Source organism: Plectrocnemia conspersa, unplaced genomic scaffold (genome assembly GCF_051122295.1).
Source record: "Plectrocnemia conspersa isolate PC_06_02 unplaced genomic scaffold, ASM5112229v1 ptg000008l, whole genome shotgun sequence".
Taxonomy (NCBI): Eukaryota; Metazoa; Arthropoda; class Insecta; order Trichoptera; family Polycentropodidae; genus Plectrocnemia; species Plectrocnemia conspersa.
The window spans coordinates 22,141,710-22,359,577 of NW_028277172.1; the positions used below are offsets into that span (position 1 = coordinate 22,141,710).

General features: G+C 31.9%; 27 protein-coding genes and 3 long non-coding RNA genes across 41 annotated transcripts; 16 read left to right on the forward strand and 14 right to left on the reverse strand.

Moving 5' to 3' along the window:
* Positions 1-12,838: 12,838 nt before the first annotated feature.
* Rrp46 (exosome complex component Rrp46) lies at positions 12,839-13,883 on the reverse strand. The gene is made up of 3 exons (XM_088189691.1): positions 13,702-13,883; positions 13,325-13,560; positions 12,839-13,256 (listed from the first exon to the last, which is right to left on the reverse strand). Exons 1-3 carry the CDS (start codon positions 13,787-13,789, stop codon positions 12,936-12,938), a joined length of 645 nt encoding a protein of 214 aa, XP_088045817.1. The 5' UTR covers positions 13,790-13,883; the 3' UTR covers positions 12,839-12,935.
* A 658-nt stretch (positions 13,884-14,541) lies between these two features.
* Positions 14,542-21,340, forward strand: Clbn (Nuclear export mediator factor NEMF homolog Clbn). The gene is made up of 16 exons (XM_088189417.1): positions 14,542-14,667; positions 14,776-14,947; positions 15,012-15,214; positions 15,288-15,424; positions 17,057-17,235; positions 17,301-17,483; positions 17,548-17,730; positions 17,792-18,036; positions 18,117-18,312; positions 18,381-18,562; positions 19,697-19,868; positions 19,949-20,090; positions 20,157-20,632; positions 20,690-20,836; positions 20,905-21,032; positions 21,101-21,340. The coding sequence occupies exons 1-16, from the start codon at positions 14,612-14,614 to the stop codon at positions 21,297-21,299; spliced, it is 3,000 nt and encodes a 999-aa protein (XP_088045543.1). The 5' UTR covers positions 14,542-14,611; the 3' UTR covers positions 21,300-21,340.
* A 1,086-nt stretch (positions 21,341-22,426) lies between these two features.
* LOC148233404 (mitochondrial GTPase 1) lies at positions 22,427-23,604 on the forward strand. The gene has a single exon (XM_088190849.1). The coding sequence runs from the start codon at positions 22,567-22,569 to the stop codon at positions 23,554-23,556; it is 990 nt and encodes a 329-aa protein (XP_088046975.1). The 5' UTR covers positions 22,427-22,566; the 3' UTR covers positions 23,557-23,604.
* A 444-nt stretch (positions 23,605-24,048) lies between these two features.
* Rrp5 (Ribosomal RNA Processing 5) lies at positions 24,049-29,333 on the reverse strand. Of its 3 annotated transcripts, none has more exons than XM_088190848.1 (17): positions 29,267-29,333; positions 29,082-29,174; positions 28,855-29,013; positions 28,629-28,790; positions 28,409-28,565; positions 28,225-28,344; positions 27,849-28,030; positions 27,553-27,786; positions 27,181-27,493; positions 26,861-27,114; positions 26,670-26,789; positions 26,479-26,589; positions 25,803-26,390; positions 25,528-25,740; positions 24,689-25,073; positions 24,458-24,623; positions 24,049-24,394 (listed from the first exon to the last, which is right to left on the reverse strand). In XM_088190848.1, exons 2-17 carry the CDS (start codon positions 29,157-29,159, stop codon positions 24,235-24,237), a joined length of 3,402 nt encoding a protein of 1,133 aa, XP_088046974.1. In that variant the 5' UTR covers positions 29,160-29,174; positions 29,267-29,333; the 3' UTR covers positions 24,049-24,234. The 3 variants fall into 3 exon arrangements, with proteins under 3 accessions (XP_088046974.1, XP_088046973.1, XP_088046972.1); XM_088190847.1 differs by having other exon boundaries at positions 29,082-29,180; XM_088190846.1 differs by having other exon boundaries at positions 29,082-29,187.
* Positions 29,334-30,211: 878 nt separating this feature from the next.
* Positions 30,212-32,263, forward strand: LOC148233406 (CCA tRNA nucleotidyltransferase 1, mitochondrial). Its single transcript, XM_088189292.1, has 7 exons — positions 30,212-30,333; positions 30,409-30,596; positions 30,661-30,944; positions 31,018-31,144; positions 31,220-31,413; positions 31,476-31,683; positions 31,759-32,263. Exons 1-7 carry the CDS (start codon positions 30,268-30,270, stop codon positions 32,099-32,101), a joined length of 1,410 nt encoding a protein of 469 aa, XP_088045418.1. The 5' UTR covers positions 30,212-30,267; the 3' UTR covers positions 32,102-32,263.
* A 1,893-nt stretch (positions 32,264-34,156) lies between these two features.
* LOC148233407 (uncharacterized) lies at positions 34,157-34,897 on the reverse strand. Its single transcript, XR_015810499.1, has 2 exons — positions 34,793-34,897; positions 34,157-34,729 (listed from the first exon to the last, which is right to left on the reverse strand). It is a non-coding gene; the product is annotated as an uncharacterized LOC148233407 (long non-coding RNA).
* Positions 34,898-36,949: 2,052 nt separating this feature from the next.
* LOC148233408 (BTB/POZ domain-containing protein KCTD3) lies at positions 36,950-44,764 on the reverse strand. 2 transcript variants are annotated; one of them, XM_088190565.1, is made up of 14 exons: positions 44,670-44,764; positions 43,188-43,501; positions 42,951-43,125; positions 42,810-42,892; positions 42,657-42,741; positions 42,404-42,582; positions 42,098-42,340; positions 41,917-42,033; positions 41,712-41,851; positions 41,472-41,652; positions 41,311-41,407; positions 38,273-38,442; positions 37,913-37,987; positions 36,950-37,119 (listed from the first exon to the last, which is right to left on the reverse strand). In XM_088190565.1, coding segments are annotated over exons 1-14 (1,923 nt in total). In that variant the 5' UTR covers positions 44,732-44,764; the 3' UTR covers positions 36,950-37,117. The 2 variants fall into 2 exon arrangements, with proteins under 2 accessions (XP_088046691.1, XP_088046690.1); XM_088190564.1 differs by lacking the exon at positions 36,950-37,119 and having other exon boundaries at positions 37,759-37,987.
* A 3,682-nt stretch (positions 44,765-48,446) lies between these two features.
* Positions 48,447-51,588, forward strand: LOC148233409 (uncharacterized). Its single transcript, XM_088189252.1, has 6 exons — positions 48,447-48,727; positions 48,791-48,973; positions 49,162-49,309; positions 49,410-49,553; positions 50,065-50,233; positions 50,305-51,588. Exons 1-6 carry the CDS (start codon positions 48,670-48,672, stop codon positions 50,407-50,409), a joined length of 807 nt encoding a protein of 268 aa, XP_088045378.1. The 5' UTR covers positions 48,447-48,669; the 3' UTR covers positions 50,410-51,588.
* A 666-nt stretch (positions 51,589-52,254) lies between these two features.
* On the reverse strand, positions 52,255-61,546 carry Sgf11 (SAGA associated factor 11kDa). Its single transcript, XM_088189251.1, has 4 exons — positions 59,394-61,546; positions 56,966-57,140; positions 56,720-56,887; positions 52,255-56,641 (listed from the first exon to the last, which is right to left on the reverse strand). Exons 1-4 carry the CDS (start codon positions 59,803-59,805, stop codon positions 56,392-56,394), a joined length of 1,005 nt encoding a protein of 334 aa, XP_088045377.1. The 5' UTR covers positions 59,806-61,546; the 3' UTR covers positions 52,255-56,391.
* An 821-nt stretch (positions 61,547-62,367) lies between these two features.
* On the forward strand, positions 62,368-65,705 carry Psn (presenilin). Its single transcript, XM_088189253.1, has 9 exons — positions 62,368-62,521; positions 63,604-63,827; positions 63,899-64,108; positions 64,175-64,395; positions 64,467-64,565; positions 64,630-64,680; positions 64,750-64,935; positions 65,117-65,229; positions 65,298-65,705. Exons 1-9 carry the CDS (start codon positions 62,378-62,380, stop codon positions 65,451-65,453), a joined length of 1,404 nt encoding a protein of 467 aa, XP_088045379.1. The 5' UTR covers positions 62,368-62,377; the 3' UTR covers positions 65,454-65,705.
* A 1,522-nt stretch (positions 65,706-67,227) lies between these two features.
* Positions 67,228-67,833, forward strand: Vti1b (Vesicle transport through interaction with t-SNAREs 1b). Its single transcript, XM_088189553.1, has 2 exons — positions 67,228-67,430; positions 67,493-67,833. The coding sequence occupies exons 1-2, from the start codon at positions 67,290-67,292 to the stop codon at positions 67,697-67,699; spliced, it is 348 nt and encodes a 115-aa protein (XP_088045679.1). The 5' UTR covers positions 67,228-67,289; the 3' UTR covers positions 67,700-67,833.
* Positions 67,823-70,490, reverse strand: LOC148233413 (uncharacterized). The gene is made up of 9 exons (XM_088189552.1): positions 70,218-70,490; positions 69,998-70,135; positions 69,780-69,933; positions 69,610-69,716; positions 69,253-69,446; positions 68,661-68,791; positions 68,390-68,592; positions 68,211-68,324; positions 67,823-68,155 (listed from the first exon to the last, which is right to left on the reverse strand). Exons 1-9 carry the CDS (start codon positions 70,398-70,400, stop codon positions 67,964-67,966), a joined length of 1,416 nt encoding a protein of 471 aa, XP_088045678.1. The 5' UTR covers positions 70,401-70,490; the 3' UTR covers positions 67,823-67,963.
* Positions 70,491-72,034: 1,544 nt separating this feature from the next.
* IFT54 (intraflagellar transport 54) lies at positions 72,035-76,390 on the forward strand. The gene is made up of 6 exons (XM_088190549.1): positions 72,035-72,825; positions 72,887-73,004; positions 73,093-74,237; positions 74,302-74,469; positions 74,534-74,745; positions 76,104-76,390. The coding sequence occupies exons 1-6, from the start codon at positions 72,691-72,693 to the stop codon at positions 76,264-76,266; spliced, it is 1,941 nt and encodes a 646-aa protein (XP_088046675.1). The 5' UTR covers positions 72,035-72,690; the 3' UTR covers positions 76,267-76,390.
* Positions 76,391-76,450: 60 nt separating this feature from the next.
* Positions 76,451-78,316, reverse strand: LOC148233415 (uncharacterized). Its single transcript, XM_088190550.1, has 2 exons — positions 78,100-78,316; positions 76,451-77,035 (listed from the first exon to the last, which is right to left on the reverse strand). The coding sequence occupies exons 1-2, from the start codon at positions 78,241-78,243 to the stop codon at positions 76,877-76,879; spliced, it is 303 nt and encodes a 100-aa protein (XP_088046676.1). The 5' UTR covers positions 78,244-78,316; the 3' UTR covers positions 76,451-76,876.
* A 2,088-nt stretch (positions 78,317-80,404) lies between these two features.
* alpha-Man-IIa (alpha-mannosidase 2) lies at positions 80,405-90,596 on the reverse strand. The gene is made up of 24 exons (XM_088190801.1): positions 90,444-90,596; positions 90,219-90,356; positions 89,891-90,151; positions 89,672-89,819; positions 85,780-85,951; positions 85,360-85,661; positions 85,206-85,291; positions 85,043-85,143; positions 84,803-84,980; positions 84,560-84,744; positions 84,220-84,402; positions 84,081-84,153; positions 83,084-83,185; positions 82,920-83,009; positions 82,692-82,858; positions 82,385-82,609; positions 82,156-82,318; positions 81,948-82,094; positions 81,646-81,798; positions 81,454-81,579; positions 81,269-81,384; positions 81,091-81,205; positions 80,915-81,028; positions 80,405-80,853 (listed from the first exon to the last, which is right to left on the reverse strand). Exons 2-24 carry the CDS (start codon positions 90,348-90,350, stop codon positions 80,704-80,706), a joined length of 3,489 nt encoding a protein of 1,162 aa, XP_088046927.1. The 5' UTR covers positions 90,351-90,356; positions 90,444-90,596; the 3' UTR covers positions 80,405-80,703.
* Positions 90,597-92,361: 1,765 nt separating this feature from the next.
* On the forward strand, positions 92,362-94,084 carry mtTFB2 (mitochondrial transcription factor B2). Its single transcript, XM_088190803.1, has 7 exons — positions 92,362-92,681; positions 92,750-92,900; positions 92,960-93,099; positions 93,161-93,331; positions 93,397-93,545; positions 93,618-93,782; positions 93,843-94,084. Exons 1-7 carry the CDS (start codon positions 92,385-92,387, stop codon positions 93,982-93,984), a joined length of 1,215 nt encoding a protein of 404 aa, XP_088046929.1. The 5' UTR covers positions 92,362-92,384; the 3' UTR covers positions 93,985-94,084.
* Afti (aftiphilin) lies at positions 93,996-106,001 on the reverse strand. The gene is made up of 4 exons (XM_088190802.1): positions 105,766-106,001; positions 102,484-103,865; positions 102,212-102,413; positions 93,996-98,014 (listed from the first exon to the last, which is right to left on the reverse strand). Exons 1-4 carry the CDS (start codon positions 105,857-105,859, stop codon positions 96,387-96,389), a joined length of 3,306 nt encoding a protein of 1,101 aa, XP_088046928.1. The 5' UTR covers positions 105,860-106,001; the 3' UTR covers positions 93,996-96,386.
* Positions 106,002-108,577: 2,576 nt separating this feature from the next.
* Atpalpha (sodium/potassium-transporting ATPase subunit alpha) lies at positions 108,578-166,836 on the forward strand. 7 transcript variants are annotated; one of them, XM_088189410.1, is made up of 16 exons: positions 108,578-108,626; positions 155,391-155,471; positions 155,708-155,851; positions 155,925-156,095; positions 156,160-156,381; positions 156,455-156,673; positions 156,750-156,930; positions 157,011-157,268; positions 157,341-157,690; positions 157,754-158,217; positions 158,276-158,459; positions 158,528-158,743; positions 160,055-160,149; positions 165,297-165,471; positions 165,541-165,773; positions 165,839-166,836. In XM_088189410.1, the coding sequence occupies exons 1-16, from the start codon at positions 108,603-108,605 to the stop codon at positions 165,957-165,959; spliced, it is 3,138 nt and encodes a 1,045-aa protein (XP_088045536.1). In that variant the 5' UTR covers positions 108,578-108,602; the 3' UTR covers positions 165,960-166,836. The 7 variants fall into 7 exon arrangements, with proteins under 7 accessions (XP_088045536.1, XP_088045538.1, XP_088045537.1 ...); XM_088189412.1 differs by lacking the exon at positions 160,055-160,149 and adding an exon at positions 159,110-159,204 and having other exon boundaries at positions 165,839-166,605; XM_088189411.1 differs by lacking the exon at positions 160,055-160,149 and adding an exon at positions 161,503-161,597 and having other exon boundaries at positions 165,839-166,605.
* Positions 122,962-123,225, reverse strand: LOC148233420 (uncharacterized). The gene is made up of 2 exons (XR_015810381.1): positions 123,088-123,225; positions 122,962-123,015 (listed from the first exon to the last, which is right to left on the reverse strand). It is a non-coding gene; the product is annotated as an uncharacterized LOC148233420 (long non-coding RNA).
* Positions 138,252-144,929, forward strand: LOC148233421 (uncharacterized). Its single transcript, XR_015810341.1, has 2 exons — positions 138,252-140,295; positions 140,373-144,929. It is a non-coding gene; the product is annotated as an uncharacterized LOC148233421 (long non-coding RNA).
* A 6,498-nt stretch (positions 166,837-173,334) lies between the features above and the next one.
* On the forward strand, positions 173,335-186,465 carry Syt14 (Synaptotagmin 14). Of its 2 annotated transcripts, XM_088189422.1 has the most exons (11): positions 173,335-173,754; positions 173,823-173,993; positions 174,066-174,139; positions 175,088-175,321; positions 175,382-175,540; positions 175,605-175,713; positions 175,781-175,938; positions 176,006-176,146; positions 176,206-176,370; positions 176,898-177,113; positions 186,125-186,465. In XM_088189422.1, exons 1-10 carry the CDS (start codon positions 173,721-173,723, stop codon positions 177,093-177,095), a joined length of 1,443 nt encoding a protein of 480 aa, XP_088045548.1. In that variant the 5' UTR covers positions 173,335-173,720; the 3' UTR covers positions 177,096-177,113; positions 186,125-186,465. The 2 variants fall into 2 exon arrangements, with proteins under 2 accessions (XP_088045548.1, XP_088045547.1); XM_088189421.1 differs by lacking the exon at positions 186,125-186,465 and having other exon boundaries at positions 176,898-177,878.
* Positions 186,466-186,726: 261 nt separating this feature from the next.
* LOC148233423 (flavin reductase (NADPH)) lies at positions 186,727-189,576 on the forward strand. Its single transcript, XM_088189967.1, has 3 exons — positions 186,727-186,939; positions 188,805-189,191; positions 189,261-189,576. The coding sequence occupies exons 1-3, from the start codon at positions 186,864-186,866 to the stop codon at positions 189,401-189,403; spliced, it is 606 nt and encodes a 201-aa protein (XP_088046093.1). The 5' UTR covers positions 186,727-186,863; the 3' UTR covers positions 189,404-189,576.
* Positions 189,577-191,305: 1,729 nt separating this feature from the next.
* On the reverse strand, positions 191,306-193,573 carry Naa80 (N-alpha-acetyltransferase 80). Of its 2 annotated transcripts, none has more exons than XM_088189966.1 (3): positions 193,433-193,573; positions 192,046-192,133; positions 191,306-191,973 (listed from the first exon to the last, which is right to left on the reverse strand). In XM_088189966.1, the coding sequence occupies exons 2-3, from the start codon at positions 192,089-192,091 to the stop codon at positions 191,408-191,410; spliced, it is 612 nt and encodes a 203-aa protein (XP_088046092.1). In that variant the 5' UTR covers positions 192,092-192,133; positions 193,433-193,573; the 3' UTR covers positions 191,306-191,407. The 2 variants fall into 2 exon arrangements, with proteins under 2 accessions (XP_088046092.1, XP_088046091.1); XM_088189965.1 differs by lacking the exon at positions 193,433-193,573 and adding an exon at positions 192,196-192,345 and having other exon boundaries at positions 191,307-191,973.
* Positions 193,416-195,110, forward strand: MED6 (mediator complex subunit 6). The gene is made up of 5 exons (XM_088189964.1): positions 193,416-193,546; positions 193,765-193,979; positions 194,052-194,332; positions 194,394-194,572; positions 194,796-195,110. The coding sequence occupies exons 2-5, from the start codon at positions 193,780-193,782 to the stop codon at positions 195,033-195,035; spliced, it is 900 nt and encodes a 299-aa protein (XP_088046090.1). The 5' UTR covers positions 193,416-193,546; positions 193,765-193,779; the 3' UTR covers positions 195,036-195,110.
* Positions 195,057-195,521, reverse strand: Nxt1 (NTF2-related export protein 1). Its single transcript, XM_088189968.1, has one exon. The coding sequence runs from the start codon at positions 195,519-195,521 to the stop codon at positions 195,120-195,122; it is 402 nt and encodes a 133-aa protein (XP_088046094.1). The 3' UTR covers positions 195,057-195,119.
* A 1,161-nt stretch (positions 195,522-196,682) lies between these two features.
* Dph5 (diphthine methyl ester synthase) lies at positions 196,683-197,893 on the forward strand. Its single transcript, XM_088189453.1, has 5 exons — positions 196,683-196,920; positions 196,990-197,172; positions 197,236-197,407; positions 197,468-197,605; positions 197,674-197,893. The coding sequence occupies exons 1-5, from the start codon at positions 196,786-196,788 to the stop codon at positions 197,868-197,870; spliced, it is 825 nt and encodes a 274-aa protein (XP_088045579.1). The 5' UTR covers positions 196,683-196,785; the 3' UTR covers positions 197,871-197,893.
* A 1,752-nt stretch (positions 197,894-199,645) lies between these two features.
* On the forward strand, positions 199,646-201,581 carry CIA30 (complex I intermediate-associated protein 30). Its single transcript, XM_088191159.1, has 5 exons — positions 199,646-200,052; positions 200,115-200,332; positions 200,866-201,051; positions 201,115-201,259; positions 201,323-201,581. The coding sequence occupies exons 1-5, from the start codon at positions 199,728-199,730 to the stop codon at positions 201,394-201,396; spliced, it is 948 nt and encodes a 315-aa protein (XP_088047285.1). The 5' UTR covers positions 199,646-199,727; the 3' UTR covers positions 201,397-201,581.
* A 498-nt stretch (positions 201,582-202,079) lies between these two features.
* On the reverse strand, positions 202,080-204,969 carry CLS (cardiolipin synthase). Its single transcript, XM_088191158.1, has 5 exons — positions 203,708-204,969; positions 203,251-203,388; positions 202,970-203,185; positions 202,756-202,851; positions 202,080-202,274 (listed from the first exon to the last, which is right to left on the reverse strand). The coding sequence occupies exons 1-5, from the start codon at positions 204,062-204,064 to the stop codon at positions 202,128-202,130; spliced, it is 954 nt and encodes a 317-aa protein (XP_088047284.1). The 5' UTR covers positions 204,065-204,969; the 3' UTR covers positions 202,080-202,127.
* Positions 204,970-205,051: 82 nt separating this feature from the next.
* Sptz (zinc finger FYVE-type containing 26 spastizin) lies at positions 205,052-215,504 on the forward strand. Its single transcript, XM_088191157.1, has 14 exons — positions 205,052-205,287; positions 205,438-207,079; positions 207,138-207,256; positions 207,317-208,987; positions 209,047-209,145; positions 209,736-210,808; positions 211,243-211,502; positions 212,605-212,975; positions 213,461-213,892; positions 213,955-214,180; positions 214,298-214,598; positions 214,691-214,825; positions 214,897-215,023; positions 215,090-215,504. Exons 1-14 carry the CDS (start codon positions 205,210-205,212, stop codon positions 215,252-215,254), a joined length of 6,699 nt encoding a protein of 2,232 aa, XP_088047283.1. The 5' UTR covers positions 205,052-205,209; the 3' UTR covers positions 215,255-215,504.
* Srp14 (signal recognition particle 14) lies at positions 215,243-216,257 on the reverse strand. Its single transcript, XM_088191160.1, has 3 exons — positions 216,124-216,257; positions 215,942-216,014; positions 215,243-215,880 (listed from the first exon to the last, which is right to left on the reverse strand). Exons 1-3 carry the CDS (start codon positions 216,145-216,147, stop codon positions 215,654-215,656), a joined length of 324 nt encoding a protein of 107 aa, XP_088047286.1. The 5' UTR covers positions 216,148-216,257; the 3' UTR covers positions 215,243-215,653.
* Between the last annotated feature and the right edge of the window lie 1,611 nt (positions 216,258-217,868).

Below are 217,868 nucleotides of genomic sequence, written 5' to 3' on the forward strand. Positions count from 1 at the left end.
CTAAAATCTAGTGATGACATAGAGACTTACTTTATAATAATAAACAGTCCTACATATGTATGTATGCATATTACATCAACATATTTACTATATTACACAATGCTATGTATTATATAAACGTATAAGTTAGTCAGAGATAATGTTTTACCTAGCCGCGGGGATGATTAGTCTGTCAGAGGTGCATCATCACCGGTTAAATTTATGGCATTGGACCTGGTTTTGGTATCAACCGATCTGGTCTCGATGGCACCGAACTGAATGCTTAATAAATAATAACAAGAATTAAATCATTCAAGCTAACGATTGCCAAAGGTGTTCGTCATGATGTTTGAAGAAATTCATTTAGAAAAAAATGCATACGAAAATAAAATCGACTCTACCTTACAATTAGACGTGGTAAGAAATACACGAACGATTGAGTAGAAGAAGAATAAAAAAACATATGGGAGAGCCCGAGTGGGTCTATTAAACGAACGTTTAATTATACCGTTAAAACATAATACGTTCTCGGGTCTAATGCTTTTTAATATTTTAATTGCGTTTACATCTGTCAGACATTTCAAAAATTCGAATTGCCGACGGCAATAGTTGTTCGTGTATCGTTTTATACACATTACATTTTGTTATTTGGATTGTTGTTCACTGGAGAATGTTGTTAAAATAATAATTAAAAAGCCGTTAAATATTATATCTATTGTTATGAAATTATCAAGATGCAATTATTTTATCATAATGTAAAAAATAAACATATTTTTTTACATTACTTTAGTATTTTAAATAAATCTTTACATTTTCATCAAAGAAAAACACATGCAAAATCTTAAATTATGCTTTATTAAAAATAGTATAATTTAAGATTTTGCAACCAAACGGAAAAGCGGACTCAAAATCTAAATATTTTATATATTATACATCTTTGCTCACAATCAAACTAACATCAACGGAAAGCAAGCAAGTATTTTTATTGGCATATTCACTACGAAAGTTATAAATATACTATCTGATTCGTTCCTATATCCTTAAGTCTTAGTCTCAACAAAAAATATGTATTTTATTTATATAATATATTTTTATAATTGCTATTTTGTATATATCATTGAAATTGCGTTTCTTGTAGATGTTATGAATATTAAATAAATTTATAAAAAAATTATATTATTTTTTAATAAATTAATATATTACAAAATATTATATAAAAAAAAACTGTGATTTTACCGATAAGCAAATAAAAGTCTCTATTCCTGAAAATTTTACTTTTAAAATCATTTTACTATGTTTTGAAAAATGTACCTTCGAATCTTTATTTGTTTTATAAAAGCCATGAATCAACAGTTAAAAACCTACAAAAATGCAGTCGCAAAAAAAACACATTGTAATTGCCGAAATTCCACAAATTACTCACATTTGTCAATAAAAATTATGCAACTGTACTTTTACAATGCTTTGTATTAATTTTATTATATTTTTAAATCAATATGAATAATTTTAAATCTTACTACAGTTAAGTTGTAGTTGTAAATCCTACATAAACAGCAACCAAATGAGTATTTTCGGCAGCAGGAGCAATTAAAATAAATCTTTAATAATGATAATGAAAAAATATTGCTACATTATTTTTAAAATTAACATAGTCATTGTACTATATTGAATATATTAAAATATTTTATCGCTTACTATTCAATATTCGAATAGTTGATGTATGTATGAACCTGTATACAATATTCAGGGAATATTTTTAGATTTTTCATAACTTTACGAATATTCGCATACTTTACCATTTATTATTCAATATTAGAATAATTTAAAATAATGAATACTTGGAAACTCTATAATATCACTTTTTAATGATATTAAAAAGTGTAAAATACAGACACTTTAATATATTGCATAGGTGATAATGTTAAAGAAATTGTAGATAATTTAAATAATAAATTAAGTATAATAGAAATATGGTTAAAAAATAATGTACTCAAACTAAATGAGAATAAAAACAATAGTTACAGATAACTCTATTATAGAAACTGTTGGTATTATAAAATATTTAGGAATAATTTAAATAAAAAATTAAATTTTATGGAACATTGTAATTACATATTAAAAAATAGTACATTATCCAAGATGAGAAATTAAAAAATATAAACACAAAAAATTACAATAGTATTATATTGCCCCATTTTAATTATTGTGCAACAATATTAGATATGTTTAATAAATTAGATAAAATGATGTTGCAAAATATACAAAATAGGGCAGGGAGAGTAGTCTTAAATAATAATAGATTTACTAGTTGTAGAAGTTTGATTGATAGATTTAAATATTCAGGAAATATTTAAGATGAATGTTTTAGTATCTTAATAAGTATTTAATAAGAATGAAAAATGTACCTACATAGAGACAATTTAAGGATAGTTCGGTATAAGAAAACATGTACAGTCAGGGGAATAATGTACGGAGGTGTGAATTTGTATAATAATATTCCTAGGACAAGCCACAAAAATAAAAATGTAGCGGTTTTCCTAAATGAAATAAAAAAAAACAACTTAGCGCATTAAGAAATAAATTATATCATAATAATGTATATTTTTTATTTTTTTATTTATATTTATAATATGTAATATATATTAGCTATATTAATAAAAATAACTACATTACCTAAATAAATTAATAAAATAAAATAAAATAAAGTTTTAAAATCTATTTGTTTTATTCGCTTATTGTTCCTTATACTGTGTTACGTTTCAGTTGGAATAAAATATGGAATATTACGCCATATTTTCAACAACACAATTATCGAATTAGATAAAAAATATAACAAGCTTTACATATGAACTTAAAATGAGGATGAAAAAAGTTTGCCTCTTTCTAAACTAACGCATTGCATTGTCTAACACTGACATACAAAAAATGACATCATTTAAGGAGATATATCCATTTTCATAATAGCATTTAATTTTGATATAAATAATACCTATAAAGCATTAAATAAATGTGTGCATTCAAAAAACGAATGTGAACATTATTAAATGAATTACTGAAAGTACTACTACGCACATTCAACTTGAATTATAGAAGAAAGCGAATTGTGAAATAGATTACAATCTAACTACTGTTTTAAAATGACAGACATTAGACTAATGACATGTATTTTATTAATTATAAAATATTATTACAACTTACACAAGCAATAGATACATAATATTCATACACAAGATGATCGATCCCTACTTCTGTTCTCCATGAACCGATATTGAAAAATAAATTTGGGATTCGAACCCGGGTCTTTCATGTATTATTCAAATGTATAAAAATAACCATATTTTGGAATCGATTAACGAATGTAAATTTAAATATAAAAGTAAATTATATTATAGTAACAAAGAGTTGTATACATATTTCATACTTCCAAATACAATAACTGAAACTAAGTGGTTAATTAATAATACTTTCGCCCGGTATAGATAAATTAGATAACGTTACGATAAAACAACTTCCAAGAATTAGCATCAATTATCTAGCAAATATTTTTAATGCCTGCTTATCTTTCGGGTACTTTCCCGCTATTTGGAAAACCGCAAAGATCCACCCAATTAGAAAGCCAGGAAAGGATAACACTATCGCAATTAATTATCGTCCAATAAGCTTATTACCGTCATTCAGTAAACTATTTGAAAAAATAATTTTATCACGTTTAAAGGGATCTTTGGGGAATAAAATTATCAATGAACAATTTGGCTTCCGCGAAAACCACTCTACGACTTATCAGCTCAATAGGTTAACAGAGCACATCTCTGCTAATTTTAACATGAAAAAATCAACGGGACTCTTATTGTTAGATGTGGAAAAAGCGTTTGATACTGTGTGGCATGATGGGTTGATTTACAAACTCCACAAATATAAAACCCCTAACTATCTGCTACACTTGTTACGCTCCTACCTTGATCGTCGAAGTTATGTTGTTTCAGTAAATAATGAACAATCGATACCGCGTAATATCCCAGCTGGTGTTCCTCAGGGGAGTTTACTTGGACCGTTCCTTTTCATTTTGTACACAAATGATATACCTATTTTAAAAAATACTTGTCTTTCAATGTATGCCGATGATACGGCGATAATGAGTAGCTCTTACGGTCTTAAGCCTATTTCAATAAAATTGCAAAAATCCTTAACTCTCTTAAGTAATTATTTCAAAAAGTGGAAAATAAAAATAAATCAGGAAAAAACGGAGGCTATAATTTTTACAACTCGAAGACAACCTTTGCCCCCGACTATTAAAAGCGAGCAGGGAAAGTGTATAGAATGGAAGGCGAGCGTTAAGTACCTCGGAATTCACCTGGACTCCAAGCTTAAATTTAATAAACATATAACCGAACTTAAATCTAAAGGGCTCGCAGCCATTGCGGCGTTAAAACCAATTTTTAATCGAAAAAGTGCGCTAAATACTAAAAATAAAATTCTATTATATAAGCAATTAATCAGACCGGCAATGACTTACGCCTGCCCAGTGTGGAGTAATACGTGTAATACTAACTTTTCTAAGCTACAAGTTGTTCAAAATAAAGCTATAAAAATAATTTATAATACACCTTTTTATACTAACCTCAAAAAACTTCATAATAAATATTTAATTCCAACTATTAAAGAACATGTTCACCACCATACTAATAATTATTATAAAAAAATACCGCGAAATCATACTAACCCGTTAATCTTAAGAATCGGTGATTACGACAAAAACAAACTCAAATTTAAATATAAACACAAAATGCCAAAGCACATCTTGCTCTGACGCATAAATTTTATCTATTAATTTAACAGCTCCAGGTCCACGAGTTTTATATTAAAAATATATATTTATAATTTAAATTTTTTTTTTTTTTTTTTGTTAAAGGTGTTTATGTACTTTGACCTAAACTTAACGTATTTTATGTTCTTTTATTATTCTTATTTTTGTAATTCCTCTTAATTTAGCTTATCAATCGTAAATTGTGATAATGGTAATTAGCCAGCAACCAATGAAATGTAAATATATATGTTTATAAAAATGTATTATTTAATTATGTAATAAACAAAAATTAAAAAAAAAAAAAATAATACTTTCGGATATTAGTTTGCCCTTTTTTGTTTGACATACTATAGTTACAATGTAATAGAAATAAATTATATATAGTAGCACACGTTCGACGCAGGTGAGAAGTCTTTTTTTCTATTTTAACAAAGCGGTCATCACTATCATCATCGTGATTGACAGTTAACGCTCATTTTGACAACTATAAAATACGGTTACGATACTCAATGACCACGATAAAAAACGGGACGGTTCTCAGCGGCAGGTAGCCGAATTTTTCATCTGTTGCCCTTTTTGCGGAATATTTGGCATATTCGAGCGGACGCAATCTAATTCGGACTCGAATCGTTTCGTTTGTATTTTTTTTACTAAACAAAAAAGGAATTAATCAATCGAAGAGAACGTTGACTAAATTCAAAGCGGTGGAAATCTCTCTATAATGTATATTTTTAGGGCTAACCGGCGCGGCGGGGCCCGGTGAAGAGAAAAAAATACACGAAACGGAAATAGGAAGCGATAAATTAGGATCGTGCCCTTCCTGACCGAACGCAATTCTACCAGGGTCCGTAGACAAATTAGAAAATTGCTATCTGGCCGAAACGAGCGAGGGTTTGTTTTAAAATCGGACGGGGGAGCGTATTTACATACGAAAATGTAGAAAAAATCGATTCATCACAAAATGGATTGGGCCATTCGCACCAAAATTTACATCTATAACTCTTAACTATATATAAAAACTAGAATTGTACTATTTGAATAATATGCATAATAGCTGTATAAATTAACCAAAGTTGTATTTATTAGCAATTGAAAATATAAGTTATACACAATGCAAACCCGTGCGCTTGGAAAACCATGATTCCGGACCTCATAACAAAAATGATATTTTATATATTTTTAACAAGGTAATATAATTTCCTGAATAAATATTAATAGGTACTAGTTAATCCTTTCTATGCTACAAAAATATATAAATTATCCAACATTGTGACATTTTTCTGAAATCATATTTTATGCGTAATATTTTAATTAGGTATTAAAAATGATGAAAAAAATATACTCATATTATTTATCTGATAATTAGTGTATATCTGTAATCTTTGATGCTCAGTGTTGCCATATAGTGAATTTTAAAAACTTGCGATTATCAAGCATTTTTATGACAATATTACGAATGAGAATCGAATAAAGCACATCTGAACCGAATTTTGCCCAATTTATATTTACACTAATTAGAAGTGTTAATCTATCTTTAAATACCCTAAGCCTAATAAATATTTTTCTAGTTGGAATATATATGTATGATATATCATCATTCAAAACACATATTATTATAGATGTAATGCATTGTGTCAAAATAATTTTAATAATAACAGCACTTAATTTTCTTTGAATGAGATTCAGTGGAAAATCTTTCCAATTAGATTTGACTCAATGATAAATTTTGTTTAGGCGCCCGTCACGATGAATGGCCAAAAGTCGACCACGACCTTCCTGCAGATTTTTACCGCTCGAAAAAGATTGATGGATCCTTATTCGTACCCGCGGCTACGGTGACATGCCACTCTTGACAGCGAGAGATACAGATACAAAAGCGAATATATACCTCCCGCTGAATCTTTCTTAGCTGCTCCTTCTCGTCAGCGCGCGAGCAAAAGAGAAGAGTATCCGTGTCTGAGAGTCGATATAGCATCACGCTGTTTGTTACCTCATGCTCGTCGATGGATGGATGAGAAGTCAGCTGGTCGACGTCCTTAATATATATCAGTCAGAGAAACGGGAGCACCTGTTTACGAAACGTTATTGTCGTTGTTTAGCGACGGGTATTTAAATTTATCGTTATTACTTCATCTTTGCTAAGATCATTCTTACCTGAGTTTGTTAAGCCACCGTCTGTTTAATTGCAATAACAATATTCTACGCGTGATTAACACACGCTCTTAAATATCTACACTGTGATTGCTCTTCCGACGGTAAATATGCACCGACGTAAGTAGAAAAAAAAACACATTGATTTTCTTTTGTTCTCGTGATTTTTAAATGTATTTTAATATCTCCTCTAGCTCTTAATTTTGAACTTTAATATTGTACGGTTGGGAAGAGACGAAGCCATTTAAAAATTAAATGGCACGCTAAAACCGTTTTCTGGCACAGTGAGATAAGGAGTGACTCATCAGTCATCCAAATCTCAAAAAATACGTTTTGAGAACTCTCCTTTTCCGCCAGATGACAAGCAATAACGGTCGCAGGACAGTCACAACTCTGATCAGGGATTGCTGCTTTGGTTGAACATATTGGTATGTGATGAACAAAAAATACTTTTCAAACGATATGCCACTAAAATTATAAGTATATTAATATAATGTAGATAACATACCTATGCTTTATATTGTATATATAAGGTTTTCATTAACTATTTCATACTGTATTTCCGACAGTGGTTTTAAAGCCAATGGTATTTAAAGCGAAATATATTTCATCGACAGGGGTCGGAAAAAACATTTTATGGGTTCCGCTTTCGCTTCACTAAACGTTATGATTTACGCAAATTCGCACAGGAACCTTGTCTGCCTCCGTTTCCAGACACCTCCGGTTGGCAGTCGTTGCCCTCGTGGCCAGAGCTACCGCAGTAGGTGATGCATGAGCGCTTAGGTGTTTCACCACACCTCCAAATTAAAACGCAACCAATCATGATGCTCCATATCCAATTTTCACTGATAATTTTTTGAATCAAAAACTGGATTTATCAACATTTTCGGAAGCATACTTTAAATTTCCTATAATGTAGTATTGTAAAATTTATTGAAAAAAAAACTGACAAAAAAATACTCAAAGAGAATTTTTTTAAATTGATGCTATTTAAAGAAAATATTGTTGTGTCTTTAACTAACATATTATTAATGAATACTTTTAATAAATTTCCAACAAAAATGAACATAGCTAGTAAATAAAATACAAAAAACTTTCTGATCTTGAAAACCCCTAAATGCTAGTTTTTCTTATATTGTATAATATATATATATATATATACAGACATATTATACATTTCATTGAATAATATGTACCCATAAACACACATGAAATAATTATGCGTCATGTATTTGTTAATAAAAAAATTTAAATACGCGTTAAAAGCGCAATAAATAAATTAACATTGCCATGCTGAAATATGCATTTTGTACGTAATGATCTAAAATCCGAGGGATAAGCTAAAAACATATCTAACGGACATTCTGGGTCTTTAAAAATACAAATGCTATTGAATTACATTGCCAAACGAAACACATGGACGGGGTTGCCAAATTTCTACCAGCTGAGAAAATATTCTGATAAAAAAAGCACACATGTGTGAAATAATAAAAATCTGTTTTTTGCTTAATTACTAATTCTTCCATAACTTTTCCATTAAAATGCTCTCATTTCCTCAACCTTCTTACTGTTCTATATTCTAGGTATAGGTATAATTATCAGTATTTATCCTTCAGAGAATGCTTTATTTACTGAATAATATAATTTAATTTTTTCAATTTACAAATTATGTTTTAAATTTCTTCTAAAGATACTGATTTAAATTCTCTAAATCTTACAGTAAATATTTCTTTATATATTGTACTCAGTGGCGTAGCTAGGGTATGTGCCGCCCGGATCAATCCTTAAAATTGCCGCCCCACCCCCAATACAATTTTTTGCAGGGTCATAAAATTAGCATTTCTTAAAATAATAAATTAATTGTTGTTAAGTTCTTGCTATTCGTAGATTTACATAAATTTTAGTTTATTCAGGGTTAAGAACCACACTAGACGATTCCATCGCGAATATGCCGCCCCCAAGCAAGTGCCACCCGGGGCGGCCCTTGCTTGGGGGCGGCAAAGCTACGCCACTGATTGTACTAATTTATTGAACCGATGTATTGAATTCACATCAATGTAATATGTATTCAATTTTTCTGCTATCATATGATGATCTTTATGAATATTTCCATCAAATTCCATATTTATTATGTCGTTTCTCTGAGTAGATTAATTTTTATTTTTATTTTTTTACACATCTTAGACTTTTCATAGCATTTTTTAACTATTCTTGTTGGTATGTTTTCCATTTTTTATTTAAAACTATATATTTGATATATTTCATATGATTCAGCTCCTTTCTTTAAAGCGCTCTTAACATTATAATTAAGCCACGCTTTTGGTTTGAATCGATATACAGTTCCAAAATTATATTCATTTTTATTTTACTATCCACAATATTGTAATAAATATTGTTACATATCATATTAACATCGATGTTATCACATTTTTGTTAAACTTGTCACAGTCTTAATTTGCTATAATATTTTTTTTTCTTATAAAAGCTTCGAATAACTGACAAATGGAAGCATTGACTTTTTGTTAAATTTCTCAAAATACCATTAACTAAGTAACCCTAGCTGCCATTAATGCTATATATTAAGATCTTTCTTCCCTAAGCAAATCCAATTTTTGCATCTCTTTGTTGAAGAAAACATAATTGAAAGCTTTGACTTTGTCATCATATGAATCGGTTCTCTTTTATATTTTTATGCCATCTTGAATTGAGCGATCGACGATTGGAGCCCTTTTGAAATCAGTGTTATCGAATCGATGCAAAGAACGTTAGGATTCTGATTGTTTAGATCCAAATCCCACATTTCGCTCGCATGCGAATCGTAGCTCATCGCGTTCGTGGCGTATGTTGGCATAACTGCGTCCGCTTCAAACATGATTTATAGTACGATCGCTTTTAGCCGTAAACAATAAATAAAGCAGTAACCGTTTTAGAAATCGCTACAAAATTACGCACCGGGTCGTCCTGGCGGTAGCGTATGCGTCTTTCAATCGGTCGCAGATGAAAGTGTTCTGCTTTTTGATCTGCGGTTTGTTTGAGACCGGTGGCGTTTCACCTCAGACTTGCGATTAAAAGACGACCGACAGATCTCAAATAATCACCGCAACATTAAAACGCTATTCGCGATCGTTTCGGAATGTTTTAATTGCATCATTCACTCGTTTAACTTAGACCGGATGAATCATCATCGGTTCTATAATTGAATACTTTTCGACATGAGCGAAAATTACATACAAAACCATTGCTTTCGGTTATGTGGCCTGAGTTTGTCAAATATGAGGCAATCGCTTTATGTACTATGTATTATATATATATCTTGAAGATAGAGTTAAAACTCCTGGCGATTCAGGGCAAAAACATCATTTTGAATGGGGGGCAAGTAGCATTTTCCCCCCTGCCGAGGCCGCCGAGAGCAAACTCAGGGCCTGGGAAAACAATGCTTCCGGGCCTCATAACAAAAATTGCATTTTATGTTTTTTAACATCATTGAATAAATATTAATATGAGTTAACACTATCTATGCTACAAATAAATATAAATATTATCCACCGTTGCGGCAGCTTTAACACTTTAAATCACGTCAATAAAAAAAGACATTACATAAATTATTATAATTGCAAAGTATAATCATAGTTCATTTTGCTTTATTTTCAATTATTATTTCAGTCTTAGTTTTACTATCAAATATGATGCAATAAGCATATCAATTTGAAGCATTTGATTACAATATATTATATTATTTGTATACTCTCTTGAAATATTTCATGAGATGCCTTCGATTTTATTTTTAAAATCGTTTATATTATATATGTCGTCTCGATGCAGAAATAAAATATAATGGCCGCAAGTAAAGAGTGTCCGAGAGAAGGATCTTCGAGCTTTATTTATGTGAGCCGACGCAGGATTGTAAGTCAAATGGAAGAATGGAGCTCCACTGTAAATTTCAATACAATAAGGAAAGCCGTCTGAAAAAAACGTTCGATGTCGACGTTTTAAGAGAAAAAAACGATCAAGATAGATAAACGGGATATAACGTTGCGCAGTTCACCAAATCGCTGTATTTAATATTAATTTATTGTATTGTTAATATTAATTTATTACAAAACTATTTTTCTCGACAAAATAAAATTGACGTTTAATTTTTGTAACATTTCTTCTTAGATGGATTCTGCATCTTAAATATTATTTAAAATCTGAAATCAATCTTCAAAAAAAATTAATATTATCTGTAAAAGAGTTGTGTAACAAAATAATATATGTAAATACACATAAGCAGAGCTGTAACAATTATTTTGGCGCTCTTGGCAAATAGCAAATATGCCGCCCCTTTGTGTCTTACTTTTTTGACTAAATGACAAAATCATTTTATTATGAAATTTATTTATCGTAATAAAATAAGGCTTCTAAAAATTAAAAATGAACAACACAGATTTACATTTATTCGTTGTACTAATTTAAATATTTATACTTAAAATTAAATTATAAAAACACAAAGTTTTATTATCCTCGTTTTTTTAATATCTCGATACCATTAGAATTCATAGTATTTCGTTAATTACATATATTTTTAAGGCCAAATCCCCCCCCCCCCCTAAATATCGTCTTTGTGATAGTGTTCACCAATGACTGTTACAGTCCGACTTTCATCATTTTCAAAAAAGTAAGACCCAATGACGCCACCTGACCACAAGGCGCACCAAACACATTTTTTGTACAAACGGTCTCTCGTGAATCACATAAAGATTTTCCTCCCCATATGCACCAATTTTACTTCTTAACATACCCAGAGAGGTTGAAATGTGTTTCATCAGAAAATAAGATTTTCTTTGAAAAATCAGCATCAACTTCCTGATGCCCTAACGTCCAATCTGCGTAAATTCTTCGCTGTCCATCGTCTCTGGGCTTCAATTCTTGTGTTATCTAAATTGTATACGGTGTAGGTGCAAGTCCAGATGCAAAATGCGCCAAAGGGAGCCATAAGAAAAGCCAAAAAATTGCGTACGCCGACGAATTGACAATTCCGGGTCTTCAGACTTTCACTTACAGCAGCAATATTCTCGGCTGAACGGGCCCTACATTATCTCCAATGCTTCCAGTCTTTTCACTTTTTTACACTACGTTGCGAATTGTATGCTCAGTAGGACTATGAAATTAACCATAATATTCGATACACAGTTCGTACAGAATTGAACAATTTTAACGCATTAAGCAATAGTTAAGTGATCCATTTCGTAAATGTGTTATTGTAAACTAACATTTGACACTTTGAACTTGCTTGATTATTGACAGTTGTCTGATTTATAGTATTGCCAACATAGGAAAGTCAAATTGGATCATATTTAGTCGTGCAGCGCGAATATTTTGTCTGTCCGAATGACTTTTTTATGATCCTCAAATGTAGTCCTATTTTTTTGCATCTAAAAAACAACGTTCATGTAAAATATATTTTCAACCTTTTGAATGCCACTTTCTTGACTTTTCCATATAAGTCTCGTATTTCACGATGCCTTGAACTTCAACAATTTGCTTTGATATGACTTACCTGGTCCAAAGGAGTTTGCCATTTCCGACTTATTAGTTCACTTGTACATTTGCTGGAGTGACAGACATACATCATTAAATCAAACTGTTATTCGTCAAATGAATTGTAATCGTAGTTTTAACAAACTGATAATTTACAAGACAGTAGTAGGGCTTTAAATTTTCATCGCACTTTAAGACAAAGGCGTGATTTATCGCTGCTGAGTAGCTCTTATTTAACAGCTCAAAATCGATTCCTTTTTCCTGGCACATACTTGTGAAATCATGGCTGTTACCAAAAGGCTTTCATTGGCTCACCCTTCTTTGCTTTTGTAAGATAGATTAGATTATCATAACACACTTTAAAATAAGAAAACATAGATATTATTTGTTTTAGTACCGCTTTAATTAGTTTAAGGTGTAGCTTACATTATTTTCTTTGAAATAGTATAAAAATAAATATAACAAAAACGCTAAATGCATATTATAAGTTCATATATTTCTTTACAATTTCACGATAATACAAAAATATATTTTCACTAGCGCGTCTACAACTAGCTATACACTTGTTATACATTTTTAAAGTAAAAGTGCCCTCTGTCGTTGACGTTATAATATTTTTATTGACACTATCAAATACAAAAGTCATTTTAGCTAATGCCTCAGCAGACTCTTTCAAAGTTGGATCAATTATAATTTCATCGTCTTCTTTAATGATACAGTGTACGGCAGCAAAGAGATATTTTAGAGGCAATCCTGAGTGCATTAGTGCCAAGCAACAAGCATTAATGCATACCGCGTTCAACTATAAACAAAAATGAATAATTAATAACACATCTTATTATAGCTGCTACATGTTTAACTCTCAGTTACCCCTCCATCGTCTTCCATTTCTTGAACACTGATTGAGATAGCCTCACGCGGATGCAAATGGACGAGAATAGCATTATCGCAAGTTTGTTTAATAATCGTCTCCTTATATCTCTCTCGAACTGCACTCTGGTTTGATTTTGTATTGAAACATACTTCGGTGAATACTTTATATATGTCAGAGTTCTTTATTTTGCACTCGATTGGTCCATAAACACCAACAATGGCTACAGTTTCTCCTGAAATATTAATTTAATTATAATAAATTATATTTTTATAATACATATTTGTTTTAATCATCGATTTCGATAAATAAAGTTATATGTTTTAGAATATAGATTATACTTTGAGGTTATGACAATATTTTAAAAACATGGGACCTTGAGAATATATCGCAGAACCATCTGGTCTCGATAGAACATTCAGTTCACAGTTCATTTTCCGTAAAGAAACCTCGATTTCGTCCATTGTGGTGTATAACTCAGTATTCTAGGGTCCGGTGTAAAAATTTGACAACTGCCAAAACAAGCATTAGTACAACAATGTTACCATGTTGAAAAATATTTTTTTGCAATAATAAAAGTTGACTATATACATAGTAAATTACTATAAAATTATTATAAATTTTAAAATATTATTTTTTTAGATATCTCGTAGTACGAGCCTGGTGCTTTTTTATAAAAGCATTTGGATAAAGTTTATTGCATTCTTAACAATTTGGAATTGCTTTGGGGTGAAGTCCACAATATTTTTTTCTATCGTCAGCTGCTAGCTATAAAGACGTGAGTCGCAACTTGTATTATTTACATATACAGAGAATATTCGTTGTCTCGCTTGTTCTTGTTGAAGCGGCAATGCTCATTTCAAGATTTTTCGTCTGTGTCACATCCGGCTATAAAAGTAAATATTTCGGCCCATTTCACAGAAAATCAATTAAAAAATAGTATATATGTAATATCACAATAACTGGTTGTCAACTCTTTTTATTCAAGCAAGTGTTGCAATGTTTGTATCTAAAAATGTGTCAATCTCCAAATTTTCCCATTTTTTCATCGCTTTTTATTCCGCTTTTTATGAATTTAAAAAATGATAATTAATATTTTTTTTTAAATTAGCAACATAATATAGTAGTAATTTGTTTATGTTATTTTAGGAAAAAAATAAAAAAATTTAATAGCTTGCCACATAACCTTGCAATATCTACGTGGTAAATTTTATTCGTCTGGCAACATTACTATCATATGTCAGATCTTGTGTTGTCTGTGGAATCAATTCGACGCAACATTAAAAATGAAGAATCGATTCAATACGTATGATATAATATGCAGTATCACAGAATTGCAAAGGCAAGTGTTTAACTATTTATTTATACTTTAATAAAGTAATTGATGTTGATAGAAAAACGTACATGTATATATTGCACCATATTTTTTACTGGCTAAATGTATTTCTAGATGCGTGGGAATGAGAGTAAACCAAGTGTACGATATAGACAACAAAACGTATCTCATTAGGCTACAACGTCCAGAAGAAAAATGTGTACTGCTTCTAGAGTCCGGTAACAGATTTCACTCGACGGCTTTTGAATGGCCCAAAAACATGGCCCCGTCGAGCTTCAGTATGAAGGTATTGCACAGAAAAATAGTTAATATATGTTTTAACAAATATATTAATACAAGGTCGATTTTAGCTAAGAAAACATCTGAACAATAAGCGGTTAGAAAAACTAACGCAATTAGGGATTGATCGTATAGTGGATTTTCAATTTGGTACTGGTGAAGCAGCATATCATGTAATACTCGAATTATACGATAGAGGCAATATCATTCTAACGGATTACAACTTGATTATACTTAACGTTTTGAGGCCGCATACCGAAGGAGAAGAAGTCAGGTAATTGAAAAATACAAAGATATTTATCTCCTTTTGTTTTTGCTTCACGTTCACTTTCCGTATCTTATTTTAGATTCGCTGTTAAAGAACAGTATCCGACAAACAGGGCTAAAGAAAAAGTTGGACCTCCTAACAAAGATAAGCTTTTAGAAATATTCAATTCTTCTAAGCCAGGCGATAATTTGAAAAAAATATTAAATCCATATCTTGGTATGTATGTTAGTTTAACACGTTCGAGTCCATGGTTTTTTTATTGTAAATCTTCCGTTGTAATATTCAGGCGTTAGCTCAATGCGTTACATCAAGGTAAATACATTTAACATCTACTAAATAAGTAGTGAGTTATCATACTAAAATCAAAGTCTGTAAATCAGTAACATGTCACTATGGTAACCGGATTATTGCACAAATGAGAAATCTGATTGTTTGTCAAACATTTTACTTTTAATTCCAACTGCTTTATATTATTTTTAATGTAAGTGTATCATACCAATGTAAATTACTAATATAATTGTAAAATATTTTTAAAACTTTATATTTTTAAATTAAAATCATATTGACATCTATTAATACAAACAGACATTATTTTTTAATATTTTTATACATCTCTCTCGATCGCTCGCTTGTTAATTGATGAGAGTGAGTGAAAGATAAGAGCATGCGGTCAGCATGCCCTTATCTCTCATTCATTCTAGTCACTTAGCACGCTAGCGATCGAGAGGAAATGTATCGCACCGTCCGCCCCTGATATACATATGTGTAAATTGATCATATATAATGGCAATTTTTATTTGAAGTTCTGCTCAATTTTCGTTTGCGCAATAATCACCGAACCATATCACTATGCACAATATAATTCAAGTTTATTTTAATTATTCATAAGGTAAAAAAAAAGGTCCAAGGTCCAAAATATCGAAGGTGTTCCTTTGATATTTTCCAAATCTGTTCACCTTATAGAAATAGAAAAATTCGGTACTAGTCGCTTTTATACCGGCCACCCGTATTTACACACGTATACAAATACAAATATAATGAAGCAGTTTAGCGCATGCGCAAAAGTTGTCTTAACACTCGACCGACTGATGAGTCATTTATTCATTGCGTGATGTTTGAAAACGGCCATTTCGTGAGAACTTTATGCAACACAGTTATAACAAAAAAATATAACTTTTGAATTAAAAGTAATTAAAAAACAAATATTTATCCAATATTTTGACTCATATTGTTTAATTTATTTTATTAGTGGTTTTCAATCTGTGGGTAATTTTATAATTTTTGTTTCTTAATTCCTTATATTTATATATTTTTTACGTGGCGAAAAAAGATCACTCGAGTATTAAAATAGCTTTCGCATGTACGCCTAATTGCTTCAAAATTGTAAATTCGCCGTTGACCAGTATAAAATCAACCAGTACCAAAAATACTAGGATTCATATGGGATTTGAATCCAGATGTAAATACTCTATCATGTTTCTTAATTTCGTCAATATTGCTATACTTCAAGAGTTCCTGAGTTAAACTTCAATTGTAGTAAGTTTTTTGTCCTAAAATCATGGAGTTGATTCCTAGCTAGGTTCAGTACCTTCAGTACAGTTTATATTAGGTAACATAGTTTAGCTTCCATCTCAAGATAGATACTATATTCTTTAGATAAGTGTATTGTTTAATGAAGTAAAATATCATAAATTATGTGGGATGTATTAGTCTTAGAAAATTTAACTAGTTTGCTTTAAAATTTAGCATAGCATTATAAAGGACTCGAATTTGCGTCCCGTGGACTCCAACGTGTTTAGTATCAATATAATTTATAGTTTTTACTATAAAATTACTATTTTTTAACAGAATATGGACCAGCAATTATCGATCATGTACTATTGAAAAATAATCTTTTGGGAACATTGCGTCTTACGAATAATCCTAGCGACAAAGGATTCAATGTTGAAAGAGATTTAGATAAATTGCACAATGCTCTAGAAATGGCTGAAGAAATGATGGATAGTGCATCAAAATCAGCGTCAAAAGTATGACTGAAAAAATAAAAATATGAATAAAAAATTACCATATTAACATTTTATGCGTTCTTAAGGGTTATGTCATTCAAAAAAAAGAAGAAAAACCTGGTGCTCAAGACTTTTTATTTACAAATCAAGAATTTCATCCGTTTCTTTATGCTCAGCATGAAAATCAGCCACATAAAGAGTTTGATACATTCGATCAAGCTGTTGACGATTTCTTTTCTAATCTTGAAGGTCAAAAGATTGATATAAAGGTATACATAGTAAAATGGTTTTCCTTATAAAAAATATACATAATTAAACCGCGTTTTATTTTAGACACTTCAAATAGAAAGAGAGGCAATGAAAAAACTGCAAAACGTTAAAAAAGATCATGAAAAACGATTGAACGATTTGACTAAGTTTCAAAAAAGCGATAAGGAGAAAGCGGATCTAATCACTCTAAATCAGAATTTAGTGGATAGTGCAATTCTAGCTATTCAGAGTGCTTTAGCTAATCAGGTATTATTTAGATATATATGTATGTAAATTTTGTGTATAATATTTGTTTATGTTTAAATAGCTCCCTTGGTCTGAAATAAATTCATTAGTCAAAGAAGCTCAATTAAATAATGATCCAGTAGCATTATCAATCAAGCAGTTGAAATTGGAAAAAAATCATATATCTCTGCTTTTAAAAGATCCTTATATATCATCCGATTCCAGTGACGAAGAAGATGATGATAAAAAAAAACCGAAAAAGGAAAAGCCAAAGAATATGATAATTGATATTGATTTAGCTCTTACTGCTTATGCAAATGCTAGAAAGTAATTATTTTTATTCAATTCAATATAAATCAAGATACTCATTAATTTATAATTTATATATATTTATAAACCATTTACAGATATTTTGATCAGAAAAGAACAGCGGCTAAGAAGCAACAAAAAACTATTGAATCGCAAAAGAAAGCTGAGAAGAACACTGAAAAGAAAACGATGCAAACCTTGAAAGAAGCTCAAGCCATATCTAAAATCAATAAAGCAAGAAAAATCTATTGGTTTGAAAAGTTTTATTGGTTCATCTCATCAGAAAATTACTTGGTATAATATTTAAATTAATTGATTTTAAAATATATGTTTGTATATATTTAATAGTATATTATTACTAGGTGCTCGGTGGACGAGATCAAATCCAAAACGAGATGATAGTCAAGCGTTACATGCGAGCCACCGATATTTACGTCCACGCCGATATCACTGGTGCTTCGAGTATAATCATTATAAATCCAAGCGGTGAACCGATACCTCCTAAAACCTTGAATGAAGCTGGACAAATGGCCATTTCGTACAGGTATATTTTTCTTGGAACTATTTTACTATGAACTATGTATTGATATGTAAAATTATACACCGATTTCAAGTGTTACGGTATTTTTTTGCGATCAAGTCTCGTTTTTTAGATTATTCGTAATTCGTATTACACTTTAGCTTTGACAAAAAATTTAAAATTAAAACAAATACATTGCTCTAGTCCAGGTCTCGGCAACCTTTTTTGGCTGCGGGTCAAAATAATTAAAATGTGACTATTAAAAAGAATATTCGAGTCATTGAATATTTTTGGTCCTAACAACCATATATGTAATCTAGTCGTGACATCGTACCACGTTAAAAAAATGATATTTGCAGAACTGAAAAGGGTCACTTCAAATCATCAAACGGGTCACTTGGTGACCCGCGGGTCATAGGTTGCCGAGCCCTGCTCTAGTCTATGATCTCAGCTGATCAACTCATGGTGCTATTCAAAATGATGATTACTCTCGTAGTTTTGGTTTTAGCAAAGCACTTTTGCTCAATTGACAATTTCTACTAGGCAATTATATAGGAAAATAATGCATACATATAATTGCATCACACATGTAAAAATGATAAAAAAATAGTGTAACAAAAAAATATGTTAATATTACAACAGTAGATTTTAAAAATCACTACAGTTGAAAGAAATATTAAATATTACTTCTAGAAAGTTTGTACCGATTTTTTTTTCATTATAATATAGAAGTCAAAATTCGGCTTTCAATGAACTCACTATGTATCATATTGTATCTATCGTAATTTGGACATTTATTATCATAGCTTATTTCCAATATTGATATTTCATTATTTTTAAAACTCAATACTGAAATACTTCTATTTCCTTTTTTTAATAACAATGATAAAGGTAAAAAAAATAAAAACATAAATTATAACTTTATATTGGGGGCTAATACATTTGCCATCCTGGAGCTACGCTGGCAACACCAAGGAGAAGCTGCATCTAGGGAATTGCTGTATCAGCCTCTCACATTTACATAAGATATATTAACTATTTCAAATATACATAAAAATATATTTATATAAATATGATTAATATATATTAAATATGTTTTAATTCAAGCTATCCCATATTTGTGGCTAATCTTGTACTTTGTAATTATTCTTATTTTAGTATCGCATGGGAAGCTAAAGTAGTAACTTCGGCATGGTGGGTTTATGCGTCACAAGTGTCCAAAACTGCTCCCACTGGAGAATACTTAACCACCGGTTCTTTTATGATCAGAGGAAAGAAGAACTTTTTACCGCCGTGTATTTTAGCATTGGGTTTTACATTCATGTTCAAGGTCTATATATCGAATTATGTACTGTTTTATTATATTTTGTATACTACATGTATACTTAGCTATGATTATATTTAAAATAGCTCGAAGAAAGCAGTATCCCGAGACATGAAAACGAAAGAAAAGTGATTACCGTTAACGATGATTCCATTAGTGAAACTTTATCCTTACAAGAATCGCAAATGGAGGATCAAGAAATTGTATTATCCGACGATGATAGTGACGGTTTCTATACTTATTTAATGACTCTCGCATCTCTAAACGTCTTTTCAAAAACTATTTTTATTACAGATAATTCTGTCACAAATGAACATTCTGCAGTTGATGTTGAAAATAAAAATTCAATTAGTGATAATGCTAATTCTGATTCAGAATCGGAAACTGAAAAAAATTACCCCGATACTCATATAAAAGTTGAACATGACACTGGAAAGATTTTCATGCACAGTACTAGCGTTCGTACAGAGTCGAGCTCTTTCTCTGAACGTGTGGAGACGGAGGACGTAATTTTCTTGGGTGACGATAAACCTATTACATTTCCGTCTTTACCAAAGAAAAAGCAATCGACGAAAAAAGTTAATTTACAAGATAATAAGGAAAGGAGTGAGAAAAAAATTAAGGAAGACGGTGAAAAAGAGAAGAAAAGTGAAAGTAATCAAAACAGCGGCGTTATCAAACGTGGACAACATAGTAAATTGAAAAAAATTAAGGAAAAGTATAAAGATCAAGACGATGAAGATAGAGCCAAGGTTATGGAGATGTTTAAGGTATTTATTTTGATGTATGTGAAGAATTAAAGATATATATCATATTATTTTTTATAGCCGGATGGACCTAAGAAGGAATCAAAGAAAACGAGCAAGAAAAAAGGAGCAGTTCAACTTAAACCAAAACTACCCCCTAAAGTAATTGAGCCTAAGGTCCCTACTCAAGAAACGGCGAAAGAAAATGACAGTGATAATGAAGATGAGGTGATTTTTCGTATTTAATAATTAATATAAAAAACCTATTATAAATAATAATAACTAAATAATTATAGGCGGACAACTTGAAAGCATCTGCAGACGTTGACATTCTTTGCCAGCTTACAGGCTTACCTGTAATTGAAGACGAGTTACTTTTCGCGATTCCTGTTGTTGCTCCATATTCTGCTCTTCAGCATTATAAGTACACAATTTTTTTAAGCGCTTAAACATTATTTTTTATTTGTTATTTATGATATTATATATTTTTAGATATAAAGTAAAACTGACGCCAGGATTCGGTAAAAGAGGAAAAGCTGCAAGAACTGCAGTACAAATGTTCTTAAAAGACAAAACTTGCTCTCAAAGAGAGAAAGATCTCCTCAAAGCAGTCAAAGATGAAAATCTCGCTAGAAATTTACCAGGAAAAGTGAAATTATCAGCTCCACAAATGCAAAAGCTAAAAAAATAAACTTTATTGTTAATGTTTTTTGTTGAATAAAAAAATATTTTTAATTGAGTCTTATTTATTAAATTAAATCAATTTAGTTATACTTCATGGTATGGCATGAGAAAGCAGAAGTAATCAAAAATATCGTGCCATTCATGCAAAAAACGGTTAAACCTTTTTAAAAAATTGAAATTCTTATGTTACTGGTTCGCCCCTTGAATTAATAATTCGCGAAAATTAGCCAAAGATCTTGCAGTACAATTTGCCTCCTCCCCCTTGCCGCTGTAGTGGGAACGCTCGGCAACGGGCATTCCCACTGCGACGGCGTCGACACAATTTTATTGTTTTTGACGTAGATTTTGGATATCTGAGAAGGGTTGTTTTTTGCGCCTTCCTATTGTTCAAAATTCAGTTTAGATATGCTTCATTCGATTCTCGAGTAAACGGCCTTCCGCTTGCAGAGACTTCAGCAGCCAGCTTTGAAGACGATTTTTAAGGGACTCGCAAACCAATATGCGATCTTCCTGGACAGTTGTACTTTGTTTTATTCCAGTTCTTGGATCTGATTTGTAAGAACCACATTCGTTTAATCGTTTCAAAACATTTTGGATAGCTGCTCGTAAACAACTAATTTACAATATATTCAGTCAAAAGTATGCAATATGCGGACGCAATAAAATTATTTTTGCTGTTTTAGTTTTACTTAATTCGCATTTTTGCATATATTAAATGTTTATATAATATTTAAAATGAATTATTGAATAAGAAAATATAAAGGTCACTTTAGCGATAATAAGCAATTAGACCTGCAATCATTTTTAAAATTTAGGTGAGCAATTTAAAACGACATATTCCTTTGTATAGTTCGAAAAATTACGATTAAAACTACTTGTTAAAATATTTCGGTTAGACTATGCATTTTATTAATATTTGAATAATATTATATTATATTGAAATAATAAAAAATACACTTTTCTAAGTTCGCTCTTAATAATCTACAAATTAAAAATATGGATAAAAATGAGAGACATACAATTTTAATAATAATAAAGGTTGTTTTTAAATGTGTAATTGGATTGATAATAATAATTCTAAATATAAATTTAGTAATTACTTCACAAATCGGTTACAATTTAGCTTTGTAGGGTACTCCCTAACTGTCAACCTTTGAGGTTACACAGCATAGATATTTGTGTATTAATTATTACCGATAACTTAAAATTTCAATTGTATTTGAATGGAATTTTAGTATATTTGTTAAAAAAATAGCTTATAGATTGAATTTAAAATGATATCGAATTCGTTAAAGACTTTCCGCCAATCGTTCAAAATTCCCGATAAAAATTTGCTGCGATGGTTTCCCGGTCACATGGATAAGGGAATTAAACAAATACAACAAAAATTACTGAACGTGGACTGCGTGGTAGAAATTCACGACGCTCGGATTCCGATAAGCGGCCGAAATCCAAATTTCAAATCAACGATTTGCGGTATGAAACCTCACATTCTGGTTCTAAACAAGAAGGACTTGGCCGATCCCTATCAACAGAAAAAAGTGTTCTCGTTTATCAATAAAAATGAAAAAATCGATAATATAGTATGGACCAACTGTAAAAATAACAAATGCAGCGGACTGAAAAAAATTATTCATGTCACTATCGATACGATCAAATCGTCAAACAGATATCACAGATCGCACGTGGTTGAATTTAATTTAATGATAATCGGCGTGCCGAACGTCGGAAAGTCATCGTTCATCAATATGCTGCGCAGCATGAACACAGATAGAAGCGGCGGTTGCAACGTCGGGGCCGTAGCTGGAATCACACGCGGCGTTATGGGTAGAATTAAAATTTGCGACGATCCCCCTATATATGTATATGACACTCCTGGAATATTAACGCCTGATATACCCAACATCGAGGTGGGATTGAAATTAGCACTGTGCTCGTGCTTACAAGACTACTTAGTTGGCGAAGACGTAATAGCCGATTATTTGCTATATTGGCTAAATAAATCCGGAAGATTCAATTACGTAGATTTGTTGGGGATCGACGAACCGAGTGACGATATTACTGAAGTTTTAACAAAGTCTGCCGTTAAGATGAACAAGTATAAAGCAATAACTGGCGGACAAGGGGAGAGGAAATATTATCCAGATTATATATTCGCTGCTAAAAATTTTATATTAAATTTTCGAAAAGGAGAATTGGGTAGTTTGCTACTCGACAGCGATATGCTAGATTTTGATGCATCTACTGACAAACAGATATCTTAATCTTTTTTCATCTATGTATGTAGAATAAAATATATATTTTTCAACTTATTTTTGTTTTTTTCATTTGATACCTACCCTAGCATTTTGATTTGCATTAAGAAGATTGTCAATATAAAAGTAAATATCCCTATTTATTCTTCAAGCAACTGCTCTCGATGACTATTGAGATACTGTTGTACGGGCAGTCCTTCGATTTGTGCAATACGTTTTGGTTGACGTTGATGTTTACATTGAAAAGTATTTGAACGTTATATTATTGATTTTCATGTATATTGGACAATGAGTGACATGATAAGAAGTCTGGTCAACTATTACCAGCGACCACATTATGGAAGCGTCTTCATGATGACTTCTATCTGAATACCACTTATAAGGCAATACAAAATAGGTGCTATTTATTTTAAGAAATTTAGCATTTAAATAAATACTTTACTCCATAAAACTAATTGTTTATGCATTAGGATAATAAGAAATGAGCATTAAATAAATACATTTTATTTCGAATTTAATAATAATTAATTTTATTTTTCCTGTCATTTGTTATAATTTAATTGGAATTAAAGATCCCACTAGTTTTAGAACGATTTTTTTTTATGTGATGTAATACATTACTAAACATATTTATAGTTTGTATTTCTTTATTATTTAATGATAAAAAATACAACAAAGAAATATAGATTAACATTGTGCTCTTTTGATGTACTCCACTGCTGTTTTACGAACAATTTCTACACTCTCAGAATCGCCAAAAGTTTCTTCCATTTCTATCCACTTTTTATATAGCGTTTTCATTTTTTTTACTGATAATTTCTGCGCTGTGGCTCTTTCAAAAATGAGTCTAAACAGAAAAATATAGAATGACATAAATCAGTAATAACAAGATATAATTTGACATTCTTACCTCGCATTGTCGGTTTTTCCATTCTTCGTTAACATGTCTATGTAGACGCACCAAACGTCCACTCTCAGCGGCATACATCCGACGATCTGCTCGAAAATTGTCTCTGCCCTCTCTGTATCGCCGTTACTATTCTCCATATTAGCAAATTTTATGAGAATCGGCACGTCTAAAAATCAATATAAATTCATTAATAATATAAATAAAAGTAATGTAATCACTGTGTAGTCTTACGTTTCTTATTCTCTAATCGACTGATGGCCTTTTGCATGGCCGCTCTTGCTTTTTCCACCATTTTAAATTTATAGCACACTTGTCCAACATCGACGTACATATCTGGATTAGACTTATACTTCGCCAGCATAGTATCTATCAAAGTGGACAATTCGTTCACTTTTCCCGTTTCGGCGTACATATCTAACATCTTGGAATGAATTTGATAACGTTCGTTCATTTGTAGAGCGTCTTGCAATGTGATATTCAAGGACTCTTTGGTACCGAATCTGTTTTCTAAGTTTAATAAAGCCAACCATACGTTTAACTTATCGTTTTCTTCTCTAAACGATATTGTGTTTAACGCTTTCTTTGCAATGGCCCTCGCTCTTTCGATCTCCGTTGCCTGAAAATAAATAATTAATATATAGAAATGTATAATATTTGAGGGTAGTCAAATGAAGACGGAGTTTAAATTTAAAATTTCGCTCTATTGTCTTGTAAATTGGCAGCAATGTAACATATAAGCAATAACTTGACAGCAGTTAATTTTTTATAACCGAGGAATGAAATTTCCGTAAGGTGATGCATGTCTGTCACTCCATCAAGTATACGAATGGACTAGAAAGATCCGTAAAAACGTGAGTTTTGTAACAAACTTCTGGATAGGATTGAGTTATGATGTTAAGACACTTTTGCATCGCTTAGAAGCAGAAGAATTGAAACTGGGTTCTCTGTAACCAAATAAATTCTGCACACAGAAAGATTATGTTCTTTTGAGATGAATGAGGGTTAATTATGGAGATATACAATTTTACAAGTTTCATTTGACTCACTATGGGAAAAGATAAAACACATACCTGAAGATGGAATGCCATATAAGCAATCCATAATTCACTATTATTAGGATCTGCTAAAAGAAGTCGATCAAATTGATCAGACGATTGAGGCTTGCTATCGGTCGCAGTAAGCTTATTTTCTATGTCTCTCAATTTTTCTTCATCTTGTATTGCTCTTTCAACCTTTTCGGTGTTTGTTAATTTCTTCTTTTTCTTTTTAGTTTTCTCCTTGACCTTAAAATTAATAAACATTGAGATTATCTCATTTTGATACATAACTATATTAAATCGCTTACTGTTTCTTCTTCTGAATCACTACTAGACAAGTCATCAGTCTTGTTTAATAAATTTTTAGAAATAATGGACGCATCTAAGTCCCAGAAATTTTGCATACTCAATAAATCTACTTTTGCCTTTTTCTGGGGTTTTGCCTCATTATCAAGTTCTTTTTTCCTCTTCTTCGATTTTTTATTATTCTCTTCGGGTAAAATTTCTACATTAGTTGGTTCTTCTTCGCTCTTCTTTGATTTCTTATTTTTTTTTACTGATGAAATTTCTTCGATAGTTGGTTCCACTTCCATTTTCTTTGATTTTTTATTTTTCTTTCCTGATGAAATTTCTACGTTATTTATTTCGTTTTCTCTCTTCTTCGATTTTTTATCTTTCTTTTCCGATGAAATTTCTTCATTGATTAATTCTTCCTCTTTTTTTTTTCCTAACGAAATTTCATTATTTAGTTCCTCCTCTATCTTCTTGGATTTTTTCTTTTTCTTTTTTAATGAAATTTCATCATTACTCAATTCTTCTGCGCCCTTCTTTGATTTTTTATTTTTCCTTTCCAATGAAGTTTCAATAGAATTAGTAGAATCAGCTTTTACGTCATTCTAAAAGCATAAATTAAAGCATTTATTTTGAGTCAAGAGTAATTCGAATGAGATATTTGCTGTGACTATAATAAAAATGATTCATTACCATATTTGTTTCGTTCTTGTTTTTATTGTCAACATCAGGTATTTCAATTTGCCGAAAAGATACTTTAATTCTTTTCGCTTCCAAATCAACTGACTTGATCCAACAATTGACCTATTAAAGTAATAAAAATTTCATTTATCAACTTAATTAACTACAATAATTAATCAACGATGATAAAAATGCAGACATACCACTTGTCCAATATTAAAAGCGTCTCTAACGTTCTTGATTTTCTCACTGCTCATATCAGAACGATGCACGTTAGCAGTTACATCGCCGAAGAACGATACTACCGCACCAATTGGTAAAAACTAAAAGATGTTTTTATTAATCAATTAAATAAGCTTCATATCATTAAGATCACAACAATATAAATACTTACGTAAACAATGACACCTTTATATTGGTGACCAACTTCAGCGTCTTCTATGCTCTTCAAAATTTTTAAATCGGGCGATAGTAACGATGATTTTGCAGTTAAATGCAACTGATTTTTAGAAGGATCAACTTTTAAAACTCTAGTTGAGATTTTTTGACCGATTTGAAACTTTTTAAAAATGATACTTTTAAATTTATTATCTCCTTTCGACGACTGATATAAACCAATATCACTCATGTGCAAATCCGGTATCCAAGCTAAAATTATCAATGAAATCAATATTCACAATTTAAAAGTAAAAGAGACAAATATATTTACAGTACCTCTCAGTTTGTTAACATTGACAATGATTCCTTTTTCTGCAGATTTGAAAACGGTCGCTTCGACTAAATCTCCGGCTTTCAAATCGTTTAAAGTGAAATACTTTACCTCCAAAATGTCTTCCTTGTCCGTACAAATGTACGCATAATCAGATAAATGATAGCTCATTATTCTTATGGTGTGTTTTGTTCCCGTACTATAATATTTAGACACATTCTCATCTTCTAACTTACTAGCTTGCGAAAAACTTTTAGGCATTATAGCTATTCCGCCTTCAATTTTGAATATCATCGAAGTCTTAGCTAATTTAATGACCTGTATTAAAAATATTGTTAAGAATCGCTATTAACTATTTATATAAAATTTTAACTTACAGTTGCGTTTTCAATTATTTGTCCAGGTTTTAAAGGAGCTTCTTTTTCTACATTTGGTTCGTAAGTTTCAAACACTTCCCTCGTAGTAAAAAAGGGAAACTTTGTCACAGGCATGACATATAACAAAAAGGCTTTTACAGTTTTGCCGGTATGTAATTTATCTTTTATTTGCGATAAATGTATATAGCCCATTATATCGGTAAGTACAAGTCCTTCAGCGCCATCTTTCAATGGCTGTAAAAAATATATATATTACTAGAATAATCTCAATTGATAATCAAGGATATATTTCATACTTTATTAACGAAGAAGTTGATGGGCATGCCAGGTCTTAAGTCGTTGATTGTAAAGTTCTGTATCTTATTTTGACTTATATGAGTGGAATTAAGATGCTCCAATAGATTGGATACAGTGATAATACTGTTGGTCGATGATTTCTGACACTTTTTTACTACACACCATATTACTCGACCGATATCTGTATATAAAAAGATAATAAAATATAGATTTTCAATAGGATAAATATAATACCATCAGTGGTGATACATTAAGAAAGCTCTACTTCCTCGGTTTAATGTTTACAACTCATGTCTGTAAATTAAAGCCTCTAAAGATCAGCTTTGTGTTCATAATATAATTTTTTACCACCACTGATAGGTTGAGTATACATACCTAATTGTAATGTACTATCGACAAACTTTTGCGGTAAAAATGTACGGCAATTAGAAATGCCCAAATCTATAACGTAGCCGTGATCTTCTTTAGATTCCAGAGCTCCTCTTAATAAAATGCCTAAAATTAAAATCGATTACAACACTTTCACATTTGATACAATCGCAAAAATTAAGCGCATCACCTTCAGACACGTTACTATGAACCAATCCTTTGTTTATATCTTGAGGCATCAGCGACAAAGTAATATGAGTCTTGCCATTGTCTTGTTTTGTTATGGATGAAATCGATACGTTCACATATTCGCCAATTTTAAAAAATTCATTTAATTTTTTGATATCCTAAAATTAGTCAATATTGTGTAATTGTTTTTTAGAATAAACACTAGAAATTCGAATTATTACCTCCACTTCGTCGTTGATATAAGATTGCAATATCTTTATATACGGAGTGCTAATATGACTGGCCATCACATGACCGGTGAGTCTTCCAGGCAGCATTACCGTTAACTTTGTGTCGTGAATACTCGATATGCGTCCCAAAACGACCATACCTTCTCTTAAGGTCTATAAAATAGTTGAAAAGTCAACAACGCCATAACATATTATACTAAATAATGAATATATTTACAGCAATTGATATTTTCTCGGCAGAGATAGCTTTTATATTTTCACCGGCCTCAGACGAAGCGTCCGACAGATGATCCAAGTCTTCCTCTAAGACGTTTTCTTTGATCACTTTCGGCTTGTATCTCTTCTTTTTGCCGATCTTGTCAGAACTGGCTAAAAACTAAATGTTTTATTATTATTAAAATGATCAATCTTGGATATATATCAAACGTAAGGAACGAAACCCACGTCAAACTTTTTCTTGTCGTTGAAACCGATCTTCGGTTTCTTTCCACCTCTCGGAAAATTTTTCTCAGTAACGGCCATCCCGCGTTATTTCAACTGAAACTTCAAACTAAATATCATTATATATATATTAAAACCATAGTTTACTTTACTTTTATATCGTATAGTTATAAAAGTTTAAAACTTACGAGAAACACTACTAATGACAGCTCCTTCGATGACACGTGCGAATAGGTTATGTTTTGGTTTGAGATTAACAGCTAATAACAATATGAATATCCGCCATCTTCTTTTCATGTATATTTAAAAAAATACTAAATCTTATTCAATAAATAGAAATATTGGTGAATTTCTTTAAGTAGCTCTGTTTTACTTCATTAATAAAATCTTTTTTTTCAATTATAAGCAGATTGCTTAGATTAATAGATCAATAAAAATAAATAAATCAACTAGATTAGTTGAATTTTAATTGATACACAAATTGTCTTCAAGCAACACTTTATGTTGATCACTAACTGACTTCAAATTGGTTCATATTTTAATTTTGATCGAGATCATTGCTTTACAATTAAATAAAATAAATAATTGTTTTATATTAGCTTAATTGAATATTTTAAACGATAGACCAAGTAAATTAGTAGTCAATACAACAAATTAAAATCACAGTAACCAGACAACTGAACACATGACGGTTGAACACAAAGCCAATTATGCCGATAATTGAACACAAACTGCAAAAAATTAAATGGTATGAATAAAATAATTTATAAAGAATTTTTTTTCCAAATCTAACCTAACATTTTATAAATATTTTTTCTTTTTATTATATCATGGTCAATTTATACTCATTTATTTATATAATTCTCAGTGCTGTGGAGTCAGAATTGGAGTCGGAGTCTGAGTCGGTAGAGTCGGAGCATTTTAAGGGGAGTCGGAGCCGTAAAAAATCAAAAGATTACAACTTTTTTTAACCCTTTCCACCCTGACCAATATTAAAGTATTTACTGGTTGCAATTACTATATACGTATATTTTTCAAACTAATTTACCCATTTAATTTATGTACTTTTTGTAATTTTTTTTGTTCATTCCTGGTTAAAATTTCGTGCCTTAATACCGGTACGCATGCGCATTGACGTATATGTCAAATTATTGACGTAACCTCTTTTGTTAAACGGTGTTAGTTTAGTATGCTTATTGTTAATACAATATTAACTAGATGTAGATTTGTGTCATCGCTAGTGTCCGTTCAATTCGTAAGTAACATTAAATTATTGTTATGATGTAGTATAATCCAAACGTTGCATCAGTTTGTTTATTAACAATTCTAGAGACGCACATACGCCAATACTCAAAAAGTAATGATCGCAAACAGCATAATGAAATGCAGAGAGAAACCGGAATTGATGAAGCTCGAAACGCCCGAGTTCAAGTCGCTCTTTACAGACGAATTGAATAAACTTAAAGAATTGTTTGAGAAACATGGCTACGAAATAAGATTAGCGGGAGGACCCGTCAGGTGAAGTTACTTCCGATTCGCAGTGTTTCTAATATGATGTTTTATTTAATTTGGTCACATTTAGGGATCTTCTATCTGGATTAGTACCCAAGGATTTAGACTTTGCAACCACGGCGACTCCTAGTGAAATGAAAGAAATGTTTAATGAAGAAAACGTAAGATTGATAAATACCAACGGCGAGAAACACGGTACGATAACACCGCGTATTAACGACAAGGAAAACTATGAAATAACTACTTTGAGAATTGACGTGGTAACAGACGGCAGGCGGGCCGAAGTCAAATTTACGTCGGATTGGAAGCTTGATGCCAATAGAAGAGATCTCACTATCAATTCTATGTTTCTAGGTAAAAATATAGTTTTATTTATAATAATATGAACGATCGCCGGACATTAAACAAATGATTTTGAATTCAACAGGTTTAGATGGAACTGTTTACGATTATTTTTATGGATATGAAGATTTGATGGACAGAAAAATATTATTTGTCGGTGATCCTGATATAAGAATCAAGGAAGATTATCTAAGAATTTTGAGATATTTTAGGTAAAACGTCAAAATGCGAATATTAAAATCAAAAAATAAATACTGCAGGTTGTAAATAAAATACTTTTTCTAAAGGTTTTACGGTCGTATAGCAAAAGATTCAAACGCTCATGATGAAAATACACTAGTATCGATAAAAGATAACGTAGATGGTTTGAAAAATGTATCTGGCGAAAGAATTTGGATGGAATTAAAGAAAACGTTAGCTGGAAACTTTGCTGGTGAATTGTTAAAAGTCATGCTACAACTTGGAATAGGAAAATATATTGGTTAGTCGTTTTGAACTTATGCTTCTTATAACTAATAATCTTATTACTATGTTTGAACGTAGGTTTACCTGAATCTCCAAACTTGTCTAAAATGGAAGAATTGTGGAAAATTGCACATTCTTATAATTTACAGCCCATGACATTATTATCGTCGCTTCTCAATAATTTAGACGATGCAGAGAGACTCAATAATAGGCTGAAATTATCTACTTTCGATAGAGATTTAGCTTATTTCATTGTGGAACATAGATACGAGAAATATGATATTTTGTATTATCAATATATCTAAAAATTAGTACTATATATTTATCTGTTCGTTATGATTGTGTATTGTTTTAATTGCAGGTCTTATAAAAAACTATTGGCACTCTCAACGTCTAAATTATCTATTACTCGACAATATATAGGAGAATTGTTAAAATATAAGAATAATATGTCACTTAACGAAGAATTCGACAAATGGGAAGTGCCTAATTTTTATCACATTAGCGTCGACCTGTTGAATAAAAATAATGTGACACATCCAAGGCATTATGGTATAGTTATAAAGCAATTGAAGAGTATTTGGGCTGATCACAATTTCAACATAACATTGATGGAGCTCGAGAAGACAATTCCGGATATACTGATTAAAATAAATAATTTTGCCTATAAAAAATCGAAAAAAATTAAAATTTCATCTAATTGAAATTATTAATATTTGTTTTTGCTGTGATTAAATATTAATGTAATATATAAATTATTATTTTTCCTTACTATTGTATGTTTATACAATGACTAATATCTAAAATTACATACTGGTCAGTTTTATGCAAAAAACATAATAAAAAATAAAAATACATTAAAAAAATGTAATGTGACTTTTTATCCGAACGCCAGAATTTATTAATTCCAAATACCATTCCCACTCTGACGCTCACATCCCCTTCTTGCACTCGTACGTGCAGACAAACTGCCTTTAAATATCCACTCTGTATGTTATATATAAACTGATTATTATTTGCTCCTGATCACAAAGTTTGTTTCATATTTTTTTGATCAAACCTTCAAGTAATAAAATCGTGCCGTTGCATTGGAAACAATCGGTTATCTTGCGATCAATCGAATGGAGCATAACTAAGCCGAATTTTGACAAATTGGAGAGCGCAAAAAAAACAATTATCTTTTCCCAGAAGTTAAAAGAAATAAAATCGTATTGGCGCTTCTTTATTGCTTTTGACGTGAATTTTTGTTTGAATATATTTTGACCGATACTCTCATATCAAAAGTCCATAGTAATATTGAGATTTCTTATAATAATATTACGACTTACAATAAGTGAGTCCTACTTACATTCGGTTTAGATATGCTTCATTTGCTTCTCACTTATTGTAAGTCATAATATTTTTATAAAAAGTTTTAATATGAACGCTAGATAACCGAGCGCTCCCATTGCAACAGCACTGACACAATTTAACTGCTTCTAACGTGGACTTCTGAGAAGAGACAATTGTTTTTTGCGCTCTCCTATTCATCAAAATTCGGTTAAGATATGCTTCATTTGATTCTCAATTGTTATAAAAAGTCTTCATTTATTTATTTCAACTAAATTAAGACCATCGTAACCGAACAGGTTACACACAATGCGGCATGATGATTGAAAAACAATACATAGTATTATTTCAATACACAAAAAAAATTAATAAAAATAATACATAGAAAGAAACAAATCATAAAATATGATACGAACCAGACCAGCTCCTCGTAGCTGACATTAAACAGATGAATGAGTAATGCCTGCGTATTGAAGAGTCGGATGGCGACAGCCATAGGCGAATCGACAACAACCGATGTCTTAGCCCTAATGGGCGTTAAAAGAGGATGCAATTGTGATATTATGTTCCATAACCAGAGGAATACTAATACAACTCCAATAAAATATTTAGCACAACGGGGGTGGGTCCCGCTCATCCGGCCGTCAAAAGCTGGGTGCCCGCCCATAAGGGTTGGACTCGTAGGGCCCTAGTACTGGTAACGGATAACACGTAGCTGTACTTCAGCACCCTTAAATAGTTTAGCGACATGCAAATTTAATACAAAGGCTAGATAACCGAGCGTTTCTACTGCGACTATTCCCTGCTACTATTCTACTGTTCCCGGCTTCATGTGTAACAATAATTTGCTATAAAACCCCTATGTAACTAAGTACTAAGGTTGTCTATAAGTTGTTATGCCTTTGATTGATTTAAACCTATTCATATTTTTTTAATACGTATAAAAATCATAAAATATTGACGATATTAATATATTTATGTACTCTTCTGGCAACAATCTTGTAATATTATATATACTGCACCGTAAGATTATTTATTTTAATAACATAAAAAATATCGATGTAATATAAAAGACAGGTTTACCAAAAGGCATACATTAAATACAACGTATGCAGGAACATAATTTAGGGGGGAGAGGCAGGTGAGGGCATTTGCCCTCAAATTTTACCAGAAAAATGTATGTAATTTAATGAAATCGAAACGTTAAAAAAACAACCACTGACTGATCAACTTTTGCTACCCTTCCTAGAAAAAGCTGAAATGACGTCCCTGATGTTTTTGTTTCTTACAAAATAAACAAAGCAAGAAGTTCATTTTAAGTTTTTTCAGTAGATTTACATAGAAACCTCAAAGGCGAGTTCTTTTAAATGAAGAATATAGTTGGGATACGCGGCATGTGTAGAAATATATTCGTATGTATAAAATAAAACATAATTTAATAATATTTTTTTATTAATACATACAATGTATATAAAATTATTTTATATTTTTGTTTTTAGATTGTTTCTACTAATATTTTACTTACTTAAAAACTTACTCATGCAAAATCGGATTTATATAATTTTTATGATCGCATGCATAACCACCATAATTATATTCATTGCTGTGATATTCTCTGTATTGATTGCTTGAATCTTTTGGTAATTCCAAGGAATCTATTTTCTCAACAACATTTACGATTGATTCAACAAGCTCTGTACATGTATCAAAGGTGAATTTAATTATACAATCTTGACTTTTAGGAGCTGCTTTGCTATAAACTGTTATATTTAAATTTCCTTTAAAAAACTCTTTCACATACTCAACATATTGCACGTTGATAAGCATGCGGACATCAATTTTCTCTCCATTTTTATAGCACTTATAATCATTGATGATTGCAGACAAAGTATTCATAACTTTGTTTGTATTGCCTGATATGTTTATAACGCGTTCAAGGCCTTCATTATTTAAATCGAATATTTTAATATTGACATCATTCCGTAGTTTTTTCACAGTTTCACCTTAAAATTAATAATTAAAAATTAATATACGTTTTAGTAATTGCTAAAATAATAAATAAAAACCTCGATATCCAATGATAATGCCAGCATCTCTTTTAGTTACAAGCAAACGTAGTTCAATTTGACTCATGACGATAAAGTAAATAAAAGATATTTTATTTACTTTATCGAGTATGACTTATTATTAAGTAACATCAGTACAATCGAGTATATACATTTATATGATTGGCTTATCATATTTTGATAATATTATATGATTATATTGATAAATTAATATGTATGTACATATATAAAACATATTTTATATATGTACATACATATATTACATTCTTCTTCTTAAAAGTGCTGTCACCATTTTTAGGTTGTAGGCAACTTACAATGGAATAGAAATAGTAAGCTTACAATAACTTAAAACAGAATAACAGTTTTAATTTTCCTCTTAATCCCTGCTGTATTCTAATTTAACCTGTTGTTTCCTTAGAATTGGTTCAAAATCATCATTATTAGTCATATCTAGCAGCAGATTCTTCTTTAACATATTGCATGACAAATCCCAACATTTTAGAAGCTTTATTGCATATGTTAACTATAAGATGATGGAATCTGTATTCCTCTTGAAATAGGACACCCAAATTGTTTACCATTTCAGTGTAACAAAGCACACTGTTTTCAATTTCATAATCAAATTAAGTGTTATACTTGTTCTAGAATAAGAATATAAATAAATAAATAAAAGGGAGAACGAATAAATAGATACCCAGGTGGATGGCTTTGGCCAGGAACTGGAAAAATAAATATTAGACACTGTATAAGAATTAATTTGATAATGCTGAAGGAGCGAAACCCATTGAAATTCATTAAAGAAGATATTTTCAGTATTATGATGCATGTCTGTTACTCTAGCAATTTTATGAGTGGACTAGAATGTCCGAAACAACGTATGTTTGACCACTCTTGTAGCAAAAATTACCACCTGAAACCCTCACAAAAATTCCACACACACTCATTGGCACAAAAATAATTACACTATTACCAGACACCTCCTCACCTGCAATTGAATCTATGGGGGCCAATATAGATTTGTTATGGCCAAAACTAGTCGGCGCTGAAGTAGCATTGTTGTGACGGTTTTCGCTCTCTCTACTGGCAAGCCCGCAAGGGTTCGGACGCGTGCCCCTTATAATGTAAACACCTGTAACCGTCAATAAACATATTACTGCAGCGGCTCAATCTGTGTCTCATTGCCACCCGCCATCATCACGTCTCCTAAAAATCAAAACAATTTTGACTTCTAAATACAAGTGCTCAGTTGCAACGAGACAATGCTCATGCATATTCTGCCCATTCAATAGTTAAAATTGTGTAAGAAATACAATTGAGCGTATCGAACATTTGCCATCTCCTAGTGATTATCATATCTTTAAACTGCTCGAAAAATCAATAGATGAATAGGATTAAGTCCGAAGAAGTTTAACAGACGATACAGAAGTTGCTGCACACTCGTCCAAAATATATTTTTTTTTAAATATTAATTATATATATTTATCATGTCTTACCCTTTCTTTGTTATTGGATCCAAAATATTTTTTAATTTATCTAAATTTTAAATAAAAAATAATATAACCACACCTATGCTATATTATCACGTGTTACGATTTCAAATATAGTGTTTCAATGTGTATGTGTAGATAACGCCAATCATTGCATTCGCGTTATATAAACATTTTCATTACTTGTTGCCATAGCTATGTTTTTTTCATAAATAATAATAACATATACCAAAAGTGGTATAAAATAGATTTTATGTTATGACAACAAAAATTCAGGACACACTTGCTCAAAGATTATAATACTTACAATATTGTCTCTTATACATATTGTTTATTATTAGCTTTTATTAGAAGTTCATTTAGTTAAAAGATTTGAGTTTTATTATATATTAGAATAGTATTGATCAAATTTTAGCTTCATTATTTTGATAGAAGCAAATTTAATAATTTACTAGCTTCTTGATTTATGCACTGACAGAAGTAACCTTCAGATTTTGATACATATTAAAGTAGAGTTTTAACATCGTAACTTATTTTAAAACAGAGTTTAACACTCTTATAAAAAAAATATTATAAGCTAATATATTTCAATGAAATAATAAATGGGGTTTCAGTTTTTTACTAATTGATTAGCGTTAATTTAAATGTGTAAGAAAACACTTTGGATATATTGTTAAAAAATAATAATGTATTATCTTAAAAATAAAAATAAATTTATACAGATCTGTTCCTTAATAAATATTTTAAAATATAATGATTTGTGTATTACAATTTAGTACGAAAAAATAAACAATAATTTTCCATTCAATCAGCATGCTAAGATATTGATAATCCACAGTTCTGAAAACAAAAAATAAAAATTATAATCGTTATCTAAAGTAGAAAAACAAATAAAATTATAAATATGATTAGATAATTCAAAAATATTCCCAGAACACTTCTGATACTACAATTTTTCACTAACACTTTTATATACATATAATTAGTATTAGTAAAATCATAGCTATTGTTAATAGAATAGAAAAATCAAATAAGAACCAAGCGACAACAACTATTAAACACATCAAAATATTTAAGGAATGATTTCACCATATATCTATAATAGTAAAAAAGATTTTATGACCGTAAAATGATACGAAGAACCGTTAATGCTATAGAAAAATAAATAATGTTGATTTTAATCTCCTCCTATTGATGTTTTATCACTCGTTTTAAGAAAGCATATCAAATGAAACATAGTTCTAGCTATTCTGTAACATTAACGGTTTACAATACATTAGTATTTAAATCTATTTTTTTGAGTCAATCTTTATGTTGAACATTAAAGGGCAAAATATAATTAAGAACTTTATTAAATTAAAGTGACTTTAATTAAAAGATGAGTGATAGAGTATTTACACGTTTGAAAAATAATGCTTAATTATTATCAGTCACATTATGCGAAGTCATTTGCAATTCATGTATATTTTATTTAAAAACAACAACAATAATTCTAATTTATATTAAACAGTAAATTATTTCCTTAAATATCTCAAATTTGTCCAGCGTCCAAAAAATCAGGGATTAATATTTATTAGTATTAATATTATATATTATTAATGATGTGGTCTATGTGGAGATGGAGGTGCCGTACAATGCAACTCGTACTGCTGCACCAGTCGAACCAATTCATCAGCGCTAGGTCCACCTTCTGCTCCTTCGTCTCCATCTGTACGTCACAAAAAATATAATTGTGTAAAATATTTTAATTTTGGTATAAAACATATTTTCAATCGATCTTTATCTACGTATATGGTGAGAATGAAACTTTATAAAAAACAGTAAAGACGGTGAAACAACAAAGCTCCAAATAAAAGTATTGTTGGTCTGTAATTAGTTGCTTATATTTATTTAGGTTTGATAACTTTAAAATGTATTTTTTAAAAGAAAAGAAAACTTGTGCTCTAAAATGGAAATGTCTGATATTGATTATATACGCTATTTATATATTTACCTTTCGAAGCATTATTGATGCGGTCGAGGGCAGTTGTCAAATCCCACATTTGAGTAGCACCAGAACTATGACCGGTCAACAATAATCTTCTAGGCCTCAAAGCGCCTTCGCATTCCATTACCATGAAACAGGTAACGAATGAGCCGTCCACTGAACGAATGACACACACTCTAATAAACATAAAATTCAGTGTAAATATACATAATTCATAAAAAAACTGTTTATTAATAATACATACATAACAGAATTTTAGTATTTATAAAATACAGTCATATGTACATATATCATAATCGATTGGGTGGATTTAAAAAATAAGATAACAGTAAATACATATTTAGAATGAGCCCAATACATTGTACATTTTATTATGTTTAATTTTCATATAAAATATCTGTATGTGTTTTTTAATGATAATATATTTGATTAATTTAATCTCTTGTTTGTATAGTATGATGCACGACAAGCAACGTTGTTCTTCATGATAATCAACGTTGAAAATAAATATATGTTTTATTGTCTATTAAATTAAATTAAACTATATGCCATTTTTTTATTATTGAAGTCCGATTTAAAGTACATCAATGAATTTAATATTAATATACAGTTTATATTTATGAATTTTAAAGTACAAACATTTTAATTGCACTTTATTTATTTATATTAAATATTTCGTTCCAACATTATAGGCATTAGCTCAATGTGTTAAAACAGGGTAAGCACAATTAGCAACTGCTAAGTAAGTAGTGATACACCTGACAGAAAATAGTCTGTAAATCATTGACATATATTTTATTAATTATAAACATTACTACAGTTTACAATCAATATATGTAACAATGCATAACCTAGCTCAATTTTTATTTTAATAATTCTTCACAGTATTCTTCGGTGAGATTAGGAAAATCTATGAAAACCGCATATATATATATATTATATTGTGGCGGTTCTCAGTGTTGACACACCACCGCTCACTTGTGAAGCGGGTGTTTTTTAAATTAATTTTTATTAGTTTAAATATACATTCTTTTTTTTTTTCAATCAATATATAACAACGGTCTAACACCCCAGGTCCTCGCCAGCTCTATAAAAAAGGTCGTTTAATTACGTAGCCCCAAGAATTACATTCGCTACAATATATTGTTCGAAAATTCCAATTTTCCAAAAAAAATAGAAATTAAAAAATAATTCAGGTCTTAGTCACTGACTTAAATAACCCTTTGAATGACTTCATTTATACACATTTGATAATTTGTTAGTATACACCTGGAAGTAAGTTAGTTCTACGTATTTTTATTATTTTCCTACTTTTTTTGTATTAGTATGTTTTAATAATTAACTAAATTTCCTTAATTTATTTTATACATTATTTGTTTTTTATGGTATTTTTTATATTAATTCAGAGTATCTCAATATTTTTTTATAAAATGAATTTAAAATATTTTTTTTTACGTTCATTTATTTCGTACACTTTAATTTATTAGTATTATTTTCTATTAAAATCATTAATATATTATATAAATATAATATTTTTATTCATTGATTCTTCAATTATACATACATTTAAATACCGCAAAATAGTGAAAGATCACCACCATACATATAAATCTGTCAGAAAATTAACAGCCAAAATAAATATTAGAAATGGTATGATTTATTTTATCATTTTTTTTCAGTTGGCAGTAGTGTTTTCGTATATAAATGTTGTTATTACTGTAACTCTGAAGGTTGATACAACTGGTCGATCAAGGTGTTTTAGGGCCAATATGTTCGGTTTAATACCTCTGAATACCTTCGCGCTCTACATACAATTAAATAGATTCGTGGAAAATTATTCATGGGGTGTTCACTGTTCTAACACTCGCTCGCACCTAACCTGTCCAACATCTCACATATTGCTCCAGTTTGTCCGAATTTCGATATTACACTAAGTTTTAAAAATATGATAGCTCCTCATCGATATAATTACGGACTTCTGATATACGAGCATTGATATAAGTATATTTAAACCGAATTTTGGTCAATAGGAAGGCGCAAAAACCATTATCACTTCTCAGAAGTCAAAAATTCATGTCAAAAGCAATAAAATCGTATAGGCGCCGTTGCAGTGGGAATGCTCGGGAAGCATTTCTACTGCGACGGCGCAGACACGATTTTATTGCGTTTGACGTGAATTATTGATATCTGAGAAGTGATAATTGTTTTTTGCGCTCTCCTATTGGTCAAAATTCGGTTTATATGTTCCTTATTTAATTTCTAATATTATAATAAAAGTCATAGTATGAAGGCTAGATTACCGAACGTATCCACTACCACGGTGACGGCACGATTTTATTTCTTTTGACATGAATTTTTGACTTCTGAGAAAGGATAATTGTTTTTAATGTCAAAATTCGATTTAGATATGTATCATTCGTTTCTCACTTATTAGTCGTAATATTGTTGCAAAATGTCTTAATAAATCTAAATATTAAAAAAACGACCACTTGCTAGCCAACTTTTGCCCCCCCCCCCCCCTGGAAAAAGTTAAAATGACGTCCCTGTTGCTCACAACTAACCTGTTTAACAGTTTAGGTGCTAACAAGATTTTTTAAGATATTTCTAAAATAAATAATTTATAAATGTTATATTATTTTTAATTCACATGATCGTCCTATATTTTTATTCTAACCATTTGATATTTATTCTGACCCAAAGTTGATTTGAATTCTGACTATTTAATTGGTTTAGGACAGCATATAATTTCACTAGCACCTGTCAAACTAATTATATTTTCACTAGTTCAAATATACATCTACTGATGAAAATGTATTCTGATATGGTTTCACTTATATGCCAGTGAAAATATATTTTCACTGGTAATAAAGCCTGAAACTAAGCTTTAAATTCATTATGTATACGTACAATAAATAATAGAACTGTAATTAAAATTGAGTTTGGAGTTTTAGATAGAAATTAACTATGATTATTTACATCGAAATTATTTAAAAAGGAACATTGTAATAAAAGATTTAATGAAATAAATATCTTGTAAGCATTACCTTTTACCATTAGAAGCGAGACGTACATATAATGTGTCCGTTTCATGAACGACTTTTTGAACAAATATTTGCTCTTCATCTTGTTCACCATAAGGCCCTAAAAATTGTTTATAAGAATATACATACAGCCGATAAGCTAATTATTTCATATTAATAATTACCGCAATCGTTTGCCGGCATTGTATTCAAATCGTTTGATTCTAGCGACAGAACCTTAAAAGATGCCTCAGGTGTGGTCCCCGGTTGAGTCGATATCATTCCTCTAAACCTCGTTACTTTCCAAGAGCGCACATGATTGTATTCACTACAAACAGACACTAAATATTTCTCTGACAAAGACACCTACAAAGTTAGAAATGCATGTTAATATCTAACACAAAGATATATAACAACTTATTTACCTTCATCACGGGGCTTTGGTGTACAGTGAACGTTTGAAATAATTGAGGACCATGTCCGACAGTTTCTGGATGCTGAACTATAACTCTGACAGATCCGCCCCTTGTTCCGTAAGCTATTTCAATCCAATTTCCACAAAGACCTGCCATTTTAAATCATGTTAGAAAAGCTTTATTTTGCATATATTCTAACTTAGCATAAACTTACTTGTTTTCGGTGTTAGATAAACAGAAATTGCAGTGATCGGCTCATGATTAGGATCTCTATATAATTGTGTAACTAGTATATCATTATCTTTCATTCTTAATGGAAATTTTTGCATGTCTAAAATTAATGTTAATTATTTAAATATATATATTATGCTAATAAAACGATTTAAGGCTTGTACCGATGTAATTTATTGCGCCGTTTAACGTTCCGAGTAACAGAAACGATCCAGCCGTATCGAAGCTCGTGAGCGGTTCGATATTTTGAACCTGCCAATGTTGTGTAGATGTGTGCCAAACTCCAGCTTTACCGCCTGTTGGTACAGTACCTGGTCCACCGTTTGAATTACCATTACAAGACAATGCAACGAGCTGTGTACCGATGAATAAAAGATGCTCTACCCTTACACCTAAATTAAATGTACCTAAAAATAATAACAGTTGCAGCAGTTGTGTCTACATTTCAGAAAGCGATTTTGAAAGCGTACCAACTAATGTTCTTCTTATAGGATCCAACAATGGTGCGATTGCCCACAATTTGATCAGGGAACCGCATGCAATACCTAGCATTACTTCACCACCTTTTGCATTTATAGCGACTCTTTCAATAGGCGCTTCTTGTACCGGTAATTGAAACAAGACGCACCATCCACTGGTATCTGTGAGACTGAAATAAATTACTCACAGTTGATAACCAATAGTACATATTAAAATATGAATAATCATTAATCAAATTTATACCGATATCCAACGACAAGATGAGTATAAGCTACAACGATCCAATTGTGGTGTGCCTTTATCATCTGCACGCGCAAGTGGTCGTTTACTAAAAAAGTACAAATAAAAAGCATACACATTGTGTACTGTACATGTATAAAAATGATAACAACTTACATTCTAATCTATTAGTTGATTTGGGATCTTGTGAACCGTTTCGTAAATCTAATGAAGCAGTACGAGAGTGTCCTCTACCACATCTGAAATTAAATTATTGTAATAAGTCAAAGTTTACAGATCTCGTAAGATTTATTTTACCTTATTTGATCTGGAGCCGGAACACGACCAATTAAGCGCAGATCCAACGATGAGTTTCTAGAGTGATTTCTACAGATTGTAGATGGTTCGCTTCCATTTGAACTAATGTTGTTCGGACGACTAGATTTATTTATGGAGCTTCTACTATTACCAAAATTCGAGCAAGGTATAGTCGCTGAAATAAATGTTTCATAATTAGTACAAGCCAATTTTTAATAATCAATAGATTTAGTATACCGGGCGGTGGAAGATATCCATGGAACAACACGTCGCCGCACGAGGAGTGAATAGCTTCGTCGCACAAAGCGAGCCTTCTGCTCAACGGAGTTATGCCGAAATAGTCAGCCTCATGTTTTAACGCCCTAATGTTCACGTCTTTCAAATCAATGTCTTTTGTGCGAAGATAATTTAAGATTATGGAAAACATCTTGGGATCCCGGTCTATGAAAATAGCACCGTTTTCGTCCAACAGCGTCGGTATTCTTTCATTTGACAGAGCTGTAAAAAATGAATCTGGGACCGACTTGAGCGTTTGCCATGATGTGGAAAATCTGTAATAATAAAACAATACAAAGATGTTTAAATAAAAAGAAAATATTTTAATGGTCTCTTAACTCTGAGTAGTGAGTTAATTTATACACATTTGTTTATTTTACATATTTTTATATAACTATTTAAATTGTTATTTATTTATTATTTTATATTTCATTTATAATAAATTATAAAAAACAGTGATTCCCAACGTTTTATTGCTTTGATTTATTTTAACACTTTTCTGTTATTAAATTTCGGTAATTTATTTTATATATTATTTGACTTTTATAGATTTTTCTTATATCAATTCAGAGGCTCTCAATACTTTTTTATTAAATCAATATTATATTTTTTTGTTATGTTCATTTATTTTCTACTCTTTAATTGATTGGTATAATTTTATATAAAAATCATTTACATTAAATCAATTTAAAAAAAATAATATTTAAATATAATGTTTTTTTATTTATTATTTCTTCAGTTATATATGTTAATATATAACTATAATAGCAGTACATGTACGGTGATACCGCTTAAAGGGTTAAAAAAAATTTATCACTTTGAAACATATGTAGTATGTACATATATCGTCAGTTTAGAAGACCATCACAACTCTCATTTTCGAGTTGTAAATGCAAGTGGAGATAAAGATGATCCAAATTTGCTTCAATGATGTAGAACTAGTTTGTAATTATAGGTTGTGGCACATTGAGCTAGATAACTATATATTTAAATTCTTACAACCAATAGCAAACTGTTGAACGGTCGTGTTTTATCAGTGCAATTTAAAAAGGTCCACCAATACTGCATATTATTATAATTTATTATTAAATGACTCCTGAAAGTCTACCAATAAAGTTTTGTGACAGTCATTTTCCAGCCGACTAAACATTTAATTTTAAAAAGTTATTATTTGCAAAATAATTTGTATCCTTTATTTATATTTGTATCGTTTATTAATAAAATTGATATATAAAACACAGCCTGATCTGTGTTTAAGGCCGAACACACCATTAACCGATTAATCGACCGTTCATTAAAATGACTTACCAATTGACACATCAAAAGAATGTTATCACATATGAGTAATACAAAATAAAAGATTAAATCTGTGTCTTTGACAATGGGAATCGAACTTAAACGGTTAGTTTTGAGATTTACACGAAAAATTTCATTTGTTTTTACCTGGTGCCTCCAACGTTAAGATTGATGATACCACTCATCTTGCGTTGGTGAAAGCCAGACATACCAATGCCGTCTGACAGATGTAAACACGTCACCCTGGCAATATTAAATCTTTTTAGCGTTTATATTGTTTTTATTTTGCGCAAAAATAAAAAAATAAAGTAAAAATATTTATTATTATATAAAAATATTTTATGGCAGACTTTTTTATTTTTTTAAATTCTAGTTAATTTTATTCGGCAGATTTTTTTCAGAATGATAGATGAACCGAGCTTCTGCTCTGATTTCTCTAGAACAAGGACAACACATTTAAAATTTTCACTTATTAAATGTATATGTAGAAAAGTCGTAATGAACATTAAAATTACGGATACTCCGCAGCCCTGTTAAATATATTATGGTTTTCTTAATTGCCGTTTTAACTTTCACGTGCCCATGCTATACCGCTCTGTCAGAGAATTTTGCAAGAGAGAGATTGGTGTGTATATCTCATTTTCTTTCGGACGAATTCGCTTGAACGTATGCGAGCATGATGCACAAGCGCGTGTGACAGAGCGAAAGAGCTGGGGGAAGATGTCTCAAGCTACTCGCTCTGATGCACGCATCAGACGGCGTTTCAATTCAGAATTAGTTTGCCTATCGTCGGGAGAGTTACGTCGAAGCGCAGAATATTCCTGCGCTTCTCAATTATTTTTCGACTTAATATTATTTATTGTGCCTATTTCGAGTGTTAATACATACTACAATTACATGCCTCGTAATGTTATTACATACTACAAATAATTGCCTCGGTTTTCGTCAGTTTCGATGTTGTCCATTCGTCGAAATCCACCAAAAGAATATTACTGCCCTGGTGGGCCGCCGTCACATCAATGTTACCAAAGTACCACCAAGTTTTAGTCATAATAATATAAATACATATATAAATAAGCCCCCCCCCCCCCCACAATATTTTATGTAAAGTGTGCTGTTAAAATTATCAAATTACCATTATACTATTATTATACTCGTTTATGTTAGGTTTAAAATTTTACCAGGAGGTTTGCATTCCGAATGCGAATCCCCCTGGTAAAATTTTGAGAAAGCATCCCTGCTGGTGACCAAGTTTTTAGCTCCCACCAGCATCCTTTATAGCGGCCATCGCATTGACCTAAAATGCTATGCCTGATCGCCCATTAGGTCAATCTGCCCCTGATTGCAAATAATGTTTTTTTAACAATACTTATATTGATACACACATGTATGACATAATTCGTTTCAATGACTAAAATAGCATATACTTATTTAAAAAACATTCTCAAATTATTTTTTGCAAACATATCACAACATTGTTATAAAGTCCCCATTATGATATAGCTTATATTTTTAAAGGTGACATTGCTCTAAAATAGATATAATAGATATATTTTAGTTGAATGAGTGGGAAAAGCAGGATGATATAACAATTATTTTTTACCCTCTTGTCAACATCTTTTAACTAATCCTGTCTTAAGATAAATATTGAAAAATATATACATACATTTTTTATATATATATATATATATATTTCGTATATATAAATTATATACATATACATTTTAATAATTCACTGAAGTGAATTACTAAAACATATGCTGGTATGTATCGTATTTCAATAAATTTATGTACCTTTTGAAATGAATTGAAAAATTTCTAATTTTAACCCTTAGACCGCCGACCGGTAAATTCTTAATTACTCGCTGTACGCCATGCGTTTTTAGCGATATAATTTTTTGGCTACTTACTCTGTTTAACACATCATTACAGCCAAAATACTCAATTTTTATATTTTAAAATTATATATGTATGATTAACATGATTTAAACATTCTAATTATATCAATAAACAAACATTTTTAGTCGTATTGTTGGAAATATAAAGTGAACAAAACTAAATCTATTTGTTGGTCCGCGTGTTGGCTCGCGTACACACACCTACACACACATGTACGCGCGCGGCACTATACAAGCGAACGACAAGCAGGGTCATGCTCACACTGAGACAATTTTAATATATAAATCTGCAACGCATTTTTTCTTCGTCTGACCTACATCCTGTTATAAACATTTACAAATCGACAAGATTTCTTTGATGCATACAAAATCACATATATCGTACACAAAAATAACCCTAATAACCAAACCGTTTGTTTTTGATCAATGGTGTTTACAATTGGTTGTTGTTGCAGGTTGTCATATTTCTTTATATATAAAAATAATAAATAATAAAACTTGATAGCAAGATACGATGTTACATTTAACTATATATAATTATATGTATAATTTATAATATATACATATTCTTCTTCTTCTTCCACGGCACTACAACCGGTGATTGGTTTTGGCCTTTCCACCTAATTTCTTGTAGGGCTTCTAGATATATCTTGAGTTTTAGTATTTCTTCCGCTATTGTTTGCATTTTTCCTGGTTGTAATATTGCACATTCCAGCTTCCAAAATTGAAGTCCAATCGTTTATCTAGATTTCGATCGTCTAGGTCAGGGTTTCCCAAACTTTTTGAGCGACGGAACACTTCGTAAATCCGAAAATTTTGGCGGAACACTTAAATTATTTTGCTGTACCCAACTTCTAGGTACTAAAATCTTCGCCTTCATTATGAATTAGAATATGTTCATTCTTTTAATTTACTCCAAATTTTTGTGAAATATCTATTTAGGCTCCATGGAACACATATTTTGGATTCGCGGAACACTAGTGTTCCGCGGAACATAGTTTGGGAAACCATGGTCTAGGTCATTATGAATCGGGGCGGATTTATTATTTCTTTGTGATTTTTTCATAACTATTTGGATTTATCCACGTTGGTTGGTTTGCTCCATGATAGAAACCCTCCTCCTTTATCCGGGCTTGGGACCGGCAAGAGTGCAACATATCTACACTCCAGGCGGAATATGTAATATATATTACACACACACATATATATATACAATAAATAATAAAATTTTCGACCATCGTGATGCATTGGGGTAACATGTTAGGTCACGATGGTATTAATTTAATGTAAATAAATAAACACATTACAAATAAATTATAAAATAATAGAAGTAAAATAAAATGATTCTACGACAAGGAATCGTTTTTGTTATTATTATTATTATTTAATATTTACTAAGAGTTAATATTAAGATTTTATTAATTATATCTTATTTATATTTATTTATAAGTATTTAATAGTAATTATTATTATTATTATTTAATTATTACAAACAATAAAAACCAATCACAAAAACAGTTGACAATATTAAAACAGTCGAAATAACGTATAAATATATTCACAAGTATTTACAAATCACAATTATCATTGAAATATTGATGACATAATTTAATTTCGATTCATAAATTAAAGTATAAAAAAACGAATTTCCGCGATGCGTTTGTGCTAACCCTAAAAGTGGTCTAAAGAAGCACGATCGAAACCGCGCGCGAAATACAAACGACTAAAATTAAGGCGTGACTTTATAATTATATATACCACTGTTTCATCGCAAATTCTATAAATAAAATCACTGAAATCGTTTACTAGGAACTCAAACTGATTTTTAAAACATATATTGCCAACTTTTACCTTTCCGTTTCTTTAAAAAACGAAGGTTTTAACGAGCGCATCATATCATGCGCTTGGCGTTAGACAGTAGATTTACTTGCGCATGATATCATGCGCTTGGCGTTGAAAGGATTAAATATCCTGATTATTATCATTTATTATGCACTTTGTTCAAAAAAAGAAACGTTTTTTTACTCATGGCAATATAGTCACTGACAGATATGTCATATGCGATAATGCGGATGTGTAAACAAATCGAATACTGATTATGTACTATTAATATTGGGTTACATCAATTCTAGTACTTTCTAATGTTATATTAATTGTTTTAAACGCATATAAACACAAGCTCTCATTACATATCGACGAATATTGCTTAATTAATATTTTTAAAACACGTTTTACTAAAACTGCGCATAATGCATCACCAATTATTAATTGAACGCGATTATGACGCAATAAATGGATTTTGGAGCGGTACTCTATTACATTAGTAAATTGAAATTCAAATATAAACTATTAATTATATGCTTTTTTCAGGCTGTCATATATTTCTATTGATTTTGGGTACAATAAGTAGCATGGTATGTGTTGTACTATTCCACATACTTATAGCGGCGTTTGATATGAACTGTATTCTTAATCCGAAAAGTATCAGGATTACAAACGACTCGAATTACCACTCCAATAACTATTTACAAAACATAACTTACAAAAAAACAGGTAGTACATATTTTATATTTAACTATTTTATGTACATAATATCACTGTATATTTCTTGTCTTAATTTTACGTTTACTTTTTATTGTATATTTGTATTATATATTAAAATAATGAATAATTTCTATTTAGAAAAACATGAAAGGAATGTTTCAATTATTAAATGTTAAAATAAAATGCTTTTTCTCTAGATTTACCTATAGATTTTATGAAATCGCAATGGTCTAACGATAACGCATGCTACGGATCTCTATATAATCCACTACTGTCAGTGATATTTGGAATTGTATGGTTAACGTTTTTCTTAATGTGTTCCAATTCTGGAAGATCAATTTCTGGGTATAAATCTAATCATATCTTGTACATATTCATATAAAATGTCAATAAATATGTTAATACACTCTTATTATAATGATGTACATATATTTTATGTTTATAGATTAACACAACCGTGGAGAATTATATTACCTTTTTCATTATTCACACTTGTATATAGCATCTTGAGTATTGTGGTCTCTGAGTGGTTGACTGACGGTTTGAACAATTTCAATGCGCAATTAAATTTCATCTCCGGAATAGATAAGTTAGTAGCACAAGACTTAAATATGTTTTATACAGTATTATCTTATTATAAATATCTATAAATATATAAAGTAGCATTTGTTATGTTTATAATAACATTTTTACTACGTTTCTACATTGCTTTTGAATACTTTTAACAATAATTTTTGTTGGGTATTTAACATAAATATTTTTTCAACGAGCTGATTCAGCCGACAATATTTTATTCTAAAAAAATTTCGCTTTTTTTATTGCTTTGACAAAAAGCCAAATATTATTAAGTTCACTTACAACTGTATTGTGCTAGTAAAAGAATTCCTAATATTATTTATACAAAATTTAGTCTGTTTTTAATTTTTTTTCTAGTCACAAGATTTTTTGACAAAAACAATATATATATAATAAAAATCACCATGTAATTGTATAGTAATCTATCTTATATTTGTGGCGAAAATCTTGCTGTATAGTGTATTTCTTTTAAATATGAATTTAACACAAATATTTGATTACCTAATTTTCTGCACATTTTCTAGCTTTGAATATCAAGGGATCAAGTCAAAGATAAATGTATACGTTTTGTTGACAATTATATCGAGTTGGATTTACACGACTTGCTGGATCGTCTCTTTATGTTTGATAATATTAAGGTGTATTTTAATGCCAGATTTCATGTTGGTAAATGTAAAAGTGGAAATAATTAAGGTATTTATTTTTTATTGATTGTGATTCGTGCACTGTTTGGATTGTAATATGATTTATCCATTATTTTGCAGGAGGTTGATACCGTGGATAACGATACGATGTCAACAAATGATTCCAACAGCATCATCTGTAATCCGATGTACGATTCTCCATCTACGTCAGCTTTAATTCACTAATTGCCTTCTTTCAAAATATATATTATTAACAACGTCAATTTAATAAAATATATAAAGCTTAGGTCAATTTATATTGAAATATTTAGTGCTACACAAAAAGCGCAGCTATTTGAAAAATATTTTATGTTAAAAATTTCATTCACTGCTTTTGAAGCAAATTTTGTGATTTTGTATTTCTTTTTTTAAGTTTGATGAGAATTTTAAGCCAAACATTTTATTGACTGGTGTATTTAATTTGCGAACTAATTTTTTACATCAATTTTATTCAAATCTATGTATTTTTCGAAGCAATTCACATATTTTAATGAGTGAATAAGTTAAACATAAAATTTCAGTGGAAGCGCTTATTATTTTAACAAAATTTTGTTAAAACCAAAATAGTGTTTCTCAATTTTTTTTTATTTCAAAATCTAAATGGTGTGAAAAGCAAATTATTTTACATATAACTATATGTAAATAATTTGCTTATTAATATATGACAAAAACTATAAAGTTAATTTAAAGGCAGTTTATTAGATTGTTTCATATAAAATCGCCAATTTTTTAGAGAGATATAAAACACTATTTTTTACCACAATTTTATTAATAAAAAATTCTCCATTTGCTTACGATTTAACGATCAATAAATACCTTAATTCGATTAATTTTACACAAAAGTATGATTTCTCTCGCATTATTATAGAGTAATATCACTAAGTCTGTTTACCAACATCGGGTGATTTATGGTTAATTTTCTATGCATGATTTAAATTTCCATACAATATGATTCTGTTACAATAGTTTTACCTGGTTTAATGAATGATTTCCTCAAAATACCACCATACTGTCACCATAATTTTTTTCGTGTGTAAACTCAGTTTTAGAGCAAGTTTTTTGAGCTTCTTTGCTGTCTAACCATTATCCTGATCTCTTCTGGTTCTCTATTGTTTATGAAAACTAACGAAGAACAGCTTTGAAATGTTGTTTTTGCATTTCGGTCAGTTTGTCTTGTTCCAATCATAGTCCATTTTTGACCGAGTAAAAATTGGCTACTTTATATGAAATAACCTAATATTATATCATTTAACTTTAAGTATATACATGCTACATGTTTATTAACCCATAAGAGATTAAATGTCTTGCATTTTCATAGTATTATGGAGCGATACCAATAATATGTGATTGTCTTATGTTACGAAACTTGACTTTAGAAGAAAAAAATCGAGACGATTTGAAATTTATTTTTACGTACAATATTTTTTTATACCTAATTTATATTTGCCAAAATTGTTGTTCTGTCACAATAGAATAAGATAGAACTACGACATTGCATTAATGAATTATTTTAAAAATCCAGATATTTTTGAGCAGCGTATCTATGTTCCTTGGAGCTGAATTATATTTTTATGATATGACTGAAACCAATATTTTTAAATTATAAAATGAGTCTAATAATTGTTGCTTTATTAAACGAAAAAATATGCTGCATATGAATTTGGTAATAATGTACAATAATCAACCAAAGATACGTTATATTATTATATTTTTAAATTATTTATATACACATATATTATCATAATTTTATTTTTATTATAATAAAATTAAGACGCTTTAAAACTATAACGTGTGATACAATAATAATTGAAATGTGCTTACGGCTGCTACTGTTTTTCCGTCCGGGTAGATAAGGACAAGCGTCATGATGCTCAAATCTTGAAAGCTCAAACAAAACCAACTTAATGATATTAGCTATCATATCATCGTCTAAATTATATTAAATTTCTTTAAATATATATTTGGTGCTCGAGTGCGTGTTTATGTGCACGTGTGATAATCGGTTGTAATTAATAAAGAGTTGAAGCAATATTTTCTGTAGATTTATATATTTACATATTAATATTTTCAATTACATTACGTGGCTTAATGTTAAACATTGAAATTTTCATTAGTCTCTTTTTATACGCTTAGATCGAACGTTCCGCCGAGCTATTGTTACGCTCATATCAACTTTGTTTACAATATACAACATTGAAATATTTATGTGAGTTAATTATGCATTTAATAAAGTAGTTATTTTAAACATATTGACTTTTATTTTCTTTAAAGAAAACACAAAAAGACATCTATTGACACTCATACATATGTTAATAAACATTGACGTGTTTGGCACATTTACATCCATTGAGAAGATAAGATAAACGTTTTAACACTATAGACATTCATAATTGCATACATGGATATGTGGATTATAATATGGTATTTATATTTAATGCATATATATGGAATGAGATTAAACTGTAGTGAAACAAACACAAGTTTTATACAATTACATTAATTTACCTAATAAGAATTTCATAAATTCGTTCGTCATTTTTTTATAATTGTAATACAATTTTGTATAATCTAATATAGATTATTGAAACTTGAGGAAAATTTCAGTCAACTGTGACACAAATAACATTAATATTTTCCATTTCCAAATTTATCGTTCTATAATAAAATTACGACTTAAATATGTAGACAAATCAATTTTAATCGTAAGATGTTTCGTATCAAAGGAGAGAAACAGTGTCAAAGATCAACAGTTCAATCAACTCGATGATTTTATCTAGAACTATTTAAACATAAATTATTTTTTAATAGCTATCTGCATTTGTAATAAGACATTGCACTAAATATGAAGAAAAACAAAGACCGTTTATTTTATTTAGGAAATTATTACATACAAGTGTTTTGTCACTTTCTAAGACACAAATATAAAACACATACTGATCAACTCATTTTGTTCCCAATATAAAATTATAATACTAGAGCAGCAATAATAAGTAACTTACCAAGCAAAATCTGACTATTTTTTACTTTCAATCACAGCATTATGAATAAACTATTGTGATTTTTATTACATATAACATACATACTTCATTGAAAACATATTTTGAATATACATATTTAGGTATTCTAACTTTAAACACTGGATTTATAGACAATTTGTTCAATGCTCATATTTTGGATAATATTTATATGTAATTCGAGTGGTAAACAAATAATGTTAAACCTTATTGAGTATTAATATTAATATAACTATCCTCAAACATAGAAGCAGTTCAATGTTATAGGTGTGCAAATGAGTTTCAGTCTTTTATTAAAGTAATAAGTACACCCATACCTCGCTATACGGCCGCTCTTTATACGGCCTTTCGCTATAACGGCCCTCTTCAATTAAGGCACGTTTTCGATTAACGGCCTAAAATGTTTCGCTATAACGGCAAAAAAACTTTTTTTTCGATGTCGATTTTTAAAAAAAATTAAAATAGATTTAATTTGCATAATTTTAAAATGAAAGGTGAAGCAGCTAGCGCCGATGAGGCCGCATCTAAGGAATATCCCAACATTTTAAAGGGAATTATTGAAAGAGGTGGTCATAAACCTGAACAAGTGTTTAACGTAGATGAAACAGGGCTTTATTGGAAGCGAATGCCTGATTGCACGTACATTTCAAAAGCCGAAAAAAATGCGCCTAGTTATAAGGTGTCTAAAGAACGATTAACTTTGCTATTTGGTGCAAATGCCGCGGGTGATTTTAAGCTAAAACCACTTTTAATATATTTGTCCGAAAATCCAAGGCCTCTTAAAGGACTAAATAAAAATCAATTACTCGTCATATGGAGATCCAACAAGAAAGCTTGGAAGACTAAAGCTACTTTAGAGGATTGGTTCAAAAATCACTTTTGCACAGAAGTAAAAAAATATTTGCGAGACAATAACTTAAGCAACAAAGCTTTGCTAATTTTGGATAATGCACCAGGGCATCCTACTAATTTATCCTAACTATCTGAAGATGTCATGATTGAGTACCTTCCGAAAAATACAACAGCTCTGATCCAACCAATGGATCAGGGCGCAATAGCCCCTTTTAAGGCATATTACCTACGCCGAACTTTCCGACAACTTATAATGGAAACCGATGGTAAATCTTCAATTAAAATATTTTGGAAAAACTATAATATCAAGGATGCTGTTGACAGCATCAGTGAATCATGGAAGGAATTAAAATTAACAACAATGAACCATGTTTGGAAAAAATATGGCCAGAATGTGTAAAAAGTAGTGATGCAGAAGTTAATTGCCTTCCTGAAATTAGGCAAAACATTTTGGATCTAGCACATGATCTCGGCTTTGAAGGTTTGAACGAACGTGCTTGATCTACTTGAAGCTGATAGGGAACCCCTTTCATATAAGGAACTCATTCAGTTGCAAGCAGAACCGGCATTTGATGAAGAGACAGAGCCTGTTGTATTCAAACAGCTAACATCAAAAAAATTGTCAAAAGCTTTTTCCTATTTCGAACAAGGAATAAACATCTTCCTTGAAAACGATCCTGACGTCGAACGTAGCGCTAAAGTTTCTCGAGGAATTAACTCGGCCATTAGCTGTTATTAATCACTGAAGAACGAAAGAGACAAAAAGGCAAGACAAACAACGTTGGGCAATTTTTTTAAGCCAAGCCCATCCTTACCAGCGAAAAATGAGAACGACACTGATCTGCAGGTTACCATTTCTTCATCGTCTTCAGATTAAAGCCATTTTAAAAAAAATTATGTATGTATTCATACACATATTTTATGTAACATGAAGTTGTTTCATTTTTGTTTATGGATTATTGTTGGTTTTTGGAGTCTGTTATTATTTTATGTACAAATGTATGTACTTGTTATGTATGTATTTTTGATTTAAATGAAATAAAAAGATAAAATGCATTTTAAATGATAAACCATGTTAAATATTTAACAAATTTGGAACTGATCCCATTGAATTTGTATTAGAATAATTGATTCGTTATACGGCTTTTCGCTTTGCGGCCAAGTCTCGTGGAACGTATCTAGGCCGTAAAGCGAGTTATGGGTGTATTCTAAAATGTATATGTTATAATTGAGTTATCTAAATGACACCACAAATCAACAGTAAATACGTTATATATTATATATGACTTGGCAAACAGTGCTTCTAAGATGTAGATGATATAACATAACTTTTGCGATAGATAAACCATGACACTACATCATAAAATGAACCACGAGAGCATTCTTTAAATTGTCATTGTGCTTATTTGTTATCATTGTGAATCGAGAATTAGAGGTACTTGAAGCAAAATTTAATATGATTCTACTACACATTCTAAATTTAACAACAAAATAATAGAGCTACAAACATTGAGAAATTGATTTCATTGATTGACATAAATATTCACTTTTTTAAAGCTGCTTAGTTTATCTACTTCTTATTAAATGTAATGCGTTCGTTATAACGAGTGGTATCAAGTGTACATGACTGGTAAATACATTCTTAGAACAAACAGAATATAAATATTTTTTAATTACGTTCAAAATAAAAAATATCGGAGACAAGGAATAAAAATTGTATTGGTCTAAAATGTCATGCAGAAGTCTGTTTCATTCGCTTATTTTTAAGACAGACAACTTTGAGAATAAAGTTTAAATATGGATAAAGATATGAAAGAAAGCGAATACTCATTTGTACACCCGTTATTATACAAGTTTTGATTATTCAAAAAACAGATAAACCAATTATATTGTATCACTAAAAAGATGCCAGATACAACTAAGATTGAGGCAAGATGCTATAGATACTCCCACTAATAGTGACACATGTGCCTATATTATTAGGATCAATTGCTTAAAAATAAACTTAACTATCTCGAAAAGATCAACGATCTTCTTTTAATATATAATTTTGTTATTTTTAGATGCAGTCTGGTTTTTTAATTACCAAATCTCATTAAAAAACAATCAATCGGCAAATTATTCGACACAATGAAGTACTAACATTCTTCGATCGCATTAAACAATTTCAAGTAGCTTGTGTTATGATTTTACTTAAGGTACTGTCAACATTTAAAACTGTGTCATTATAAAGCTTTACGTAGTCGTAATACGAACATAATAAAAATAAATTAATCGATACTGACTGAATTTTATAAAATATCTATTCCCTGCCGGGTGAGTGGTTTGTCTTCTCGCGTCTCCTCTTGGTGCCCTTTGTGCGGTGTTTGTCCCTCTTTCTACTTGAAGACGAGCAACTAGACGAGGGGCTAGAATCCGGCGGCGAACCTACGTCGTGGGGTGTCACCGTCGCAGTTACTTCTGTCGCAGGATGCTCTGCGCTGAAATTATCTAAAACGCTATTCCTCAACGCCTTTCTTTGTTCTTCTGTATGTTGTGGACAACGCATCGACCTTGAATAAACACAAAACATTTATTACATCATCATATGTATCACACCTTAATCACGCTTTATTAGAGATTTAAATTACCTAGTGCATAATTTTTTAGTGTGCTCTGATACTACACCACACATTTGAAGTAATAATGTCTTTTTTTCATTCGCAGTCATATTTTCGTAGCTCATTCCGGCAGACTCTTGACTAGAGCTTCCACCGTCAGCGTTTCCACCATTGGTCGATGCTATTTTAGAAGTTCCACTAAAATCATTTAAAAAAAATCAATAATCATCATTCTCATTGAAGAATCGCAATACACGCGGATGTTAATAAACATACTTATTAAGCTTTGTTTGCTTTTTAATGCCATTGGTCCTAATTTTCTTCTTTTTACGATCGCCCACCCAGTCGGCATCGTCGTCATCGTCGCTGACAATTCCGGTGTAGAGAGCGGGTTCTTTACTATTACTAGCTATACGTCTAGACGCGATACGGGAACTATTACGGCCCATTCCTGTTGAATAATATGTAATTAGCAATGTACTAGATAAATGGGGTGATAACTTACTTTGTAAAAAACTTGTACTGATCACATTTTCGTAGTTTTTACCATGATGTGTAAAATATTAGTTTTAATAATGGGTAGAATTTTCTAATGAACGATTTACCGAAGCTCACCACAATAAATCAATTTCGTATCTCGTTGAAATGAATAATTAATAATCGCTCTACCGGATTAGAATTTTTTCAAATTAAAATAGTTTATATTAAAAAAATTTAAATAAAATAAATCAGAATAAAAATCAAATCTCGGTCAGAATTTTATTAACAGCATGGTCATAATTATATTATTTAGGGTCATATGATTTAATTTGTATACTATCTATTTAAATTTAAAAAAAAATTCTAATCCAGTAGTGATTATTAATTAGTTAGATTAAGAATTGTATACAGTCAGAATAAAAACATAGGACGATCAGAATTAAAGCAATGAATGGTCATAATTATATTATTTAGGGTCAGAATAAATATCAAATGGTTAGAATAAAATATAGGACGATCATGTGAACTAAAAAAAATATAGCATTAATAAATGCAAATGGGCAATAATTTATTTCTTTTAGAAATATCTCACAAAAAATCTTGTTAGCACCTAAACTGATGGACAGGTTAGGTATGAGCGAGAGGGATGTCATTTTAGCTTTTTCCAGGGAGGAGGGTTTAATATTTAGATTTATCAAGACTTTTTATAACAATATCGTGACTTACAATAAGTGAGAATCGAATGATGCATATGTAAACCAAATTTTGACCAATAGGAGGGTGCAAAAAACAATTATCACTTCTCAGAAATCAAAAATTCACATCAAAAGCAATAAAATCGCATTGGCGCCGTCGCAGTGGGAACACTCGTACCGAGCGTTCTCACTGCAACGGCGCCGACGCGATTTTATTGCTTTTGATGTGAATTTTTTACTTCTGAGAAAAGATAATTGTTTTATCGCCCTCCTATTGACCAAAATTCGGTTTGAATATACTTTAACCGATGCTTTCATATTAGAAGTCTGTAATTATATTTATAAGGATAGCTATCATATTTTTAAAACATAGTGTAATATCGAAGTGCAGACAAACTGTAGAGCAATTTGCGAGATGTGAATACCGTCTAAACTTCTTCTTCTCCTTATGTATCCCTGAGAGATGAGCTGGCTTAGTTTATATTTTGGACTTGTTCTAATGAATGAAGTCGAAAAAGTTAGAAAAAAGCCTAAGATTAGTGACAGTGGATCGAGATTGACGGAAACCATGTCACTGCTGGAAAAGCATACACCTGCAATGGTTAAAAATGTATTTATGTAATATAATTTCAAATAATTTTGTAGGTGCTGAAAGCAATGCTATTCATCTGTAGTTATCAATGAATCGGGGTGACTTTAAAGCAGGGGTTCCCAACCTTTTTGTGTCCTAGAGCCCATTTTACAATATCGGTAGGGCGGCGGGCACCACCTGACTCGTCAAAGATTCCTTTTTTGCCACTTACAGGAGCTATAATCGGAAAAAAGTCGGCGATCTCGGCCGATTTCAGTTGTAGCTTCGGTTCGGACAACTTCGAGAGAGTGTAGTAAATTTTTAATTAGTGTTTGTGAAAAAAATTCTATTGCGGTCGAATAGTGGCGGGCGCACACAAATCGGTCCGCGGGCACCATGGCGCCCGCGGGCACGGGGTTGGGAACCCCTGCCTTAGAGCATTTACACAACTCTGGAAAACAGGAGGATCTCAAAATGAAATTAAATATAAATTGAAGAATGTAGTCTGGGATAAAATCTGGTCCTGAAGAAAAAATGTACTTGAAATATCAACCAAACTAAAGGTTTGTTAAACGCTGTGTCTCGTCGTAATTAGAAGTAAAATCTGAACGTGACCCAGTGTCACGGTATACGGTTTATAATTATATCTAACAAACACATTGGCCATCTCTTGAGAGCCTTCAAAATTGATAAGTCTCGTTTTGAGTTAACGAATTTCCAGAATTTGAATATAGTTCCGATGAGTTTCTGCAATTACCTGTTTTGAGAAGCATATCGTAAATTTTGTTAGTCATTGGGTATCTTCTGGAAAAACATTCATTAAAAATAAATACAATCCGTACGAGAGAGCAAAAAGAGTGATGTTATATTCTTAAATACTTTTTCATTAATATATGGATGATTTGCAACTGCGTTTCAAACACAAGGAGTATTGTATTATTGAAAGAACGGAGCTCACCCATGCACTTTTCGAGATGCGGCGCGAACCTGGTGGCGGAAACCGGCCTGTCGCAGTTGGGACAGGCGCAGTTCGAGTCCGGAGTCTTCTTGGAAGCGGACAAGCCGAACACGTCGGTGTCGGTCGTCGTCACTATCTTGAGCGGCTCCTCGCGCTCCGGCTCCCCGTCGATCAGCTCGGCCAGGCCCGTCTTGAGTCCGTGATGGAACTCGAAGAGCGTGCCCATCGTCAGGTCCTCGAGCAGCGACTCGTACACGTAGCCGGCGGCCCTTTCGGCGTTCTCCTGGTTCGCCATGAACTCGGAGAACTTCTGGTTGATCTCCCCCACGGTCAGCTCGGGGATTCCAACATGCATCATCGTTTTTTTCGCTAAGGAACCATCTGACACCTCAGACCGGTGACAACCCAACATATGGTCGAACCGACTGACAGCGAGGGGTCGCGAACCTTTCCGGCAAACCCCTAATTCTTAATTATTTTTGTTAGCAACACAAATACAAAATAAATGAAAACTAAATCCTAAACTTTTCATTTGCGCAATTAGACAATTCAATTACCTTAATGATCAATTAAAGCAAAAAAGTATGTTTGTTCTCCTCCCATACTACGACGCTATACAGTTCGAGTTTCTATGTTAGCAACAGTAAAAATCAGACAGCTGTCAATAATCACGCGTGCGTGTGTCTAAGTATCAAATGTTAGTTTGCAACAATACATTTACCAAATGTATCGCTTAACCGCCCCTAAACGTGTAAAAATTGTTCAATTGTTCTACACAAATAACAATTCTGTACGAACTGTGTTATGGCCAATTTTATCGTCTTACTGAGCGAACAATTCGCTGGGTAGTAAAAAAATTTAAAAGACTGGAAGCGTTTGAGATAGGGTAGAGACTGTGCTGAGCTGAGAATATAGCTGCTGTAGACCCAGAATTGTCGATTCGTAGGCGTTCGCACCTTTTGTGCTTTCCTTTGGCGCATTTTACATCTGGACTTACACCTACATCCGTATAAAATTCAAATAACACAATAACTAAAGTTCAGAGGCCATGGATAGTTGATGTTGATTTTTCAAACAAAATCTTCTTCCCTGATGAGACACATTTCCACCTCTGTGGGTATGTTAATAAGAAAAATTTCCGTAAATGGGGCGAAAAAAAATCCTCTTGTGATTCACGAGAAACCATTACATGCTCAAAAACGACTGTTTGGTGCATGTTGTGGTCAGGCGGCATCACTGGGTCTTACTTTTTTTAAAACAATAAAGGTCAAACTATAACAGTCAATGGTGAGCCCCATAGGTGTATGATAACCGATTATATTTGGCACCAAGAATACGGCGCAACTCGTCACATATCGGGTGCAACGTCGGATGTTTTGCGTGAAAAGTTGTCAGGTCGCATTATTCGACGTTATGGTGATATTAACTAGCAACCAAAATCTTGCAATTTAACGCCGTTGGATTTTTTGTGGGGGTTACGCTTCGTGTCTACGCCGACAAACCCGAAACGTCGGAGCACCTAAAAACCAATATCTGCCAAAATACCACCCGGAATGTATGAAAATATAATCGAAAATTACATGGAAAGCATCGGCTACTGTAAAAGCACCAGAGTGCTATTTATTAGAGAATTATTTTAAGAGATATAAGTTTGGCGGACGGGTGGTTACAGGTGTCATTTACACACTGATTGAGCCGCTGCAGTATTATTTATTGAAATATAGTTAATATGTTATTTAATTTAAATATATGCGAGTGGACGGTGAATGAGGCGACACCGGCCGTTTCCTTCCAAAAGGAAAAGGATTTGTTGCAGAAAGATATACATAAGATGTTCACTGTTCTAACCAGTCTGACCCTGTCCTAGTCTGTCTAATAATAATGCACAAGCAATTAATTTTATGAAAAAAATATTTTATATATTGCTCATTTAAATTGCTCTTTTCTGAAGGTATATACATTCAGAAAAAGTCAATTGTGGTGGAACCTCGACTTAAAAGTAACTTGACTTACGAGTATATCGAGACGCAAGTATTTTTTTATTAAAAAAATTAACTTAACATAGGAGCAAAAAAAACATATTACGTAACCAAAAAACCTTATCATTAATTTATATTGTATGTATTTACTATTTCAATAATTGTTATTAATCCATTTCAATTCATTTCAGTGGGAAAAATTGATTAGACCTACGAGTAATTTAAATTACAAGCTCCATCACAGTATTTATTTTACTTACACAAAATTATTTTTTCAGACTGTTTATAATTCAGAACCTATTCGAATTCTTTTAATTTTACTATTCGATATTCGAATACCTTATGGTATCAAATTTTTGAAAGCTCTAGTTTAAATAGATTTCAATTAAGTTGGCTTAGTATTTACATATAAAATATAAAGCAAAAAGTTAAAATACATTTGTTTTAAAGAGTGATATATAATGGTATACTATATGGAACTCAATTGCGACCATTATCGTATATATTATGAATGTAATATAAAAATCATATTTATACATAATATAGAAAAAGATTATTTAATGATAATGTTGTTGGGACTCATTTATCTATTTATTTATGCATTCGTTATGGGCAAAATTTAGCGGCACGTTCCTTTAGTGGAATGTTTCATTCACTCATCATGTAACGTAATTTGTTAACTATTATAAACTTTTTAATAAAAAATCTACTGCAGCAGCTCAATCTGTGTGTAAATGATATGTTAGGTAATAATATTAAAAATATTTTTTCCTATAAAATATTTAATTTAAATACATTGTAGTTATACAAAAAAATAATTAAATAATATGAAAATAGTAAAAATGAAAGAATTAACGTTAGTATTATTTTTTCATAGTTTTATATAAAATTTGATCATGTTAACACACTAACCTATTTTCACAGCTGAAAGGCGATTGACCTATAATGAACTAGTATCGATCTCGCGATGACATTTGCCGATGTATTTTTTCAGTGTGGCAACATATGAACTCCGACTGTGAAGAAAGCGCTCCTCTGATGGACGGCCATGTAGCGCCTTCGCCAAGCGGGCGTAGGCAACAAGTTTCTGGGCCGAATTCTCGCAGCGGCACTTCAGCTGCGCCGAAACCTCGTCGAACTTACGCCTCGGTATATTACTCACCTTCCCTTTTCTGTCATTTTTTACTAAAACTAAACTTTTACACCAGATCTTCAATTATACGATTTGCCTTCAAAGATGATTATAATAATTAAATTAAATTTATTAATAGCTTTAAAATATTCCATGTAATAAATAACATTTAAAATAAAACATAACTCGATAGAATTACTAATGTTTCTAATAATCTAAGATAGGAATGCATCCATTTGCAATTTAGACTCCGGTTAGTATATTCGCCAAATACCATTTGCCAGCACGCTAAACATACAAAACAGTAAACAGCTGCCTTTTTATGACTAAGAATTTACCCAAAAATGATAACAAAGAAAATGTTTCGTATTGTTTTGGAAAGTAGGAGTGGTTGACTGTGAATTTAGTTAGACTTTTTTTGTTAACATATTTACATGAGCGTCGGGTTATTATCGACGAGACTTTCCCTCCAAACACAGGTGATGATGCCCATGGATGATCCTCGGGAGGTAATTTGCCACAAAACAAGTGTTATGATTCCAAGAGACAACACTAGAACCATCTAAATGAGAATCTTCAAAATATTTCATTTCTTCTATCAAAAATCGATATTTTAAACGATAACTTTATGTTTACTTGAAACATATGTACATGTTACTCGAGAATCAACCCATTATTGTAAAAAAATACTATGTATTTCATATTAAAAAAATGTACACTAGTGCTCTTATGGCATTAGTATCCATCAAATACAACTTTGTGGCATTAAGGTAGTTAAAAAATTGGTCTGGAATCAGTATTAAAAGCTGCATTTTGTCATATCTCGTATTTAAAAAAAAAGTAATAATACTATATTACCAAATTCTTATACTAATAATACGAGAACAATTTAAATGAGCAATATATAAAATACTTTGTTCCATAAAACGAATTGTTTGTGCATTACAATAATAATAATAAATGCATTGATCAAGCAACATTATTGTAATGAACAAACAAGTCGTTTTATGGAACAAAGTATTTATTTAAATGCGCAAATCTCTTAAAATAATTCCCTGTTATATAGCACCCTAATAATATCAATAATATATATTTCCAGACTGAAAATGGATTATTACCGAATGTTTCCGTCGTCCGTCCAGATTCAGAATGGAACAACAGATCCGGAGGCAATGTTCGCGAAGTAGCAGACGAACAAGAATTAGAATTACGATATGGAGCAAAACACGTCATTAAATTGTTCGTTCCAGTTTCTTTATGTATGCTCGTAGTGGTAGCGACTATAAGTTCCATTACGTTTTACACTACCAAAGATGCATATTTGTAAGTATATTTAATAATCACTCATTTAACGATAATTATCAAGTAAATAAATAAGATATTTATTATTACAGAGTGTATACGCCTTTTCACGAAGAAAGTCCAGATACCGGCACTAAAGTGTGGAACGCCGTAGCAAACTCGTTGATCCTAATGGTCGTCATAATTTTGATGACGATTCTTTTAATTGTTCTCTACAAGTATATGTGTTATAAAATCGTCCACGGATGGTTAATCATGTCTTCGTTGATGTTGCTCTTCATATTTTCCTATCTTTATCTGGAGTGAGTGTTTTGATATTACTTTCAAGTTTATCATGGTATAGAATTGATACGATTGTAATTTTTTAGAGTTGTGTTAAAGGCATACAATTTTCCTATGGATTACATCACGCTGTGCCTGTTCATGTGGAATTTTGGCGTTATGGGTATGATATGCATACACTGGAAAGGCCCGTTGCGTCTACAGCAGGCGTATCTCATATTCGTAGCGGCTCTCATGGCTCTTGTGTTCATTAAATATTTACCGGAATGGACAGCGTGGGTCGTATTAGCTGTGATATCAATATGGGGTAGATAATTATACGCATATATATGTTAGCAATCCTTTTATATTAAATATTATAAAATATATTTATTTCAGACTTGGTCGCCGTATTGACTCCTAAAGGTCCTTTGAGAATCTTAGTTGAAACAGCTCAATCAAGAAATGAACAGATATTTCCAGCGTTGATATATTCATGTATATAAATCAATTATAATTATTTAGAATATTATGAATATTTATGTTTATTTTCTACTTTTAGCAACCATAATGTACAGCTATATGTCTGTTTCTAATTCCCCACCTTCTGAAGGTAGGTACAAAATATTTATATAAGAATATGGATTTTAAGTGTATTGATAATGTGCTTATATTTTATTAGAAAGCTCGGGTGGATCTAATGCAGGATTTGATAGCGGTTGGGAAGAAGAAGCTCAGAAACGAACACAACAAAGGCGTCAAGACATTCAAGTTGAGCAGGTCGATTCTGGAGCTACGAGAACCACAGCAGTACGTCAGCGAATTGTAGAGCCGAGCGTTCCTCCTCAGCAAATGCAAGAAGAAGAACGTCAGTTATCATTAATCACACTGCACAAGAGATAACTCAATTATTATATAAAATTACATTATAGCATCGTAAGGTCTTTTTTTAAATATTTGATCTTGCTTTAGTTCACAGAATTGAGTTATCTTGTCTTTGCGGTAGAAAAATATGTTATTTGTGTTGTATAAACTATTTATTTTTTCAGGTGGAGTTAAACTCGGCTTGGGAGACTTCATCTTTTACAGTGTGCTAGTCGGTAAAGCCTCTTCATACGGAGACTGGAATACAACTCTAGCATGTTTCGTTGCGATTCTCATAGTAAGCGATTGTGTCATTAGATATATATTTAAATTTGCTATAATAAAATTTATTCAAATTTTTTTCAGGGCCTCTGCATAACACTTTTACTGCTGGCGATTATGAAAAAAGCTTTACCAGCTCTCCCAATATCGATCACATTTGGTTTGATATTTTATTTCGGAACGCGGGAGATTGTGGCTCCATTTTCAGACGCATTGGCCAGTGAACAAATATTCATTTGACCGATCTCTAGTAAAATTAAACGTATTATAAATGTGTTAACTTAATAACAATAATTATATTCTAATTTATACTAATTAGGCAATTGTACCGTATTATTTTATCAAGCATAGGATTACAAATTTGCATTCCATTGTTTGACACTAATGTGATTCTAATAACTTTTGTATGAACATTTTGATTATTATAAAATTATTAATATACATCTACTGTTGATTATACAAAGATGAATCAAATAAAAACCTTAAATAATATTTATCTTGTAATTTATTGAACCAAAACGGCACAAAAAAACAGTATAGCCTTCAATATTAATTTTATACCATTTAAAAGATGCATATGAACCTATTTCAGCGATTCAAGGATGTGATAAGCCCGCATCAAGATGCCATTAAATTTTAATTCTAAAGTTTACTAATGTGACAGACATTGTAAACTACAGAATATCACTAACTTTGGGGCATGCTGATCTATTACTCTGATGCCTGCAATTGGCTCAATAGACTACTACAAGAGTCCCCTTAAATTCCCTACCCTCCACTTTCCCTATCCAGCTTCCGTCTCCATAAAGGATAGTTATCCCGACTGCGGTCGTCACTCGGACGATCAAGGAAGGAGGCCTAGCCTAACGCCTGTCCGCGCAGCGTGCAGGCGCGAAAGCTAGGCTGGGTAATAACCGGTCGCCCATGACCTAATGCGACCGTGGGAGGAGGGCGTGGGTCCAAGTAAAAATATCACCCTACTAAACTTTTTTGCCAATGAATATCAATGGGTACACATTCCAAGTGCGATGGCCATTTTAAGATAATGATTTACATACGTGTTGCATGCCTGATTCGTACTACTACTTATCGGTCATTCTTTCGACTAGTTGAGACAATAGAGCAATGTTTCGAATTTTTATTTGACTAAATATATAATATTGTGAACTTCACAAATTGGATGAAATTAAACTCTGATGTGAATAAAAAAATATACATATCGATTTTTGGCAAAATTTTATTTCATTGATTCTTAAAAAATCAATGAAATATCAAAATAAAAATAATAATTTAAACAAAACAAGGGTAACACAATGTACAAAATGACAATACTGTAGGGGGCCTATTTATATATATTTTAATTTAGATTTTGTTATGGTTAAAAATTGGCGGCACTCTGGTAGCACTGGCATGGCCATCTCTCTTTCTCTCGACTGGCAAACTCTAGCGCGCTACAAACTTTACAAAGTCTGTACAATATAATACGAAATTCTTTAATTTTACTAATTACTACACACAAAAGTTAATAATATAATTTTAACGGGTGGCGATTAGACATAGATTAGACGGCTGCAGTAGTGTTTTATTATTGACGGTATATAAACTTTACATGTTTGAAACATATGTGAGTGAGCGGTGGACAAGGCACCACCAGCTGTTGTTTTCCAGTCGAGATCCGCCAAAAGAATGTTCTGCCCTCTGCCGCCGTCACGTCTGCTCTACCGCCTTCTTTTGGCCATAATAAATATATAAATACGCCCCCACATAATTAAACGTTTATTTTGCCGTTTTGAATATTTCACTTTAAATTGTTATATTTCATAGAGAATATGCCTATTAGATACGATTACTAAATTATAGTGATAATATAATATCTATTAAAGAATACTAAGATTTAATAAGACAAAATTGTAATGTTGAGTGTAATTGTCTCTCTCTTCCGAAATTCTCTAACAAAGCGGTATAGCATAGGCGCGTGAAAATTAAAAGAAAATACTTGGATGATATTTTTACGCATGGCAGCACAGTCTAACGTCAAATTGACAGGTTGAGCGTCAAGTAACAAAACACTGAAAAATGAATTTTTCCGGTAGCTACGACTGGGATGAACACAATAGACAGACTGTCTCTCAAGGAAGGCAAATCTTGGAAAGGACTTCGCAAAGCATCGCGAATTCCCACCAGATTGCAATTGAAACTGAACAAATTGGCACAGGGGTAATAATTAATTTATAGTTTGCGTTATCATGTTTATATATATAACAAGTAAAATTTTATAGGTTATCAGTGAACTAGGCGAACAGAGAGAAGCTCTGCTGCGGAGCAAAAATAGGCTGCAAAACATGGACGAAGGATTGTCAAAATCGCAGAAGCTGATTAAAGGAATGAGAAAGCATGTGCTATATAATAAAGTTGTACTGATTCTCATTATACTTTTAGAAATTGGGATTCTGGCCGGCGTGATGTATTTGAAATTTTCAAAATAGTATAAAAAAATATATAAAGTTTATTATTATTTTTTAATCACTAAATTCATAATTAAACAAACATTTTTAGTATTATTTTAATAAGTATATTTAAAGATATCTATATGTATAATATAATATAATTATATGTGTATATAAATATGTAACATATTGTAAAAAAATTAATGTTAAATAAATTTTGTAATAAATACATTTGTTTATTTATAATAATAAAAAATACCTTCCCACATATTCTATCGATAATTCTGGTGCAAGCGACAACCATTATAAAATAAAAGATTTTTCTAAAATATCATCTATGACAACATCGATAGGATTGTTTTCGATGAATTTCTTCATCGAACTATCGTCTATGACCAGCGTGAGAATTAATTTAATATCTTCTCGTAGCTTTTCACTTTTCAATTTTGCAGCGTTCGGTTTGCAGTTGAATTTTTGAATAATGCCTTCCATGATCTGAAATAATAATATATTGAATTATTTCATTCTATGAACAATTTAAATTAATCACCTGATCAATGGGGCAGTCGGGCCAGTTGAATAATTCCAACGTCTCATGGTCGACTAATAGACATAGCAATTTTTTTATTTTGTTCTCTAATACTGCATCGGTCATTTTGGAAAGCTAAAAAGGTAAACATTTGCATGTAATGTTTTTTTTTATTCAGTCATTAAGTATTCATATTGTACCTTCTTTTTTATAGCATCTGCTTGAAGAGCTTGATAAAGTTCAATGTGTTTCTTGCGAAAGTGACGTAAAAGACAATCGCCTCTAATGAACGCACGAGGACACTTTGGACAAGATCGCGTCATTTCCTTTCGATGGGTACGTTTGTGAGAAGACAGCAAAAACTCAGTACGAAAACGTTTTTTGCACTCGTTACACTCATAAGCTATTAAAGAAAAAAATATTAAGTTACAAATTTATTTTAGTGATGAAAATTTTTTTATGAGTGCGTACGCTTTTCATTCGTATGGATTGTGAGATGAGTTTTCAGGGCACCCATACGCATAAACGTTTTCTTGCAATCGCTATGTGGACACTTCAACTTCTGGCATCCTTCGTGTTCAAATTTTTCGTGGTCCTTAGAGCTGTAATGAAATTATTTATAAATAGAACGTATTCTAAAGTTTGACCATTGAAAATTGGGTATATAATTTCATATATTATATATACACATTGTCAAAAAAGGCTGTACTGTTAAAATTCATTATAAGGTATTTGTATAAATTCGGGTCCCTTTGTCTTATAAAAAAAGAAACCTTTTTTCTTAGAAAAACATTGATTTTATTAGTATTTTCTAATTGAAAAATACAATAAAGTTCAATATTATGTATAATTAACGATATCAGGAAGAATAAATACTCTAAATATGTATATATTTATATATACTGCAACATTTTTGTGACAATATTCTTCCAATATGACGATATATTATATAATCATTTTACAAATGCTCATATCTAATGACTTAAAAAATAAAATTTTATATGACATGGGAATTTATAAAAAGATTATTTTTTGGATCATCCTGCATACACAGTATAAATACCTAGACGCGGTCTTGAATTCTTTGTCGCAATATTTGCATTTAAAAGTTTTTCCGTAGTGATACATTAAATGATTTTGTAACTGGCCCACTTGAATAAAAGACAGTCCGCATTCTTTACAAACGTATGGTTTATTTTTCCAATGGGTTTTTTTATGACGATTGAGCGTTTCTCTAGCAGTGAAAGATTTTCCGCACTGTAAGTATATTACATAATGAATAATGATTTTATATAAAATATTTGCTTTACTTTAAGACGTACTTACGAGTGAAACTTATACATATTTGCATTCCACGAAAGCATTAATGTATTAAAATAGTAAATAGAAAATTAAATATGAGTGATTATAAAATATATACCTGTTGGCAAGAAAAAGGTTTTTGACCAGCGTGTATACGTAAATGTTTAACGAGTCCCGGTTTCGCCGAAAAGCTTTTCAAACAAATTTCGCATTTCAGATAAAATACTGAAAATTAATAATAAAATTGTACAACAAATATCACACACTGATTTTTAATTTGTATTATACCCTCATGTTTTCTAATGTGTTTTAACAGAGTACTCTTGGTAGGAAAATCAGCATTACATAAGTCACATATGTAATTATTTTCTGTCTTTTTATTTACATGGTTTCTCAAATGTAGCGTCAAATTGTCTTTACGTGTAAATACCAATTCGCATACCTAAAACAGTACATGTAATTATTTCTATACATTTTTGCTAATAAATAAATAATATAATACATACCTGACAAGAAAACTTTTTCTTGACTTTTCCGTCGCATTCCGTTTGAGATAAATGCCTCATCAAACCATATTTTCGCGTAAATTTAGTGCCACAATTCTTACAATCGAATCGTTTACGTTCTTTGCTTTCGACGTAATTCTGTATTATTAAATTTCATAAATATATAATTAAATCAAAATTTTATTTTATAAAAAAATATTCAAATCTAATAAATAATTGCCTTTTTTCTTATATTTTTGTCTTCAAAAGTTGAATTAGAATCGTCAAAGTTCTTTTCCTCAGATTCATCCACAAAATCGTATGGATTGATACCCAAAATTGCGTTTTTGTTCACTATTTCTTTTTCGTTTTTAACATATATTTTTGTATTGTTGTTATTATTATTAATATTTAATACTTCCATCTCGTTTCAATTCAATTTATACTTATAAACATTTACTATCCGATATTCTACAGGTAAACGCCAAATATATTCATAATGTTGCCATACGATAAAAAAAACAACAGCAAATATTAGGGACACAAGTTTATATTTCGTGTAGATGCTATTCTACCATCGAGATTATTTAATTGTTGCTTAAATGACAGCAAATAACATATTAATGAAAAATATTTCACTGCGCCACAATTTATCATTTTTTAATAAAAAAAATACATTAGATGCTCTATTGTTTATATTTTATGTTCCCTTTCACCGTGGATGGCTTTTATAGGTATATTTAGTATAATTTAAGGCTGTAAATCACTTGAATTTATTGAACCATAATATTTTTTAAAATATGCCATGAATGTGTGCCCCCTGCATATTAATTAACAAATTTCGAAATGGCGCGCAAAAATATCAGCCGCGGTGAAAAGATTAAATACGGAACGCCATTTAATATTAAAATGTATATGTTTTCGAGGATATAATAATCTAAAATTGCGTTTCGCTTTTAAGCCCAAATATTTAAAAATGAATATCTACAATTTTATTGAAATAACGAAATTTAATATATAGTATCATAATGGTTATGATGGATTATTATGGATTTTTATGCATATATATACATACTATGTAAATACATATACCTACATTAATTATGCATATTTAGGGTGACCATAATTTAGAGGTACGCAGAATATTATCGGATTTAGCCGTTCAGTTACCAAAAAGTATATGTAATAATTATAATAATCACATCTCGTTTTACTTAAGCTATTTATGAAAAAAACATATTTAAATGTTTTAAAAACATAGTTCCCACTGTAACTGCGCCGATACGATTTTATTGCTTTTAACGTGAAATTTTCACCTCTGAAAAGTGATAATTGTTTTTGCGCCCTCCTATTGACCAAAATTCGGTTTGTATATACTTTGATCTCTACCGTCATTTCAGAAGTCCGCAGATGTATCTCATAATATCAGTAATAATAGCTATCATATTTTTAAAACATAAAGTTCTAAAATTATAATTAGTTTTAGAACTTACATTAGAGCAAGTTGGATTTGGTTAATTCGTGTATAGACGTTTCGCAACTCTCAAATTGAGTTTCATAGACATTTTGGAGCAATATATAAATTCACTAGCGCTCATCAGTTAAATTATATTTTCGCTAGTAGAAATATAATATAATATATCTACTGGTGAAAATTTATTTGGACTTCACTAGAGAAAATGTAACTTTACTGAAAACTACACATTCGCTGTAACATTTATACATAGAATGTAAATAAATAATGATAAATATGTATTACTACAAATGGAAAACTTGACATCATATAATTTTACTGGCACATGCCAGATAAATTATATTTTCACTGGTAAAAATATATATATCTACCGGTGAAAATGTTTTCCGATATGATTTCACCGAAATGACATGTTAAGAAAAATTATCGGGATAGTTTCGAGACTGTTTTTTTCAGATTTTTCCAGGGGGGGGGGCAAAAAATTAGCTTGTAGGTCGTTGGTTTATTAATACTTCGATTTTTTAATATTCATATTATATTATTAAATGAGATGAATTTTTCTAGCCAATTTCAAGGGGGGTGGCAAATGCCCTCTTCCCCAAATGACGTTCCTGGCAAAGAAACATGCATAAGAAATAATAGACAGTATATAAACATATGTGTCGTTAACAATTGATATACAAACATTTTTATTTTGAAAACTACGGCAATAACTGCATGCGTTTCCGTGCAAAACGATTTTTCATTTGGAAAATCTTAAGAAATAGAAATGAATTGGGAATATAACAGACACTCTATTGTATCCAGGCGGGGTGCACTTTGACGGGCATTACGAGTTGTTTTGTCAATTGTTGTTAGAAAATGGAAGTAATTAAGTTAAACAAGAGAAATAAATTTATTTTAGAACTATTTTTTTTCAAGTAAAATTACTGCGCAACCAAATAACTCACTTGAGTATACGAAAGTATTTAATATACAAAATATCATTTTTTTTTAAAAACCCTATCTTTTTATATGATACAACAGTTCTGTGAAACTATGACTTTATATAATAAAACCTTAAATGTATTCCTTTTTTTTCAACAGAAATTGTATCGAAAATTTGCTTTTAAAATCTGGTCACCTTAATTAGAATAGTCACTACATATAATATATTATATGGAGATATCACTACATCATCGTAACCATAGCAACAACACAAAGCAACATATAACATGTCAGATTGTATAATTTACCAAAAATGTCTGATGAAATAGATATTGAAATAATTAAAAAAACAAAAGAGTCCCTGAAACAGTTTGTAACAAAGCCACCGTTATCTGAAAAATTATTAAAGAAACCTCCGTTCCGATACTTGCACGACATAATAATGGCGGTTTGTGTTCACATGTTATAATAAAATATTAAGGTTTTGTATAAATTATTAAATGATTTAGGTAAATAAGAATACTGGATTCTTCGAAAGATTATTTTCTCAAGATGAGCTTATTTCTGAAAACGTGAAAGATCGTGACAAAAAGATCCTATTTTTACAAAAAGTTATTAAGGTTGTCAGTGAGTAAATTTTATTGTATCTTTTAAGTTTTTTATTTATAGTGTGATCTGAACTGTTTTGTTTTAATAATATTGTGAATAATTTCAGATACCGTTTTGAATATTACTTTAGCTGTTCGACCTTCTAAAATCATCTCGGGACAGGAGCCGGAAAAAACTAATGAACTGTTGCAAAAAATTGGTGAGGCACTGAAACAGAACCTCAGCAGTAAGGAAGTGATCGATCAAATCGTAAACGAAAATAAAAAATCTGGTGAAAAACCACAAAAAGTAAAAACTCAAAAGTCCGTTGATTCGATAAAAAAAGAGAAAATTTCCAAGTCTAATAAAATCTCTGATGATAAACCGCAAGCTAAGAAGGAACTGGTGCAAAAGAATAATAGTAAACGAAAGCTATCTAAAACTGATGAAAATTTGAAAGTTATAAAACAGAAAAGTCCTGATACTAAAGACAATAAAATTAAAACTACTAGAGGAAGCAGTTCTAATAAAAATAACGTTAAAGAAAAGAGTGTCATAAAAGATATAGTCGATAATAAAAAATCTTTTGAAAATGATAATCAAAATGAATTACAGAGTCCAAACTCTTTAGAGAGTATTATCAACTTCGAAGAAATTGAAAGAAATATTGAAAACTTAAACGAAGATGTAGGCGATGATTTACATATTATCGAAAAGGAAAATGAGGTAAATACAGAAATAAATAATATTGTCAATAATTTAAACATTGAATCTTTATTCAGTAATGGTAATGAAACACTTAACAGTGATGTGAATTTATTATTAAATTCTGATAGTGATATTACTATTCCTCCTCCACCTCAACCTGTGGATAACAACAGCGTTAATTACATAGCAGAAACAACCCAAATCAAAAAGATTAATAAAAGTGCTGATATACAGTCTAAAACTAAAACCATCGAGGTTGAATCTAAGAGTGAGATTATTGTGAATGAAGTTGAAGTTAAAGATAAAAATCCGATTAAAAATATTGAGAATAAATCTGCTTCTATTGAACGAAACAAGAAAGAGCAAGAAGTAGTCAATAATGATAGAAAGGAACATATTCCTCCGAGACCTACTACTTCTTTGAGACCTCCTAGTGTGAGACCATCGTCCTCTCGTCCAGGAGCACCGCGCTTCAGAGACACTAACGTTGAAATTGTCACTACGGAGACCGTCGCAAAGGGAAAAGTTAACATTATAGTTGAAGATTATGATAAACATATAGAAGTATTTTTATTACAGTATTATAAAACATTATTAAAGTAAAAATCCTAATAGATTGTTTTTTTAGGAGGATGACGGTGGTGTCATTATAGAATCTTCCATATCAGATAACATACTACCTGAAGAAAGTTTCACCAAAAATCAGACAAACGCTGCTAGCGATCATGGTCATTTGGTGCAGCAAATCTTAGAAACGCAAAAAGAGCTAAGCAAAAATTCACAAAAGATTGAAATTGTATTGTATTTTAGGTTGTATTATATTGTGTAAGAAGGTAATGATTATAATTGAGCAATTTTAGGAATGGGAATGGGGAGCGAGGAGAGAACGGGAAGCTTCGTATAAAGAAGTGGAAGCGTTGAAAGATGGCTTGCAGTTGTTGTCGAGGGCTGCGAATCCTTTGAGTAAATTGATTGAATACGTACAAGAAGATGTGGAGATAATGCGTCAAGAGTTGTTACAATGGAGAGAAACTCGCAAGATGGTCAAAGAAACTTTTTCCAACTATGAAAGGTATCATTTCATTTGGTTTATGATTATTACTCCAGCGGATGCAAATATAATGTATTCGTGCGCATAAATATTAACTTCAATATAATATATACGCTACTTCGGAAGAACATTGATGAATGTAAAGATTACAGTTTTTCAGAGACTGCAATTAAAAATTTCAATTGCATGGTTGGAATTACTTAGATAGTAAGGAATAGCATAGAAATAATGAATGAATTAATGTAAATGTAATGGAAAAAGATTCGTTGATTCATAAGTTGTTCACTGCTCTGTCCGATTCTCTCACACACCTAGTCTGTCCAACAGTAATGCACAAACAGTTCGTTTTATGGAACAATTATTTTATATACTGCTCATTTAAATTGTCCTTATTTTCAAACACAGAATTGTTTCTAAATACTGAAGTTATTAAACTGTTCTGCATAGGAGCAATTTTTATGTAGTTCTATTGTCTTTAATGATTTCAAAAACTATGTTTTACACTTTGAATTATATTATTAAGAAAATTATTCTGTAATTTACAATTTTTTGACAGTTTACATATAAACAAATCTTCTGCGAAAGAAGAAATAGAAATTATGTGATAACTACATTCCCAATGGTAGATATTGCTAAATAACTTTCATTTTAATACGGAATAGTTAATTTAGGGAATGAAAATGAGAAATTAGCTAAATTTTAATGCCTCTAAAATTCCCATTATCATTTGTGGACATAGGATGTTCATTTTCACATATAAAATGAATTTTTACGTAATTCAACAGAGCATACAAAATAATCGCTAAAAATTTAGATAATATGAAAATGTTAGATCAGTATTACAAGTATATTAAATTTCTATCATGTCTGGAATTAGTGATTATTATATAATAATAATCCCAATCGATCCTTACAAAATAGGTTTTCCTACATTTTCATAATCTCAGTTGGTTATTGGGACGATTAGCTATTAATCGACCTGTCATATACATATGGTGTGAAAAAATATTTTATCTCATGGAGAATAAATATTACACGTAAACAAAAAATGGTTTCCGTGAAAACACAATAAATTTAAATAAATATACATTAAATTCACGACCAGATTTTTGATGATAAAAATCTGCATTTTTAATAGTTTTCATAGATTAACATTATAATCTATGGGTATTACAAAAAGTTTATTATCGTCTTTCCTGTTTTGAAATTATAATTGAAATTTTTTCTTTTATTTTGACATTTATGTAATAAATACTACAATTTTGCAAGGAATACTATATAATACTTACCATCGTCTCATAGATTTAAGATACTAACGAATTATAATTGAAACTGTTTATATTTGTAATCTTACAAATATCTTAATTTTGTTGTTTCAGCAACATTGATAAATCCATCAAACCATTGGAGGCAAAATTGAAGCAAATAGAAAACAATATTATCGATCAAACCGAGTTAATTAGCTCCGTAAAATCAAACATAAATAGAAACGCAAAGAAGATAAGACAACTCATAAGCAGCGAAAATAATATGATGCATTGACTACATACATAAATACACATAGATGTTTTTAAAATGCAATATAGAAATTTAAGTGTTTAATTGCATCGACGTTTATTATGGTTGTAATAATTTATAAAGGAATAAAAGTACCTCGTTAAATAATTATTAGTAAAATGTTTAATATAGTAATATTTATGAGCAGGTAAGGTAAAACAAATTCAAATTTACTTATCGTCCTAATTTTATTTTCGATACATTATAAAATATAAGATTATACAGTAAAGCTTAATAATATCTTATCGATATTAAACACTATCCTGACTCACACTGAGCGCGACGAAGATCTAAATCACTGTTTGTTCGCCAGTCCATATTGCTCTTTTCACTGGAACACGGAATCGTAATAATTAAAAAAAAGTCTGGGAAAACGCATAGAGTTCCCAAAGTATCATATATTACACTTAAATTTATTTACATTTTATTACACTGGTACACCTAACGTGAAATTATAGTAAATGAACAACGTTTAAATTGATCAAAAACAAGCCGATAAATACATTATAAAGCTATTATTTATAAAAATACAAAATAATTATTCACACAAGGATTCTTTTTTATTTTACATATAATTCGAGATTGAAAGGTCATTTTAGTTCTTCCTTTTCCTCTTGCCGGTTACTTTTGTTTTGCGGGGCTTTTCCAACTGCTGTCGCACCAGTTCTATCTGCAGAACCAACCTGTGCTGGGATTCCAAACGAAGTAAACAACTGTCACAAATGGTTTTCGGGAGAGGATCAGTATGGGAGACCTGTAAATATATGCATTGGATTCATTATTACATTTGGTCGAAATAAAATATATATAAAAAATATTTTAAAAGTTAAATATGTAGTTCTTTCTAAAATAAATTAATAACTTTATATTAAGTTTGTCCTAGTAGAGAATGTTTATTCTCATATTATAAGCCTCCCTGCGAGTGATTATTGGTGTCGAAAATTAACTTCACTGCTATGGGTTGTGTGGTATAACATATTGATTCGATTTTGTGGAGTTGAGTATATTAAAATATATACATATATATATATTAGTGGGACTGGAAAGAAAATCAAAATCATTTTGCTAGTAAACAGCGGAGTGAACATTATCTAGTTATTTTTATATAGTACCATTAAGCAATAAATTGCCTGAAAATTACGATTAACACTAGCCTCCATCAGGATGATAATAGAAAAATTTCGATGAACTGTTAATAGCTTATCAGATTTTCGGCAAACTATACAGCTAAATTTAATCAATAAGGCGAAATTCTTTACTACGACACACAATAATCTGGGGGGGGGGGGGAGTTCTATTACAAACTACTATTATCGAGGCTGATAGTTGTATGTGATTGTTTCAAAAGGAACAGAAACACGAAGTTTGATTAAATTACAATTTTGGTCAGTCTCTATAACACATAAAATGATTTCTCAAAAATTACTTTTTCTCATAAGAATATCATTGGAGGTTGTAAATGCAAGGACGGTTATTTGCGAAAGTTGACAGATATCTTCGAGGTTAATGTGGGCGTAAGATGACCTTTCGATAAGGATCTTTAACCTTAATATGGAAATTAGTATCTCTTTGAAAACTCCTACTTTTCCTCCCCTTTGTCCCAGTATTATAATTTTGCATCTGGTGACCCTAAAATGGATATAAATTTTAGGGGCACGTCGCATTTTCAGCGATTTAATACAGATCTGCGTTTGATACATAACATTCATCAGATTTGGCTCAGGTATAAAAATTTAAAAATTCGCAAAGGGGATCCATATGAATGCGCAAAGAAATAAATCGTTTTGAAACGCATAAAAATTTGGCCGTAGCACTAACGTTGACGGGCAGGTATTTGTTGATTTTGTCCGCGAGGCGCTTGGCTCGTCCGGTCTCGCCGTAAATATGTGTCACCGCGCGGTGCATCTCAGAACACAGGCGACATATGAAACCTGTCAGCACGGCGCGCTCCAGAGAGCCCATTTCGATACGAAAATCACTCCGGCAGACCGACCCGCACCTGACACCCCAATGTTGCCATGTAGCGAACTAAGCAACTTTACGCGTATCTTTATGCCACACACCAACCGCACAATTAATATTTAATACATTTATATTACAATTTTTAAAATACACATCATCGTTTAACTGCAAAACATTTTCTTTCTCACAAATTTCTCCGCTATACAAATACACTGTGAACTGATTGAGGATTAGTTTCAGTAGCAGTTCGTTCATATTTGAGGTGCTCTACTGTGCGTTCAATCAGCACTTTACTCGAAAGCACCCTCGAGTACTTGACGTGACATATCCTAGATGGTTTTCTCATGCGATAATTTCATTGCTAAAAAGAAAGCACGACTTCCATAAGTTATGGAAGAGATTTTTTTAATAATAACCCATGACAAACCTTGTCGTAAGCCTCGTCAACATTCCGATCACTCACGCATTCCACCTCATTCGTAATTATGCTATTTTTATTTACATTTAACTTTATCATTACGCCGGGTGATAATTATCTTCCGGCACCAATGTGAATTCGCTATTAATTACTACGCAATTATTTACATTTGTATAAATTAGATCTAATTTGTCACCAAAATTATTATTGACACAATTTATTTGATTTAAATTAAAAATATTACTTATTATAAATATGGTTATGTCAATATTGGCGCCAATGTTCGTAAATAAATTAAAATCGCCCAAGATGATACACTTTTTCCGCAAAACATATTCAGACTCCACCTGAATCTTACGAAAAATCGTAGCAGTGACGTCTTTTAGTTGATTCGGCGGAAAATACAACACGCATATAACAATTGAAGCTCGTTTCGTCACGACGAGAATCCAGAGATGTTCTCCGTCAGCATCGAGATGATGAAGCCTGCGCCTGTGATCACCTACTGAGTCTATGCGGACAGCCAAAAACACATCTCCGCCTCTACTGCATCGAACTCTTCTGAACACGGTGTATCGATCGTAGAAGAGCTCAGCGCTCAGCACAAAATCCGTCTGCCATGTTTCCATGAGAGCGATGACGTCATATTCATGGGCACAGATAGCAGACAGAAATTCGACGGTCTTAGAATTCAGTCCCCTTACGTTCTGATAATAAATCGAAAGGGGATCCATCACACCCTTCCTGGGAAGGTTTATTGCCTTTCCGAAACCTCGACTCTTTAAATGCGCATCCATAACTCCGGACACAGAACCTCTTTAAGTTTTACATCAGGCACTAGTCTTGAAGGACGCATAGCTTATGACTTTTATTATGATTTTTGAGACTGACACTTCACACGAAATGAGTTTTTCTTTCAGGTATGTCACAATTGCACCCTCCTTCGTTTCGGGGTGCAAATAAAGAACATCCACATTCTTCATTTTTGTTGCTGATCTAATTTGTCCATCCTGTGGGCCGGATCCGCGAAGAGCTGAGTGCGCGATTGCTTACTCCTCTTCTAAACCTTGGTCCAGGCAACTAGCGGGGCGTTGGAGTCTTTTCCTCCACAGCATTGATTGTACTAAAGCACATCGTCGGCGAAAAAAGCACCAAAATTGTATGTAAAAAACAAACCACCGTAAAAGTAGTTTATTTAAATTAATTTAATTATGAATATAGCACATAGAACCGCCTAATTTAAAAGTTATCACCGTTTTTCTAAAAAAACATTCAAATTTGTAGAACACAAATTGAGAATCACTAAAAAAATAATATTTATTTAAATAATTATGAAGAGCAATTTCTTACAAAATTCATAAAAATATTCAACTTTGAAAGTTTTCCAAAAATAGTCCAAAACGCAGATTGGGGATCTTTAAAAAGAAATTTATTTTAATATTTTAATTCTAATGATGTATAATAGTTCAACGGCTTTCAAAAAAAATAAAGAATATTTTTATTTATCAAAATTTAGAGTAGTTTGCCCTAAAATTTTTATTTTAAGATTCTTACTTATTTTTTGTAAAACTAGCACGTTGCAGTAGGACTTTTAATATATTTTTTACTCGACGCTAGTGTTAAAACATGCTTTTATTTATTTCGACTGTGCGCCATTTAATAGTAAATCCAATTTTAATGATAGGTAGTCATCGAATTAGAATCTTTGCTTACTTTTAATAGGTAAAATTGAAACGAATGATATGTAAAGTTTTCTTTTATTCAATTAAATTTATACAAGTATCAAAACACATAAAAGGGATTTCAAGAAAATCATAAATAACAAATTTGTATAATTACATGTAACAATCGATCACAGATATACTAATATCATAGAAACATATAAATCCAAACTCCGCTGTGTATAAAAGATTTTATATTAGAACGTGATAATAATAATTTCAAATTCTATTTATAATACGTGAACACCTACGTGTACATAGAACAATCTATAATACTCGGCATTTATTTACAATTATGTTAATGTGTTTCTAAATATTCGACTATTGATGGATAAAATACGAATATACCTCCATGGGACAAAGAGTTTGCGTAGCTGCTGGATCTATTTTTGATCCTAAATGAATGAAAGATAGAGACGAATTGTAAATTTCGTCGACTTCCGAAATCGGTATTGTATCTGTAAGCTTTATCTAGAAAAATAGTTATTAGTAGTGATTCAAAACAATATTGAATATATTTTATTTTACATACTTGTCCGCTGCTCGTCGGGAATGTCTTAATTTGTTCTTCATTACTGTAACATAAATTAAAATGTCTCCTATGAAGTACTAGTCCTCTTCCTTTCACAGTTTTACCATTAGGAAACTGAAATTAAATTTAAAAATTGTAAAAAAATAAATATTTATAGTATGTAATTTTTTAATTACCGTTGATAACACTTCGTCTCTATAAGACGCTACAGATATATCTACACCTAGTTCTTCAGAAATAGGTGCATATTTTTCACGTAGATTTTTACCTTGCGACCATTCTGGATCAGATCTACAAGTTAAATTAAATTTGTAATAGAATAAATTGTAATACTAAATAAATTTAAAAATATACCTATCCGGATGACCGTCACTATTATATAAAAGATATAGAAGAGGATTGAGTAAAGAATCCGAGGCGACTTGTGCACCAAGCGATAGATGACCTGATGGATGATTATTTGCAGGTCGCTATCGAAATAATAAAATATTTTAAAGCTTAATTAATATACGTATTGAATGTTAATTAGAAATAATTACTTGACAATTGGTATTTTCATGATTTTCCAATATTAATCTAAATGTGTGCTGAGTAGGATGATTATCGAGAACTCCTTGCGCCATTCCTCTATTATCGTCTTGATTTAATCTACGATCCATCATAACCTGAAAATAATTATTATACATTACAATGTAAGATGATTTAAATTATTAAATTAATCATGAGCATACTTCTACTTGACCAAACGATAATGCTGCGACGCCCAGTGACGTTGACGTCAAGAGCGTGAGTCTCATTTTATCGTTTTCAATATAAGCAGCAGTCGGCATAGGATAAAAATTGGCTTGTAATGGTATTTTGCTGAAATATTTTCGCCTTATCATCTGAAAATTCAATAAATATGCTTCATATTATATTCTACATATGCTATTCAAAGGAAACTTTAAGAAGTGGAAATAAAATTGGAAGCTATGTATATATAGAATATAAAATAAAAGCTCAGGAACTTCTTTGAATACGTGATGAAATGCACCTGGAATCCGTTCAAATCAGTAAAAAATTCATTGCCATTATTGATATTCGTAGATAGTCTCATAACTAGTTCCGTGTTTTGAGAAGTGGTTATATCCACTACATTCGACACTTCGACGAAGTAATTATTTATCGAATATAAAGTAACCTGTAAAATAATAATGATTATTAAACACCAATTATAAATTCATAATAAACCCTTTATTTACCGTATGCTGCACGAAAGGTAATTGTACACTCATCTTCGATAAAATAGGGCCTTCTATTACTGTAATGAACGGCGTTGTAATAGTCGTGTTAATTAAAGAGCTAACATCGCCGGGAAGGAATAGATACCCTCCGCTTTTATCCCCAGTTTGTCTCGTTCCATATCTAACATATAAATAATTAAATATCGAACCCTTCAGATACAATATGAAGTAAATATTTTATATTTACTTTCTAAAATCAAGGTGAACCGGAATCGTCGGTTTATCTGATAGCTTTATCGATTTCAATAATCCGACTTGAGAAAAGGCAGCGACTAAACCTTCTGTCTCGTCTATTATTTTCATTGTGAAATCGCCGGCTTCTTGTGTAGATACAACCTTTACTTGAAACACTCCGCCGTCAACGGAACCATCGTCATAATTTAGGAAATTGACATTAGAAAATATCGTCGACCTATAAAATTATAATTAAAAATATGTGTTTGAAACTAAGTTTATACAGTAAATTTATATGTATGCATGTGTATCATTTATACTTTGGTAAAGTGGTGCTTTCCACAGCAGTTATCACGTAGGAATTCATTCCGAAAGCAGGAACATTAGCGACGAAACTGAGTAAAAATTGATGTTCTTGTATTCTAGAGCTCGGCAATATTATTGGACTAATTTGACAGTCTATTAAATTGCCATCCGAATCAGTCACCTTTAAAATGAAAGTAGTATTCATGTGTGTGTTATTGGCATTATGATTATTTAATACTCACAGTAACAAATGGTGTAGATACGTGTAAAGAAACAACTTCGTTTCTAGTAAAAGTTAACGAATTAAATAACACAACTTTTCTAGAAGGAGCCTGGATTGAATAAATAAAATTAACATTAAATATATTCGACATTATAAAAAGTTAAATATTAATCAGATATTTACCTCAAGACCAATGGTAATTGTCACTTTTTCTGGTAACGAAAAATGATCTCTTCGCATGTCGTCAATTTCAAAATATACTTGCTCATGAGATGGATAGTAAAACTGTTTCAAATAATAAGCAAATCTGATTAATAATACTATTACTTAAGAAATCTTTGCCAACATCAAAAGTTTGTTGCAGCCAAATAAAATACAATTGTCTGCTTAGGAGGGTATAATAAGCAAATTAATACCAAAATTCTCAATATTAGTCTTACTAAAAAATCGCAAATGGAACACTAGATATATTTTTTTACAAAGTGTAAGACAATACAAATTATTTTTAAAGAATAATTTGTAAAAATAAAGCTAGTATATACACTAGTATGCAAAAAAACACATCACAATCTAAATTATATTATTTTATATATAACTAAAGATATCTTGTGGTCCTCAAATTTGGCCCTTGATTTAAATGTTCACATGCGGCCCTATCTCTTAAAAGTTTATCTGTTCTAAAGCATCATGAAATAAAAAAATATTTTTAAATCGTATGTTGCCACTAAAACAATGATTTCATAAAATCTATTATTTTGTTTCACCTCCTTTAGCCTTCAATATTGCTAAAAACACGGAAAGCATGGAAGTAAATAATGATTGGATGAGTTCATGGTTTAATTCGTCATCAGTTTTATAAATATAGCTCAATGATATTTTATTGATCAAAAATGACATGGTGCAGAAATCCATGAAATTATAGTACAATTTTGAATCCATGTACTTTTTCATCAAAGGGGTGAAAATCTTTTATTACATAAGCACATTCGTAGTATCAGTCAATCTTCGCCAAAGGAAGTTATTTTTACCCTTAACCCTATTTCTTGCACCCATTTAAAATTTTTATGATTTTGTAAAGTGACACGCTTTTTTTTGGCACGCTACTGTTTATAAAAAAAGTATTTTATACATATTGTTTCAAAACTGCATAGATTAGCCTAATACATATTAATATACTTACACTGGGTTCTACTAAAATATGATAAGTAGCTTGCTGTATTATACGTTGGCAATCTGCGATAGCATTTAACAATCTATAATAAAAAAACACAACATTATTTTACAGTTTTAAATCAATCTTTTACGAGGTATTTACTTACTTATTGCCGTAGTCAACGACGACCGGGTCTCTAGAAGTACCAGTTATACCGTCGTGGTGTTGAAATAGCGATAAAGACTGTCTCGATTTTTGTAATAAACGCGTTAAATTGGATTCAGTACCCAATAATATACTGGGAACGTCTGTCCTTGATCTAGCTAATGCTAAAATTATTTCTGCAGCCCTGAGAATATATAAATTAATAATAAAACATCAAAGTACAAAAGACGACCTTCGAATTCATCACATATCTTCAGACAGCTAAACTGGTATTTATCTTATTTACAATTAAAACCTGTCTGGTGCTAATCAGTTAATTTAATTCTACTTTTTTTACTAACCTAACATATGCCATTAATATTCTATCCATTCGTTTATAAAACGGCCGAGAGGTATAATAACCGCTCCAATAATGATCGTCTCTATCGGCATACGTGAAAAAGTCTCCGGAGAGAATCGGAAATTCGTTTGATGATTTTTCAGCTTGCACAGCTTTGAAAAAGTCAGAGAGTGTTCCAAAGTGAACCTAAATAAATCCATACATTGAAAAATCTGTATTATTAATTAAAAATATAGTAAATAACCTCTGCGTGTAGATTTTCATTAGAATTTATGTAGTTTAAAATTTTTTCATAGTTGTTAAATTGAGCATCCCATTCGGTGCTATGATCCCAGCGAAAATCGTCTCCGAGAGGCATCAACACCACTCTAGTCTTATATAGTTGCGATTTTTTGCGCCACTGATCAAGAAGTAATTCAGCTCTAGAAGTATATTTAAAATAAATAATTTAAATTAAATAATAACACGAGAAAAATATATTTACTTCTGCTTCACGTTCCTATCGTTGATAGCTTGAGGTGCTATTTTCCAAGGGCACGATAAACCATATCCAGGGAGTCTTTTGAAATCAAATTGACAGCAAATCTACTCGTACAAAAAAAAAACATTTAAAAATGTACACGTCATATTTATTAAAATATATTTACTTTTGGATCCGGGCCGCACGAATGAGGAATATCATAAGAATAAAATGGCATCATATGCGTCCAAATATCAGTATTTCCTATTGAATCTATGAAAATATAAGATTGATATAGAAATTATTTTTTATATATTATTTAAGTTTAACCTATTTTATACCCCATGGTTGCCTCCATCGAAATTCTAACTGTTGTTCTTTTGCAAATGTCTTCTTTACGCTATAATGAACCCTCTGAATCAACGAACCGTTGATACCGGTCAGTTTTAAGAGATAAGGCTGAGTTGCCGAGTGTCCAAAAGGATCGATAGACCATCCGGACGTCGGTCTTAAATTTAAATGCTCCTTCAACCACTGATGACCAGTAGTCAATTGTTGTATGATTGATATCCAATGAGAAGTGGCTTCGTCGTTCATGACCCAACCGCCAGTCACAATTTCCAATTGTTTCGACTGAATTAGCCTGTAAAATATATCATATTATTTATGTCACCAGTGAATGAAATATATGCATGGAACTAATTATTTCTTAAAAAATTAACGACTGCAGAATTTATTGATATGAATACATGATTATATACTTTTTCATTTCTCTTCTTTCTTCTTCCTTGGCGTCATTCCACCACAAAGCGAAGAAGCTAATCTCGGCCCACACGAATTTTCTTCTTGTGTCTTCGGATAATTTAATCAGGACGTTGTTGAGAATGGCTCGCGTTTGAGATTTGTAATAGTCTTCAAACGTCTTCAGCCAACCTTTGAGTAATAAAATAAAAAAAAATGTCAATTAACACTAAAAAAGGCCACCAAAAATTATTTTATGCGTTAAATTTATTATTGTTTTACGGTGAACGCAAAAAGTGCTAATGAATAGGAATTGATAATAGAAATAATATTTTTTTTAAATCATCGTATTATCATCATTATTCATTGCTATAAATTATATTATTTCTGAGAGTTTAATGACCCAAATTATAATGTAATTCGAAAGTTATAATGTAATTCAGAAGTTACAAGCATTTATTTGATAAATTTAAAAAAATATACTCCTAAACATAATATTATATATTTAAATGTATCGATATTACGTGTTTTTAATTACAATTGACGCATAAGTGAGTCAACGGTTCTTAACGATATTTTTACAAACAAAACATAAGTGTGTTAATGGCTCGTAATGTGTTAACACTTTACCGACTAAGGACCCCTAATTAGCATCCACACGATCAGTACATTGAGAACCATATATTAGACACATCACCAGCATGTTTATAGTTATTAACTATAAACAACCGCTCCATATTTAAAAAATGCATCTCTTATTATTTACACCCTATGAACCATATACACTACCAGTCAAAAGTTTAAGACCAAAATCTGCAACAATGTCCATAGTCACGAATCCACCTTTATTGCTTTTAACTTTAAATTGGAAATATTATCGATGTAACAGATATCTAAACCAAAGCTATGTTATGCCGTACAGGCTTTTTCATTTACTAACGGTAATAATCAATATCAATTGTAGCTCCCGCTTGGTGTGTATTTGACGTTATTTTATATTTCACAATTTTTTTTAAATATATTGTTTTACATTTTATTAAAGTTTTATTTTTTATAAGCTATGTAACAACCATAGCTTAATGTTTTTAAATATGTCTGTATTTAATGTAATTTAAGTGTTTTAAAAAAAAAAAATTTAAAACTAAGGTGACAACCCTGACATAATGTTTTTTATTTATCTGTATTAATTTTTTTTATATATGTTTATGTATATTTGAAAATATGTAAATATTTTTTTTACGAAATTTTATTATTTTTTTTCTAATTGACAATTTTTTCTATGTGGCAACCCTAGCATTTTGTTTTTATACATCTGCATTAAATTAACTTACAATTTTTATTTTATAAATATTTCACAATATTTTTTTATTATTTTATTTTTATATTTTGTAATGTGACAACCCTGGTTTGGAAGGGAAAAAATAGTGTTTTTTTGTAAATGACAGTAAAAATGACACATTGTATATTTATTTTATATGTCATCATAATACATTTTCGAAAAAAAAATTCAATAGATTTGGTTTTTACTTTGCAGCGTTTAAAAGGTTAAAGATTGGTGCAAAATTTTATGATCTGACGAATCAAAATTTGGATCAAATTGATGAGAATTTGTTAGACGAAAAGTCAGGGAAAAAATGAGTCCTAAGTGTATTATGCCAACTATAAATTAAAGGTGAGATATGGTGTGGGGTTGTTTTTCAGCAGCGAGAGGTGAAACCTTCGTAAAAATATACAGAATTTTCAACAACAAAAAAAATAATAAAACAATTTTAGAAGAGCAAGTGCTACCTATAGGCTAACATATGTAAGCAGGCCAATTTTTATTTTTCAACAGGTAAACGATCCCTAGCACTGTTTTAAATATGTAAAATACAAATAAAAAAGAGGGAATATTAAAAAATATGATTTGGTCACCCCAATCGCTTTTATGGGATGAACTTGATCAGAAAATTCATTAGCACTCACTAAATTCATAAAAAATCTTATGGGAACGACTATAGAGTGAGTAGGCTAACATATCAACCACTACATTGAAAAATGCTAAGAATAGTTAAAACCGTGTTATCCAATACAGGTGATTTTTTTATGAAAAAGCAATTCATTTTTTTTGTTTCAAAAACACTATTTAAAATTTTAATTTTGAGTTTATTGATAAATATGTATTTGATATTTTATATAATGTTGTTTTTTTATAATTTATCTAATTTATATTAACACTACCACGGGTAAAATAATATCTACCCGCTTTGTTCGATGCTGGTAATCCATGGGACAGGTAGTGACTACCTTTTACGATTTCTGATGTTTAACGATGGGTTTGGTAGTATCTACCCCGCAAAAATTAAAGCGTTTTGTGCTGCCATCTATGAATCAAGGTTTAAACTTTATGAAAAAAGACATTTCAATGCATAATTATTTTTATTGCGCAGCTGACTTCCATGTGAGAGGTCTTTGTTTAAACACTAGTATAATTGCTAGTATAATATGATCGTAAATTATTTTTAAAGCATCTTATATTATTCGTAAAGCGTGACAAAGCTATAAACATAAAAATTTTAACCCATAGAAGACAGAAAAATAATTTTATATATAATAATTGATGTAGTTTGGTGGTGCCACTTTGTGTCCTAAGCAAATTTTATTCGAAACCATTTATTTTATTGCTTGTTCAGAGAAATGCATTATAACATTAAAAATTCATAAAAACATGTGATGCACTACATTTTCGTGGAAACAAAATCAACGCATTTCATCAACTAATGCTCAAAACCAGCATTTTTCTTCGTATATATTTTTTTAAACTAAAAATAAAACAAATTTAATGATTTTAATTTTGATCTTATGCGACCCGCATATTGAAAACCACTGGTAAAATAATTCTAACATAAGTACCAATACAATTCAGAGCATTTGATAAATTTTTGTTTTTTAATTCAAAAGTTATATTTTATTGTTATTTCTATGTTGCGCTAAATTCTCGCAAAACTGCACATTTTTGCACATCACGTGGCGAAAAAACAACCCTTCAGTCAAGTGTTAATATTAACAAAAAAAATAGTTTGGTCAGTATTGTACATGTTAGCGTGTTGTATATATTTGTTGTATTGGAATATAGTTATCAATAGCGTACGTCGTAAAAAGTTTATCAGCTAAACTCTCGTTCAGCCACAAAGTTCAAGGACTGCATGAAATATATCAAAACATCAACTGTTTACAGTTACATCGTTATTGTTCAGGTGGGAAATTACTACTTGCATCAGCCAATTGTAATATTGCTTTAAGTTTTGACTGTCGTTATTCCTGCTTGGTTTGTCGCTCTGAATACTTTCGCGTTCTACATACGTTGAGAGTTATTTATGGGGTGTCCACTGTTCTGACTACCTGTCCAACAGTTTAGGTGCGAGCGAGATATTTCTAAAATAAATAATTTATTGGCCGTTTATATTTATAAATGGATACCAGAGATTTTTTTTATGACATCTATAGATGCCATCCGCGGTCAAAGGGTTAAAACTAACTCCAATTACACAACGCCATCTGGTGTTTTGTTTTTTTTGTGGCACATTAATATTTCGACTCAATGCAACTCGAATCTCGATTTGCATATTAATGGTCATCGATTCCCTTTTTGCTGACACAATATTTTGCAGCTGTACCTACATCGATAAATAATTCTTTTGTTCGAGTCGTTGAAATATTATTTTGGCTAATTCTTACTCATCAGTGATGGCAAATTGTTAAAATAGTCTTTGTTTTTAAATTTTAAAATAAAAAAGAAAATTAGGAAAGGCGGATTTTGTCAAAAATTGCTCATAGTGAGAACAAAACTTGGACTATACCGAAAATTTCTTAGTAAAGTGTTAAGAATATAATTAATCCATACAAACTCGATTTTGACCGATAAAATCATACCTGGATCGTTATGAGAGTGCGGAACTATGAAGACCTTCAGCTTGTGATGCGAATTCCAAAGTTGAGGATTGACCTCTATCCTCCATCCTTGTTTCCATGGTCCACCGTCAAGATTATCAAACTTCAGTTTATCGTACACGTCAAGCATCTGTAATACAATATTAAATGTGCAATACATTTTTTTAAATGAAATATGTATATATTGTATATTATACATACTTGTATATGCGTGTTTGGAACATCATCCATTTTTATGGAGCATCTTTTCTGATCCGTTACTCTGCTAATTATATTAGAGCTTATACGATCGATTATTTTGATTCCATTATCGATCGAATCAAGCCCTAGATTGTTACGAGCGTGTTTCTTCGAGGGTAGTAGTTCTTGAACGACCGACTTCAGTTCGCCTACCACGGCATTATATTCATTAACCTCCGATTCCAAATGTTTTAACTTATCTTCAAAATGAATCCAAACGTTCTGATAAAAAAATACGCATTTTTTCAATTTAATCACATAAGAACGAATACATAGTAGCTATACTAACTTCTTTCATGTCCTCCTGATTGGACCCTCTGGACGGGGTTTTTAATATATTTTCTGTTAAGTAATAAATGGTGAAAAACCCTCCAATCATGCATAACGTCCAAAAAAGTGTCGCGAGTCTTCTGATACGCATTTTTATCTAAAATTATTATGTAAATTTAATAGATTAAACATATACGAATCACTAATCTAAATTAATAAAAAATATATATATACGACTACTCACAGTTTAATTTAAATATATTTTAATATCAATTTGTACTACAGCTAACGCATTATTGTAAAAATTATAAAAGAAGCTCTTCCAACTCGAAAACGTCGAAAGCCGATAGACGACAGCACAAACAACCCATCTGTCAACTGAATGTGATGTGTACTCGTTACATCGAGTCATTTGCCGATAATATAATTTTGTGCAAAAGAGGATAAAATATGCAAATTGAAAAATTACATTTTTTATAAAAGTTGATATTATCTAATAGAATTTTATTGACACAAAAGAATGGCTCTTTTAAAAACTTACAGCGTAGGCAATTTTTATTTATAGTATTTGTATGCAGTAAGCTCTTGACTTTGAAGCTATAGTAAACAATACAGTGGTACCTCGGTTTTCGTCGATAATCCGTCCGAAAATAATTGTTTAAATCCAAAACCGGTGAAAACCAAGGCAATTATTTGTAGTATGTATTAGCACTCGCAATCAATAAAAAAAGCTCAAAAACACCAACACTGGCAAGCTAACGCCGATGAAATTCGAGGCAACCGACGAAAACCGAGACAATTTTTTCGCGGAAAAAATCTACGAAAACCGAGGTACCACTGTACATATGAAAAGTCATGTACTGTTTTAGTAAACCGGTCAAAGCGAATCTTAAGCTTTTTTGAGGGTGCTTGCCTCAGGACTCTCGAAGGGGCCCTAATATTTTTGAAAAATATGTTTTTGATGAATTAATATAAAAATATCTCTTCTAATTCAAAAAATATTATATTTGTAGTACGAGAGGGTAGGTTTGAAATCAGATTCCGAATATTTGTATATAGTATATATGGCCCCCCCAGAAGTCTGTAATGCCTCAGGCCTCTAGTGAAGTAAATCCGCATGAAGTTGGAGTCCCGCAAGATTTTGTTTTGCCCCTTGCTCTACCTACTCTACACCAGTGGTCTATAAAATTATGAAAAAAACATTTGTAGACGATACTGCAATCTTAACTGTTGGTGATAATAACATAGAATCAATCAAACTACATAACTCAATCTCCAACATTTACAAGTGGACGAAGTAGTGAATCAAACTCAACAAGTAAGTCAGCGAATGTGAATTTTATTTGGCATCGAACGAAATGTGCGTCATTTTGGATCTCTTCACAGCTGCACTCAATCGACTCAGTGGAATATCCCCGTTTAATTTTACTTGTTATTGTTCTGGCCACTCCGACCCTCATTCTACTAATTCTGAGTCTTCCGGAGAGGCCAGTTGGGAGAAAATTTTAGCAATAAAACAACATATGGAGATGCGGTAAAATCACAGTAGTTCCACAAGACTGACTATTTAGTGTTATAGCAAAACTAGAATTAGAAGCACGGCGATGCGAAGCGGAAGAAAAGTGACTTTTCAGACGCGGCTGTCTGTTAAGCATCACTTCCGAGACTTGGCAAAGATGACAGGGCTTACAGAAGATAAAATGAAACTTGTGTTAATATTAAAAAGTCCAATGTTTACACCTGAAATTCACACTCCCAAATCTACAATACGCAGAAGCGGCATTAAATAAAATTTGCACTTTAATTATTTATTTTGCAATTGCCTGCCATTCAACTACGTAAACATAAGATTGCTTTCCCAAACCATCTGTTTTTGCTTAATTGCATTTTGCCCCTACATAATAGTTCTTATGGATCACAGTAACTTTCCATGAACAATAGAACCACAATAAACGACTTCTTTTCCGATTACAATCCCTAGTCTTACCATTTTTAACGACCTCCACCCTGGAAAATATTACAGACATCCCTAACTTTTCGAGTAATAACAAACAAATACTCACCAACAGCAATTCAAATCTATATTTTTTTAATTGCTTTGAAATGTTTTTGGTTATGTAAAAAAATTAAAAAGGTTGTAATTGTGGATTGTAAATGGCAACATTGCTAATGTCAAACTGACAGGATGCGTCGCGTGCAGCACGGAGTTGCGGATTATTTGCTAACCTCGAAATTTAAATCTATTGTTCCGCGATTAACTGAATCGCTGTTGAGAACACACCGTGTTCCGCCTAGCGAATTATACTTATGCGGTCCGAGCGCCACCCATGTGGCCGAAGTTCTTACGCCCCATTTGATGGGGCCGGAACCTGTACTGGTAATAAATCCAGGCCCTGGAGTTTTATCAACATGTTTGCTCGATTGTGGCATTCCCAAGCTGAAACTTTTCGAATTAGACAAACATTACCAAGAGCCGCTCGATGTAAATATAAGCAATTTACCCATTTTTGAAATTAAAATATAATTAATGTTTTAAATTTTCAATATTAGGAATTAAAATTAAAGTATCCAGGACGCGTGGATTTTAAATTCGAAGACTTTTTAAAAATGTGGAAGTTGGCACATCTAGATAAAGTCAGTCCCATTTATAATCGCATCGACGACTTATTCAGTGGAATAGAAGCTAAGCCGTGGGGCGAAGGTAAATACAATTGTTAACGTTTAATTTTATTTTATAATAAAATCTTCAATTTTTGACAGAATTGAGTATGAAATTGATTGCTCCTGTGAGATCTAAAATTTTCATCGACTATTGTATAAAATCGATGATATTTCAAAATAGTTTAATGACCTATGGAAGACCAGAAATGTATTTATTTATACCGCCCTACGAATATTTCGTAAGAAACGCTTCACTTAATATGATTTTCAACACTTAAATAATTGTATTATTTTTTTTAGAAACTATTAACAGAAGAGTACGAGAATAAGTTAAATTTATATTACAAAAGCACACCACTATTATTTAATACATTATTTGAACATCAGATTCTATCTAAGATACCAAGAAAAGATTTCTTACCTTGGGAAGATGAGTCGCCTTCGAAACTCGTTCATAAACATAACGTCAATGTATAATTACAATCTCATTCAAATATTTTTTATTGTTAAATTCTCATTCAACTTAATTATTTCAGGCCAAGAAAATTGATTCAGAATATCTATATTTGGTAAAAATTAGTGGTAGAGCCAAACTGCCTTGTCCAGTGGATCAACTACCGTTACTATGGTATTTTTTTAAGCATCACTTGCGAGCGAAAAACAATCGAATAATACCAATGCTAGAGTACGTATATTATTCAAATCTCGAAGATCAATATCTACATTTTATTATTTTTTACTTAAAAATCATCTTTAGGCATTGGATTCCCGGTTGCGGAATTTGGTTAATCACCGGACAAAATCCACCTGACACAAATCTCGAAGTTGGACCGAACGAAAACGATCCACCTTTACCGCACATTACGATATTTACTCAATTTTCAGATCTCAGCACAACGGAGAAAATTACGCTCTATAAAAGGTATATTTTGATAGTATTCTATGAACGTACATATCCATAACTTTAATATTTGAATTGAAGGTTTATATCTTGGCCTGAATTTGAACATTCGCCTTTCAAAGATGCTGTAGAAAATCACATATATAAAAGCTTAGTGACGGATGATTTGGACCGAAGTGAAATTTTAGAACAGGAAGACGAACCTATCGAAGTCGCAGAATAATACTCGAGTGATGCTTACAAACGTATATTTACATTAAATATTTTTTCATAATTGTAAATAAATCGTGTACAATGTGAATAACAATAAATTGGAAAAAGTAGACAGGTCTTTTTTTATATATCTATATCTAATGGAATGTTAATGCTTTAATATTTTATACAATATCAATAATATACGTACAATGCGGACATAGTGAGACTGCTTAACGAATAACTATGTTAAAAATACAACAGTTCCATACTTGGCAACAATAAATAAATATCAATAAACAAACATCACAATAATGATCACAAATAATTCACATTATGTCGATTACATTTTAATTGATAGTGACATATGGATTCAAAATTTATACAATACTTATGAAATGTAATCACAATTTTATTTTATTACTGAAGTTTGAATAATTCAAATAGATAATTATAAAAAAATAGTTTTCATTATCAATATTTAAATGGAATATCTTCACAATATTTATACGAAGGTGAGTCAAATGGAAACCATAAAAGTGCAATTGAATTTACTGACATTGCTCTATTGTCATGATGATTAGCAGCAGGGTTACATATAATTTAAATAGCGGCAGTACGAATCAGACTTAGAATGGTTGCCACACTTGCAACATTTTTTGAGAGTAGCTGTAAAAACCTGTTAAAATTCATCAATGAATGAACCTTTGGTTTTCAGTATGTGATTCGAGTGTACTAAAAAATTGCGAAAGAGCGTAAGTTTGAGCATGTCAAATAGTGACTTTAGATTCCATTGGAACAGTTAAAGAAAAAAAATGTGAATGTGAAAAAAAATCATTGAGCCAAAGCAACAAGCATAATTTCTGGAATTGAGTCATGCTTGCAGTTACCCAGTGTCTGCAAGGGGACTTTAGAATTGAAAGAACGACATATTGATGCCTGCCATCTTTAAAAAATAAGATAAAATAAAACCTACAGCCAGAAAACAAAGATTTGTACTTTGATTCAGCACGAAAGAGGTTCGAGTCCGACGAAGACACGTAGCAGGCAAATGAGACTACTTTCTTTTGTACTCTTTTAAGAGATAAAAATTATTCAAGGCTTTCATTTGACCCTCCTATTTAAAGAATTATTATGTAATATATGATACACATATCATATTTAAAATAAAATACTGTTATAAATAAAATAGAGAGAATACTGAAAGTATAACTAAGCAGGTATAAAGTATGATTTAACAGCTATTGTGTCAATAATATTACGTCCGTAACTACGCTGATGAAAGTGCACACAATACATCTAATAGCTCACACTTTGTGTACAAATAATCTGATTTTAATAAATAACCTAAATGTAAAATTTACAATAACTATAATAAATACAAAATTAAGTACTCGTTCATAAACATTTACAAATTTAACAATTAAACAATATTACCATAAAAGCTTTCAATCAGTACATACTTTGATATTCAAGTATTTCATATCTCGAGTCACGACACAATTATCAGCTTTTTTAGACAATAGTATAAAAATACTTTTGGCAACATTGAATAATATGTTAATTTAAAATTATCTATCTAAATAACGGTAACTGAAATTTCCTTACAATAAAAGTCCTCACACTAAATTAAATAATATTGAATTTATAATAGAATCATTATTACACGCGATTGCATTCGAGTATGAGATGTGATGTTTGGTCCCTTGAACGATCCAAATGAAATTTGTCATAGTATTAAAAATAATTTTAACAGCTTTTCAACAATATTTGGTTCAGTTTTGCCATAATATTAGTTTTTGGTACCGCTCCGACTCCTTGGTTTTAATTATTACAGTTGATTCAGTAACAAATTAAGTATTGGCAACGTTTATAAGTAGTCTCGTATTTTATAAAAAACAATAAAATTTATTCAAATAACTAACATTACTAAGTTTTAATACCAAGCAAGTACATATAACATTATGTATACACAGACAGTTTAGTTATTAGTTTAAAACTTCAATAAGATTTCACGCCAAATGCTGAACGAAAGGTATAGTAAATCCATTATGAGACCTTTCCATTAAACCCTATCACAATTTTCAATAAATAAACAATTTACAAACCTATGACAACCATTAGATAATTATGAATATATTTTTTAAATTATGCATTATTCACATAATTGACATAAAATATTTTATATACATCTTCATATATATGTACATATTATATATTTTATTAATTTGCATCACACCTATTAATTTATATAAAGTATTTATATGATCTACATCGTTTGATAATTTCACACGTGATAGAATACAATGAGTTAGACTTATGTACAAAAATGTTTCAGGCATGAAAGGGCATGCTTTTAAGGAATAAAAATACTAAAATTAATACACATTTTGCCACTCAAACTCGACTCTCGTGATTTTGTCTCATGAAACGTTATAAATTTTGAAAATGACTATCATAATTTCTATTTATGTTCAGTTTTGGAGAGACATACGATAGTTGCGGTAACATGTTAGTATTTGACGGCAAATTTCTTTGGGTGGCTGGTCTATTGCTCGGTTGATTCGTATGTGAATAGCCGGACGTGTTAACGTTTGCTTGCTTGTGTATATTCTGACTGATCGTCTTTAACTCACAAGTATTTTTTGTAGACACGACATTACAAACGAAATCTGACCAATCGTCGTTGTCGTCGTTACTTATCGGATTGTTTGTATCCGAAGCGTGCGAGGTTGACTTACTTGGATCGTATTGATTGCCGGTGGGTTTGGTAGAGACGAAATCAGACCAACCGTCGTCATCGTTGCTTTTTTCAGCATTGGACGTTGAATTGTCTTTAGTCTCGTCGTAGGACTTGATAAAATTCACGGGATTAAATTGAGAAAAGTTATTGAAATGTATTCCAGGTTCCGGCCAATTGATTTGAGAATAGTTCTCCAACGATAACGGTTGTAAAATTTGTTGAGTCGATTTCGCATTGTATTCGTTTGAGTTATATAGCACTGGAGTTGGTTCTAAAGGAAGCTGTACATTACTCGGCGATGTAACGTAAAACTTCTGATTGAAATTTTCAGCACTAGCAAATACAGGTTCACCATTTATAACGCTGTCAATAGGTTGCGTGAATGAAGCTGATTGAAAATCATCAAAATCGTCATTTAGATCGACTTCTTTTTTCAAATTATTTGCTGCAAATTCAACGTTATCTTTAATATCATCTTGGTTATGTTGTAATGAAAATTGAAAGTCTGTCTTTTCGGGAGGATTAGCAATACTTAAACCATTCACATCTGGCAGTTGTTCTTCATTTTTATTTTCAATTTTTGAATCCTTCAAAATGAACGACGGCTGAGTGAACGGCACCAAAGGCGCTGGAAAATTTTCCATTACAATCGGATTGCACACGGTCATATCTGAGAAATCGTCAAAAATCGAAGAATTTACATCACCAGGCGCGGGCCAATTTAGAGTCGGTGTGTTATGATTCACCTTTATCGGCTGTAAAACTTTTTCTTCTTTAAACGTAAACTGATCCAATGTGCCACTTTTAAGTTCAGCATCTGCTGATTGAAAATCTCCGAACTCGTCGAATTCCTCTGCAGGTTTGACAACATTCAAAATTTTACTCGCATTGGCGTCGGCGAAAGATTGATTTGCAGCACCTAATTTATCACTATCGTCATACGTTGTTCGAAAATCAGTCGGATTTAAATCAATCTTTACGTTGCTTTCGTTTGTAGTGGTATGAAAACTTTGAAAGTCGTCAAAATCGTCAGCATTCTCAACTTTATTGACTTCGCTCGCTGTCGGATGATTATCGGTGTGCGAGTTTCTGCAGTTGTTATTTCTTGAATCTTGAAATGTATTTTCATTGCTATAGTGAATGGTATGCGACCACGGAGTTTCAGAATCAGTCGGTGTAAATATATGTGTGTCTGGAAGATTAATTTTGCGTCCAATATTCAACATGTTCGGATGTGTCACTTTTTCGTTTGAATTAGTTAAATCGTCGGCATTAAAGGGTAGCTGGGAAACCAATCGATCGTCTCTTTCGTTGCAAGCTGAAAAATTAACAAAATATTAATTACAACATGAAAATTATAAAGTGCATTGTAGAAGATAATGTAGTACGAGTACAAAAGAGTTTTAGTATATTTTCTTCTTTGATCAAGAAACAGTTTAAAATTGAAATTACAGCAATCAGTAATGAACACAATTCGACACCGCATTTGTTGAGTTCTAATAAAAAGACACAAAAACAGTTTTTATAAAATGTGCTGTAACTCGCAACATTTGCAAATACTGATTAAGGTATATTAGACGGTAATGTCGATGCTTTGGAGAGCCACAAAAAATGAAAGCTGATGATTTGCAAGCACGGCTGATTAAAAAGTAGAAGCAAATACAAAAATAATTTTCAGAACAGCTGGGTGGCCTATAAGCCGACTTTAATAATGTATATGGGGTTGAAAAAATCTGCTGCGTTAGTTCAACGAACGCAGCATTGATCAACGGCTTAATCAGCCATCTCACAGCTTGTCGAGCAACAAAAAACATGTTGTCACTGGTGGGCCATTAAAGGTGTGCTCTATTACGAGTTACCTTACCCCGGCAAAGCTGTTAGTAGTGGTTTTAAGATGGGAAGATCATAACCCCAGGGCATTTTAAACTTGGCCAAAAAACTAAGCTGCCTTCTTTCTTTCACAATGGAATGGAAATAATTACTTTAAATATTAAATTGCATCTTATATATGAAAATAAATATAGAAAACTTGTGAAGAAAGTCTTTCGTAAAACTCGTTTGTACGCCTAATATGTATATTGAATCAGATTTAATTATACTATTATTCTTACCGCTTGTAAAAAGGTCACTAATTTTAAAAAGCGACGATTGATCAGAGGTCATCTGATCTAAAGTTGCCATGAGATTTTCTAGATCTAAAAGCAAGGATTCCGCATAGGATGCTGGTTTGAGGATTTGTTCAAAATAAGCGTGTAATTCAAAACAAGGGTCAAAATTATAGTATAAAATAAATCAAGGAGAAAAATATGTTTTTAAATGAAACCAACCATAAAAGGGAAATGATAATAACACATAAAAGTATAAATATATCCATCATATGGCGAGACATGTAAAATAAAATAATATATTAATTATTATATTAATAGATTAGATTCACATTGTAATAGTAATATAATATTTATATAATAGTATAGTAAAAAAATATTTTTTAATTTACTCTACATGTAAATGGTGTAGCAATTTAATTCCCAGATCGGTGATGCAGAACTATTCATTTGATATTAGAGTAAAAGTAGAGTTGCATATAAATAAATCATATCAAACATAAAAGCAGTTTCATTCATCAGCTGAGATTGTAAGAACTTCGGTACAAGTTTATCCAAAATTATGCATTACTCCACAAGATACATAAAATGTCTAGGCAATGCAACAAATTGTCACTGAATGAAGTGAGGATGCAGATTCCTCGACGTACTCTTGTGGCATTCTTCGCAATTGTCTTAGCTCATCATTGACTGAAGAGCGGAGAAGCAGTTGAATTAATTTATCCACTTAAACAAAGTTGGTTACTAATGAGACTAGCCCAAGAGCAGATTCAACAATTTTCTCTTGTCGTGACTATCTGAGGTATCACAGTGAGTAATGTTCAGAAGGAATGCTATGATGTTTGACAGGTTTTTAAAAATATTTGAGACACAAAATTTGAAACGTAAAATTTGTCCATTGCAAGATTACTTTTAATAAATATCAAACATTTTACGTGTTAAATGAATTGTGGTCCATTTATCTAATACAGGAATTAAATTACCGCACGTCATATATTGAAGATTATGTTTTGGTTTATATTAGTATAAGAATTACATATATGTTATTTATTGTAATATTTTTTTGTTACTGGTACCAGGGCTTCAAACTGGAACTAAACGGAAAAAAAAATATTTTTAGTCAGAATACAAGCGACCACTAAAAATATTAGATGGTCAGAATTTATATTAAATATTTAGAATTTAAATTGGACTAGTCAGAATTTAATGAAATTTATACAGAATGGTAAGAATTATTTTGACAAACTGTCAGAATCATTGTTTTCGGTTGTCAATAGTGTTATTGTATTCTGCTGTTATTGCGGTAATGATGAAGATTGCACCAACGCGGAATCAACAGCTCCTATCAACAATACAAGTCAAGCGTTCTCTCTCCGCCGCCACTCTGTCGTTATTCCTGCTTCGTTCGTTGCTCTGAATACCTTCGCGTCCTACATATAATTAAATAGATTCACTGAGAGTTATTCATGGGGTGTTCACTGTGCTGATTAACGCTCGCTCGCACCTAATCTGTCCAACAGTTTAAGTGCGAGCAAGATATTTTATAAGATATTTCTAAAAAAAATAATTTATTGCCCTTTTATATTTTTAAATGATATATTTTTTTATTCACATGAAAGTCCTATATTTTTATTCTGACCATATTATATTTTTATTCTAACCATTTGATATTTATTCTGACCCCGAATAATATAATTATGACCATTCTGTGGGGGATCCTATTCTTGAAATTCACGTTAAAATCTGTGATCAAAAATAATCATTCATCAATAAGGATAAACTAGAGACTAGACAATAGTGGGATCACACAAATACCCTCGTTACAACTAGAACTAAAGGGTCCCCATAAATAACACGCAAGGATTCTCCAGTGCAAGGAATGAATATTTTGGGAAACAATATATCACCGGAATACAAATAGCACCGTAAGGCTACAACATTCTCGTTGCACAATTCGACCTCGGGAGATGTCCATCAAGCAATTGTCACTTTCTTAAGGCGTATACTTATTTCGTTGTTCTAAGAAGCGAATGTAACGATTGGCTGGACGATCGCTGCATGATTGTGATTGGTCAGCATGCTTTGTAGCCCTGAATATATAAGGCTGGCCTCCAATGCACACTCAAAGAGACTAGCAGACGCTTCAGGTCCGTCTGTGGACAACATGCGGTCATGGACGCTCACATCCTAGGAGGGACTCCACCATACGAGCACCGCAGCAGAGGGACCAACTTCCGCTATACTGTCGCTGTCTCATCAATCAGAACTCTGAGGATTTTCCACGGACATCATCCCTGCGTCAGTTTCTCCACCACCACTCCGAGAATAACGATCTCGCCCATCATAGCTTATCGCAATATGTAATATAATCTAATGAAATTCTCACTAGTTTCTACCTGCGTGTTACTGGCTGCAAAGTCACACCCCAAAGGGTTAGAAATGCTGTTGATAAAATTCTTACTGAGATTTGATTTTTATTCTGACCTAAAGTTGATTTAAATTCTGACTATTTAATTTTTTGCTTAAATAAATATACCATAGAATCCTAGACATTTCAACTGTGAATATACGAATTTGATTTGTTTACATATGTATGTTTCATTAAAATAAACTATATTATATACAGTGACTGCAAACGAAATTTGCCCACAGGAAAATTCTGAATATAGGTGATTGTTTGATTGTCAAATGTATTTTACTTTTAATTCCAACTGCTTAATATGTTTCTTTATTTATAAGTAAAAAATTGTGTAATTATAGAAAATGTAAATGTATTATACCAATGTAAATTACTAATATAATTGTAAAATATTTTTAAAACGTGATAATTTTAAATTAATTTATATATTCTTAAATATACATATGTGTTAAATTGAATATTTATGATCAGAATTTTTGTTGTTTGAAATTTTCGCTTGCACGCGATTTTCATTTGCGCAATAATCACAGAACCATTATATACTTCTAGTTCTAATTATTATATCTTTTTTAATTATTTTTATTTATATTTTATTATTGTAGCAATTCATGTAGTATGCTTATTACAAAATAATAAATAAAATGTTCTATATTATGGTAGAAAATTAATTAAGAATATAAATAAAAGATTTAAAAATTAATAGCTCGGAGCTGAATTGAAAACGTTATTTTTTCTGGAACGAAAACTGTAACCGAACTGATATACTTTTTTTAATTAAAAGAATAACGGTTTGAAGCCCTGTTTGGTACACACATAAAATTAATACTGATTGTATTAATTTTAAATAGTCCGATTGTATAAGATACATCAATATTTTCGAGCAGTTTATGAATATTCAGGAAAAGCAATTTATACTGCTCAGAATTATTACATTTTTAATTAGGCTACATATACATTTCTTTTAATTGAATGGATCAATAGGAAAACTTACATGTTTGGAAATCTCCTGTTTCATATTGTACTTCACCGTTCCAGCTAAGCTCTTTATCAGGCGTAGAAGTTTTTTGAATATCATTGGTTTTACTTTCCTGGTGATCAGAAGGTGCAATAGTTTGTTTAATTGGCTGAAGAGGATTTGAGCCTAAATTAAGTGCAAATCTTGGCATATTTGTGTTCCATTTGGGTCCGAATAACTAAAATAAATTAAAAATTATATTACTTCATTTTACAGTATTACATTAAAAATGTATCTAATCATCTTACAATGTTTCTCGAATCGATACCCAAGCATCTCAATAAAGACTTTTGACTTGTAGAGCTATTCCACGGAAATAAAAACGACTGATCGACATCACAAATAAGAAGATGACTCCAGTTCTCACCGAGCATTTTGTTCAAATTGTATTTGTTTTCATCGTTTAGATTACTATCGCAATCGTAAAAAGTGTCTTCGGAGAAAACGTTCTCAGTCGCCGTAAATAGCTTATCGGGTGTATCAGATTCGTTTATTGGTACAGAATCATCCAAGTTATCATCGTTCGATTTGAAACTATCGCTGACTTCACTCGAAGGATTATAAGTATCGAAATCTCCAAAATCGTCATCTGAAACGACATCAGTATCCTCTTTTTGACTCGTATTTAAAACACACTGAACGTTATCAATATCATTTTCGAGCGCACCGTTTTCATTATGCTCGAGATCATTCGTATCGTTTTCGACTTGAACGTTTCCGCTCTCAAATGCTGCAAAATCATCAAAATCATCATCATTACCAAAGTCAATCTCTTTAACATTACTAAACAAATCAATTTCTGGAACGGTTTCAACTTTTGTTATATCTTCGTCCTTATCAATAGGAATATCAGCGTCGTGAGAATCAAAATCTGTAATCTCATCTGATTCTTCTTTATCGCTTTTAAGCTCGTTAAAATCTTCAACTACATTATCAGAATTACTTTCAAATTTACATTCGAAATCGTCAATTTTTAAAGTGCTTTCGTCTATTGCCCAATCGTTATTCAAATCAACAAAAGCGCTATCGTTATTAGATGCAGTGATATTTTCAAATAGAGATAACTCGTTTGATTGTGCAGGATCAGAATTTAAAATACAATTCGGTTGAACGTCAACAGCTGAGCTTATGTTGCTGATTTCGTCGCTTTTGATCGAGACGTTTTCCTCTGGCGACGATTCGTTTGACTTAATATCGCATGCGGCAGAATCGAACGGTTGAAAGTCAATGATCTTGGGTAAATAAAACGGATCATCTTCGGCAACGTCGTTCGACGAACTGAGGAAAGTACCAAAATCGTCAAAAGTAGCGTTCAAACTATCTTCGACGGTCTCTCTGCCGTTCTGAAAGTCAATTTGGAGGTTGTCCAATTTTAGATCAAGATCTTCAATGTTGCATTCTTCTTCAGATGGTTTTTTATTGGGTTTTAAGTTATTTTCTACAACTTCAGCTGGTTTTAAGCCTTCGTCGATCGAGTTTTCTTTTAAAACGTCTACAACATTTTCTACATCCGATTTGGTGGACTCCTTTTTGTCAGAATTCAATTTAGTTAGGTTATCGATGAGCGTAAAGTCAAACGTAGCGAAAGATTCCGAATCAATTTGAGGAGTCGGTGATATTGATGTAGAGTCTGAAATATTCAAAAAAAATAGTTGTATCAGTATTTGAAATCTCATCATTAAATTTACAATAAAAAAATTGATAATAATATATAGATTGATGTAAAAGTAATGTCTTATAATCATAGAGTTACGTTTTTCATCATGTAAAAACCAACCAATACATCTTGAGTTGTTTGTTTATAGGGGGAATTTCTTTTCATGTATTTCGGTTGCCAAACCTTTTCAGACTACTGTCTAAATATTAGTATTACAAAATAAAAAAATACATCTAGGATAAAATGTTATTTTCCTCTAAAACATCCATTAAAAATATCTTCTGTCAATTTTTAACTAATTTCTAACTCAGGAGTCAGCGTGTTTATTTTTATATAGGGCATAGTTATTTAATTAAAAATTATTATTGTTGTGCGATAGTTTTGAGTGAAGTACAATTTGCGTAATTATTGTATGTACATGTTGTTTTCGTAGCCTTGTCTACGTCTTTCGTTGAACTCTGGATTTCGGACCTTGGCATGAAGAGGGAAGCAGCTGTTTTATCAATCTTTTAACTCTATCGATAGTTGCGCAACTCTTACTCGGTGTGTCCCAAGTCGGGAGTAACTAGTGAAAGTTTTTGTTGAAAGCAAATTCCAAATGGAAGAGAATGATATGTACTATGTATGCGCTGGAGGATGCATTTGTCTTCCACGCAATGGTAAATTTCGAAGATTTGGGGGTGTAATTACATTTGTTTATGTCCGTCATCTTTCTTATTAAAATATTTGCGCAACCCTCAAATTTTAAATAGGAAAAGATTTGCCAACCCTGCACTTGTAATCTGCCATTCAAATTGCTGCGTTTATCAATGCAATATAAAAGCATTGATAATTGTCAACACCCCGAACGGCCATTGTGATGCATTTAGGAACGCTATGATCATCATCTACAAAATGAATTTGTCAATATAATAATAGCAGTTGTCGGCTGGTCGTTAAGATTAATGGTATTTTTTTTATTACTCAATTAACGCATATATACGCCGAGTCTAATTCTCACTGTTAACCGCTCAAACATGGAATTATATATTATGAGCTATTATTTATATTGTTCAATTTCATTATTATATTATTATAAAAAACGGGTGCGGTTTAACAGGGATTACTTTAAGAGATATGTGCATTTAAATAAGTCCTTTGTTCCATAAAGCTAATTCTTTGTGCATGTATGTAAGGTAAATCTTGGATTTTTTCTTTGGAAAAGGATTCATTGTAGAGTTATTCATGGGGTGTTCACTGTTCTGACCAATGCTTGCTCACTGCTGTTCACTCGCACTTAATCTGTCCAACAGTAATTCACAAACAATTCGTGCTATAGAACAATTATATATGATATTGCTCATTTAAATGGTCCTCTAATAAAAACGTGTTTTTTCAAGTAAATGTTCTAAAAAGTTTTAGTTTGTATTTTTTGTTACACATTTATTATTTACTTAAAAAAGGAGAAAAGAATATGATATCGTTTTTTTGAACAACTTTTGAAACATATTTTAGTATTAAAAATACATTTAAAATACTAGAAAAGGGTAATAATTCGAAAAAATGTGACGGAAATAGTTGAATTATAGGAAGGATATTGTTTTTCAGGCATAATTTAGTTGAATTAACGACAATATGCTTGCACATATAAAGATCAAACCTTTAATAAATGTCAGTAAAATATGGCAAACATTTCAAGCCAGGCGGATGACATCCGCCTGACTATCGACGGTTAAGCGTCAACTTCACAACAACAAAAGTATAAAATGTGTTTGAATAGTTGGTCAGGACATTATGAAATTGATTGGTGATTTCCCATTATTTAAATGAATATGGAACGAATCTAGTCATTTCACGAAAAGCGTATGAAATCAAAGGTCAAAGGGCTACGTACCAGGGTAGCGAAAACCAAACTCGTCATCGTCGACCTCGTCATAACATTGGTCCGGGGGAGGAGGGGTGCTGCACACGAGCGGAGGCACCGACATTTCAACTTGGACCGATCCGACGATGAACCACACTACACTACATCGTGCGATCTTTCTATTCGCGAACGTAACGTCGAAGGCATCGCAGTCGAACGAGTGAAAATAATTTGACAGATGTCGCACCGATTGCGACCAATCACTCGGCTAGGACCTCTGACGTAGGCGAAACCATAGACAATCTCGAGCTTTCGTTTTTATTAGCTCCACTTATTATTTATTCAGTTTATTTCTTATTATTAATTATAAATTGTTATTCTAAAATGCGAGCATTACCTATTCTGCTTTAATTACATATAAATATTATTTAATTTTATTGAGAAAATTGTCTATGGTTTAATAATTATTTACCGTTTTATAGCAACCCAAAATTTTCAAACGCTTTTCTTTCGAGATTTAACGTATGGAAAAACAGCTTATTTAAATTAACATATTTTAATTTACTGCGCAAATAATATATAAAAACATTTTAAAAATATCAATGACACAAATGGCGCTTGGAAAGCTACTGTAGCGATATCTTAAATTGTAGCTTTAAAATTATTAGCGAATCGCAAATCATGTTCAGAATTGTGTTTATTTATTGATTATTGTTTTTTATTACTACAATTTCTTAAAACTGCAATTTTTTAAATTTTGCCAAACTCACAAACATAAAGATAACAGCTATTTTTGATATAAATTCCGGAAAGCGTCCCACAATATTTGATTCTACGCATGCGCATAATGCTTCCTGTCATCAGATTCCATAATCTACGATTCATTTTTTTAATTCATGTTCTCAATTCAGAACTTACAATGATGACCGAACTTTTCATAATAACAATGACATCGCTGACATTTTTAATATTTTTATTCTGTATGTGATGATCACATACGGAATAAAAATATTAATCATAAATTATTTACCGTGATCAAAACTCACTCGCGAAATTTGATCACTTGATGGGTAATGTATCTTTGTCACATGATCGCAAAAACCTCCTGATGATGCTTGAGTGGGAGAAGCAGAACCAGAGGCTTCGGTCCTTTCTCTCTGTTACACGTACGCATTAACACGGTGTTTTTGCGATCGTGCGACTGAGATACAACGTTTCACCGTCCGCCATTGGGCGATCTGCGTTATGTTTGACACTTTTGTACGAAGTGCTCTAGAAGCTAGATCCATTATATAAACCAAGTTCTTCTTAATGTTAGAGAAAATGCATAGGAAATTCTTCAGATATCATAATATTTTTCAGTTAAAACCCTGTGGTTCATCGTTTTCTCGTTGTAGCGTGTTCACGCTATAAAGCATTTCGTAAAGTTGCTCAGAAGCGGCATTGGCAATCTGTCAATGTTGTATACGATCAAGCTAAATTAAAATTAATTCCGTCATGCACAGTATGGATAACCTCGGCCATGACTGATTAATTTTAAATGTCTAAGTAAAGAATACCATACTATTGCTAAGAATAAAAACTTGAAGTCACTCAGTCGATGTGTCGAAGCGCTTCTTAAATTTATATCGTTTGGTTGCGAGCCGAATTAAAACATATGGGAAGTCCTATCCGTATAATTGGAAAAAAGAGGTAGAAGGTTTTGACGCTGCAAATCCATACGTTACCACCATGGCAATCTAATATTAGCAATTAGGAGTTACTTTATTCTTAAACTTTTGTTTAGGTCCGCTAAAGATGTTTGTAGCGCAAAAGTGGAAAGTGCCGTAGAACGCGGAGGACGATAAGCAGCAAAAGCGACTTAGGGCGTCCGATAGCGAGGCACAGCCTTATCTATACGACGATCTCGGTCTGGACAAGTTTTTGGTCGGGCGTCGACAGCTCGGAAATAGCACCGCGACTCGGAATCAAGAGGGCTGTAACAATACTCTGTCTTGTGGCTTAGAACGTCGGGTTTGCAGCTGGGTCTATCAGTCATTTTTGCATGCGTGATCAAGCTAGGCGACATGCTTTTGGTGAATGTATTATATAGCGAATAAGACACAGTATATCCGCTGTAGATTTTTATTGATGCTATAGAAAAGGAAGCTCTCTCCGTCAATATTGGTTTTCACACTACATTTGAAACTTTTTTTCCTAGGGGAAACATTCAAAATACACTCCAACCAGCATTGGTGAGAGATTTCTATCCATTAAAACCCCCCTTATTTTACCACCACTTTGAAAACGGCTTTCATGCAATGCTTCAGGGAGGCAGCTACTTGAGCTAGAATCTCTTAGACGTCTTGGCTACCTTTAAGACCTTTGTTCATCCCTTCGCTCGTCCCATTCCTTGGCAGAAATTACTCATGGTACGATTTGTGTCCAATGGGTGCCTGTGTAAGGTGGACATTTAATTCACCGTGTTTTCTTTGGCTCCAAGTCTTTAGGTCCAGGATAAGTCTTCGCATCCATCGCCCTTTTGTGGAGGCGTCCCACTGCTTACGTGACTTTGTTATGGTCAGCTCTCTGGCTTCATCCTTGCTTCGCAAGGATGGCAAATTTAACATTAAATGAAATACAAAAATGAAAAACTATTTTTTAATATATATTTATCTTTATGAGTTTTTTACTTTATTTAATTTGCTGATTAATAAATTATTAACATTGCTTTAATAATTTGTCAATAAAAATATTATTTTTTTGTTTAAATATTTAGGATTTGAAAAGTCAATGGCCGATAATTATCGCGCTTGGGTCGAATAACGATCGGCAAGGTGCGGTGAGGTGTCGGGAGGTAAACAGTGTGCGAGTCGGTGTCGGCCAGGATGGCGTCGAAGGGTTCGTCGGACGTAAGTACAACCAAGGACGAATCTTCCTTAGAATCCAAACCGCGGTTGCGTTCCGGAGCCCCCCGTACCCCTCCGGACTTCACGGGCACGCCCTTTTCGACCTCGATGACAGCTAACACCTCACACCTTCGTGTTATTTGTGTCCGAGGCGTGGCTTTCGTTCGAGCGTTTGACGTTTCGCATCTGACAATTCGCACCGGCAGATTGATAACAAACGTCACGACTACGTTGTCCCATCCGCATTTTAACTTATTGAAACTTTGCCGCTTCGGTGTTATGTGTTTATGACGTATTAACAAAATTTATATTTTTAGATAGCAGCTAACCTTAGGTTACATTTCATGGCGTAATTATTCATAAATGATAAACTCACTCAATGTGTATGTACATAGGTTTATTATTATAAAAGTAATTGACGTTTCAATGCAATATTTTATGATTTACTCATTGCAATGCCACCAGTTTATGATGTTTACTCGAATTCAGTAATATAAATTCATCGCAATGGAATTATTCTTTTTTCAAACAATTCTTATAAGGATATTTAAAATGTGGTGACATTTTAAGTTGTTGCCAATAATACAAATTTTATTTCATTCTAATTACAGAACAAAGTTCACCTGCCGTGCATCATTGTTCTAGAAGTCTTACAGATGTTCCATAATTCTGTCACATCCATCTACTCCAAATGTGCTTGTCTGTCTATAGTTATATATTATCAAGCATATATGTATTATATTCTATTCTATTCTATGGAGCACTATATAGCATTAATTTACATCCAATGCAATTAAAAAACTCAAGTATCACAAAATGCATATTTTATAGGAGAGCAAAATACCGATAATAAGAAAACTTACTATATAATGAAATTTTAATATGGTTATGGGGGTCAAATTTATTTTAAAAATATGAATTTATTTGTTAAACATTTTATTCATTTATATACAATTATAAATGACAAATTTTACGTATATTCGTTGCAGAGAGCTATTCATGGGACGTTCACTGTTCTACACTCTGCATTTAACCCAAAACGTATTTATGTAGCAAAACTTAGCCTAAAACGTATTTATAAATACGTTTTAGGCTAAGTGCGAACAAGTGGCAGCGAGTGAGCGTTGATCAGAACAGTGAACACCCCATGAACATAAAAGAAAATATTTTATATTAATTCTATAAAAATAATATTAAGAGCCTCTGAATTGATATAAAAAAATAGTGCAATAGATTTTAGAGCTCTGCATTCTATTAAAACTTAAAACTTTTTTTTTTTAATTTACTACATTCTTCTCAAATGAATGGCAACGAAAATTTATTGTTTTGACGTCAATTAATGCGTTATTAATAGTTTAGGTATTTTGCGTTATTAATAATTTAGTTATTTTGCCTAGCATACATTTTTTTATAGAAAGAAATGGCAAACTTATCTTTATCTGTGAAACACAGATTATTTTGTATAGTCAACAAGGCCAAAGTTATAGCATAATCTTACAAATATGAAAAAAATTAGTACACTATTTTATCACAAATATCAAGACAGTAGCCCAACAAAAGTCAGAATGCTTTTGAAAATAAAATGTTGTCATTTACATATGTACCCGTATCATAAAAACTAATCGATCGTTAAACGCATATCAAAACGGTTGTCTTTATCAATATTATCAGTAAGCTAATCAGTGGTAATGGATGGCTTTTCACTCATCACCTTATCAGATGCGACGAATTTCACTGAAAATTCATCCTTTCATATTGTTTTAATATATTAGTTTTGGGGGATTAAGCAAGCACAACGTTGAAGCACAATCTGCTGCTTTAAATAAACCTTAATGGGTACTGATGTTGCCTGCCGAGTAAAATAATCATTTCAATTTTCATTAGCCTTGCTTTCAGAATAATCCTTCGTGCAAAATTATTAATTTATATATTATATAAAATGTTAATCATTATAAACTATGAGTATACTTGTTTTTGCGTTGATTGTTCAGCAATAATTTAACGTCAATGTGACTCAAAAATTGTATTAGATGAGAAAATCAAGTTTAGCATAACTACTAAATACCAAATTACTTTAGGTAAATTCATTGAAGCATATTAAATTTGCTGCCAGCGTCCGACCGACTCCGTATAATGGTCCATCACTCGTATCGTCACATCCTAGGAGACGACGATATTGTCCGAGACGAGCGTTAATTAGGCTTTCCCTGTCGCCCTAGATTAGTCAAAAGGATCCAGCTCGTGTCCAGCGGTCGTGGGCCACATAGGTAGGGCGGCCGCTATTGTTTAGCCTTGCATAGCGTTTAGCGCTCTTTAATATATCGGCCGCAATTTCAATTGAGAGCATCCGCATTAGAGACAGAGCAGTTTTACGAGTTGCGCACCATTCCGCAAAGATCGTATCTGCCGCTTCGTAGACATAGTGGTCTTCCTAGCGAGGAAGTAGCTTCGTGGCCCCTCGCCGAATCGACACGTGGACGGCCCTCTTTATGCTCCATTCAGGTTCGCGATTTAGAAACGGCACAGGCGAATACTGCATGCGAAATCCCTTTCAAAGGACCGACCCTACGCTGAGAAGAGGGTCGCTTTTGCGGGACGTAACGAGGCAGCCTTTTTTCGTAACCCTAAAGACAGTTCTTACGTAACATGAACAAACTACAATACACACTGTCTGTATATATTCTCATTCAAGCCTCAGTCAATCGTTATTCTTACTGGATTCTGATTATATTCGTATTGGGAGTATCTGGATAATAGTTGTACTGAACACGTGTATCTTTGTATATGGCCATAGCGATTAATCAATGGCAGGATGATACTATTTTTTTAAATAACTAACATCGTACATATTAAAAAGCAATGTATGATATTTAAAATAATATAAATTTACAAATAATTTATTCGAATCGGAAATACAGTTGTAATAAATATTTATAAATACTGGCGAATGCGCTGGCTCTAACGCAATATGTTCTTCAAGAACGCGTTGACTGACACTGACGAATTTTTAATTCAAGTATTTTGAGGCGAAAAATCAACGAGATTCTGAGAATAAAAACATTATCCAAAGGCATGTATGTATGTCATGCCCAAAATGGTTACACCATTACACTCCAAAGGCATCTATGTCATGCCCAATATATTTTTTATTTTTTGAAGCCATTTTAAATGACTTGATGATACAATTTCCAGTATTTTCTTTCATTAGTAACTCAGAGATCTATCAATATATTACGGTATAAGGACCTGGCATTGTTAAATTAGTAAAATTCGTCGTAAAATCTGTTAATCAAACCGATGGATTTTGAAACAATTTTTTGACCAGTCTGTACCAACCGCTCAAAAGAAAACAATTTTTGTCTGGTAAAGGGTAGTCTTATCTTGTCACTTAGGTAAAATTCTGCAACATACATCATCTCTTGAATCGACAAATTTATTTCATCAGCTTTTGAAATTACCAAATATTAATTTTTATGTAAGTTTAGAGTTACGTAAGTTTTAAAAATGAAACGTTTATTTTGACTAAATATAACCTTGCGTACTATAATTTCGATCCCAAACATATATAGAAAACTTGCTTTTATCTTCTATCGATGTTTCGACTTGTCTACCTTTGAAACGAGGGTGTCGAATGAACGTATTCTATGTTCTGGATGTAGGAAGAAGTAAAATTATTTATTATACTCGAGCACCAAAAAGTCATGAACTATGCACATATCAAGTGGATCAATAGCAGCCGCCGGTAGCGTGTACATGTGCTTTCGACTGCTGTTCATAAAGCTCCCGAACTTTTATTTTATATATTTTTTGAGCTTAGTACGTATTCAAAATAAACCAGTGCTTTCACTGTTCCTTAACTGGTTTGTAAAATATAACTCTCGAGAAACACAACCATTTTAAAAACCGCACACGCATTGAAATCTTACAGAATAGCGCAGTCTAGACTAGTTATATTTACTTGAACAGTTCTAACTTATAAACAAATGTTATACTATATTTTACCATACTTCATTGCGCGTATATGAAGGTGTTCGTTCGCCGTTTTTCTCTTAATCGTTCACATGCGTGCAAGATACAGACATTTTATGAGTCAGGGATTTATTTAAAAAAAATATATAATTACACTATAAATTTAATTCTTTGCACATGACATGCATTTTTTGCCTAAAATCAAGGGGAGGCGAAACAAATTTATGGCCGTTGTTTTTTTTTATAAATAAACTTATCAGATTTTTTTATAAACAGGGACGTCAAAAAATAGTACTGGAACCCTACTCCCCTTTAGAGTAATCAATAATATGTGTGGACTCTGTTTAAATTTATTTGAACTGCTTGAATGAAGAAACATATTCTAACAAATCGTTGTTAAAATATCTGTACCTATTTTTTAAAGAATGTTTTTTGGTACTTGAATGACGGCGTCACGCTCCAATCCCAATGGTTATATATTCCCCGCTGCCTCATATTGCTGATTTTGTCAAACAACATACATATGTTTTAAAATTTAAACAGTTTAGGTGCAAACGAGCGGCAGCGAGCGAGCGTTAGTCAGAACAGTAAACACCCCATGAATAATTGTCGGCAACGAATTTACTTAGGGGCGTGAAGGACATTTGTCCTGCCTTGAATTTAGCCAGAAAAATACATTTAATGATATACTATGAACCTTAATGAAATCAAAATAATAAAAAAAAAACGAATTTAGACTATGCGATTTTTTCTCTTCACCTGGATAAAGCTGAAATGACGTTATTGGACCGCACGCTGCATGTACAGTCTATTTTTATAGCTTTGTAGTACAAAGTATCCAATTTGTTGTGGAAACTATTAAATTTATAGTGCAATTAATTCACACCCTTTGCTTTTAATTAAGTTGTTCCATCGCGATATTAAATTATTTATTTTAGATGCATTTAATTACGTTAGTTGATAGCACATGTCCACTACAGAATGTCTTTTTTTATTGCTATTATTTAAATATTCAGATGATGAATTTTGTATTTTAATTAATTCATATCATATATATCCTATTTAGCATAAGGTTCATCTCAAACGCTTTCAGCCTATTAATTGTATTAATTCAGAGGAACGTTCGCACCGAGCGTTCCCACTGCGATGGCGCCGGCACGATTTTATTGCTTTTGACGTGAATTTTTGACTTCTGAGAAGTGATAATTGCTTTGGCGCCCTCATATTGACCAAAATTTGGTTTAAATATACTTTGATTAAATTCTCTCATATCATAAGTCCGTAATTATATCGATAAGGATAGCTATCATATTTTTAAAGCATAGTGTAATATCGAAGTGCAGACAAACTATGGAGCAATATGTGAGATGCGATGTCTGTCTGTGTTTATTCTTCCACTAATTCACCCTGAGAGATAGGTTGACTTAGTTTGTATTTTGGACTTGACTTGGTAAAAGTTCTAAAACTATGATTCATTTTAGAACTTTCATTAGGTTAGGTTTGGGTTTGAACAGCAAATGGACGTTTCGCAACTGTCAAATTGAGTTTCATAGATATTTTATAGCAGCATATAATTTCACTAGTGTTTATCGGTTGAATTATATTTTCGCTAGAAGGAATATATATCTACCGTTGAAAATGTATTTAATATCGTATGGATATATCGCATATAAATAAATAATCAGTATGTGAATGTATATACGGAAAAGTTAAAATCATATAATTTTATGTGGCACCTGCCAGATAAATTATATATTCACTGAAATGACATATTTTCATACCAGAGAATTTCTGGCTTAGAATCAGGGGCGCCATTTTAGATTTTTCCGGGGTAAAGGGGAGGGGGGCAAAAGTTGGCCAGTCAGTGATAGTTTTTTTTAATATATCAATTTTATTAAGATTAATAGTATTTGATTAAATGACATGCATTTTTCTGGGAGGGGGGGGGGGCAAATGTCATCATCTGTCCTTTCCCCCAAATGACATCCCTGAGTCCAGGTTCATTTTTGTCTCTTGAATGCTTCTTTAAATATGGTTTCAAAGTATATATGAAAAGTAATGGTGAAAGAACACGTCACTGTCTGACACCTCTCTATATCGAAATATTTTCTGATTGTTCTCCTTGATTTCAATACAGATTTTTGAACAATCTTACATCTGTCATCTACTTCGATCACATAATCTATTATTTAAAGCGATTGTGAGATCTTAACACACAGTAAAAAATATTAATACAATAGCATCAATAATCTTCAAGTTACTTCCTGGATTAGGCGACGATAATAACTGCACATCGTTACGACATCGCGCCAATGCGCCACTTTAAAGGTTTAGGAACTTTCTGAACATCCTTGGTATATACGTTATGCGTTTCTATCATGCATAGGCTATGTGATCACGTCAACTACGTAAATATATGGAAATTCGCGCTCTTTGTTCGTTATATATATATATTTTCATTATTCCACCACGATAATGAAAATGTATAACTTCCACCACTTCCTTTCTACTCGAGATTTGCGCTGTTTGTATTGAAATGTGTTCTTGCTATAAACCCAGCCAGCTTTGTTGTTCTTGATTGTTCGCATGGTAGGTCGCGGCTCACGTTTCCGCCGCGCCCTCCTGTTTTGCAACGTTTTCCTCCGCCCCGGCGGAAAAGTCGGCGTTTTCTGGCGCGAAAATCAATACTAGCCTCCGGACCGACCGTCGCCACCGCCGCCGCTCATTCGAGGTCAAAAAAATTCGATTTGCAAAATGGAAACGGCGTGTCTTTCGAGTTTTATTACACGGTGGAAACGCACTCGACCCACATGCGTACATATGTACGTACGCGTATTACGTAAGTCGGGCGGAATTGATTCTACGAGTGCTCTCGACTGGTCGCCTCCTTAGCCGCCAGATGATAACGCGCTTATTGATTTGGTATTCGCTCTTGTTCCCTTTCAGCAGAGTTTAGCACCTATGGTATTCAGGGCGGCGTATTGCCCATTGTTTTCGCGGTTATATAATATTACCGGTTAACAAAGGATACTTAACTCGATCCGCGGTTTTGCTGCTGCCACTTGTTTCATGGTGATCGCCGAGGACGATAAGCCGACTGAAAAGGTTCAGGTGGCTTCTAGAAACGTTCGATTTAGGCGTGAGCTCCATGCACATAGGAATACTGTAAAAGTTTTACTGCTACTTTACGTTAGTTCCAACAAAGACATATTCAAAAACTCAACAAATCAGCTTTTGGTCACATGATCAATAATGCAGTTTAATTGTTTCTTTGACGCAACTGATCCAAAATTTAAATACTATACCCCTATTAAACTGAATGATATTAAGTACAAATACATTTTTATATAGCGCTACAATATCAATGAAACCTTTGTTTACGAACATAATTCACTCCGGAAACATGCTCGTATTTTAAAACACTCGTATATCAAAGCAGATGTATCAATAAGAAATAATGTAAACAAGGTAATTCGCTCTAAAACCCAAAAATATTAGTATAAAAATTATTAATACAAAATACACTTATACTTTTATTTATTTAAATTTATTATAAAATAATTGCATTTAATTATTATTAGTATCGGAATCACTGCTATCACTAATAACTCAATGAAATCTTTTCTTTCTTTGTAACTTTTACTATCTAATGACACTTATTTTTGCCTCCTTTTGAGAATTTGGTTAAATGTGGCATTGTCATTAATTACTCGAATGGTGCTTTTTCACATTTTTTTCCTACATGTTACAGATATCCCTTAACTCATTTGAAGTGAGGGGTTTCTCAACCTCTTCCCTCCTCCTCTGACGAGATCGCCTCTTTTTTCCCCAAGGACACAATTTCATCGACAAAAGGGCTTTCAAAAAACTCCGAAAAAGAGATTTTCTTTTTTTTACAAATCAAAAACTATTTTTAATAAAACCGGAATTTCAATACCGGTATTACCGAGAGAAAAATAGTCAATACCGGTATTATTATTATTTTAATTAATTGACCGAAAAAATAATCCGAGTATCGTTCGCATTTTTCACCATGCTTATTGATTATCAAAACCAAGGCATTAGAATACCCCGGCAACTATTGTTTCGATGTATTAAATATTTTAATTACAAATTATTTCAATTCAAACTCTCATTGATTATAAAATAAAAATATTTTCGAAAATTCGGGCGCCAAATCTTTCTTCTTTTGGAACAATAAATTTAGGACAACATCGTCTTCGACAAAATACTATCTGATCGACCGTTTCTGGATTCCTCCTAAATTTTTATGCCAGGTTCCAGACCACCACTCACCAATTTATTCCAATAAAATATATTATTCGTTATTTTTTGTCAGGTACGGTTATCTGAAAAAACCTTACGAAAAAAGAGTACGTAGAAAATTGTAAATCTGTGTACTCAAAATGCGATTTAGATGATTGATTATTGTACATTTAATATTTATTTTAGAAAATCTCAATTATATTTAATTTCCAAAGATTCACCTCTCGTATATTTTTTTATTTATACTGTTAAAAATAACATTAACTAAATTTCAGTTAAAACGTTAAAAAAAATACGTAAATACTGCATAACTCTTTTAGTCGCAGACAATTTTTTCTAACATATAAGATTTTTTTTTAAATCAATGTTTTTCCTTTTTTAACTAATTTATGTCGTGTTTTAAGAATTTTAAACTTTTTTTTGTACTCTTAATAACGTAAGGTAATAAAAAGGAATCATATTTGATAATTAACAACAACTATTTTATGTTAATAATAAGTTTACATATTGTTTCTAACTCTTTAAATGTGTATTAAAGTATTACACATTTAAATTGTAAAATCTCATCTTGACTGCATTAATGAAATTTATCTTGAAATGACCATTATCATTCGAAGACATGATGCAGAAACATCTATGAAGTTACAGTACAAATTTGAACCCAAATGTTTTTCCATCAAATGAAAAAAATCCACCGCCTTTATTTTTCATCGACCTTCCATTCCGGAATATAAGACGCACCCCCCAAATTGTTTTCTCGCACTCGATTTCGCACAGTTGCCGGATACGCTCTATCTTACGCCGGCACCCCGACAAAGCCGCGCAGGACAATCCCGCGCCGACTAAACCGCGCCGTCATAGCCGCGCAAAATCATTTTATAACATGGTTTTTATTTATTAATAATTACAAATATATATATATAGGAAAAGGGAGGCGTCTCGCTACCGCTCGCGCCGACTTTTACTGTAGAACCAAACAACCTAACATTTTTTTAATGATATTGTATTGATTTATTTTCATTTCGGTATATTTTGTAACTGTCCAGCATCATCCAATCTATAACTAACTGTTCAAAAAGCGAATCACTAGTGATAGAGCTGTCCACAAAACAAAATAATTAGAATTAAAAAAATCATTTTCTTTCATTTTATTCAATTTTATAATTTTGATTTGCGCGGCAATGTCGGCGCGGCTTTATCGTCGCAGCAATGTCGGGGTTGTATTGCGCGGGATTGTCTTGCGCGGCTATGTCGGGGCGGCTTAGTCGGCGCGGGATTGTCCGGCGCGGCTTTGTCGGGTCCCCTCTTACGCCACATAAACGACAAACGTAGCGCACCCAATCTGCCCCGTATAAATGTATTGTACTCATATTTCCTCAATCCAAAACAGTCCAGATTTTGTTTTGATTTGACCATTTATTGCATTTCTTGGGACAATAACGGGTTTTGTTATGTATACGACTATACATCCCCTTCTTTAACTCACATATAAGAGTTGTCCATATTTATATCTTTATCATATGTTTCATAAACACTCGATGGTAAAATCCACGGCAGCTTTACGCTAATCGCCTAAGCATACTCGTAGTATCACTAGATCTTAACTAAGAGTAGTTATTTTTATTTTCATCTTTAACCCGATTTAGTGCACCAATTTTGACATTTTTAAATACATGCTTCAAACCGATAATTGAGTATAACCTACAGACTAACATTAGTCTTGTCAATGTCAATTTAAATTGTGGACGATTCGGCATTATAAGTTTTATAAATATTTTTACTACGAACCCTGACGTCAATTGGCTAGATTAGTTGTGCGCAAACTATTTTCATTTCCGACATTTTATTTAAAATTTTGCCGCGACCCATGGATAGACGTTTTTTAATCATCAACGTGATTTTTTTGTGTTGCACGCGCTTATGCTTCTGACTTATTAAAGGTCTGAATACAACACATACTTTAATGAAACAATGGTTTTATTTATGCATGTGGGTATATAAATATTTTTAATGTAAAATACTTTTTAAAAATCTCAATTATACGAGATATGTGCTTATGAAGAATTCATGTGTTGATTGTCTGGTAGTCGCAAAGACATAGAGAGTACGCGATCTGCGCCGCGTCGCTTCGCACTGCCGTCACATAAATAAATATAGAATTAAATAACTGCTCAAAAATATTGAAGATGCTATGACTTAGAGAAGTGTTTTTTGCACGATTTTGTATATAAAATATAATGACAAATTGTACGCATTTCACTCAAAAGTATGTAAATGTAACCATTATTTAACGATTGCTTTAATTGGCATTTAAAAGTTATACCCTGTTATTAAAATATGGTCTATTAAGATGTTTTTAAAGATCGATGCATGTGTATGAAAACCATGTACTTTCAATGCCATATTATCTTAGACACGTTTGCGGAAAATAAAATAATATAGCATATTGCTGTTAATTGATCGAAATTTTTTTAGTATCCATTACTGAATTTTATAAATCTAGGTCGTCAATAAAATACTCGAATTTTTAAATTCACGTTCTCTAACTTGTAACGTCTCTAGATAATTTGAATATAATTATCGTATTAATTATGTTTTTCTTACTTCTTGTAATTTCACAGATTATCATTGACGTTAGTAATAAAAGTCGAGCTTCGTCGCTTTATCATTAGTGTTATATACAACAATCAAACGTGCAAATTGTTAAATAAAATACAACAATATTTGCATAATATAAATTCATTGCATCGTTGGTAGATGGCATGTGTTTCAATAAAAACACATTCAAGGAAAAATTTGACAAGCTAATTATAAAATATATTTTGATTCTTATTAAAAAAAATAACTAATTTAATCCACAAATCTATTAAGATTTACTTTTTCTTTATAAAATAGGTACATTAATATATTTTGTAGAATATGCAAGGTAATACATACATGTGTTTCCCTTATTTAATCTAAGATATCATCTACTACTCTAGATTAGATGAAGCAGTAACTTTTACCTGAAAATAATTTATTTCAAAAACATTCATTAGTATTTGAGCTACGTGAAAAACGTGATGGATCGTTTACGCTTTGGATTCAAATTTCTCATTTTAAGTGTTGCTGTATATCACAGATTAAACTGTGTAACCATGATCGACAATAACACGCAAATGACGCGTGAAATCGTCACTTATCAATTCAAGAGTAATTTGACAAAGCCATCGGTTTATTTACATTTATTTACACATTGGTTGTTTTTATATAAAACCACATAACTCACTTTATATGTAATCTAATTGTGTATAACATGTTAATAATGCTATAATTCAATTATCAATATAATATTTATATATATATACAATAAAAGGCATTGATTACATATGTATAATATAATATTTGTGAATATTTTACAAACGGTGCTAATTTTTTTTGTTCATGTTATATCCGTACTGTATGAAGCATGTTGTCGACTGCCATTTAAACGTTTTTTCGGGAGTATTAACACCCGTTGTAGGCGATTCAGGATATCAGGATTATCAATGGCAGGATTGCCAGGTTGGCTTGTTCGTTTCACGGCTGCCATGCCATAGACTTCCCACGTTTTGTCGGTCGTGTAATCGTAAAATGAGCGGCGTGCAGGAAGTCTTTATCACGGGCAAATGCTAGAAGGTCTTGACATAGAAACGGCGCTCGTCTTTTTCGCGCTCGTCTTCTAATTTCTTAATTGAGCAACGCGAATTTCGCAAAATATGCACCGGGCCGAGTCGTCAGTTCATCACTGCCAAACCATCCACAAATCTTGCCGATGCGACGGGTTCTAACAGGGTTTCTTGTGTGTTAAGGTCGGTTCATTCTTTTCCTTCGTTTCAGGCATGAAGTATAAAATCGATATAAAAAGGACCGTGGACTTGAGCATTTATAACATAATCAGTTCACTTTGAGAGTGATTGATTGTTCGATCGAAGGGATGCCCTGACACTGGTAGTGACGCAAGGCAGCATTGGTTTATTGTTGTTCACGTGATTTCTGCGTGTTTTGTATATGTTCGCTTACGTGTAAAAATTTACCTTTTTTATTTTTTAATACAAATATGACCATTATAACTTAACAGGTTTCCATGATGGCTATTATACAAACTAAGTATACCATTAAATATTGAAAACAAAAAATTAGATGAGCACTATCCCACATATTTTTTACCAGCTCCTTATACCTATCGCTGAAAACATCCATGTGTTTAGCAAGCTCTTTCAAAAGCTGGATGGCTCGTACAATAGGAGCATTCTCAAGCGCTTAAGTCCCGGCCGCGACGGGCAAGAATAAAGGACGCGATCTTAACGATATATAAAAATACAATCGTTTAATCTCGCACTTTTTTCACTCAAATAATATAACTAGATTTTTTTGGTAATTATTAACGCTGCTTTCAGTTGTTTTATCAGATTTTTTAAGATAAAAATTCTTTTGCAAATATGCAGCAATTGCTTTTACAAAATGCAAAGTAAACCCATTTTTATTATTGATAGATATGTTATTACATATTTAATTAATTACAGCAGATTTTGTTGTTAGATTATAATTTTGAATTGTAAAAGTTTTGGTATTAAAATTGCTATGAAATGTTTCTCATTTTACAGATTGTTAATTTTTGTTGTTACAATGTTGATAAAATATATAAAATTCTGGTGAGCATACATGCAACCGCGTGCACACGGTCAGAGACCATCGAGAATTAGAGAACACTCAAAATTATTTTGTAGAGCTAGCATATGATATTTTAAAATAATCTTTTAAATTAGATAAACACCTACTTTCTTATGTTGAATTTACTTAATTATTTTTGACAACATTTCAATTGCACTGGGGTTCTAAAAATGCAATTTTTATTAATCTAATATTTAAAAAAATATATATAGATAATAATTTTACATTCTTTAAAACGATATTGCACTGAAATTTAATCGTTAGCATGGCAAAGGGCTAAAAAATTTTTTTTTAGCTTCTCTTATAGTAGAGCCACCCAATGATAGTTTCATGGTAACCATATATTTATGCACACTTTGGTTAGCTACTATTATATTCTTTGTTCTGTGGTTACTATACAGTTGTTTTCACCCTTTTTTCAGTCCTAATTGTTTTATTTTATTAATTAATAATAATACATAAACAACCACTATGTAGTTATTTTGATATACTATACATTTTTAAATGCTTATTATAAATTTTAAAATTATTTGCGAAAAATAATTGATGGTAAATTAGTATTGGTGTATGATATTTGTTTTAAATGTAATTTTTGCACATGTGAATTCGTACATTATCTGTAATTATATTATACAGTAACCCACTAACACGGTAAATTGGCGACGTGCTATTTGAGTGCGTGTAGTTAGAGGACTAGAAAACACATACAATTTTTGCAATCAGGCGCGTGTAGTGAGATGTCCTTTCTATTAATTATAAAATTAAATTTTAAATATTATATTTTTATTGTCTAAACTAGAATTACAAATCATGCAACTCACTTCGGAGGGTAGAGAAATGTATTGTCACAAAAAAATCTGCATTAAGAAGTGAGTTTATTATATAAAACCTTAATAGTATAATTTATTGAAGCCCACAAAAAGTATAATACTACAGTAGACCCCCCAATAACACGGTATTTGGTTGTGTTGTTGGGGGAACTAGAAAATACTCATATAATTTTGCGCAATATATACGTACGAAACAGGCGCGTGATGTGAGATGTCCTTCCTTTGGCTCGCTCAAACATAAAGTAACGGGCATCCAAATAGCACGTCTCTAATTTACCGTGTTATTGGGGGTCTACTGTAAACATATGTGTATCGCGCAGGAATACCTGCGCGATATTTACATAATAATATGCCATATACATTCGGTATACATCACAGTAAAGAAAAGTTTAATACAGAAAACTTTATTTATAATGAGTTACAATAAAACAATACTACTAAAATCATTATTTGTGACAAAATTAATAGATATTAGTTAATAGAGCTACTATTTTATTATGTGTTACCTTAGCGTTGTACAATTTTACAGATACATAATAATTTTTCACTTGATACTGTCCTGGACTGCTATTTTTATTTTTATTCCGGACTTCATTTAACCCTTTCGTTGCCGAAGTAGTGTATATCGGTTCATGCTAATGTGGAGAAAAATGTGTGATCTGACATTATCATTAAATTTATTTTTTTATGGGATGTAGAGTACTTACTTTAATGTAAAATAATATTTTTCCGAAAATATTTTTTAATATGTAATACATTAGATTGGCTCACTTGGCAATCCAATGGTTAAGCGTCTGTCTTGCTTTTTTGCTCTCTTCTCCTGCTATTTCCTATGTGAATGCATATATTATTTGTAATGCGTAAGATTTTACCCGGACTCCAAATTTATGAATATTTATTTTAAAAACGTGTGACTTAGTATTACGTGTTTAATCCGTATCTGGTTTAAGTCAAGAATTTAAAGCTTGTCGTTTTGTAGCTTTAAGTATATACTTACATAGTTACTTATTCACAAATTTGGCACAATGTTTTATTTATATTTCGAATAATAATTTTTAGTGCTGTATTGAATACTGACTGCACCACTCCGCTTTATACCTGATCTATTTTCAAAGGCATCGTCGTCTAGTCAGGTGCTAATGCTAATAATGATATTATTACTCAATGATGATAATTCATACTATGCTAGCAACAATCTGCTTGATTGAAACTAGTTATGCTAATTATACAGTTTTGTGGAAACTGACCTAGTGTTTATTTAATAATATTATATAACACACATCGAGTTTTTGTCTGTAAATAAACTAATGTGAAATTCATCATCAATTACTTGTGTGCATATAGGTATCTTCCAAGAAATGTATATTCAAAACATATGGTGATATCAAACAATAATAAATTAGTCACAATATCATCGGATGATACGACTCTGCGTTTGTCACGTTTAAAAGATGATGCACTTGAAAAAAATGTGTCTGTCGATGCCTATTGTTGTACATATTCGGTAATCTGAGACAATGTGTCATGTGAAGTGTCTCCCCCTTCATAAAGATACGTCGCAATTTCACCGGCTCGTTAATTATAATTGTCAAGTACCGCCGTGCGCGTATCATTTGCGTTAGTCGTGAATTTATTGATTTAACATAGCGCAGTGGAGGCGCGCATGTATGTCTGCGTATGGAGGTCGACCGATGAAATGTTCAGAACCGCTGACTAGTTGTTATCTCGGTATATATGGCGCCTAAGGATTTCGCCCAGAACCTCTCTAAGGTCCTCTCTTTACTTCTATAGCTTTCGACCGAAGAATTGATGATTGGTCGGTAGGTGTGGCGGGCGGCGCGCTAATGAGGATGTGCGTCTTCTTCGGCGTCCTCGCCGTGTGCTGGAAAAATGTGTTATTTATATGTTTTTGGGTCATGTTCGGCTCGCGGCACTCGACAGGGCCAACCTTCGAGCGAAGCATAGATCCATAAGAATCGGCTTCATCCAAATTGTCCGATAAAACGGCGATTCTGCAAGCGCGTCCGACACAGGACGCCGGAGACCGACGAGCATTGCTCATCAATATGTGCTAACATACCGTTTATTAACACAATTCGTGTCAGACGCAAGGTTCTGTGTCAACATTGACGAGCTGTGAATGCTCTTTGTTATTCGTCGTTGTTTCGATTGAAACTTACGACGAACGATATTCACGTTAATAGCTCGACGAAAGTGTGTCGTCATGTGGTTTATTTCAATCTGTTAATTGATCCTTCAGAAGATACGACACTAAAACATTAAGACTCCCGAGCGAACGTTGCGAGTAACCTGTTCACTTGGATTGAGCGTATAGAAAACCTGATCCGCCAGTCCCTAAAAATAAATAAAAATTTAACTTTTCTTCGATTATGATTCAGGCGTGCTTCTCGGCAGGTTTAATACTCACTACTTGAATAACTCTGACTGTGAAGGACGTTAAGTCAATGTTGAGTTTTTTGTACTCTGTAATGAGAAGGCCCGATCAAGTTATTTGCAATTTGATAATTTTAACTCTTAGAAAAACAATTTAACAAGAGAGGCGCGATTGCCCATTTTTACATGGCAAATCTAATACAGGCGGCCCTCGACTTTCGCACATAATTGGTTCCTGAAAATGTGTGCGAATGTTAAATGTACGAAAGTCGAGGGAAGTAAAAAAAATTGAAATTATGTGCATTTTAAAATATTTATTTATCAAGTAAATATAAGATGTTTAAGATGCATTTAAGAGACACGTTTAAGTGGGGTTTGCGGGCGTTTCATTTGAAAAGTTATCAAGAGTTAACTGTTTTCCACTATTCTTTTTCTTTTCTTCATATAGTATTTTATAACATGCTATGTTTTTATTGATCGCCCCACGCGCTTGAGATATGCGTTCTCCATTGAGATCACAATCTTCCATATTATTTAAAAATTTGTCAAGGTGCGTGAAGGCTTCATTCATATTTTTCATTGTTAAAGAGTTTTCCAAAATAAACCTGTCTCATCTACATTAAATATTTGCCTAGAGGAATATTCTACATTTTCAATAATTTTGGATAATTAAAAAATAAATTCTTTTGCAGCATATCCGCATCAACCGATTCTCCAGTAAATTTAATATTATGAAAAGAATACCTCATTTTAAAATTGTAAAACCAACCGTAACTTGCTTGAAAAACCGTGTTAAAAACTTTTTTTATATACCCTTCCAATCTTTGTGAAAACTAAGAGCTTTTGCTTGAATAATTGAAATACTCAGAGGGACATCTTTTTGATGTTGGTCATTGATCTACGATGACAAAGATTTTCTATTTCATCCATGTTTTTTTTCTGCTGTGTTTTTTTGGAAACATATCATTAAATATTGTGGAAATATATCTTTATTTTCCACAATTTTGAACGTATTCTTTAATTATATTTTTATTTTGCAAAATTGAACATATCGTAGACCTGTTTGTATCATATGAACGTCCGATTGAAGCAAAAAATTCACCGCTATCAGAACGTTTTTTTAAAAATTAAATTAAATTTAAAAAAATTGTTTTTTTTAAATGTGCGAAATAGCGAATTGTGCGAAAGTCGAGGGCCGCCTGTATAATGTTCGAAATGCACGACTTGAAAATTATGAAAATATTGTTTTGCAAAAAGATTCCTATTGCTTATTTTGCAAAAAATGATGTTTTTGTAGCCGCCTTAGATAAACTAAATTCTAGCTTTGGTCTATATTTAACCTTTAGAAGGCATGTATAACATGCACAAAATGGTTTTACCATTACAGTCCAAAGAAATTCATGTCATGCCCAATATATTTTTTATTTTTTGAAGCCATTTTCGTAACCCTAAAGACAGTTCTTACGTAACATGAATGAACTATACACTGGCTGTATATATTCTCATTCAATCCTTTTTATTCTTGCTGGATTCTTATCATATTCGTATTGGGAGTATCTGGATAATTGTCATACTGAACACGTGTATCTTTGTAAATGGCCATAGCGATTAATCAATGGCAGGATGATACTATTTTTTTAAAAGAACTAGCATATTACACATTAAAAATTAACGGAAACTTACCCGTAGATAAACAATATATGATATTTAAAATAATATAAATTTATAAAAGCTCGAATCTAATCGGAAATAGAGTTGTAATAAATAATTATCAACACTGGCGAATGCGCTGGCTCTGGCGCAATATGTTCTTGAAAAACGCGTTGACTAACACATTCACTAATTTTTAATTGAAACATCTTGAGTTAAAAAATCAATGAGAATAAAAACATTATCCAAAGGCATCCATGTTATGTTCAATATGTTTTCTATTTTTTTAAGCCAGACTCGATGATAAAATTTCCAGTATTTTAATTCATTAGTTACTCAAAAATACTTTTATCAATAGATTACAGTAAAAAGATGTAGTAATTTCAACTAAGTTCAAAACTTAGACGTGTAAATTGTTGTCCATGGTTCTCAATCTAAACATTTTCGTACATATTTTCTTTTAATACATTAAATTACTGTTTTTAATTCAACTCAATATTTAGGGTAATTATGTTTTGTAGAAATTTGTGACTTTTTGTTTGATTTTTAATTGTTTAGTCCTTTTTTTTAATATAATAAACAAGCAAATTCCGACTTAAGTTTCCGACCGTGATGATTATGATATTCGTCTGACTTTATGAATATTTCGTGTTTCAAATATTAAAAAGCGCTGAAACAATGTATTAAACAATAGAGTTTAATAAATACTTTGTTCTATAAAACGTATAGTTTATGAAATAATGTAATATAAATCTTCGGAAAAGTATTTGTTGCAGATTCGTGGGGTGTTCACTGTTTTGCCCAATAGTAATGCACGAACTATTCGTTATATGGAATATTTTTTTCATATATTGCTCATTTAAATTGTCCTCTTAAATATTCTTCTTTACATTCTGGTAATTATAAAAATTCGCTGATTATTTATTATATTATCTACGAGTGTAAAATTTATTTCTTCATTCATTACATTGTCAAAAAATATTTTTAAAAATGCGGGCTGTAAATCTTTCATATTTTGGTACAAAGTCTAAAAAAACATAATCTTTCACATCTTCTGGATTTACTAGTCAATTTATTCCAATAAAATATATTTCTATATTACTCATTAATTTTGTATTTTTTTCTAAAAACAGATTTATATATTTTTATTTTAATTATTGTACGTTTAATATTTATCTGAAGATTTATCTCTCGTGTACTTATTTATTTTTATACATGCTAAAAATAATAATTAAATTTCAGTTATAAATGTTTAAGTAAATATTATATAATAAAAAAATACGTAAATATTGCATAATATTATTCTTCTTTGTAATTTTACTACTTATGTTAATCTCCTACAATGAGCATCGTTTTATTTTTTAATAAATAAAATATGGATTTAAATAAAAAAATATTCTGTACTACTGGTATTTTTCTTTTGTAATACCGGTATTTTATTTTGTAATACCAGTATTTTATTTTGTAATACCGGTAGTATCGAAGGTCGATTTTTGCCCCAATACCCAAGAAAATTCGAAATTTCAACTTGTTTGTGAAAATATTATATTGAAAGGATTTAATTTAATAAAAATAAATTTCTAGAAGAAACACCATATACGGTATTAGTGAAAGTTTCTTTTAAATTAGTCATTTATGAGACGTTCAAACTCAATGATTGCGTATGTGTACATACATGATATGTAAACATCCACATATCGAATCAGATCAGCGCCTGCGGAGCTCGCTTCGCGTTCTTCGCAAATTATGACGCTCGATTAGCAACCGGTTTTCGCATATTTCGAAGAACAGGCTCGCTTCGAGGTAACTTGAAAAAAAAGATGTTTTCAATCATCCCGCTGCGTGTGGAAGGAAGGATTGACTGCAATCGCACTTTCTAATATCCTGTCGCCGATATCCATGCGTGATCGTCTATGTCTATTTTCTAATTGGACTCCCGGCGACCGTGACACCTATCCGCAGAATATGTCAGCCGTCGGCTGCCCTCGTTATATAATCAGCAAATGATCGAATGATATGATCCATCCGCGTCTCCTTGCAGCTCTCGAAGCCGTCGTCTAACACGATTAACGCCATTGTCGATGCTTTTTTATCATCTCTCACGCGAATCATAAGCGAGGTACTGTTTTTGTTCTTAGTGCGTCACTGAGCCCTGAAGCTCAATTTGATTCGTTAGTGTCACATAATTCGCAAATCAGATTAACTCCAGAATAAACTCGGTAGTGTGATTAAATTATCTCTCCGTTAATCGTACACTTGATAAGGATAATGCGAAGATAAAAAAATGCGGTCAAGTTTGAAACCGATATTTAACAGTATACACGTACTTGTCTGAGGTGGTTAAATTTTTCTGGTTATACAGAATTTGTTGCCTCATAAATAATCATAGCAATGATGCATTGTTATCTTGGCGGTATGCGAAAATGCGGTTTTAGCTTGAAATTATGTAAAGTGTGTTATTATAAAATGAACGAACTGTTTTGAATTATTATAAAATTTTAACCCAGATCGATAATACAAGCCGCAAGTATGTAAATACATGCTTTAAATAGTGCATCAAATAAAATTATGTATGCCATAAAGAAATAAATGCACAGTTCTTTTATAAATTGTCTTACTTTTTACAATCAGTATTTTATAACTAGATACAAAAAAAAACTGAAAATATGTTTAAATTTGACATTAAGATGATTTAAAGTTGATAAGTTTGCGAGCAAAAAGTGCATTTATGTCTTAAGTAAGTAACAATAAATCCGATATAGATACAAAGGAAAAACCACTATACAATATGCTTTCTCAGAAAATGTCTGGTACACATTTTTATGCCATTTTGTCATGCGGAATGCCTGGAAATTAAACATATTATTAACAGTTGATTGATTGATATGGAATTCTAAAACATAATTATTAGATATGATATTTAAAGGAATATGTTTGCGTAATATTTTTTTCTTTTAAATTTGAGCACGATAGACCAATAGTGTCGTTGATACCTGAAAGACCTGTGTCTGGAAGATCGGAATTAGTGATAATTAATTCATTAAAATTATAATCGTTCATCACAGATTAAGTTTTTCTAGATATTCCTCATCTCACGGATGAATATCGTTATGATTAGGTCGTACATACTATGTATAAAATATCTAACAATACTTCAGTTCATAAAAACTATCATATATGTATGAATAAATAAAAAATAGTATTAAAAAATTGATAATATTACATAATTCAAATTTAAAATATTGTTGTATTTTATAAAAAAAATATATATTATATTTAAAATATAGAATAATTGTAAACTCAATCGATCGTCACAGATGAAGTTTTCCTAGATTTTCTTAATCTTACGGATGAATATCGTGATAAATAATTAAAATAAAATCGAACTAGATTGTGCATTATAAGCTGTAATAATAATTCATATTTGATAAAATAGATGTCACTGATTTATTTATTTTCGATTTTATTATGTGGTATCAGTAGTTGTTGGTTGTGTTTACACCGTTGTAACGCATTTAGTGATGTGATTTCCTGTGTATTAATAAATAACTTTTATAGAAATCGAAAGTTTAGATTTAAAATATGACTTCCTGATTTGATTTTAAAATATTGTTAAATCAGACTGTTAATAAAAACGTATAAAAGTCTTACTGATCCATAAAAAGGGTAAGAAGGGAACAAACCGGTTACAGTTTCTCTCTGCGCCGAGTGAAGTATTTTGGATAATTCTTCACAGCTATATTTACAATTGCTCGCAGCAAATCTTAGTGAGCCAAGAGCATGTTTTAATTTTTGTCCTACACGATCCATGGTTATCAACGTTGTATTCTTATTGACGATGTTGAATTGTGTATATTATCTTTTTGTTTTTTAAAAAACCCTTTGATAAGGTTGGTTATTGCATTTTGCTGTAAAAACTCAAACTCTCAAAAAGTAGTATTTCACGCGAGTTCCGCGCCATGCGTTTTTAGTCTGTAATATAAAGTTAACAAAAGTTATTATGCACTTCAAATAGCACCCAATAACAGTCGTGGTAATACGTAGACACATACAATGGCACGGCACTAATCCTAAGAAATATTAATATAATATTTTTTTGTTCTTTCGTCTTTGTTGTTATTTATATGAAAGTAAATAAATAAAATAAATTAAATATTTTAAGATTATCTTATAGAGTCGTAGTCGGGAAAAAATTCCAATGCCTCCACGCTCTGGTTAAAAGTACACATTTTATAAGGTAAAAATCATCCAATGGAATTGATTAGATTTTATTTTGTGATTTACTGGTTAATCGTAATCTACTGATTAAGATCCTCCTATCTTCTAAATTACTCGTCGTTCGGTAAATAAAACTTAAGACTGAAAAGGTTGCCGACCCCTGCTTCATAAAACTAGTCTTAACACATGATCTTCAACTTGGAATCCACGCGAAAGCACATATTCTAACATCAGTGGTAGTTTTTTTTTTATTATTTCGATTTTATTAGGGTTCACAGTATTACATTAAATGACATGGATTTTTCTAGACAAATTTAAAAAGAGGGGGAGGAAATGTCCCCTTTTTATCCCCCAAATGACATCCTTGTTTAGAATCCACGTCAAAAGCAATAAATCGTGCTTGAAAAAGTTTGTACATAATGAGACTTTTTATAACAATATTACGACTTACAATAAGCCGAATTTTAACAAACTGGAGAGCGCAAAAAACAATTATCCCTTCTCAGAAATCAAAAATTCACGTCAAAAGCAATAAAATCGTGTTGGCGCCGTCACGATTTTATTGCTTTTGACGTGAATATTTGACTTCTGAGAAGTGATAATTTTTTGCGCCTTATTGACCAAAATTCGGTTTGAATATACTTTAACCAATGTTCTCATAATAGTAATCCGTAATTATATCGATAAGGATAGCTATTATATTTTTAAAACATAGTGTAATATGGAGAAATATGCGAGACGCGACTTCTTCCGCTTATTTTCCCCTGAGAGATGAGTTTGCTTAGTTTTTATTTTGCGCTTAGCATAATGAAAGTTAAAACTAATTATAGTTTTAGAACCTTTATTAGGTTAGGTTTGGGTTTGAATAGCAAATATACGTTTTATAGGCATTTTAGAGCCGCATATAAATTTCATTGGTGCATCGGTTAAATTATATTTTCGGTAATAGTAATATATATCTACTGGTGAAAATGTATATGAATTTCACTAGTGAAAATATAACTTCATTGAAAAATACACATACACTGTACCATTATAAATGTATATATTACTACTAGCACCATCTGCCGGATAAATTATATTTTTAATGATAAAAATGTGTATTTACCGGCGAAAATGTATATACATATTTAAAAAAATATTTTCGGGATAGATTCGATTTTTTTTTGATAACCCGAGAATTTCTGGTTTAGATTCAGGGACATTTTAGCTTTTTCCGGGGATGGGGGGGGAATCAATTTTTAATATTTTTTAGTATTTCATTATATGACAAGCATTTTTGTCAAATTCAATAAGAGCAAATGCCACCCCCCACGCTGCCACCTTAAATGACGTCCATGTCTAACATGACATACTTCTAAGATATATTTATATGTGGGTATTCGATTTCAATCATTTCGTCTATCCCGTTGCTCTTGGGTTATGATTTGCTGTATAGTCTTGGAAAGTTTTATATTTCCAAGCACTTCTCTAAATAACTGTGTCGAAGGACATTCAGCTTCTTAATACGCTGACACTGTTAGCGATGAGGAGCTGGTCTGATTCATTTTATATAATTTTTAAATTAATTTTATTACGTAACATACCTCCCCACCCATGTTATTATGTAACGCATTGGGCGTAACCTGTTACTAGGTCTTGATAGTCATATTTCTCAATCTTAAACATAGGTTTCAATGCAAGAACAAGTTCGGCAAAATTTATTTCGTTATTGAAATATCTGCTGAGATAGATATTTATCATATTAAATGTTTTTTTTTTAATTTTATTTGTATATATAATTATGAAGTTTTAAGCTACAAATTTAAAGTTTCAGTTTTGGACTTAAATAATTCGTTTTTTGTAATATTTTAGTCAGTGTCTCATGATAATGAAATTATGGGGTTGATAATTTATTTCAAACTCTAGTTTATGACGAAAAACTGATTAGGAGATAAGCGACGTTGAGAATTATTACAAGCGCTGTGCGGTTAGTTTAAAGTAAAGTAATTCAAGGTTATAATTTGCTTTTTTAGTATGTATTGTTTGGTTTTATTTCGCCTAGGAAAATTAACGTTACAAATGGCGTGAGACTTATTTATGTATATTATCCTTGTTTTTGCTACGCCTTTATTTTGCTACTTAATAAGCTCAATTTGTGCTTGTCTACAGCCATCTTTAATGCATTTAAGTAACGACACACAGTCATCATTTCAGTTCCGTTATGGGTATATTATGTTCGTCCGAATTTTTACAATTCGGCGATGATGTAACGTCGTTCATTATACGCGCAACGAGACCTTGATTGTGTTATCGAATGCTGTCAGCAAACATTATCTGTGGAGCATCTACTAGGGCTACCATATCTTAAAATGACGTTTCGAATACAAATTTCAGTAAAACTATCCTCGAATGCGTATCGAATTTGCACATATTTAGTGTTTGCTATATCGCAGTTTCGCTAATTAATGGCGATAACAAACGACGAGTGACGTAAATTTTTTAAAACCAACTTGCGCACGCGCAGATATTCGATCTTAATTATTTGATTGTTATCCGATTTGCGTCATTAGTTATTTTATAGATACCATTTGACACATAAAAGGAAGATGTCTAGATATAAATAAGCTATCTATGATCATTTATTACTAATGTGCTTGTTATTGACTGCAAGTTGATTTATCGATTTCCATGCACCACTGTCAATTATATGTGAGACACGCTCTCAAATTTCAACTGATTAAAATGAAACAGTTTCGGATATATTGTTATGCTTGAACTACACTCTCTGGAAGTTGTCCGAACCGACGTTACAACCGAAGTCGGCCAAGATCTACGACTTCGAGTAATCGACCACGCTGTCGCAAATTTCATATGCCGTCCGGACGGCGGCTTCTGTCACGTACAGCCGGCATATTTGCGCGCGATCGAAAAAAGTGGCAAATAATCGCAATTTTGAAATTGTCATATTATTAAAATTACGCTACTGATAATTATAAAAGTTTGTGTGGGCACTCACCAATACAATATCAATGAAAACTTTTCAGTCGTAAATATTCAGCTTACGCAAAATCTTTGTCGGCTTTTGCAAAATGCCATTTCAGAATACGAACACCACATCTGTGACTATCCTAGAATTTGTCGCCATCGATTCTAAATAAGAAATCGTTATGGTGTGACATTTATATAAACCGATCTAGGAAAATACATAAGGATATTGGAAAAGATTTTTTTTAACAAAATCAAGACCACTAATTATTTTTTAATTATTTAATTTTATATGAAAAAATATAATAACAATATCTGTTAGAAGAATATACTATCAAAAATATAATTAATCTCTTTTGGTGCCCTAAAATACTCAAATATGTCAGTAAGAGTCTGTTGTAGATCGAGTTTCATAAAGCATGTTAACATGGGTCCCACTGTAGCATGTGGCATTATAATTATGCCTACGCGCATACTTAAATTGAACCGATTTACTCGTTCTATCTCAGTTTGCGAACCACCATATCATTATCTCTCTCACTCTCATCACTTAACACGCGAGAGAGCGAAAGGGGAAGTATCTCACCACTCGCGCTCGAAAGAGCAGCTCTGACTTCGGTCCTTTTGACTCGGAAATATGCCGACAATGTTCGGAAGCGCTCGAAGCTGGCCAAGTCGACTGAATTACCCCCACTTTACTTTTCTCGGTAGCCTCGGACAACTTCCGAGAGATTTTAGAGCGGACAGAACCGAAATCGACCGAAGTAACCCACTATATTCTCCGTCCTAGGCCAACCTTGGCCAATTTCCAGAGTGAATAATATGTTTTAACAGTTAATTTGTGAATTAAAATATAAGAAGCGGCGCTTCCATAGCTTGCATGGGCGTGTGATATTGAAATGGCGGTTTATAAACTCAATATCGGATCATCTCTGGTTGGTTTAAAATGAATGCTCAAATTAAGCATTTAAGTAATTTTCCTTTACGGTCTCGTTATCGTTCGCGAGATGTCAAAAATGTGCGATAACGATTCAACTGAACAATTATCCCTCCGTTTGTTATTATTGCTCTTGATACAACAACACTTATAATTATTATTGTTTATATGTTTCGTCTGAGCGAGCGGTTGATTCATTGTCGGATCGGATAAATCTGGTATTTATCGTTTGTTTATTGACTTCTACGATAGGTTCATTGATGAAGTTGCGGGGGTTCCGGTCAACATTATCGAAATTTAGATTCTGGCTCAGGTAATTCCAGATTGAACTAGGGTTCATGCGTATAATACTTATGTGTGCATAAAATATCAACCGCTTATCTTAATCCAATCGCGTTGAATGCACATCAGAGATTTGTAATCAACCGCTTTTTATGCCGTAATGTGTTTAACTTCTGATATACTAATGAAGTCGATAACAGCGTTATTGATTTGGACACCGGATTTCTAGACCTTCGAATCGGATTTGTCCAGTTCTGGCTCTCAGTTACGTTTCAATGTCGAGCGTTTGTTATTCAAATAGTCATACGTGACAATGCTTTGTGTGCATTATCGTGGATGCCACTGTTTACGTTCGCCGTTTATGAGAATGTGTCAATATGAAGCGTCACAAAGGTGCTAGAAACTTCAGCTTCGCTTCCAGCGGGTTCACCTCTGAGACGATTCCAGCGCCAGCCGCTATTGATTGCGCAATCGATCGTTTAGCGTGCAATTGCAATTGTGCCTATGTAGATAGACAGTGGATTCAATTTTTGATCTTGCACAATCGACCGTCGCTGGTGGAAATCGAATCGGTTGAATGAATGGACGCTGTCACCTTCGGACCAGCTAGCTCATTTCCTCTGGACCGCAATTGTGGCGGTCGCTCATTTTCGCACAATCGATGGATAGGTTTTGTGATCGATTCTGTAGTAATATTATTATGTGAAATCCGCTTGTATTCGACGTGCTCGACGCATTAGTTAGAATCCGTGTAACGTGTCAACAGCAATTTCACATTAAATTTCGAAATATGAACACTGTGACAACGATTTTGCTACAAATATTAGAAAACAAGAGACATATAAGAGTAGGGTATGAATTTAGAAAGGATGTAACTACATAGGAAACGGCTGTAATGGACTTACAATATCTTTTAGCGCCAATAAAGAATATAAACCAGTACTAGTTATAATCAAAATACATAAAAAACTACAAAAATGCCATGTAAGATTTATTTATGGACGTTTAAGATAGTAAGTCTTAACGAAAGTTGCAATATTTTAAAGATAAAAGGCACGCTGGTCAGTATTTTTGCATTTCGTAATTGTTAATGTTTTATCGTACAACATAATTTAATAACTAGATTATGTTCTGCGATAAAAAATTAACAATTACGATGGAGGGCAAAAGTAACATAGATACAACTAGATTCTAGTTGTATCTATGTTACTTTTGCCCTCCATTTGAAAAAATCTGAAATGACGTCCCTGATTCTAAACCGAAAATTCTTGGGTTAACTCTCAAAGCAAATCCAAAGAAAAAAGTCTCGAATGTATCCCGAATTATTTTTTTAAATATATCATTTCAGTAAAATCAAATCGGAATAGATTTTCGCCAGTATATATATGTTTTTACCAGTGAAAATCTAATCTATCTGGCAGGTGCTAGTAAAATTATATGATTTCAACTTTTCTATACATATTACATACCTTTCAGTATTTATTTACATGCGATGTATAGATGTTACGGTGGATGTGTATTTTTCAGTGAAGTTATATTTTCACTAGTAAAGTCCAAATACATTTATTAGGGGTAATCAAAAGAAAGGACGTTTTAATACTTTGACGGTCAATTGTGACTTATTTGTCGTTCGGGTCGCATGTTTTTTTTTGGGTAGTGTTTGGATCTGGAGTGTGAGCTACGAACATAACATATTCAATGGAAGATTTCGTTCCGAGTAAAGTGTTTTTACGCACTTGTATGCTGTATGAATTTTACAAAAAAATCTTTTGTTTGGAAGACAAGCCTAGAAGTGGAAAACAAGCCTAGAATTTTTTGTTTGGAAGACAAGCCTAGAAGTGGAACACAAAAAATCATCGATGACGACCACATAGCTGCAGAAAGTGAAGCTAATACAGAGATAACATTTAAAGAAGTTTAAAAAATATTGGGAAGGCGTGTGGATTCCACACGCACTAAGCGACGAGAACAAGGCGACGCGCCTGCTTCATACTACGAGAATCACGCGAGAAAAGATTAATGCTCTCGGATGGAAAACTGTGGTTCACACTCCATATTCTCTTAATATAGCACCATAGATTACCGTTTATTTAAGTCTACACAACATAATTTAGATAAAAAAAAATGATAGTGTTAGTGAAGTTAAAACATTTTTTTCTTAATATTCACAACCAGTCAGTTTTTATGTGGGATTAAAAACCTGATGACGGAAGAAGGTTGTATATGTCGATGTAGATTATTTTGTAGAATAATATTGTAAAATAAATTTGTTTTCAGAAAAATAGTTTTCATTAAAAAATCGTTATCCCTTAATATACATATTTTTGCCAGCGAAAAGATAGGCGCCAGTGTAAATATATGCTGCTCTAAAATGTCTATGAAACTCAATTTGACAGTTACGAAACGTCTATTTGCTGTTCAAACCAAAACCTAACCTTATGAAAGTTCTAAGACTATGATTTGTTTTAACTTTCATTAGGTCACGTCCAAAATACTAACTAAGCAAACTCGTAAGATTTAAAAAAACATATGGTTGAAATAGCATGATCGATAAAGCGCTAGACAAATAATCCACGGGCCGCGGGCTCGAGTCCCGCAGCAGACTCGATTTATTTATTATAAATATAAGTTATTTCAAACACTTCAACCTTAACTTAACTGCATGTGACATCTATTGATTGTTAACTATGATAATAGTGCTAATTAAACATCGTTTATTAAGCATCTTTTGAACGTTTTAGACATAAGATTAAATGAAACTCACAAATCAAAGTGACTCGCACCTGTTATAGGATCAAGGAGTGTCACACTAACTAAGCATATCAAGTCACATTTTTGCAATACGCATTTAGTACATCTTTCATTTCAAATATGATGTCACGTTTGTACTGTCGATTGCGATCGCGATCGCGACCTTACTGCAATGCTCATCATTGTCACAAAAATCATTTAGATATCTCATATAAAAAAATGTTATCTATGACCTTAAAATAGTTGTTTCAGCGATCATATACTGTTAAAATATGGAAAATATTCGCGTTGCGACACCACAGCAACCTTAATTTGCGCTCTTTGTTCACTTTGAATTAATGTCGCGTGTCGTGAAGAGTCAGTTAACGCGTCCAGTCGAAATCTGTGTGTTTCAAGTGTTAATTTCGATCAGTTTAGCGAATCGCGGAGCCTTGGATACTAGTACAAGAGCTCTGAATTGCTAAAAGGTGATAATTAAAAATTGCACTGTGCGCGCTCGATAGGAGTCGAACTTACCGACGACAATTTGCATAACGACTTTCTACTATATAGTATTTATAGTATTTCCAAGAAAATTCAGTGAGCGCTAGGATAAACTGCGAGTTCATCAATAATAAATATCTTTTCTATATTAAATAATTGTATACGAAACACGCGCTAATTCCGTCGAACTTTTTCCTTGTAGCAATTGATGTTTTATTTGATAATCTCACGTGGAAACCAGTTTCACCTCTATTCAATTAGTGTTATCAGCTGTGTTGATGCTTGTTTTCTAAACAAGATTGCTCGCAGTTTTCCTCATTCTATGGGGAAACACATAATTATACGATGATCTAAATGATGCATGCTTCATCATTAGAGTCAGGAGAATACATAAGAATCGCGAGAAAAGAGCAAGTTTCACTTTGATATAATATAGTTTTATTAAATCGGTGCTAAACCCAATAAACGAAGATACGCTAATAAAAATAATAGACAATAAATTTAAATTAGCAATATATAAAATAATTGTTGCACAAAACAAATTGTGCATTACTCTGGGACAGATTAGATTGATTAGAACAGTTAACACTTTATGTATAAGTCTCTGCAACAAATCCTTTTCCGAAGATTTATCTTACAAAAATGCACAAACAAATTGTTTTATGGAACAAAGTATTTATTTAAATGCACACATCTCATTAAATAATTCCCTGTTAAATCCACCCATAAAATTTTGTATTTCATTCCTAATTTTCGGCCTGTATTTGACAATAAATGCAGCTTTTAACCTTGATTTTATACACAGTTTTCACATTTTCGAATTAACAGCATATAATACAATGGTTATCATACCTTTCTCTAAAATTGACCGTGAGAGAAGCATTAATATGTTAAGGCGAAGGCAAGGGAATTTATGTAACATCTAGTAAGAATCAATGGATTCAGAAAATAAAGACACCCTAGGCTTTACAACCGCATTGCACAGTTTTTATGGTTCTAAATTCATTGGCAACATTATAGGTATGTTCGTTGAGGGTTGCTTTGTGGTATGATCACCCTTTGAATAGTGAGTTAACTTCTATGAACACATTTTTTAATTTGCTACCGTACATTTGGAGTAAGTTAATTTTACATATTTTTCCACCATTATTTATGTTATTAATTTAATATTATTTTATAGTAAATAATAGAAAAAAATTAGTGATTCATAAGTTTTATTGCTTTTACTACTTTTTTGGATTAGTTCATATGTTTTAATAATTTATTTTAACACGTTTCTATTATTAATTTTCGTTAATTTATTTTACATATTTGTTATATATTATTCTGCTTTTGTGATTTTTTTATATCAATGCAGAGTCTCCCAATATTTTTTATAAAATTAAGATTAGAAAATTTTACGTAAACCTAATCTGTGATGATCGATCGAAATTATAATTATATAAAATTCACTAATTCCGATCTCTAATTGTATAGGATTCGAAACCAGGTCTTTCAGGTCAATAGTCGGAGACTTATACCACTCTTCTATTGTGCTAGTTATAATATATTTAACATATATTTACCATTACTATAAAAAAATATGAATGGACCGCTCAGTTAATTTAAACGAACTCTCGCGTTATTTTTACATACACGTGTATACGCTCTTGTGTATTAGTAGCATCAATGATGCGAACTTTGACCATCAGTCTTCTTTTATAAATGGAAATTATCCTTGCGCCTATCCATTTTAATTTTACTGATCGGACAGTCGACTGAAACTATTTTTATACGATCTATAAAAACCTAGACGGTTATGTGGGGGTGGTTATCTTTTGCGTTCGGGATAATTATCGCATTAATTTATTAGGGACGTCATTTCTGCTTTTTACAGAGGGGGGAAAGGCCAGTCTGGTCGTTTTCTTAATATTAAATGACATGCACTTTTCTAGCTAAATTTTAAAATATTACGTATTAGAATCGAATAATCCCTTCTCAGAAGTCAAAAATCCACGTCAAAAGCAATAAAATCGTTTCGGCGCCGTCGCAGTGGGAACGCTCGTTACCGAGCGTTCTGGAGTTGCATGACAACAGCACTCCTGCTGTCATGCAACTCCAGACCATACCGCTTCCGCCACTATATTTGACTTAAGGTACTACGAAATCAGCTATATATTCTTTTCCGACTTTTCAACGCACGTATACTACACTAGGGGTCCCAAAACCATCAAAAATTTAAAATTCAAATTTTGTTAGCTCCACTAAATTTTATATTTATAATATATTATTAAATAAAATAAAAATCATGCAACTGAACATAACATTAAGCGATACTGAACAATTAGACTTGCATTCCATTTTTAAAACTCGAGTGAGTAATTAAAAACTACAAATTCCTTTACATAGTTCTCAGAATTACAGTTAAAAATACCTGCTAAAATATTTTTGTCAGACTATGCACTTGTAAAGAGTTACACAACATTTTAAAGGGTGCCCCATTATTATGTCCAAAGCTGTATATCTATTGGTGAAAATGTATTTTGAATAAATTCAATCAAGTATGTTCGTAACGCTATATTAATCCAAACACTACCGCAAGAATGACATGCGTCATAAACGACAAATAAGTCACAGTTATTCAGTATAAAAACTCCTTTTAAGTACCCCTAATATATCTACTGGTGAAAATGTATTTGGACTTCATTAGTGAAAATATAATTTCACTGAAAAATACACATCCACCGTAACATACATCGCATGTAAATAAATAATGATAATTATGTATATGTATGAAAAAGTTTAAATCATATAATTTTACTAGCACCTGCCAGATAAATTTTGTTTTCACTGGTGACAATGTATTCCGATATGATTTTACTGAAATGACATATTTAAAAAAAAATTCGGGATAGATTCGAGACTGTTTTTTTTTTGATTTTATTTGAGAGATAACCAGAGAATTTCCGGTTTAGATTTAGAATCAGGGACGTCATTTCAGGTTTTTTCAGGGGAAGTATTATACATAGTATTTCATTAAATGACCAAATTCAAGAGTGGAAAAATATATGTGATGACTATTATCGGTTGAGTTAGTTTGTTGGTGATTATTACATACGTGTTATATGTAAAGCACGTTCGCGCAAATCACTAAAATAACTGACAGTGACACTTGAACCTAACATTCGCATTGCTGACACACAGTAGCCAGCGAGTGAGTGACCCATCGTCTTAGTCACTTCAATTGTCTGACGCAATTATTGTTAACGTATCATTGTTATGTTACACCGAGTGTTACGGTTTTAGTATTCGTATTTTTTTTTATTTTTCTTGCATATATCTGGCTCTCGAAAAATACATCGACCTTCGCGGAGTTTCGCTTTGCTACTTATTTTGCCTTTTTTACGTTTTATGTTTCAAGCATTCAGAACTGTAAGGACGTACATATTCATGTTTTTTTTGTTCTTTATAGAACAGTCCATTATGTAGGCGACAATAAAAAGTACGAATGCCACGCGTTTTTCCTACTCGGCGTTCTAATTAGGATGCCGTTTAGTACTGCACTTAAGGGCATTTACTGACCCTTTAGTGTGTCACCAGTGCTTGTACTGATAAACACTTTAAACGACATTCACGAGACAATCTGTCGTGTGACGTTTTTCGTTGCACGTATCGAGGCATCTCGGTGGCTTGTTGGGTGTTTTTTTTTAAACAAATTCCTATTGAAAAGGCACTGTATTTATGTTTGTATGTATAAATACATATCGGCGTCGGCGTACCCTTGCGAAATAGACGTAAGAGCGTCACGGGTTCAATTTTGGACGTCGGCCATCTTCAACGCTTGGCATCCGTCGAAAACTTCATATATTTTTGGTTATATCCAGTTATACTCGTTTCTGTATGACGTATCTATCCATCAGACACGCCATGGACCACAGTGTAGGATTGTAGAGAGATCATTCCGACGCCGTTTGTATCGTCACACGTTTTCTATGTAGCTACGCTCGACCGAGTGAGAGTTGTGCGCCGATGCGAAAATTTGAATGATGTTTTTTTGCAATAGATATAAAAAAATAACTTGTTCCAACAGTAAATATTAAACTGGCACTCCCGACTTAATTAGTGTTGCGATGATTCACATCATCCACACACCGATACAATCTGTAAATGCTAACATAAACACACTGTATCTACAGCTGAAGTTTATTATTGGTATTTCCTTTCAACGCTTATTTGCTCAAACTTCTAAACATCATGTAGCATCGCCTCCGTTATAGATAGCGCTTATCATCTGTCCACTCCAAGTTGCCGTATATCGTACATGTGAATGCGATTTCGTTTATCTATGGAGAGATTAAAGCATGTCAGGAAAGATGCGAATTTGTAGCAAAACAACGGTGGATACTTGGAATCGATCGATGCCAGTTTGCTTATGTCAAAGACCTACGTCTGGCGTACCCGCCGTGTGGTCGCGTGTGTTTCCAAAATTAACATGCAAGGTCGCGAGGTGCGTATATCTGATTAGCTTTTTGTTCCTTGAGAATTCGCGCACCCCAACACAATATTTGAATGACCCAGATTATGGCGAATATATTTTTTGATCCACTGCTCCCTAGTGAATTACTTCGGCGGTTGGAAATTTTAGCCTAATTAATACTTCCATGACGTATAAATTTGTCCCTAGAAATATGTTTTAAAAATTATCTATGTAACATCATATTTAATTTTGAAATATGAGTCATTTTTAGAATTTCAATAACAATTTTTTTTAATCATTTGTACATCATTTTAATATTTATGTTATACATAAGTACAATAAGATCAATTTCCCAAACACAAAAAATGGCACAATTGAGTTGTAGATAATGAAGTGGTACATGGAACAAAAAATGATTTTAAAAATTAAGTACCATACGATTAGTCGTACAAATATTCAAAAATTTGGGTTGCAGTCTATTCAGTAGTGAAAAGCTTATATTAAAATTCGCAAATATCATATTTACTCACAACTGTACTACTCAGTTTTTACAAGATTGAAATAGTATGCCACAATTAAAAATTGACATAGCGGTTCTTACACATATTTTGATTATTTTATCAACTTTCATGCATTTTTTACATGTTTTTGAATTTATAATAGATACTTATAATTGTTGATACTGTTAAAAAAATACGGGAAAGGTGTATTTTTTTCGTCGTCCCAGCAAGTGCATAATGGCGAGCTTCTAACTTAACACGTGCGCGCGACCTTTTTTGGCCCTATTCATAAAAAGCAATATCGAGGACAAGGCTTGTAAATAAAACACTTTTTAACATCTTATCAAAATTATTTTGACATAATTGCACCTTTATTTTTAATAAATTCTTGTATTCTGCTTAGCATCAATAAATTCAGATTTTCAATTATTTTAAGATCGATCTCCTCTTTCTACACTTCCATGATATTTTTTTCAGCTTTGATAGATTTTTTCTTAATTGTTGTTTTATGATTGCCCATAAATTTTCAATTGGGTTCAGATCGGGGCTGTTTCCTGGCCATGTTAATGATGTGATTCCCATTAACTCTTTGAATTGTATAATTTATAGATAGATGATTCATTTAGTGAAAGTTTGAACTTGAAAAGTATAATGGCATGGCGCAGAATCGTCTTGCAAAATGGGTTCAACAGTATGTTGTGAGAGTTCTTAAAAGATTGGAATAAAGTCGTTTTCTACTACCAATTTATATATTTTTGCATTCATGGTGTGCTTGACTAAATTTACAGAGCCCAATCCATAAGCTGTCATGCACGCTCAAATCATCATATAGGGTGAATGCTTGATGAATCGATTATTGCATAAGGGATGAAATCTTTCGCTTTTTCTACAACGCACAATCGCTTACCATCTGCTCTAAACAGATTAAATTTGGATTCGTCGGAGAAAGCCATTCTTCTCCAATCTTCGACGGTCCAATGGCGATGAGCTTGTTTTTTTTTTGTTGTTGGGTTTCGCACTTTGAATCCAGTCCTTCTCGAAATATTCAATTTTGAAGTAGATTTCAGCAGCAGTTTTGAATCTATATTTTTTAATGATATTCTTTATTCTGCGGTCTTCTTGAGCAGACATCATACGCTTCCACCCGCATTTGCACTCGCCCTAGAATTCCTGTTTGGCGATATTTTTAAATTCATTTCCGAATAAAATTGAATCCTGTTATTGCTATTATTTTAGATTTTACCTTGATCGACATTTGTTTAGATCTCTCCGTGATTTTGGGTTTGTCTTTACATAACCAAGGCTAACGTGCAACTAAGGAGGCTATACAAGTTAAAATATCTTGTAAATTATTACCACATATGCACTTGATCAAAAAAAAATACAATAGAGCAAGTTTTAACGAAAGAATACATTTTAATAATAGAATTTGTGAAATATTGCCTATGTAACTTTTAATTGGCTACAAATGTATGTCCCAATATTAAATTCCTATTAGCCTTATTTATATTGAAGTATTACAGTGGTGTGACAAAATAATTGGACCAGACATTATTTTTCATATTTTTCTAGTTTCTGCACACTTTTATGTAATTTAAATAAGTAAAAACAATATTTTTGCACATTTTTAATTAAAAAAATATTATTTAGTAATACCACCTTTCTCTTTTATTACTTTGAGTACTCTTCTAAACATACTTTATGCTCGCTATTATAGTTTTTTGGGTCGTTTAGCCACACGTTTCCTATGTTTTTTTTCCTTCAAAATATCTAAATTAGTATTGGAGCACTTGTATATGCTTTATATGAGGCAAATTACCAGGCCAAAGTGAAAAGTATTTATTTATTGATTTTTCCTGCATCTTGCATAGTTATTGTTTTTGTCAATAAAATATCATCGAAAAAAATAAAGGGGAACCGGCACCCTTGCCGCTAGTAACATACCATAACATCACTGAACTTGGATATTTTACGACTCTTTAAATACATTCTTCCTTGTACTTTTCCGAAGGTCACCTATGCACATAATCGTATTGTTCGGTCATCGTGCGCATGATTGACCGTCGGATAAACAAACCGTAAACATGCAGTCTAATCTTGGTGTTGCTTGACCCATTCGAAACGTCTATTTTTTCATCGCGTTTTTCACTACTGAGCTGCTTTTAACATCCACCTCGCGTAATTGACGTTGCAAATTTCTCTTAGATATTTCGATTCCTTCATTATTTAAAATAGCTAAAACATATGAAGATCTGTAACCCTCCTAATTTTCAATGCAATAGAAACAATATTTCTGTCCGTCCGAGTGTGACGCATAGGGTTGCTGTCCAAGTCCTAACATATTTTTATTCTCATCACTAATTGACTTTTTTGTCACTTCTTGTTTTACTAAAAAAAATATATATTCAAAATCATTTATATTAAATTTAAAGTAGCTTTTCTTTGCCACGAAGCGCATAAAAAATAAACAAAATTTATATGAGAGATTTATTTATTTCAATATTTATTGATATGAGAGTATTGATCAAAGTGTATTCAAACCGAATTTTGGTCAATAGGAGGGCGCAAAAACAATTATTACTTCTCAGAAGTCAAAAATTCACGTCAAAAGCAATAAAATCGCGTTGGCGCCGTCGCAGTGGGAACGCTCGGCAACGAGCGTTCCCACTGTGACGGCGCCAACGCGATTTTATTGCTTTTGACGTGGATTTTTGACTTCTGAGAAGGGATAATTGTTTTTTGCGCTCTCCTATTGGCCAAAACTCGGTTTAGATGTTTTTCATTTGATTCTCATTTAAAATCGTAATATTGTAAAAATGTCGTAAATTAAATTGTAGCTTCTTATCTTTTTATATTTTATATCCATACTTAGCTTCTTGTCATACAAATATTTCCATATTGTTATTGTTTTGGTCCTTTTTTAGTAAGAAGTAACCGAAATTTTGTTTGATTTCTAAACTTGGGGTTAAAATTTTACACTTAAAAATAAGTAAAATGAAAATAATGACGTCATATTTACGTAGAAATAAAGAAATTAAATGTTAGGTAGTTTATCAATGTTTTTTTAAACATTAAAAATACTTGAAAAAATATGCCGGAACGCCGTTCCACCAAGTTACATGACAAAAAAAGCCCTGGTTAGGAGTGAAAATTTTGCCTCGTTAATAATCAGTGTGATATTATATTATAAAAAAAGCTTTTCACGACTTCACAACCTCTAAAAATGAAGATTTTTATAAACAAGGTATTTGTTCGTTGTTAAATCGCTGGCAAAATACCATTTTTTAAACAGCATATCTTGATTAATAAAATAGTTAAAAAGTTTGATCACTACATATGGAACAATTAAAATATATATGAACTACCATAATTTTGCATTATATCTTAGTTTGAAAGCTTATCGTAGGTATGTGGAAAATATGAAAAATGTGCTTTATTTAGTTTCTCGTGTTTTAAATATACTTATATTGCTTAAGAAATTAACGGTTTGTTTTGTTTAATATTATTGTTGATACGTTTTTAGGAGTCGTGCCAAATTTCTTACAATTTCGTAAACAGTAGTGAAGTTAGCGTTTGATCTATCGTTCTCTATTGATATTTATTTAATTTATATTTAGTATGTTCTATAAATAAGCTAACAAATTTGACTTAGAAAATAGCAGGAAACCACTGTACCTAATTCGCTTTCAAATAATAAGATATATTTAAGCATTTGAGTCACTGAGTACAATTTTTATTATTATAAATTATAAATAAACACTAGAAAATGAAAAATGTTCATCGTTTTGTGTTTCTTCAGGCGATGCGTATTTATGAATTTCTTCGCGAATTGGGCGCGGCTCGGATGCTTCTCCCCATTTCACTACATCCATAGATTCATATATACATACATTAATACCCCTGATTTACAAACGTAGTTTGTCTCGCGCAACGCTAATGATCTTCGTCGAATTTATTCGTTTTTTTTCTGTGTTGTTTTTGTACCACTTTTTTATCATCGTTGAAATCCTTAACACAGATATTTTAGAATGCATATGCGGCGCCGCCTGCACGTCTAGGTTTCTACGTATTCTGCATAACCAATGATTTTTTAGCAAATAATTGCGCGAAATGAACTTGAGGATAATGCGTTCGCAGAATTTGAAAGTCACCACGCGAGCGCATCGTGGACGTGTTACGTAACGTGATAGGCTAATATTCGGAGTTCATTTACCTTTCTCTACACGTTTTAAAGTGTTTTTGTTTTCAACGATGGTAGTCGAAAAGCCCCAGCACAAAATTATTTTAAATGAGTATTCATTGTTATAAGATAACGCACTGAATGATAAGTTCGCCCTTAATATTCTGATCTCGATATTTGTCGTGCATAGTGAAACTAGAATGCAAACTTATTTTATTTTATTCGCCCTTAGCTGTGCTATTATTAAAAAAACAATTTAACTACATCTAAATTATTTACTTTTAATAATTAATAAACGAATATGTTTAATTTTGTATGCAAGTCAATATATATAAATAATTTTAAAAGTGATTTTTGTAATTTAATTTATTGATGAATTCGAAAATTTATAATGAAAATGTGATATATTATAACCAAACGTGATATTCAACTTTGTTTTAGTTCAACAAAATCTATCGACTGTGATGTGATTAAGTAATAAAATCGCAGTATAAAAAAGTTTCGTCCTTATCTTCCGCTCAAAGCGAAGATTCTCATCTCTCGCATACTAAGTGTATTAAATACAAATATATTCTACAAGGGTCAGTCGAAAAATAAAAAAAAACATACATAGTATATATTTGCTTTTTTTTCAATGCAATGTAATAAGTATTATAACCAGCTGTTGACTTTTGACTTCCTCTGACTTTAGCTAGGAAAAGAGATGGAAGTCACTTGGAATTAAATTATCGTGGATGGTAGAAAAAATCTCCCCTTCTATTGTAGTTTAAGAGCAGCTGAATTGTAGCATTATTATTGTTTCAAAAGTCCAGTACGCTTCTGCTCAATGACTACTCGAATTGTGTATTGCTATAACGACGTCAATGTGCATACTTATGCGCTACTCTTCGTAAAATGAAATTAATTGCCGATATACATTTTGATATGCACTTTCGTATTTCGCAGTCAATTGTTTCACATTCAAGCAGATGCACGCTTAACCCTTCCTTCACTGTGATGTACACTTAGTGTACATATCATTCATCCACGATACACTTACATATTAAATCAGATCATTACAATCAGAAGAAGAATAAAAAACTCGGTAAATTAAACCCCCAAATAACGAAAAAATACAGAACAGTGTAGCTGGACTTTTACACAGCTATATAAAGATGATCCAACTTCAGTTTCTAAACAAATTTATGGATTTTTTTTAAATAATAATCATGAAAAATAAAATCAATTAAATGGCCGTCTCTGGACATTTTGCAGCAGCCGATCATTTAGATGTAATTTTCGATGACTTTTTCGTACATTTCGGGCGGTATCGAAATTGGCGGATTTTGGTTTTTAGGTGCTCGAATGTTTCGGGTTTACGGAGTGTTTTCTTATTAAAAATAGCTGCCTCAGATGTCACTGATTCCCAGACTTTCAGTCCAGTGGTTAATACTTGTAGGTATTCATTATATTATATCTGATTGACTGATTCAGTTGGTACAGATTTATCCCGTTGTAATGCATTGGGCTTACGCCTGTCTGGTTGCAACGGAAGATTTAATAAAAAAAATGAAAATAATGAATGCTTAAGTCTTCTGCCACCCTTTCACTTCCAGCAGCAATATTCTCGGCTAAATGGGCGCCAAGATGATGCACATGCCTTACCTCATCTCCAACGCTTCAAGTCTCTTCAAATTGTTCGCTCAGTAGGACGATGAAATTTACTATAATCTTCCCGTAAATTCCGTTACACAAAATTGTTATTTCTGTAGAACAATTTTGGTGGTTAAGCGATCCATTTCGTAAATGTGTTGTTGCAAACTAACATTTGACACTTTGAGCGATACAAATTTATGTAAATGATAAATTGCATCTAGTGTGACTGGAGGGTTATCGTACCACCTAAATAAATTATCGATTACACTAAGCGCTGCTCACAATCGACCATTCGTTTTAACGGAGATGGCAAAAATTTTTGTAAACTGTACATCCACCATATAGCCGGAAATCTAAAATATAGATTTTCTGCGTACATATCATTTTATTTAAGCTAACGGAAGATTATAGCGAAAAAGGTTTCTGGAAGGATGAGTTTTCAGAAGAATCTTCCGGAGGGTTTCCCGATGGATCATATCCGCCATTAATATTAGACGAGCGGTAGTTGTGCAACGTTATCATCGATCGGGGCGTGACCCAGTTAGGGGTGCGCGCAGCCGCCCCGGCGGGCCGGGGCCGCCTTCCCGTATCGATCGCTCTCGCGCTTGCCGGAAAACTGGATGCAAAAATAAGATGAAAACCCTACCGCGATGCAATTTTGCACCGCGGGCGATTATTGCCGATAGAAGTAATTCGAAGATCGCGGGCGGAAATGACTCCTGCGCGTCATCAAGGTTAAGCTTCGACCTTCCGGTCGACGTCGAAGTCGCGCGTTGGGCATGGCCAGCTCGGAGCGCGTTAGGGCCGTCGAAATCTGTGTGCTTTTCGAAAATTTTCCGGCGAAAAGCGGCCGGTTACGTAAACGAGCGGGGGTGGGGGGCGGTGACGCAGTGTGACGCGGGCGGCTCGATAGCGGCGACCGGCGCCTCAGTCGGCGGCCAGAGCTCGCCGCGTCCGCAACGTCGGACACGGCCTGATCGAACGGCCGGAAGCCAGTTTCAGCTTCCGAGGCGCTCCGCCTTCTCCAGTCTCCGGCCACTTCCGCACCGAGCTTCGCCGCGTCCGCCAGCATGGGGGACAAGGTAACGCTATCTTCGAGGACCGTCGCCGCCGCTGCTTTTTCTTCGTCGTCTACCTTTTATTTCCACCCCGTTCGGATTTTTTTATCCGTCCTTCGCATCGGCTGCCTTTTTGCTATGTCGTGATCGGTTGTCTAAAATCAGTTGCGTAACTTGTTTTCCCGAAAGCTCGCGCCGTATTGATTTCTCGCGTGAAAGCGGCGCTCGATCGCCGGTCGATTTTCTTCAGCATTTCCGCCCCGCGCATGCGCACCCGTCTGTCTCCCTTGATTGTATCTTTCGAAGTTTATTACGCTGTTTTTCCCGTTGTCGAATTATGCCCGCCGCCAAAATATTCTCAGATGATCCCGCGCGCGGCACCTAGCCGTAATCCAAGAATAAACGGATTATTTATAGTGTGCTTGATTTAATATGGCCAAGTCTCGACGCGGACGCGAATTTTTGACGATGTTTTTGACAAAAAATGTCGCACGATCTTGCGATCGTTTGCCTATTCTGGGAAAGCTCGACGTTTCAACTCGACCTACTAAAAATCGCGGCTGCCATGTTTAAAACGATAAAGTGAAAATTTTAATCAAACAAAAGAATCTGAGTAAAAATATTTTATATTTAAAAATTCTTCACTGTGGTTTTATTTTTGAACTCTATACTTTTTATTAACCGAGATATGATTAAATCGTGTCCGCAAAGAATTATTTTATGATAATTTTGTAGCTATAGAAACACCATGCATTGGAACGCAAGTTTGCTAACTGACCTATCCTATGCCGTTTTATAGAAAATTTTATTTATACAATATAAACTGTTTTTTTTTTAAAAAAAACTGTAAAGGATTTTCGTACATAGTGCTATAATAGCTAATCAAAAAAATCCATATAAACCTGGGTCTTTTATAGTTCGAAAGTTATCTTTATTCCGCTCATAAATACTATCATATAAAACCACACCTTAAAAGTAACCATTTTTTTATATTTAATTATCGCTACTTATAGAGTTACATATATGCACATATTTTTCCTTATTTTAATATTTCTTTTACGTACAATTTACATATACTTTAACAATATTAGTAAATATATTTTTATTTAATTAATTCTGCAATAGGTAGACTCGCAAGAATAAGGAATTTTTAATTTTTTGCCATAGAATATTTTAGAACTTCGGTGGAGTTACGAATTTCTCATCTATTATGTCTGTCTTTCCAAGTTTTTTGATATTTTTTGTGTTAATACATTTTCTATTGAACATTTTTTATCTATATAATTACTTTTTTTTTTAGGAATTAAACATTTTTTAGAATTCTAAAACAAGTTATACTTGTTTAATGTTTCAGAAAAGTTTGACGGTAATCTGATTAAAATTACAGCATTTTATGTAGCTTCAAAAACCATTAAAATACGCGAGTAAATATTCGTTTCTACAACGTTCTAAAGATATTGGGACGGCTTTTTATATGAAGCGATTCTCATATAACGCACAAATAATAAAATTCAGTAATTCCCCGTTTACTTCCTTATGAAATATTTTGCACATTTAAACTATCACATATTGCTATCTCCGCAAGTGATAACACATTATGCGTGTAACATAATTCAATGAAGCTATCAACTTTTCACAAAGATATTTTACTATCTATTTTTATTAACTATCTAAATATCGATGTTTTGCTTGATAAAAAATATTTATTTACCTTACTGCCATTCAAAATGTATCTTTAATGATGACGCTGAATTCGGCAATTCTCACCAAAGTAGCAAAAGTCGATATATCGGATTTCGGCAACTAAAGGGTTAATAGGTAAAACATAACATAAAATATGACATGACAATAGTCATTCCTCCAAACATCGTGCTATACAAAGAAAATTCTCATATAACACGATTCTATTCCACTTGTAACTGCATTATATCGAATTCAATACATTCTTTAGAACCACAAAAAATAATCTTAACTCTGTTTTTAAATGGTCTAAAACTGCAGAAATGATATTATAATTTTAATTCCACCTGCTTAAATTTTGCAAATAAAAACTATTTGCTATTCAATTCCTGAAAATTACATTATAGAATAGCCTTCGCATTGTCGTGCATAACTTATTGAAATAGTTTTTACTTGACGTTTCACTTTGATGGCATCCTTCAATGTAGTATTTCGTTTCTTAGTGTCAAAAAGCAGTGGGCCAGAATATTTTGCATCTTACTATGTATACATTTTGCCTGAATACGGTTTTGGGGTCTCGTTGGAGTAGTCTTATGTCCATTTTACTTGTCTCTCTGGCACTTGTTCGCAAAATAAATAAGCAGATAATGAATTTACGATAGCTCTTGGCAAAATTCGTACTGATACTTGAAAATCGTTAAAATATTCTCAAAATATTTTTTATTAATATTTTCATGAATTTGAAAATGATATAAATATAAATAGTTCTTATTATCCCTGATAGAGAAATAGCTGTTCAAGATAGGACCAATTACTGATCCCGATTTTATCCCTAGTCAATTTAGCAGCGTTGTCGTGCTGGAGAATATTGTATTGTCTATTCACTAGAGCCAAGTCTCGTTTAATTAAATCTTGATTTTAGCACATATAAATGAATAATCCTTTTAAAATCCCTTTTGTAGCGCTTGAATAGGGAATTCTCCAGCTCTTGCCAATTTATAGGTATTGAACCAGGGAGTGCCGCCCTTGTTAGATAATTCCTTAATGGTTATTGTCGCATCTGTTTCGATTATCAGCTAACTATTTTTTCAAATTTTATGCGGAAAGAACGACATTAATAATGTATATTATCTTGAGAGACGTCGTTTCTGCTTTTATTCAGAGGAGAAGGGCAATAGTTGGCTAGTCAGTGGTCGTTTTTTTTAATATTTCGATTTCATTACGATTTATGGTATTTTTCTGGTAAAATTCAAGTGACGTCCCTGTTTAGAATTCACGTCAAAAGCAATAATCTCATGCCGTCATCGTCGCAATGGAAACGCTCGGTTTTCTAGTGCTCATATTAATACTTTCTATGCCAATATTACGACTTACAATAAGTGAGAATCGAATGAAGTATATCTAAACCGAATTTTGACCAATAGGAGGGCTCAAAAAAGAATCATCTTTTCTCATAAGTTTTTATTATTAAAATTCAATGTTAACTAATTGAGTATAAATTATTTATATTATGCAAATTAAATGTGGAACATATAAAAGTTAAAAATCCACGTCAAAAACAATAAAATCATGCCGTCGCCGGCGCAGTGGAAACTATCAGTGATAATTGTTTTTGCACCCTCATAATGACCAAAATTCGGTTTGAATACACTAACCAATACCGATATCAGAAGTCTATCATATTTTTAAAACATAGTTATCGACGCCTGTCTGTACTTCCGCTTATTTTCCCCTGAAAGATGAGTTGGCTTAGTTCATATTTTAATGAAAGTTAAATTTGGTTAATTCGTGTAGGTTAGGTTTGGGTTTGAACAGCAATTGGACGTTTCGTAACTCAAATTGGGTTTCATAGATATTTTAGAGAAGCATATAATTTCACTAGCTCCTATCAGTTAAATTATATTTTCGCTAGTATAAATATATATCTACTGGGGAAAATGTATTCGGACTTCACTAGTTAAAATATAACATTTATACATTGCATATACATCGATAAATGTATATGTTGAAAGCATTGAATTTTACTAGCACCTGCCAGACAAATAATATTTTTACTGGTATAAATATGTATCTACCGGTGAAAATGTATTCCGATATGATTTCATTGAAATGGCATATTTTAAAAAATACTTTCTGGATAGATTCGAGATTGTTTATTTCTATATTTTCTTCGAGGGATAACCCAAGAATTTCTGGTTTAGAATCAGGGACGTAATTTCAGTTTTTCTAGGGGAGGGGGCAAAAGTTGGCCAGTCATTTAATGACATGCGTTTCTCTTGCAAAATTCATGGGAGGGCAAATGCCCTTATGTGCCCGCCATCTCCTTGATTGTTTTATGTCGCAACCTAAAAAAAAATCCTCAAAAAGACCCAAAATCTATCTCAGTTAAAATATTCATCTACATACATTTAAATATATGAATATTTGAGGACACGATAAATCCCTTAATATTAAAATTAATCTTTGAAATATCTCAGCTAATATTGTTAGCCAAGTTGTTCCGCCAACTTTTTTCAAAATGGCGGCTATTAAAAAAATTGTAATTTAGTTAAAAAAATATATTTAAAAGCTGTTTTTGAGATAGTTAAAAGTAATCGGAAACAACATAAAGCATGTTATTTTTTCCCTGTTTATCTAATAATATAGTTACTCTATTATAAAAAACTGGAGCGATTTTATAAATTCGCTGAATCGTAACTACATAATCTTACATATGTATATGTTATAAAACAGGAAGAATCTGGGCGATACAAGCGCCGTCGACATCCTGTGCGAATACAAAGAACCATTTAATGTTATAGATTGTTCTAAATTATTCTGCAGTTCAGAGGATCATTATGCTACAAATACAAAATATGTAAAATATGGACCTCTAAGCCAGGCATACATGCTCTCGCATATCTACTATTCGCTAGTCAAAAGGATCGTTTTCGGCTTTAACAGTTCACCCTTTTTCAGATGTTTTTTCGCGAATCGAGTCGGATATTGACGCGCTTGCGCAAAACTTTCCATAGCGCGAGTCTGGGGTCGATCGGTTTTCCGCACGCCGCCGGTTGTCTATGCCAAAAAGTGCATTTATTGCACGTTCGTATAATGCGCACGCGCGTTATGCAATAGGTGATGCCCTACTTAAGCGGTTATTCGTCTGGAATCGGTGTTTTCGCCACAGAAAAGCACCTATGGGCTCGGAAAAACTCAAATTAATAATTTACAGCGCCGAGGTCGCCACTATCGATCGCCACCAAGATGTTACAGCGCCTGTGTCGCTTAAATCTTCGGCCGCATTTGTTCTGGAATCGTAAAAAGGGCTCGTCAAATCTCGGGAAGAATCGTAGAATCTTATTATAAACTTATATAATAAATAAAAAAAATCGACTGAAGCAAATCGGCAGCCATTATCCATTTTAAACAATTAGTTCGAAGCAGTCGTATATTACACACATAAATCCAAATTGTCTATCATAAACACACCGAAGCAAATTACTCTTAAAACTCGATAAACTGTTTAGTGTAATTTTTTAACAACCAATGTATGCTGTTTGTTTTTTGAAATGTTTGCTTAACATTAGCAATGTGCCTCTAATCATGCGTTAAAACCCATCGTTCGATCATAAAATCATAATTATGTTTTATAGTTGCACGAACATTTTTCAGTAGCAATGTAACTTTGATATAATATTTTAAATACATTAATTTATAAGCGATCGGTTACATTGCAACTGTAAAGATTTTTTTGTTTGCTTTTCCTGATACTTTTATCAGGGGGACGAGATGTTTTCAGCATGCTTTCGTTAGTAGTAGTTTGCATTATGATTTCAGCATGGCCGCTCAGACTCATATCGGGTGGCAACGATACCTGCTCTTAAAGACGACAACAAAACCGCTGATGGACAGTATAAGGTTGCTTTTGTTTGTTTTATTTTGTTTTTTTTTAATATTAATTTAACGTATCATCATCATCATTGCCTCTCTATACATTTAGATATAAAAAACGATTTGCTTAACCTCTGTTTGTGAATCCTGCAATCTTTTTGTAATGTTTTAATTAAAATTTATTTATAAAGGATAAAGAGACAACACAGACACAGTTCTAATCGAAGCTTTACATCTGTAATAATACGATTTATTTTAAACAGTCGAGAAGAAAACCAGCTCCGGGACAGACGAAGAAACAGAAAAAGGAGGGCGATCTCGATGAGTTAAAGCAGGAATTGGATATCGATTACCATAAAATCACGCCAGAAGAGTTATACCAGAGATTTCAAACTCACCCGGAAAATGTTTGTATTTTCTTTGTTACTCATACTGATTATAAATCTTTGCAAATTATTTATCATTATCTACGACTTTCAGGGTCTCAGTCATGCAAAGGCAAAGGAGAATTTAGAAAGAGACGGTCCCAATGCCCTCACGCCCCCGAAACAAACCCCCGAATGGGTGAAATTTTGTAAAAACTTATTCGGTGGTTTTGCTCTTCTCTTATGGATTGGTGCTGTCTTATGTTTTGTCGCTTATGGAATCCAGGTATGTCGATGTTCTTCTTATTTTTGCACACTAAAACGTAATTTATTCACTGCTTCGTTTTTAGGCTAGTACGGTTGAAGAACCCGCTGACGACAATTTATATCTTGGCATTGTATTAGCGGCTGTCGTAATAGTCACCGGTATCTTCTCTTATTACCAAGAAAGCAAAAGCTCTAAGATTATGGAATCTTTTAAGAACATGGTACCACAGTTTGCTACCGTTTTGCGAGAAGGCGAAAAGCTCACAGTCCGCGCCGAAGATTTAGTATTGGGAGATGTCGTCGAGGTATTTATAAAATTCCGACCTGTACATTTGATAAGATTCATATAAATGAATTAACACGATTATTGTATTCTAGGTTAAATTCGGTGACAGGATTCCGGCTGATATTCGTATTATTGAAACACGAGGCTTCAAAGTGGACAACTCCAGTTTGACTGGAGAATCCGAACCCCAATCTCGCGGACCCGACTTCACCAACGAAAATCCCTTGGAAACTAAAAATCTCGCTTTCTTCTCGACAAACGCGGTAGAAGGAACTGCTAAGGGCGTCGTCATCTCGTGCGGAGATCACACTGTAAGAATATCACTAGTTTCGCTTCATCTTGCTGCTAGTTACATTTGTCAGTTGATTAAAGAAAATGTAATTTCAGGTCATGGGCCGTATTGCCGGTTTGGCTTCCGGTTTGGACACTGGAGAAACCCCCATCGCAAAGGAAATCCACCATTTCATCCACTTGATTACCGGTGTAGCCGTGTTCCTTGGCGTTACATTCTTCGTCATCGCTTTCATCTTAGGTTACCATTGGTTGGACGCTGTAATTTTCTTGATTGGTAATTATTTTAGCTATATGTGAATATCTCATTTTTTTTATCTACTTTGGTTAAAATCATCTTTCAATTTTATTTTTAAGGTATTATCGTCGCTAACGTACCAGAAGGTCTCCTCGCCACTGTAACCGTATGCCTCACGCTCACAGCTAAGCGAATGGCTTCCAAGAACTGCTTGGTTAAGAATTTGGAAGCTGTAGAAACCCTTGGCTCTACCAGCACCATTTGCTCAGATAAAACTGGAACTCTCACACAGAACAGAATGACAGTCGCTCACATGTGGTTCGATAACCAAATCATCGAAGCCGACACCACTGAAGATCAATCTGGAGTCCAATACGGTATTAATTTAAAATTATTAAAATGGCACTAACAATTTTATTCGTATGCTAATCTCGATTGAATTTTTTTAGACCGCACTAGCCCCGGATTCAAAGCTTTGGCACGCATTGCGACTCTGTGTAATCGAGCTGAATTCAAAGGTGGCCAAGATGGTATCCCTATTTTGAAGAAAGAAGTCAGCGGTGACGCTTCAGAAGCTGCTCTTCTTAAGTGTATGGAATTGGCTCTCGGAGATGTTTTGTCCATCAGGAAGAAGAACAAGAAAGTGTGCGAAATTCCTTTCAACTCCACCAACAAATATCAAGTTTCTATTCACGAGACTGAAGATCAAAGCGATCCACGACACCTCATGGTGATGAAGGGTGCCCCTGAAAGAATTTTGGAGAAATGCGCGACAATCTTCATCGGCGGAAAGGAAAAGGTATTTATTATTATATTGTATAACGTGTAATTATTCGTATATTAAATGTTATATTTTTCATAGATTCTCGATGAAGAAATGAAAGAAGCTTTCAACAATGCATACTTGGAGCTGGGTGGCCTCGGAGAGCGCGTGCTCGGTTTCTGCGATTTACTCCTTTCCTCGGACAAATACCCGCCCGGATTCAAATTCAACTCCGACGATCCCAACTTCCCGATTGAAAATCTACGATTCGTCGGTTTGATGTCTATGATTGATCCACCCAGAGCCGCCGTACCGGACGCCGTCGCCAAGTGCAGATCTGCCGGAATCAAAGTCATCATGGTCACCGGCGATCATCCCATCACTGCCAAGGCCATCGCTAAATCTGTAGGCATCATCTCGGAAGGAAACGAAACTATTGAAGATATTGCCGCACGATTGAACATTCCCGTTTCCGAAGTCAACCCACGCGAAGCCAAGGCTGCCGTCGTACACGGAACTGAACTTAGGGAATTGAACTCCGATCAACTCGATGAGATTCTCAGGTAATTTCTATACGACTTTAAACTATGATTATGGGTATTTATGTTCACTGTTTTATAGATACCACACTGAAATTGTGTTCGCCCGAACTTCGCCCCAGCAAAAATTGATTATTGTGGAAGGATGTCAACGAATGGGAGCTATTGTGGCCGTAACCGGTGATGGTGTAAACGATTCTCCTGCTCTTAAAAAAGCCGATATTGGAGTTGCTATGGGTATCGCTGGATCTGACGTATCTAAGCAGGTATAGTTTCGAATAAATAAATCCGCTATGATGTAAATATTGTTGCATTATAAACGATTACTTCTTAGGCTGCTGACATGATTCTGTTGGACGATAACTTTGCTTCGATTGTAACCGGAGTCGAAGAAGGACGTCTGATCTTTGACAATCTGAAGAAGTCCATTGCTTACACTTTGACGTCTAACATTCCCGAAATTTCACCATTCTTGGCCTTCATCCTTTGCGATATTCCGTTACCTCTCGGTACCGTTACAATTCTCTGCATCGATCTCGGAACTGACATGGTGAGTGATCGTAAATTTATTTTTATTTATATCATGTTTAACATAGACTATGATAATACTTTAAAGCAGGATTTAATAATATGCATTTTTAGGAAATATGTAAGTTATATAAGTCTAATTAAGTCAATTAAGATTAAAATATTTTGATTATATTCGTAAAACGAATGAGATGATGTCTACTGCTCATTTTTTAAGAATTGAAATTGTTAATGGAGAAATCGGAATTTGTATTCACTATGAAGGAGAAGTTGAATTGTTACAGATATTTAAAATTGAGTTGTAATGATTTTTGTAGAATTTGACAGGTTTATGTATGTATATATATACGTAATGGAAAAAATGTTTTAAATATATTAAATATATTAGGTTCCTGCTATATCTTTGGCATACGAAGAGTCGGAGTCTGATATAATGAAACGCAGACCTCGTAATCCTTATTCAGACAAGCTTGTCAATGAGAGGTTTGTTCATAATCGAGACGCAGAAAAGGCACTGCCTTGAGAAATTTTCAATATTTGCAGTAGAACTTTTTTGTATTTGCTAAAAACTTTCATGCCAAATATTAAATTTATATATTGGTAGATAGATTTAATTTTTAATAAGTCGGACTATATACTATATATATATATTTTTCATACTTATATACTATATATACTACTACTACTACTACTAGATTATTATGTTATTATTATATAAGTAGAACATATAGATACGATGCCATCATGAAAATTTAGGATAAACTAAGATATTTTGATTTTTCTTTTTAAACAGCATGATTTCTCGTAAGAGTTGATCACGTTACATTTTCTCTTTTTGTATGGTTTATCCATGATTACATTTCTGTTATTTTTATATATATTTTATACAAAAAACAGATATTTTCAAAAATGATAATATTTCTACAGCTTCAAATTATTCACCCAGCTATCTATACTACACTAAAAAAAAAATCACAGTAGTCATTATTTTAAATGAAATGAATCAAATCTTTATACACATACATTCATATTTACAATAGCCTCATATTGATGAAAAAAATATTCTTTATATGGGGACAAGTGTTAGTTTTAAAAAAATGTAACGATATCAGGTGTAGAATTTGTTAAATGTAATATAACGCCAGTCTGCTACAATACAACCCCATCTTAAATTTAGTTAAATGAGTAATTGTGTAAATATGAATAATAAAATACACAGCACTTTTTTTCTTATAACGAACGTATATTGCGTATATTTTTCCGCCTTTATATGAATTCACATTTTTTATTTCATATTATATAAGTATATCAATTTAATTTAATACATAAACAGGTACCAGCCATTTCGTTGGCTTATGAAGAATCAGAATCAGACATCATGAAACGTCCTCCTAGAGATCCTTTCAATGATAAACTCGTCAACCAGAGGTCTTGTATTTTTTAAGCATATTTTACAGATTCATATCTAATCCTGCTAACATCAATAACCTGTGCTCGTATATAATGCTGGGGATTTTGTGTGGTGTAATTAACAGGGAAACTACATGTTTTTGCGTGTATTATATATTTTTATAATCCGAACCAAAGCTTGAATAAATAAAGATGATAAAATTTAAAGTACAAATTATTATTTATTAAGCTTTGGGTATGTACATATATAACTAACATAAACTTACTATAAAAATATATATGTAAGTGTAATAATTTTAATTTTAAGGATATAACTCGCTAATAATATATGTGCTATTTTTGTTAACCATTAACGTGTTTAATGTTTAAAACTTTAACAATGTTTATGTATTGTAAATTATGTTCAAAGAAAGAAACAACAATGGGATAATCAAAGTGAACTTAAATTCAAACATTTTATCATACAACTCAACATAACAAACATACTATACTGAACACCTCATTGCATATATATATATATATATTTTGTACATACATATAAATATATGTATTTTATTTTCCGATCCCTTCCCTTTACGTTCGAATGGAATTTTCCAACGGTAGCTCTGTTTCATTTGTTGGCCTCACTTGTAATCTACGAATATGTGTATTGATACATTGCTTCATTCATATTTGTACAATACACCCGTATATCATTCAGTTTGTTCGCTTTGATGGATGCTTCTCAGAAATAAGTGTTTAACGTCACTCCAGTCCACATTTGCACTTAGCTTTATAAATGTATATGTTTTGAATGTGTATTGTATAACAGTAGTGGGTACACATCATCTTTATTGTTGATTTTATTCATGGAGGTCTTAAAAATTGCAGAAAGTAATGTCCCGCTTTTGCGCAAAAATTACGTCTGTTCATTTAGGAAAAAAGGATATTATTTTAACAGTTGAAGTTTATAATAAAAAAATTCCAGATTTAGGTGATGATTATAACGAATTATTGAAATTAGCGACATCCTTTTTTCTTCACTACTCCGCCTTTTATTACAATAGTGTTCTGTCGTCGTTTGCAGAAAACGAAGGAACATCGCCTATTATTTTTCTCTTACCTTATGGAGCATTTTCGCAATTAACAATAGTTTTTAATCGGAACTAATTTGTATCGATCGTAAATATGTATATGTATTTTACTAATATTAATTTATTTTATGTTTTTATTTTTATTATTTTTGGAGCATGTTATGTTTATTTTAATTATTGTATTTATTTTTGTATTTGCTTTATATATGATTAATATACCACATTCAAATACCCTCATTCCTAATCCATCAGTTGTGGTTGTTTGCTATATTTCATGGTTAGAGTGGTGTTTGTGTAGGTCCCCGCTATATCACTGGCATACGAAGAAGCCGAGTCAGACATTATGAAGCGACAGCCGCGTAATCCTTTCACTGATAAACTAGTAAATGAAAGGTAAACTCGCAACCCTCGTCCCCACATATACTCATTTTTACTACATTTTACACTGAACGGGAATCTATTCCACTTAAACATGCATATTCAAATTGACACTATTGATTATTTTGGCAATATGTTTTTGGTGAATCGATCCTCGTTCACTTTGTCACACGATCGTACATTTTCTCCATATCAGTTCGTATAATGTGATCTTGGCGTGTTTCAAAACTTATTATTGCGTTAAGGTTTCACTATATTTTTTTCATGTGCATTTTGAAATGTTTTGCAATGTACCAAAAAAACTGCGATGGAGTCAATGTTATTTTTTCTTTTCAACACACACGCCCACGTGTTATTTTGTATATTTGTATATCATACTTTTTTAATCGACTTGCTGCTGTTTTTGTATGTGTATGTGTATTGTGTCAGTCTTGTCCCGGTGTATTTGATATAAAATTTTGATTCATTAATACTTCTGCATTCTCAAACCTTCATATTCAATATTAATACAAAAGGTAAGTTTGAATCCACGTCCTCCGATCCTTATTTTTCCTTTCTTTTCTTTGGCATGACTTCACTTCATTTTCTTCATAAGACATTGATTAAGAATATATATTTATATACTTCTTGCACACACGCATACACAATAACACACAAATGTGATTTTAATTCTTTTTAATAAAAATCACTGGACATTTTGAACGCTTTACTCTTACAAATACTCATATTTATCTATTTTTCAGAAGAGGAGCGCTTGTACCGATTTCCATCATCCTATACATCCTTTTGTGCTTTACACTATACTATTTAATACTCATTCAATTTCTACTAACGCTCATATGGATCTATTGCTTACTTTGTGAACATATTTCTTTGTAAAAATAACAGCTTAAGAAATTATTTATTTATATATATATATTAATACTAATTACTGATACTGTATACAAACGCTATGCACCGATTGTCTGAACATTTATATTATGAAATTTATATTTTATTGTATTTGAAGACAAGAGTTATGTGAAATATAGAGTAGGCGTGCTCTTAGAGAACAACGGCTCACGCTGTACTTTTGAGTTGATGTATCGAAAGCAGTTGTACAAATTTTACTTTCACTAAAATTCTTGAATTTAAATTTCAATTAATAGGTTCTTCTAATATTTAGAATAGCTTTTAATAACTATTGCAGATGTTTTTTTTTTTTGGTTGATTATAATAGAACTTAAATAATTTGTTTACTTAACGGTTTTATTGTTAACGATTACTTCTAGAGAAACACAGTATGCTAAATTGTCGACGAGTCTTTAGGATGCATCCTTCTTCAATATGATTTTTTAACTGTAGTTTATTTATCTCGATAGCTGATTTCACTGAATATTCTTCTTATAGCTGTCATGTATCAGTTACGACGTATTGTAATTTATGAAAAGACGTCGGCGATTGCGCGGCACGCTACCGTCGGCCGCATATATAAAAGTCTCACACGCAAGACGTCTTATCATACTTGACAATATGAACAAATTTATACGTATATATAATACATATATTTATTATTATATAAATCATTTCATTTGAATTTGACACGGCTCTTATGTCACATTATACAATTGTCGAGTATTTACAATACAATTATTAAGGACAATTGTGTATGTGTCACTGAATGTGTGTTGTGACCAAAGGTGCCCGCTATATCATTGGCGTACGAGGCCCCAGAATCAGATATCATGAAGCGTCAACCAAGGGACCCCTACAGGGACAATCTAGTCAACCGAAGGTTGTAACACCGTGTCACTTAGCACATTTTATCATTCAAATGCAAATGACTGATGATGCATTTATATTTTAGTGTGTGTTTCATAGAAACATTACTATATTATTATTATATAGGAAAACTGTTTTGTTTTTTTCGGGGTTTAGAACCCTGTCGACGTTTTTTAAATTCTAGTGTTGTTACCTTTTAATTGGGCGCTGATTTTTAAAGTGATACTATTTTGTTCAATACATAAGCAAGGCCCACTTAACTGGTTGTTTTGCTTGTTAAATGTTTTTTTTTACAAAACCAACGGATAAGTTAAAAGTACTGTATTTAATACGATATAGTAGATCGATTCACATTAAATTAAAATTGTATATCCAAAAAAGTAATAAATGCAGTATGACTTAATACATTTTAGGGATGAGTAGATTTCGGTAAATATGTGCTGGGAGTTAGGTCTCAAAATCAATATAGCTTTTTAATGTTTGTTTATATAAACAATAACGAGCCTAGTGTACATCGAAATGATTAGCTATGGCCATCTTATCGTTTTATTACACAAATATATATATATACAAATTAGATGATTAGATATTTAGCGGTAATTTAGTAAACCCACATTTAAATTAGAAAGAACTGAAGTTCTTCGTAAATAATGCAATAGTCTATTCACGTGTTGGTTTATATTTTACTTTCACAGACAATGAATTAGAAATTTTACATTAGTTTAACTGGGAATTAGTCGAGAGCGTAATTATGTTTCCTAAATGTTTGTCTCGTTTTTTTATATTCTTATTATTATTAATATTGTTTTATTTTAATTTTATATTCTACATCGACTAACTTGTTAGTTCAATGTTTTCACGTTTCAGTGGTTTGCATGGTTTCCTTTAGAGTATGAATACTTTCTTAGACTGATATAGACTTGATACTATCTTACGCCTCTTATATTCTAAATATGTCTTCTTATCCCTCTCCGTCAAATACCTTTATCCGGCAGAAGTATATTTTAATTTTTAAAATATAACAATAATCGATGTGCTTGTTGATGTCGTTGTGAAATGTCGATGAGACGGTTCGCCGTCTATAAGACAAAACGCTTTGGATATTGTGAGTGTATGTGAAAAAAATAGTTTCGGCTCAAAATTTTATCGTTAAATTATTAATTTTGATGAGTCATTTAATTTATCAATAAGCATCAAAATTGATAATTTAATTTATACTATAGACAATATATATTGATTTATATTTTTACGATTATATACACATAAATAAGTTAATGTATATTGTCAGTGGTATAAGAATTGCAACATGATGTGATAAATCGAAATTTTTGTATAAATGAATGCGTTACGAATGTATTTATTCGACGTGAAGCCTATCATAGGTAAGTGAATGCATTTGCAACCTATCAGTTGTTGTCTAATGACAACATCATTAAACAAAACCTTGTTTATTTTGACGACAATACATCCGTATGATATTATAAAACAGGTGAAAGGTTGTGCATGTAAGTATTGTACATATTTTTTGGCATGTGCTTGATGTTGATTGGTTCGTATCTAATTTTGCATGTGTGTCGATTTTAATTAAGTTATTTGTATGAAATAAATAAACATTTTTCATAAATCTCATACGCTTTTGAGTATGTAAATAATTTTAATTTTAAAAATGATTTTTGAGTAATGTTTATTTATTTAATTTATGTTTTAACCATGTGCCTATTTAAAAAACATAACATTTTGACTATTAATCAATAAATAACATTTAAATGCAATTAAAAAATAATTTAAATTAGTATATTAGTTGTAATTGAAGTTTAATTTAAACCTTTGAATTTAAATTTAAATAAATATCCTTATATTTCATAGTAGAAATTCTTTTCAAGCATAGATATATAAAATTAATATTTCCTATTAATATATGCGGATTTATTCATAAGCATCTCTTTCAAATAGGCTGATCTCTATGGCTTATGGTCAAATTGGAATGATCCAAGCTGCCGCCGGATTCTTTGTATACTTTGTGATCATGGCTGAGAATGGATTCTTACCAATGAAACTGTTCGGAATCAGGAAACATTGGGACTCAAAAGCCATCAACGATCTGACTGATTCATATGGACAGGAATGGGTAGGTTTTTATTGTAATATAATAGTTTACGTTTATAGAGTGGATTGCATATGATGAAATTCTTTTCAGACTTACCGTGATCGCAAGACTCTCGAATTCACGTGTCATACTGCTTTCTTCGTCTCGATTGTCGTTGTCCAATGGGCTGATTTGATCATTTGCAAAACGAGACGTAATTCATTGCTGCACCAGGGAATGAGGAACTGGGCGTTGAACTTCGGCCTTATATTTGAGACTGCTTTAGCTGCCTTCCTATCTTACACTCCTGGAATGGATAAGGGACTTAGGATGTTCCCTCTTAAGTGAGCATTGAACGCAAACGTATAATTATTCCCGAAAACCATTTTAACGAGCGTTTTTTTTTCAGATTCGTTTGGTGGTTACCAGCTTTGCCATTCATGTTGTCCATCTTCATCTATGATGAAACCAGACGTTTCTATCTCCGTCGCAATCCAGGCGGCTGGTTGGAACAAGAGACGTATTATTAAGGAGATAGACGTTTTAATTTTATCAAGTGAGGCATCTGCTGGTGTGAATGTATTTGTTATTTGCCATTCAGAAAAGTTTCCGTGTTTTATATAATGAAGTCATTATTTTCGGTTTATTTTACTTAATAGAATTATTATTGTATTCAAATCAAACTTGATGCAATTTTGATTATGTACTATCGAAAAAAAATGTTTCGTTAAATAGTTGCGTGTCGTTTTTCTTTTTCTAATATGTTTACTAGGAAAACAAATAGAAAATTACTTTTCTAACATTGTATTAGAAGATAAAATATTTTTTTATGAATTCAATTTCTTGTAATTTCAGTTATGCAACTTAAAAGTTGTCTTAGGGTATAAATCTGATATTTATTATAATACTACGTATTAAAAAAAAACTAGCGGGATCATTTTAATTATTCCAGTTTGAATGGATTGTGTGAATTAATTGTTATTTCATTTACTTGTCGTTATCGCTTTTTAGGACAATATATGTAAATGTATGTATGTATGTATGCATATAAATAATATGTATGCGTACATATGTATTATTATTAATATATTATATATACCTATATCAAAATTTAAAAATGTTTAATTCTATCTGTGTTATGTGGTTAAATGTTCACAATAAAACGTGAAGAATGTATTACTGACGATTTCTATTAATAATACACATACACTAATGAAAGTGTGAACGGTATAAAATTAAAAATTGGGAATTCATACAATGATCAGTGGAATAATATTTAATTAGATCTACATACCACTGCCTCGTTTTAGGAGGTCTACTTCACCTATTTTTTAAAATTAACTATGTCTGTAATGAAACAATGTTTATAATATTCCAAGTATTAAAGTATATAATTTAAACCCTTAATTGGACTAGTTTTGGTTGCATACTAATATTCTTTTTTCATTATAAAATATTATTATTATGATTATATTTTATTTTTTGTATTTTTTTTTTTGTTATATTATTTACTCTTTCGTGAAGCTTATTTTAAGCTATTACGTAAGTAATTTGGAATAAATATTTTTTTTCAAATTAATTTATTTGATATAGTAAGCAATATTTTTTTAAATACTATTGAATAGATATATTCAAGCGATTAAAAAACCTTCAGCATTAATAAGTAAAACACATAAATTTAAGTATGTATACATATAAATAATATGTATTATTTATTTAAATGAGATTGAATGCAATCGCGAGTAATAAATATGTTTGCCTATGTATATATACATGTATGTATATTCCATTCTCATTTTACATAATTTTACAAATGTAACTATAATGATGAAGGATCGAATCGATAAAGCTAATGTTTTAGTATTAAATTAATTTGCACAGAATACGCGTTGAATAAGATTATCACCGTTTTTAATTTCATTGTTTCATTTCGTAGGCTCTCGATCAAATACAAAAAAAGGTTAATAGTTTTTTAGTATTTGTAGTTTACATTCTAGTAGTAGTTATAATAGTTATAATGAATATTAAAATTTATAGGTATATATTAGGAGAAAATATATTTATTAATGGTTGAAAATTTTTTGATTATAAATGGCAAACTTAAAAATTACTGCGGTTAGTTGAGCGCAACTGCCGTTCGAAGCTCTGAGTTATATTCAATTTTATATCGGCATGACCTAGTCTGCAATAAATAAGAGAGTTTAAAATTATGAATGTAAAATCGATGATATTGAACGTGGTTTTATAGATGACAAAGTATATTCTGTCAAGATTTGTTTATAACTTGTTTGTATGAAGAATATAGATTATATTTATTACGTATTTTTGCCATACCGTTCGTTTCTTATTTCGATTGACTTATATGCATATTGTATATATTTGTATGTCTAATGGAGAAACATAAAATTTTTCTAAATTCGTTGGAGATACACTACATGCGTAAGGGCTTGCTTTTGAATATATTTTTTTATATCATCTATGACCTCCGTATTTTACGTTGCCTGATTGCGTACAACAGTTATAGGTTTTGCTGTATGGCTTCTTGTATGTTTGTAATGAAATATGTGTACTTTTCTCGTGCACTCGATTACATATATTCTACACGGATTTGGTGTGCGGTTATCACTTTCACGGTAAACATAGCCATTTGGAACAATGAAGTATTTTTCTTTTTAGTTTTTAGAAATAGCTATACAAGCTGTGTAAAATTAAGTGTTGATATAAAACAATTTTAAACTAAGCACAACTTTTATTTATCAATCCTGTTCCTATCCAAAATATACTATTTAAAATTCATCATTATTATGTAGGGTAAGTAAAAAATATGTTTAAAATAAACTATGTTATGCAGAATAACTAATTACATCGTTAATCAAGATTTAAATGTAATCCTAAGGTTTCCATATATTACTGAAAGATTCCACTATTTTTTATTACAATTATGAAATGCTTTGTGTAATAAACTGCATATATATATATATTTACATCAAAAAGTAAATAAATTTAAATTACATTAATTACAAATAACACAAAATATTTAATCTTCTTATGCTAGTTTTGAGATACAAAGGTTCAACGGATGCAATGTATAGTTATTAATCTGTAAATTTTAATAAAGATATAAGAAGACAAAACTACTACTTGTAAATAGCAACAAAAACTACTCATATTCTATGCTGTTGTCTGTTCGAAAGTTAATATACAACTTGAAAGCTCAACCAAGTTTTCTTTGTCTGGAAGTATTTCTCTCTAAAGGATTTGCAGTCTAATTGCTTTCTTCAGATTTGTAAAAGTACTATTTGAAAGTTGATTTTAGCTCGTTCAAGTGTTTAATACGTTTTCGCTTATTTCCCAGAGGAGACGAAGTTTATTCTCAAATAAGAAAAAGCCTGTATTTTATATCCTGTGTATAAAGTACAGGCCTTTATTTCTAATTAATATCGGTTTCATTATTATTATTTATAAGATACTATTACAGTGGTTAATTTGTATTACTTCCTTCCAAAGATATATATTTTACCAAAAATAACGATCATTTTGTGACTGTACACTTGTGGTTAGATTATGGTTTGGCCCATTTAATATTTGATAATGAATACTTTTGTAATGTCAATTATTTTCTATCCAGTTTCATATCAAAAAGCAATTAACCTGGTTATTGATTTATTTTTTAAAGTAATGTATTACTAGTTTTAATACTATTAATGCTAATGTTGGAATTATTATATCTGGTATTAAATTACATTGTAATTTAATGGGTTCAGATGTGATTTTCAAATCAGTTTAGAATCTAGGGTTAAACACAAACACATAGTGGCATAGGCGTTTTTTCTTAATCACGTAAGCATTGTTAAACTACATGAGTATTTTTAGATGAAGTTCAATGAAGATGTTTTCAGAAGTGCAATATGGCGTATCGTTATTAAATAGGTTAAAGACACTAGTATCAGTGGCGTAGCTATGGGAGGGCGGGCCGACCCGGGCGGCACTTGCTTGGGGGCGGTATATTCGCAATGGGATCGTCTAGTGTGGTTCTTAAAATGCTGATTTTATGACCCTACAAAAAATGTATATAAAAATGTATCGCTCCATTCGGCACATACACTAGAATATTCTGTATATAATGAATTGATCCTTGTGGAACGCCTATCTGATTTTTTTTTTGGATTGACTGTATACAAGTGTATAACGTATTTAAGCCTTTTTACTCACATCTAAATATAATACAGCATCGAACTAGCAGTATGAAGCTGAGAATTGTTATATTGCAACAAGGTACTTATACTAAAAGGTTTATGTCACACATGGTTCAGGAGTCTCGACTCATTATCAACTGTGACCCTTACCTTGTCGAGCTTTCGTTACACTGCGCAGACTATGGCTAAGTCTGACCTCCTGCTTAGGCAGTCGGGTAAACTGACACGAAACTACTGATGCTTTCCAACATCACTAATCAATTTAAGTAGATAGATATGAGATATCGTAGATGGGAAGGGGTGACTGTAGATACTAAATAAAATTGTATCAATAAGAGCAGTCACTTCATCAACTCATACTGAAAAACAAAAGGTCAAATATATTATATTACCACTTCTCTAAGAATTTCCAAATAGCTTTTTGATCTGGTCAATAAGAGTATGTTACAGATCCCGCGTAGATTTGAAACTTTCTAGTCCATTCGTACTCTTATAGAGTAACAGACATGCATTACTAAACTGAGCTTTTTATCGCCAGTGATTTTTCGGGGTATAAACCCAAACCGCTGCAAGTGCGGCGGCTATTTTAAGCTACTGTTGTATATGTGTAACATTGCTATAAATTTACAGAGTATTCATTTAATTCACCCTTCTATTATCACAGATGACTTTTATTATTGATAAATTTAACATTTACGAAATGTATTGGTCTGACTAAAAAATACTGACAACAGCTTGTAATTTTTAATTAAATGCGAATTTAAAGTAAAAAATAATAATAAAATATTCTGTATCAGATACCAGAATACATCTACGCGTAAAATAAAAGGCTATATCTACCAACTGTTGATACATAGTAGTTTCATAATAGTCTGGCCCAAGTGCGTAAATGAAAAATTTTATCGCGCAATTGCTATATTCCTCTGGCATTTACAATTTAAGTAATGAAATACAATACACAAAAGCAATTTGGACGAAAAAATGAAAATTACAAACGCTACAAATTCGACACGTCCGACAATACATTTACAAGTTCGCATCAGGGGTGATCAACCATTCGTTGTGACTCCGCAGCATGCAACAAGTTGACCCAGTTACGTTGCTATGGCGACGCAATTCGGTCAATTGTTCCACTGCGGATATTCGGATCTGCAAACAAAGAAAGGTAACACCAATTAAACACTTTTTTTTGTTCAATTATGTAACGATTACTGCGAAAGTTCACACTTGATCCACCATGTTGATGCACGGTGAAGAGAACGATTTATAGCTGAAAATCAAAATTTCAGCTTTGACAAATCCCTACCCAAGATGATTGAGAACCAATCGCATTATCTTTGGAACACATCACTAAAACGTTGACACCCATCAGCAAAAACAAGCTCCAGATGTGACACTGACGAAATGTCTCCTGTATGTCTTAACATTGAAATAGTTTTTATGGCTGCTGTAGTGAGTGATTATTAATATAATGTGACTAGACGTTTTCTTTGCGGATGATAGTCCTCCTCAAAAATGTTGTCTTCGTTCTGTCCCTATTTTTCCTCCTTGAACAAAAATTACCAAAATCAACTTTTTTTTGAAATACCGTAGAAATTCAATTCAATTTCCCCAAAAAAAAATCGGAGATGCTCTTTGAACAAAAATTTCCGTTATGGCCCTTTTATTTTCAATGTCTTCTTTTGATTTTTCAAAATCTAGTCACCTTAATTGAAGGCTTTTGAAAGTTTGGTTTTTGTGCAATACTGGGTGTCCTGCACGATTTATATATACATTGTTGTGCTTTAACTCGTGGCCTCTGGGTAACTAGCTAAGACCATACGGACAACGCTATTTCAACTTTACCTGTTATTCTTTATTTATAAAAATAACTTTCTTAGACAACCGTATTTTGCCAATCATTTTTACTAATTTATCAACAGCGAAGGATTTTTTCTTCTGAATGAAAACATTATTGCGACGCTTTTAGTAGGATTTGCAATCACTAGCTATTTATCGAACCTTTTTTCAATGATTTTTATTCTGTTTTTAAGTCTATCTACTGTTCCATGGGGATTTTTATAAGAACATAAAGTGTCATCCGCGAATAAAGCAATGATATCATTTCTGTGAGGTTTAGTTGGGAAATTTCTCGTATATACTGTGAATAGCAAGGGTCCTGAAATTGCACCTTGGAGGACTCCAGCAGATAAATCTTTTCGACTAAAAATGAGTATTTGGTTATTCAGGTATTTCAAATTATAGGTGTCAAAGAGGACGCGAATAACTGACGGATCGTCAAAGTGAAAGGCGTTCCTCATAACAAAGCCAAGCATTTCAAAATATTTATCACAGACGTCGTGTATGTATAGAGAGAACCTCCACTTGCTCTCAAAAGAGATTCCGAGATCTTTAGTGGAAGTTTCTCTAGCCAAAATATTCCCAACGAGGTCGTAGGAATAAACTGATGGTGAACGAGATCGATAAAATGACACAGTATTGCACTTTTCGACACTAAAGAGCAGACGGTTAACAGAAGTCCATCTCCATAGAGAATCTAAAGCACTCTGTAGAGAGGAGTTCGCAACAGATCGAATGCATTTATACAATTTATACACGGAACCCCCGAAGGGGTGAAATATTCTTTCGACAATCGGCCGCCATAGGTTACAAACTGTCTACGATCACTCAATAACCGAGTTCAATCATCCGAGCAATCGAGGTTCGGCAATTTTTTTAATAATAACACATGACAAACCTTGTCGAATGCCTTCTCAAAATCTGTATATACAACGTCTATTTATCTACATTTTTAGAAAGTATTCGATGGCAATCGGTGCAAGTATTTTAAAGGCTTTGTTGGTAATAAAGTCATTTCCAGGGGGCTTGCAATTAGGAAGTCGTTGAATTATATTAGCTAATTTTTGAGTTGTTTTAGTTATTTTTTCTATGGGTTTTGCGTTTTATAATCTATGATGTTTTTCAATTTTATTTTTAAAGTTTTCTTTAACTCTTTTAATATCAACTTTGCATTGGTTTTGTACTCAGTTTTTTCTTCAGCGGTGAATACAATAGGTGATGAAGTAATGGTTTTTTAATTTTTTAGGGTTCGCGATGTAAAATTTTTGACATGTTCCACAGAAAATTGTCCTCTGGATTTAAATCGTTTATTTTCACATATTTATATAATTAAATCGTTATTACACTAATTTATTGTGATAATTTTGCCAAAGGCGACTTATTTGATTTTTATTTTTTAATAATTCATTTATTTTGATCGGTGGGGTATTTTTTATTTTAATTCAACGTTATTTCTGTTTGGTCACCATAACAACATATAATAATAAGTATCCAAAATTTCATACACGTACACGTTTGAAATGAAATATCATAAATAAGAACATTTCTTAGTGTCTTAGTGGACCATTTTATTCATATCTGCAACAAGGTGAATATAGTTAGCGAACAAACATATAATATGTGGCTTTTATATATAAATATATTATAATTTTAAGATAACTGTTCAATGTAAATTTGTATTAAATGTATACTATCATATTGAATGAAAATTTTGTATACGAAAGGTAGGCAATAATCTAATTTTGATTGTTACCTTTATGTTTTCCTCACTACGTTAAGGTCTACAATAAGACTACAATCATTCTAAAATATATTTAATAAATATTCGTCGCATTTTCTCGCTCGCTAACCATCGGCGCGTATCCCTGCCAAGGAAACGCGCAGGTCCAGAAAATGAACTCTCCCCATTGTCCCATCGTCGTAAAATTCCACAAACGCAACGGAAACAAACACTGAAATACCTCCCATATTCGATCCCATCGACCAGTGTTCTATCCCTTCGCCCTTTCTTCATTACCTATCCCAGTCTACGTGTAGTGCTCGCGAATATAACCCAATTTGTTTACCCTGCGAATCGATCACCCAGGGTGGTATATGGACTCACCCAGTGAACGAAGCCAAGGGTGAAATGGTCCAGACCATATGATGCGAAATCTAACAAAACAACTACAAATCAGCTCATCGACACGTATGGATTTATGGTGAAAGTTTGATCGGGTTTTTCTACGATTTTTATTGTCCCAGTGTACGGTTACCATGGTGATCTCGGGGGTGGAAAATTCCAGCAATGGTTTGTTAACCTTGATTAACTATTTAAACCGATAGAATATATTTTACGTTCGATTTTAATAATTTCAGCTGAGGCGACGACATACGTCACCTCGATTGCGGGAGTTGGATTTGTTATTTTTATGATTTTGTTGTATGTAAATAGAAGATATTTTAAAAGTAAGCCTAATATAAACGCTGCTTGCGAGGAAATAATACACACCAGTAAAACACAAACGAGCAGCAGACCGAGAGGAATAGGTATTGTACAGAGCCGCATTGGAATGTTAACTTTATTATTATTATTTTTAATAAAAACTAATTTTGTTACAGAGCGCGTTTATTCCTTTGAAGCGTCAGATTCACTTGAAAACCTGGAAGATGATCCTTTACTATACTCGTCTCAGGTATTATTATATATACATTTTATAAAATTTATAGACCGATGCATTTAACTGATATTTTTTATTTAACGAATTGCAATATTAAAAAAACGGGTACAATTATTGAATTTTAGTATCTTTATTTAATTTTTTTATTAAAAAAATTTAAACCGTTTTTCGGATTCTAAAAGTTTATCCGAAAAAATATGTTATAAACTATATTATGTATACACAATATATGCTGGGATATGATTTCCTCGAGCCGCGTCAACGAGTATACTTGAGAAAGTACTTATTCAAGCTGCTAGTAGGGAATATAACACAATTCGTAGATTCTGAAAAAACTACCGTTTTGTATACCACCTAATTACCAGCACTTGCGTTCTTGAGTATTGTTTGAAATACCGCATATAAGAACCATATGAGGTAATCGCAGTTGGTCGACCCATTATGGTCTAGACTTTATTGCATATATTGTTCACATATATTGTTTTCTTCTGTGCATGTGCGTAAAGCTATTATGTCCTGCACATATACAATAGACCCCCAAATAACACGGTGAATCGGGGACATGCTATTTGGGTGCGTGTTGTTAGGAGTACTTACGAATTAGGCGCGTGTGGTTAGATATCCTACTGGTACTTCCTAATTTTGATAAATATTACCTCCCAGAGTCCTCCCAGTTTCTGTAAAATGCCCTTTGATTGTATGTAAATATTTGTATTTTTTAATAAATTTAAAAAAATATTTTTATATTAACCAGTCCTCATCCTGTTTGCAATTAAAACTTATCGCCTGTGTGGGTTTCGTCTTATCAACAATCTCGCCCAAACTAATTTGTTACTTCATTATAAAATTTATTATGGAATACATGTGTTGTTTTTATTGTTGGCCGTGTTTCAAAAGCAAAATCAAGAAAAGAAAAGTATTAATCAGAAATGGTAATTAATCTCCTCTAATGTATTTTTACAGCTTCAAGTTGCTTCGTTACAGAACTACTCCGATGTGGAAAGGGGAGAAAAAGTTCTGGCTATCACCAACCGTTCCGATTCCTCGTGCACCCACAACTCTGTCGATTCGATCATAAAAGAAACCAAGATCGACAACATCGAACCTGTGTCCTATGATCAATCTTCGAGAATCATAGCATATCATCAACTGGCGCTAACTCAAAGTAGCGTCGAAAGCGATGCGACTAACCAGGATGTAAGTTAGCTTAGACGTTCTTAAACAGTATAAGATGCTACTAAAAAAGTATATTTTTAGTGCATAGTACTCTCTCAAGACGGACTATCATCATTAGGAGGCTGTGGAACAATAGAAGTAGCTTTTCTGTACGACGCTCCTATGAGGAAAATGACCGTTCACATATTACAAGCGCGAGATTTGCCTCATAAGGATAGAGGACAACCGAGCCACATGCAGGTATATATACTTAATATATATAACCACAGTAAGAATGTATTAAAAACTGATCAATAAATTCCAGATACGCTTGTTAATGCTACCAAGTAAGAAGCAAAAGCATAAGACCAAAATAAGATCAGGAGAAAATCCGCAGTTCATGGAGAGTTTCCTTTTGCATCGTGTCAATCCTGGTAGCTATAAGTAACTATTTTTTTAAAATGAGATTCAATTATAATGCAACGCATCTATTCATTTCAGAGGAAGTCAACAGCATGGGCGTGCGTTTTAGAGTTTATGGTTGTGAAAGAATGCGACGTCAGAGATTAGTGGGAGAATCTACAGTTCAATTTTCGACCTTGAAACTTGAACTTGAAAATTCACTGTGGCTTACCTTGCAACCGAGAGCAAACATACAAGTAAATATAAATTAAATATAACACATAAATAAATATATGCTTATATGTATGCTTTTATCATGTGTAGTTAAGTGGTTCTTCGTGCGATTTGGCAAGTCTCGGAAGATCTGACAGTGTGAGTTCTTGCTCTAGCATGCAGCACGGAGGTGTTGCTGAAATGTTAATTGGTTTAGCTTACAATGGAACTACTGGAAGTTTGGCCGTGGAAGTAAGTGATATACTTTATATAATTCATTGGATATATACTCAATTGAATATACATTTAAGGTTATTAAAGGCAGTCATTTCCGGAAGCTTTCAATTAATAAAGCTCCTGATACTTATGTCAAAATGTGCGTGGTGAGCAGTCTCGGGCAGGAGATGGCTAGATCTAAAACGACTACCAGGAGAGGCCAACCAAATCCGCTGTATAAAGAGCTATTCATGTTCCAAGTAAATTTATTTATTTTTAACCTATTATGTTGTTTCATATGAAGTAGTTATAAATATTGCTTAAACAACTGGTCGATGGTAATGACGCGATCTTTCACAACAACTACTTTTGGATACCTTCCGCGTGCATAGTCCTGATATGTGGTTTTCGCTGTGGTCTTGACCCAAAGATGTAGAATTTATATGGTATTTTTATTTATCAACAAGCGGAACTTTTTACGCAATTTTTGTGTTAGTGCTTTATTGCGATCATTTCACTGTCGAATATGACGTTAACTTTTAGCGAATTTATTTTTATACTTCTCGGAAATGGGCAATTGTTTCATTCGGGAGTATGTTTAAATACAATATTTTTAAAGCATTAATTTTAAATGGCTTCAAAAAATAGAAAATATATTGGACATGACATAGATGCCTTTGGACTTGTAAAGGTTAAATTTTTTATAGACACTGTACTGAATTAAATCGTGTGAAACAACCTATATTATTATTCGGTTATGTACGTTGTAAAAATGATATATTTTTAGGTTGCACTGTTCCAACTGAGCGAAGTGACTCTGATGGTATCCGTGTGGTGGAGAAGAAGCGTCAAGAAGAACGAAATGGTCGGTTGGTTCTCGCTGGGTCAGAACTCTTCTGGACAGGAGGAAGCCGACCACTGGAAGGACATGAGGGAGGCCAGAGGCGAACAGATTCAACGGTGGCACGTCCTGATAGATTCTTGATTCACATAACATTTGAAGGTAACCTTGCGTTGGGTTACTTTTGCTTTCGATTACGCGAAAACATTTTACGGTCTTCTGCTATTCCCATCTTGATGCTTCAAAGACGAGCTTCATACGAATACCCTTGTTGAATGCGCCGCTGACGCGGTAGCAAACTTTTTTTGGCAAGTCAGATTGACGAACGCAATCGGTGAGTTTTTAGTCCACTCGCGGACATATCGCTGAATGTTGTCAATCATTGGTCGAGCGCTGTGGATAAAAAATACGCTACCAAAAATGGCTTTACGAAAATTACACTACTATATTACAGTTAATAAGTAAATCTTAATTCATGCGCAGAGCCGACTTAGGCAAAATATGGCGCCCCCTTTCACTCGGCGCCCTAGCCAGTCGCTCGGGGCGGTACAATTCCGCATAATTTATTATCTACTATAAGGCATTATAAATGTTTCGACGAACAAACCTTCGTGCCGTTTTCATCGCATGATTTCTTGTAATTAAAATATGAAATTGGTAACTATAAAAAAATTAATACGTTAATTGTACTCAGATATAAATAAAAATTAATACACAATTAATAATAAGCGCAATGTACATCTATTGCATTGTTTTTTAACGTTTTTCTTAAACATATAATAGGTAATTGTTCGAAAAGCTCAAATCAATTTGAGTATCGATTAGTTTTACTAGATTTTTTTATTACGTTAAAATTTTATAAATAATAACTTTAGTTGATATTTGAAAAGTCTAGATGGGAGCAGTGTAGATACATAAAAAAATAAATAATTCTTATTAGCGTTTTTAAAGTCTACGACATTTTTGTATCCATTTTTAAATTCAGAATTTATAATAATTACTGTTTGATGACATCTTCGTTTTAATGACATAAATATAGATATTTAATAATGTTTACATTTTTATACAACACTTAACTTTAGATTATGTGAAAATTTTATATGAACGTTAATCATAAAAACGCAATTAAATTTTAGCAATTGGAATGTGATAAATGCACAAATTTTACACAGCACTAAAATGTATGTACTTAAAAGTAATCGATAAATTTATTATGAAAAAAAATATTATATTATTCTTACTTTCGTGCATTAATTATTATCGATTACTTATTATAAATATATAATAATAGTGTATTATTTATGTTAAAAAATACGATTTTGATTGATCTTTTCTTACCCATATAGGGTATTTTAAACATTCTTTTAGCCTTTACTATTGCTTAAAGGTTTTTGGCTGTTCGTAAAATATACTAAGATGATAATATATTATGTATAAAATGACATGTTATTAAATTAACTACTTAGAATCCTATTATGGAAAAAAATATTGAATTTTAGAATAATGGTGAAGTAACACTTTTTTTACTGAAACGAATAAAATTGAAATTTTCTATTTATGCTATAACTGATTTTCATGTTTCTAATGATGTTATTAAAATAAGAACTAGTAAAATTTTTAAAAAAATAATAAAATACAGATGGACCAAAATAATGTTTTGCTTCTTAACCAAAATACATATTAAAAATATTTTAAAAATAAGCGAAGTTAATAAAAAAAAATTTTTCACTACATGGCTTTTATAAAAAAAATCAAAAATTTAAATTTTTTTGTAAAATGTGAAATAATACTGTTTTTTAATTGAGCATAAAATAAATATTTGCAATGTTGCTTTTGGTCCATCTTCTAGGAATTTAAGAAAATTTTGCTTTTATATTAAATTTTATATTCATCTGATCATTAGAAGTATTTTTAAGAATAATCAGCTATATGTGACATCTAGATTATCTCACAATTCACATGCATATGCAAAAATTCATTGTACTTCATAGATATTTAAATATTATCTATTTATTATTTCATAATAACTATAAAAAAAAATGATATTTTTTATTTTATGTCTATGTATATATTTGTTAGATATAAAACAATCGAGGTAACAACCAGTGCCGTAATGAAAACAACTAATATGCACACAAAAATGTTTTTTAAAGAAAATTTTATATATGTCCGATTTTAAAAGATTAATACAATGTAATAAATTACTACACATATAATCAAAATGGATATAATAGTCTCATATTTTTTTGTTTTGACAAAAATATCAGTAGTGGATGTAGTTTTTTTTTGCTTTTTAATGGAAGATGAGAAAATTAGAATGCTAGCAACTACTTAGTTAATATGTAGCTCATTCTGTGAATAATCAACAATCACATTTATATGTTGTCAATTAGGATATTAAGTCTTATTACTATTTATTGCGTCTTTTTTATAATAAACTACATTCTATGATTTCAACATAATATAGTATAAAAACGTATTGAAACAGATCGTTTAATAAATTAATAAATTGATTTTAAAAGTTGTTTTTAATTATGTATCCATACATTTTCCCAATCCAATTCGTTCGTGAGCTTCATTGTAATTTAATAGTATAGCTCACATTCAAACATGCAACTTGAATATTATAATAATGTATTCACAAAAAAAATGTATAAAAGTTGATTGAATAGAGTCGTAGTCATACTATTCATTTTCAGTGTTGTAGTAACACTAGAATATCAAAAGATGCTTAAAGAAGTTAATAAAATTTATGACAAATATTCTGATAATTGTTCACTGCATGGTATTAAGTATACTAAATCAAATTATCATGTGATGGCCAGGTAAATTTTGCATATTTAATATAATATATTTTCTAAATATTTGCTATAAATAATATTGCTTGAGTTAAATTATTATTAAGTGTCACATTTTTTTATAATGCTGGTTCAAGACTCTGGCGAATCACAGACGCGGATGTTTGTGAGGCAATTGCATCACTTCTGGGACACATTATCAATCGAATTATTCACCCAATTTTCAATTATATTAATATTCAAATATTTGCACGAATATTTGTTTATCTCAAATTAAATTTAAAAAATCTTACAATGAAACAATTTGTATAATCAAGCAACACAGATCGTTTTTTTTCTAAATATTCCCGAGTGACTAGTACCGCTCAAAAATCCATGGCCTTTATTACGTTTCGAAATACTCGACAATGAGAAGTTTCATCACAACAACAAATTGCTTGTATTGTACGTCTACAAAAAACATTTGTGAATAGAATGTACATCGGTTGTGTCTACTATGACCGAAATTTGCAGAATTCGTTCGTTGAACGAAACAAAATGTTGGAAAGGCCCACCTTTTATTATTGTTTAACGCTTATCTCAAAAACAGGTATGCGTCGCAAATTTTCGTATAACGTTTTTCTATTTATTTTTTTAAAGTGCAAAAATATTAATTCAATCGCAGTTCATTTATTTCTTGCTATTTAATTTAATATTATTAGCTATTGTATACACAATAATTGTAATAACCTAATGGTAATTAATTTATATAATTTTCAGATTGTTTTGGAATTGCATCTTATTGTGCGGCTTGTACGGATCAATATCGTTCGCAAACGATATTATGAATACATTCCTGAACACCTCGACGATAATGACAATACCATCGCAATATTTACCCACTAATGATATACCATTTCCTAGTATTACCATATGCACTCCGAACATAGTAAAAAAAACAAATATTGAAAAAGTTCTGAAGAGTTTCTCGTAAGCAATTTTGAATTTTTGTAGTATTTTAATTTTTAATATTCAACCCATAAAAATATAAACAACTTACGGAGTTTTAGAATTTTACCAGATAACGTGACAATAGATGAAATACGAAATAAAATGCATTTATTGACTATAGAATCGCCTGAAACATTTGATTTCAACATAAATGATCTACAAATGTTGGATGCCGTGATCAAAAATAACAGATACACTGTGAGTAAAAAATAATTAATTATTAAGATTATACTAATTATGGTGTAAACCGTGCAACTTCTGCCGCCTCCGTAACTTTCAATAATACCTCACTGTTTCAATAATATTCGCTAAAATTAGCTACAACCAGTGATGTAACTAGGGTATGTGGTGCCCGGGGTGATCCTTAAAATTGCCGCCTCCCCCCCCCCCTATACATTTTTTGCATGGTCATAAAATTAGCATTTCTTAAAATAATTAATTGGTTATTGTTAAGCTCTTGCTATTCGTGGATATATATATATTTCAGTGCATTTAGGGCTAAGTACCACACTAAAAAATCCCATCGCAAATATGCCGCCCCCAAGCAAGTGCCGCCCGGGGCGGCCCGCCCCCCTCGCCCCACCATAGCTACGCCACTGGCTACAACTACGTCTAACAGCACCTTGCAGATTGTCTAAATATATCTATCCATATCATATGCGTACATATTAATTTGGTCTATAGATTACAACTATGTTGATAGAATAGATTTAGAAATATATTATGTAATTTATTTTTAGATGTGTGTCTTTTCGTGTTATTTATTTACATATATTTTTTTCACAGTATTATGATGTAAAAAAAGATTTAAAACAATCTTGCGAAGACTACTTAGTGAGATGTCAATGGGAAGGTCGTATTGTTAAGTGTATGAACTTATTTGAGACACAATTGACTTCTAACGGATATTGCTGCTCGTTCAACTATGTTGGGTAAATCTTATAAAATGTTATACAATATAGTCATTTAAAAATGTCTAAAATTTCAGCGGTAAAAGATTCAATCGAAAAAACGTATATAAAACAAACTATTTCGGACCCAACATGGGCTTATCTGTAGTACTGAACCCCCAGAGTTGGGACTCTGTGTACAAAAGTAAAACATCAATGGTTGTTAACTAATTACCAATTTATTACTATTAGATTAATTTGTACTAAAAAATAATACAATATCCAGATTATAATTAACGACGTGTACGATTTTCCAATTGTAACTAAAAATTTGAAACTGCTAACCGTCGGTCATGAGGCTTTTATTAGTATTACACCACTTCATATGTATATTTCTCCAGACGCAGCTGATCTAGAAATAGAAAGGTAATTTCAATGCTTATGATAGATTACTATTTCATTTGCACGAATTTACTGAATTTTTATAGACGAGATTGTTATCTGCTGAATGAAAGGCCCTTGATGTATTTTATGGACTACACGGAGGAAAATTGTGAAGTCGAATGCGTTTTAAACGCTACAAAAAAAGTATGCGGTTGCGTGCCGACCTTTCATCGAAAAAGATACAATGAAACCCAATGCGGAATTTTGGATAAACCATGCGTGGCAAATAATATTGGTACTTTTTTATTTAAGTTTTTCGAAAGAACTATGTATATCTATCAGGTATGTGCGTATATGCATATTATCGGTTTGGAAGAAGTTCGTCACAACTCAAACAATTTTGGTAGACTTTTATGTTGAAGAGTGTTATACGAGATGTACGTAAACCTGTAAGTCCGTATGTCGAAGAATAATGAGTTTTAATGTTGTGTTTTACAAAATTCTAATTTCACTCGTTTTGTTCAGCCAAACCTTTGTTGCTACTTTTTCAAACCTTTACAGTACCATTCATAAACGGTTAATGATACTTAAAATAGAAAAACAATGATAGTTGCCGTCGGGTAAAATAAAAAAAATATAATTTTGTTATATACCTGTTAGGGCAATGTACAAATTATATACCATATACATAATGACCTATTTACGTCCCTTATTAGGCAAGTAAAAATGTTAAACTGTATTCTATGTATAAAATGTACTATAAATAAATATATTCAAAATATCGGGTCATAATAGGGTCCATAAGGAAAAAATATTTTACCTTTCGAGGACAAAAAACATCGTTTAATCGTTATCGTTGGCCGTTAACATCATTGCTTGGCTTTAACCGTCGTACTTACAACTTGGTCTTAACAGTTACATTAGTGGCGAATATGTTAATACTAAATAATTAATCACACATATGTATGTATAACAAAATCCAAGAAAAAATAATGCAACAAGCAAACTTGTTCGCTGAAGCTGCAAATTGCTCTAACTTAATATGTTTGATTTTTTAGATAATCGAATCTATTTAATTTGTATGGTGATTTACTAAAAAATTATTAATTTTGAGTTGACAGTCTTTTTCCAAACCGATTATATGTTGAAAAAAAATTAGAAACTACAAAACAATTAATTATTGATAATGAATTAATATAAAAAAAATAAAATAAATAATGAATTACTATTATTAAATAGCGCTATCTTTGAATTTGTGACAACTATGTATAATGCGGACCTAACTCATATTTATTTCTAAGCCTCTTTGTTTATAAATAAATTTTACGTACACATATATCAAGATTCTTTGATAATTTGATATTATTTTAGGCGTTTCTATGGTAGAAATTTTTAAGCTCCGAGAAAAATCATGTCTTTCATCTTGTATTCGATTATGTAACATGACATATTATGATGCGTCAGGATATTTGGTTCCTCTAGATTCGATGAATAGCTCAATGGATTCTCTTTAGTAAGTTTATCATTTAATACTTATACAATTTATTACTATTATTAAAATATTACAAATTCAAGATTCGATTATATGGATTTAGATTCATAACTAATATTTACCACACATTTTCAGTTCCGGCCTTGACTTCAGTAAAAGCAATTACAGCGTGCTACGTGTATATTTGTCAAAACAAACAATTACGGCTTATCGTCAAGAACTTAAAACAAGTTGGATAGCATTATTATGTAATACAATGATTGTTTTATTATTTATCTATAAGTATTGATTTTAAGCGTGTGTTATATTTTCAGGCAATGCTAGCGGCGTTTATAGTTTATTTTTGGGATGCAGTTTCATTACTTTTGTAGAGACCTTATATTATTTATGTTTTAAGTTATTATTGTTCATGAAAATTAATATTTTTAAAGCGTGCAAAAGAAAGACAAATATCAAGAAAATACAACCATCTAAAATTCTCAACAAATTTTGAATCAATCATACTTGTGATTGATATCTTGTAACAATATAAATTGACACTTATATCATTGACACATTTACATTCAAATTCTCGGGCTATTCGTTCTTAAGAAAGCAACCATAATAAGCACTATTAAATATTGCGTCACAAAAGCTAAATTGATGGCACATTATTTATTTTTTATAAACTTTTAATGTTCCAATATTGTACAGATATAAGCAGTAACTTTCAAGTTTCTCCGGAAAATATATATGATAATGTGTGAAAATTAGACAAAACTTACGCTATAAATTAATAGTACTTTTAATTATAAAACTATATATATTCACATTTATTTTATTGTACATAACATTTTTCAGAAAAATGCCATTATATTAAATTTGGAATATTTTGGTTCATTGTTCTACATTTTAAATTACTTAGATCCATTTCATTTATAAATCATATATGGAAGGAACTAAGCATTGAACCCATAATCAAATTGTACAACCAATCGTTGACCTACCAATTCCATTGATTCTCTAGCTGTTGTTATAAATATACAGATAATGTTATCACTTAAATATCCTTTTATATATATTATTATATTATTGTTTATGTTATCGTAGGATATTTCTCAATTTTTATGTAACTGTATAAATAGGCCCGACCCACTGGTAAAAAGGAGAATCAGAGTGGGATTTGTGAACGGAGGCCGAACGCTAGACGTTGTTTCGACTGTAATTAATTAATTCAAATATTTATTAGAGACAACAAATGAAAATAATAAAATTATTACAATAAGTGAATTTAGAACATTATTTTTGCTCCTTTATGACACCATATGCAGCTCGAATATTGTGAAAAAATCGTTGATAAATTAATGTGAGACGTAACAAATATAATATAATAAAGTATAAATATAAATAAATATTTTTTAGTTTGCCATAAAAGGCTACAGATCAGCATATAGTATCTTACATGTATATATTGCACTCAGAATCGTTCCAGGTGTAGATAACAACAATTCAGTGTTATCTATTCTACATAATGTAGTGAATGATAATAATTACACGGTTGGTTTATATTTTGTTCAGCATTATCTAAATGCATTATATAATAATAATCTATGTATTATTTTTATATTATAGATTAGAAAAATCGATGATTTTTTTGTAAAATGTCAATGAGAAGGAAATATTGTCGATTCCAAGAAAATATTTAAAACATCTTTTACGAACCAAGGGAAATGTTTCTTGTTTAATTACATTTGTTAATAAAAACACGGTAATAGTATTTGGAATGTATTTATTTATATTTACAGAGATTCTAAACATAGCAAGGTCAATAGAAAGAAATGTTTTCACTTAACTCTCAATTCTTAAGAATTTTGCTATTGATCAAGTTGTTAAATCAACTCTAGTTTCAATCGCGTCAATAGAATATTTTTTTTTTTTAAATTGATCAATATTTTTTCCGTATCGATGTGATAGTACACAATATAATAGAGAATTTGTAAAAGGTCTGAGTTGTTTGGTGTTCAATCTTAGCTTAACATTTGATTAAGATGTTCAACTTTGTTAGGCGGATCGCGTATCACTTAAACAATTTACTGACGATTCGCATTTTGTACGACGCGTTAGCTCATAGTGTTTTCGAATATTGGTATTTTTTTTAAATCCCAGCGAAGCTAAGTACTTTTTGTTATTAGATAGGATCAAACAAATATATCTTAGATATCTCAGCCATTAAAGCTGGAAGGGGGGCGCCATTTGATTAAATTTAACACGGTTTTTGAAGTTTATATAAGCACAAGCAGCGCCGTCCAACTGGTAAAAAAATATTTTCTTAGAATTTTTTCTTTTATGAATGTTGTGAGATTGAAATAAAGGTCATCCAAATGATTTTTGCCCTTCTCGTTTGATATTTTCAAAATCTGATCAACTTACTAAATGTGAAAAATTCCCTGAATACCTTTTTTCGAGTCCGGGGCTTTAAATATTCTCGAGCAGGCCCTGTGAGAATAAACTAGCTAATAATGCGATTACAAATAGCACCATAAGGCCACAATATTCCTGTTACGCAATTTAACCTCGGAGATATCTATCAAGCAAATGTTGCTTTCTAAAGGCGTATATTTATTTTGTTGTTCTAAGAAGCGAGTGCAACGATTGGCTGGATGATCGCTTCATGATGTTGGTTGGTGAGCAAGCTTTGCAGCTCTGAATACTTATGCCTGAATGAAGAGAGACGCCCGCCTGCGGACAATATTCTGTCATAGACGCTCGCACCAGAGAAAGAATAACTTTAACATACGAATACCGCAGCAGAGAGGGATCAGCTTTCGCAATACCGTCGCTGCCACACCAACCAGAACTCTAAGACTCTTCTTCTGACATCATTCCTGCACCTGCTTCTCCACAGCTGCTCGGAGAAAACATCTCGCCATTCATAGTTTGTCGCAATATGTAATATAATCTAATAAAATTGCCACTTTTTTTTAAAAAAGCTGATAGCATTCGAACTGCGCAACGATATTTTTTTATGTAATATGGTGCACATTTATTTTAGAGTGCAGCACTATTATTTAAAAAATATTTGTTAGTATTGTATAATTAAACATTTTACTACCTAAAGTGTGTGTGTATTATAGATGTATAAATTAGTGTATATGTTTGAGCTGACTTATAGATTAAATTAAAATTATTTAATAATTTAACTTTATGTTTTTCTAATAGCGTCGAAACTGCGCTCGCATAGCGCTTTATTTAGCGCCTAACGCTAAAAACTGGCGGTTGTCATACCGATTGTCAAATAACCACTTCCACTTGATATTAATCGCTGATCCGGCTTCTGATAACGTTTTCTATATTGTGTATTTTATCACTTTCTGTGAAGATGGTGTCAAAAGTAGCGATATTTGGGGCCACAGGAAAGACGGGGCTTTGTGTTGTGGAAGCTGCTATTGAAAAAAGTATTGTATCTTTACTACCTTACAGTCGCTATAACTTAGATCTAATTTATATTCATTAATTATTCAATTAATGGCCCGTATAATTTACTGTTGTTATGCAAGGGAGAGCATTGTACTAACGAATTAGTAATTCTTTTAAATCGTTTTGTACATATTTTTTTATTTCTATTAATTTTGATATTTTACAAACAAAGGAAGAAAATTTGTAAATCTGTATATTTATACTATTACATTTCATTATTATTTATAAATAGATTTGTATTCATTTATTTAATTAATTTAATTAATTATACAATTTTGGTAACCGTGTTCCTTTTCAGAACCATCTTTCGTTAATATTTCGTCTTAATTACATTAAATTAAAATAATTTTTATATTTTTGAAGATACTTCTCTTTTTATAACAACTCTCCACTTAATGTATGATACATATATTCTTTTTTATATGATATTTGTAGAAACAGTATAAAAATCATTTAATATTACTTTTCTTATACTAAGTATAATTTATTTTTTCATTTCATATGTATTGTATATATCATACATATGCAATATAATCATTTTTGGATCACTTGCTTGAGTTTTTGCAGATGCTTAAATTTTGATGCATATAAAATAAAAAAACAGTGGTAAAACGTATCTGGTATTATAATACATATGTACATGTTATAGTGAATGTGTGTTGAAGTTATATTTTCACTAGTATAAATATAATTTCACTAATTCAGCCAGTTAAAATGTATCAATCAATTAATTTAAAATTTTACTGCTCAGTATCAGAAAAACTGTATTTATTCACAAGCAGAATTGTGATGTTACATCGTTTTGCAAAATACTACAATATTTAAAATAAATTAAACCTAATCTTAACGAATAGGAAAATAGTTTTATTAGGTTTCAACAGCAAATGAAACTTTCGCAACTGTCATTGAATTTTATAGACATTTTAAAGTAGCATATAATTTCACTAATGCTTATCAGTAAAGTTATATTTTTCTAGTAGAAATATATGTCTACCGGTGAAAATATATTCGGATATGATTTCATCGAAACTTCGGTGAAAATATAACTTAACTCATTTGCTGCAAAATATATACTTTATCTAAAATACATCCTTATGGTAAATATATTACCATATGTTAATCTATTTTCTTACCAGGTGAAACCAAAAGTAAGATATTTTAAAAATAAATTGAAGCACCAGTATGTGGTGTACCACAGGGATCTAAGTTAAGCTCACTACTATTTGTGTTATGTATAAATAATACTATGAATGTAGTAAAAAAGTTTAAAATTAATCTTTTGCAAATAATACCTTAATTTATTATGTAGGTAAGAGTATGAAAGTAGTGGAAGAGTTGAATTATGTAATAGATATAGTAAATCATTGATTGAAAGAAAATTAATTACAATTAAACATAAGCAGAATTAAATAATATGGAGAAGATGTTGAAGTAATGATGAATGGATGTAAAATATATTTTAATTAGTTAATACAATTAACTTTGAATATATAATTTGTAATAAAGAAGCTTTAGATAACACTATTAGATAACACCCGCCTTTAATGACTCATTACTTATCTCAATATTCACTACATGCTTATCATTTTGGTATTTTTCCACTTTCTATACAACAGCATAAATCCATCCAAATGAAAAAGTAGATAGTATATTGTCCATTTATTGTCCCTTTTTCCTCACTTAGTAAAAATCTTATCGCGTTTAAAAGAATTTCTCAGTAGTTAAAATATAAATAAACAATTAAGTTTTTGCAAAATATATTCAAAAACTCAACAATGTATCAGGCTAATTGAGTATGTTGCATAATAAATTACAGTATTATTAATGCTCGACGTCATTTCAGATCTCATCATAAAAGTCTTGGTGAGAGATCCTTCTAAACTTCCAGAAAAATTCAAAGGTAAAATTGAAATTTTAACTGGCAACGCTTTGAACCAATCCGACGTGAACGGAGCCGTTGCCGGCGTCGACGCAGTCATAGTGGTGTTGGGCACCGGCAGAATATTGGATCCCACCACTGACATGTCCAACGGAATGAAGAACATCATCACTGCCATGAAAAGCGAAAAAGTCGAAAAAGTGTCCGTCTGCTTGTCCGCATTCCTCTTCGACGTTCCAGAAAAGGTACCGAAGATCTTCACAGACGTAAACGCCGATCATCAGAGAATGTTCGATGCTTTGAAAGAGAGCGGCATGACGTACATAGCCGTACTTCCTCCGCATATAGAGGGTAATTATAATTTATAACAAATTCATCAAGAGCTTCAGAGTATGATTCAAAATAATGCATATTTTTCAGAATCACCGAGCGAGAACTATAAAACTGAATTTGACAAAAACCCTGGTCGCAAAATATCTAAATATAGCTTAGGAAAATTTTTGGTGGAATGTCTTTTCGATTCGAGCTTTTATGGAAGAGTCGTCGGATTGTGTGATGTTTAATACAATGAACATGTATTAAAAAAGATAAAATATTATACAAACATTATATATAAATCATAGCAAAGATTTTAAAATCATATTTTATTAAAATTCCTCTGTAAATATATAACGATTTACTGATATGTTATAAAGCTCATTGAATTAAACTGGATCATTAGATTCAACAAAATGTTTTGATTTTTTTTATTGATTGTGATGGAGTCAGGCCTGCCGGGAGGGGGAGGGGAAGGTGGTACTGATGTATTTCAGATATAAGCTCCTTCAGTCCTTTATACACATACAATAAATAAAAGGAGCGGAATATTGCCTTCAAAAGCACCCACTTTCTAGGTAGTACATTCACAATAAATATTATTATTCAATGGGAAAGGTTGTAGTTTTTTGACGCGGCTCCGTTTGTGTTAAAATTTGTTTGCAAATTATTGTTGACTTTATTGTTTTTTGAACGTTTAAAAAATATTAGACATAAGAAAAAATATTCAACTAATGTAAATTAGTAGCAGTAAATTTAGGTATTCGATCTGAAAATTCAGATCGAATACCTAAGGAAGAAGCAAAGAAATAACAAAAAATTAATAACAGCGTCAGCTGAATTATATAAACTTAATGTTCTTATAGATTATATTATTGATAATTTGACAAGTGGATTTAATGCAGCAAAATAAATAAATAATGCATTCAGTTTCATGTGGTTATTCCTAAAAGAAAGTCTAGAAAGAACAGTCTCGAATCTATCCCGAAAATATTTTTTAAAATATGTCATTTCAGTAGAATCATATCGGAATACATATTTTCAAAAGCCAGTGAAAATATAAATTATCTGGCAAGTGCTAATAAAATTATATGATTTCAATTTTTCTATATGTAGTAATATATATATATTTACAAACTTATCATTATTTATTTACATCCTATGTATAAATGTTAGAGTGAATGTGTATATTTTGGTAAAGACATATTTTCACTAGTAGATATATATAATATTTCTACTAGCGAAAATATAATTTAACTGATAGGCGCTAATATGCTGCTCTAAAATGTACATAAAACTCAATTTGACAGTTGCGAAATTTCCATTTGCTGTTCAAACCCAAACCTAACCTAATGAAAGTTCTAAAATTAATTATAGTTTTAGAACTTTCATCAAGTCAAGTCCAAAATAGAAACTAAGCGAACCCATCTTTCTGGGAGAAATAAGCGAAAGAAGAAATACAGACAGACGACACATCTCGCATATTGCTCCATAGTTTGTCCGCACTTCGATATTACACTATGTTTTAACAGTATCATAGCTATCCTTACCAATATTACTATGGACTTCTAATATAAGAGGGCTCATCAAAACATAATTTTTGGTTAATAGAAGAGTGCAAAAACAATTATCATTTTTCAGAAGGCAAAAATTCACGTCAAAAGCAATAAAATCGTGACGGCGCCATCGCAGTGGAAATGCTCGACAATGGCGACAGTACGATTTTATTGCTTTTGACTTGGATTTTTTCACTTCTAAGAAGGGATAATTGTTTTTTGCGCTCTCCTATTGGGTAACATTCTGTTTAGATGTTCTTTATTCGATTCTATATAACATTGTTATAAAAAGTCTTAATATAAACGCTTGATAATCAAGCGATTACACCGCGATGACATGATTTTATTGCTATTGCCCCGGACTGGAAATTCACTATATGGCCACACTGAACAGCAAGGAAAACACGTCTAATTATCAGATAATTATCAAAATTGCGATTAATATTTTTACACATATTATTGCTTTGCAAAAAAATTAGACATTTTTCCCCGATAAGGTTTGATTCTTTAGAATTAAAAATAAAGGAATTTTCCGAATCATTCTTAATCAATCAAAAATATAATTTATGATATGTATCTTATAAAATAAAATATAAAAACACAATTTAGGATTTTTTTGTTCAATTCGATTTGAACTTTTTATAAATAATATTTAATAAAAAATTTATGTTATAATATAAAAACATTATAAATTATTCATAACAAAGATTTTACCATATAAATTTTATTACATTTTTTCAGTAAATTATCTAATTTTAAATTTGTCATCGGAGGTGGAACAGGAGTGTTTGATATTGTATTTGTTTTCTTACATTGTTCGTTATTCTCAATTTGTTTAAAACTACCGTAAATAGTCACAGGCTCGCAAACATTATATCCCAAACGAGCGTAGAAACTCTCACGGTTTATCGTAGATAAATGTACCGTTGCTAATTTTAATACGGAGCGGCAATACTCTTCGCTGGCGCTCATTAAGAAAGTTCCTAAACCTTTCCCCCTTAAAGTTTGCGTTATGACTACCGATTCAATGAAACAACTCGTTTTAAGGCTAGGTATAGGCGTAATTTTACAATGCCCTATAACTTTTTTATCTTGCGTCAATAAAATCAAACAGGTGGGCATTTTATCGCACGATGACTTCAAACTCAGCATCCGTGCTGTTTCGCTCCTTGGCCATTCTTCGTTCACGAGTTTGCAGCATTGTTGCAAAAATTCTGGATGCCGATGCAACTGAACGACGGAGAGCGAAGATTCGTCAATATCTGCAATATGATTTTAAATAAGAATAAATAACAGTAAGTAACAAGAATAGTATTATATGTTTAATAAAATACCGTCTTCGAGTGGGCAAACGGTTTGTTCCTCGCTAGTATTTATCATTTCTAATAATTTGTTTTGTTCTTTTACCGCATCACTGTAATACTAAAAAAAATGAATTGTAATATTGTAATAATTTTTTAATTAACTATCTATTGAAACCATACTTTGAAACTATAATAATCAACTATTAGTTAAAACTGGTAGTTGTGTCTTAATTATACGATTGATAGCTAAGGTTAGTATAAAGAACATCTTTAAAAAATTTTGGAAGAACTGTCAAATATATGTGACGTACAATGTCAAATATCGCCTATGGCCAAATTTGGTCATAGGTATATTTGAAGCGACTATCAACAATTATTTTTTTAGATTTCATTAAATGTATGACTGATAAAAACATCTGTTTTTATTGCGTAAACATTACGCTTGTTAAAAACATATTTTTAAAGCATATTTCTTCGAATTGAAGAAGGACAATTCGATAAAATATCTGTCATAAAACTCGGTTTAAAATTATTACAAAGAGCAGAGGCGTCGTTATTTATTTTATTAATAAACGTTTTTCTGAAACATCACTGTAAATTTGCAACAAAAAAATAGTCTAATTCTTCACTTTTTTACAAATTTAGATGTAAAACTTTAAAAACAATTTTTCACCGATTAAAAATCATATTATTTTGCCTATACATATAAGAATCGAAGTAGTTTTTTTGATGTTAAGCTTTATAGATAATTTGTAAGACAAAATGTTAACTGAAATTTGGTAAGAACTCAACTTTAGACTAAAGTGATCAGACGTCTCACAATAGGTGGATCTGTCCTACATTTGAATCGTTTATCCCACATTAAAATCTGTCCCTCAAAGTGTCCCACATTGGTACATGGCTGCTATAAAACTTGTTATTGGCAAAGCGTCACCCACGCGTACGTCATTTACGTACGCAATAGTAAAGTATTTTTTTCTATGAGGTTTGTCACAGTGATTTTACGATTAGCTCGGGGGTACAAGAGGCACAACGAGACATGTCGCACCAGATAAACTGTCTTCGTCGAAATAAATAAGCAGTTATTTACGTAATGTAAAATTTGAAGATAAAGGAAAGCAATTAGCAATAGCTGAAGTAGTCTTTGCCTATCATACAGTAAAATCTCGATATAACGGACAGAATATCTGGGCAAATATGAAAAAAATGTTTAAAATATCCTGTTAATGTTATACATGTTTAAATCCGAATGTTTAATTATCTCTTACTTTATACCTACAACTAGATATAAATAACAACATTAAGCAATAAAAATGATAAACTAAGGTTGTGACTTAGGTCATTCAATAATGTGGAATATAAAATTACATATAAAATTAGTAAAACATGCTTTTTGTTAATGGCAACACATTATAACCTGTCATTCTTTGAAGCTCTCGTACGATCGACGTCACTTTCTAAATAGCAGTACGCTACTCAAAACGACAAGAAAATTAACAATTAACGCAGAACACCCGAACAAAAATTCAAGGTTCGCAAGTTACATTTTAGACTAACGACAATTCAGCGTCGTAGAGTAAACTGTGACTTATTTTTAGATGCTATTTTATTCGCTCCGTTGAGTTTTGGCCTCAACACTTTTATTTAACGCCATTTCGTACATTTCGTACGAATAAATAAATAGTTTATTCCGAGTGAAAAAAATATAATAATAAATATACATATGTAATATATTTTGGAATTGAATAGATTTCATCTACCGATATGATGCACGGAAGGATGGGAGTCCTTCCGATAGCGACAGAAAATCCGCTGGGCCTTTCGTGGCACGATTCGGCCTGGATACCGATGCTCAATCCTTCCAACATAATGGACTATTTTTCGGAAAGGTCGAATCCCTTCTTCGACCGCACGTGCAACAACGAAATGGTCAAAATGCAGCGTCTCAATCCCGAACAGTTAAAGTATGCACTTGAAAACGTTTTCCACCTGTCTCATATCTTGTAGACATATAACATACGACCGTTTCATTTTAGCAACATGACCGGATTGGAATATATACTTTTACACGTCCAAGAACCTATTCTGTACGTTATAAGAAAGCAACATAGGCATTCTCCCACTCAGGCGACTCCCTTGGCCGATTATTACATCATAGCTGGGACCGTATATCAAGCTCCCGATCTTGCCAGCGTTTTAAATTCCAGGCTGCTATCGGCCGTTCATCATCTGCAATCGTCTTTTGAAGAAACGGCCGGTTTTTCCAGATATCATCCCAGCAAAGGGTATTCCTGGGACTTCAAACCGAACAAGCCGGGTAAATTAAGTCTCATAAGTCGAATTGCTTGTATTTTTATAAAAATGTTTTTTAATTTGAGGCGTGGACCGAAACGCAGCTAACAATTCACCGAGCGGTCAAAGCAATACTGTCAAGGAAGCTCCGGCCGTACCGAAAGAAGAACCCTCGACGCTCTTTCAGCGACAGAGAGTCGACATGCTGCTATCCGAACTCGTCAGACAGTTTCCGTTGCCGTCGATGCAAGATACAAAACCAGTTGTAAATATACAATTTAATTACTTTAAATTTATATAATTGGCAAGAGGATTCTTGTACTAAACTTTCGCAATTAAGATTGCGTAATTCTCAGCTCTATTTATTGTGTTTACTAAAAAGCGCATTAAATTTTGGGAGCAATATCTTTCTGTAAACAATAGTTTCTCCATATGTTAATCATTGTGGCTGGAAATTTAATAGGATTTGTTAACATTTTTACTTTCAGATTAATGCAACAGTTAAAACTGAAAATAACACAGATAAAAATCAAGACGTTAAACCAGACGTGTCTCTTTTGAACGTAAATATTAAACAAGAACCGGGAGAGCCTCCCGTGGCCAATTCCACTAACACCACGACCGTCGCTAACGGTCCTTCGAGCGGTAATAACATAAAACAGGAAGCCCCGGAAGTGAAACGAGATAGTATGAAGCCGCCTCCGGAAAAAAAAGCAAGACTGAATTGATTTTAAAATAAGAGAGTATTGTAAATTTGGTAATATTTTATTGTATAAGATATAAATATAAAAATAGTTTAATAGTATTTGTCGTTATTTGGAACTCTCTCCCCCTGTCCTATAGCAATCGCTAACAATTTTCCATTTTTCTTCGTGGGCGGTTATGAAAAAGGTCTGTTGGAAGGATTGAGGCTTTTTCTCGGAGAAGCTGACGTTGCCGCCGACCTGCACCAGGACCGAAGTGGCGGACGCCGCGTGAACCGGATGAGCGTCCAGGACCATCAGAGAGTGATCCGTCGGGGGTAGATCCAGTAGAAACTTCTGGATGCGATCGCACCCGGCCACGCCGTTGCCGTTCCACACCAACTCGGCGGAGTCCAAATACAGTTTGCCGATTTCGTGACGGCGCTTGTCCATTCGTTCGTAAAATAGTCGCGTGAAATCTCCCGCCGTCGTGCACGCCTGGTCGATCTTTTTCGTCAATTCCGCGTTCATCTTGTGCACGCCGGCGTCGAGGTCCGATGACAGTTGTTGACAGTCGGTTCAGTGCTGCCAGTTACAAAAATAAACCCATGCTGTATAATGTGAGGCTTTCAGAGCACTAAGAGCAAACCCGACATCTGACAAAAAAATTCGCAAAATTTTAACTCCCCGTAGAGACTATAAGGGTTCATTTATATATTTATTTAGGTTTTATAATGGCCAAAACTTGGCATCACTAAATTCTCTTGGCAAACTTTAGCAGACTCGCAACAGCCGGCGCTGCCTCGTGGACCAGTTGCTTATATAATGTAATAATTATGTACACTGTATACATCTTAATAAAATACCACTGCAGCGTCTCAATCTGTTTCTAATAAATTGTTAAAATATTATAGCCGCATTTTTATTTTGCTGAGATTACACCTATTTTGTAAGAAATTTATCTGCTGATTTTGGCGTTCTGGTTACGAGCATAAAGGGCAAACTTGACAATGTAATATCTATTTATCTCATCCCTACGCAGTATTCACAAATATATAAATATACGATAATTAAACTACACCTTTACGAGTTTAATTCGCTCCGTCGGAGCTCGTAACTCAAATTACTGCGAATGTCAAATCAAATGTCCTCATTGAAATACCATTAATCCATTTCAACGGGGAAAACTGAAATTGATTAATGGTAATTGAAATGGTGAATAAATACTATAAAAATTATTAATAAAGTTTATTTTAAAGTTAAACAATACGTTTTTTTGCTTGTAAAGTCAAATAAAAAATTTCGTATCTCTAAAAACTCGTTACTCAAGCTTACACTGTATATCTGAGTTGGGCAATTGATTTATAAATGATCTCACTGCACTTGACCAATTTTAAGCTTTTGTAAAAATCTTATAAATAAACTAAAACTCCTTAATTAAAAAAATATTTAGATTTCATACATACGGCAATTATTAGAGGGAGCAACAGCTTCAATTTTTATTTAAAAACTACATTCTGCAAAATTATATTATAAATCGTATCAGAGTGGATTGAACTGAATCTTGGAAATAAACTATACTATTTTATATGGTACTGTCTAGCAAATATATACGTATTTGACAGCCTAAAAATAAGAAAAGTCTAAAAATAAATATATCTGAATTTTGGCCATTGAAGTTTATTCGGTTTTATATTGAGTGATTTTATTATGCTGTCAACATTATCAGTAGTGTCACTACAGTGCCGTCTTTGAAAATAATTAACCTATCTTTGTTTGACACACTTTTGCGAATATGTTTTATTTGATAGGTTTGGGCTTAGGTGATGTTAAAGATATAACCGTCAAAGGATTAGAAATAGTTAAAAAATGCGATCGTGTCTATCTCGAGTCTTACACATCAATATTAACAGTCGGCAAAGATGCATTGGTTGGTTGGTTCGTTTATTATTCGATCAATTATTTTTTTATACAAAATGCGGATTGTATTCGTTTAAAGGAACAATTCTACGGCAGAGATGTGATCGTAGCAGATAGAGAGATGTGCGAGAGCGGTGCAACCGAGATATTAAACGGAAGCAAAGATCAAGATGTCGCTCTTCTAGTAGTAGGCGATCCGTTGGGTGCGACAACTCACACTGACATTTTATTGAGAGCGAATGAATTAAAAATTCCGTTTAAAGTAAGCAACTCTCGGTAATATGCTAAATATATTACTATATTGGAATTTATAATAATATTATAGGTTGTACAAAATGCGTCAATCATGAATGCGGTCGGTTGTTGTGGCCTTCAGTTGTATAGTTTCGGAGAGACGGTCTCTATACCGTTCTGGACGGATACTTGGAGACCGGATAGCTATTTTGATAAAATTATGGCAAATTACTCGAGAGGCTTGCACACTCTTTGTCTTTTAGGTATTATTAACGATTTAAAGCATTTTTTTTATACTGTTAAAAATGTATTAAATATTATAGATATAAAGGTGAAAGAGCCGACGGAGGAAAGTTTAACGAAGAAAGTTCGGGTTTATATGGAACCTCGTTTTATGTCAGTTAGCCAAGCGTGTGTACAATTATTTAAAATTGTTCAGAATAAGTTAAAAGAAGACAATTGTAAATATCTTATTAGATAACGCTACTTGCGTATGTGCAATAAATACTAATCAATATTTTCATTTCAGCATGCCCAGTAGATGAAAATATAACTGTAGTCGGCTTAGCTCGAGCCGGCTCCGAAACTCAAAAGATTGCCGTTCTTACATTGAAACAGATGTGCGATACTGATCTAGGTGCACCGTTGCATAGCTTAGTTATACCATCGAAAACTTTGCATCCACTCGAAGAAGACTTTTTGAATATGTATAGATTGAATAATTGATTAATAAAAATATAATTGTACAATTTGATTTTTAATTTATTTGCAAATGAAATATATTGCGTATGGAATTCATTATGCGTTTGTTTGTTCATGCTGATAAATTATTAAATTATGTGATACATACTATTCGCGACGAATAAATGGACAAAAGAGTTGCAATTATAATATATGATCTTCACCCATTGCATAACTACTGTGTTAACTAATGAACGGGCATCAAAATTAGTGGCAATACTACTACAATTATCAATAGTGATCAAAAGCGAAAATATTGTGATCGTTTTCCAATAATGATAAAGGATGACAGATATAATCCTATTCGTCACACGAAACAGTATCATAAAAATTGAAGGTGCTCAGTAAGGTCAAGTAGTTTACAGTGTTTAATACTAATTGTTTTAAAAAGTCTGCATTGCCATTGTATATTTCGTCGCTTTTTATATACTAAGGTGTTTCGAAGGTGACGATTTTTTAAAAGTTATGTGTTTCTACTAGGCATTTTACAATTACTAATATTTACCGAAAATGCACTTTGCTATTTATCTACATTTGTATTTATTTTATTATGGCCAAGACTTTAGGGTAATCTGTAACCGGTAACACTGGCGTGACGGCGGCATTTTCTATTGGTGGACTTCGACGGATAGACAACGGCGGTGGTGCCTCGTTCACCGTTCACTTCTATATTCTAACATGTAAACCATTATATACTTCAAATGAATACTACTGTAGCGGTTCAATCTGTGTCTAATAGCCATTCGTCACCATACGCACGACAAAATTACATAGTCATGATGAAATTAAATTTTTACGAGTTAAAATTAAAAAACGAAAACCGCATTTATTTTTATTGAAACTTATTATATACGTACATATAATATGTTTAGATTTTTCCGAATTGGATTGTTCTGATTTATTCGGGTCAAGGGTACTTTTTTGATATCTTGAGGCACATTGAAATCAATTTTTATTCAACTTGGGTTTTTGCTTAAAATGTTAAAAAAAAAGAATAACTAATAATTACAAAAGATTTTTACAACATTAAAAATCTTAACAACTTTACCAAATAAAAATGAATTTGAACATACCTTCAAATAACTTGAAGTACAGGTGGATCCAATTAGAGTTTTCTGTGTTGGCAGCACTGTAAATTAGACAGCTGTTTAATTAATAATCATGCGTGTTCAAAGTGTTAAATGTTAGTTTGCAACAATTCATTTACGAAATGGATCGCTTAACCACAGCTCAATACGTTGAAATTGTTTAATAGTTTTACAAAAATAAAAATTCTATATGAACTGTATATTAAAATTTACGGGTACATTATAATTATTTTCATTTTCCTACAGAGAAGACAATAGGGGGCCTATTTGTATTTATTTAGGTTTATAATGGGCAAAACTTGGCAGCATTCTGGTAGCACTGGCGTAATGGGCTTCTCTTCTCAACTCTGGCAGGCTCGCAAATACATTCAATGTTCGATTATAAAAAATATCTGAAGATATAGTTGAATTTGTGATTTTAAAAGAAAAAAATTCGGAAATTATAATTGAATCATCTTTACTTTATGTGAAAAATATAAATATCATATTAAAATAATATTACCTGATTTTTCAATCCTATATAAATATGAATTCGCAATAGCTAATTTTCGTTAAAAAAGTGGACTAAAGATAGGAGAATCTAACCCAACAATAATTATATTTTTTATATTTAAAAATATTAACAAAACTGATTTTTTATATTATAGACTTTTTGCATGAAGTAATTTATTTAGATCGCTCGTTTTATTTCATTATGGCAACATAGGATTATAGTTTGACAGCTGTTATATATTATTTTGGTCATTCGTACAAAATGTTACTGTCAATGCCAAAATGTAGCAAGCGATTAATATCGAACGTCAAACAATTGAATTTATGGATTCAGTCCGACAAGCCGCTCCATTTGTTCAATCCTTGCTTTAAAACGTCGCATACAGAACTACACACCACAGCGGCGAACGCATTGTTTTTCGAATTCGACAGGAAAGGTGGATACGACACTGAAATTAAAAGGCCTCCTGTCAAAACAATGGACCAGATAAAGTTTGGATTAAAAGAATTGAAGAAAGACATCAAACTTTGGAAGCAGGAAGTGAAAGACAAATTTCAAAAAGATCCATTCTTCTACTATCAAGCAGGTTTGTTTTGCCGTTTTTGGCTTATTTAAAAGCATACTTCTCTAATATATTCGATCCTACAGGATTAACTGACGTCGTCTGGGACTTTAAGGATCCGGAGGTTTTGGAAAAAATTGTTACAACCTGCGACAGCGATTTCGCTGAGGGATATAGCAAATGCGATTTAGAAATGAGCAAAGCTGGCAGAGCGCTATTTTCTGGATACCTCGATCTTAGAGTTCCGAAAGATGGAAGAGTTACAAAAGCCGGATATTGTGCCATGCGCTCCATACGATATCAAGTATACACGTTAAAATAACTTCTAAGCTTGTTGCTCGAAAAAGTTTTTGGAATTGAATTCGATAATTGATTGTTATATATGATATCAACAACAGTCTTTTTTTCTTTATGATTGATATTAGATCTTTTCTGAAAACATCAATCAAAGCAGCACAATTTGTTGTTTTACTTTTAGTTTTCACACGTTAACTTCGTTGTTATTAGCGTCTAAAGTAGCATATACATATTTACAACTTATTTTTTTTGTAAAATTTGCGCTCATTCAATTTGATACGCTTTCTGATTAAATAGCGCATTGCAGTTAATTAATAATTTCCCGGTTGATACGATAGTCGTATCATCTGTAAATGTAGTTATCATATCGCACGTAAAGCAACGATCTTGAAGTACTTCAGCTGTTGTCTTGATTAGGGAATGTACTGTTTATTGCTGTGTTGTGCTATCTAAACGTTTCTCCATTCCACAAACAAAAAATTTCAAACAACTATAATTAAAAAAAAAAAACATTGTTACTATTACAATAACTTTTTTCAGAAATCATTTAGTAGGAACGCCTGTTATGACTGGACAATGTACAACACTTTTGTAATGAAGGTCAGAGGAGACGGTCGACCTTATTTAATAAATTTGTCAATTGAAGGAACATGGGATATAACGTGGAACGATATATACCAATATGTATTATATACGAGGGGCGGACCTTATTGGCAAATTGTTAAGGTATTAGATATCACATTTAAGCACCAATCACATTATGCTCGCATGTGTTAAATCGTTTTTCAGATACCGTTTTCTAAATTCGTATTTTCATCTAAAGGCCGGTTACAAGATAAGCAATATCAAATACAAAAAGATAGAGTGACACATTTCGGAATATCTTGCGGTGAAAGAATAGCCGGCCCGTTCTCGTTAGAAATCGAATACGTAGGCAAGTCTATTATTTATATTTTAACATACATGCATAATACGTATAATGTTTTATTTAATTTAGGTGTTGAAGATGATCCTGAGCACAATGAAGAATTTGCATATGAAATGTACAAAACAGATGTATTTTTATCATAATTTATAAATCATTAACAGACTACGGTTAATTGAAGTTTTGATAAACTTTCAAAATTTATTATGCATTTTCGTAGCAACTTTCAGTAGAATTGTTTTTATCTACTGCAAAAAAATAAGGGAATTTAAATTCTTTTAGTTTTGTCTTTTACATTGTTAAGTTTATTAAAATTAATAATAATTTTGAACATGTGTTTTATTTACCAACAAATTTAACCTTGGAATGTTTTATTTGAATAATTCATATCATTTTGTAATTAAATATCGGTATTGTAATAAGAATAAGCTACAGGCTCTCTTTTAGAGGACCGTTTTGGTGGAGTCATATGTTATTTAATAAGATAATAAAATAAATGAGACTGTAAAGAAAAATATACACCCTTACTTTCGAAATGTATTTGAAGAATATAGTCACCCCACTACTTCTCCCGATATTAGCCTATTTTAATTTCACAATTGCTAGAGGGGGAGCATTGTGAGAAGTTTAAAACACAGATGCAACTTATCATTACACATATTGAATTTTTTTATTAAAAAACAATGGTCTGTGGCATCTTGTTCACCATCCATCACCCATCATTTTACTGAACTGTATAACGCCGCTTTACTTTCATTTGAGATTTGTTCTGTGATGACTAAAAATGAGAGGGATCTTTATAACTTTATATAAAATTAAAATATACATGGTGGGTATATGTACATAATATTTATTAACAAAAGACTATTCACTGCTGTCATTTCTTGAGAATTTTATATGTATTTTTAGAAATTAAATAACTCAAGCCGGCAGCTAACGTTGACATTGCAGTGACTGCCCATAGACATTGCAGTGCAGGATGATCGACATAGTTGAAAACGGGAGCACCCAATGTACTACCAACCTTTAAACAAATATTAATAAATAATCCGTTAACTAAATGGCGTAAAATGAGTTTTAGTATTTTCTAGTAAAAAGTTCAGTAACTGAAAGAAAATGAGCGATATACTGTTGCTTAGTAAGTTCTGAATTAAATTCAGCGGCGGTAGGAATCATATTCATATGTAAGGGTCACTTCATACTATCTAAAACTCAACCAAATCTACTCTAATGGGATATTTTTGAACAACGTTATCAAACATGAAGAGCACTTTATACTTTGAAGGTTTTCTAGCACAACTAAAAATTATAAACATGGTAAAAAAAAATTTTTTGTCTATCTGTAATTTATTAATCTACAGTATGTAAAAAGAATAGTCACAGCTGTAATTAGCTTCTGAATATTAAAAATAGATTTTAAATAAATTATGTAAAGAAAGCTTGATTATTTTATTTATAAATCATCAAGTAAAATACTAAAACTCATTTGTATAAATAATACTTACCAACAAAAGTTGAATCGCAGTATTGACTTTGCTAATAAAAGTTGGAACTAGTTGAGCAGTTACATGGGATCCGTCGAAATATCGGCTCAGAGTTCGCTGCAAAATTACAAATATATATATATAGCTATTATAGTTTTGCTTTAACTTTTCCTGAAACATGTTTGCAGTTGAAGTAATATTATCTTAAAAGAAAATAATAAGGTTGCACACTTACAGGCGGGGGCAGGCTCTTATAGCGTATTATGAATCCTGCCAGAACTAGAATAACATCTCGCCCGATTATGAAAGACGTCAACGGAATAGGGATCAACCCTTGCCAAGTCAGCGATACGAACAAGGTCGCGACTAATACTTTGTCGGCCATCGGATCTAGAAACGATCCCATTTTTGACATTTGGCTCTTCCAATTGCGAGCTATCCAACCGTCGAGCTATAACATAAGGCTGATGTATTTTTCGACGTGACCGATACGGCATTAAATCAGATTAGACGTACCAAGTCGGTGAATCCTGCAAACATCCAAAGACCTAAAGCTAAATTGTAATTCTCTTGCAATATTATATATCCTAAAAAAGGCGACATGGCTATACGAGTCACGCATAATAAATTCGGTATGGTGTATATATTCTCTCTCTATAAATAAAACAAATGATATTCATTAGTGTTATAATTATTGTTACATGAATGTCGAGTATTTAATAAATTAGTAAAAAAGCCAGGATTTTAGGAAGGTACTTAAAGGAAAACTATATGTAATTCGTGAATGAAACACTAATGATGTAAATTTTTATAGAACAATTTGCAGTGAATTTCGAAGGCAATGTGCAACATTGTTTTAAAATAAAATTATGTGAGTAGGTACTTATATAATTAATTAAATTATAGATTCTTCAAAAATGTTTTTTTAATAAATAACAATCAAAGTTAAAAGTTTTGTAGAGTTGAAATTTACCTCTATGGCTTCTTCGAGTTTTTCTTTAACCTTGGATTTTGTCTCTAAATACTCTTTAACTATAGAATTCTTCTTAGCCTTTATCTTGAGCTGCGTGACATTCTTTTGATGCTTGAAATCTTTGACTATGTCTTCGCCCCTCTGCCTCAATTTTTGTTCGGCTATCAGAATCTTTTCCTTGTTCTTGACTATCACTTCGTTCAAGTTCTGCGATCGCGTTCTTTCATTCTCGTTCGTGGAGTACGATCGTTCGAAAATTGGACAGACGTAAGCTGCGGTGACATTTCTAAAGACGCAAACGTGCGTCGATTTGTAAACGTGTCCAAAGTAAAATACTTTGCGAAATATAAAGCTCATATTCGCAAATATATGCACGACATTTTATATTAACCTATATTTATGCGTCAGCGGTCGCCAACATTTGACAGCGGCCGGCGTGACTGACGTAACTGACATGCGCTTCGTTTTTCCGTACAAATATTTTTAATTTATGATTTAAATATACCTAAAATAATCATACTACAAATAAAAAGCATAAAAAAATATTTTCACTATTTTTTGCAAATGGAATATGACTTTTTTGTACATTTTGGGCGGTATCTCGGTTTTAACTTGGCGGATGTTGGTTTTTAGTGTTCCAACGTTTCGGATTTGTCGGCGTAGACACGACTTAGCGAAACCTCACAAAAAATCTAACAATAAATTAAATTACACGATCTTGGCGGCCGTGAAACAAACTATTAACAATTTTTTTGGATCGACATTGGCAAATTTTATAGTTTATGAGTTGTAAATTAACTGTGAAATCAACGAGTAATACTATATGGGGAAAACGATATAAATGCCGAGTAATGTTTCTTGGTGTTTCTAGGTTTGTGCTTCTTTTTACATCTTTGTCTATCTGAACATTAGTTGTTGTTGTATTTGATGATGATAGTTAAAATTATATTGGGGTTGGACTGGATTGAAGGTAATGGGATAATTATATTTTCTTTGCGGAATAACCGGAGAATTTCTGGTTTATATTAAAGTACAAAAGTTGGCCAGTCAGTGGTCGTTTTTTTGGTAATATTTCAATTTCATTCGGATTTATAGTATTTTATTAAATGACATGCATTTTCTGGCAAATGCCCTTATCTGCCTCCCTCAAATGACGTCCCTGCCAAATTCCATGTATTTTAGTACAAAAACCAATAGTTATGCACACATGCATCTATGTATAATTAATTTTTATTATTAATGCTTGGTGGGGTAATGTAGATTGGCAATGATCCATTCGCCTCATAATCGCAATCATGCTAGTCTAGTCACTTTATGGACAACGTTGCACAAGTTGTTAGGACCGAATATGTCATATTTAAAAATAACGAAAGCAGCTGATTAGTGACACTTTATTTAAGAATTCGCTCGGGACATTCGCGTATTATGCGAAACTCTCGCAAATAAAATTTTATTACCGATTTTAATCTACAGTTCAAATTTTATAGTCACACTGTCTCAAAATGGATTCAGAATCCAGCAAGGAGCTCAAATACTTGATGTCTTTGTGCTGTTATGATCCAGATGAAGCAGTTTTGGAAGTGAGTATTGGTTGTGTACAAAATGCGTCATTTAAACAGTTTATCTGAAATATTATATTATAACAAGTGCACTGTTCAATGACATATCAGTATGAGTCACCTTTAACATTAATTGATATTTGATAGTAAAATTAATATATTTTTTTTTAGGAATTATTTCCAACTTATGAAAAATCAATAAAAGATAATAAAAACAAAGCGAATGGCGAAAATGTATACAGTTATCTGCAGAAAAATATTGAGTATACTCCAATTCAGGTCGTTCACATAATGAAAATACTATCGTCGTCCAATATTTATGATAAAGATGATATAAATAGAATTTATAAAAAAATCATCAACGAAGAAATCGACAGGTTATTAGAAAAGATAAAGGACGATTCTTTTAGTAATAAAAATGAGTTACTAAGTACTATACTGTTCTTGATATCGGAATTTTCTTCTCAGTATAACAATCGAGACGAGGTGGAACAGTTAATGTCGAAGATAGACTATTTAAAATCGATGGACTTTGAGAGAGAGGTGTATTACAGTTTACTCTCTCACCAATCGGACGATCTGTTGAATGCGTTGTCAATTTTTGAGTCACAAAAGCCTTTACAAATCACATGGCCGATGGATTCTGAAGTTATGCTTAAATTATGCTTTATTTCCAACAAACATTGGTTAAAAGAAATCGTTGCACAGTTATCGACTTCATTAGAGCATGATTACGAATTCCCTTTACATCCGGATAGTATCGCCGTTAAACTTTGGCAGTTGGTTTTGATTAATCTCTTGAATAACACATCTCAAAATGTCGACTTATCTTTGTTCGTCGATAAGTTTCATAGTCTTATTTCGTACATAGAAAATGACAATACTAATGATTTTTTACGCATGTATTTCAACGAGATTAGTAGAGAATTTAATTTGATAGCATTTTGTAACTCAAATTCTAAACGTAAGTCGTTTCATTGCTGGAATAATATATTTTGCAATAACAGCGCTTTATCTACCATATCGCAAATGTGCAATTTATCTCAAATCGATTCTTTTGAAATGAAACAAGTACTTAACGCAAACTGTAAGCTGTTAAAGAAGATAGACAAGAACATAGATTGTACTAATCAATGGGACGTTATGAATTACAATGCTTATTGTCTTATCACAAAAGTGATCAATTTGATATGTTCTAACGTTGGTATAATTTTGGACGACGGACAATTATCGTCGAATATCGAGGAGCTGAAAGAGTTAATTTCAAGTCTTAATCCAGTCAGTTACAGGATTGAAATAATGCATAATATTTTTACATGTTTGTTTATTCGCTATGAATACTTTTCTTGCGAAGAAAGTAAGCCGAATCAAAACACGTCGTCATATTCTGACTGCTCATATTTTGCGGTACAGAATGTAGAATACTTAAAGACGTTTTCCAACTGTCGAGGATTCGTTTGCGATCAAAAGCTATTGAAGGAGATTGTACTTTTACTTAAAGAGTGTGTTTTTGATATACTCGAGCAAAACATGATATCTAAAGATAACGAAAACTATGAAATTCACATGAGCGAGTTGAAAACATTGGAGAATTATATATCGAGTGCTATATGGCGATGGGAATTAATTAAGACTGCTACGTTCGAAGAAGCAAATGTACTTCACTTGTGTGATTTCTATAAGAACATTAACGATAGCAGCAGTGATGATTCTAAATCGATCGGATTACCAGTTAGAAGAAAAAAGAAATTTAAGAAGCAACGATCTAAATCGCTACATGAAAAGAGACCACTTAATAAGGATAAGCCGAAAGGTATGCAAATAAATAACTAATTCAATTGAGCCTATTTTTATTTTGTGTTTTTTTTCAGACGTACTACGCAGTATTAACAAGCCAGATTTTATTAGTTTGATGCTTTCTTCTCCGAGCACTTTATTGGCACTATGTCTAGAATCAAACAATTTTATTAACGCATACAAAATAACTGAGGTTTGATTTTTTGATATAATCTAAAATACGTTCTTTTTATATGAATACTTTTTCTTTTAGATCTACGATATGTCTAACACTGAGGCTTATATGGAAGTATATTTTACAGAACAGTTCATTGCAATCGTCAAACGCATAAAAAACATGTCGACACATTTTGATACATCTTCTAATATAAATCAAATCGAAATAGTAACTGGAAGTTCTGTCATATCGACGACTGTCGTGAGTATAGTCGAGAGTTTTCTCTCGATGCAAAAGTTTCCATACAACTCTGAATTATCCGATATGGTGGAAACTTACCCACAATTCTTCCCACCGCAAATATACGACTACTCAAACAGTGCTATGATTTATCTCATCGATTTGTTGATGAGCACGGGCGTTAACTATGATATAACCTGCGGAATACTAAACGTCGCCGAGAAGAAATCGCAAGAAATCACAACTAAGTTAGACGGAAACGATTCAAAAAATCTTCATTTTGTATTTTTTATCAGAAATATGATTAGTTTGTTTTGTGGCGCACATCAAAATAACTACCATAACATTAAGAACACAGGCATATGTCACTTTTTAATCAACGATAAATTACCCTTTGTATACAAAGACTATGAATTTTTTGTGGATAATATGCTTATAATTTCAAATTTTCATATATATTTCTTTGATGGTATTAAAAAAATGTCTAAAGATAAAATCGAGACGTTCACAGAAATTTTAACGAAACAAAGAAAGCTCTTGATACCATCTGATATCTGCAACGTAGCAGTTGAAATTGAAATTTCTGAACAGGACTGCTGTTACCTGAATTACTTTCTTACGTATCTATATAAATTATCTCATTTAATGATACTAGCAGAAGATTCGATCAACGAAGAAAGTAATGCTAGTATAAAGTTGGAAATATTGAATATATCGACGCATAAAATAATCAGTGATTTGATGAGTAAAAACTTACCTATAGATATAATTGAAACGTTTTGTAAAAAACTCGGTATTAATTTGATTCATAAAATTGGTTTAAATCATTGTCCTCCTATAAAATGTTCCTTTACAAATTCTGAATCTGTAACATATGGAGATCTTTTTGAAATTGCCGATGGCGATGATTATTCTGAAGAGGAATCAATTCCTATGAATTTTCAAAGACCCAATCAAAATGTTGCTACTTATGTTTTGATCAACAATTGGGTGATAGCAAATATTTTGAAGAAAATTCATTCCGACAACACTGAACATGTTTTGCAGCAAAGCATCGATACGAGAACAAAATTTTTAGACACCTATCTACAAATGAAAAGATTTGATGTTCTCAAAAAATTAAACTACAACAACAAAGCTTTGGCTGCTTTGCATTATTCGTACGATTCGAACTCACTGCGTGCATTGTTGTTAAAAACCATCAATACGGAAAGTTTTGAAAGGAGTCTAAAGATCATTAATTCGCTACCGGAACACATGTTATCTAATCCATCTCTCGAACATCTCAAGAACACTATCCTGTATAAGCTATCGCAAGATTGCGAATTACGCAATCATTGGAGCTACTTGTTTTCAATAACAAACGTTCACGAAAGAGCTGAAGAAATTATTGAAAACCTTACACGCTGGGATTACGATGGCGTCCTAAAAATATTGAATTTTTTGAATCACCACACCGATATTAAAAATGAAGATTTAAAAAGTCAAATCATTAAATGGATGGACAACATCCACGTGTATCAGAAGGTACTTTTTGATTACATACATTGTTTATAATGTGATATAATAATGAATTTTCTTTGCAGATTTCTCAAATTATCGGACGTGATAGCTGGGCTGAAGTTTATTCGCTTTCTAATGAAGATCCTGAATATATACTTCAATTGCTTTTAGACACTGATCAGGTATAGATTAAAATGTGTAATGAATCTTCAAAAAGTTTCTGGAAGTTTTTATGAGAACAGGAAAAAATTAGTTAATATGTATTTAAGTAAAAAAAAAACATTTTTTTACTTAAATACTGTTTTTTTTTAGATTTTTTTATGGGATAACCCTCGAAAATATTTTTTAAAACATGTAATTTCAGTGAAATTATATCAGAATACAGACTGAGGAACATTCTGAATACAGAATGAGGGACATCATTTCAGCTTTTTCTAGGGTTGGGATTAAAATTGGCCAGACAGCAATTATATTGTCCTGTTATATTTAATTAATGGTTATTTTGGCCACAATGGTTACAATTTTGAAAACGTCTAGTAAATGTCTATTTTTACATTTTAGAAAGTCAGGTGGTGATTTCTCTTGAAGGTTGATTTATATATTGCCTTTGTTTAAATGATGCTTTCTAACGTGGAATAATATAGGATACAAAATCGTAACCAATGTATGGTTAACAATTTATTACTTACTACCTAAGAAAGACCGGGAACTTTTTGAATAACCTATGTGTGCTATTTTATAAGACGACTGTTAACAATATTTTTATTTTCAGTTTGAACTCTGTCTTCAATGGAGCAACTTTCATGAAATTTCTTACAACATGAAAAATTTAATTCTACACAATTTGATCAAACAGTATCCTACAAGCTTACCGCCAAACAATCTAAACACGCTCATCATAGACATGCCAATTCATCAATCGATCGCACTTTGTAAAGACATGCTGATGAAACTGAGGAACATAGACGCTTTAAAGACCATTACGAAATTTCTCATACAAAACTCACAGGAATATTTACAGTTTGAAAATATCCGAATCGGTATTGAGATCATATCGCACATAGAATTGTCCGAACGTAACTTCTTCTGGGAACTTATAACCATGCCTTTACTGATAATTGAGCAGTTTTTAATGAACGCAAAACTCGATAAATTGGGCAGGATTTTAAAGTTGATAAAACCTTTGCTAAAAAGTGATCCGTTGGGCGATAATTTATTTTATAACATGTCGCTGATAAACAGTGCAACCATATCGATAAATTCTGTGGATGCTCTCTTAAGAATTTACGCTGCTAAAGCTTTAGAGTTTAAATCTAGCAAGAATAAGACCTCGGCTTATTATAATCAACCCAAAGAATTATTGATACAGTCGATCGATTCGATCAACCAGATCGGTTCTGGAGCGTTTGTTATGCCCGAAGTAGTGCCCAATAAGGATCAGTGGGTCGCCGATAATTTCTCTAATCATTGTATGGTGTGCAAGACGACAATATTTTCAATTTTGATTAGGAGACATCATTGTAGAAGGTGCGGTAGATTAGTTTGTTATTCGTGTTCGAGACGCAAGATGATTATCGCCGGACATTATAGCGATATAAAAGTGAGATTCTGTGACGAGTGCCATAAGCAAACGGTAAATAAAGCTGAGACGGAGACGAACCACATATCTGAGTTTCCGCCAACTACGTCAGTACAAAGTGATTCGCCTTCGATGGAGTGGTGTTTAACGATGAACGAGAAACATAACAGAGAAGTGAGAAAGGAGTTCATCTACGATTTTTCACCCAACGTGAATCTGTGTTTATCTATTATGAAAATGCATTCAATTAATTTAGCATATCCAAGGTATATTCAATCGGGTTTAGTCATAGCGTTTATTTTTGCATGAATAATAGTTTTTTAATGCAGTTTAAATTATTCATTAAATTGATTTTAACAATTTAAAGGTATATACAGTAGACCCCCCAATAACACGGTAAATTGGGGGTGTGCTATTTAGGTGAGTGTAGTTGGGGGATTAGAAAATACTCATACATTTTTTTGCAATACATACATACGAATCAGGCGCGTGTGGTGAGTTATCCTCCCTTTGGCGGGCATTCAAATTGCACGTCCCCAATTTACCGTGTTATTGGGGGGTCTACTGTAATATCTTATATGAAGAAAAGATCAATATGTATAAACCGCAAAAGAGTTAAATAAAATAAACACGATGACTCGACCCAATATGTTTATTCATTCGATGTTCATTATTTAATAAATTATTATTTTCAATTTAGATTTTTGCTTGATCGAAGTTCGGAACTTTCAAAAGCAGCTGCTAACACAGAAGACGGAGTTTTAGAGTTGGTGCATATGAGACGAGCTCTTTTGCTATCTTGCGCAGTTTTATACGCAAGACCAATACCGACAGCTTCTGCTTCCATCACCGACACTGCGTTAGTCCATACTGAACACCAACTGGCCGTCACTGATGCACTAGCTCGTCTTGCCACCAACGGATGCCATAATATGATGCCACAAGTCGACTCAATAAATAGTAATTAATTTAATTTATACTCAAAGTACTAAGCATTTAATTTGTCAGCTTCGACTGAAGGCATATGTAATATATTTCATTGTTATATATATCATTTCACCTCACGATCATATTTATTTTGATGAATGTATGGATATACGAAGATGAGTCAAATGATAATCTTAAATATTTATTATTAACGACAAGATACAAAAGTATATAATTTGATCTTCAATTCAAATTTTCCTCGTATTATTATACCATTTATCATACAAAGTTCGCAATTCCGCTGTCTTTTTCATATTATCATCCGTGATTAAATAAATTTCACAAAAAAATAATTGTAAAACATACTTTTTTTGAGATGCACAAAAATCTTAAATTTTGAGCTGAAGACTATTATTGATATTTTTGAAAAAAAAACAGCAAAATTACCTAAGAAATTTAAAATGCAACTAGTTAGAGATTTTTTCCTTTTTTTCAGTAAATAAAATTCGGTTGATGTAAAAAATGCACAGACTAGAGAATATAAGTTCTGTGTATGCACATAATGTGTTTGCTCTTGTGTTTTTGTGGCGATTTTGTAATATAAGCTGCTCAATCCTCCTTTGTAAAAAAAGGGCATGACTGTTTCTAGAATTATACATACTAATATCGTCATATTTTAATTATTTTTTAATTTCACTCTTGTGTCTGTGACCAACTCGCATTTAACAAAAAGAAAAAATATAAAACTTTGTATTTTAAAGTATTTATATTTACACGAAATATATGATTTTTTTTTTATTAATTATTTTAACCTTTTTAAATTTTAAGGAAGATGATTACATGCATCAATCAAAGTTTTAAATTTATACATGTCAGTTTAATGTGATGAACCTCCAATGTTGAGGACATTGTAGTTCTTCTTACAAAATGTTTGGACATTAGTTGTTTTTCCAAAAGTGGTGATATTTTTGCGATTGGTCTTTTTTGTGAGCACGATGGTTTTTGATTTTTTTTCCATAATGGAGCTTGTAGAGAATGCCCAGCACTATCCGTTTCGATAATAAAACAAATTGGACATTTTCGTATAATTTTGCTTCGAGATTGTTTATAGTAACTGACATTTTTATAATTTCAGCGCATTATATTCGCGAGTTGATGAAAGCGGAAAAGTGGGATTTGGCGCTGGAAATGTCCACCAAGTTTGGTATGCCTCAATCGGGGGTGTTAGCAGCGTGGGGAAAAGCTTGCCTCAAAAGCGGTTGCTTCAATATGGCGCGGAAAAAGTTTGCGATATGCTTCAAGAAGAACGCCAGTGCTATAAATCAAGGAAACGATAACGCCGACAACCAATCATTTACGGAGTCGATAATATCTCATACAGAAAGCTACAGTGATCTATCTCGGATCAAAAACAATTCAGCACTGCTCGATGAGATCATTATGCTTATAGAAAACAATAGCTACTATATGAGTCCGCAGATATTGAAGAAAACTGAGATTATTAAGGTATTTCTTGTATATATGTTGCAGTGAATATGTTTTACCAGTGTAATTATTTATATTTACTGTAATTATTTAAATATAATCTAATTTACTCAATCAGTTAAAATATATCAAAAAAATGATTTACAATTTCACTGTTTGTGCGAAAAAGACGAAGCTAGAGTTGAGTTTGGTTAATTTTTTAGGTAAGGTTTGGGTTTGAACAGCAAATGGACGTTTCACAACTGTCAAATTGAGTTTCATAGACATTTTAGAGCAACATATAATTTCACCTTTGCCTATTGATTAAATTATATTTTTGCTAGTAGGCCAATGAAAAAGTATTCACTGTAACATATACATATATAATTTTATGTAAAATGCATTATTATGATAAATATTGAAGTCTACTTAATTAAAACGGCCAGGGCCGAGAGGAATCTTTTCTATAGCATAAAATATAAGCATTTAAATTCTTTTCACTTTCAATGATCTATTTTTATTTTTAGGATCAATCTGAGATTTCATCAACTGAACCACTGCTCAACATAATACACGCTTTGTCGTCTTTGCAAAAAATTAAACAAGGCGATTTTTCCGATTTTGAAACCAGCGCTCAATATGTGAAGAAAACCAAGCAATCGATACTGACCAAGAAGCACAACTATCAAAATGAAAAGCTCGAGTTCAAGCGAAAACTTGAATCGTTTTTTTATAAAGAATGCGTATATTATTTGACGACGTACGGTACGCACAGGGCGTTGATAAATTTCTATTTGAAGTACGGAGATTTAGCTGAGGCCCTGCAGCACTGTCAATTGCACAGTGTTGAAAAAGAAACGTTCACCGATGTTATATTTATGACATATCTGAAGAACGATATTATTAACACTCTGTTGAAGACCATGTTTGAAATTGACAGCACTTGGACGATGTGGACGGTAATTTAATGGCAATTTTTTGTTAAGACTTTTCGAAGAACTATCGATTTATTTATTTTCAGGATTACTTGTTGTACGCCTGTCGTGTACTGGAGCACAAAGGATGGTTGCAACATTTACACTCGGTTCAAATCGGCATCGGAGACTACGTGAGAGCTGCTATCACTTGTGTTGCATTGTATACTCGCCCAACTCAGCCTCCTCACGTGGCCAATTTACATGTTCGAAATCATTACTTGGCTCAAGCCAGAGGTCATCTACAGCACGTTCCAAGAAATGTCACAAAAGGTATGAAAAAAAATTATATTGTGGGAATTACTCTTCAAAGAGCTCACAAAGGAATCGATAATTGATTAAAGTATAATTTCCTCGTAAATAAGAATTATCTATTATCATTTTTAACAGAGACCGATCAGACACAAACGAGATCTTTACACTTACGAATGGATAGTGCGTCGATGGAAAAACATAACAACACCATCATGAGACAGATGGAGATCATTACGTTTTTATACGTGAACGAAATGTCAGGAAGGATCACAGAAAAGATGATAAACGATCTAATGATAGTCGGAATCGAAGATAATCGCTCTAATCAATGCAGTTTGCCCACACTCTTTGGATCCCAAATAGAAAGAATAAAGTTAGGAGCGCTTTTGTTGATTTGCGGAACGGACATTAGAGAGGGTTTCGCTTATGTTTCAAGGTATATTATATACATTCATGGTCTTTATATTGTGTTTATTTTTGACAATAAAAATAAGGGATATCGTCATATAACTCGTAATATCATTTCAGATTAATAAAAGAATACCAATTAAATGCTTCGAAGTTATTCATCACTGCAACGAGAGAGCTTATAAATAACGATCGATATGAAGAAATACCGCTCATTTGCGAGCTAATCCAAAAAGTTATGACTGAAAATTCTAGGTATTTATTTTTTTATATATATAATATTATATCTGTGCTGAATAGTATTTGATGTAATAAAATCTTTTCAGTAAAATTATCGACGATTTAGTGGAAGCGAGCGTATCGATGATTGTCCGAAGGTGTGATTCAAATGGTCAGTTGTTTGACGAAGTTGCCGAAATGCTAATCGCAAAAACTGAAAATGTTTCAATAAAGGTATAGAATTATATATTTTTATTACGATGTAATGTTTATATTATATTAATAATGATGGTTTTTCAGATCTCTTGTTATATAGAGTGTAGAATTCTAAAAACAGCATATCACTTGGCGATACAAAATAAAAGATTCAACGATTTGAAGAGAATCATGAGAGAAGCGGAGAAATTAGGACAAATTGAAGTTAAAAATGCGTGCCTTAAAAAAATATCAGCGTTGAAGTTATAAAAGTTTATTATTATTTCAATAACTTACAACAAAATGCAATTAATATAATGTACATTTTGTATTAAACGATTCACATTCCGATCGAATAACTCTTCATCGACCATCAACTATTGTTCGTACATTCATTTAAAATACATATATTTTTTTATTTAACATAAGGACAAAATAATTTTGAAACGCATCTAAGGTTGATTTATATAAGTGTATCTCTTTTCATGTACTATTAAATAAATATATATTTTTAATCCACTCCAATTCATTCATTTATATAAACCTATACAGTTTAACTTAATATGTAACAAGCCTTTTAGCGCGCACTAAAATAGTTACATACAAACGTATGAATACTTTTTTCTTATATTAAATAAAAAACATATAATTTGCAAGTTTATAAAAAACTTATTGAGTTGCCTTCGTTTTATTCTTTTCCTTTTTTACTTTTTTTAGTCCCTCCATATTTGATCGTAATAAATGCGAATACGCTTTTTGAAATTTTAACACATCACTCTTGTTGATGATTGTTGACAATTTTTTATTTTTTGCTGACGCTCTCACAATGCAAGTGTAATTGATTGGCTGGGATTGATTTAATGTTTCCCTCGGCGTCGAAGATTTCCTATCGTCATCTAAAATAGAAAATATGTCACAAAAATCACACCGATTGATAACTATATATTTAAATCTTACATTGTTTGATAGTCATCAGTATGCTGCCTGATTTTTTGCTCCTTTGAAACATTTTAGTGAGCTGCGTCAGAAACTGAAACGAGTAAGATTGCATTCAAAACATATGTAAAAAATAACCTCAAAAATAATCAATATGAAGACAGCAAATCATTTTTAAGGCGCAATTTTGAGGATGTATTTACCTCCTCGTTGTTAAGGAGCACCATGTTGTTATGAAATTAAATCACGACACGACTCAATATTGATGACGGCGAGACGCCACAACCTGTATGCGACAACTCACCGATGTAGCTGTCAAAATTTCGACGGAGCTAATTGAAAAGCTAAGGAAGCGCTAACTAAGAAACGTTCTAAAAACTATTTTTATACTTTCATGTCATCAGGGTTCATTTATTTAATTTAAATAAATAAATTTCTTTATCTTGCCTCGCACCTAGACTGTTTGCAATTTTATTTACATAAATGCTAAATGCTTCTTAAAGGTCTCTGCCCACTACACCGTATCAATAAATCTACTAATTTTCCAGACATCATCATTTCCTGATCTATGGAAATGCACAAAAATCACCCCTATTCATAAAAAGAGTGATAAACTGTATATAAAAATAACTATAGATTATTGCAGTATTATCAGCTCCTGCTAAATTGTTTGAAATAATTATCCATAGATATGGTTTTAATCACTTTCGGCAAATTTTGTTGAACCAATAGAATGAGTTTCGTCCCGCCCGTTTTACTGTTACTAACCTTCTGTCTTTCACTAAAATGGTGACAAAATCTCTCGATGCAGGAATTCAAGTAGAATTCGTATATACAGATTTTGAAAAGGCCACTGACAAGGTTTGTCGTGGGATATTATTAAAAAAATTGTCGAATCTCGGTTGCTAGGATGATTTAGCTCGGTTATTCTCGAGTCATTTGAGCGATCGTAGACAGTTTGTAAGTCAAAAGAATACTTCACCCCTTCGGGGGTTCCTCAAGGGTTCAACTTTGCCCCTCTACTCTTTATGTTATTTATTAATGACATAAATACGGCAGTTACAAATTCAATGTTTCTTCTGTACGTAGATGATTTAAAATTGTATACATGCATTTAATCTGTTGCGTACTCCTTCTCTCTACAGAGTGATTAAGACTGTTTATGGAGATGGGCTTCTGTTAATCGTCTGCCATTTAGTATTGAAAATGTTATATGCCGTATTACAAGACAAGACCCCACCGGCGTTGCGAGCCCGCAAAAGTTCGTCAAGAGAATCTAACTGCGTTACGTCAGTGTTACCAGAGTACCGCCAAATTTTTGTCATAATAAAACCTATATATAAATATGTAAATGCCCCCCCCCCCACAGTAGTGATTATTATGATCAAGGCAGCAATGATCCGAAACTTTTTTCCCAGTTCGAGTTAAATGATTTATTCAGAGATTTAGATCTTCTTAAAGAATCTGCACAACTATTAGGTTCCAAATTAAAAAAAAAAAATTGTTGGCACTGCTATGGCAGCAATGATCCAAAACTTGTCCGAGTTAAATGATTTAATCAGAGACTTAAGAGAAATCTGCACAATATTTAGGTTCTAGATTGAAGGAGAAAAATTGTTGGCACCTGCTACGTCCTTGTAATGACTTTGAAGTAGAGAAAGAGTTTTTTCTAAAGAAGATGATCTTATTTTTGCAAAGATGTTCCGGGTCTCATGGTAGCTTTTAACATTAAATACAAACCTGACAACTGGAAGCTTTTTATTGATTTATCAAAAATAAGTCTGAAAGCAGTACTCTTACAAGTAATAAGTTTGCGACTTTGCTTGTGAGATATTCAATTCATTTGAAAGAATGGTATGAAAATATTCTTTTGTTGATTCTTAACAAACTTTCATATCCAGATCATAAATGAACAATTTGTGGCAACTTACAAGTAATATCGACGATA

Excerpts from the sequence above, each read along its gene's own strand:
- LOC148233423 (XM_088189967.1), top strand. The coding sequence starts at position 186,864 with ATGGTGTCAAAAGTAGCGATATTTGGGGCCACAGGAAAGACGGGGCTT. Across the intron at positions 186,940-188,804 it reads GGAAGCTGCTATTGAAAAAA|ATCTCATCATAAAAGTCTTG; the intron begins GTATTGTATCTT and ends ACGTCATTTCAG. Across the intron at positions 189,192-189,260 it reads ACTTCCTCCGCATATAGAGG|AATCACCGAGCGAGAACTAT; the intron begins GTAATTATAATT and ends CATATTTTTCAG.
- Psn (XM_088189253.1), top strand. The coding sequence starts at position 62,378 with ATGAACTCCGACTGTGAAGAAAGCGCTCCTCTGATGGACGGCCATGTA. Across the intron at positions 63,828-63,898 it reads ACTACCAAAGATGCATATTT|AGTGTATACGCCTTTTCACG; the intron begins GTAAGTATATTT and ends TTATTATTACAG. Across the intron at positions 64,566-64,629 it reads TCCAGCGTTGATATATTCAT|CAACCATAATGTACAGCTAT; the intron begins GTATATAAATCA and ends TTCTACTTTTAG.
- Atpalpha (XM_088189410.1), top strand. The coding sequence starts at position 108,603 with ATGGCGTCGAAGGGTTCGTCGGAC. Across the intron at positions 155,852-155,924 it reads TTCAAACTCACCCGGAAAAT|GGTCTCAGTCATGCAAAGGC; the intron begins GTTTGTATTTTC and ends TACGACTTTCAG. Across the intron at positions 165,472-165,540 it reads ATTCATATGGACAGGAATGG|ACTTACCGTGATCGCAAGAC; the intron begins GTAGGTTTTTAT and ends AATTCTTTTCAG.
- Syt14 (XM_088189422.1), top strand. The coding sequence starts at position 173,721 with ATGGTGATCTCGGGGGTGGAAAATTCCAGCAATG. Across the intron at positions 173,994-174,065 it reads CAGCAGACCGAGAGGAATAG|AGCGCGTTTATTCCTTTGAA; the intron begins GTATTGTACAGA and ends ATTTTGTTACAG. Across the intron at positions 175,541-175,604 it reads GACAACCGAGCCACATGCAG|ATACGCTTGTTAATGCTACC; the intron begins GTATATATACTT and ends AATAAATTCCAG.
- Afti (XM_088190802.1), bottom strand. The coding sequence starts at position 105,859 with ATGTCGGTGCCTCCGCTCGTGTGCAGCACCCCTCCTCCCCCGGACCAA. Across the intron at positions 102,414-102,483 it reads GTATCGATTCGAGAAACATT|TTATTCGGACCCAAATGGAA; the intron begins GTAAGATGATTA and ends AATTTATTTTAG. Across the intron at positions 98,015-102,211 it reads AACAGGAGATTTCCAAACAT|CTTGCAACGAAAGAGACGAT; the intron begins GTAAGTTTTCCT and ends TTAATTTTTCAG.
- Dph5 (XM_088189453.1), top strand. The coding sequence starts at position 196,786 with ATGTTTTATTTGATAGGTTTGGGCTTAGGTGATGTTAAAGATATAACC. Across the intron at positions 196,921-196,989 it reads CAGTCGGCAAAGATGCATTG|GAACAATTCTACGGCAGAGA; the intron begins GTTGGTTGGTTC and ends ATTCGTTTAAAG. Across the intron at positions 197,173-197,235 it reads AATTAAAAATTCCGTTTAAA|GTTGTACAAAATGCGTCAAT; the intron begins GTAAGCAACTCT and ends ATAATATTATAG.
- LOC148233404 (XM_088190849.1), top strand. The coding sequence starts at position 22,567 with ATGATATCGAATTCGTTAAAGACTTTCCGCCAATCGTTCAAAATTCCC.
- LOC148233406 (XM_088189292.1), top strand. The coding sequence starts at position 30,268 with ATGCTTATTGTTAATACAATATTAACTAGATGTAGATTTGTGTCATCG. Across the intron at positions 30,945-31,017 it reads TATCAATTCTATGTTTCTAG|GTTTAGATGGAACTGTTTAC; the intron begins GTAAAAATATAG and ends TGAATTCAACAG. Across the intron at positions 31,684-31,758 it reads TACGAGAAATATGATATTTT|GTCTTATAAAAAACTATTGG; the intron begins GTATTATCAATA and ends TTTTAATTGCAG.
- CIA30 (XM_088191159.1), top strand. The coding sequence starts at position 199,728 with ATGTTACTGTCAATGCCAAAATGTAGCAAGCGATTAATATCGAACGTC. Across the intron at positions 201,052-201,114 it reads CTTATTGGCAAATTGTTAAG|ATACCGTTTTCTAAATTCGT; the intron begins GTATTAGATATC and ends ATCGTTTTTCAG. Across the intron at positions 201,260-201,322 it reads GTTAGAAATCGAATACGTAG|GTGTTGAAGATGATCCTGAG; the intron begins GCAAGTCTATTA and ends TATTTAATTTAG.
- alpha-Man-IIa (XM_088190801.1), bottom strand. The coding sequence starts at position 90,350 with ATGCGTATCAGAAGACTCGCGACACTTTTTTGGACGTTATGCATGATT. Across the intron at positions 84,745-84,802 it reads ATGAAAATCTACACGCAGAG|GTTCACTTTGGAACACTCTC; the intron begins GTTATTTACTAT and ends GGATTTATTTAG. Across the intron at positions 82,319-82,384 it reads GTTCACCTTGATTTTAGAAA|ATATGGAACGAGACAAACTG; the intron begins GTAAATATAAAA and ends TTTATATGTTAG.
- LOC148233415 (XM_088190550.1), bottom strand. The coding sequence starts at position 78,243 with ATGGGCTCTCTGGAGCGCGCCGTGCTGACAGGTTTCATATGTCGCCTG. Across the intron at positions 77,036-78,099 it reads ACAAATACCTGCCCGTCAAC|GTCTCCCATACTGATCCTCT; the intron begins GTTAGTGCTACG and ends ATATATTTACAG.
- LOC148233413 (XM_088189552.1), bottom strand. The coding sequence starts at position 70,400 with ATGGAAGTATTAAATATTAATAATAATAACAACAATACAAAAATATAT. Across the intron at positions 69,717-69,779 it reads ACACATTAGAAAACATGAGG|TATTTTATCTGAAATGCGAA; the intron begins GTATAATACAAA and ends ATTAATTTTCAG. Across the intron at positions 68,593-68,660 it reads AATCCATACGAATGAAAAGC|CTTATGAGTGTAACGAGTGC; the intron begins GTACGCACTCAT and ends TTTCTTTAATAG.
- Naa80 (XM_088189966.1), bottom strand. The coding sequence starts at position 192,091 with ATGATAAATACTAGCGAGGAACAAACCGTTTGCCCACTCGAAGACG. Across the intron at positions 191,974-192,045 it reads CGTTTGCCCACTCGAAGACG|ATATTGACGAATCTTCGCTC; the intron begins GTATTTTATTAA and ends ATCATATTGCAG.
- Nxt1 (XM_088189968.1), bottom strand. The coding sequence starts at position 195,521 with ATGAACGCGGAATTGACGAAAAAGATCGACCAGGCGTGCACGACGGCG.
- mtTFB2 (XM_088190803.1), top strand. The coding sequence starts at position 92,385 with ATGCGTCGCGTGCAGCACGGAGTTGCGGATTATTTGCTAACCTCGAAA. Across the intron at positions 93,100-93,160 it reads TACCGCCCTACGAATATTTC|AAACTATTAACAGAAGAGTA; the intron begins GTAAGAAACGCT and ends TATTTTTTTTAG. Across the intron at positions 93,332-93,396 it reads TTCATAAACATAACGTCAAT|GCCAAGAAAATTGATTCAGA; the intron begins GTATAATTACAA and ends TAATTATTTCAG.
- Rrp46 (XM_088189691.1), bottom strand. The coding sequence starts at position 13,789 with ATGGACGAAATCGAGGTTTCTTTACGGAAAATGAACTGTGAACTGAAT. Across the intron at positions 13,561-13,701 it reads TTCTGCGATATATTCTCAAG|GAGAAACTGTAGCCATTGTT; the intron begins GTCCCATGTTTT and ends TTAATATTTCAG. Across the intron at positions 13,257-13,324 it reads AAATGGAAGACGATGGAGGG|TTGAACGCGGTATGCATTAA; the intron begins GTAACTGAGAGT and ends TTTTGTTTATAG.
- Srp14 (XM_088191160.1), bottom strand. The coding sequence starts at position 216,147 with ATGGTGCTCCTTAACAACGAGGAG. Across the intron at positions 216,015-216,123 it reads TGCTCCTTAACAACGAGGAG|TTTCTGACGCAGCTCACTAA; the intron begins GTAAATACATCC and ends TACTCGTTTCAG. Across the intron at positions 215,881-215,941 it reads ACTGATGACTATCAAACAAT|ATGACGATAGGAAATCTTCG; the intron begins GTAAGATTTAAA and ends TTTCTATTTTAG.
- LOC148233409 (XM_088189252.1), top strand. The coding sequence starts at position 48,670 with ATGCATCACCAATTATTAATTGAACGCGATTATGACGCAATAAATGGA. Across the intron at positions 48,728-48,790 it reads AATAAATGGATTTTGGAGCG|GCTGTCATATATTTCTATTG; the intron begins GTACTCTATTAC and ends TGCTTTTTTCAG. Across the intron at positions 50,234-50,304 it reads TAAAAGTGGAAATAATTAAG|GAGGTTGATACCGTGGATAA; the intron begins GTATTTATTTTT and ends ATTATTTTGCAG.
- LOC148233408 (XM_088190564.1), bottom strand. The coding sequence starts at position 44,731 with ATGTCTGGCTTTCACCAACGCAAGATGAGTGGTATCATCAATCTTAAC. Across the intron at positions 43,502-44,669 it reads CTTAACGTTGGAGGCACCAG|ATTTTCCACATCATGGCAAA; the intron begins GTAAAAACAAAT and ends TTATTATTACAG. Across the intron at positions 42,341-42,403 it reads TATAAGAAGAACATTAGTTG|GTACATTTAATTTAGGTGTA; the intron begins GTACGCTTTCAA and ends TATTATTTTTAG.
- CLS (XM_088191158.1), bottom strand. The coding sequence starts at position 204,064 with ATGAGCTTTATATTTCGCAAAGTATTTTACTTTGGACACGTTTACAAA. Across the intron at positions 203,186-203,250 it reads TTGCAGGATTCACCGACTTG|CTCGACGGTTGGATAGCTCG; the intron begins GTACGTCTAATC and ends CTTATGTTATAG. Across the intron at positions 202,275-202,755 it reads CTGCGATTCAACTTTTGTTG|GTTGGTAGTACATTGGGTGC; the intron begins GTAAGTATTATT and ends ATTTGTTTAAAG.
- Sptz (XM_088191157.1), top strand. The coding sequence starts at position 205,210 with ATGGATTCAGAATCCAGCAAGGAGCTCAAATACTTGATGTCTTTGTGC. Across the intron at positions 207,080-207,137 it reads TAATAAGGATAAGCCGAAAG|ACGTACTACGCAGTATTAAC; the intron begins GTATGCAAATAA and ends GTTTTTTTTCAG. Across the intron at positions 210,809-211,242 it reads ATTAATTTAGCATATCCAAG|ATTTTTGCTTGATCGAAGTT; the intron begins GTATATTCAATC and ends TTTTCAATTTAG.
- Rrp5 (XM_088190848.1), bottom strand. The coding sequence starts at position 29,159 with ATGGCCGTTACTGAGAAAAATTTTCCGAGAGGTGGAAAGAAACCGAAG. Across the intron at positions 27,787-27,848 it reads TCAACTTCTTCGTTAATAAA|CCATTGAAAGATGGCGCTGA; the intron begins GTATGAAATATA and ends TATTTTTTACAG. Across the intron at positions 26,790-26,860 it reads ATAAAGGTGTCATTGTTTAC|TTTTTACCAATTGGTGCGGT; the intron begins GTAAGTATTTAT and ends AACATCTTTTAG.
- Vti1b (XM_088189553.1), top strand. The coding sequence starts at position 67,290 with ATGAATTTTTCCGGTAGCTACGACTGGGATGAACACAATAGACAGACT. Across the intron at positions 67,431-67,492 it reads CTGAACAAATTGGCACAGGG|GTTATCAGTGAACTAGGCGA; the intron begins GTAATAATTAAT and ends AAAATTTTATAG.
- MED6 (XM_088189964.1), top strand. The coding sequence starts at position 193,780 with ATGATGCACGGAAGGATGGGAGTCCTTCCGATAGCGACAGAAAATCCG. Across the intron at positions 194,333-194,393 it reads CTTCAAACCGAACAAGCCGG|GCGTGGACCGAAACGCAGCT; the intron begins GTAAATTAAGTC and ends TTTTAATTTGAG. Across the intron at positions 194,573-194,795 it reads TGCAAGATACAAAACCAGTT|ATTAATGCAACAGTTAAAAC; the intron begins GTAAATATACAA and ends TTTTACTTTCAG.
- IFT54 (XM_088190549.1), top strand. The coding sequence starts at position 72,691 with ATGTCTGATGAAATAGATATTGAAATAATTAAAAAAACAAAAGAGTCC. Across the intron at positions 74,238-74,301 it reads ATTATGATAAACATATAGAA|GAGGATGACGGTGGTGTCAT; the intron begins GTATTTTTATTA and ends TTGTTTTTTTAG. Across the intron at positions 74,470-74,533 it reads ATTCACAAAAGATTGAAATT|GAATGGGAATGGGGAGCGAG; the intron begins GTATTGTATTTT and ends GAGCAATTTTAG.
- Sgf11 (XM_088189251.1), bottom strand. The coding sequence starts at position 59,805 with ATGTTGGGTTGTCACCGGTCTGAGGTGTCAGATGGTTCCTTAGCGAAA. Across the intron at positions 57,141-59,393 it reads GCATCTCGAAAAGTGCATGG|GAATGGGCCGTAATAGTTCC; the intron begins GTGAGCTCCGTT and ends ATTATTCAACAG. Across the intron at positions 56,642-56,719 it reads ACTAAAAAATTATGCACTAG|GTCGATGCGTTGTCCACAAC; the intron begins GTAATTTAAATC and ends TGTTTATTCAAG.
- Clbn (XM_088189417.1), top strand. The coding sequence starts at position 14,612 with ATGAAGAATCGATTCAATACGTATGATATAATATGCAGTATCACAGAA. Across the intron at positions 17,236-17,300 it reads CATCAAAATCAGCGTCAAAA|GGTTATGTCATTCAAAAAAA; the intron begins GTATGACTGAAA and ends TGCGTTCTTAAG. Across the intron at positions 20,091-20,156 it reads ATCCGACGATGATAGTGACG|ATAATTCTGTCACAAATGAA; the intron begins GTTTCTATACTT and ends TTTTTATTACAG.